The following is a 285637-nucleotide window of genomic DNA, read 5'->3' on the forward strand; positions in this document are numbered from 1 at the left end:
AGCTTCCCAAGTAGCTGGGACTACAGGCATGAGCCATCACACCCGGCTAATTTTCTTTTTTTCTTTTCTTCCCCTCACCCCAATTTTTTTTTTTTTTTTTTTTTTTTTTGAGATAAGGTCCTGCTCTGTCGCCCAGGCTGGAGTGCAGTGGTGTGATTATGGCTCACTGCAGCCTCAAACTCCTGAGTCCAAGTGACCTCACACCTTAGCCTCCTGAGTAGCTGGGACTACAGGTATGTGTCACCACGCCTGGCTAATTTTTGTATTTTTTGTAAAGATGAGGTTTCACTATGTTGCCCAGTCTGGTCTCAAACTCCTGGGCTCAAGCAATCTGCCTGGCTCAGCCTCCCAAAAGTGCTGGGATTACAGGCGTGAGTCACTGTGCCTGGCCTCCACATGACTTCCTACTAGTTGATTTTAAACTGGGCATATGCATTTATACACACACACACACACACACACATCTGATCTGCCTAGATGTGAAATTAAACTTCTAGAGCACACGCATATACACAACGCCAGACAATATGGGAACAGTGATTACAAACAAATCCCACTAGAAAATGACAAACTGTAATAATTTTTCAGTCCCCTTTTGAAGGCGAGAGGTTTATAAACCTCTGCAATTCAATTGCAACACATCAGGGTTCTTCTGGTGAGCTGGCCTCAGTGTCCTTCCTCCACCCCCAGGGTGCCTTGGCTCGTGTTCACAGGGCCCATGCCCAGTAGGGCTGGCATGTGTTTCCAACAGCCGAGCAGACAGGGCCAGCAGAGAGGGAGAAAATAAACGGTAAAGGGAGACGCGCCAGGAGAGCAGGCAGAGTGGCCGGGAAGCTGGCCAAACGGGAGAGGCTGAATGGGCGACATCAGCCCTTGACCAGGCCTCAGCTATCCCAGCTGTCCTTCACCACTCACTGTGTGGATACCAGGAGGATACAAGCCCCCTTTGCCTGGGCGTCACCAAGAATCCATAAACCACGCAGTTTATTTTTATTTTTATTTAATTTTATTTTTTTAGATAGTCTCACTCTGTCGCCCAGGCTGGAGTGCACTGGCGTGACCTTGGCTCATTGCAGCGTCCACCTCCTGGGCTCAAGTGATTCTCGCGCCTCAGTCTCCCAAGTAACTGGGATTACAGGCACCTGCCACCACACCTGGCTAATTTTTGTATTTTTAGTAGAGATGAGGTTTCACCATGTTGGCCAGGCTGGTCTCAAACTCCTGTGCTCAAGCAATCCACTCACCTCAGCCTCCCAAAGTGCTGGAATTAGAGGCGTGAGCCACTGTGCCTGGCCTATTTTTATTTTTTGAAATAGTCTTGCTTTGTCACCCAGGCTGGGTGCAGCACAAATAACACGGCTCATTGCAGCCTCGACCTCCTGCGCTCAAGCGATCTTTCCTCCTCAGCCTACTGAGTAGCCGTGTGCCACAGGCATGTGCCACCCTGCCTGGCTAATTTTTTTTTTTTTTTTTTTGGAGATGGAGTCTTACTCTGTTGCCCAGGCTGGAATGCAGTGGCACGATCTCAGATCACTGCAACCTCCGCCTCTTAGGTTCAAGCAATTCTCTGTCTCAGCCTCCCGAGTAACTGGGATTACAGGCGCATGCCACCACGCCTGACTAATTTTTGTATTTTTAGTAGAGACGGGGTTTCGTCATGTTGGTCAGGCTGGTTTTGAACTCCTGACCTCAGGTGATCCACCAGCCTTAGCCTCCCAAAGTGCTGGGATTACAGGTATGAGTCACCGTGCCCGGCCGCCTGGTTAATTTTTAAATTTTTTGTAGAGGCCAGGTCTCACCATGTTGCCTATGCTGGTCTTGAACTCCTGGGCTCAAGCTTCCCAAAAGGCTAGGATTACAGGCTTAAGCCACTGTGCCTGCCCATGTGGTTTTTAGACCAGCAGGTTCTGTAGAGCAAAACGTTCATGATTTTGAAGGATGACAAACCTGACAGAGGAGGCAACGCCACCTTGACATTCCTCAGTCGTAGTGCCACAGTGGTCTCGTATTTCAAACCTGGTTAGAGTTTGTCCTCTTCAGGAGAGTTTGTGTGGCTGTTTTGCAGTGGAGGAGAGATGACAAAGCTGATAATGCTTATGGTGTGGGTATTTTCTTTTTCTTTCCTTATTTGCTTTGTGAAGACAAATAATGGTTAAGGATAGATAAAATTAACCGGGTGTGGTGGTGCATGCCTGTAATCCTAGCTACTCAAGAGGCTGAGGCAGGAGAATCGCTAGAACCTGGGAGGCGGAGGTTGCAGTGAGCCGAGATCGCGCCATTGCACTCCAGCCTGGGTGACAGAGCGAGACTCAGTCTCAAAAAAAAGGATGGATAAAATATTTAACAGCGGCCATACATAATTCATTCCTGAGTCGACACCCATCTCCAGGCCAGCAGTTTGCTCTCAATTAGGGGTTCTCAGAACACGGAACCACCGTGTCTCCTTGGTAGACTGACATTCTGCTTATTTTTACTCTTTTCTTCCTAAGGCTAATTGTTTTTACCTTTTCCTTGTTGAGTACTCATTCCTAGATGTTTTTATCAAAGGCAACAAAAATAAAAATTATAGGCAGGACTTTTTTTGTTTGTACGTTTTTTGAGACGAAGTCTCGCTCTGTCGCCCAGGCTGGAGTGCAGTGGCGCCATCTCGGCTCACTGCAACCTCCACCTCCTGGGTTCAAACAGTTCTCTGCCTCAGCCTCCCAAGTAGCTGGGACTACTACAGGTGCCCACCACCATGCCCGGCTAATTTTTTTTTTTTTTTTTAGATGGAGTTTCACTCTTATTGCCCAGGCTGGAGTGCAATGGCACAATCTTGGCTCACTGCAACCTCCACCTCCCAGGTTCAAGTGATTCTCTTGCCTCAGCCTCCCGAGTAGCTGGGATTACAGGCATCCACTACCATGCCTGGCTAATTTTTGTATTTTTTAATAGAGACGGGGTTTCACAGTGTTGGTCAGGCTGGTCTCGAACTCCTGACCTCATTATCTGCCCGCCCCGGCCTCCCAAAGTGCTGAGATTACAAGCGTGAGCCACTGCACCTGGCCAATTTTTTGTATTTTTAGTAGAGATCGTGTTTCACCATCTTGGCCAGGCTGGTCTTGAACTCCTGACCTCGTGATCCACCCACCTCAGCCTCCCAAAGTGCTGGGATTACAGCTGTGAGTCACCGCGCCCGGCCAGGGCTTTTTGTATTCGTGTCTGGGCCTTAAGGTTTAACTCAGAGCTTCAGAGACATAACTGGGAAGGAAAAATGTATATTTGTACACATAAATATTGTGTAAGAAAAGTAAACCAGTTAAGGAAGCTGTGTGCCCACAGAAGTAATATGTGATTTTAGGAGAAATTTTAGAAAAAATAAATTACTATTCAGAGATAACCACTCAAGTTTTTCAGCATATGTGCACATCAAATGTATATTCATATTAGACCTATAAAATTATTCTGTAGTTTGCTTTTTTTAGAGGACAATATATTGCACATATCCTTTCTCTGTCAATATGTCTCTGCATCATTTATAATGGCTTCATCGTATTTCACTGTATAGATGCACCATCATTTTGTAAAACCAATTCCTTATTCTGAGCTGTTTTCATTCATTCGCCATTATGAACAGTATTGTGGTGAACAACTTTGTAAATACATCCTTTTGTTCCTTGTCCAATTATTTCCTTAGGATAAAAGGAATCTTTGGTCAAGGTGTACACATTTTTTTGGAAAGGGAGGGGGTGGTTTATGAATATATCCAATTTCCTTCCAGAAACGTTGCTCCAATGTACACACTTACAGGGATATGTGTGTCTTTTTCTCCTTGAAAACACCAGATTTTATTATTATTATTATTATTATTTTGAGACATCAAAATAATCCAGCTCCATCACCCAGGCTGGAGTGCAGTAGTACAATCACAGTTCACTGTAGCCTCAACCTCTCTGGCTCAAGCAATCCTCCCACCTCAGCCTCCCAAGCAGCTGAGACTACAGTCATGCAGCAACATACCCAGCTAATTTTTTTTGTAGAGACAGGGTTTTGCCATTTTGCCCTGGGTGGTCTCTAACTCTGGGTTTCAAGTGATCCTCCCCTTCAGCCTCCCAAAGTGCTGGGATCACAAGCATGAACCACTGTGCCCAGCGCACCATTGATTACATTTTAGACTTTATTTAGATAGCACCAGTTTTCCACTAATGTCCTTCTTCTGGCCCAAGACCTAATCCAGAATACTGCATCGCATTTCATACCCATTCTTTGTTAAAGCTTCATAATATGTAACCAATTTAATTTATTTAACAACCCCCTATTGTTGGACCTTTGGGTTATATCAGGTTTTTTCTGTTTGGTTTTTTGTTTTGAGATGGAGTTTCACTCTTGTCGCCCAGGCTGGAGTGCAGTGGCAACATCTCAGCTAACCGCAACCTCTGCCTCCAGGGTTCAAGCGATTCTCCTGCCTCAGCCTCCTGAGTAGCTGGGATTACAGGCATGTGCCACCACACCCTGCTAATTTTTTATTTTTAGTAGAGACGGGGTTTCTCCATGTTGGTCAGGCTGGTTTCCAACTCCTGACCTCAAGTGATCCACCGGCCTCAGCCTCCCAAAGTGTTGGGAACAGGAGTGAGCCACAGCGCCTGGTCTCTGATGGATATTTTTTTAAAAATCACTGTGGTATTCATGTGGGGCAGAGGGTGAGGGGGAGGCAGGGATTAGTCCTGGCGAGCAGGGGTGGAGGCGGGAAGGAGTGGACAAATTCAGGGTATTTCTGAGGAGCAGTGGAATCTCTTGACCAAGGCCTTCTTCAGCAGGGAGATGGAGCCCTGTCCTGAGGGACTTTGCAGCCTGGCTGGTAAGACAAGCTTCTTCCCCAGGGAATTAAACACCAGTGGTTAACAGATTAGCAATTTAGAGACGAGAAAGCAGTTTCCAAACTCTACAACACAGAAGGAAAACCCGTGACAGATTTGGCCACATAAGTATTTAAAGCTTGTATCTCTTTCTCTCTCTCTCTCTCTCTCTCTCTCCCCCTCTCCCCCGCCCCTCCCCTCTTTCTCACACACACACACACAAACACACACACACAGAACAATTTAAGATTAAAAGGTGAGGGGCTGGGAGAAAACTGAGAAAGGATGGTCATCTAGGATTTATCAGCCGCTCCCAGCAATCAAGAAGAAGAAGGCAGATAACTGCACAAAAGAATAGGAACTGATAATTCCCAGAAGAGGAAACTGGGAAACCGGTAAACCTAAGGCAATATGCTTAATCTCATTAGGAATCAGGAAAATGCAAAGTAAACAAAGGCCCACCCCTAAGAGTAGTAGCCGAATGTAAAGGAGGGAAGTGGGAGCAGGAGGAGCCTCTCCCCCGGGATGGGGAGGAGCCGGCCAGGTTCTGCGGAAGCAGAAGGGGGTGGGTGTACTACTGCCATGGCGCAAACACACATCCAAGGGCTCTGCAGGGGGCCCCACCCTCACCCTCCAGACCATTTCTAGGAGTAGCAGCTGAACAGGACCCAGTGGAGGCTACCGTCCTGCATTGCGAGGGTTAAGTAAGAGGCTGAAGGTCAAGTGCGAGGTCCTGCCGGGCACTTCCAGCGGCTCTGTCTCAGCCAGGCCAGTGGCCATGCGGAACGGGGAGCAAGGAGAGTGGGAGATAAAACCCTCAGTTTCAGTGGTTTAGCGTGGGAAACGCTAAAGTGATCTGTGTAACACAGCTCCTGGGTGGGGAAGAGATGGGGAAGGAGCCTGTGGCTTGGAGGTGGCTAGGGACAGATTCCCAGGAGGGCTGGAAGGGGTCAAGGGCAGGGCCGCGCTATGACTTCCCTGGGCACCGAGCATCTTGGCCTGCAGGGGCCCTTCCAATAAGAAATAGGACCAGGTGTGGGGCTCACACCTGTAGTCCCAGCTACTCACGAGGCTGAGGTGGGAGGACTGCTTCAGTCCAGGAGTTGGAGGCTGCAGTGAGCTATGATCACACCACTGCACCCTGGCCTGGGCCACATAGAGAGACCCTGTCTCTAAAGAAATTTTTTAAAAATTACCTGGGTGCGGCCGGGCGCGGTGGCTCACGCCTGTAATCCCAGCACTTTGGGAGGCCGAGGCGGGTGGATCACCTGAGGTCAGGAGTTTGAGACCAGCCTGACCAACATGGAGAAACCCCGTCTCTTTTAAAAATACAAAATTAGCCGGGCATGGTGGCGCACGCCTGTAATCCCAGCTACTCCGGAGGCTGAGGCAGGAGAATGGCTTGAACCCGGGAGGCGGAGGTTGCTGTGAGCCGAGATCTCGCCATTGCACTCCAGCCTGAGCAACAAGAGCGAAACTCCTTCTTAAAAAAAAAAAATTGGCCGGGTGCAGTGCCAGAGTAGTTCCAGCTACTCAGGAGGCTGAGATGGGAGGATTGCTTGAACCCAGGAAGTCAAGGCTGCAGTGAGATGTGATCCCACCACTGCACTCCAGCCTGGGTGATAGAGCGAGATCCTGTCTCTCTCAAAAAAAAAAAAAAAAGGAGAAGTGCAAATTACAACTTGGTATAATAATGAATAATTACTATTATATAATAACATATTTTATTTGACCTAAAGAACATTTTTTTGCCTTCTGATCCTAGAAGTAATTCACACATGTTCGTGGGCGCATGTGTGGGCCTGTGCGTCTAATGGAGAGGTCACTGCAGAAAGGAACCTCAGGATTCTCCCAGGCAGCGGCAGGGTGTGGAAGTCTTTCTTTGCCTTTTTGACCGTTTTGTAGAGGCAAGCTGCTCTGCTGTCCAGCCCTGCGGAGTGGGGCAGGGTCTGTGTCCCTGTCCCTGAGATGACAGAGGGTTGGGGGCAGTTCACTCCAGTGACCAGTGGTTGGCCGAAGTGTGCTTCGGAGTTCAGCCCACCTGGGTTTGAATTTACATCCTCCCCGCATGGAGCTGAGCCTGACCAGTGCGTGTGTTCATCAAGCTCAGGCGTTTTTTGTTTGTGTGTTTTTGGATGGAGACCTTCACCCGGTCTCTCCTCCCTTGCAGCCGTGCCACAAGGCCAGGGTTGCAATGAAGGCAGGTCTCAGGCAGGTCTCGGCTCTGCTCTGGCAAACGGGCCCCAGAGGTCTGAGGAATCCAGCCAGCTCCTCCAAGCTCATGTCCTTGGTCTCAGACCTACAGGCTTTGTGCACATCCTAGGCTGGTGACAGCATGTGTGTGTGTCACGGCTGGAGTGGCAGAGGCCCTGTGGGAGCCGCAGACCCAGGGCCCCTCCATAGGTGTCAGGCTGTGTGGTCTGCCAGCGTCCCACACCTGTTCGTGTGAGGGGAAGGTGCCGGAGCAATACTGTAGCCAACCAAATACCATAGTGTCTTCAATATTACTCATTTCGCCCATGGAAAATTATGCCTAAGCCACCATACGGGTTAATGAACGCTCCAGCCCAGGTCCGAAGAGATGCCTTTAGCACAGGGATGTGTGGCAGTGTCTGGAGATGTGCCAGGCTGTCACAGGCTGTGCTCCTGGTGTGGGGACACTGCTGAACACACAGGACAGCCTCCACAGCAAAGCATTACATGCTGAGGTCCAGGGACCCTCCCATAACCAATTCCAGAGCGAGGGCTTCTGATTGGAGAGCCCCACTCTGCGTGTCCCTTAGTCACTCCTGGGACCTAGGTCAGGCGTACACACACCTGCACCACACTGCCTATACACAAGCACTTTACCTGTATTGTATTTATTTATTTTTGGCTCATTGTGTTGCCCACGCTGGCCTCAAATTCCTGGGTCAAGTGCTCCTCCTGCCTCAGCCTCCCAGGTAGCTGGGACTATAAGTGACTGCCACTGCACCTGGATTTTTATGCAGGTATTTTAGGTGAGTCATTGAAGGTACAATGCTACCAACTTGCCACTTCAGGTGGCTCCATCCTGATGAGCCTCAGCCTCCTGGTCTGTACAATGGTAACAGTGCCCTGCCCCCGGGGAGCTGTGGGGGTGAGTGAGAGGCTGTGTGTCCAGCCCAGTGTCCGGGGTCACTCAGAAAGAGTGGGGTCTGCGCAGCGGGGGCAGAGCACAGGCTTGAGGCCAGACTTCCTGGGTACCAGCAATTCAATGAGTGAATTCTTTGAGCAATGCCTGGCACTGCACAAGTCCTGTGGCCGTGTTGGGTACCACTGGCATTATTGCTGTTTTCAGGTTTGTTTGTTTTTTTTTTTTTTTTTTTGAGTCAGAGCCTCGCTCTGTCACCCAGGATGGAGTGCAGTGGCGCCATCTTGGCTCACCGCAACCTCTGCCTCCTGGGTTCAAACAATTCTTCTGCCTCAACCTCCCAAGTAGCTGGGATTACAGGCATGCACCACGACACCTGGCTAATTTCTGTGTTTTTAGTAGAGATGAGGTTTCACCATACTGACCAGGCTGGTCTTGAACTCCTGACCTCAAGTTATCCACCCACCTCGGCCTCCCAAAGTGCTGGGATTACAGGCATGAGCCACCGCACCCGGCCTGTTTCTAGTTTTTGACAGTTGAACAAAGGTGCTTGGCCTGGAACAGTGACCACCAGGTCACCTCACTCCCTCAGTGTCAGGGGTCTCTCTCCAGGCTCCAATTGCTTTCATCTCATCTCAGTCCCTCCTACCTGTCCTCATCCTTATCACTGCTCCTACAGCTGGAGACCAGGGTGGGGCACGTTTGAGATGGGATTCCCAAGTCAGCCTGTGCTTCTTGGAGACCCAGCTTCCCTCGCTCCCTCGTGCTACCCCATCACCCTCCACTCCCCCATGCTCTCTTCCCTAGACTGGGCAGGCCCCAGCTGCCTTCCCACCTGGTGCCCCGATACACAGCCACCCCCACAGTGGCCTCAAGAGGCTTCTTTCCTGGCCGGGTGTGGTGGCTTACACCTGTAATCCTAGCACTTTAGGAGGCCAAGGTGGGCGGATCACCTGAGGTCAGGAGTTTGAGACCAGCCTGACCAACATGGAGAAACCCTGTCTCTACTAAAAATACAAAATTAGCCAGGCGTGGTGGCTCATGCCTGTAAGCCCAGCTACTCAGGAGGCTAAGGCAAGAGAATCGCTTGAACCTGTGAGGTGGAGGTTGCAGTGAGCCGAGATTGTGCCATTGCACTCCAGCCTGGGCAACAAGAGCAAAACTCTGTCTCAAAAAAAAAAAAAAAAGAGGCTTCTTTCCCAAAGAGAGACTTTGTCTTCAAGGTGACCCCTGGCTGACCCCTGGCATGGTTGGTGGGAGTGGTGATGGGGCAGCGATGGGGCCATTTGAATTAAAATGCCCTCTGGATAATTCACAGAAATTCATGAGTCATCTTTATCTGGGAAAACCCCAGTGGAGTGAGCTGGGACCCAGGGCTGCAGACTGATAGACAGAGGGAAGCGACCTCCCTGGATCCCGGTCCTCACTCCCGTGCCTGCTGTTGACCAGTCTGCAGTCAGGAGGTGTCCCTTTGCCTGCAGTCCTGGGACAGTGGAGCGCAGGGGACTCTGGGGCTTCCCAAGGAGTTGCTTGTTCTTCTCTTAAATCAGAAATCAGGGCACTCATTATCTGTCTATCCACCAGGCCGCTGTCCTCTGCAGAGACACCTTGGGTGTCCCCTCCTGGCTCCAGGTGGTTCTGGAGGATGGCAGAGCCAGGACCGTGGGCTGCCCTGAAGGTGGTTCCAACCTGCTCTATTTAAACCAAGGGTCCTTTAAATTTGTCTCTTTTCATTTAAATATGCTCTTTAAAAACCAGCAGGCTGGACATGGTGGCTCACACCACGTGGATGGCTTGAGGCCGGGAGTTTGAGACCAGCCTGGGCCACATAGCAAGACCCATCTCTATAAAAAAAATTTTTTTTTTTTTTGAGATGAAGTCTTGCTTTGTCGGCCAGTCTGGAGTGCAATGGTGTGATCTTAGATCCCTGCAACCTCCACCTCCTGGGTTCAAGCTGGGATTATAGGCGTGCACCACCACACCCGGCTAATTTTTGTATTTTTAATAGAGACGGGGTTTCACCATGTTGGCCAGGCTGATCTCGAACTCCTGACCTCAGGTGTTCCACCTGCCTCAGCCTCCCAAAGTGCTGGGATTACAGATTTGAGCCCGTAATTACGGGCATGTGCCCAGCCCTAAACAATTTTTTTTAAAAGACAGAAAAACTCCCTGCCCCCTGGAGTTAAGATTCTTGAGAAGGATACTTGATTAACTGATGAATAAGACAGTCAGAACATTGATGAGCTCTTTGAAGGATATGGGTGAGGGGCAAGGCCACGTTAGCCAAGGGGGTCAGGGAGGACCTCTGTGAGGAAGTGGCCTTGGTTGTGAGGCCTGCAAGCTGGGAGAGAGTGATACAGAAGACCTGGGGGGAGGGAGGGGCTACATGGCAATCACTGGTTGTATTGAGAAGTCATTTTGCACATGTGGAAATATATTTCTGAAGTACATTCCTAGAAGAGGGATTACTGAGTCAAAAAGCATATGACTTTCTAATTCTGATAGATACTGCCAACTTGTCCTCTTTGGGGTGAACCACCAAAGACACTCCCATCTACCAAAGACAAGAGTGCCTGTTTCCCCACAGCTTTGCCAATCCTGTGGATTGGCACTAATCTGATGGTTGAAGAATGTATCTTATGCCCGTCTGGGGTGGCTCATGCCTGTAATCCCAGCACTTTAGGAGGCCAAGGCAGGCAGATTGCTTCAGGTCACAAGTTCGAGACCAGCCTGGCCAACATGGTGAAACCTCATCTGTACTAAAAACACAAAAATTAGCCAGGCATGGTGGTACACACCTGTAGTCTCAGCTACTCGGGAGGCTGAGGCAGGAGGATCACTTGACCTAGGAGGCAGAGGCTGCACTGAGCTGAGATTGTGCCACTGCACTCCAGCCTGGGCAACAGAACAAGACTTCATCTCAAAAAAAAAACTGTATCTTATTAAGAATGAGATTGAACATCTCTTTATATGATTATGAGCTACTTGAATTATCTTTTCTTTCTTTCTTTCTTTTTTTTTTTTTTTTTTTTTTGAGATGGAGTTTTGCTCTGTTGCCCCCACTGGAATGCAATGGCGCAATCTCGGCTCACTGCAACCTCCGCATCCCGGGTACAAGTGACTCTCCTGGCTCAGCCTCCCTAGTAGCTGGGATGACAGGCACTTGCCACCACGCCTGGCTAATTTTTTGTATTTTTAATACAGACAGGGTTTCACCATGTTGGCCAGGCTGGCCTCGAGCTCGTGACCTCAGGTGATCCTCCCACCTCAGCCTCCCAAAGTGCTGGGATTATAGGCGTGAGCCACCGCACCTGGCCTTGAATTATCTTTCTACTTGAATTATCTTTTCTCCCAACCAACTGTTGGTATCCTTTGCTCATTTGATGTTTTCCTTATAAATTTCTAGAAGCCTTTTTTTTTTTTTTTGAGACAGAGTCTCGCTCTGTCGCCCAGGCTGGAGTGCAATGGCATGATCCCGGCTCACTGCAACCTCCGCCTCCTGGGTTCAAGCGATTCTCCTTCCTCAGCCTTCCAAGTAGATGGGATTACAGGCGCCTGCCACCACTCGCAGCTAATTTTTATATTTTTAGTAGAGATGGTGTTTCACCATGTTGGCCAGGCTGGTCTCAAACTCCTGACCTCATGATTCGCCTGTCTCGCCCTCCCAAAGTGCTGAGATTGCAAGCATGAGCCACCACGCCCTGGCTCTAGGAGCCTTTTAAATATGAAAAAGATTAACTTTTTTTTTTTTTGAGTCAGAGTCTCGCTCTGTCACCCAGGCTGGAGTGCAGTGGCGCAGTGTCAGCTCATTGCAACCTCTGCCTCCTGGGTTCAAGCGATTCTCCTGCCTCAGCCTCTGAGTAGCTGGGACTACAGGTGTGTACCACCACACCCAGCTAATTTTTGTATTTTTAGTAGAGATGGCGTTTCACCATGTTGGCCAGGCTGGTCTTAATCTCTTGACCTCGTGATCCACTCGCCTTGGCCTCCCAAAGTGCTGGGATTACAGGCATGAGCCACTGCGCCCAGCCCGAAAGAGATTAACTTTTAACTATGATATGTGTTGGGAAATATTTTTTTCCCAGCTTGTCGTGTTACTTTGACTATGATATGTGTTTGCAAATATTTTTCCCATCTTATCATATTACTTTTCTATTTTCTTTTTCCCCCATCTTATCATATTACTTTCCTAACAATCAACTTTACTGAGGTATGATTTATGTTAATAATAAAATGTGCTTTGAAAGTACAGTTTGATGAATGTTGACAAATGCAATACACCCATGTAACCACCAACACAAGACACAGAACATTTCTGTGACTCTAATGTTATTTTAGAATATGAGTATAGTTGTTTTGGCCATGGAAAAACTTTTCTTTTTGTCTCCCTCTGTGGCGCAGGCTGGAGTGCAGTGGTGTGACCACAGCTCACTGCAGCCTCGAACTCCTGGGGTCAAGCAATATCTCTCTCCTCAGCTTCCCAAGTAGCTGGACTAAAGGCACGAGCCACTAAACCTGACTAATTAAAAATGTTTTTTTGTAGAGATGGATTTCTCCATGTTACCCAGGCTGGTCTTAAATTCCTGGGCTCAAACCATCTCTTTCTTTTTTTTTTTTTGAGACAAAGTTTTGCTCTTGTTGCCCAGGCTGGAGCGCAATAGCGCGATCTCGGCTCCCTGCAACCTCCGCCTCCTGGGTTCAAGCGATTCTCCTGCCTTAATCTCCCGAGTAGCTGGGATTACAGGCATCCGCCACCACACCCAGCTAATTTTTTGTATATTTAGTAGAGACGAGGTTTCACCATGTTGACCAGGCTGGTCTTGAACTTCTGACCTCAGGTGATCCACCCGCCTCGGCCTCCCAAAGTGCTGGGATTACAGGCATGAGCCACCACGCCCAGCACAAGCCATCTCTTGCACTGCCAAAGTTATGGGGTTACAAGTGTGACTTATGGCTTCTGCATTTTGTGTTGTAGTAAGAGATGCTTTTACATTCTGAGGTTTTTAAATAATTCATTGTTTACTTCTAGTCTATTTCTGCCTTTTTTTTTTTATACATTTTGCTCTTCGATCTATTTGCAGTATAGCCTGAGGTTGGTGTAAGGTTTGAGTCTAATAATTTTTTTTCTAGGGGTGTATCCAGTTGTTTCTGCCTTGCTTGAACAAAGTGAAATAATAGTAGTTCACAAAATCTCCTGGTTTATAATGTCACATACCAAAGGCTTGTCTCTTTGAATCTATCTCTAGACTTGGTATTCTGCTCTCTCATTCTGTCTCTCCAAAGATATATATTCCATATATATATATATTCCATATATTTATATATAAATATATATTCATATATAAATATATTCCACATATATATTCCATATATAAATATATTCCATATATTTGTATATATAAATATATTTCATATATATAAATATCTTCCATATATTTATATATATATTTATATATACATATATTTTTATATAAATATATATTTATATATACATATATTTTTATATAAATATATATTTATATATACATATATTTTTATATAAATATATATTTATATATACATATATATTTATATATAAATATATATATATTTTTTTGAGACAGAGTCTGGCTCTGTCACCCCAGCTGGAGTGCAGTGGTACGATCTCAGCTCATTGCAACCTCCACCTCCCAGGTTCAAGCGATTCTCGTGCCTCAGCCTCCATAGTAGCTGGAATTACAAGTGCAGGCCACCACACCCAACTAATTTTTTTGTATTTTTAGTAGAGACGGGGTGTTGCTATGTTAGCCAGGCTGGTGTCGAACTCCTGGCCTCCAGTGATCCACCTGTCCTGGCCTCCCAAAGTGCTGAGATTACAGGCATGAACCACCACCCCCACCCATTTCCATACCATTTTAATTATTGAGGATTTATAGCAAGTTTTAATATTGGGTAGGTCTAACCCCCTATCTTAGTTTACTATTGTTTCTGTAACTTAATAGCTTAAAACAACATAGATTTAATATCTTACAGTTCTGGAGGGCAGAAGTCCAAAAGGGTTCTCATGGACTAGAATGAAGGTGTCCACAGGATTGTGAAGTCTCCTCTCTGGAGACTGTCAGGGAGGCTCTGCTCCCTGCCCTTTCCAGCCTCTGCAGGCAGCCAGGTGTTCCCTGGCTCTTCCTTTCCTTCCTTCAGAGCCCTCAGTGGCTGGCTGAGTCTTTCTCACGCTGCCTCCCTCTTCCGCTTCCAAGAATCCCTGTGGTTATGCTGGGCTCACCTGGATAATCTGCCCATCTCAGCAGTAACTGACCAGCAACCTAAGTTCCACCTGCAACCTTCATTCCCTCTTGCCAGGTAAGAGCATATTCACAGGCTCCGGGCATCAGGAAGTGGACAACTCTGGAGGACCATTATTCTCCCAACCATGTCCGCGTCATTGTTTTTCCTCTTTGTTTTGAGACAGGGTCTCGGTCTCTCATTGTCACCCAGGCTGGAGTGCAGTGGCGCCATCATAGCTTACTACAGCCTCATCTCCTGAGCTCAAGTGATCCTCCTACCTCAGCATCCGGGGTAGCTGGGACCACAGGTGCACGCCACCGTATCCAGCCATTTTTTAAAAATTATTTTATTTTATTTATTATTATTATTATTATTATTTTTGAGACGGAGTCTAGCTCTGTCACCCAGGCTGGATGCAGTGGCGCGATCCCGGCTCACTGCAACCTCCGCCTCCCGAGTTCAAGTGATTCTCCTGCCTCAGCTTCTCGTAGCTGGGATTACAGGCATGCACCACCAACTCTGGCTAATTTTTGTATTTTTAGTAGAGATGGGGTTTCACCAAGCTGACCAGGCTGGTCTCGAATTCCTGGTCTCAAGGGACTCATCTGCCTCAGCTTCCCAAAGTGCTGAGATCACAAGCATGAGCCACCATGCCTGTCCTGTTTTATTTGGGTGACATTAAATCTATCTATTACTTTAGGAAGGACATGATAAGCATTTTCATTTGGACGGACTCCTCTCCTCAGGACTATTTACAATTTACCTAATGTAAGTCTTGTAAATCTCTGACGAGGCATATGCCTAGTACTTTATCTTATAATTTGTGTCTTTTTTTTCATTCTGTGTTCTCTTGGGTTGTTATTCTCCTAAAGAAATCAGTCTATTTAAATTTTCTGCCTTTCCAAATTATACTTTCCCAGGAAATTAGCCATCGTATCCAAGTTGTAAATTTCAAATGTAAGCAGAACAGTCTCCTATGATTATTTACATTTCTTCTATTTCTATAGTTATTTCCCCCTAATCATTTCTTATTTTGTGCATTTGAGCCTTTTGCCTTCTTTTCTTGATTAGGTTAGCTTTCTTTTTGTTTCATTTTTTCCCCCCTCCAAAGAAGCAACTTTTGGATTTAGTCATTTATTCTGCTCTATTTTCTCTCTCTCCTTCCTTCCTTCCTTCCTTCCTTCCTTCCTTCCTTCCTTCCTTCCTTCCTTCCTCCTTCCCTCCCTCCCTCCCTTCCTTTCTCTTTCTTTCTTGACGGAATCTTGCCCTGTCACCAGGCTGGAGTGCAATGGTGCAATCTCGGCTCACTGCAACCTCCACCTCCTGGGTTCAAGTGATTCTCCTGCCTCAGCCTCCTGAGTAGCTGGGACTACAGGTGCATGCCACCACGCCCAGCTAATTTTTGTATTTTTTTTAGTAGAGACGGGGTTTCACCATGTTGGGCAGAATGGTCTCCATCTCTTGACCTCGTGATCCATGAGCCATGAGCCACTGCGCATGGCCGCTATTTTCTATTTTAATACTGTCTGGCTTTATCTTTATTAATTCCTCCAATCTCCCTTGATTTATTTTATTCTTTTCTTATTTCTTTATATTTTATTTACTCATGTAGGGTTTTTTTGTTTGTTTGTTTTTGTTTTTTTTATGAGATGGAGTCTTGCTCTGTCACCCAGGCTGGAGTGCAGTGGCACGATCTTGGCTCACTGCAAGCTCCACCTCCCCGGGTTCACGCCATTCTCCTGCCTCAGCCTCCCAAGTAGCTGGGACTACAGGCGCCCACCACCACGCCCGGCTAATTTTTGTATTTTTAGTAGAGACGCGGTTTCGCAGTGTTAGCCAGGATGGTCTCAATCTCCTGACCTCGTGATCCGCCCACCTCGGCCTTCCAAAGTGCTGGGATTACAGGCATGAGCCACCACACCCGGCCACTCATGTAGGTTTTTAAGGATATAAATTTTCGTCTGAGGACATTTTTATTTGAACCCGCAGGTTCTATATGTTGTTTTTATTATTTTTATTTAATGTGCTGCAACTTTGCTTTGTGCTTGCTCTTTGCCGTAAGAACTGTTTAAGAAAGTCTTGGTCAGGAGGGGTGGCTCATGCGTGTAATCCCAGCACTTTGGGAGGCCGAGGTGGGAGGATTGCTTGAGGCCAGGAGTTCGAAACCAGCCTGGTCAACATAGCAAAACCCTGTCTCTGCAAAAGAAAAACTTTAAAATTAGCTGGGCATGGGGGCGCATGCCTGTAGTCCCAGCTACCTGGGAGGCTGAGGTGGGAGGATCACTTAAGTCCCGGAGGACGAAGCTGCACTGAGCCATGATCGCACCACTGCACTCAGCCTAGGCGACAGAGGGAGACCCTGTCTTAAAAAGCAAGAAAAGAAGAAAGTCCATTATTACGGTCTTTTAAAAACTGCCCTGTGTCATTGCTTTGTGATTACAGAGTGCTGTCTGTGCTATTTTCATTCTGTGGAATTTTCCTCCAAATAGCTCACTGTGGGGTCAGTATTTGTGACTGTTCCATTGGTACTGGAGAGGCAGAGTATGTTGTATATTTTCAGGGTTCTCAGCTTAAAATATTTGTAGAATTCTGATCTTTTGCATTCTTACTTATTTCTGTCCACTTCATCTGTCATGATATGAGAGGGGTAATTATTATAATTTTGTGATTTCAATTACTATTATTCAAAACTTTGCTGGCTAATCTTGACAGCTAAGTTCACTAAACATAAGATGCAAGTTGAGCTCAAAAATGTTAAAATGTAGGGGAAGGAAAGTGTCTTAGAATCAATAGGATAATGCATGCTTGTTTCAGCAAATCAACTGTGGGATGTTTTTACATTTTACAAGAAAAATCCCACTGCAGGTCTAGTTTGTGATTTTGTTAAATTTGTAGATTTTTTTTCTTTTTTTTTGTTTTTGAGACAGTCTCACTCTGTCGCCTATGGTGGCTCACACCTGTAATCCCAGCATTTTGGAGAGGCCAAGGCAGGAGAAGCCTGGAGTGCAGTGGTGTGATCTCAGCTCACTGCAACCTCCACCTCCTGAGTTCAAGCGATTCTCCTGCTTCAACCTCCCGAGTAACTGGGATTACAGGTGCCCACCACCATGCCTGGCTAATTTTTGTATTTTTAGTAGAGATGGGGTTTCACCATGTTGGCCAGGCTGGTCTCGAACTCTCGACCTCAAGTAATCCTCCCACCTCAGCCTCCCAAAGTGCTGGGATTACAGGCGTGAACCACTGCCCCGGGCTAAATTTGTAGATTCTTTTGGGGAATAGCTGGTAGCTTTATGAAGTGGAGCCTTCTCTTCAGCAAATATGGTGTTTCCCCATTTCTTTCCTTCTTCTTTTATGTTCCTTCATAGTTTTACGGTTTTCTTCTTCAGGCTCCTATACGTTTCCTGTTAGGACTATTTCTAGGGATTGGTCTTTGTTCTCCTATGAAGGGGGTATTTTCACCACTATGTCCCCTAACTGGCTGTTGTTGGTTTATAGTAACTTCCCCTCCTGCTTCTTTTTTGTGTAAAGTTATTTAGTAAACAGCTCCCTCACTATTTCCAATTGGTCAACACTTCCAGAGGGATAAGACAATAGAGGATGCTTCCTTTTTACAAAAATGCCACCCGTATTTCATAACGAAGAATAACTTTTTAAATAACAGATTAATTTTTGTCCTTGCAAAAGTAATATATATTCACTACACAGATTTATAAAATATAGAGGGATGCCGGGTGCGGTGGCTCACGCCTGTAATGTGCTTTGGGAGGCCAAGGCAGGTGGATCACTTGAGGTGAGGAGTTTGAGACCAGCCTGGCCAACATGGCGAAACCCCATCTCTACTAAAAATACAAAAATTAGTCGGGCATGATGGCCTGTGCCTGTAGTCCCAGCTACTCGGGAGGCTGAGGCTGGAGAATCGCTTGAACCCGGGAGGCGGAGGTTGCAGTGAACTGAGATTGCGCCGTTGCACTCCAGCCTGGGGGACAAGAGTGGAACTCCGTCTGAAAACAAAACAAAACAAAATTAGCCAGACATGGTGGCGTGCACCTGTAATCACAGCTACTCAGGAGGCTGAGGCAGGAGAATCGCTTGAACCCAGGAGGCAGAGGTTGCAGTGAGCCAAGATTGTGACACTGCACTCTAGCCTAGGTGACAGAGTGAGACTCTGTCTCAAAAAAAAAAAAAAAAAGGAATGAAGTACTGATACATGCCACAACATGGATGAACCTTGAGAACATTATAGTACGTGAAAGCAGTCAAACACAAAGGCCATATAGTATATGATTTCATTTACATCAAAGTTTCCAGAAGAGCCAAATCCATAGAGACATAAAGTAGATTAGTGGTTGCCTTGGAGGTGTAGGGGAATGGGAGGGTTGCAGAGTGATGATAAGTGGGGTTTCTTTTTGGGAGCATGAAAATGGTGGCTGCACAGCTCCACAAATTTACTAAATATACCATTGAAATGTATACTTTAAATAGGTGAATTGTATAGTATGTGAATTATATCTCAATAAAGCTGTTAAGAATGATTCACAAACTCTACTCATTGAAAATATGTCAACTCTACTCTGCCAGATGGTGAGAACACGGCCCTGAACAAGACCAAGGCCGTTCTTGTCTTCACAGGATGCTATTCTGGTGAACTTCCTCTGGAACTCTATTCTATATCCTTACAAAGAAAATACTTGTCTTGAACTTCTGAGCTCAAGTAATCCGCCTGCCTCGGTCTCCCAAAGTGCTGGGACTACAGGCGTGAGCCACCATTCCCAGCCATTACTTATTTGTTTATTTACTTAGAGACAGAGCCTCGCTCTGTTGTCCAGGCTGGAGTGCAGTGGCACAATCTCAGCTCACTGCAACCTCCGCCTCCTGGGTTCGAGTGATTCTCATGCCTCAGCCTGACGTTGTAGCTAGAATTATAGGCACAGGCTACCATGCCTAGCTAATTTTTGTAATGTTAGTAGAGATGGGTTTTTGCCATGTTAGCCAGGCTGGTCTAGAACGCCTGAGCTCAAGTGATCCATCTGCCTCGGCCTCCCAAAGTGCTGGGATTACAGGCGTGAGCCACTGCACCCGGCCTAATTGACATTTCTTGAAGAATAGCAGTCTTCAGGTGATTGAACAAACCTGCCTATTCAGAATCTGCATTTTAACAAGATCCCCAGGTGATGTCATTCACCTGGTACATTCCTTTTTTAAAAGCTTTTTTCTTGTTGTTGTTTTTAGAGACAGGACTCATTATGTTGCCCACGCTGGCCTTGAACCTCTGGGCTCAAGAGATCTTCCCCACTCAGCCTCCAGAGTAGCAGGCGTGCACCATCATGCCTGGCTCATTCAAATTTGGGAAGCACAGATCTAGAGGTCAACCTTTTATCCAAAGCAGAAACCCTATGTGATTTCAATTGTCAAACTTTATGTCAACTCTCTATGCAAAGTACAAACCCCATCTGTACCATCCCTATGTATCAGGAACAGGCTGGGAAGTGACAATTGAACTCTGCTAGAATTGTCCCACCTGTCGGGACTCACTGTGTGGAGATCCCACCTGTCCACTTGCGTGTGTCTCACCTTTACTTTATTTTTAATTTTTATTTTTGAGATGGGATCTTACTCTGTCACCCAGGCTAGAGTGCAGTGGCGAAATTTCAGCTCACTGCAACCTCTGCCTCCTGAGTTCAAGCTATTGTCATGCCTCAGCCTCCCAAGTAGCTGGGATTACAGGCACTTGCCACCTTGCCAGGCTACTTTTTGTATTTTTAGTAGAGACATGATTTCACCACGTTGGCCAGGCTGGTCTTGAACTCCTGACCTCCATTCACCTCAGCCCCTCAAAGTGCTGGGATTACAGGTGTGAGCCACCGCACCAAGCCTATTTTATTTTTATTTTTGAGACAGGGCCTTGCTCTGTCACCCAGGCTGGAGCGCAGTGCTATGGCGGCCATGAATGTAGCTCACTGCAGCCTCCATCTCCCTGGCTGAAACAATCCTCCCATTTCAGCCTCCCAAGTAGCTGGAACTACAGGTGCACACCGCCATGCCTGGCTACTTTTTTTTTTTTTTTAATTTTTAGTAGAGATAAGGACTCTTGAGCTCAAGAGTGTCGAACTCCCGAGCTCAAGGAATCCTCCCACCTCGGCCTCCTTTGGAATTGCAAACGTGAGCCACTGCACCTTGCCATTTCACCTCTAGACACCTTTTTCCTTATTTCCAGGTAAAGTCAGCTTCCCTTTGGCAGTGCCTCTGTATTTGTTTTCTACTGCTGCCTGACAAATCACCACAGACTTAGCAGCTTAAAACAACACACATCAGCCGGGTGTGGTGGTTCATGCCTTTAATCCCAATACTTTAGGAGGCCGAGACACGTGGATCACCTGAGGTCAGGAGTTTGAGACCAGCCTGGCCAACATGGTGAAACTCCATCTCTACTAAAAATACAAAAAAAATTAGCCAGGCATGGTGGTGGGCACCTGTAATCCCAGTTACTCAGGAGGTTGAGGCAGGAGAATCGCTTGAACCCAGGAGGCGGAGGTTGCAGTGAGCCAAGATCACACCATTGCACTCCAGCCTGGGCAACAAGAGCGAAACTCCATCTCAAAAAAAAAAAAAACAAGCAAACAAACAAAAAACGACACACATGTTATCTCGGTTTCCCTGGGTCAGGGGTCTTGGAACGGGTTACCTGGATCCTTGGCACAGGGTCTCATAAGGCTGCCATCAGGGTGTTGGCTGGGGCTGTCTGAGGCTCCAGGCCTCTTCCAAGTGTATTCAGGTAGTTGACAGAACTTAGTTCCTGCAGCTGTAGGTCTAGGGACCTCAGCTCCTGGAGGCACCTGCAGCTCCCTGCCACATGGACCCCAAGGGCAGGCCACAGCATGAATGCTCACTTTCTTCCAGGCCAGCAAAGGCCTGTTTCTCTGCCTTACTCCACCTCTAAACCCTCCTTTAAGGGCTTGTCTGATTAGGTCAGACCCACCCAGGATCATCTGGGTTTTTTTGTTTTGTTTTTGTGTTTGTTTTTTTGAGACAGTCTCACCATGTCACCCAGGCTGGAGTGCAATAGCACAATCATGGTTCACTGCAGCCTCAACCTCCTGGGCTCAAGCAATCCGCCCACCTCAGCCTCTCAAGTAGCTGGGACTACAGGCATGCACCACCACACCTGGCTAATTTTTGTCATTTTTTGTAGAGACACGGTTTCACCATGTTTCCCAGGCTGGTCTTGAACTCCTGAACTCAAGCGATCCTCCTGTCTCTGCCTCTCAAAGTGCTGGGATTACAGGCATGAGCCACAATACCCAGCCATAATCTCCCTTTTGAGTAACTCAGAATAAGCTCATCAGGAGTCTAATCTCAGGAGTGATATCCCACGTATCCACTGATCCAGCCCACCCTGGAGGGGAGGGAGTTATACAGGGCATGTCCACCAAGGGGCAGGAATCTTGGGGGTCATTTTGGAATTCCACTTCCCTCAGCCCCTGTGTAGCACAGCACCAAGGGATGCCACTCAGATGGTCATCTATGTGAGTGGTGTGGCGACCAGCCTGCACAGCCAAGCTGGTGGTGCTTCTGTGGCTTTTGTCTCTCTGGATCAGTTGGACTTCTTTCCTTAGAAGCCTCATAGAATTCACTGAATCTTTCTTCCTCGTGACCTTCCTTCAGATCATTCAAGCTTTCTCCAGGCAAAACAGCTCCAGCTTCTTCAAACTGGCACCATGTGACATGACTTTAGTTTTAATTTTTCTCTTTTTAAAGTTTTTAAAAATAATAGAGACAAGGTGTCACTATATTGAGCAGGCTGGTCTTGAACTCCTGAGCTCAAGTGATCCTCCTGCCTTAGCTGCCCAAAGGGCTAGGAGTACAGGCATGAGCCACTGCATCCAGCCAACATGAGATGACTTTATATTCAGTTTCTCAACAGACCCAGATGCACAGTTGGTGATGATAAAATAAAAACTTTAGCTGAATTAAATTTAAGAGAGTTTAATTGAGCAATGAACAATTTGTGAATCGGGAGCCTCTCAAGCTGGAGTAGGCTCAGAGACTCCAGCACAACCACATGGTGGAAGATTTATGGACAGGAAAAGGGAAGTGACTTACAGGAAACGGAAGTGACGGTCAGGAGTGGTGGTTCACTCCTGTAATCCCAGCACTTTGGGAGGCTGAGGCGGATGGATTGCTTGAGGCCGGAAGTTTGAGACCAGCCTGGCCAACATGGTGAAACCCCTGTCTCTACTAAAAATACAAAAATTAGCCGGGCGTGGTGGTGCACGCCTGTAATCTCAGCTATTCAGGAGGCTGAGGCATGAGAATCACTTGAACCCGGGAGGCGGAGGTTGCGGTGAGCCGAGATTGCACCTCTGCACTCCAGCTTCAGTGACAGAGCAAGACCCTGTCTCAAAAAAAAAAAAAAAAAAAAAAGAAAATGGAAGTGAGGTACAGAACCAACCAGATTGGTTACAGCTCAGCGTTTGCCTTATTTGAACATGGTTCAAACAGTTGGCTACATTTGATTGGCCAAAATTCGGTGTTTGGCACACCGGAGGTCTGTTTACACCTCCACTTGTTTTGTTTTGGTTTTTTGAGATGGAGTCTCACTCTATCACCAGGCTGGAGTGCAGTGCCTTGATCTCAGCTCACGGCAACCTCCTCCTCCCAGATTCAAGTGATTCTCGTGCCTTGGCCTCCCGAGTAGTTGGCACTACAGGCATCCGCCACCACGCCCAGCTAATTTTTGTATTTTTAGTAGAAATGGGGTTTCACCATGTTGGCCAGGCTGGTCTCGAACTCCTGACCTCAAGTGATCCTCCCGCCTTGGCCTCCTAAAGTGCTGGGATTACAGACATGAGCCACCATGCCCAGGCAACACCTCCGTTTGTTATAGTTCACCGTGTACAGAGAAACCTTTAAGCCGAACTTAAAATATATAAGGAGGCAGTTTTAGGCTAATCTTGATTTAACAGTGACAAATACTTTGGCAGTGTCACCTGTTTTCTTATTTATCTATCCATCCTCTTTGCCCTTCCTTGAAAACATTCTAGTTTGTCAGCATTTCACTTAAAATATAGTATTTATTGAGTGCTTACTCTTTGCCAGACACTGTTTGAAGCAGCATACATAATGAGATTGTTCTTATTGAATTTCTTTTTTTTTTTTTTTTTTTTGAGACAGGGTCTTGCTCTGTCACCCGGGCTGGAGTGCTGGAGTGCAGTGGCATGATCTCCGCTCACTGCAACCTCTGCCTCCCGGGTTCAAGCAGTTCTCAAGCCTCAGTCTCTCGAGTAGCTGAGATTACAGGCACCTGCCACCATGCTTGGCTAATTTTTGTATTTTTAGAAGAGACAGGGTTTCTCCATGTTGGCCATGCTGGTCTCAAACTCCGGGCCTCAAGTGATCCACCTGCCTCAGCCTCCCAAAGTGCTAGGATTACAGGTGTGAGCCACCATGCCTGGCCTCATTAAATCTTTTTAGCAACCTTGTGAGTTGTATCATGCCATTTTACTGGAGAGGAAAGTCAGGCACAAAGAAGTTAAGTAACTCCACCAAGATCACACAGCTCATAGGTGGGGAGCCAAAATTTGAGCCCAGGCAGTTTGAGTCTAGGACCTGTGCAGTTAGCCCCTATGCAATGCTCCCTCCCGAAGCCACTCTCTGTACCCAGAAGGGGCTGTCCTAGAACCAGGGGTCATTCTTTCTTGGCCCCTCTGCTTTGCATTCTGTATTCTTCTTAGTAAACATCCTCATTCCCATTTGCTTTTTAGCAGCTATATTATTTCATTGCCTTAAATTGAACTCAGAGTCCCTTTAAAAGATCTGTGTTTGTCACGTGAACTACTGAAAACAAGGCTTCCCACATCCTCATTAAGGTAAATGCAATTAAAAAAAATTTTTTTTTTGGCTAAATTTTTTAATGTGGTTGCTTTTGGCCATTGTTACAACCAGAGGCCCAGCTCAGCTTTTTATGTTATTGATATGGCAGCAGATTTCATATAGAGCAGCATCTCATTTACAAAGAACACAGAATGCCATGCCATGGACTCCAAAGATGGAAAAGTCCTTTGAGGCTGGGCACGGTGGGTCATGCCTGTAATCCCAACACTTTGGGAGGCTGCAGTGGGAGAATGGCTTGAGCTCAGGAGTTTGAGACCGGCCTGGGCAACATGGTGAAACCCTGTTTCTAACAAAAATTACCTGGGCGTGGTGGTGTGTGCCTGTAGTCCCAGCTACCTGGGAGGCTGAGGTGGAAGGATTGGTTGATCCTGGGATGTCTAAGCTGCAGTGAGCCGAAATCAGTGCCACTGCACTCCAGTCTGGGCCACAGAGAGTGAGACCATGTCAAGGCAAGAAAAGAAAAGGTCGGGCACAGTGGCTCACGTCTATAATCCCAGCACTTTGGGAGGCCGAGGTGGGTGGATTGCCTGAGCTCAGGAGTTCTAGACTAGCCTGGGCAACACGGTGAAACCCTGTCTCTACTAAAATACAAAAAAAATTAGCCGGGCGTGGTGGCGTGCACCTGTAGTCCCAGCTATTCGGGAGGCTGAGGCAGGAGAATCACTTGAATGTGGGAGGCAGAGGTTGCAGTGAGCTGAGATTGTGCCATTGCACTCCAACCTGGGTGAAAGAGTGACTCCATCCCACAAAAAAAAAAAAAAAAAGAAAAGAAAAGAAAGGAAAGGGAGAGAGGAAAGGTGTGGGTGGAGAGAGAGAGAGAGAAGAGGAGAAAGAGGAGAAAGAAAGAGGAGAAAGAGAAAGAAGGAAAGAGAGAGAGAAGGAAAGAGAGAGAAAGAAAGAAAGAGAAAGGAAGAAAAGAGAGAAAGAAGTCTTTAGAATTTTAATGAAAGGCCGGGTGTGATGGCTCATGCCTGTAATCCCAGCACTTTGGGAGGCTGTGGTGGGAGGATGGCTTGAGCTTAGGAGTTCGAGACCAGCCTGGGCAACATGGTGAAACCCCGTTTCTACAAAAATTACCTGGGCATGGTGGTGCGTACCTGTAGTCCCAGCTACCTGGGACGCTGAGATGGGAGGATTGGTTGAGCCCAGGAAGTCAAGGTGGCAGTGAGCCGAGATCAGGGCCACTGCCCTCCAGCCTGGGCCGCAGAGGCAAGAAAGGCAAGGCAGAGAGAAAGGAAAGAAGGAAGGAAGGGAGGGTAGGGAGGGAGGGAATGAAGGAAGGGAGGAGAGAGAAAGGGAGAAAGAAAAGAGAGAAAGAAATAAGTCCTTAGAATTTTAATGAAAGGCCAGTTGCGGTGGCCCATGCCTGTAATTCCAGCACTTTTGGAGGCCTAGGCGGGTGGATCGCCTGAAGTCAGGAGTTTGAGACCAGTCTGGCCAACATGGTGAAACCCCGACTTATTTAAAAAAAAAAAAAAAAGAAAAGAATCTTAATGAAAGAAGAGAGAAAGAAGTCCTTAGAATCTTAATGAACAAAAACTCAAGTTTCTGAAACAAGAAAACAAATGTCTCAAATAGTCTAAAGAATACGGTTTTTACTAGGGTGTTTAGCAATTTTCTTGCAGATTCTGATCTATCTCTATGTGATATAATAGGTGCAAAGCTCAACTGCTCCACTCAGCGGTTATGTGTGGGGGCCTCATTTTCTCCAGCTGTGGGATTGGGAAGCAAGTCGATTCCTTTTTTATAATTTTGAAATCCAGGAAACGCCAAAACCATTAGCTTTCTTTCCCATCAGTTTGGCAGAAATTCACTGAGGTGAAGAGACGGGAGGTTATTTAAGGCCTCTCTTTAGCTCATTTAAGGTGAATATCCACACATTTTGCTGAGAAATACGATCAGATAAGAGGATGCTGCCCCAGCTCCCATGGGACTTGTATGTGCTTTGTATTAGCCTTCTACAATCCAAAGAGCTCAGATTCTGAAACACATCTGGCCCCAGCGGTTTTGGATGAGGGGTAACACCTGTAACACCCAGAGGTGGCTGAGAGCAGTGAATGAGAATCCATGGACAGCACTGAAATTCACACCTTGGGGAACCTCTGATGTCCCTGTATCTGGCCAGTAGTTTCTGCCACTTACTGTTTAGATAGACGCAGAGAAAACAAGTAGGGACACAATTTCAGTAGCTGGAAGGGAGAACATGCCTTCGCCCTCCAACTAAGTGACTCTCCTCTCGCTTCTCAAGGCCGGGGAAGCTCTGCCGTAAGGCTAAACGCAACACTCAGGGAGCATTTGGAATCTTGCCCTGTGGCCTCTTGCCTCTAAAGCTGCAAGACCCTTTCTGTGGCTCTGTTGTGGAAGGGTAAGGAGTAGAGAAGAACTGCTCAAATGACTGCAGAGATGTAGAAGCTTTCCTTATCAGGGAGAGAATGGGAAGCTGCGATTGCTGTTTCCTGTTACCGTAGTGAACATTTCAAAATTATGACATAAAAATGGTTTTTGTTTGTTTTTTTGAGATGGCGGTCTCGCTCTCTCACCCAGGATGGAATGCAGTGGTGTGATCACGGCTCACTGCAGCCTCAATGTCCCAGGCTCAAGTGATCCTCCTGCCTCAGCCTCCTGAGTAGCTGGAACTACAGGTGCATGACACCATACCTGGCTAATTTTTGTAACTTTTGTGGAGATGGGGTTTCACCATGTTGGCCAGGCTGGTCTTGAACTCTTGACCTCAAGTGACCCACCCGCCTTGGGTGGCCAAAAATGTTCGTTTATGTATTTATTTATTTTTGAGATGAAGTGTCGCTCTTGTCCCCCAGGCTGGAGTGCAATGGCACAATCTCGGTTCACTGCAACCTCCACCTCCCTGGTTCAAACGATTCTCCTGCCTCAGCCTCCCGAGTAGCTGGGATTACAGGCGCCTGCCACCATGCCCGGCTAATTTTTGTATTTTTAGTAAAGATGGGGTTTCACATCTTGGCCAGGCTGGTCTGGAACTCTTGAGCTCAGGTGATCCGCCCGCCTCAGCCTCCCAAAGTGCTGGGATTACAGGCGTGAGCCACTGTGCCTGGCCCAAAAATGTTTTTTAATATCTGGGTTTTTATTGTTGGTGGTGGTGTTGGGGTGTTTGTTTGTTTGTTTGAGACAGGATCTTACTCTCTTGGCCAGACTGGAGTGCAGTGGCACGATCTCGGCTCACCGCAACCTCTGCCTCCGAGGTTCAAGAGATTCTCCTGCCTCAGCCTCCTGAGTAGCTGGGATTACAGGAGCAAGCACCACCAAGCCCAGCTAAATTTTGTATTTTTACTGGAGACGGGGTTTCACCATGTTGGCCAGGCTGGTCTCGAATTCTCGACCTCAAGCAATCCACCCGCCTCAGTCTCCCAAAGTGTTGGGATTACAGGCGTGAGCCACCGCACCCGGCCAATACCTGTTTTTAAACTATGCTTCTATGAAGATGGGTTGTGCTTGAAATTATTTCACTAGTGGAGAAACACACTAAGTAGGAGCGCGACTTCACATTTTATTTATTTTTTCAGAGAGAGGTGCCCAGGCTGGTCTCAAACTCCTGGTCCCAAGCGATTCTCCCCCCTCAGCGTCCCACAGTGTTGGGATTACAGGTGTGAGCCACCGCCTGTCACCTGTTCTTTAGACTGTGGGGATTGTCCCAGGACCTACTTGCCTCACAGGGTGTGGTGGGGATCCAGTGAGGGCATCTATGCAAAGAGCTTAGAACAGTGCCTGGCACATAGTAAGGGCTCAGGACACATTGGCAACGAATATGGTTTTAGAGATCGGGGTCCCAGACAAAGCTATGCCAGTGCTGAAACAATGTCGATTGGAACCACCTAGGAGCACCTTTTAAAACTCTCAAAGCCAAGGCCACACCCCACACCATAAATTAAGTCACAGCCTCTGGGGGTGGGGTCTGAGCATTAGTATTTTCTGGAAGTTTCCCAGGAGTTTTCAATATGCAGCCACATTTGGGAACTGTCTGGTCTAGAACTTTGTGTGCCTGAGGCCTGCGCTGGGAGAACTGACTTTGAAAAGACACAGACAGGCAGTCATTTTGTAGCTAGAGGTGAAGCAGATGGCGTGGGGGCAGAAGGGTGTGGGACCTGGGACCCAGCGGGGGGCTACGGCTCCCAGGGGCCTTCGAGCCTGGCAACCACTGGCACCCCCACTCCCCCCAGGCTGGGATGGAGCCACTGTCTGCACCCGAGGAGGCCTCCAGAGCAGGAGGCGGGAGCAGCAGCTCTGAGCCCGGCTTGGGCACCAGAGGGAGCTCGTGGGGACGCGCCACGGCTCCGTCCCTGCAGCTGGTTCAAACTGGTTTGGGCAGGGTGCGGCCTGGGCGGGCTGCATTCCAGGCCTCAGGCTCGCGGCTGTCCGGGGCCTCCCCAAGGGCTGCGGACCTAGGGCAGGGAGCAGCAGGGGCAGGGCCCCCGGGCAGGAGCCCAGCACCCTGAGAGGCTGGGATGTTTAAAAACTCAGTCCTCTTCGTGTAAAATCATTTACTTGGCCTCCCATGGGGGTCCCTGACTAAGGCTGGCAGCGCGGCGGAGCCCCTGGATAGGGTTATTCCCAGACATCAGTGTGCATTAGAATCGAAGCAGAGCTTGTTAAATGCGGAGGCCCAGTGCCCCCTCTCACCAAAGATCCTGATTCAGAACGTCTGGGATGGGCTTCTGGGCATCCATATTTTTAGCAAAATATTTCTAAGGTACAATCACATATTCAGAAAAAAAGGCTAGAAACAAAATGATTGTCAACCAGCCAACCTGGCCCAGGGTATGAATCGCTGGGACACTTGTGAAGGACACAGAGACCCCTTCCCCAGACCTCCTCTCTCCCCAGGGAAGAGGATTTGGGTAATTAGCACTTTTAGCTAATATCCCAGGCTTTTTTTTTTTTTTCATAAGGGCAATTTCCTTTTTCTTATTTTATTTTATTTTTTTGAGACAGGGCCTGGCTCTGTCACCGAGGCTACAGTGCAGTGGAGTGATCTCGGCTTACTGCAGCCTTGACCTCTAGGCTCAAGTGGTCCTCTCACCTCAGCCTCCCGAGTAGCTGGGACCACAGGCGCGTGCCACCACTCCTGTCTAAGTTTTGTATATTTTGTAGATACAGGAGTTTCGCACTGTTGGCCAGGCTGGCCTCAAACTCCTGGCCTCATGTGATCCGACCGCCTCGGCCTCCCACTCCCAAAGTGCTGGGATTACAGGCGTGAGCCACCATGCCAGCCTGGCTTTTTTTTTTTTTTTTTAATGAGTCATTTTAGACATTCATACAGTTTTGGTATTGCTACAAACATCAGCTGAAGAAATAAAACATTCCAAATATTTAAATCCCTCTCAGCTGAACACCTGACGTCAGGAGTTCAAGACCAGCCTGGCCAACATGGCAAAACCCCGTCTCTCCTAAAAACACAAAAATTAGTCAGGCGTAGCTGGGTGCGGTGGCTCATGCCTATAATCCCAGCACTTTGGGAGGCTGAGGCGGGCAGCTCACCTGAGGTCGGGAGTTCAAGACCTGCCTGGCCAACATGGTGAAACCCCGTCTCTACTAAAAATGCAAAAATTAGCCAGGCGTGGTGGTGGGCACCTGTAATTCCAGCTACTTGGGAGGCTGAGGCAGGAGAATCACTTGAACCCTGGAGAAGGAGGTTGCAGTGAGCCGAGATTGCGCCACTGCACACCAGCCTGGGCTACAGAGACTCCGTCTCAAAAAAAAAAAAAAAAAAAAAAAAATTAGGCGTAGTGGCATGTGCTTGTAATCCCAGCTACTTAGGAGGCTGAGGCAGGAGGATCACTTGAACCTGGAAGGTAGAGGTTGCAGTGAGCTGAGATCGTGCCACTGCACTCCAGCCTGGGCGACAGAGCGAGACTCTGTCTCAAAAAATATATATATATTAAATCCCTCTTGGGCTGGGTGCAGTGCCTCACTCCTGTAATCCCAGCACTTTGGGAGGCCGAGACTGGTGGGTCACTTGAAACCAGGAATTGGAGACTGGCCTGGCCAACATGTTGAAACCCTGTCTCTACTAAAAATACAAAAATTAGTCAGGCGTAGCTGGGTGCGGTGGCTCATGCCTGTAATCCCAGCACTTTGGGAGGCTGAGGCGGGCAGATCACCTGAGGTCGGGAGTTCGAGACCGGCCTGGCCAACATGGTGAAACCCCGTCTCTACAAAATACAAAAATTAGCCAGGCTTGGTGGTGCTTGTTCCTATAATCCCAGCTACTGGGGAGGCTGAGGCAGGAGAATCGCTTGAACCCGGGAGGCGGAGCTTGCAGTGAGCCGAGATTGTGCCACTGCACTCCAGCCTGGGCAACAAAGCAAGACTCTGTCAAAAAACAAAAAAAAAAGAAAGAAAAGAAAAAGAAATCCCTCCCTCCCATACCCCTCTCCAGTTTCTTCTCCCCCGCCCTAAAGTAACCACTTTTGGAACATGGGGTACGTCGTTCCCATGCACAGCTTTGTACTTTTGCTCCATCTGTCGGTGTCCATAAACAATATACAGTGTGGTTCTGCGTGTTTTAAAAACTGTGCTAATGGCACAGTGCCCTACAGAGCCTTCTGCAACACGACTTTTCTTCCTTAGCTTTATGTTTCTGAGATTTATCCACCAGGAGAAGTTTGCTGTGCTCAGGTCAATTTGGTGATCTGAGGCCAGTCCTGGGCTCTTTGTGGGAGATGCCTAGCCAGCAGGCAAGGGCGAGGGTCTGAGACCGGCTCCCAGGGGATGGCGAGGAGGGCTCAGAGCATCAGGGAAATCATAACAATGATGAATGGCCGAGTGTGGGCTCAGTGAGTTCCTATAAAACCCTTAAGCACTTGAGGCCCAAGTCTTTGCCAAGAATTTTCCAGAAAATGACTGGCCTGAAGGCCTGGATATTTGGATAGGGAGAAATTAGCAGTGGACAGATTTGGAAGTGGGAATTGTGCAGTGATGGACTACACAAAAGGCAGGTCAAACATGTGTTGTTTAGGCCCTTACCTAGGGTGGCCAACTACAATATAAATTCAGATTTAATGGAGAGGAAGGTGTGGGACGTCCTATATATTTATTTGCACCCTTGATACCAGCCCCTCCTTTTTAAAAAACAACAACAACAACAAAAGACAGAGTTTCACTGTGTCACACAGGCTGGAGTGCAGTGGTGCGATCATAACTCGCTGTAGCCTTGAACTCCTGGCCTCAAACAATCCTCCTGCATCTGCCTCTCCAGTAGCTAGGACTACAGTTGTGCCCCACCACACCCTGCAATTTTAATTTTTTTTTTTTCTTTTAGAGAGATGGAGTCTCCTTATGTTTGCCCAAGCAGCTCAGCCTTTTTTTTTTTTTTTTTTTTGTGAGGCGATTTAACATTTAAAGAAAAGTCATCAGGCAGGGGGCGCTGGCCCACGCCTGTAATCCTAGCACTTTGGGAGGCCGAGGCAGGTGGCTCACCTGAGGTCAGGAGTTCGAGAGCAGCCTGGCCAACATGGCGAAACCCCGTCTCTACTAAAAAATACAAAAATTAGAATTAGTCGGGCGTGGTGACAGGCGCCTGTAATCCCAGCTACTCGGGAGGCTGAGGGAGGGGGAGAATTGCTTGAACCCGGAATGTGGAAGTTACAGTGAGCCGAAATCGCACCACTGCACTCCAGCCTGGGCGACAGAGCGAGACTCCGTCTCCAAAAAAAAAAAAAAAAAAAAATTAATTAATTAAAAATAAAAATAAGTCATCAAACGAAAAATCAAAACTTTAGACTTTTCTTATACCTATTTGCCTTTTAGTACTTTCCTCATTAGCACTGTTGGGGTGGGAGATGAGGCGCACCTCGCTCTCTTCAGCCCCAAGGCTTGTAAAGGGTCTATCTAGGCCGGCCTCCGAGGGCATGGAGGGAGTGGGTGCGGTTGTGAAATGTAGTGCGCTCAATAGTTTCCTGGTGAAGTTTATTTTAAAATCTGCACCGAAGAGGAAGACGAGGACCGTTACACTCGGCCTTCCCTAAATTCCAGGACCCTCCGCCCGATGCAAACTAGATGCTTTAGTAGGATGGGAACGGGCGGGGGGCGGGCGGCTTTGGGCTTCCTCTAAGCTAGCGCCTCTCTAACCCGGACGCCCGTTAGAATCACCCGGGGAGTTTTAGAAACTACCGATGCCCAAGCCCCACTCCGAAGGATTCCGACTTAATCGGCCTGATGCGAGGCCTGGCTTCCGGGCTTTTAAAAGCTCCCCGGGGATTCTATTTTACGGCCGGGTCCGGGGCCGGGAGCCTGTACTCTACCGGGATTCCGATGGGGAGGGGTGGCTTGCCCCAATAGTTCTCAAATTTAGCTTTGGGTCAACAATCTGGTTGGAACCACCTAGCAAACATCAAAAGATCCTGATGCCCAGGTCTTAACCCAGAGACGGTGTGGTCCAGGCTTGGGAAATTCTAAAAGAGCTCCAGGTGACTGCCATCTGCAAGCGAGTTTGCAAAGCACTGATGCCCAGGTGCTGCGGAGGCGGGCGCAGCGCGCGCCGCTCGCCACTGGGTGGCGCTGCCCGCTCGGCCCGGCGCTCCGGGAGCTGCGAGCCGCGACCGCCGGGAGCGCACCTGCCCCGCCTCCGCCAGGCGGGCCGCGGGGCATGCAGCGGACCGGGGGCGGGGCTCCGAGGCCCGGGCGCAACCACGGGCTCCCAGGCAGCCTCCGCCAGCCGGACCCCGTCGCCCTCCTGATGCTGCTCGTGGACGCTGATCAGCCGGAGCCCGTGCGCAGCGGGGCGCGCGAGCTCGCGCTCTTCCTGACCCCCGAGCCTGGGGCCGAGGTAGGGGACGGGGCTGTGGAGTTGGAGGAGAGGGTTCTCGCGGTTAGGGGTCCGGGCTCCGGACCCTCGGCTTCCCCGGAGCATCCTCTCGCTCCCGGAGTGGGGGGCCCGGGGATTCCCCCCTTCCTGAAGGGTGGCTGCGGGGCGCCACCCAGAGATGTGCAGCGGGTCGTCCCTGCTCGCTCCTCCGGGCGACACCGGGCCCCGGAGGCCCAGGCTCGCTTTCCCTCCCCACCCGGGTCCCCCAGCATCCGCCGGGTCCTCAGGCGCCGCCCTTTGCCAGGCCGGCCCTGGGAGAGGCGGACCCCGGGACCTCTGCTGCCCCGGCTACCTCCGAGCGGTGCCCGGGCCGAGCGGCGCCTCAGGCTGCGGCTGTGCGGGGAGCCCCGAAGCCGCGCTGCGCTGCTGCAGCTCGGAGCGAAAACACCACGCCTCTGTCTGCGCTTTCTATTTTAAAAGCACCAAGTGAAAAGCAGATCTAAAACGAGACCCTCTACCTTCCGGCTGGAGGCATCTGTCGACGCTGTTGTGAAAAAGTTATTTGTCTGAGTTCACTAGGAGTTATTTACGGTCAGAAATTCAACCCATTCTCTTTTTAAACCACAAAAGCAGTACAGGAGTATTTAAAATAAAGGCTATGCACCCCTTTCTCTTTTCTCTCCCACCCCAATTCTAGTTTTCTTAGAAAACCAGCATTAACTGTTTGGTATAAATCATTCCGGACATTTAAAATGCATTTACAAATGTAGATATCTGTATCTGCCTAGGCAGAGTATTGGCTCGTGCCAGTGGTCCCAGCATTCTGGGAGGCTGAGGCAGGAGGATTGCTTGGGATGGGGATAGGGGACGGGGAAGAGTGAGGCTGCAGTGAGGCTTGATCATGCCACTGCACTCCAGCCTGGGCGACAGAGTGAGACATTAAAAAAAAAATCTATCTCGCCAGGCGTGGTGGCTCACGCTTGTAATCCCAGCACTATTGGGAGGCCGAGACGGGTGGATCACCTGAGGTCAGGAGCTCGAGACCAGCCTGACCAACATGGCGAAACCCCGTCTCTACTAAAAATACAAAAATTAGCCGGGCGTGTAATCCCAGCTACTTGGGAGGCTGAGGCAGGAGGATCGCTTGAACCTGGGAGGCGGAGGCTGCAGTGAGCTGAGATCAGCCATTGCATTCCAGCCTGGGCAACAAGAGCAAAACTCCCTCTCAAAAAAAAAAAAAAACCATAAAATATCTTTCCATATATATATATACATATATATGAGTTTTCTCTTTTTTCTTTTTATTTTTCTCCATATATATATATATATATATATTTTTTTTTTTTTTTTTGAGATGGAGTCTTGCTCTGTCACCAGGCTGGAGTGCATTGGCATGATCTCAGCTCACTGCAACCTCCGCCTCCCAGGTTCAAGCAATTCTCCTGCCTCAGCCTCCCGAGTAGCTGGGACTACAGGCGTGTGCCACCATGCTCAGCTAATTTTTGTATTTTTCAGTAGAGACAGGGTTTCACCATGTTCGCCAGGATGATCTCTATCTCTTGACCTCGTGATCCACCCTCCTCAGCCTCCCAAAGTGTTGGGATTACAGGCGTGAGCCACAGCGCCCAGCCATCTCCATATATTTTTAAAATAATTTTTGAACAGAAGTTTTCAATTTTTTTTGTTTTGACAGGGTTTCACTTTGTCACCCAGGCTGGAGTGCAGTGACACAATCATAGCTCAATGTAGCCTCAACCTCCTGGGCTCAAGTGATCCTCCCACCTCAGCCTCCCGCATAGCCAGGACCACAGGTGCGCACCACTGTGTCAGGTTAACTTTTAAAACAAAGTTATTTTGTGGAGACGATATCTCACTATGTTGCCCAGGCGGGTCTTGAATTCCTGGGCTCAAGAGATCCTCTGGCCTCAGCCTCCCAAAGTGCTGGGATTATGGGCATGCACCACCATGCCTGGCCCATCTATATTAGTTTTAAATGAAACCTCACTTGCTGCTGTAATACTGTCCTGCAACTTGCTTTTCTTTACTCAAAATAGCGTGGGAAAATGTGTGGGGACTACTAATGGGAAGGTATGGGGCTTCGTTTTGGTGTAATGAACATGTTCTGGATGTTAGATAGTTGTGTTGGTTGCACAAATTTGTGAATATACTGAAAACTGCTGAATCGTACACTTTGAAAGGGTGAATTTTGTGGTTTGTGAATTATATCTCAATTTAAAAAATAGCATGGAGGCAGGGTACAGTGGCTTATGCCTGTAATTCCAGCGACTTAGGAAGCTGAGGTGGGAGGATCACTTGAGACCAGGAGTTCAAGACCAGTCTGGGCAACGCAGGGAAACCCCTGTCTCTACAAAAAAATGTTAAAATATAAAAAATTAAAAATAACACGAACAAAAATTTAAAAATTGAAAATAACATGAGCATGTATCCATAAACACTGTCCAACAGAAATATAATTGGAGCTACAAATGTGAGCTACCTATGCAATTTTTTTTGTTTTTGAGACAGAGTTTCACTCTTGTTGCCCAGGCTGGAGTGCAATGGTGTGATCTCGGCTCACCGCAACCTCCACCTCCTGGGTTCAAACGATTCTCCTGCCTCAGCCTCCCGAGTAGCTGGGATTACAGGCATGCGCCACCACGCCCAGCGAATTTTGTATTTTTAGTAGAGACAGGGTTCCTCCATGTTGGTCAGGCTGGTCTCGAACTCCTAGCCTCAGGTGATCTGCCCGCCTTGGCCTCCCAAAGTGCTGGGATTACAGGTGTGAGCCACTGTGCCTGGCCACCTACGCAATTTTTAGTGTTCTAGGAGCCACATGAAAAAGAAACAGGTGGCCAGGCACTATGGCTCATACCTGTAATTCCAGCATTTTGGGAGGCCAGGGCAGGCGGATCACTTGAGGCCAGGAGTTTGAGACCAGCCTGGCCAACATGGTGGAACCCTGTCTCTACTAAACATACAAAAATTAGCCAGATGTGGTGGCATGAGCCTGTAATCCCAGCTGCTTGGGAGGCTGAGGCACAAGAAACGCTTGAACCTGGGAGGTGGAGGTTGCAGTGAGCCGAGATCACGCCACTGCACTCCAGCCTGGGCAATAGAGTGAGACTCTGTCTCAAAACAAACAAACAAACAAAAAAACCCCCAAAAGAATTAAAAAAGAAAAGAAACAGGTGAAATTAATTTCAATATATTTAAAATAACAGTATATCTGGGCCAGGAGCAATGGCTCACGCCTGTGGTCCCAGTACTTTGGGAGGCCAAGACTGGAGGATCGCTTGAGCCCAAGGAGTTCAAGACCAGCCTGGGCAACATAGTGAGGCCCCCGTCTCTAGTTAATAAAAAAATAAAAATAAAAAGTATATCCAAAATATTTCAACATATGATCACTAGTACAAAGTTAATGAAATTTTACATTCTGTTCTTTATCCTGAGTTTTCAAAATTAGGCTTTTGATACTGAACTTTCAGTCCATCTCAGCTTGGACTGGGCACATTTGAAGTGTTCAGTAGTCCCATGAGACGCGTGGCTGCCATGTTGGAGAGCCTAGGTCTCCGTCACCCTCTGGCTTCCTAGTGTCCCATGATGAAATAGTAATTGCTCCCATTCCTGAGCACATACTGTGTGGCACCAGTTTGCCAAACTGTGTTCATGGCTTATGTCATTGTGTCACGGCAGTGACCTGGTGACTGGGATGGTGTTATGTTGATTTTATAGCTCAGCAAACAGAGGCTCTCACGGCATAAATGACTTCGTGTGGATGGACCGTAATTTATGAATCATTCATAAATGGTTCAGGGCTGGTGCGTTTTGCCAGGCAGGGTCCTGGGGGAGGCTCCACGCTCCCCAAGCATACTTTGGTCTAGTGTCCCAGGGACTCAGGCACAGACATTTAGGTTGTCTGCGACTTTTCACTGCCTTTAGCATCCTGAGTGCATTTCTTGTTCCTTCTCTCCCTTACTCTCAGCAGCGACATGTCATTGTGCCCAGTGGCTAAGCCCCAGCTTCGTTTTGTCTCTATTAGGAATAGTCTTTAAGAGAAACTGCGTGTATTCATTTCATTTTCTCACTCAGGGCTGTCTTTAACTCAGTCACGGGTTTGCTTATGCTCATTTGTAAGGGATGTGTAATAAAGAGCCCCAACTCCCTGTAGCTCCATGCAGCCATAACCCACTGAAAGCGCTTGTTGAAGTTTATTTACCAAAAGAAACAGAAACTGCGCCAGAGCAGAGTCACGTGCAGCCTCCACTTTTAAAGCTTAATTCATTACCAGATCCCCAAGCTGGAACAGTTTCCAGGTGGGCACATGAGCAGGAAAAGGAAAACCTGGTTTGCGAACAGGCCTGGACAGCAGCCTCCTCCCAACCAGCCTGTCTCCCGGGGGCACTTTTGCCGCTTCCATGGAGCAGTAGAAATCTCAGTCCAGCCAACCCCAGCCTTAGGGGGCCTGGGCCTCCCTGTGAAGTGGGGCCTGCTTCATTCAGCACCTTCAGCCTCGGTATGTGCCAAGTCTTTCCTGGAGCTGGGGACGCCACAGGCAGTGAGACACACGAGGCCCTTCCCCTGTGGCACTGCCAGACAATAAACACATAACAAGGCCAGACACAGTGGCTCACGCCTGTAATCCTAGCACTTTGGGAGGCTAAGGTGGGTGGATCCTTTGTACCCGGGAGTTCGAGACCAGCCTGGGCAACATGGCAAAATCCCATCTCTACAAAAATTAGCTGGGCGTGGTGGTATGTGCCCCTGGTCCCAGCTACTAGAGAGGCCGAGATGGGAAGATTACCTGGGCTCTGGGAGGTGGAGGTTGCAGTGAGCTGAGATCGCATTACTGCACTCCAGCCTGGGCGACAGAGTGAGACCTATCTCAAAAAAGAAAACAAAATGAAACCGTAACAAAACCTCTAAACTGTAATGAATGTTACAAAGCACAGACATGGGCAGATGTGAGATAGGGCACCTGTGTGTGCACAGAGACTCGGGGTGAATAGAAAATTATTGTCTGGGTGCAGTCATGGAGGTCTTCCCTGAGGCAGCATTGTCTTAGGATGAGCCCTGAGCCTGAGTAGGAGTTGGCTGGCTGAGGAGAAAAATATCCCAGGCAGAGAGAACAGTTCTTGCAAAAGCCCTAGGATGGGATGAAGCAGGGGGTTTTTGGGGATGGAGAGAAGAGCAGCTGGTGGGAGGGGGAGCAGCAGGAGATGGGGCAAGTGAGGGGGCACAAGCTCTGCCTGGACTTCACACTGCTTTCCCCAGATGGAGGAGCTGCTGAGGGGCGGTGCCTTGAGCTGGGTTGGCAGGTGAGTTACTGTTTCCAGGGCCTCGGGTTTTCTGTTCAACCAGTTCCCTGCCACCCCTCTTTCTGGTTTGAACATCCCTTTTTTTTTTTTTTTTTTTTTTTTTGAGACAGAGTCTTGTTCTTGTCACCCAGGCTGGAGTGCAGTGGCGCAAACTCAGCTCACTGCAACCTCCGCCTCCCGGGTTCAAGCGATTCTCCTGCCTCAGCCTCCCAAGTAGCTAGGATTACAGGTATGCACTACCACGCCCGGCTAATTTTTGTAGTTTTAGTAGAGACAGAGTTTCGCCATGTTGGCCAGGCTGCTCTCGAACCTCTGACCTCAGGTGATCCACCTGCCTCAGCCTCCCAAAGTGTTAGGATTACAGGCATGAGCCACCGCGCCTGGCGAACTTTTGATTTTTCTATAGTCAGGATGAGAGAAAAGAGAAATATTTCTCCAAACTCTGTACCTGGACAAAAGTAGAAAAATGTAAATTAGCCAAAGATGGCCTTGAGTTTCAAGAAAAATGTGGGAGAGGAGTTTTCTTTGCAGAAGCTAAGAATGTTACATCCAACTTGCAAACACGGCACACCTGTGGGAAACTTCCTAACATGTCGCATCCTTGTGTGACCTGCTGGTCCCCTTTGGGCATTCAAGTTTGGGATGCTGGATTAGAAGTCTGTGATGGGGGGCCGGGCGCCGTGGCTCACTCCTGTAATTCTAGCACTTTGGGAGGCCGAGGCGGGTGGATCACTTGAGGTCAGGAGTTCGAGACCAGGATGGCCAACATGGTGAAACCCTGTCTCTACTAAAAATACAAAATTAGTTGTGCGTAGTGGCAGGTGCCTGTAATCCCAGGTACTTGTGTGGCTGAGGCAGGAGAATTGCTTGAACCCGAGAGGTGGAAGTTGCAGTGAGGCCGAGATTGTGCCACTGCACTCCAGCCTGGGTGACAAGAGTGAGACTCTGTCTCAAAAACAAAAAACAAACAAAAAAGTCTGTTGGGGGGACTCCAGGGTATGGTCTACTGTCTCAAAGATGTAGTTCCAATATTTATTCCTTAAATTTTGTTTTCAGATGGGGTCTTGCTATGTTGCCCAGGCTGGTCTCGAATTCCTGGGCTCAAGCAATCTGCCCACCTCAGCCTCCCAAAGTGTTGGAATTACGGGCATGAGCCACCGCACCTGGCCTCTTCCTTAAATTGTATGGCAAACCTGCATTGTGCCATTCTGCTGTAGGCACTGGGCAAGACCAGCAAGACAGGCATGGTACCTGGTGTTGCAGGTGGGGAGGAAGCTAAGCAGACTAGTGACAAACAGAGTGACTAAATGCCACACAGGAGACACCTGAGGGGTGATAGGGACTGAGGGGAAGGAGGATGGGAAGGACCGGAGGGCAAAGATCTGACAGCAGATGCCCAGCCACAGGGGAAAGATGAGGGACTGGGAGGTGCCTGAGTGGAGGGACCTCAGTGACCACAGGGGTGTGGGGGGAGGTAGACAGGGCCACACCAGGGCCTGGGTCCCCAGGGGGGGAGTCTGAATTCTGTTCTAGGGTCATGCATGAAGGACAGGTTCTGATTTATCGACTTGTACTAGGTGTGGTAGCTCATGCCTGTAGTCCCAGCAGTTTAGGAGGCTGAGGTAAGAGGATCGCTTGAGTGCAGAAGTTTGAGGTTGCAGTGAACTATGAGTGCCACTACACTCTAGCCTGGGTGACAGAGCAAGACCCTGTCTCAAAAATAATACATGAAAAGATTCATGGCCATGTGACTGCGGTGTTAGAAAGTACTGGGGGGACCACAGTGGCAGCAGGGAGACCAGAGATGGATGCTGCGCCATCCAGGTGTTCAAGGACTGAGCTGGCCGCCTCCCTGCATCAGAACCTTCCGGGGCATGAGAAGCCAGGGCCAAGGCAGGTGCTGGGAGAGGCAGCTTTTCTCAGATGTGCCTGACTTTCTACCCACAAAACCTGCCCAGGAGCGGAGGGAGCCTTCCTCAGGGCTCTGGCAGCCTCTCCTCACAGGACGTGGCCTTGCTTTGGGTGAGGGTCTGCCTAGAGCCTTGGATGAAGGTCTCCCATCTGGCCGAGCTTCAGCGTCACACAGAGGCCTTAAAACAAACACGTTAGGCCAGGCATGTTGGCCCACGCCTGTAATCCCAGCACTTTGGGAAGCCGAGGCAGGTGGATCACTTGAGGTTAGGAGTTCCGGACCAGCCTGGCTAACATGGTGAAACCCCATCTCTACTAAAAAAATACAAAAATTAGCTGGGCATGGTGGTGGGCACCTACAGTCCCAGCTACTCGGGAGGCTGGGGCATGAGAATCGCTCGAACCCGTAATGTGGAGGTTGCAGTGAGCCAAGATCGCGCCACTGCACTCCAGCCTGGGCCACAGAGCAAGATTCTGTCTCAAAAACAAAACACGTTCCCAAAGATTGGAAATAGCCCAGTGCCCATCAGTGCGGACCAGTGCCATAGCGATGCTTCTGATGAGTGGAGCAGTAGCGGCTGCAGCGGGAGTCAGCGCTGCTTTTGCCCTTGCACAGCAGCGTTCAGCACAGAGTGCTGAGTGAGAGGTGCAAGGGGCATGTGTGTGTGCTGCCGTCTTCTGTAAATAAAAACAGAAGGCAAAAAATATGTATTTTCATGCATCTATAAACAGGAGATTCAATTAAATCAGTTTCTCGGGTGGGGTGGGGTATAGGCATGGTTGGGAGGACTAATATAGATTATAGTTCTCAAACTTTACAAACTTTGGCATAATTTGAGGATCTTTAAAACATACTAGCTGGGGTCAGATGCAGTATCTCATGCCTTCAATCCCAGCACTTTGGGAGGCTGAAGCGAGAGGATTGCTTAAGCTCAGGAGATCAAGACCAGCCTGGGCAATATAGCAAGACCATGTCTCTACAAAATAAAATAATAAATTAGCCGGGTGTGGTGGCACACACCTGTAGTCCCAGCTTGTGAGCTGTGATCGCACCACTGTACTTCAGCCTCGGGGACAGAATGAGACAGTGAGACTAGACTCCCAAAAAAAAAAAAAAAAAAAAAGAGAGAAAAAAATACTGATTGCCTGTCCCCATCCCTGAGTATTCTGATTTAATTCATGTGGGTGCAGCCTGGTCATTGGAATTATAAAAGCTCTCCAGGAGGATTTTAAGCCTGGAAGTGACCTGGTCTGATTGGTCTGTTGGAAAATCACTCTGGGGGCTGGTGGAAAATGAATTATAGGGAGGATCCCATGAAGCAGGGCGTATGGGCCTGGGGATCTGGATTTCTTTTTTTTGAGATGGAGTTTCGCTCTTGTTGTCCAGGCTGGAGTATAATGGCGCGATCTCAGCTCACTGCAACCTCTGCCTCCCGGGTTCAAGTGATTCTCCTGCTTCAGCCTCCCAAATAGCTGGGATTACAGGCGCCTGCCACCACACCTGGCTAATTTTTGTATTTTCAGTAGAGGCGGGGTTTCACCATGTTGGCCAGGCTGATCTCGAACTCCTGACCTCCAGTGATCTGCCCGCCTGGGCCTCCCAAAGTGCTGGGATTATAGGTATGAGCCACTGCACCCGGCCTCATGCTTTTTTCACTCATGTTTTGGAGACCTTTTTATATGAATGCACAGGAGCTACCTGATTATTTTCAGCAGTTAGACAGAATTTCATTGTTTGTCTGAATGACACTTTAGGTAACCATTCCTCTGTTGACAGATATTTAAGTTATATGGAATTTTTTGCTGTCACAAAGTGTCCTGCAATAAATATCTCTGCACATACATCATTTTGCATTTATGCAAATATGTAGGATAAATACCTAGGAGGTGTATTACTGTGTCTGAGGACACATGCATTTTAGACAAGATTGAGTGCGTTTAGGGCAGTATGGCCATAGACGGCACATGCATTTTAAATGTTCGTTACTGTTGCCAAATTAACCTTCCTGGAAGTCAGGGTCTGCATGATTTTAGAACAGAGTAGTCAGCCCCTTCTGGACACTCAAACTTCAAGATCAAGCGTCCTTTTGGGACCAGGATGGGAACTCTGTGTTGCTTTGGGGACCTGAGAGGAAAGAGTTCCCGAGTTTCTTCTCTGGGTGGTGGGTCGTTTTTTAACCTGCCAACTCCTTCCTGGTTTGCAGTTCAAACCTAACGCTACTCAGAGAATCACCTCATTTGCTCCCTGGCTTCCGGGATCTTTCAACCTTCATTTCATCACTTTCATCTTGTGCATAGAGATGAGGATGATTTTCTGCCTGGGCTGAATGGACCTTGCTATGCTAAGATTCTTCAGTATTTGTGTGTGTGTGTGTGTGTGTGTGTGTGTGTGTGTGTGTGTGTGTGTATGTGTTTAAGCAGCATTATTGAGATGTGATTTGCATACATATAATTCACCTGTTTAAAATGTATAATTTAATGGCTTTTCGCATATTCACAGAGTTGTACAACCATCAACCACAACCAATTTTAGAACATTTTTATGACCCCAAAAGGAAACACTGCACCCGTTACCTGTCATTCCCCAACCCCCACCACGAATCTCCTTCCCATCTTTGTAGATTTGCCTGTTCTGGTATTTCATGTGTGTTTGTGTTTTAAAAACACAGATTGTCCAGAGACTTGAAGGCCACATTCAGCCCACAGACAGTTTTATTTGGCCGTCATAGTGTTTTTTAACTTATCAGGCTAGTTTTTAACATTTTCAAATCGAGAGAATTTGCATAAACATCTGGATTGCCATTTGTCTTGAACAAAGCAGGGTTGGCACATCCCTACCTGGCACAAGCTGGGGCCCAGTAGCAGCCAGCCCATTTAAATAGGGCCTGGGGTCTCCTGTTTGCTACAGTCTCCACCCCTCCCTGTTGTCTCCCTGACCTGGAGGCTGAACATCAGCTGCTCTTTATGACCCCACCTGCACTGCTGTTTTTCTTAGAAGTAAAATCTCTCTGTCAAAAGTGGGAAACTGGCCAAAGCGGTGGTTCATGCCTGTAATCCCAGCACTTTGGGAGGCCGAGGTGGGTGGATCACCTGAGGTCAGTAGTTCAAGACCAGCCTGGACAACATGGCAAAACCTTGTCTCTTCTAAAAATACAAAACTTAGCCAGGCGTGGTGGTGTGCTCTTGTAGTCCCAGCTACTTAGGAGGCTCTGAGGTAGGAAAATCGCTTGAACCCGGGAGGCAGTGATTGCAGTGAGTTGAGATTGCGCCATTGCACTCCAGCCTGGGCGACAGAGCGAGACTCCATCTCAAAAAAAAAAAAAAAAAGTGGGAAACTGAACATAAACAGTTTGCAGAAAATAGTATTCAGCACAGCCCACTTCTCTTGTATTTATTACCTGCATGGCTTCGGTGTCATTTGAGTTTGGAGACCCTAGTAGGGTCCTTTTAAATGGAGGTGGCATCTCACTGGGAGTGACCCAGAGAAGCGACTTACTAGACTTCCTTAGCTTCTGTCATGAGACAGAGTCTGTGGATTGTTTTTCTCACAATTTTCAAATGGGGAGTCAGAAGCACAGAGATGGTCAGAGGTGCAGTTGAGACCACACAGCATAAAATGCAAGGCTGGGACTAAGGCACCGCCCAGGCTGCTGTTCTCAGGCCACAGCTCTTCCAGGCAGTACGCGTCCCCCCCTTCCCTTCTCTCTCTTTCTGCCTTTCATCTTCCTTTCTTTTCTGCAGTGAATATTCATGAGCACTGTATTGATTACCAATCACTGGATAGCAAACTATCCCAAACCTTAGCAACTTCAAGCATCTGCCATTTCATAGGGTTCATGCATGAACTGCATTCAGCTGGAGGATTGGCCACCCTGGCAGTCCGGCATGGCCTTGCTCATGTGTCTAGCAGTTGGTGCTGGCTATTGGCTGGGACATCTCAGTTCTCCTCCATGTGGCCTCTCAACCTCTAGAGCCTTGCTCACTGGCCTCTACAGAAGAGTTGCCTGGACTTCTTTTTTTCTTAAATTTTATTATTATTTTTTTTAATTTTTGGGGGTATATAGTAGGTATATATATTCAGGGGGTACATGAGATGTTTTGATACAGGCATGCAAGGTGAAATGAGCGCATCATGGAGAATGGGCTGTCCATCCCCTCAAGCATTTGTCCTCTGAGTTACAAACAGTCCATTTATACTTTTTTTTTTTTTTTTTGAGACCGAATCTCGCTCTGTTGCCCAGGCTGGAGTGCAGCGGCAAGTCTTGGGTCACTGCAACCTCCACCTCCTGGGTTCAAATAATTCTTGTGTCTCAGCCTCCCAAATAGCTGGGATTACAGGTGTGCACCACCACACACGGCTAATTTTTATATTTTTAGTAGAGATGGGGTTTCACTATGTTGGCCAGACTGGTCTTGAACTCCTGGCCTCAGGTGATCTGCCTGCCTCGGCCTCCAAAAGTGCTGGGATTACAGGCGTGAGCCACCACACCCAGCCCAATTACACTCTTTAAGTTACATTATTTTCTTTTTTTTTGAGACAGGACCTCACTCTGTCACCTAGGCTGGAGTGCAGTGGCAGAATCTTTGCTCACTGCACCCTCCGCTTCCTGGCTCAAGTGATCCTCCCACCCCAGCCTCCCAAGTAGCTGGGACTATAGGCATGTGCCACCATGCCCAGCTAATTTTTGTACTTTTTTGTACAGATGGGGTTTCACCATGTTGCCCAGGCTGGTCTTGAACTCCTGACCTCAAGTGATCTGCCTGCCTCAGCCTTCCAAAGTGCTGGGATTACAGGCATGGGCCACTGCACCTGGACTTTACGTTATTGTATTTTTTAATTTTAATAGGTTTTTGGGGAACAGGTGGTGTTTGGTTACATGAATAAGTTCTTTAGTGAGTGGTGATTTCTGAGATTTTGCCGCAGCACTCATCACCTAAATAGAGTACATGGCACCCAATGTGCAGTCTTTTACCCCTCACCTACCTCCCACCCTTTCCCCTAAGTCCCCAAAGTCCATTGTATCATTTTTATGCCTTTGCGTCCTCATAGCTTAGCTCTCACTTACGAGTGAGAACATAAGATGTTTGGTTTTCCATTTCTGAGTTACTTTGCTTAGAGTAATGGTCTCCATTTCCATCCAGGCTGCTGCAAATGCCATTATTTCATTTCTTTTTATGGCTGAGTTGTATTCCATGGTATCTATATGTATATATGCCACATATTCTTTTTTTTTTTTTTTTTTTTTCTTCAGACGGGAGTCTCTCTCTCTTACCCAGGCTGGAGTGCAGTGGCGTGATCTCGGCTCACTGCAGGCTCCGCCTCCTGGGTTCACGCGATTCTCCTGCCTCAGCCTCCCGAGTAGCTGGGATTACAGGCGCCCGCCACCATGCCCGGCTAATTTTTTTTTTTGTATTTTTTAATAGAGTTGGGGTTTCACCATGTTAGCCAGGATGGTCTCGATCTCCTGACCTCGTGATCCGCCCGCCTTGGCCTCCCAAAGTGCTGGGATTACAGGCGTGAGCCACCGCGCCCGGCCGTGCCACATATTCTTTATCCACTTGTTGATTGATAGGCATTTGGGCTGGTTCCATATTTTTGCAATTGCTAATTGTGCTGCAGTAAACATGCATGTGCAAGTATCTTCTTCATATAATGACTTCAAGATACCCAGGAGTGGGATTGCTGGATCAAATGGTAGATCTACTTTTAGTTCTTTAAGGAATCTCCACACTGTTTTCCGTAGTGATTGTACTAGTTTACATCCCCACTAACAGCCTAAAAGTGTTTACATTCCCACTAACAGTGTAAAAGTGTTCCTTTTCATCACATCCATGCCAACATCTATTATTTTTTGATTTTTTGATTATAGCCATTCTTGCAGGAGTAAGGTGGTATCGCATTGTGGTCTGGATTGGCATTTCCTTGATCATTAGTGATGTTGATCATTTTTTCATATGTTTGTTGGCCACTTGTATATCTTGTTTTGAGAACTGTCTATTCATGTCCTTTGCTCACTTTTTGATGGGATTTTTTTTTTCTTGCTTAGTATTCTGGATATTAATCCCTTGTCAGATGCATAGATTGTGAAGATTTTCTCCCACTCTGTGGGTTGTCTGTTTACTCTGCTGATTATTTCTTTTGCTGTGCAGAAGCTTTTTAGTTTAAGTCCCACCTATTTATCTTTGTTTTTATTGCATTTGCTTTTGGGTTCTTGGTCATGAAGTCTTTGCCTAAGCCAATCTCTAGAAGCGTTTTTCCAATGTTATCTTCTAGAATTTTTATGGTTTCAGGTCTTAGATTTAAGTGTTTGATGCATCTTGAGTTGATTTTTGTATAAGGTGAGAGATGAGGATCCAGTTTCATTCTTCTACATGTGGCTAGCCAGTTATCCCAGCACCATTTGTTGAATAGGGTGTCCTTTCTCCACTTCTTGTTTTTGTTTACTTTGTCAAAGATCAGTTGGCTGTAAGTATTTGGGTTTATTTCTGGGTCTCTGTTCTGTTCCATTGGTCTATGTGCCTATTTTTTTTATTTTTATTTATTTTTATTTTTTGAGACAGAGTTTCACTCTTGTTGCTCAGGCTGGAGTGCAATGGCGCAATCTCAGCTCACTGCAACATCAACCTCCTGGGTTCAAGCAATTCTCCTGCCTCAGTGTCCCCAATAGCTGGGATTACAGGCATGCACTACCACGGCTGGCTGATATTTGTATTTTAGTAGAGACGTGGTTTCATCATGTTGGCCAGGTTAGTCTTGAACTCCTGATCTCAAGCGATCCACCCGCCTCGGCCTCCCAAAGTGCTGGGATTACAGGTGTGAGCCACCGCACCCAGCCTTTATAGTACATTTTGAAATCAGGTAATGTGATGCCTCCAGATTTGTTCTTTTTGCTTAGTTTTGCTTTGGCTGTGAGGGCTCTTTTTTGGTTCCATATGAATTTTAGGATTTTTTTTTTCTAGTTCCATGAAGAACGATGGTGGTATTTTGATGGGAATTACATTGAATTTGTAGATGGCTTTTGGCAGTATGGTCATTTTCACAATATTGATTCTACCCATCCATGAGCATGGGATATGTTTCCATTTGTTTGTGTCGTCAGTGGTTTGTTTCATCAGTGTTTTGTAGTTTTCTTTGTAGAAGTCTTTCACCTCCTGGGTTAGGTATATTCCTAAATATTTTATTTTTTGCAGCTGTTGCAAAAGAAGTTGAGTTCTTGATTTGATTCTCAGCTTGGTTGCAGTTGGTGTATAGCAGTCTACTGATTTGTGTACATTGGTTTTTATATCCTGAAACTTTGCTGAATTCATTTATCAGTTGTAGGAGCTTTTTGGAGGAGTCTGTAGGGTTTTCTAGGTATACGATCATGTCATCAGCAAACAGCAAATTTTACTTCCCCTTTACTGGTTTGGATGCCCTTTATTTCTTTCTCTTGTCTGATTGCTCTGGCTAGGACCTCTAAGTTATTTTAAAATGTACAATTAAGTTATTATTGAATCTAGTTGCCCTGTGATACTGCCTGAACTTCCCTATGTGGCTTCTGGCTTCCCGGAGGGTGAATCAGAAGCTTTGAGGTCTCTTGAGGCCTAGACCTGGGAGTCACAGAGCCTTGCTCCCATCACATCCTATTGGTCTAAGCAAGTCACAGGCCAGCCTAGATTCGGGAGTGGGAAGAATTGGATCCCACCTCTTCACCGGAGTTGCTGCAAGGTCCTTTTGCAAAAGCATTTGTGGGATGAGAGGGAGTTGGAAGGCCACCTTTGAAACACAAGTACCTATTATTTGCCAGACTTTGTTCTAGGCTCTGGGAATTGAAAGACAAATAAAAGAGACAAAAACCTGTGTCCTCCGGAGGTTTCATTCTGGTGGGGAAGATGACAGGAAACAAGTTGAGAAAAATAGTATGTTATTTTTTGTGTGTGTGTGTTTTTTTTTTTTTTTTTTGAGACGGAGTCGTCTCGCTCTGTCGCCCAGGCTGGAGTGCAGTGGCGCGATCTCGGCTCACTGCAAGCTCCGCTTCCTGGGTTCACGCCGTTTTCCTGGCGCAGCCTCCCGAGTAGCTGGGACTACAGCCGCCCGCAACAACGCCCGGCTAATTTTTTGTATTTTTAGTAGAGATGGGGTTTCACCATGTTGGCCAGGATGGTCTCGATCTCCTGACTTCGTGATCCGCCCGCCTCGGCCCCTCAAATTGCTGGGATTACAGGCGTGAGCCACCATGCCCGGCCATGAGAAAAATAGTATGTTAGATGGTGATAAATGCTAAAGGGAAAAGTAAATTGGGGCAGGAGGACCGGGAGTAGGGGAGCTATAGGGTCAGGGAAAGCCTCACCTGGAAGAAATATTTGAGCAAAAGCTAGAAGGAAGTGAGAGACAACTTTCACCAGTAAAGGGAACAGCAGGTGCAAAGGCCCTGCGGTGAGGCTGTGGGTGGGGACGAGCAAAAGGCAGTGAGATCAGGGGGAGGTGGAGGCTCCAGATGGAGTAGGGCTGGGGAGGCCCCCATTAGGTGTTTTCTGAGCAGGTAGAAGATGAGGGAGGACTCAAAAAATTGAAGCCAGGCATGGTGCCCATCTGTAGTCCCAGCTACTCAAGAGGCTGAGGCGGGAGGATCCCTGAGGCCCAGGAGTTGGAGGCTGCAGTGAGCTATGGTCCCACCACTGCACTCTAGCCTGGATGACAGAGTGAGACCCTGTCTCTAAGAAAAAAAAATTGGTATATAATTCATGTATAAATGTATGATTTTAAAGTATATAGTTTGTTGGCTTTTAGTATATTTACTGTGTTGTGCAGACATCACTGTGACCTAATTCCAGAACATTTCTATGACCCAAAAAAGAAACCCCATCACCATTAGCAGTTATTCCCTCCTCTCCCTGCCACTCCATGCAGAGGGGCAATCACGAATCTATTTCTTTCTGTCTCTGTGGATTTGCCGATCTCTGGACGTTTCCTCCCTCCCTTCCTTTTCTTTTGAGATGGAGTCTTGTTCTCTCGCCGAGGCTGGAGTGCAGTGGCACGATCTTGGCTTACTGCAACCTCCAGCTCCAGGGTTCAAGCGATTCTCATGCCTCAGCCTCCCGAGTAGTTGGGACTACAGGCTCATGCCACCAGGCCTGGCTAACTTTTGTAGTTTTAGTAAAGATGGGGTTTTGCCATGTTGGCCAGGCTGATCTCAAACTCCTGACCTCAAGTGATCTGCCTGCCTCAGCCTCCTAAAATGTTGGGATTACAGGCATGAGCCACTGTGCCCAGCCTGGACATTTCTTGTAAGTGGAATCATGTCATGCATGACCTTTTGTGCCTGGCTTCTCTCACTTAGCATCATGTTTTCAAGGATCATCCATGTTGTAGTGTGTGCTGGTGCTCCATTACTTTTTATGGACAAATGATACTCTATTGTAGGGATACATCACATTTTATTTGTTCATTCATCACTTAATGGATATTGGGTCGTGTCTACTTTTTTTTTTTTTTTTTGAGACGGAATCTCACTCTGTTGCCCAGGCTGGAGTGCAGTGGCACAATCTTGGCTCGCTGCAAGCTCTGCTTCCTGGGTTCACGCCATTCTCCTGCCTCAGCCTCCCGAGTAGCTGGGACTACAGGTGCCCACTACCATGCCTGGCTAATTTTTTGTATTTTTTAGTAGAGACGGGGTTTCACCGTGTTAGCCAGGATGGTCTCGATCTCCTGACGTTGTGATCCGCCCCCCTTGGCCTCCCAAAGTACTGGGATTACAGGCGTGAGCTACTGCGCCTGGCCTTTTTTTTTTAATTGAGATAGAGTCTTGCTCTCTCGCCCAGGCTGGAGTGCAGTGGAGCGATCTTAGCTCACTGCAAACTCCACCTCCTGGATTCCCCAAGCAATTCTCGTGCCTCAGCCACCCAAGTAGCTGAGACTACAGGCTTGTGCCACTACGTCCAGCTCATTTTTGTAGTTTTAGTAGAGAGGGGGTTTCATCATGTTGGCCAGGCTGGTCTCGAACTCCTGACCTCAAGTGACCTGCCTGCCTCGGCCTCCCAAAGTGTTGGGATTACAGGCATGAGCCACCACACCCAGGCTTTTCAACTTTTTGACTGTAATGAATATTGTGCAAGTTTTTGTGAGAGCATATTTTTCATTTCTTTTTTATTTATTTTTATTTTTTATTTTTTTGAGACAGGGTCTTGCTTTGTCATCCAGGCTGGAGTGCAGTGGCGCCATGATGGCTCACAGCAGCCTTGATCTTCTGGGCTCAAGTGCTTTTCCCACCCCAGCCTCCTAAGTAGCTGGGAATACAGGCACATGCCACCATGTCCGGCTAATTTTTGTATTTTTTTTGTAGAGACGGTGTCTCACTATGTTGCCCAGGATGGCCTTGAACTCCTGGGCTTAAGTGATCTGCCTGCCTCAGCCTCCCAAAGTGCTGGGACTAAATGTGTGCGCCACTGCGCCTGGTCTGTTTTCATTTCTTTCGGGTGTATTGCTTGGCCATAAGTTGACTCTGTGTTCCTTTTGAGGAGATGCTGGACTGGTTTTCAGAGCAGCTGCACAATTGTACCCTTCCCACCAGCAGTGCGTGAGGCTTCCAATTCCTCCACATCCTCGCCAGCCCTCATCATTTTCCATTTTTGTGATTGCAGCCATCCCTGTGAGTGCAAAGTGGTACAGTGGAGGATTTGGGGTGGGGAGAGCTTTTGTTTTAACAGGACTGCACAGAGTAGATTGAAGGGCAGTAAGAACAGGAAGCTGGGACCAGCGAGCAGGCTACTGCAAGAGTCCTAGCAAGAGACGACGGTGACTTGCGCCATGGTGCTTGGTTGTATGGGAGAGAGAGTGAAGTAGTTGGATTTGGGTAGAGACATTTTGAAGGTAGAAAATGAGAAGATTTGCTGGCACATTGGATGGGGTGGGAGGTGGGAGAGAAGAGTCGAGGGTGCTCCGAAGTATTTGGCCTGAACGAGAGGATGATGGAGTTTCCATTTTTTGAATTAGAGAAGATCATGGGTGGAGGACCCTTTTTTTTTTTTTTTTTTTTTGTGCCAGCCCCTTGGTGAGCAGGGCCAGCCCATCTTCAATGTTTGGGCATTCCCAGCTGGGAAGCTTGCACTGCCACTTTGTGAGAAGCGGGGATGTGGGAAAAAAAAGTGAAAACCATGATTCGCAGGTGTTTGTTTAAAAAAAAAAAACCCCACTCACCATCTCCACTGGTCCTTCCTTGAATGTCACTTAAAGTGAGCCTCTCGCCTCCTTCCCCTCTGAGTGGAGCAGTTTATGCCCAGGGGGTTGTGAAGAACAGCGAGGGCATTCATCTGCTCACAGGCTGGTTAAAAAGGCACGTGGGCTGCAGCCTGCGGGACTCTCATTTCTGAGGCCACTTAGGGGATAATCTTGAGAGAAAATTGCCCATGGATGATTTGTGGGCATGGTGGGCTGGCTTATCCTGAGCGCCTTCCTGTTGGTCGGGAATGTCTTGGGCTTGTTTCTCCCTTTGCTGACCAGACAGTCAGCAAACTCTCGCTTTGATCCTTCCTGCTTTTGGGAACCTCCCTAGGTACCAGGGGGTGAGGTGGGGGACTGACCATAGCTGACAAGCAGCAACAAAGGGGACACATTTCTAACTTCCCCCAAGAGCATCTTGTTTTTGTTTTGAGACAATCTCACTCTGTCACCCAGGAGGGCAGTGGTACATCACAGCTCACTGTAGCCTCAACCTCCCGGGCCCAAGTGACCCTCCCAACCTCAGCCTCTCAAGTAGCCGAGACCACACAGGTGTGCACCACCATGCCCAGTTAGTTTTCTTTTTATAGAGACAAACTTTCCCCTGTTGCCCAGGCTAAACTGTAACTCCTGGGCTCAAGCGATCCTCTGGCCTCAGCCTCCCAGCGTTGGGATTACAGGCATGAGCTGCTCTACCCAGCCCCAAAGAACATCTTGTTACACATTCTAGCTCTGGAGTTAGAGTGCTCAGGGTCGAATTCTGGCTTCAATATTTATTAGCTGTGTGAGCTTGGGCAAGGGACTTAACCTCTCTGATCCTCTGTTTCTCAATCCGTATAAAGAGGGAAATAGTAGCACCTACTGCATAGGGTTCTTGTGAGAAGTAAATGAGGTAATTCAAATACAGTGACTAGCCCTTGTTTTTATTCTATGGCGAAAGAGATTGGGTGGGTGCAGTGGCTCATGCTTATAATATCAGCACTTTGGGAGGCTGAGGCAGGAGGATTGCATGAGGCCAGGAGCTTGAGACCAGCCTGGGCAACATAGTGAGAACCCTGTCTCTGCAAAAATTAAAATACAAAAAAAGAGAGAAAGCGAGCTATGGAATGCAACCCCTTATCACGCACCTATTGTGTGTCAGCACTCTGTTAAATCAGTTAGCCACATCTATGATGTCAGGTTAACCTCCTGACCATTCTGCCAAACGGGCCTGATGGTTCCTGTCACAGGGGATCCAGTGGCAGTGAAATGCAGAGGTTAAGCCATTGGGTTCCAGCTGCATGGCTGGCAGAGGGTAAGGTGAACCCAGAAGTGCCGTGACCACGCCGTGCCCTTCCTGAGCAGGCCAGGATGGGTTGCAATGCACTTCCTACAAGCACAGTGCTGCAGAAACATCTTGGGAAGGAGGCATCCCACCCCGCTGGGGCATGGGCTTCCGTGGCCTCCCATGCAGGTTGTGTGTTCTTAAGCATGTCTGGATCCGTGTCTGTGTTGTGTGCACCTGCACTCCCAGGATCTCTCCATCACCCGCTGTGCCCCACTCCTCTCTTTCTCTTTCTCTTTCTTTCCCCTGGACCAGAAAGAACAACCAATCTTCTCCTCTAACCACAGTGACCTCTTGGCTCCATCCTTTCTCCCTTAGTGCGATAATGACATTTTCTCATTGTAATTTAATTTTGGGGTTGGGTGGGGGAATGATCTTTCTTTTTCCCCGTCTTCTCTCCCCTCTCCCCGACTGAGGCACAGAAATAGTCCCAGCTGTGAGATGAAGGTTGCAGAGTTTAAAATTGCAACTTGGTACTATTTATACTCCAGCCTGAAAGATGTTTTTTTGTGCAGTCGTTTATTTTGTTGTGGTGGAGATGGCTCATGCTGGAAGCAGCAGGAACTGGTGCTGTATAAACAGTTCTCTGGGGACAAGTGGGTGGTGAGGGAGCCTTCAGGTGCAGGGGGCAGGGACTAGGCCTGCCCAGAAACCCTGAGCACGCCTCCCTGGAGCAGGACGGTGTGGCCTGGTAGGGAAAGCAGATCATGTGCTTGGCGAACTTTCTTCCTGAATGCTGGCCATTACAAAAATAACAACAGAAACTGGTATTTTAGAAGTCATAAAAGTAGTAGATACTTGAGGGGGAAAAAAAACCTAATTTTTCTTTTTTTTTTTTTGAAGACAGATCTTGCTCTGTCTCCCAGGCTGGAGTACAGTGGCACAATCTTGGCTCACCGCAACCTCCTCCTTCTGGGTTCAAGCAGTCCTCCTGCCTCAGCCTCCTGAGTAGCTGGGACTACAGACGCATGCCACCACATCTGGTTAAATTTTGTATTTTTAGTAGAGACGGGGTTTCGCCATGTTGGTCAGGCTGGTCTCGAACTCCTGACCTCAGGTGATCTGCCCACCTTGGCCTCCCAAAGTGTTGGGATTACAGGCGTGAGCCACTACGCCTGGCCAAACCGCTAATTATTTCCCTAATTTTTACACAAGTGCATGAAGCAGTTGTACACTGGCAGGCCTTCTGCACGTTCGTTATTGGCTTAATTTGTGAAGCATGAAAGGGTTTTTTAAATGTGTTCCAATGTTTAAACATTGGGGCATTTCCTATCAAATTAGGATTTCTGGCTTCTCTTGGAAAATGGAAAGATCTGGCAGCTCCGGGCCTGCATTTCCTGATGGCAGCTAGTGGCCAGCAGCTGGAGGACTGGATGAGCACCTCTCAGATCACAAGCCTGATGGCCTGTTTCACTCATTTATGTTAATGTCCAGCCTGATGACTGGGTTTTATTTCTTCTTCTTTTTTTAAAGACAAGTTCTCACTCTGTCGCCCAGCCTGGAGTGCAGTGGTGCAATCACTGCTTACTGCAGCCTCAGCCTCCTGGGTAGCTGGGACTACAGACATGCACCACCATGCCTGGCTAATTTTTTTTTTTTTTTTTGAGACGGAATCTCGCTCTGTCGCCCAGGCTGGAGTGCAGTGGTGTGACCTTGGCTCACTGCAGCCTCCGCCTCCCGGGTTCAAGCAATTCTCTTGCCTCAGCCTACTGAGTAGCTGGGACTACAGGTGTGTGCCACCACACCCGGCTAATTTTTGTATTTTTAGTAGAGATGGGATCACCACATTGTCCAGGATGGTCTCGATCTCCTGACCTCGTGATCTGCCCGCCTCAGCCTCCCAAAGTGCTGGGATTACAGGTGTGAGCCACTGCACCTGGGCTAATTTTTTTTTTTTTTTTTTAAAGGGATGGAGTCTCACCATGCTGCCCAGACTGGTCTCGAATTCCTGGACTTAAGTGATCTTCCTGCCTCGGCCTCCCAAAATGTTGGGATTACAGGCATAAGCCACTGCTCCCGGCCATGGACCCTTTACATAACATAAAAAATTCAAGTTTCCCTTGTCAGAGTCCCTTTCCCAACTCCTCCTGCCCAGGGCTAAGTAAGCCCTGTTAATAGGGTTTCCAAAGAAACTATGGGATGCCCGGTTGAATTTGAATTTCAGATAAACAACAAATTTTTTAAGTATAAGCACATCTCTTAACTATTAGCAGTCTGGCACATATCATTCCAGGCCTTTCTCTGTGAAGACATGTACTTTTTTTTTTTTTTTTTTTGAGACGGAGTCTTGCTCTGTTGCCCAGGCTAGAGTGCAGTGGTGCAATCTTGGCTCACTGCAGCCTCCGCCTCCTAGGTTCAAGTGATTCTCCTGCCTCAGCCTCGGAGTAGCTGTGACTACAGGCACACGCCACCATGCCCAGCTAATTTTTGTATTTTTAGTAGAGACGGGGTTCTGCCATGTTGGTCAGGCTGGTCTCAAACTCCTGACCTCAGGTGATCCGCCCGCCTCACACATTTTTTTGGTATGGTTTGTATCTGACACCGTCTGCAGCTTGCTTTTCCTCTCCGGGGTATCACCGGGGCCACTGTGTTTATTAGAGCAGGCTGTAAGGTTGTGGACTCCATCTGGATTAGGATCCTTGCCCCGCTGTTTGTTAACTGTGTGATCTTGAGCAGGTTACCCCACCTCTCTGAGCCTCCGTGTCCTCATCTGTACAACGTGGAGGATATGGGTAGCTTTGTTATTTCCTGTATTTGTTGATCTTGTCTCTTTTGAAAGCTGCGTAGAATGGAGAGGCCGTGGTGGCTTTAACCAGTCCTCCGTGATGGGCACCAGGACTGCTGCCTGTTTATTGCTCTTTCAAAGGAGGCAGTGGAAGGGGGTCGAGCAGGAACCGGGCACATAATCCTAAGACTTAGTTTGCTTTAAAAAAAAAAAAAAAAAAAAAAAAAATGAAGGGTGTTTGTCTCCCTGGAAACCACTTGCTAATCTCCAGGATATCGTCTCTTTTTCAGGCGAAGGAGGTGGAGGAGACCATCGAGGGCATGCTCCTCAGGCTGGAAGAGTTTTGCAGCCTGGCTGACCTGGTGAGTGGCTGCCTGGGAGGCGTGGGTTTAGGCCCAGGCCAGACTTCAGGCCCTTGCTGGAGTTTTCTGCGGAAGCCATTTTGGTGGTGAGTTAGCAACCAGGAGGAATGGGGCAGCGGCCAGCGCTGAGAGGAAAGCCACGTGCAAACACTCCCTCCTCTCTCTCTCTCTCTCTCTCACTCAACCCCAAGTGCTTCCTGAGGCGGCCATCTTGATCTCGTCCTTCCCTCGAGATGGTTTTTATTCCGCAGAGGAGCCAGGAGTGGACCACAAGGTGGCACTCTCGGGCACCGATGCAGGGAGCCGTTCAGCGGGGACGCTAGACTATATTTAACTTTCCTCAGCTCTGCACCATCCCCTGTGCAAACATGGAGACAGCCAGGAAATGGCTTCAGGCCTGCGAGGCCTAGGAGGAGCCTCTTGCCCAGGCCACAGCCCGTGGTGGAGTTGGGCATCGAGTTCCTTCCTGAATCCTTCTGTTCTCTCTGCTTTTACCTCCTACTCTGTCTGATTGGCCCAAATCTACTAGCCTGGCTGAGGAGGAAGATGGAAGACAATGGCCCAGAAGATAAAGCCTCCCACGCCAGAGTCTCTAGAAATCGCCTCTAGAGGCTGGGTGCAGTGGCTCACACCTGTAATCCCAGCACTTTGGGAGGCCGAGGCGGGCAGATCACCTGAGGTCAGGAGTTCAAGACCAGCCTGACCAACATGGTGAAACCCTGCCTCTACCAAAAATACAAAAATTAGCCGGGTGTGGTGGCAGGCGCCTGTAATCTTAGCTACTCAGGAGGCTGAGGCAGGAGAATTGCTTGAACCTGGAAGGTGGAGGTTGCAGTGAGCTGAGATTGCGCCACTGCACTCCAGCCTGGGTGATAGATCAAGATTGTGTCTCAAAAAAAAAAGAAAAGAAAAAGAAATTGCTTCTAGATCCCAGTGTTCCTATGATTGCTGCCAGCCAGGTGTGGAGCCCCCAGGAGTGCTGATAGAATTTTCTAGAAGCTCCCAAGCTTATTAGAGGCAAACCAGTAACCTGGGCTTGAGGTGTCTGCCTGGAGGCCCAAAGGGTAGAGCTCCATATTGTGACCAGGCCCTGTGTCTCCCCAGAGTGGTGGAAGCCTGGCCACCCGGGCCCAGTGGTGTGCGTTTATGTCCCTGAGAAGCACCGTGTCCGGACCCTGAGAGTGTTTGTGAGAACCCAAGGGAGTAACAGTAACAGCAGCCCCAGATGTTCATTGAACGCCTTTCTTTGTGCCCGGCACAAAGCCACCCTAGACAGCAGGCACTGAGTCATCCCTACCTATTCAGCGGACCTAGGCCCAGCCTCTAGGGTCACAGCAGAAATCCCAAGAGGACCTATGTGGTTTCTTCTCTTGAGTCAATTTTTACGTTCAGATGTGGGTCCAGGTGGGAGCTAGGTAACAAGACAGGCTTTTAACAGCCTGGATTGTCCTTTCTTTACCACCACGCATTGGACTCTTTCTTTCTCTTTCTGTCTTTGTCTTTCTGTCTTTCTGTCTTTCCGTCTTTCTGTCTTTCCGTCTTTCCCTCCGTCCCTCCCTTCCTTCCTTCCTTTCTTCCTTCCTTTCGAGATAGAGTCTCGCTCTGTCCCCCAGGCTGGAGTGCAGTGATGCAATCTCGGCTCACTGCAACCTCTGCCTCCCGGGTTCAAGTGATTCTCCTGCCTCAGCCTCCTGAGTAGCTGGGATTACAAGCATGCACCACCATGCCTGGCTAATTTTTGTATTTTTAGTAGAGACAGCATGTTGACCAGGCTGGTCTTGAACTGCTGGCCTTAAGTGATCCTCCCGCCTCGGCCTCCCAAAGTGCTGGGATTGATTATAGGCGTGAGCCACCATGCCCGGCTGCATTGGGCACTTTCTCATGAATGGGCCCCGTGATAAGCTTGAGTATGCAAAGAGAGTTCAGTCCATCTCCATTCCCATCAAGCCCCAGTGTATGTGGGGAGACTGATTTGGGTACCAGTTGGTGCCGTCCCATGCTACAGTGCTGTTGTGAAGGTAAGGTGAAGGTGTGAAGGGATTCCAGAGCCAGGGGTGCTAAGTCCTGCCTGGGAAATTGGGAAGGCTTCGTATAACAGGTGGTGATGAATCTGGGGCTGTAAGGAGAAATAGAGAATTCAACAGATGGGGAAGGAGTGCATTCAGGCAGAGGGACCAGCCTGTGCAAAGGCGGGGAGGCCAGGGATGTGGTATGGCTGGGCACTGGGTGAAGGATCGTGGTTGCGGGCAGGGAAGGCAGGTCGGGAGGATGGTGTGGATGGATGCTCCAGGGACACCTTTGTTTTCAAATCCCATCCCGTCATCCACATGGGCATTCTGTGCAAGGAGACCCAGCATCAGCCTGAAGAGGGCTGGGGTCAGGAGTCCATGTGGACAGGCGGAGAGACCCATGTGGCCCAGCCCTGAAAAACCATCACAGCTTCCTGTGGTGGGAAGTGTGTGTCTGTGTTGCCAGGAGACTCAAGATTGCAGGCAGCATCAGGCAGGTCCTCCTAACTCGAAGCCTGGAGATGCTTCATGGAAAGATTTAATCCTGAGGCCACACACAGATGACCCACAGGTCCAATCCTGCCTGCAGATAATTTGATGTTTCTGGGGGGGAAAAAAGCAGGCATTAGCTTGTGACATTTTTAGAATTTCATGTGAAAAATCTAGAGTTCCGGCTTCTCTCAGAAAAGCAAAGATCTGGCCCTCCTGGGGTACTCATTCCTACCTTGCAAGCATCGGTCGCCATGTCACGTGGCAAGCAAGCGACCACCTGCTGTGGGCAGCAAGCGTGCTTTCCAGCTTGATACAGTGCCGGCTGCTCCCGGGGAGCCTTCCTGACTCCACAGCCGCCACGTGCTTGTGTATTTTTGATAGATGATGTTTCTCTGTTCTTTTGACCCTACTGAAAGTGGGAAAGTAAAGCCAGACCAAGAGGATCCCATGTTCCAAGAAATGGAAGAGAACATGCATCCTTTTGGAAGCAAAGACTCTTCCCATGTGTCTGTGTTGACAGAATGTGCCCAGCCAGTTCTGCAAATATGTGATGCTTGTGGGACCCCTGGGGGTGTTTGAGCTTACAGCCCCTGCATGGGCACGCTGTGCCAATGCCATTTATATTCTAGAAATCCTCTTGGCCCCTAGAGGTTCATGCTTGGCTTACCTGGTATGTCTGCTGTGTGCTGTGGGGCTACATGACTACAGAGAGAGGTGTCCGGTGATCAGCCCTAGCTTGGGGCCTCTTTTTTCTCTTTAAGAGCTGCTTTGAAATCCAAGTTAGGGATGAGTAGGGTCCTCTAGGGGCAGGTGATGTCACACCATGGACCACTGTCCCCCCAGGTCCCTGCCTCGGTCTTCAGAAACACTGATCAATTTACAGGTCCGAGAGAAGGCAGGCCCTGGGCTGCACGGTTGAGAGAGAAGCCACTTCCTTTCAGATAAAATTAGGCTGTTAGAAATCAAAGTCCAGCTTCCCGTCTGCTCTATTAGTTCTTCCATTAGCCTGTCTTGATCACTGTCTGTCACTGAAATTCACCCCTCTGTTCTGGGACCTCTTTTAACATTTGATATAATGCCAATTGTTGGCACTTCACTTTCTGATTCCTTCTACTGTGGGGCCATGGACATGTCACGTTACCTCTCAGAACATTTATTTTTTCCTCCGCAAAATGAAAATAATGGTTCTGATTATCTATTGCTGTGTCAAACTACCCGAAAATTTGGTGATGTAAAACAACCACCCATTTATTTTGTGGGCTAGAGCAGGGCACAGAGGACTCAGCTCATTTGAGTCGAAGCTGGCTCCTTCATCACTTGTCTGGTACCTGGGCTGGGCTGGTTGGGGCTGGTTGGTGTAACTTGCCCTGTGCACGCTCTCCACGTGGCTGGCGTGGGCTTCCTCATAGCATGGCTGTTTGACCTCCCCAGAGCAAGCAGTCCAGTGGGCAGGAGGGAAGCTGCCACATGTCTTGAGGCCTAAGTATGGAAACTGACACAGTGTCACTTCTGTTGTAGTTTATTGGTCAAAGCAGTTACACAGCCCAGCCAGAATCAGGGGAGAGAAACTGTATTCTACCCCTCCATGGAAGGAATTAAGGAGTTTGTAGCCATCCTTAATCCACTACAAATAGTTTCCATCTCCAAAGAGTTACTGTAAGGAATAGATGAGGCAGAGATGTGTGCTTTACACCCACTAGAATGGCTAGATCTTAAAAACCACCAAAATACCAAGTGTTGGCAAGGATGTAGAGCAATGAAGCTCTCATACATTGCTGGTAGAAATGCAAAAAAAAACTAAAGCCACTTTGGAAAACAGCTTGGCAGTTTCTTACAGGTTTTTTTTTTTTTTTTTTGGAGATACAGTCTCACTCTGTTGCCCAGGCTATAGTGCAGTGGCGCTATCTCAGTTCATTGCAACCTCTGCCTCCTGGGTTCAAGCAATTCTCGTGCCCCAGTAGCTGGGATAACAGGTGCCCACCACCACGCCTGGCTAATTTTTGTATTTTCAGTAGAGATGGGGTTTCACCATGTTGGCCATGCTGATCTTGAACTCCTGACCTCAAGTGATCCACCCGCCTCAGCCATCCAAAGTGCTGGGGATTACAGGCGTGAGCCACTGCACCCAGCCTCTTACAGAGTTGAACATGTGCTTAACCCACATCCCAGCAATTCTAGTCCTTGTCATTACCGATAAGGAATGAAAACAAGTGCCCAAACCACACAAAAATTCACACACAAATGTTCATAGAAGCCTTATTCGCCGGGCGTGGTAGCTCACGCCTGTAATCCCAGCACTTTGGGAGGCCGAGGCAGGTGGATCACCTGAGGTCAGGAGTTTGAGACCAGCCTGGCCAACATGGCGAAACCGTGTCTCTACTAAAAATACAAAAATTAGTTGGGCGCGGTGGCATGCACCTGTAGTACCAGCTACTTGGGAAGCTGAGGCAGGAGAATCACTTGAACCCGGGAGGCGGAAGTTGCAGTGAGCTGAGATTGCATCACTGCACTCCAGCCTCGGTGACAGAGTGAGACTCTGTCCCCCCGGCCCAAAAAAAAAAGAAGGCTTATTCATGATACTCCAAACTGAAAACAACCCAGATGTCCATCAGCAGTAGAATGAGTAAAGCAATTGTTGATTTATGCATATATTGGAATACTACACAGAAATGAAAAAGAATTGACTGCTATACACAGCAACATAGATGATCTCACACATGTGATATTGAGCGAAAGAAGTCATGGCCAGGCATGATGGCTCACACCTGTAATTCCAGCTCTCTGAGAGGACAAAGTGGGAGGGTTGCTTGAGCTCAGGAGTTTGAGACCAGCCTGGGCAACATAGGGAGACCCCATCTTTATTTTTAAATAATAATAATACATTTAAAAAGAAAAGCTTGACACAAGAATATATTCTGTGCGATTCCACTAGTCTGAAGTTCAGGAATAGGCAGAACTAATCTATGGGTGGTATTAGTCAGGTAGTGGTTGGTTTGGGGAGGGTAGTCATGGCCTACAGGAGGCCTTATGGGGTGATGAAATATTCTATATCTTAGTCTGGGTGGTGGTTACACAGATGTAAACATATGTGCGGATTCATCAAGCTGTCCACTTACGAGCTGTGCACTTTCCTTTGTGTCACTTACACCCAGTTAAAGATCATTGCTGAGCACAGTGCTATTTATTAATAATTTTTATTATAATATTATAATAAATAGCACAGTACTATTTATTAAATGACTAACAAATGGCAGCTACTAATGCCATCATCATTGTTACCAAAGCACCAGAGGGGCATGACACTGATGAAGTTATCCACAGTAAGGCTGGATTTGTAAAGCCTTTCAGCTCAGTGCCCTCTGGGGTTTGGGTAGCTTGTCCAGTCCCTCTGAAACTCCAGTGGCCTTCGGCCCACCTTCTGCCAAGGAGCAGAGTCTTACTTCGCTCACATAAATGGAGAACATTTCCTGTTGGCCTTGGCCCAGCAGTTGCATTTGGCGTGGGTGCATGTTCTTGGGTCAAATGCCCTTGGCTCTCCTTCCTAGGGGCCTGAATCATTCTGGACAGATGACTTTCCTCTGTGGTGACCTCAGCACCTGCTGCCCGGACTTCTGGGTTCTGGAGACCAGGTCTGGAGAGGTGGGAGGATAGTTAGGGGAAGGGTCTGGGGCCTCCAGGCTAGCACACCTGGTTGGGTGTTTGTCCTGGGAGAGGCTCTAGAGCATGGAGGCTTTTTCACTGAAATCTCTTTGCTCTTCTCAGAGCGTAGCCCAAGGCGTGCAAATGTAAACACCTGTAATGTAATGAGAAGTGAGTTGGAGATGAAAAATGTGTCACTTTCCTTTTGAGTCCTCCATAAGAAGAAAGTGCTCCTCTGGGTAGCTATGGATTCCATGTTGGGGAGACTGTAGGGAGTGATGGAGACTGGGGTTAACAAAAGTGGCAGCTGCCACTCAGCTCCAGCTAATTGTTGCCATGTGGAACATGGGCTCAGTGTGGCCAGGTCTTGGCTCAGTGTGTCCAGGTCTTCTGATTTTTCACAAGAAGTCAGAGATCTGGGTTTCTAAGGGAAATATCCTGACTTTGATATCTTGGCATCTGGTTTGGTTTTACTTTTTTTGTTTTTTTTAGGCATGATTGGGCTGACACTGCCTTTGCCCAATGAACGACATCTGTAGACCTCTGGTGTTAGGAAGGGTGGTCTCAGGCCCATCTGGATTAGACTCCTCCCTCTCCCACTTTTTAGCTTTGTGACCTTGGGCCAGCTCATTTAGTTTCTCTGAGCCTTGGTTTTATCTCCCATAAAATAAGGTTGAAGAGGAAATAGTTCTTACCTCACAGGGCCTGTTCCCAGCACATGGTGAGAGTTCATGGAGTGTGCTCTGTTGGTATCGTGCCCCTCTAGACTGGACCTACATTAACCCTACAGTTCTGTTTTTTCCTTTAATAAATTTTTAATTTTTAAAATAGAGATGGTGCTTCACTGTGTTGCCCAGCCTGGTCTTGAACTCCTGGCCTCAAGTGATCCTCTCACCTCGGCCTCCCAAAGAATTGGGATTACAGGTGTGAGCCACCGCACCTGGCCCTAAAGTTTCTTTTATGGTTCCCAGCCCAGGGTGGAACCAAGAGGTAAGGTTTGGGGCCTTTCAGCCCCTAGGATTGCTTTCCCTGGCCCCTCATTCTGAGTAACTACGGTAAACCTCTGGGCAGATATAAACAGTTCCCTGTTGCCTTCAGTTTCAGCCATTGGAGAAGCTGCATCAGAGAAGGGATTTCTCTAAAAATAAAATAAGAAACAGGCTAGGAGCAGTGGCTCATGCCTGCAATTCCAGCACTTTGGGAAGCCAAGGTGGGTGGATCACTTGAGGTCAGGAGTTCAAGACCAGCCTGGCCAACATGGTGAAACCCCGTCTCTACTAAAAATACAAAAATTAGCCAGGCATGGTGGCGGGTGCTTGTAATCCCAGCTACTCGGGAGGCTGAGGCAAGAGAATCACTTGAACCTAGGAGGCAGAGGTTGCAGTGAGCAGAGATGGTGCCACTGTACTCCAGCCTGGGAGAGAGAGACTTGTCTCAAAAAAACAAAAACAAAAACAAAACTAAATAAACAAAAATAAGGGGAAAAAAAAGAGACTTCTTTGTTCCCAATTCTTCGGGATTTAGGGGGCGAGGGTGGTCCTTGAGTCTCCTTTCTACCACTTTCTCTGTCTGCTGTAGGTTGCCAATCCCAGCCCATACCCCCAAGCTCATTCTCACTCCCCCGATTTGTTTCTTTAGAAATTAACAGAAGGATACGATTCAAGTTTGTTCCCCGGTGTTCTGACCTTGCCCTGGAATTAATTATCTGCTCTTTGCTACATCAGGGTGATTTTCTCCAAGTTTAGCCTTGTTGAGGAATGAGCTTCTCTCTAGAAATCCGGCCTTGGGGAAGAAAGGGAGGAGACTGAGGACCTTTCCCTGTCACTGGTAACAAATGCTGGAGCCAGGCAGAGCGTGGAGCTGGGGTGAGACAATGGGGAGGGGTGATGACTGTGGAAACCCCAGTGATCAGGCCCATCTGGAGGGAGCAGTCCCAGCCTTTGCTGCCCGGGGAGACTCAGGCCCATCATTGCCAAAGCTGCTGACTTAAGAGAAGCTGTAGATCCAGACCTAATTACTGGAATTTTTAAAACCATATTTATGTATTTTTTATTTTGGAATAGTTTAGATTTACAGGAAAATTGCAAAGATTGTTCAGAGAGTTGCCATATTAACCCTAAAGTTTTTTTAAATACATTTTTAATTTTTTAATAGAGATGGTGCCTCGCTATGTTGCCCAGGCTGGTCTTGAGCTCCTGGCCTCCATTGTTAACATCTCACATCACCATGGTACATTTGTCAGTACTAAGGGGCCAGGCACAATGGCTGACGCCTGTAAACCCAGCACTTTGGATTGAGGCAGGAGGATAGCTTGAGGCCAGGAGTCCAAGACCAGCCTGGACATCACAGTGAAACCCTGTCTCTACAAAAGATAAACAATTAGCTGGGCATGGTGGTGGACAGCTGTAGTCCCAGCTATTCAAGAGGCTGAGGCTGGAGAATTGTTTGAGCCCAGGAGGTGGAGGCTGCAACAAGTCATGATCACACCACTGCACTCCAGCCTGGGTGACAAAGCAAGACCCTATAAAAAAACAAAAAACAAAAAACAACCCACGACCCCCCACCAAAAACAAATAAACAAACAAACAAAAAAAAACGAAGAAACCAGCATCGGTATATTGCTATTCACTGAACTCCACGCTTTGTTTTGATGTCACCAGTTTCTCATGAGTGTCCTCTTTTCTGTTCCAGGATCCAGTCTAAGGTGCCACATGGCACGAGGTTGTCACATCTCCTTAGTCTCTTCCGGTCTGTGACAGTTGCAGTCTTACCTTGCTTTTCATCACTTGTGCAGTTTTGAGACATGCTGGTCAGGTGTTTCGTAGAAGGTCCCTCGATTTTTGTGATGTTTTTCATGTGGTTAGACTGGAGATAGGAATTTATGGAACAATCACCACAGAGGAGGAGCCTTCTTATCACATCCCATCAGAGGGTCCCCGATGCCCACATGGCATCACGGATGTGAGCCTGCATAAGGTGGTGCCTGCGGCTTTCTCCAGTGGAATTTGCCATTTCCCCCTTTCCAGACCCATTCAATCCTCTGCACATATTAGGCTTGTGCACATTTACTTTGTACTTGGAGCTTTGATCTAATACTATGTTAATTTTTTGTTGCTCAGCTTGTCCCAGCTTTGGCCATTTCACTCTTGCAGGTTGGCTTCTGTGTCCCTTGGGTAAGCCCCATCTCATCCTTTATTTTGTGGAACACTTTCTTGCTTTCTGGTGCTACAAGATGCTCCAGACTCAGCTCAGTCCTAGAACCAGCCATTTCTCATGGGAGCCCCACTTGAATTTTTATTTGTTTTAGAGACAGGGTCTTGCACTGTCTCCCGGGCTGGAGTGCAGTGGCGCCATCTTGGCTCACTGCAACCTCTGTTTCCCGGGTTTAAGCGATTCTCCTGCCTCAGCCTCCCGAGTAGCTGGGACTACAGGCACGCGCCACCATGCCCAGCTAACTTTTGTATTTTTAGTAGAGACAGGGTTTCTCCACTTTGGCTGTGGCTAGTCTTGAACTCCTCACCTCAGGTGATCTGCCCGCCTTGGCCTCCCGAACTGCTGGGATTACAGGTGTAAGCCACTGTGCCCGGCCTTCAAAAAAAAATTTTTTTTTTTCCAAAATATGAGATGAGGAAACCGAGGCCCAGGGAGGCTAGGGGACCAGCCTGGTGTCATAGTGGAGAAAAGTGGGGCAGGTGCTTAGGCTGGGCAGCCTGACACCACATGCCACCCTCTCAGGGCCGATTTTTGACCTTGTGGGATCAGGGCATGAAAAACGAGTATCCCTGAGGACACTGGACACCTAGAGCTAGGTGCCCAGAGAGATGGCAGTGCTGTGACCAGAGGAGGGCTAGGCGTGGGGAGAGGCATGGAGGAGTTTGGTTTTAGATGTATAGGGCAATGGGGCGAAGGTCTCGGGAAACCAAGGGCAAGGGGGAAATGTTATCCTGAACAGTGGTGGGAGCAGATTTTCACGATAACCACAAGAAGTCTGATGTACTTAGGCAGAAAGAGGAGGAAAAACAGGTATAGTTTTCAAAAAAAAATTTTAAATAAAAATCTGGGGCCAGGAATGCTGACTCATGCCTGTAATCCCAGATCTTTGGGAGGCCAAGGCAGGTGGATCACTTGAGGTCAGGAGTTCAAGACCAACCTGGCCAACGTGGTGAAACCCTGTCTCTACTAAAATACAAAAACTACCCGGGCATGGTGGTGCGTGCCTGTGGTCCCAGCTACTCGGGAGGCTGAGGCAGGAGAATCGCCTGGACCTGGGAGGCGGAGGTTACAGTGAGCTGAGATTGTGCTACTGCACTCCAGCCTGGGCAACAGAGCCAGACTCAGTCTCAAAAAACAAACAAACAAAAGTGAGTCACTAGGCCCAGCCCAAAATCTTGGGGAGGGGATTACATGAGGGTGAGGATACCAGGAGGATGAGACCACGGGGGGCACATCAGAAGCCGCCTCCACACTCCACGCCAGCATTGTGCTAAACAGCTCATCCTCAGTATCCCCGCGAAATAAGGACCATCGTCTTGCACCACTGTCCCAGTGAGCAAAGGAGGGCTCAGAGAGGTGCAGTGAGTTGCCCAAGGTCACAGAGCTCATGGTGGGTAGAGCTAAATTTAAACACTAGCCTGACTCCTTAGTCCAGCTCCTGCTGTGCCCACTGGTGTTTCTCTAACAGTGGTCCCCAGATTCCTATTCCAATGTTGCCTCAGACTGTTGGCTGAAAGTGCAGATTCTCAAACTAGGAGAGGCTGGGAATCAGCATTTGAAAGGCTTCCCCCAGGAGATTCAGTTGCTCCCCAGAATTTTATTTTTTTTCTTTTTTGAGATGGAGTTTCACTCTGTCACCCAGGCTGGAGTGCAATGGCTTGATCTTGGCTCACTGCAACCTCTGCCTCCCAGGTTCAAGCGATTCTGCTGCCTCAGCCTCCCGAGTAGCTGAGATTAGAGGTGTGTGCTACCACACCCAGCTAATGTTTGTATTTTTAGTAGAGACGGGGTTTCACCATGTTGGCCAGGCTGGTCTCGAACTCCTGAACTCAGGTGATCCACCTACCTCGGCCTCCCAAAGTGCTGGGATTACAGGCATGAGCCACCACGCCCAGCTGCTCCCCAGAATTTGAGAGCCATGAATATGTGGCCTTTTTTGCACAGCGAGGATATGATAACATGAAAATGGAATCTCTCGTTCTCTCTCACACACACAGAAGAGTTAGGCTTGGTCCTTGGGTTCTGAAGGAAAAAGTAACCATCAGCGTCTGATATCAGTGATCAAGGGAAAAATATGTGGCTTCATACAGTTCACTTTTGGGGCCCTTGCCAAGCAGAAGAAAATGAAAACTAAAGGAGATGGTGCAAGGAAGTACTTAGGACAGTGCCTGCGTGTCGGAAGCATCTGATACATAAGAGTTGTGGCTTTCATTAACATTATTAATGAATATTAATCGTAATGATCCACTTGTTAATATTAATTCCAATGCAATGAAAACTGGACTGACTTTGACTTTGGTTTAGAGAAGAGATTCTGATTCTTTCCATTCGCTCCAGTTCAGTGGTTTAGAAAATGAAGATATTTAGTTTGGGACTGGTGTTGCTGGGTGGTTGGCGGGAAGTGATTAATTTGTGGTTCAGTAAATAATACCTGGGTAGGTCTGGGTCCACAGAGGCAATGATGTTGGTCCTCCCCTGGGGCTCTGAGTTGTTCTTGGGCCTGTATTGCGCAGGATGCCACCTGGCACCTCAGCCATCATTGGGGTCTGTGTAGACCCTGGCCAACCTCTGAGGCAGGCAGGAGGACACAGTGATGGGGCAGAAGGCCTGATGAGCTGTTTTGTTCCTTGCAGATCAGGAGTGATACTTCACAGATCCTGGAGGAAAACATCCCAGTCCTTAAGGCCAAACTGACAGAAATGCGTGGCATCTATGCCAAAGTGGACCGGCTAGAGGTACGTCTAGGCAAACGAAGGTTCTGAGGCTGTGAACTTGATTTTGCTTTTGCCTTTTCCGCAAAGACGCCGATCTGGCCTTGAGCATGTCAGGCATTATGCCCAATGCAGGGGGTTGGTGGTGGGAGTTGGGGAGTCTGCACTCAAGTGATATTTCGAAAAAATCACAAGTAAGAATTTGTTTCCAGGCCAGGTGCAGTGGCTCATGCCTGTAATCCCAGCATTTTGGGAAGCCAATGTGGGAGGATCACTTGAGCCCAGGAGTTTGAGACCAGCCTGGGCAACATGGCGAAACCCCATCTCTACAAAAAATACAAAAACTAGTCAGGTGTTGTGGTGCATGCCTCTAGTCCCAGCTACTTGGGAGGCTGAGGTAGGAGGATGGCTTGAGTCCAGGAGGTCATGGCTACCGTGAGCATTGATTGTGCCACTGTATTCCAGCCTGGGCGACAGAGCAAGATCTTGTCTCAAAAAGAAAAAAAAGAATTTGTTTCCAACATTTAAAAATCAGGGTACTTTATATAAAAATCTGCATTTTAAGCTTTTGAAAATTCAGAAGCTTTGATAACCCTGGGCCCACATTTCCTTAAATACTTTAATCTGTTTATGTTTCAAGGCATAAATATATAATGTATACACGCCTAAGTATGTAATTTAGTGAATTTTTACATATATCGACATCATGTGATGATGACCCAAATTGAGAGAGAGAACATTTCCAGCCCCTGGGTTGCATTCTTGCAGTGTTCTTGCAAGAATGGATGGAGGCTGGGCGCGGTGGCTCACACCTGTAATCCCAGCACTTTGGGAGGCTGAGGCGGGTGGATCAATGGAGGCCAAGAGTTCGAAACCACCCTGGCCAACCTGGTGAAACCCCGTCCCTACTAAAAATATGAAAATCAACCGGGCATGGCGACACACACCGAGGAAGCTGAGGCACAAGAATCACTTGAACCTGGGAGGTAGAGGTTGCAGTGAGCCAAGATTGCACCACTGCACTCCAGCCTGGGCAACAGAGCAAGACTCTGTCTCAAAAAAAAAAAAAAAAAGGGTGGAGCTGGTGGCTGCTGCTCCTCAGAAGGGCGTGGGCTCTCCAGTTTTCCACAGTCCCCGCCATGCCCTGTTGCCTTACCGCTGACGTAGCTCACCCATCTTTTACTCGCCTGGCTAAGATGCATGGCATCTCATTTCCTCCTTGCTGCACTGCAGAGTCAGTCCCCTCACTGCCCCCATCTCCTGGAAGAGGAGCATAAGCTTTGCAAGGTCAGCCACTTCTCTGGGGTCACACTACTAGTTACATCAAGACAGGACTCCAGCTCATATGTGCCGGTGCAGACACTCTTCATCCACCTGGGGCCCTGGGCTTGGGACCCTGGCTCCTTGCACAGCAGAGGACCCGGAGGCTGAGAGGAGCTTGCGGTTGTGTCATAGTCACCTGGCCAGAGGGAACGTGAGCCCCTCCCAAGCTGCAGAGGGAGGGAGCAGGCGTGGCTGTCAGCACCGAGGTAGCAGAGAATTAACATTCTTGTCAGCAGAGAATGAAGCAGGAATATAATTAAAACTTTGCCCTTGGAATAGCTGATTCATTTGAATTTTATTCCACACGTTTGAAAGAGGAAAGAAAATGTGAAGACTTGCAGCCTGGTTCTCGCCTGGCCTGGGCTGGCCCAGCTGTCAGGCCCGGTTCCTTTCTGAGCATTCAGTCCACTGATGTTGACTGAGGGCCAGGAGAGACCCTCAGCAGGGTATTACCATATCAGCCTCCTATCGCTGCTGGGAGAAATTACCACAAATTCAGTGGCTTAAAACAACACACCAGCCTCTCTGAGCCTACCCTGGCTAAGGACGCTGCCCAATTTAAAAAAAAGAAGAAAAGAAAACACCACACTTTTTTTTTTAGATGGAGTCTTGCTCTGTTGCCCAGGCTAGAGTGCAGTGGCATGATCTCGGCTCTCTGCAACCTCCGCCTCCCGGGTTCAAGTGATTCTCCTGCCTCAGCCTCCCAAGTAGCTGGGATTATAGGTGCTTTCCACCACGTCCAGCTAATTTTTGTATTTTTCATAGAGACAGGGTTTTGCCATATTGTCTAGGCTGCTCTCGAACTCCCGACCTCAAGAGATCTGCCCGCCTCAGCCTCCCAAAGTGCTGGGATTACAGGCATGAGCCACCACACTCATCCACAACACACATTTATTATCTTATAGTTCTGGAAGTCAGAAGCTCAAAATGTGCCTTATGGGGCTAAAGTCAAGGTGGTGGCAGGTTGGCCCGTTCTGGAGGCTCTGGGGAGAATCTTTGCCTTTCTTTGCCTCTTTTCTTGCCTTTTCCAGATTCTAGCACTGCCTGCATTCCTCAGCTCGTGGCCCCTGCCTCCTCCTTCAAAGCCCACGGAGTGACATCTTCCTGTCTCTCTGTTGCTGGCCCTCCTGCCTCCCTCTTGTAAGGACCCTTGAGATTACGTTGGGCCTACCTGGATGATTCACAGTGACCTCCCATTCCAAGATCCTTAACTTAATCACACCTGCAGGATCCCTTTTGCCAAGGAAGTTGACATATTCACAGGTTCTGGGACTAGGACATGAACATCTTTGGGAGCCGTCGTTCTGCTGCCCACACTTCTCCAGGATTTGCTTTCATTAGGCAAGTGCTGTGAAGGGAAGTAGCGACGGAGGTATGGGATCTACAGGACCTTGGAGAATGAGTGGAAGGAACTGTGTTAGGTGGGTGGGGGAACTGTGGGAACCGTGTTAGGTGGGTGCAGCTCAGGCAGGGGCTCCAGGCAGGATCTTGGCTCTGAGCAAGGAGGAGATTGGGATGTTGGAAGGATCCTGGGAGGCCAGGTATTGGGGGCAAAGGGGACTCGGACCCCAGTGGGGCTGAAGAAACTGGCAGCAGCAGCCAGGTTGTCCAACCCTTGCCATCCAAGGTCAGGACTTTGGCCTTTATCCTGAGGAGGAGGAAGCCGCCGAAGAGTCAGGACAGCCTAGTGGTTAGGGGCACACACCCCAGAGCCGGGCTTCTCAGCCCCAGTGCTGCTGACCTGGAAAATTCTCTGTTGTGGGGCTGTTCTGGGCATTGTAAGTTGCTTAGCAGCCTCTCTGGCCTCCACTCACAAGATACTATTAGCATCCCTCCAACCCCACTCCCCAGCGTGACAACCAAACATGTTGCCAAATGTCCCCTGGGGGGCAAGATTGCCGCGTTTCGAAGCGCTGATCTAGAGCTGCATAGCCTGGGTTCAAGTCCTAGTGCTGCTGCCTCCTAGTGTGTGACCTCCAGAAAATTCTGAGCCTCATTTCCCTGTAAAATGGGAGTTACGGTGGTGAGGTTCTTGCACCCAAATCCTTGTCGTATTCAACAAACGTTTGCTGCACTGTAGGCTGCCCTGAGATGGGTGCTGGGCATATGGCCAAGGGGAGATGTCGGCTTCCCTGCAGGTGGTCCTGGAGGAGCATTAGACAGGGAAGCAGGCCGGGTGGGGTGGGTCAGCCGCAAGAGCACACACCAAGGGGTCCTGGCCAGAGCTGGAACAGAGGGGGCTTCCCAAGTGTGTGACCTGGACCCTAAGGCCTGAGATCTGGTGCAGGAATCCTGGGGAGGGAGCAGCTTGTGCAAAGAAAGGTCCAGAGGCGGAAAAAGGCAGCTTCTCAGGCACCTGGGGCCCGGGAGGAGCTCAAGGTCAGGAATGAGATGGAGTGAGGGGTGTAGCCCATAGGGTAGGGCCGAGGCCTGGAGTTTGGACCCTGTTCTTAGAATGACAGGACCCATCAGAGGGATTGCAGCTGCTGTAACCCCCGCTCCCCACAAACAAGAAAGTCTACATTGATTATTCTTTTTTTGATTCATTCATTCATTCATTCATTCATTGTAGAGACCGGGGCTCACTAAGTTGCTGCCCAGGCTGATCTCGAACTTTTTTTTTTTTTTTTTTGAGACTGAGTCTCACTCTGTTGCCCAGGCTGGAGTGCAGTGGCGGAATCTTGGCTCACTGCAACCTCTGCCTCCCAGGTTCGAGCGATTCTCCTGCCTCAGCCTCCTGAGTAGCTGGGATTACAGGAAGGCCCACCACACCTGGCTGATTTTTGTATTTTTAATAGAGACGTGGTTTCACCATGTTGGCCAGGCTGGTCTCGAACTCCTGACCTCAAGTGATCTACCTGCCTTGGCCTCCCAAAGTGCTGGGATTACAGGCATGAGCCACCACGTCCAGCAGATTATTCTTAAAGTATACCATTTGGAGGTGTGGGGTATATTTACTAGGTGATACAACAATAAGCACTATCTCATTCCTGAACGTTTTCCCAAAAGATACCGCATGTCTATTAGCAACCATTCCCCAGCCCCCGGCTCTGGCAACCATTCATCTACTTTCTGTCTCTGGATTTGCCTGTGCTGGACATTTCATGCTAATGGAATCATACCATATATGGCCTTCTGTGTTTGGCTTCTTTCACTTGCCATAATGGTTTCAAGGTTCATCTATGTTGTAGCATGTGCCAGGACCTCATTCCTTCTGTGGTTGAGTCATCTTTTGGTATATGGCTGGACCATACTTCATTTGTCCATGCATTAGCTGGCGCACAGTTGGGTGCTTTTCACTTTATGGCTGTCGTAAACAATGCTGCTATGAACGTTTGCGTACAAGTTTTTGTGTAACATATGTTTTCATTTCTTTTGGGTAGATACCTAGGAGTGGAATTATTGGCAGATCTTTTTAGGAGAGCTATGGAAACTTGTTTTAGGAAGTTTCTAACAATTTTCCAAAGTGACTACACCATTTTGAACTCAACTCGTTTTAGGACGTTTCAAACAGTTTTCCAAAGTGACTACACTATTTTGAACTCCTACCCGCAACTACTAAAATTTTTTTTTTTTTTTGAGACGGAGTCTCGCTGTGTCTCCAGGCTGGAGTGCAGTGGTGCAATCTCGGCTCACTGCAACCTCTGCCACCCGGGTTCAAGCGATTCTCCTGCCTCAGCCTCCCAAGTAGCTGGGACTATAGGCGCCTGCCACCACACCCGGCTAATTTTTTGTATTTTTATTAGAGACGGGGTTTCACCATGTTGGCCAGGATGGTCTTGATCTCTTGACCTTGTGATCCACCTGCCTCGGCCTCCTAAAGTGCTGGGATTACAGGCGTGAGCCACCATGCCTGGCCTACTATAAGTTTTAGATAGAGATTGCAAACTCAGATGCCAACAGGAGCCAGGACTGCTGAGGGACCAGGTGCTAGAAGACCAACCCCAAGCTCTCCCCATTCCTTTCTGGGAACAGCTGGAGCTCAGAAGCAACTGTCACCACCGTGGGGCGTGAATCTCCTGGCTGAAACAGACCTTACTCTGCCCTAGAGTCTCACCAACATTGAGGCTGAGTGGCACTCACCTCCTGTCAACACCCCTGCACGTCTGCTTTCCTTAGAGTAGAGAGAGATTTCTCTGTAACTGATGCTCCATTAAAAGGGGGGAGTCCTAAGTGAGGTTCCAAGAGGGCCATGGATTTTAAGATCAAGTGGGAGATGATGTATTTCTTTTCTTTTCTTTTTTTTTTTTCGGAGACAGAGTATCGCTCTGTAGCCCAGGCTGGAGTGCAATGGCGCGATCTCGGCTCACTGCAACCTCTGCCTCCCACGTTCAAGTGATTCTCCTGCCTCAGGCTCCTGAGTAGCTGGGATTACAGGCGCGTGCCACCACACATGGCTAACTTTTGTAGTTTTAGTAGAGACGGAGTTTAACCATGTTAGTCAGGCTGGTCCCGAACTCCTGACCTCGTGATCCGCCCGCTTCAGCCTCCCAAAGTGGTGGGATTACCGGCGTGAGCCACTGCGCCTGGCTGGTGATGTACTTCCTGTTAGCTCAAGTGTGTGACATCAAACAATAAAACTGAGGGACCTGCTGAGAACCTGACATTGTATAGGGCAGGTGGACTCCAGAGTCAGAGAGCTGGGGCTCTGATCTGCCCCATTGGTAATTCACCAACCCCCTTAGAGTCAGTGTCAAGGAAGACCCCCATCTCCAGGAAGGGAATGTGCCATCCACCCCTCAGAGTCATTGTGAGGATTAAATGAGACCAGCACCTGCCATCTTGCAGATGCTCAGCAAGGACAAACTATTATGGTGGTTGTAGTTGTCCACAAGGCTGAGAGAGGGATAATTTGTCCAGGATGGACAGTCACTGCTCTGCCCTGCCAGCCGGGAGTCCTGGGGTGACTAGAGTGTCAGTGGCTTCCACAGAGTGTAAGTCCACCCTGCCCTCAGAATCAGTGTGACCTGCCAGGTGAGAGCTTGGAAACCATGGGGTGACCTCTCAGGCCAGAACTTGACCCTTTATCAGTTGTATTAATAAAAACTAACTTTTTTTTTGAGACAAGTTCTCGCTCTGTCATCCAGGCTGGAGTGCAGTGGTGCAATCACACTTCCTGGCCTCAACCGATCCTCCCACCTCAGCCTCTCGAATAGCTGGGACTACAGGTGTGTGCCACCACGCCCAGCTAATTTTTTGTATTTTCTGTAGAGATGGAGTTTTGCCATGTTGCTCAGGCTCATCTTGAACTCCCGGGTCAAGCAGTCTGCCCACTTTGGCCTCTCAAAGTGCCAAGATTACAGGCATGAGCCACCATGCCCAGCCAACAAAAACTAGTATTTTTGAATGCCTACTACAAGCCAGGGACTATGAGTGCTTTACACATAAGAACTCACTTCAACTCCACAGCAACCCCAGGAGCAAGGTCCTGCTATTAGTCTCATTTTACAGAAAAAGCCGCCGAGGCACAGAGATGAGAAGTGACTCTCCTGAGTTCACACAGGTGGGCAGTGGTAGAACTGGGGTTTCAAAGTTTATGATCCCCCCTCCTGGATATCAACACACCTTTCTGGACAGGACCCATGCTCTGAAGCTGGGAATTCTTTGGTGGAAGTGTTCAAATTCTCCAGGCATAGTGGCTCGGCCTGTAATCCCAGCATTTTGGGAGGCCGAAGTGGGAGGATCACTTGAGCCCAGGAGTTCAAGATCAGCCTGGGCAACATGGCAAGACCCCTGTGTCCAGGGGGGAAAAAGTGTTCAAATTCCTCGGTACTTGCCAATATATTTTTAAACAATGAGGCTTTCCTTCCCTCCCTCTCAGCTGATTATAAAAGTAGTATATCTTTATTGAAGAGGAAAATATGCAGAAATCAATCATGCTCCCTGTACCCAGCCCTCAGGGTGGCTAAGATTAGCGGTGGGCCCTGTCGCTCACCTGCAGCCACCACATCCTGGCTGTGTGGGTGGACGTGTGCATCTCCTCTCCCCGGAGTCGGAGCTACCCTGGCCCAGGTTTCAGCCTCTCTGGCTGCGGCTTGGCTGGGCTGGCCTCACTGGCAGGCATTTTGGAGACAGTTCAGACATCGCGAGTACACATTCCTCAGCTTCGCCTCACACTCTCCACCAGATTGGTATTAACGCTGGGAGCGTAAAATTGGAATCGGCTGGAGCAAGGGGAGTCGGCACTTTCGTCTGAGTTTTACAAGCATATGTGCTGGCTGAGCCAGGCTTCTGAGGCTAGAGCCCTTGGCATATGCTTCCTGGCCCATTTCCCACCCACCCACCTCTACACACACACACATGCACACATCTGCACATACACACACACACACATATGACGTGGCTGATTCAGCCTTTCAGCCCTGCTACAGCCAGAACCCCAGGGTGGCAGCAGCACGAGAGAAGCCTCCATCTTGGGTTCACCCAATGTCGTTTTGCTAAGGATACACTCACTCACTCATTCACTCATTCATTCATTCATTCATGCACGTGTGCATTTATGCATCCGCCACCCATATGGGCCCTGTCTCCTGGACCAGGCTCTGCTCTTGGCCTGTGAACAGTGCTGACTCAGCAGCTTCTGTTTTAGAACCCACATTCTAAAGGGCGTGGACCATGAATAGATAAGAATTTCAGAGGGCAATGAGGGCTGTGAAGACCAGGAATCTGGGTGGCTCCAGAGTGCCTGCCGGGGCTATATGAGATCAGGTGCTCAGGGACAGTTAGATGGAAGCCTGAAAGACGGACTCGGCGCAGTGGCTCACGCCTGTAATCCCAGCACTTTGGGAGGCTGAGTCAGGTGGAACACCTGGGATCGGGAGTTCGAGGCCAGCCTGGCCAACATGGTGAAACACCGTCTTTATTAAAAATACAAAGTTAGAACGGGTGTAGTGCCTCACACCTGTAATCCCAGCAGTTTGGGAGGCTGAGGCGGGTGGGTCACCTGAGATCGGGAGTTCGAGACCAGCCTGACCAACACGGAGAAACTCCGTCTCTACTAAAAATACAAAATTAGCTGGACGTGGTGGTGCTTGCCTGTAATCCCAGCTACTCAGGAGGCTAAGGCAGGAGAATTGCTTGAACTCGGGAGGTAGAGGTTGCAGCGGGCCAAGATCACGCTATTGCACTCCAGCCTGGGCGACAGAGTGAGACTCCATCTTAAAAAAAACCAAACAAACAAACACCCACACACACAAGCAGGGCCACACCCCATGGAGAAAGGAGAGCAGGGCGCTATAGGCAGGGAGTGGAGGTGCAGAGGCCCTGTGGGGTGAGGCTGGGCACTTTAAAGGAACCAAAGGGAAGCGCGTGGAGGGAGGAGGGAAGGTAGGGCTAGATGGCAGGAGGCCTGACAGGTCTTGGGAGGACTGCATTTCATGGTATTATTGAAGGAGAGGCTTTCCCAGAAGCAGCCAGCACTGAGGTGTCCTCATTCCTGTTCCTGGTATGAGAAAAATCTTTTCTATTTTACTAATGGAACAAAGCAGGCCACAGAGGTGCTGCCTTGTCTGAGATGGCACTGTAGTCCCCACCTCTGCTGCCTTTAGCCATGTACACACACGCATATGCACACTAACACATGCCCATACATGTACTGAGCACAGAGACAGTATGAAAAGACAGACACCAGAGGTCACAAATGGGTGAGTTACATTTTACTGGGCCTGAACAGTATTTTTTTTTAAAGTGTAGATTTATTGCTAACATTGAATAAAACAAGATTTTTCGTAAAATCTGAATGTCCTTTTTAAAATGATAGTGTCTGAGATTTGATGGGCTCTTAATATGTACTAAGCACTCTACTTGTTGAATAAGGTTAGTGTTTTTGTTTTTTGAAATGGAGCTTGCCCTGTCCCCCAGGCTGGAATGCAGTGTCATGATCTCCCCTCACTGCAACCTCTGCCTCCCAGGTTCAAGTAATTCTCGTACCTTAGTCTCCTGAGTAGCTGGGAATACAGGCATGCACCACCACACTCGGCTAATTTTTTTTGTATTTTTAATAGAGATGGGGTTTCGCCATGCTGGCCAGGCTGGTCTCAAACTCCTGGCCTCAAGTGATCAGCCTGCCTTGGCCTCCCAAAGTGCTGGGATTATAGGCATGAGAGCTATTCCACCTGGCCAAGGTTGATATTGTTTTTAATCCCCATTTTTCAGATAATAAAATGGAGGCTAATAGAAGTTAAGTAACTTGCCGAAAGGCACACAAGTAACTGTTGAGAGGTAGAATTTGGATTCTAATCCAGAGAGTCTGATCGTAGCTCACTGCGGCCTTGAACTCCTGGGCTCAAGTGATCCTCCTGCCCCAGCATCCTGAGTAGCTGGAACTACAGGCACATGCCACCATGCCTGGCTAATTTTTCAATTTTTTGTAGAGATGGGGTTTTACCATGTTGCCCAGGCTGGTCTTAAATTCCTGGCCTCAAGTGACCCTCCCTGGCTTCAGCCTCCCAAAGTATTGAGATTACAGTCATGAGGTACCATGCCCAGCCAGAATTCTTTTTTTATTTATTTTAATTTTATTTATTTTTAAGTTTTTAAACTTTTTATTTGCATATTAAAAAAATTGTGCATTCCAATAATTAAAATCATTTGAACAACAAGAAAAAAATGGCACTCTGATTAAACTGCATTACAGCCTGCAGGACACCTTGGGCCAGCTTGGTTTTACTCTAGATTTCACTGTTGTCCCACCCCACTTCCTTCACCAACATGCAAGTTCTTTCCTTCCCTGCCAGCCAGATAGACAGATGGGAGAGGCAGGCGCGGCCTTCGTTGTCAGTAGTTCTTTGATGTGAAAGGGGCAGCACAGTCATTTAAACTTGATCCAACCTCTTTGCATCTTACAAAGTTAAACAGCTAAAAGAAGTAAAATAAGAAGGCAATGCTTGTGGAATGTACAGTGCATATTGGCGGCGCACGCCTCATTACGATTCGCCTGCTTGCTTCTCCTGTTCAATCGTTTCTTTGGAACGCAGTGGATTTTTCTCTTGCGTCTCTGTCTTCTTCAGTTTCGACTTATCGAATTTCTCTATCTCAGCCATATCGGATTTGTCAGACATGGTTACGGAGGAAAAGCGGAGCGAGGCACGCGAGAACGAGCGAAGTCTGGTCTGCGTAGTGGCCACCACTGAGTTGTCCAATTTTATTTATTTTTTTGAGACGGAGTTTCACTCTTGTTGCGCAGGCTGGACTGCAATGGTGCGATCTCAGCTCACTGCAACCTCCGCCTCCCGGGTTCAAGTAATTTTCCTGTCTCAGCCTCCCGAGTAGCTGGGATTACGGGCATGTGCCACCATGTCCGGCTACTTTTTGTATTTTTAGCAGAGACGCAGTTTCACCATGTTGGCCAGGCTGGTCTTGAACTCCTGACCTCAGGTGATCTACCCGCCTCAGCCTCCCAAAGTGCTGGGATTACAGGCGTGAGCCACCGCACCCCTTTTTCTTCTTGAAACTGGCAGCTCTGCACTTGAGGCCTGGAGCTGAGTGGTCCCTGTGGGCCTGGACTCAGCTTTCTGGTTGACCCTGCTTCCCATTAGGCCCCCTTTACCTGCTTGTTTCCTGCCAGGCCCTTGGTGGCTTCTGAGTTCGAATATACAGCACATCCACTATTAAAATGAGCAATTGTGTGTCCTTAATGTAGATGAAAAGTACAAATAAATAAATAAGCATTTGGGCTATTTCTATAAAATCAACTTTTAACAAAAAAGGCTTTGAAATCTGATGACTGTGCCCTGAGACCCCCCGCCCCTGCCCCTGCCACTTCCTGGCTTTGTGACTTTGAGCAGGTGACCCAGCCTCTCTGAGCCTTGATTTTCCTCCCCTCTAAAATGGAGGCTAAGAACAGGGTCCCTATGGGGAAAAAGCAAGAGGCCACCAGCGGGAGCTGTGACCGTTGTCAGGGTTTCTGCAGGTGCCCCTCCAGCTAAGCAGGCCCTGCTGCCTTGCAGGGAGCCCCATTGGAGGGAGGCTGGTCACAGTGATGAAAGGCCTGGAGTCCCCACCAGCCCAGGGAGTGTGGCCAGGAATGGGCTCCAGCCTGCACAGATGCGGCATCATGGCTTCTCCATGTCCCTCAGGCCTTCGTCAAGATGGTTGGACACCACGTCGCCTTCCTGGAAGCAGACGTGCTTCAGGCTGAGCGGGACCATGGGGCCTTCCCGCAGGCCCTGCGGAGGTGGCTGGGATCCGCAGGGCTCCCCTCCTTCAGGAACGTGAGTATCCTGCCCCGAGAAGTGAGGGGAGGGCCTCTCCCCCTTCCCTCCGCCGACCCCAGCGTGGGGAGGAGCGCGCAGGAAGCAGAGTTCAGGGGGGCACATTTCACTTCTGCAGACAGGAAACGGGTATGGGCGGCCAGGCACCTCAGCCTTTCTCTGTCCCCTGTGAGCCCTGGGCTGTGACGGTTCGTGTGCTCATGTACCATTTATTGGGCGCCTACTGTTTGCTGAGTGCCATCTGAGGTTACTGTGGTGAGCAGAAACAGCTCCCGCCCTCCTGCCCATCCTTGCACACTTAGGGACAGTGCCCAGGATGACATCTAGAATTCCGGCCAGGTTGCCCTTCCTGAGGCAGGAGTCAGCCTCGAGCTGGCCCGACAAGCTGGGGAAGGGGGACGGGCGTCCCTCCTGCATATGGCTCTCTGTGGCCTGCAAAGGCTGTTCTCTTCCTTGTCTCTCCTCTGTCTTCCTGGGATCCTCTCCATGGCCCCGCAAGGAAGGAAGGATCATGTGTCCTTTTTGTCTTGTTTTGAAATGGGGTCTCACTCTGTCACCCAGGCTGCAGTGCAGTGGCGTGATCTCAGCTCACTGCAACCTTTGCCTCCTGGGTTCAAGTGATTCTCCTACCTCAGCCTCCCAGGTAGCTGGGATTACAGGTGCACGTCACCATGCCCAGCTAATTTTTGTATTTTTAGTAGAGATGGGGTTTCACCATGTTGGCCAGGCTGGTCTCGAAGTCCTGACCTCAGGTGATCCACCTGCCTTGGCCTCCCAAAGTGCTGGGATTACCATGAGCCACCGTGCCTGGCCAATCACCCTCATTTTATAGGTGAGAAGACGGAGGCTCAGGGAAGGAGATAAGGGGACTTGTCTGAGGCCACGGGCCTGGAGCGCCTGTTTCTGGTGACTTGCCCCCTTCACAGGAAAGGTGTCACCTAGCGGGGCCTCTTGTGGCTCCTTGGGCTCTGCCTGCAGGTATCCCCTCTACTGCCCTGTCTCCACTGTTCCTACCTGTCCACACCTTATCTCCACTTTATCACAGCAGCCCATTTAGTGAGTGCTTTTTGTTTTTGAGATAGGATCTCATTCTGTCACCCAGACTGGAATGCAGGTGTGATCCTAGCTCATCGCAGCCTGGAACTCCTGGGCTCAAGTGATCCTCCCACCTTAGCCTCCCAAGTAGTTGGGACTGCAGGCACGCACCATCACACCTGGCTAATTTTTCTTTTTGTAGAGACAGAGGCTCGCTTTGCTGCCCAGGCTGGTCTCCGTCTCTTGGACTTCAGCGATCCTCCTGCCTTGACTTCCCAAAGTGCTGAGATTACAGGCATGAGCTACCATGCCTGGCCTTATTGAGTGCTTACGAGGTTCCAGGCTCTGCGTTAGGCATTTTATATGCAGTAATTCATTTATCTTTCCCAGCCATCTTGTGTGCTGGGTACTAACAGTATCTCCATTTAACAGGTGAGGAAATGAAACTTCAGAAAGTGTCAGGGGTTCTGCCCGTGGGCAGAATTTGGCCCATGTCAACTCATTCTATTTGGCCAGGCAATGTATTTAAACATTGCGACTTGAAATGCCTGATAGGACATGTGCTTTCCAGTCACAGGCTCCTGGCCTCATTGTACCTGCCTGAGGCATGTGCTGTTCACCTGCCTGAGGCATGTGCTGTTCACCTGCCTGCTTCCAGGTGAGTGTTTTGCCCAAGCTTGTAACAGCTGGACAGTGGCCTCCCAGATCTCATGGTCTAGGAACTCCTCTTGATCCTTCAGAGACCAAGTTAAAGACACCTCCTGTGAGAAGCCCTCTGGGATTGCCCCTCTTCAGACAAACTCCATTTCTTTGCTTTCCAAAGACAATGAAGTCATGAGCTGCATCCTTTGTCCTCTCCCTCAACTTATGGTGACCATTCCCGAGTAACATTTCCCACTGATGGCTTTAAAAGCACATTTGGGGCCGGGCATGGTGGCTTATGCTTGTAATACCAGCACTTTGGGAGGCCAAGGCATGTGGATCACTTGAGTCCAGGAGTTCGAGACCAGCCTGGGCAACATGGCAAAACCCCATTTATACAAAAAATAGAAAAGTTAGCTGGGCATGGTGGCGCATCCCTGTGGTCTCAGTTACTCGGGAGGCTGAGGTGGGTGGATCACTTGAGCCTAGCCTGGGAGGTGGAGGTGGAGGTGAGCCGAGATCGCATGACTGCACTCAGCCTAGGTAACAGAGTGAGGCCCTGTCTCACAAAAAAAAGCACATTAGGGGCCAGATGTGGTAGCTCATGGCTATAATCCCACCACTTTGGGGGGCCAAGGTGGGAGAATTGCTTGAGTTCAAGACCAGCCTTGGCAACAAAGCAAGACCTTGTCTCTACAAAAAAGTATCCAAGTGTGATGGCATGCACCTGTGGCCCTAGCTACTCAGGAGGCTGAGGTAGGAGGATCACTTGAGCCTAGGAGTTTGAGACTGCAATGAACCATGATCATGCCACTACACTCTAGCCTGGACAACAGAACAAGACCCTATCTCTGAAAATTAAAAAAAACAAAAAACAAATTTAAGACACGTGGGGGGCAGAAAGGACACAGGACCTTGGCTGCCCATGTCCTGTTAGAACCCAAGTATCCTAACAGTGGGTCCTGCCTGTCATTTAATACACTTCTTGCAGTCTGCACAGTCATCCCGATGAGGTTGGTGCTAGTGTTCCCATTTACAGAGGCAGAGACTGAGGCTTGGAGATGGAGAATCACCTATCCAGAGTCACTACTGGGTTTGGAATCCAGGCCTGTGGGGTGTGAAACTGAGGTCCCCCCAGCACTCCTGCTGCAGGGATGTGGCATCCCCCCCGGGGTGTGGCTGGGGCATGCTGGGACCTGCACCCTCTCCTCTCCGCCACACTGGGCCTTGCTAAGCCTTGGAGAGCCCCCTAGACCTACCTGCAGTGACTTGTTCCAGGAAGCGCGTCTTGGCCAGGGGTGGGTGAGTCATTCAGCAACCCCAGTGTGTTGTTCTTGGCCCCACAAGGGCTTTGTCTGGGGGAGGTGGTGCAGCCTAGTGTGTGCGTATGTGTGTGCAGACCTGAAGGCTCCAGGGCTGTGGCTGCTCCAGGGTGTGAGCTGGAGGGGCCCTTGCAGAATGATGATCATCACCGCTGGTGTTGGGGCCGACTCTGTAGTCGCCTCACACCCCACCCTGTGAAGAGGGTGTGGTCGTTGTTCCTGTTTTACAGATGAGGAAACCGAGTCACTGAGGGGTTAAGTTGCTTGCCCACCCAGAAAATGGTGGAGCTGGGATTTGAACTTGTGATGTCTGGGCCCAGAGCTGGTGCCCTGCACCCCATTGGTCCATTCTATGCCCTCCCTGACCCCCGGACCTGCTCTCTGGGAGGTGAGAGTCCTCGTAGGGTGCCCAGGCATTCTCAGTGTCTTCCATCTTGATTATTTCAAAGCTGGGATTTTGTGCCGTCTGTAGTCAGTTCCCCTCAGCGCCTCCTCCCCCAGGGTGGACACCTCCTTTCCTTGACCCTGAAGGGCCATCACCCTCAGAGGCTGACATTCCAGTCTCCACCAAGGGCTTGGATCTCCACCAAGCCCTTCTCCCGGGGCCTGTTCCAATGCCCGGCATAGGTCTGAGAGGCCCAGGCAGCCGGGGGCTCGGAGAGCTTTGGTTTCTCTCCTGGTCTCTCCCCCAGGACCCCACTGCTCCCCTGAGGCAGGTGTTTGAGGCCTCCCCCGACCCCAGGCTGGCCCGAACAGTGACCATCCAGACGCAGCAGCCAGTCAGGGTGACCTGGCCATGTGGCGCCCCTGGGCTGTCTGTTCCTCACCCACCCGTGCTGCCTCCAAAGGGTCCGTGGAGTGGAGAGGGCTGAGGTGGGACAAGGATATTGGGTGGCCCCACGGGAATGCTGGCATGGGCTTCTGCCCCTGTGGGAGGAGCCACACCACTCGCCAGAGGCGCAGCCCCCAGAGAGGGCAGGCTGCCCGCTGCCCAGGTGACTTGGTGCTGGTGTGGACATTGCCTGTGGCCTGGGCTGGCCCGAGGGGTCCGGTGCAGGAAGTGACCTGGGGATACTAGCGATCCCCCTCAGCCAGCTTTCCGACTGGATCCTGGCCTCTCAGCCCTACCTTTGAGCTGCCTGAGAAAGAGGCATTTGCTTCACAGACGGAGCCAGCCTGTGCCCCAGGCCCTTGGCGCCCAGCCACAAAAATGTACGCATGACCATGCTACGACACATGTATTTCATGGCACAAAAGTCCACATTTTCATGCTGCACTATATAAACGAAAAGTTTTTAGTTATGCTTTTATATTGATCGTTATAACATTGTGAGGTTTTAATAAGAATTGCCCCTCTCTTTTATTGTAGCTAAGCCCCTTCTGTGACATGTCTTAGCTGTGTGACCATGGGCAAGTCTCTTAGGCTTTGTAAGCCTCAGAGACAGCCAGGCACAGTGGCTTCCACCCATAATCCCAGCACTTTGGGAGGCCAGGGTGGGAGGATCAGTTGAGCTGGGAACTACATAGGGAGACCACGTCTCTAATTTATAGATATTATTAAAATAATACCTTTTTGAGATCTTAAAGTTATTTTGAATTGTTCCGAGATGGCTTCTCAGTGACCTCAGAATAAAATCCAAACTCCTTGTCATGGCCTGCAAGAGGCTGCATGATCTGGTCACGTTCAGTCTCTCTCTCTTTTTTTTTTTTTTTTTTTTTTTGAGACAGTCTCACTCTGTCGCACAGGCTGGAGTGCAGTGGTGCAATCTCGGCTCACTGCAACCTCCGCCTCTCGGGTTCAAGCGATTCTCCTGCCTCAGCCTCCTGAGTAGCTGGGATTACATGCGCCCACCACCACGCCAGGCTAATTTTTGTATTTTTAGTAGAGACAGGGTTTTGCCATGTTGGCCAGGCTGGTCTTGAACTCCTGACCTCAGGTGATCTGCCCACCTCGGCCTCCCAAAGTGCTGGGATTACAGGCGTGACCCACCACGCCCAGCTTAAAATAATATCTTTAAAGTTCAAAAAAAAATTAAGCCTCAGAGAGTCTGACTGAGTCAGTGAGCCGGCACGGGCAGGTTCATGAGAGGCTTTGCTTGCTAGAAAACTGTTTGGATTTGATGGAAAATGATGAGGGCCCACGCTAAAGCAGAGGAGGAAAGCTCCGGAACTCTCAGGAGGGATTCCGAGCATGGAGCGGAAGAGCGTCGGCCACCTGAAAAGCCAGCCGGTAGAGTGATCTCAGCTCACTGCAACCTCCGCTTCCTGGGGTCAAGCGATTCTCCTGTCTCAGCCTCCCGAGTAGCTGGGATTACAGGCGCGCACCACAATGCCTGGCTAATTTTTGTATTTTTAGTAGAAACGGAGTTTCGACACATTGGCCAAGTTGGTCTCGAACTCCTGACCTCAAGTGATCCACCCACCTCGGCCTCCCAAAGTGTCGGGATTATAGGTGTGAGCCACTGCACCCGGTTGAAAAGCCAGCTTTGCTTGTGAGGAATGGAGTGGTCCAGGACAGACTCAACACTTAGTGCTCAGCGGTGAGCGGGAATCACGGGGCAGCTGACAGAGCCAGCCCTGCTGTGCCAGGCACTGTTTTCAGCTTGTCAATCCTCATAACATCCCACGAGGGAGGTGCTATTTCTATCTCCATCTTACAGGTGAGGAAACTGAGGCATAGAGAGGGTAACTAACTTACCCAGGATCACACAGTTGGACATGAGGATATGAATCCACGTTCTTCTTTCCATCACATATTGCCTTGGTAGAGAGCTGTGATCTCTTCAGGGAGCTTGTGTCTGGTCCAAGAATACAGACAGTGACCAAATTCAAAGAAAATTCAGTTACAGGTGGGACACGGTGGCTCATGCCTGTAATCCCAGCACTTTGGGAGGCCTAGGTGGGTGGGTCACTTGAGCCCAGGAGTTCCAGACCAGCCTGGGCAATATGCAAAACCCCATCTCTACCAAAAAAAATACAAAACTTTGCCAGGGGTGGTGGTGCATGCCTGTATTCCCAGCTACTCAGGAGGTGGAAGGATCACTTGAGCACAGGAGGTCAAGGCTGCAGTGAGCCATAATCGTACCACTGCTCTCCATCCTGGGAAACAGAGCAAGACTCTGTCTCAAACAACAGCAACAACAACAACAAAAAACAGAAAATTCAGTTAGATGGCTGTTTCTAAAGGGGGCCCTTTAGCTGGGCATGGTAGTGCATGCCTGTGGTCCCAGCTACTTGGGAGGCTGGGTGGGAAGATTGCTTGAGCCCAGGAGTTCAAGGCTGCAGTGAGTCGAGATTGCACCACTGCACTCCAGCCTGGGTGACAGAGTGAGACACTGTCTCTGCAAAATAAAATGTACAAAAAATTAAAAGGGATCCCAGGTCTGAGGGGTCAGGAGTGGCCTCTGAGGAGGGGCTGTGGAAGCTGAGAGCTAGATGATGAGTAAGTGTCAGTGTGGAGTCAGAAGAAAGAGCGCTCCCGGCCAAGGGAACTGCCATTGCAAAATCTCTGCAACACACCTGAGCTTGGTGCTTGAGAAATCGCCAGTCCAGCGTGGGCTGCATGAGCCAGGGCAGAGTGGAGAGAGAGAAGGTCTGGGAGGTAGCAGGGACCAGATTGTGCAGGGTCTCAAGGCCACACAGAGGAATTTAACACTATTCTAAGGGCGATTCTTGTAGCAGGGGAGTGACTTGGCCAAATTTGCTTCACTTGGCAAGAAACCAGGGCTCGTTCTCTGCTCTGAGCTCAGGCTGGCATTCAGGGTCTGTGACGTCTTAGGACTTGAACACCAGAGCTGAGCAGGGCACGTGGGTGCCCTCCAGGCTGCAGGTTTGGTTGTTTGGAATGTTTCCTCCCCTGGAAATATCTAATGCTGTGCCCTGAGCTCTCTGGAATCCTCCCCTTGCCAGGTCTCAGGGCCCTTGTCCGGTCAGAGGAAAGAAAAGAGGCTCCAGAAAGGGGCCCAGGTCTTCCAGACAAATGTCCCTGAGACCCTGCTAGAGGGGGCAGCCATCAGCCCAGCGCCTGCTTGCGGAGGGCCCCTCACATCTGGAGATGGTTTCAGGCATGTGCGGAAGTGAAAGTGTGAAATGGGGCTGGAGCCCTGCGGGCTGCGGACCTCGGAAGTGCACAGAGGCCACGGCAGGTGTCCCCTTGGCCGGGCCAGCTTCCTGCTGACCGTGCCAGGCCGGCCCTCCTCCTGGCTCACGTGCCCAGAGGCACAGAGCAGCCTCACTAATTTGTTGTAAACCACTGTTTGTTTTCTGCCGCCAAAACATCTTGTTCACGAGGTGTCATTTTGATTAATTTTTCTGATGGAGAAGAACACGGTGCTTCCCAGGGAAGCTCTTTGGCTGACAGCAAAGCTGACTGGGCCAACTCCTGACTCCTGCACAGAGCAGTGCTGCCCTGGGGGAGGGAAGCTTGGCTGGGACTTGGGGCTGCCTGGCCCACCTGTTCACCCCTACCCCCACCAGGGCAGCAGAGGCCTGGGGAGACCGTGCTTGCTGAGACCTTCCCAGAAAGAAAGATGGGCAGAGGGGCTGGAGGGGAGCCAGGGTGGCTTTGGAGCAAAGCAGAGCCAGGACAGGCAGGGTGTGAGATGTCACCTGGTCCCACAGTTGCAGCGCTCCCAGGGTGATCTGGTAACAGCAATGAGTGAGTGAGTCTTCTGGGCATAGGCAGGAGGGAGGTGGGGACTGTGGCGAATTGCAGACCCCATGCCTCACGTACAGGAGTGGAACTTTGCCTGGCGCCAGCCTCGCATAAATGGCGGCCAGTGGTCACCAGGTTTTCCTATATGGGGGAGAAAGCTGGACATTTGGAGGGTTTTTTGTTGTTGTTGTTTTTTGTTTTATGAGTCTTCCCATGTCAAAAAGTCAGTATTTTTCTAACTGTTGAATACTGTGTGGAAAAACATGTTGTGGCTGGAGCAGTGGCTCACACCTGTAATCCCAGCACTTTGGAAGGCCAAGGCAGGAGGATCACTTGAGCCCAGGAGTTCGAGACCAGCCTGGGCAACACAGTGAGACCCTGTCTCTATTCTAAAAAATTAAAAATAATAAAACTGTGTTGTACCATGGGCTGCACCCAGCATAGCCCCAGCTCTGGACTTTAGGCTGATGACCTGTACCTCTTCGTCCCCTCCACTGTGGAGGATTTGAGACCAGGGAGGAGTAGAGCGGCATCTTCTCCACTTTTATGCACCAGCCCTGGTTGGAACTCTTCAACTCTAAACAGCAACATGACTAACAGCCAATAGTTATATTGAGCCCCTACTGTATACGAAGGGCTTTCTGTGCCTCATCTCAATTTCCTGTAACAACACCAGAGGCAGATGCTATTATTCTAGTTTACAAAGAAAGGACCTGAGGCTCAGAGGGGGCTCTTCACTTGCTCAGAGTCACACAGTGTAACTGGCAGAGCTGGGATTTGATCCAGCTTTGACCTTGGTCAGCTGGTCAGGTGTGTCTCTACCTCCCTCTGTGAGCTTCCCAAGGGCAGGGACTGAAACTTCAACTGCCAAGGCTGCAAACTCGAGATCTTTGGGCTAGTTCTGCCTCAACCACACTTGCTCTTCGGCCAGCGTGGTATATGGATATATTTAACTTGAGTTAGTTGCCAAAAAGCAAATTTCATGTGAGATTTTGAGGATGAGAGGGGAGGAAGTTCCTTCTGACAGCAAGTAGTTTTTATTTGGTGGGGGGGTTGCTGTTTGTTGAGGCCTATCTGGAAGCACCCCAACTTTGCCCTTGTGGCTTCTCATGAAGAAGCAGAGGTTTGAGTGGGCCCCTGAGCGGCGTCCCTGCCCAGCCAGCATCTGGCCTACCGTGCTCACTTTGGTGCCTGCTGGTGTGTTTGAGTTTCCCCCCGGTAGAGCACATAGTAGGTGTTCAATAAATAGTCATCAGCGGATGTTCTGAAGACTTCTTGCCTGCCTCCCAGATTTCTTAGGGGGCGTGTCCAGGCACTGGAAGGCTGGAGAGGATTTTCAAGGCTGTAAGGGAGGTAATGAGGCCATGGGCGGAGCTGCCCTGCCCGGGCTGCCTGTAGGAGTCGTCAGTGCCAGGCTCAGTGTGCTCCCCTCCCCCAGCGACCCCCCAGCTCCCGCCCCTTGCCTCCTCTCCCCTTCCTGTCCAGCCCTGCAAGTGGTGGGGGTGCTGGGTCTCTCCCCTGCAGAATCCCCCTGCAGGAGGTGACTCGGGGAGGAGGCCGACAGCTCAGCTTTATCTGGTGGTGGAGGCTGGGTAAGACACAAACAAGAAGGGAGAGGAAATTGTGAGGCGCCTTCTCCCGGCCCTGAACCAGCCACTGCTTCTCCTGCTGCCCCCATCAGCCCTTGCAGTAAAAATGCAGCAGGAGCAGATAGCAAATATGAGGACCACGACTGTGGAGGGCCGAGGGGTGCCGGGTCCCAGCCCCCACCTACCAGCCCCCTCCCCACGGCTCCCAGGGACCTCCCGGGTTTGTTTCCTTCAAGGTCTTTGGTGGAGTGCTATAGGGGGACGGAGGGTTCCTGGCAGGCTGGTTTGGGAATCAAATTGTGTTTTTCAGGCATTTCATTCTTGCTGAGATTTTGAGGATGAGAGGGGAGAAAGTTCCTTCCGACAACAAGAAGTTTTCATTTTTGGGGGGGTGCTGTTTGTTGGGCCCTATGTGGAAGCACCCCAACTTTGCCCTGGTTGGTGGGACCCTCAACATGCCCTTCTCTCAAAGCAGCACCACCGTCAGGGGCATCCCCTGTGGCAGCAGTGCCCTGGGCCCAGCCCTGCCATCCTGGGGTTGTTGGACATTGTTTGCGGCCTTTGCACATGCCAGTTCCCCTCCCTGGAAAACCCTTCCCGCTCCCCACCTGGCAATGTTCATTATTGTTCAAAGCCCCAGTCACACGGTCCCACCCCTGGGAAGCCGCCTGGGTTCCCCCAGCCAGCCTTCCTCTGGGGTCCCCTAACCCAAACCCTCGTTCATTGCCTGGCGGGCACATGGCCTCATCTGCATTTTCTCCTGTTGTTCCCCTAGCCTGAGAGCTGCTCAAGGGTGGGGCCTGTGTCTTGTCTTTGCCATGGTGATGAGAGTTCTGATGCTGCTGGAGTGTTCTGGGCTGTCTTTGGGCTGCCACAAGCAGCACTTACCTGCCCTACTTGGTTCATCCCCAGGCCACCCAGTACAGAGTAACTGTCTCCATTCCGACTCTTCAGGTGAGGAAACCGAGGATCAGAGGAGTTAGAACATTTTAACAAAGCCAGGGCCTGGCCCATTTGATTCCAGAGTCCCACATTCTTCACACCCCAGGAACTGAAATTCAAACACTCACTGAGACCAGGCAAGGCCCTGAGTGATGCAGAGAGGCCAGGTTGGGGCTGTGACTGGCAGGGGAGGCGGGGCCCTCAGCTGCAGCCTGGAACAGAGACCAGAGTGGCCAGGCCTTGCACTTTTTGTGGCTTTGTGTGTGTGTGTGTGTTTTCTTTTTTCTTTTTTATAGTTACACTCTGTTGCCCAGGCTGGAGTGCGGTGGCCTGATCTTAGCTCACTGCACCCTCTTCCTCCCACGCTCAAGCAGTTCTCCTACCTCAGCCTCCCAAGTAGCTGAGACTACAGGTGCCCGCCACCATGACTGGCTAATTTTTGTATTTTTAGTAGAGATGAGGTTTCGCCATGTTAGCCAGGCCGGTCTTGAACTCCTGACCCCAAGTGATCCGCCCACCTTGGTTTCCCAAAGTGCTGGGATTATAGGTGTGAACCACCGCACCCGGCCGAGGCCTTGCACATTTTAAAAGAGCGGATGCAGATTTTCTGTGAAATCAACTGATTTTGAAAACAGGTCTGAGAGGCTTAAATAAATCTCCTCAGGGCCCTTGGTTCAGGGGCCTGCATCTGGGCCTTGGCAATGATCTGCAGTGACCGGGCAGCACCCAGAGGACCCAGGACATGAACTCGTGGGTGGGTACCCACCTCTCCCTGCCCAGCCTGGCATTTGAGTCTCCTCAGTGGGGGACATCATCAAGGATGTGAGGGGTGCCAGGGCCCACGGCTGGTCTGGGTTCACTTTGCAAAAGGGGTTCTGGGTGAGTGCCAAGGGAGGCAGTTGGTGGGATCCCTCTACACCCCCCACATTCTTTCCACCTGGCACTCCTACTTTTTGAGCCAAACACATGATGTTTTCTTAGTCTTATATGAAGTGTCAATGAATGCAGCTAACAACATCCCCTTTCTTTTTTTTTTTTTTTTTTTTTTTTTTTGAGTCGTAGTCTTGCTCTGTCACCCTGGCTGGAGTGTAGTGGTGTGATCTCAGCACACTGCAACCTCCACCTCCTGGGTTCACCCAATTCTCCTGCCTCAGCCTCCCGAGTAGCTGGGACTACAGGCACATACCACCATGCCCAGCTAATTTTTGTATTTTTAGTAGAGACAGGGTTTCGCCATGTTAGCCAGGCTGGTCTCGAACTCTTGACCTCAAGTTATCTGCCTGCCTCAGCCTCCCAAAAGGATTACAGGTGTAAGCCACCTCACCCAGCCAACACCCCCCTTTCTAATCGGAATGTCACCTTCAGGGTCACTCATCATAGAGAAACTCTGTCCCTCGCAGCTCCTCGTATCATAATGCAAACCCCATTCGCCCTTAAGATTGCGGATCCAGTTCCTGTAGCATTTGGAGGGGGATAACCAAGAGCAAGGATGCAGACCAGGCCTCACAACCTCAGCACTGTGGACATTTGGGGCCAGGTCCTTCTTTGCTGTGGGGACCATTTTGTGTACTGGGGGGTGTTTTGTGCACTGGGGGGTGTTTTGTGTACTAGGGGATGTTTTGTATACTGGGGGTGTTTTGTGTACTGGGGGATGTTTTGTGTACTGGGGGTGTTTTGTGTACTGGGGGGTGTTTTGTGTACTGGGGGTGTTTTGTGTACTGGGGGGTGTTTTGTGTACTGGGGGTGTTTTGTGTACTGGGGGTGTTTTGTGTACTGGTGGGTGTTTTGCGTACTGGTGATGTTTTGTGTACTGGGGGGTGTTTTGTGTACTGGGGGGTGTTTTGTGTACTGGGGGTGTTTTGTGTACTGGGGGGTGTTTTGTGTACTGGGGATGTTTTGTGTACTGGGGGGTGTTTTGTGTACTGGGGGGTGTTTTGTGTACTCGGGGATGTTTTGTGCACTGGATGTTTTGTGCACTGGGGGCTGTTTTATGAATTGCGGGATGTTTTGTGCAGTGCTGGGTGTTTTGCCGCATCTCTGGCCTCACTCGCTAGATGCACCCTCCCTGCAGTGTAACAACCAAAAAGGAGTCCATAAATTGCCAGCTGTCCCCGGAGGCAAAATTGCCCCGAGTTAAGGACCACTGGCCCAGAAGAATGACAGCTGTCAAGACTGGGTGATGGTACGTGGGGACTCATCATAGTCCCCTCATTGCTTTTATATGTTTCCTATAAATATGAAAAAGTTTCCTTATAAATATGGAAAAGAATACAAAGTTAAAAAATATATGAAAGCAGGAATTCTGGAGCCAAACAGTCCCGGGTTTTGTATCTTCGTGGTGCTGCTGGCTGGCTCCATGGCCTTGGGAGAGTCTCAACCTCCCCCTCTGTGAAATGGGTGGCAGTTCTCCAGCCTCATGGCCTCAGGTCGAGGATTTGAACGTGCATGATTTGCTTTCCATTTGGCAGCTTCTAAGTAGCAGTATTTTGATGTGGGCGCTGTTCTAGCAGCTGAGGCACATAAGTTGTGGAGAGTGGCGTGCTTTGTTGAGTATTCACGTGAGGCAGGCACCCGGACGCTCTGCGCTGACCTCATTACTCACCTGCTCAGCTGCTGTGTAGTGAGGCAAGTTGCTATCATTGGCCCCATTTTATAAAGAGCAACTGAGGCAGCAGGAGGTGGAGCTTCTCCCCACAGTCAGCGGGAGGAGGTAGAAGAGGTGTCCCCAGGCTGCCTGGCTCCAGAGCCTGCAGTCCTGAGCTCCAGGCTGCCTGAAGGGATTCACTTATGCACTTGGCACAGCGCTAGCACATAGTAGGTGCTCAGTTAGGGTGGGCTGCGAGGATTGCTTTTGTAGACAGCTCTCTCTGGAGGGGCTGATTGTTCCAAACCCCCCCACCATGTGGCACCCTAGGTGTGTCTCTGACGTCTTCAAGGCTGCCAAAGCCAAGTCCTGAAGCTGCTGTTTACAGAATAACCTGTCGCCTGCTTCCTGCCGTGCGCTGATGTCGGCCACCACGGATCTCGCCTGCAGGAATTGAATGGAGTGGCTCACTCGCCTCTGAGCTGCTGCCCATCTGGGTCAGCCCCTCCACACTGCTCATGCCAGGAGCACGCCGGTGCTCAGGGGTGGCCGGGTTTGTGGTGTGTCTCAAGCGATGCTGGGTCATGAGGGGTTGGGCTAGCCACGCCCACCTGGGCACACCCGCGGGGGGTGTCTTGGGTCCCCCTTTGGGTCCCACCTCTCCCACTTCCTCCCATCTTCAGCCCTCCATTCCATCTTGACCACTGGGGGAGGGGCCCAGGCAAGGCCCCACCCTCACCCCCAGCCCTGATTGGTGGAGATTTCGGCCTCTGGCTCTGCATCCCCAACAGTTCTGTTTCCTGCTGTCTCTCTTCCCATCTCCATCTCTGTTGGTATTCTGGTCTGTCTCTATCTTTGTGTCGCTGCCTGGATCCATGTCTCTTGCGTTCATCTTGCTTGTCTCTGCCTCTCTCCATGTGTCTCTGCATCCCTATCTGTGCCACTCCATCTCCTTGTCTCTCCTGCCTGTGTCTCTGTCCCATGTCTCTCTGTATGTCACCTACACAATCGCAAACCTTCACTGTGCCCCCTGTCCCCCAGGCCACAATCCTTTCATCCCCCTTCACGCCCCACCCCCACCTGCATCTCTGGCTCCTCCAAGAGACCTTCCTGGGACCCCTTCCTCCTCAGACTGGAAGGGGAAGGGGAAGGGTGTGGGCTGGCGGGGATAGGACAGGTCTGAGTCTGTCTGCCGTCCACCAGCCTGGCCGGCCCAGGCTGGGCCGTGGGCACCCATTGCCCTTCTCTGAGCCCTGATGTCCACATCAGGGCATAAGTGCGCCCACAGGAGGGCCCCCCAGGGACACTTTTGACTGCGTCACTAGAGAGCAACACTTGGTACGGGGGAACTGTTAGTAACAACAGCCATGAACCTGAGGATGAATAAATGGTGGACCTGGGTCCCCACCTGGGCTTAGGGTCTCTCTGGAGAATAAAACTCACGGGCAGAAACTATCAGCGGATAATAACAAGGTGAGCTGCATGCATCTCACTTCCATGCCTCACAGAGGAAAAGAGGAACGAGCTCAAGGGAAGCTGCAGAGGACAGGCTGGGAAAGGCCTGTGGGAGGGAAGAGCCTGGCCCATGTGTGGCATTCGCAGCACAGCCCACGACAGGCTGCTGGGTCGCAGGCATTCCTGAGCGAGGTTGGGCCCGGCAGGGGATGGCAGGTGTGGTCGGTGTCGGAACGCAGGTTCTGGAATCAAGCAGTGTGCAGAGGTGAGTCGTTTGTCAATGCAGACTCCTGCCTGCTGCCTGCAGCTGTGGATTGGGTCTGGAAAAGGTGCAATCCCTTTGATGCCCGCGGAGCCTGGGAAGTACTTGGCTCTGTTCCTGGTCAACTTTCTGCTGGGAAAATAAACCGTGTCTCATTAGGCAGTGAGTTCATCCCGATGCCTGTTCTGGCTGATAACATCACACCTTGTCATGCTGCCAGGCCCAAAGTCAAGGTCAAAGTTCCTGTTACTTAGGGAATCCTAATAATTAACCTGGGAACCTCAGCCGGAGAGGGAGATGCTGGTTTTTAAATGGAGTGAGAAGCTGGAGCAGGGAGGTGGCTGTTTCGGGGCTGGGCATCTCCAAGCGCCAATTTCAAGGTGCCACCCTGATCAGGATTGGTGATCACAGTCTTCCAGCCTCCTTGTCCCTTTTGTGTCTGGTAGCTCTTTGCTGGCCTGGACCTGGCTCCAGAGGCCTTGGGCAGTGCCCCTGGAAGTGTGTGCATTGGTACGGGGCAGGAGGGGCTCAGATGACAGCGGTCAGTGCTTGGAGAGACATGGGGGCACTGCTTGCAGGGCTGCCTGCCAGCATCTTTGTGCCTGACATGTGGCCTCCTATAAGCTCTCACTCTCTGGCCAGCAGTCATATATTGAGCACCTACTGTGTGCCAGACCCTCTGATTGATTGATTGATGAGTCACATCCCTTAGTGGCTGAGAGATGTTCTGGCACTTGTAATTTTCAAGCCTCCTTGTAAGTTAAACATTGAAGCAGTATCAGAACTGGCTCCCATAACTGTGATTTAGTTTAAATGTTCATATTTTGAAACTGAATGCATTTAATTACTTAAAATGCAACATTATAACATTGTACGTTTGTGCTGTTCACAAGCTAATGATGGCATTTTAGAAGCATATGAATTCAGGGAGCCCTGTTCAGAATGAAATGAGCCTTCACTCATTGAGCAGTATTTTCTTCCTTTTTTTGAGACAGAGTTTCGCTCTTGTTGCCCAGGCTGGAGTGCAATGGCGCGATCTCAGCTCACCGCAACCTGGGCCTCCCGGGTTCAAGCAATTCTCCTGCCCCAGCCTCCCGAGTAGCTGGGATTACAGGCATGAGCCACCATGCCTGGCTAATTTTGTGTTTTTCGTGGAGACGGGGTTTCTCCATGCTGGTCAGACTGGTCTTGAACTCCGGACCTCAGGTGATCCGCCTGCCTCAGCCTCCCAAAGTGCTGGGATTACAGGCTTGAGCCACCTCGCCCAGCTGAACGCTATTTTGTAAGCACTTTCCATTATATGAGCATAATGCCCTATGAGGTAGGAGCAATTATTAGCCCCCATTTTTAGATGAGAAAACAGAGGCACAGAGAGGTTAGTAACTTGGCCAAGGTCACACAGCTAGAAAGGGGGACCGCTGCCATCTGAGGGATTTGGAAATGGGACAGTTTACTGCGCTGGATGAAGGGACTCTGCTCTCAATGCTAGCAGCTCTGGGGCTTTGGTGGGGGATGTCAAAGTGCAAATTCGAGGTCCTCTGTGACCCCCACCTCCACTCCCACCCTTATTCCCATAAGCAACATGAGTCTCACTGAGGGAATGGGCAGGTAGTGGGAAGCCTCTAAGGCTTTGTGCCCTGAGAAGTGAGTTATTCCCCATCAGAAGTCCCCCATTTCTGGTTCTGTTGAGAATGTCCATGGTGGGGTGAGGGTGGGCGGCTCAGCCAGCAGGATGTTCTCCTCTTTCCCTCTGTCTCTAGGGTTCTTGAGCCTGGAGACCACCCCACAGTGTTGCTGCCTGGAGCTTCCTTCCATCCACCTCCATGCCCATCCCGTCCCCGCACAGTCCCCTCTTAGCCTGCTTGTCTGCTCCGGGAGCTGCCAAGAACTAGCGACTCCAGCCCCTGGGCCAGGCTTAACTCTGCTGCCAAACCTCCACCCCATCTTCATTCATTCATTCATTCATTCATTCATTCAAGTTAATACAGTAATCCCAGGTATCCATGGGGCTTGGCTCCAGGAACCCCTTTCAGTTATCAAAAATCCATGGGTGCTTGAGTCTCTAATACAGAGAATATAGAGAGAGAATTTGCATATAACTTACATACATCCTTCCATATACTCTAAATCATCTCTAGATTACTTATAATACCTAATACAAAGTAAATGCTGGACGGGCATGGTGGCTCACACCTGTAATCCCAGCACTTTGGGAGGCCGAGGTGGGTGGATCATCTGAGGTCAAGAGTTTGAGACCAGCCTGGCCAACATGGTGAAACCCTGTCTGTACTAAAAATAGAAAAATTAGCCGGGCGTGGTGGCAAGCGCCTGTAATCTCAGCTACTTGGGAGGGTGAGGCAGGAGAATCACTTGAAACCAAGAGCCAGAGGTTGCAGTGAGCCAAGATCGCGCCATTGTGCTCCAGCCTGGGTGACTGAGTGAGACTCTGTCTCAAAAACAAAAAAACAAAGTAAATGCTATATAGATAGCTGTTACACTGTATTGTTTGGGGAATAATGACCAAAAATCAGAACATGTTCAGTACAGATACAACCATCCTTTTTTTTTTTCTTGAATTTTTTTTTTTTTTTTTTTTTTTTGGTGAGACAGTCACTCTTTCGCCCAGGCTGGAGTGCAGTGACACAGATCATAGCTCACTGCAGCCTCAAACTTCTGGGCTCGAGCAATCCTACCACCTCAGCCTCCTGAGTAGCTGGGACTACAGGGATGTGCCACCACGCCTGGCTAACTTTTGTATTTTTTGTAGAGACAGGCTCTTGCTATTATTATTATTATTATTATTATTATTATTGTGTGACACAGAATCTTGCCCTGTCACCCAGGCTGGAGTGCAGTGGTGAGATCTCAGCTCACTGCAGCCTTGACCTCCTGGGCTCAAGCAATCCTCCCACCTCAGCCCCCCGCAAGTAGCTGAGAGACTACAGGTATGCCACCATGCCCAGCTAATTTATTATTATTATTATTAATGTAGACACAATGTCTTGCTATGTTGCCCAGGCTGGTCTGAACTCCTGGGCTCAAGTGATCCTTCTGCCTTGACCTCCCAAAGGGCTGGGATTACAGGCTTGAGCGACCACGCCTAGCCTCGGTTTTGAATATTTTTGATTCATGTTGGTTGAACGCATGGATGTGGAACCCACGGATGTGGAGGGCCGACTGCACTTATCTTTGAACCACCTGTGTGAGCCAGGCACTGTTCAGACCCTTGGCGTGGAAGGAGTAGAGGCCGCCTGCTCCTGGCCCTGGCGATGGCCTAGTGTGTGATATGCCCCAGGGAGAGCCCTGTAAGGAAGGGAAAGGAGAGGTGTCTGAGGAGGAGGAGACAGGGGGCCAGGGAGAGCCTCTGGGGAGGTGACTTGAGAGCCAGGTGGCTGGTGCCCTGGGGGAGGGAAGATGAGGGCCTGGGGACAAAGAGTTCAGGCAGTGGAGGGAGTAGGCTCTGAGGCCAGTGGGAGGCTCAGCCTGGAGGCTCTGAGACCTGCTCAGCCCTTGTTTTACTGGGACCGCTCTGCTGCATGTAGAGGGAAGATGCCAGGTGTGCGGTGTGGAGCTTAGGGAGCTTAGAGCCGCTGGAATGGTCCAGGAGACGTGCTGGTGGCCTGGCGCAGGTTGAGGGGGGCAGGCGGAGGTGGAGAGGTGTAGCCAACTCTGGATGTGTGTGTGTGTTAATTGAAATTTTCTTTTGAGAACATTGTAGATTCACATTCGGTTACAAGAAATAACATGGAGAGGCCGGACGCGGTGGCTCACGCCTGTAATCCCAACACTTTGGGAGGCTGAGGCGGGAGGATCGCTTGAACCCAGGATTTCGAGACCAGCCTGGGCAACATAGGGAGACCCCCATCTCAAAAAAAAAAGAATTAGTTGGGCATAGTAGCATATGTCTGGGGTTCCAGGCACTTGGGAAGCTGAGGTAGGACGATTGCTTGGGCCTGGGAGGTTGAGGCTGCAGTGAGCTGTGATTGCACCACTGCACTATAGCCTGGGCGACAGAGTGAGATCCTGCCTCGAAAAAGAACACAGAGAGATCCCTTTCTGTGCCCAGTTGTCCCCAGTGGTAACATGCTTCAAAACCATAGCACAATATCCCAACCAGGATAGCAACATGAATCTGACCTGCTGATCCCATGCAGAGCTCCCCAGTCCGACTTGGACTCATTTGCATATGGCATAAGTCCTATAGGTTTGTACCCATTCCATACAATTTACTTCTATCAGCCAAGACACTGAGCAGGGTCCCGCCAGGTCCCCTGTGCTGTCCTTTATAACCACCCTAACCCTTCCTGTCCTCCAACTCCCTGCCCAACCCCTGGCTACCACTCATCTGCCCTCCATTTTTAAGATTTTGCCATTTCAAAAATGTTCTATAAATGGAACGGTGCAGTCTGTGACCCTTTGGGATTGGCTGTTTTCACTCACATACTTCCCTGGAGATTTGTCCAAGTTGCTACATGAATTAAGAGTCTGGGCCGGGCGTGGTGGCTCACGCCTATAATCCCAGCACTTTGGGAGGCCCAGGAGGGTGGGTCACCTGAGGTCAGGAGTTCAAGACCAGCCTGGCCAACATGGCGAAACCCCGTCTCTACTAAAAATACAAAAATTAGCCAGGTGTGAAGGCACACGCCTGCAATCCCAGCTACTCAGGAGGCTGAGGCAGGAGAATTGCTTGAACCTGTGGCGGAGGTTGCAGTGAGCCAAGATCATGCCACTGTCCTTGAGCCTGGTGACACAGCGAGACTCCATCTCAAAAAAATAAATAAAAGAAAAAGACAAAGAGTGTGTCACTTGAGCCCAGGAGGTTGAGGCTGCAGTGAGCCATGATCGTGCCACTGCACTTCAGCCTGGGTGACAGAGCAAGACCCGGTCTCTGGAAAAAAAAAAAAAAAAAGTCTGGATACGTTTGCAGGCAGAGCCAACAGGATTTGCTGGGGTGGTCAAGCAGCAGTTAGAGATTTGAGCATGGAGTTCAGCACTGGAGGCATCCAGTATTGTGTCTCCATGAGGCCAAATGAAGTCACCTGGGAGCGGGAGGCCCAGAGGTGGGAGGTCTGAGTTCACATGGATTAGGCGTCTCCTGTGCGGCAGATGCTGTCCTGGGCCAAGAGTTCAGCAGTGAATGGGGCAGACGAGTTCCCTGCGTGGTGAGGGGCTGACCAGCTGCAGCATCGGTGTGGGTATGGACTAGGAAGCAGGTTCGGGATCTCGTTCCCTTATCGTTTCTCTCTTCAGCTGTGGAGGGCTCCAGGGCCTGCACCGTGTGGAGCCCACAGTGTGGGCCTGGGGTGGAGGGGCTGGACCAGAGCTTTGCAGGAGCTGTGAGTGAAATGACAAGGGTGCGGTGTTTCCCTGAAGGCGAGATGGCCTCCGTCCAGCATGGACGGCCTGTCTTCTGAGATGTCCTTTATACATTTAGAATATCATAGCTTTGACAGAGGGATGGGGTTGGCAGGTGAGGGGGGTGCAGTTGTTTTGTGTGTCCATGCCAGGGGCAGGTGACCTGCCTGCCCCTTGGCTTGGGTGCAGAGAGTCCTGGAACCCTTGGAGCGACTACCCCAGCTCGCTTTCCCATCTCCCCCCGCTCCAGCCCCTTTCCCCAGCCTGGCTCCTCATCCCTGCTTCCCTCCCCCTATGTGGCTGCTTCATGTTTGCATCAGGGCCACTAGGCTGTTCCTTTGTATTTTCTTTTCTTTTTCTTTCTTTTCTTTCTTCTTCTTCTCCTTTTTTTTTTTTTTTTTTTTTTAGATACGGGTTCTTGCTCTGTTGCCCAGACTGGAGTGGAGTGACATAATCATGGCTCACTGCAGCCTCCACCTCCTAGACTCAAACGATCCTCCTGCCTCAGCCTCCCAAATAGCTGGGACCACAGGCACATGCCACCATGCTTGGCTAATTTATTTTATTTTTTATTTTTACTAGACACAGGAGTCTTGCTATGTTGCCCGGCTGGATTCTTGAATTCCTGAGCTTAAGCTGTCCTCCCGCCTTGGCCTCTCTCTCTCTTTTTGCCTCATTCTTTCCTCCTTATCCCTCTAGTTTTCCTTCTCTCTTCCCCACTTCCCCTCGTTTTCCCCTCCTTTCCATCTGTTTCCGCTCTCTGGATTCTGCCCTCTTGTTTTTGGCGCTTGCTCTCTTTTACGTTTTTCTCAAGCCGCCTTTTGTTTCCCTTTGTGTCTCCTCCTGTCTCATGATGTTCATCTCTGTTTCCACTGTGCTGTCTCAGTCTCTCCCTCTTTTCCTTTCTCTCCCTCTTAAAAATTATTCCCCAGACCTTGAAAACCATCCATCCGTTTTCACTCTCAGGGGCCTGGATGGAAGAAAATGTCTTCATCAGGCAAGGATAGCGCAGGAGAGGGGTCGCAGGTGCATGTGCAGGCCCGGCAGTGCTGCCAGGGAGAAGGACGGACCTGGGCTGAGATGCATGGGCACAGCCAGACCTCCAAGGACACCTCATGTCTGAGGAAAGGGGGAGTTTGAGAAGAGGCTGCCAGGGCTCCCTGGAGGCCTGGAATGGGGGAGAAGGGGCACAGGGGACAGTCCAGGCCTTGTCTCTGAAGCAGGTCCTTCAGCTGCACTTGGGCTGTGCTTCTCTGTAGGGAGGGGGCATAGCTCTAGGGAAGGAATTTCTCCAGGCCTGGCAGGGGCCTGGAGGAGGCATCTGAGCACCTGCTGGTTCCAGGCTGCCTCTCGTTTTGCACTCAGGGCTTTGTTTGTTTGTTTGTTTGTTTTTGAGGCAGAGTCTCACTCTGTCACCCAGGCTAGAATGCAGTGGCACAATCTCAGCTCACTGCAACTTCTACCTCCCGGGTTCTTGTGCCTCAGCCTCCTGAGTAGCTAGAATTATAGGCGCATGCCACCATTCCAGGCTAATTTTTGTATTTTTAGTAGAGATGGAGTTTTACCATGTTGGCCAGGCTGGTCTCGAACTCCTGAGCTCGAGTGATCCGCCCGCCTTGCCTCCCAAAGTGCTGGGATTACAGGCATGAGCCACCATGCCTGGCGAGGGCTTGTTTTTTGAATGGATAACAGCTGCCTGCATCAGGAACTGGGCTCCTCAGAGTAGTATTTGTGCAACCTGACAACATGGTAGGTCGGGTTTTCTTCCCAGAGCTAACTGGTGCTTTTTTTTTTTTTTTTTTTTTTTTTTTTGAGACGGAGTCTCACTCTGTCACCCAGGCTGGAGTACAGTGGTGCAGTCTTGGCTCACTACAACCTCTGCCTCCAGGGTTCAAGCAATTCTCCTGCCTCAGCCTCCCCAGTAGCTGGGATTACAGGTGCGTGCCACTATGCCTGGCTATTTTTTGTATTTTTAATAGAGATGGGGTTTCACCATGTTGGCCAGGCTGGTCTTGAACTCCTGACCTCAAGCGATACGCCTGCCTCGGCCTCCTAAAGTGCTGGAATTATATTCATGAGACATCACACCCGGCCTAGTTGGTGCTATTTTCAATACTTTTTTGTGGAGCCAACCACCTTCCAGGCCGGCCAACAAAACCTTCAAGGATTCTATTGATAATTCAGCATCAAAGTGAGAAATGTATGACTCTGATGTGACAGCAGTTGGTGGCCAGACTGTAGCCAGCTGTTGGTATGGGATAAGGGGACGGATCTGGAGGTTGGACACTGACTGCAGGCGTCTGGGCCTAAAGCTGCCTCCCTTGGGGAGGTGGATCTCAGTGTGATGGGGGACCCCTGAACCCAGCGAGGCCACTGGGCACAGCTGTTGGTTTGTTGCCCTGGGCTACCAAGGACTCTTCCATTTGCTGCTCTGTCCTGCAAGTGGGTCAATCCCAGCTCCAGCCAAATCCATCTGCTCATGTGCCCCCCCAAATTCTACCACCGTTGCCACCCCCGGCCTTTGCCCCATGGTGTTTTCTCAGCCAGGAGCGCCAGCACCATGCTGTCCCTTGTTCCGTGCCCAGGGCTCATCTGTGGCACCTTCCTCGAGTCATCCTTTTGACTGATAGCACAGGATGAAGAACACCATCCTGAGGGCACACAGATCTCAGGTGACAGTTTGAAATGCCAAGGCAGGGCCCCTTTGTCAAACTTACTAAGAACTTCAAGACAGGGATAGCAGAGCGGTAGCCCACGCCCGGGGCCTGATTGCATGGGTTTGCACACTCCAGAGGCCGGCCTGGTCTGTTGTACAAGCATCACGCCGGGGAGTGAGTTCCTAAACCCCACTGAGTCTTAGTTCCCATGGCTATAAAATGGGATCACCATTCATATCCCTGCAGAGGATTGTTGTGTGTGATCATCAAGATAGAGTAAGGGGGAGCTGCTATTGTCCTTACTATTGATCATGATTGATTTTTTTTTTTTTTTTTTTTGACAGAGTCTCTCTTTGTCACCCAGGCCGGAGTGCAGTGGTGTGATCTCAGCTCACTGCAACCTCCACCTCCCAGGTCCAAGAGATTCTCCTGCCTCAGCCTCCTGGGTAGCTGGGACTACAGGTGCACACCACCATACCTGGCTAATTTTTTTTGTATTTTTAGTAGAGACAGGGTTTCGCCATGTTGGCCAGGCTGATCTCTAACTCCTGACCTCAGGTGATCTGCCCGCCTCGGCCTCTCAAAGTAGCATTATTGATACCATTTAACAGCAATTGTTATCTGTGTTATTCCCCCGGCACTTTGCATCTGCGGCCTTCTGTGTGCTTTATTTATATTTAAATGAGCTTTTGGCTGGGCGCAGTGGCTCATGCCTGTAATTCCAGCACTTTGGGAGGCCGAGGCAAGCACATTACTTGAGGTCAGGAGTTTGAGACCAGCCTAGCCAACATGGTGAAACCCCGTCTCTACTAAAAATATAAAACTAGCCAGGCATGGTGGCGCATGCCTGTAATCCCAGCTACTCTGGAGGCTGAGGCAGCAGAATTACTTGAACCCTGGAGGCGGAGGTTGCAGTGAGCCGAGGTTGCAGTGAGCCGAGATCGCACCACTGCACTCCAGCCTGGGCGACAGAGCAAGACTCTATCTCAAAATAAATAAATAAATAAAAATAAAGATATACTTGTGTGTCTATGGTGATGAGACACTTACAGTCAGTGGCCATGTGACAGGAGCAAAGCCCAGGCGCCTTGGTGCTCAAGTAGGATGACTCCGGCACAAACCATCAATTGGAGGAGGGAGTCAGGACTCTAGGACAGAGGGATGGGGAGGGGCAGGAGGAAAGAGGGGACTTGGCCCATGGACAGCAGAGTTTGTTGGCCAAGTTTGGAGGGACCAGACTCGATCAGGAGCTGGTGCCCCATGGAGCCCTGGTTTTGGAGGGTGCCGTGACACCGACTCCCCCCACCTGCTGTCCCTGTGTGTGAGCTTGGATTTAGTAGCCAGCAGCTTGGCAAGACTTCTGGGGCCACTCCTCTGCTGGTTTCCATGTTAACGCTTTTCCTCCAGCTAAAAGCAGAATCTGTGGGAATCCAGGAACCTTCCAGAGCTGCTCCCTAGGGTCAGCATCACCTTAACAAGATTGCACCAGCTTGTCCCTGCTGCTGGCTCGCCCTGGACACCGGCTGCCAGCTCTAGCAGCCCCAAGCCCTGTGCTTCTGTCACTAGGGCCTCGGCAGCCTCCCATGTCCACCAGCTGCTGTGGTCACTGGGCCGGCAGAGGCTGGGGTCAGGGCTGGGCTGGACTGGGCAGGAGGATTCAGATGGGAAGGGGCCGGTGCCCACACAAGCTCTGCAAGGCTGTCCAGCCCAACCCCGAGGGCAGGACTGGACACGCAGGGGCTGCCCACAGAGAAATGGGAGGGGTTCTGCTCACAGCTGTCAGAGTGTTCTGGAAGACTCAGGGCCCTGGAGCAGACACAAACATTGCAGGCAGGACAGGCTGAGGTACAGAAAGCCCGGAGCCAGGACATAGCAGGGCACCCAGGACCTAGGGGACAGGCCCTGGGGGCTGGCGGTAGTGGGGGCTGCCACCAAGAGCTCAGAAGAGCCCAGTTGAGTCTCTCCTCAGCCTTTGACCAGCTGGGACCCTGGGCACGTGGCCTAGCCCTGTTCTCTCCAAGCCCGCTTTCTCATCTGTACAGTGGGCATCAATCATCACAGGTCCTCACTCACGGCTCTTGTAAGCACTGGAGGAGACAGTAGGGGAGGGACAGCAGCCACTGGCCGTGGTGGGGGCCCCAGGTCAGTAGTCCCTTACTTGTAGGGCTCAGAGTAAGCAGAGGCCTCTCCACCGGCATCCTCTTCAGCCTTACGGAGCCTTGGCCTGGTGTTGTGAGCCTGGAGCCACTGCCAGCTTGGATGCCCATAGGGCTTCACAGGTCCTGCAGGCCAGGCGGGGACAGTGGCAAACCAGACAGCGCATGTCATGACTGATGGGGCAGCTCACTGCACCCTGCAGGAATGTGGGCCTGCGGTGGCCAGATAGCTCAGTTTTTCTAGAGAAATAGGCACTCAATGTTTATTTGAACATCCCAGTTCTTCACTGTTGGCAATGAACTCATTTTTAAATTTGTCTGCAAGCCGGATGCTGACCAAAGGTGACCCGTTTGTGCTCTCTGAGTGGGCCAGATCAGGCAACCCCTGAGGGTCCTGAGGTTGGAGGGCAGATGCTGAAGGGACATCCTGGTTCCTGACTGAGAGCTCACCCCCAGCCCCACACAGCTCCGGGGGTGCCTGTGTGCTGGGACAGTGCAGATGCTGGAGCTGGGCAGGCCTGGGGTCAAACCCTAGCTCTGCCAATTCCCAGCTGAGTGGTTATGGCCAAGTGACTCGCTGAGCCTCAGTTTCCCCTTTTGCAAAGTGAGATGGAGGTTCCCTGCCTCTCTCAGCCGCTGTGAGGATGAATGCTCTGTGACCTTTCAGGTCCCATCGCAGGCCGGGCACTCTGTAAATGCTCCGTTCTCGGTCACTGAGGTTGAATTAAGAGAGGCTGGGGCTTGGTTTATGGAGTGAGACTGATCTGTTTCTTCTGTTGGCTTTAAAAAAAACAATTATAGAATTAGAGCGAAGTTGCTATGATAGTACAGAGACTCTCTTTGTACTCCTTGGCCAGCTTCTTCTGTTGTTAACATTTTACTGTGTGCATTGTCACAGCTAAGGAACCAACACTGACACATTATGAACTCAAGTCCACAGTTGCTTCTGTTTCCCTAAGGTGTTTTTCTGTTCCGGGATCCCATACTACATTCAGTCATCATGTCTCCCCAGCCTCCTCTGGCCTATGACAGTTTCTCAGACCTGCCTGTTTTGTTTTGGTTTGGTTTGGTGTTTTTGGTCTTGGGTTTTTGTTGTTGTTGTTGTGTTTGAGAGAGGGTCTCGTTCTGTTGCCCAGGCTGGAGTGCAGTGGCAAGATCATGGCTCACTGCAGCCTTGACCTCCAGAGCTCAAGCGATCCTCCCACCTCAGCCTCTCAAGTACCTAGGACTACAGGTGCATGCCACCATGCCCAGCTAATTTTTTTGGGTTTTGGGTTTTGTCTGTAGAGATGGGGTCTCCCTGTGTTGCCCAGGCTGGTCTTGAAACCCTGCACTCAAGGGATCCTCCTGCCTTGGCCTCCCAAGGTGCTGGGATTGGCCAGGCATGGTGGCTTACTCCTGTAACCCCAGCACTTTGGGAGGCCAAGGTGGGCAGATCACTTGAGGTCAGGAGTTCGAGATCAGCCTAGCCAACATGGTGAAACCCTGTCTCTACTAAAAATACAAAAATTAGCCAGGTGTGGTGGCGCACGCGTGTAATCCCAGCTACTGGGGAAACTGAGGCATGAGACTCATTTGAACCCGGGAGGCAGAGGTTGCAGCAAGCCAAGATCATGCCACTGCACCCCAGCCTGGATGACAGAGAGAGACTCCATCTCAAAAACAAACAAACAAAAACACCCACACAAAGTGATGGGATTACAGGCATGAGCCACCACGCCCAGCCTCAGACTTTCCTTGTTTTTGATGACCTTGACAGTTTTGAGAATATCGGATAGGTATTTTGAACAATACCCTTTAATTAGGGCCTATCTGATGTTTTTCTCATGCTTAGACCAGGGCTGTGGGTTTGGGGGAGGAAGACCGCAGAGGTAAGGCGCCCTTCACATCATAGCAAGGATACTCAACATGGCTCAGCACTGATGCTGCTGGACGTGGGTCACCTGGCCGAAGTGACGTTTGCCAGGTTTCTCCACTGTGCAGTTTCTTTCCCCACTTTCCATACCCTGCTCTTTGAAAGCAGGTCACTAAGTGCAGCCCTACTCAAGAGAGGAGGGGCAGATGCAGACAAACAATTTGGAATTGTTTTGGAACGATTTTGAGATTTGTATCTTCTCCTTGTCTGCTTGCTTTTGCATCTAGCAGTTGTCAATTCTTGGGTGATCCTTTCTTTCTTTCTTTTTTTGAGTCAGAGTCTTGCTCTATTGCCCAGCCTATAGTGCAGTGGCACAATCACGGCTCACTGCAGCCTCGACCTCCAGGGCTCAAGTGATCCTCTCACCTCGGCCTCCTGAGTAGCTGGGACTACAGGTGTGTGCCACCATGACCAGCTAATGTTTTTGTTTTTATAGAGATGGGGGTCTCGTTCTATTGCCTAGGCTGGCCTTGAACTCTTGGACTCAAGCAGTCCTCCCACCTTGGCCTCCCAAAGGCTAGGATTACAGGCTGCCATGCTCAGCCTGATCCTTTCATTTCATTATCTAAATAACCCGGGCTTGAGTCCTAGCTCAGCACATTCACTCTCTGTGTGACCTGGGTGACTCACTATTAACAGAGGGATCATGAGAACAAGAGGATGTATACATCAGGCTGCACCTGGTGCTTTGAGCAAATAGGTTGGTGTTTTTTCCTACTTGTGACAAGAAGTACTAAGGTGGCCCGTTGAGCTGACAGGGTGTCTCAAGGAAGTAGTCAGGGACCCAGGCTTCTCCTGGCTGCTGTTCTGCCATCCGTAGCAAGTGGATTTTGTCTTCCTGGTCTCAAGGTAGCTGCAGCACCTCTAGCCTCACTGCCATGCTCCAGGCAGGACTCAGCGAAGCTGATGGCGTTATCCCCGTTTTGTAGAGGAAGAAAGTGAGGCAGAGGAGGATGAGAAACCCTGCCTTAAAGAGTGCTGTGAGGTTAGAAGTAGTGTCACCTGGTGTGTAGTAGGCATGGTTGTTTTCACAGTAGGATGGGCCTCTCTCAAGCTCCCTGGCACTGGGGGTGCCCAGTGCCCTGGGGGATGAAGGTGGGCCTCTAGCAGCAGGCACCTGAGCTCCTCCACTTGGCCGGCCTGAGGCTTCAGGCTCACAGGGGCTGGCCCAGGCTCTGGTGGGGCTGTGGGTGGCTGGGGCAGACCCTGGACAACCTCGGATCCCAGCCTGCGAGTACGGGTACAGTGTGTCCACCCCTTCTTTTGGGGTGGAGGATGCTGGGCCCAGCAGCCCTGTTGACCTGTGCCTCTTGCCTGGGCAAGCCAGGACTGGCTGGGGCTGCAGTGGTCACCCAAGAACAGCCAACCACATAAAAGTCAGGCCCAAGGACAGTCACTGAGGTGGGCCTGGCCTTGCAACTGGGTAGCCATGTCTGATGACCTACTATTCAGTGCTCACTTGGAAGGGAGATATAGGGAAGGGTTTGTTGTTCCTGTTCTATTTGGGAGAACAGATTGAATTCAGAGGCAAACTATGGTCTAGGGATCAAATCTGGCCTGCCACTGCTTTTTTTTTTTTTTTTTTTTTTTGGAGATGGAGCCTCGCTCTGTTGCCCAGGCTGGAGTGCAGTGGCGTGATCTCAGCTCACTGCAAATTCTGCCTCCTAGGTTCAAGCAATTCTCCTGCCTCAGCCTCCCGAGTAGCTGGGATTACAGGCACCCGCCACCACACCCAGCTAATTTTTGTATTTTTAGTAGAGATGGAATTTCACCATGTTGGCCAGGCTGGTCTCGAACTCCTGACCTCAGGTGATCTGCCTGCCTCAGCTTCCCAAAGTGCTGGGATTACAGGCATGAGCCATCACACCCAGCCTGCCATTGCTTTTCTAATAAAGTTTTAATTGGCACACAGCCATGCCTTCTGTTTACATATCTATGGCTGGATTTATACTACCTGGGCAGAGTTGAGTGGTTGTGACAGAGACTGTGTGGTTTGCAAAGCCTAAAATATTTACTATCTAGCTCTTTACAGAAAACATTTTGCTGACCCTGACCCAAAAACCATGCAGGGTCAGGGAGGTGCGATTAGGGCTTCCCGAGAGGGAGATGCGGGTGGGCCCAGACTGGCGAGGGGCTGCGGCGGGTTTGTAGAAACAGGGCAGCACAGGGCAAACGGAGGCCCTGAGGTGGTGGGCTTGGCTTTAGAGCAGAGCTTGTTCTGACTGGGGGGCTTCAGAAGAGAGGCTGTGAACCCAGCCGGGGCCTGAGGCTTCACCCTGTCACGTGCTGTGACAGCCATTTGGGGTCTTTGTGAGAAACGGAGCTGCTGGGTGTTGCGGATTGCCGGGGCCAACTCTGAGGCTTCGGCCAGACGCAGCAGGTTACAGGAACCGTGGGGATCTCAGGCTGGGGCTCTTCAGCTCAGCCACCCTCAGCCATGAGGGACTGTGGGCCCGGAGTTGCCCAATGGTCTGATTTTCCAAGAGAAACCGGCAGTCTGCTTTTCACGGGAAATCTGATTTTTACATGTTTGCAGTTAATTCCATTTTTACAAAATCACAAAGCCGACCCAGCACACATGCATTTGGCCTGTGCCCTGCAGGTCTGGGAACTCAGGTGTGCAGGGTGGACGCAGGGAGCTGCGGGGGTGTGGGGAGACTCTGAAAGCAGCCAGGCCCTGCGCCCCAGCACTCCCTGTGGCAGAGGCGGGCCTTGGGCTGGGGGTGGGCTGCGGAGGAGCTCACAGCCGTGTCAGGTTTCTGTGTCTTGACCTATCCTATCCCAGAGCAGAGAACATTCCTGCCTGCGGCCCGGGAGGAGGGGGTGGGGAGCCGGATTCCAAAGGGTTGGACGCACCTCCTGGACCCCAGCGGGGACTCATTCCCAGCCGGAGGGCGAGAGGTGGGACGTGGAGAGCTCTGAAGTCTTCTCTGAGATTTTCAAGGGTGAAAACCCCAGGGTTTGAGTTTGCTGCTCCATCCTCAAGGAGCCCTAGAGGGCGATGGGCAAGGGCTGGTCTTGGAGCTGGACAGGCCCGAGTGGACCCCGGCTCCAGTGCTCCCTCCCTCCCGGGACCCCTGAGACATAGCGACTCCTCCCTTGCAGGCTGCCATGAGAGTCCAAGAGAGAACGGGTGTGAAAGTGGTTTCCGTGGCATGCGGGTGTGCCAGTGAGGGGGTCTGCCTCTGGGGCGTGGTCCTGTCCACCCGCCAGGGCGTCTGCAGCCGGACAGCCCTGCGGGCATCTGGTTGTTTTCAGCCTCACACACCAGCCCTTACCTGCTGATTCAGGTGGCTGGTTTCAAAGCACTTGCTGCCACCCCTGGGGGTTTATTATCTATTTCAGGCAGGACTCTTAGTTACAAGCAACCCTGGTCAGTGTGGCTTAAAGAAAGAAGAGAATTTTGAGGCTCATGAACAGGAAAAGCCCCAGGGTAACTCCAGCCTTCAGCAAAATAGGGTTCACGCGCTCCAAGTGATATTGGCAGGACTCTGTCTTGCCGCGTCTTCTAACTCTGCCTCCTTCTGTGCGGGGTTCATTCTCAGGCGGGCCCCTAGTGGGGTGGCAGGAGTGGCCTGTCACCTGAACTCCCAGGAACCTCTGGGGAGAGCATCCCTGTCCCAGTAGCAAGAATCGCAGTGGCCCTGTCACATGCTTACTCCTGGACTGATCTCTGTGGGTGGAGGGTGAGCTGCTCACATGGGCTAGGCCTGCTCTTGGCCCCAGCCTGAGCTGTGGAGGAGGTGGGGAGCTGCTCGGATGGGGAGTTGGGCACAAGGGGATCCCTTAGAAAAATCAAGATGCAGCCGGGCATGGTGACTCACGCCTGTAATCCCAACACTTTGGGAGGCCGAGGCAGACAGATCACTTGAGGTCAGGAGTTCAAGACCAGCCTGGCCAACATGGTGAAACCCTATCTCTACAAAAATACAAAAAAATTAGCCGGTTGTGGTGGTGGGCGCCTTTAGTAATCCCAGCTACTCAGGAGGCTGAGGCAGGAGACTCGCTTGAACCCGGAAGGCAGAGGCTTCGGTGAGCCAAGATTGCACCATTGCATTCCAGCCTGGGCAACAGAGCGAGACTCTGTCTCAAAAAAAAAAAGAGGGGCCGGGCATGGTGGCTCACACCTGTAATTCCAGCACTTTGGGAGGCTGAGGTGGGTGGATCACGAGGTCAGGAGATTGAGACCATCCTGGCTAACACAGTGAAACCCCATCTCTACTAAAAATACAAAAAAATTAGCTGGACGTGGTGGCGGGTGCCTGTAGTCTCAGCTACTCTGGAGGCTGAGGCAGGAGAATGGCGTGAACCCAGGAGGCAGAGCTTGCAGTTAGCCAAGATCACGCCACTGCACTCCAGCCTGGGCGACAGAGCGAGACTCCATCTCAAAAAAGGAAAAAAAAAAAAAAAAAGAAAAAATCAAGATGCTAGCACCCCAAGGGGAAATGGACAGACAGGCTGAAACAGCGCCCACCCATGCCCACCACTCTCCAAGACTGTGTCTTGGTCTGAAGAGGAAACACCTGAGCTTCCTGGCTCATGCCCCTCTGCCCCTGCCTGGCTGACTTCAGCCCAGTTCTCCAAAGAGCTGTGGGTTACTCACCCATGTGTCTCCAGCGTGTCCTCCAAGGTGTCAGGCTTGGGCCTGAGTGGATGTGGAGCGGCACCAGCCTCTGCAGCCTTCTGTCTGGTCTTCCAGGCCAGTGGCCCTCCTGAAAAAGGAAAGCATGCTTGTTCTCCATGGAGCCCCTGGGGGCTCCTAGTGATTGACTTCCTTTCTGAGTGCACGGGAAGCAGCTGTTCAATAATCCATTGTGACGTTTGGCCAGACACCGACAGAGCTTGTCTCCCTGCGACCCCCTTGTCCAAATGCAGGGATGACCTTTCCCCTCTGTGACCAGGAAGGATGCAATTGTTGGGAGTTTCTTACATTAGTTCTCTCCAGGCCTAAAGACACCATCACATCTAGAGCTGCCGGCGGCCTCTCGCCACTCCCTCTCCTTGGCTTCTTCATAATGATATTGATTTTTCCTCCATTTTTAGAATCCATCTCCTTGAGGGAGGAGACAGAAACTCCATCCCTCTGCACAGAACCATTTCAAAAAGGAACAGGGGGTTGGGATGAGGCCCAGCTGGCCTAGGAGAGGCCGCCTGGCTGGGCCGGACACTGGCTCTGGCCTGGCCTGGTCACTGACCCTTGCCTGGGTCCTCAGGACCAGGAGAAGAAGGGCCGTGTCTTTTCAGATCACAGAACACTCTTTGGCCCCTAGTCATGTGTCAGGATGAGAGGGGCGGGCTTTGAACTCCCATGATTCACTTGAATGTTGCATTTTCTAGATATCATGACAGCCAGATCTCAGGCCATCATTAAAAAGAAAGAAGGTGAAATTCCACACCTGTGGGTTACCCACCAGCGGCAGCCCTCTGGCTGGAGATGTATCTTGTGGCTCAGCTCCTGTTTGTGTTCTGATTGCAGTGCCATCAGGGGGACGTGTGTCCACTGACCCACAGAGGCAGGGGCAGCTGAGGAACATGCTAGGAGAGGAGGGGCAGGCAGGAATAGACCTTGTCTCCCAAGTCATCCCCTGAGCAGGCTGAGCCAAGAGTGGCTGACTGAGGATTGGCTGGGCACAATGTTCCATTCGCTGTGTTTGAGGCTCACCCTTGGCCAGGTGCGTCACTTGTCCTGGTTTTCCAGATGTGGAGGTGGTGACGCAGGCTGGTATGAGATCCCTAGATGTCAGAGCATGTTTTAGCTTATTTAAGATCCTTTGATGGTTCCCTTCTGCAACAGGCTCGGTGTGGTGTGGTGGTAAGTCAAGGCCCTGGAGCCCAGACGTGATTACCTGGCCACTCTCACTTTTGGGGGACACATGAAACAGCCTCCTGCTGTCTCCACTGTCGTCCCCAGAGTGTATTCTCTCTCCTGCTCTTCCTGAAGTGCAGACCTCATCACACACACAGCCTCCTGCTTACGAGCTGCAAAGGCCCTCAGTGCTCATGGGATCAAGGTCATAGCTTGGCTTGCAAGATCCCAGGTGGACCCCAGCCCTTTGTCTGGCTTCCTCTCTGTCTACGCGCTGATCCCTGCAGCCCCCACACTCCACCCACTCAGCACAGGCTGTTCCCTCGGCCTGGAACACCGGCCCTTGGTACCTCTATATCCCCGTTCTCCTGACTCCTGGCCAGTTGCTGCTGAGGCTGTGAAGGTCCCAGACGACTCAGCACCCGGAAACTCCCCCAACCCTCTAGGATGAGCTGAGGCCCCATCTGGGTTCCCCAGGCCTTTGTGCCCGTCCTGCCGTCAGCCCGCATCATAGGGTGGCATTGTTTCTCCTGGTTCATTTGTGTCCCCACTAAGTGCCATGCCCCATGAAGGCTGGGATGGTTGTCTTGTTCACAGCTGTGTCCTCAGTGCACAGGACAGGGCTGGCCTGGTGCACTGTGAGTTGGCGGCTGGTGGACAGATGCTTGGAGGATGTGTGACTTGGGGCGGGGCACCTCCTGAGTCTTGATCTCCCCCTCTGCACTGGGGACATGGTGTCAAGTGCAGGGGGAGGGGCGGGAAGGGGAGCAGGCAGCCTGGGGAGGGGCCTGCAGAGGTGTCTGGCAGTGGGGAAGCTGTCATTGGCCATAGTCTGGAGCCCACATCCCTGTACTGACACGCAGCTTTCAGCTGTAGCCAGAACTGGGTCTCAGCCAGAGTGGGCAGAGGTGGCCAGGAGACGAGACAGTGCAGGGAGCTGGGGGACAGGGTTAGGGGGTGGTGAGAAGGTCCCCTCCCTCTGTCCTCCTTGACCATGCATCCTTGCTCATCTCCACCGGCTCCAACCAGGAGCAGTAGCCCAGGAGCCCTCTCCTGCTTCTGGTGCAGGCCGTGGTCCTTGCAACCTGGACTCTGCATGAGAATCACCTGGGAGCTGTGAAATGTCCCACACCCAGGCCACGCCCCCGACTAGAGACATCTGACCCCCTGGCCTGGGCCCCGGGCATCAGTATTTCATAAAACTCCCAGGAGATTCCAGCGCATGGCCAGGTTTGACAGCCGTCATTCCAGGTGGTTCTTGGTGACCTGGTTTTTCCTGGAGATGCTCAGCAGCCTGCAGGAGCCCGCCAGCCAGCGCACAGTGAGCGGCTCGATGGGAAATCTCCCCTTCTCCGCCTCCCTCCACAAAAATCCTCACCAGAAACGAGGAAGCACTTCTTAAAATGGTTTTGTTTTTTGAAAGAATAGCACATGCATATGGCAGGAACTCCAGGCAGCACAGATGGGTACACAGTGGAAGAAAAATCAGTCCTGGCCAGGCGCGGTGGCTCACGCCTGTCATCCTAGCACTTTGGGAGGCCGAGGCGGGCGAGTCACCGGAGGCCAGGAATTTGAGACTAGCCTGACCAACATGGCAAAACCTCATCTCTACTAAAAAAAAAAAAAAAAAGAAAAATAATTAGCTGGGCGTGGTGGCGCACGCCTATAATCCCGGTTAACTCAGGAGACTGAGGCAGGAGAATTGCTTGAACCCAGGAGGTGAATGTTGCAGTGAGCCAAGATGGCATCACTGTACTCCAGGCTGGGTGACAGAGCGAGACTCCGTCTCAAAAGAAAAAAAAAAAATCAGTCATGCCACCAACCACAGCCACTGTACCCAGGCTCTGAGATGGCCCTGCAGAGCTGTCATGTGTCGGTATAGGTCCCTTTGTCACATGTCTACCCTTCTCACCTTGTTTTCTTAGTCCTTCTCTGCCAGAACATATTGATCTGCCTGGCTTTTTCTTTTTTCTTCCCCGAGACATTGTCTCACTCTGTTTTCTAGGTGGAGTGCAGTGGCACAATCCCAGCTCACTGCAACCTCCGCCTCCCGGGTTCAAGTGATTCTCCCGCCTCCGCCTCCCAAGTAGCTGGGATTACAGGTGCGCGCTACCATGCCCGGCTAATTTCTGTATTTTTAGTAGAGACAGGCTTTGACTGTGTTGGCCAGGCTGGCCTCAAACTCCTGACCTCAAGTGATCCGCCTGCCTTGGCCTCCCAAAGTGCTGGGATTACAGTCATGAGCCACTGCGCCTGGGCTGCCTGGCTCTTCTTGATGCCTACAGAGTATTCCATTGTGGAGAGGGCCTGACATGGATGCCTTGGTCCCTTTGGGTGGCCGGCTTTGGCTGTCACAGGCAGTGGTGTCAGAGGAGCTCAGAGTCTTTGGTCATATGTGTGAGTCCTGCAGGATGAACTTGTAGACCGGGAATTCCTGGGTCGTGGAACAAGTGGATCCAAATCGCTGATAGAGCACCATTTCTTGTCATTCCAGAAGTCACCTGCACCGGTGCCCGTGACGTACGAGCTGCCCACACTGTATAGGACGGAGGACTATTTTCCTGTGGACGCCGGGGAAGCACAGCACCACCCCCGCACCTGCCCTCGGCCTTTGTGAGCTTTGTGGTCTTCCCATCAGGAACACTGGAAAGTGACATTGTGTACATGCTGCAGCTTGGGGGTTTTTTCTTTGTATTGCTGTTTATTTTATATTTTAAAAATATTTAAAAAAATGTCGAGATGGGGTCTCACTATGTTGTCCAGACTGATCTCAAACTCCTGGGCTCAAGTGATCCACCCACCTTGGCCTTCCAAAGTGGTGGGATTATGGGCAGGAGCCTCCGTGCCCAGGCTGCTGCCATTTTCAAATTTCCTCCCTGCCTCATGTGAGACCACAGGGTTTGGAGAAGCAGTTGGATCCCACGTGTGGTGATGCCTCCCTCATCGGCCTGCTTGGGGTTCTACAGGGGTTGAGGGACCAGGCCTGGCCGGGGCTGATGGACAGTGGGGACTTTCCTTCTCTCCATGATGGCTTTGCAGGGGCTCCATGGTCCTTCTCTCTGTGATGGGTTTTTGCACGGGGTGTGCTCTGCCACTGTGGTGGGTGGGTGGATGCTGCTTCTGTTGCCTCCAGACCTCGGTGCCCACAGCCTTGAGGATCCTTCCAATAAAGGTGTCAAGAGCTCAGCCCTGGTCTGGTGTGAGAATGACGGGGAGTGATAGTTTCCTTTTCACCTGTGCAGTGTTTTCTAGAAGGTTCCTCCTGTGCCTCACCTGCGAGGGCCTGATCCTGGGCACCTGCTGATGAGGCTCCAGCTGAGGGAGGGGTAGTCCCGGCCCTTGGATTTCCAGCAAGAGTGCAGAGGTCATTAGGACCCCCAGGGTCTTCAAAGGCTTGTTTACCCACATTTCTTCCCATGCAGATGAGTTTCCTGCTATTGTCCTAACACTCCGGATTTCTCACTGTGGCTTCAACCTGCAATGGGTATTTCTGGAATTCCTCGAAGAGCCAAGAACACACACATAATTCCCCTATGCACATACAGGACTGAACTGTAGATCTGCATTAGAATTTCAAGATAATCTCCCTGGGCAAGGTGACTCATGCCTGTAATCCCAGCATCTTGGGAGGCTGAGGCAGGAGGGTCGCTTATGCACAGGGTCAAGACTGCAGTGAGCCGTGATTGTTCTTCTGCACCCTAGCATGTGCAACAGAGCAAGACCCTGTCCCCCACACCCCGAAAAAGTTTTTCAAGGAAGCCTAAAATAATGAATCTGGCAAGATAGAGTAGAGGCCAGGTGCAGCGGCTCATGCCTGTGATCCCAGCACTTTGGGAGGCCGAGGCAGGCAGATCGCTTAAGCCCAGGAGTTTGAGACCAGCCTGGGCAACATAATGAGACCATATCTCTACCAAAAATACAAAAATTAGCTTGGCGTGCTGGTGCACATCTGTGGTCCCAGCTACTTGGGAGGCTGAGGTGGGAGGATTGCTTGAGCCTGGGAGGTTGAGGCTGCAGTGAGCCATGATTGTGCCACTGCACTCTAGCCTGGGTAACCAAGTGAGATCTTGGCTAAAAATGTTTTTAAAAATTAAAAACAGAAAAGCAGGGAAATAGTTTAGGACAATTTTTGGAATTCAGAGATATAGGTAGACCCCTTGTTTCTGGAAAAGTCAGCATTTTTATTCTCTTTTCTTTTTTTTCGAGATGGAGTCTCACTCTGTCACCCAGGCTGTAGTGCGGTGGCATGATCTCAGCTCACTGCAACCTCCGCCTCCCGAGTTCAAGCTATTTTCCTGCCTCAGCCTCCCAGGGAGCTGGGATTACGGGAACACACCACCACGCCCAGCTAATTTTTGTATTTTTAGTAGAGACGGGGTTTTGCCATGTTGGCCAGGCTGGTCTCGAACTCCTGACCTCAGGTGATCCTCCTACTTTGGCCTCCCAAGGTGCTGGGATTACAGGTGTGAGCCACCATGCCCGGCCAGCATTTTTTTATTGAGGTGACTTTTACAATTTTTTTTTTCTTTAAATGAGACACCTGTCACCCAGCCTGGAGTGCAGTGGTGTGATCATGGCTCCCTGAAACCTCAAGCTCCTGGGCTCAAGTGATCCTCCTGCCTCAGCCTCCCAAGTAGCTGGGACCACAAATGTGCACCACCATGCCTGGCAACTTTTCAAATTTGTTTTATTTTTTGTAGAGACAGGGTCTCCCTATGTTGTTCAGGCTGGTCTTGAACTTCTGGGCTCAGGGGACCCTCATGTTTCGGCCTCCCAAAATGTAGTGTTGGCACAAACTTTTATTGAAGTATAATTTATATTACAGAAAGGGGTGCCTAAGTGGTTCACTAAATTTTTCACAAACTGAATGTATCTATTTAAGCCTCACCAGACGGAGCAACTAACATTATCAGCACTGAGCAGCCCCCTCATGCCCCCTTCTGGTCCATGCCCATACCCACCCCCACCCCAGGCTGACAGCATACTGACATCTAACCATATGGACTGGAGTTTCTTGTTTCTGTGCTCTGTATAAAGAGAGGACACACGAGATGTGTACCTACGGTGTGTCATCTCTTGTCTCTGGCCTCACCGGCTTGATGTTACCTTGGGAGGTGTCACTGTTGCTGTGTCACTGTAGATCATTCTCATGGCTGTGTTGTATTGGCTGGGACTGTTTTTATCGAAGGGAGCTTGGACACTCTGCATGCCCCAGTGTGCTCAGGGAGAGCACGCGTTGGATGGAAAGTTGGCCGGGTGAGGTGGCTCACGCCTGTAATCCCAGCACTTTGGGAGGCCAAGGTGGGCAGATCACTTGAGGTCAGGAATTCGAGACCAGCCTGGCCAACATAGTGAAACCTCATCTCTACTAAAAATACAAAAATTAGCCAGGTGCTGTGGTGCACCCCTGTAATCCCACCTACTCGGGAGGCTGAGGCAGGAGAATCGCTCGAATCTGGGAGGTGGAGGTTGCAGCAAGCCAAGATCGTGCCACTGCACTCCAGCCTGGGCAACAGAGCGAGACCCTATCTCAAAAAAGAAGAAAAAGGAGAAAGCTAATGTTAATTTTTTAGACAAGCAGTTGAGGACACTCATTTCCAGAAGGGTGAGGATCTGCTGAGTGTTGGGCACTCCCAGGCTTCTTTCTCCTCCCAGCGCCTGAAACAGGGGCCAGGGAGAGTTGGAAGGAAATCCCATGTGATTAAGCTGCAGCAACGTTGAGTGTCCTAAAGCAGGGACCCACAGGCCCCACGCTAGGAGCATGGCCCTGAGGTTAGCCTGCCTGGCAGCACTGTCCGCTCCCATGCCTCTTAGCTGTGTGAGCTGGGCTTTTCACTTGCTCTCTCTGAGTCCAGCTGCCCCTGCGGTAAGACATGAGGATGGCTCTGGCCTGATGGGTTGTGGTGAGGGTGACATGAGGTGAGCTGTGTGCATGCTGGGCACACTGGCGAGGGGCTCTCAGTAATGGGAGGCTGCTGTTGCAGGGCCCGGGCTGTGATGGGGAAAGGGTTGATTGTCCTGCGTTTCTCAGTTGACCAGCGGCATCTGAGGGCCTGAACAGTGAGTGACTCAGGGACTGCCCTTACGTGTCAGAGTTAGAAGTCATGGGAGAATGGAGGCTGCTCTCTGGGTTTCCCTGTCCTGTTAGGAGGGGTGAGGTTGCACAGGAAATCTATGGGGAAAAGGTGACAAGTGAACTGGAAGTAGCCGTTCCAAAGTTCCTAGGATTTGCACTGCCAAACAATGAGCTTTAAGGGACACTTGGAAACATCTGGGGAGAAGGAAGGCCGGGACACTGCGCCCTGCCATCACCAACCCCTAACCTCAGTCCTCTGAGCGGCTCCACTGTCCTTGTGCCAGGTGACTTCATGTGCGTCCTCATTAAAGCAAAGTGCCTGACATTTCCATTGTCCAGTCAATGATGTCCTCAATTGCTGACTATTGATGGCCTCTAACCCCTTGGTAAGGGTAACTGCAGCCTAGGAAAGGGTGATCTGATCTTTTTCTTTTTTAAACAGAGATGGGGTTTTGCTATGTTGTCCAGGCTAGTCTCAACCTCCTGGGCTCAAGCGATCCTCCTACCTTGGCCACCCAAAGTATTGGGATTACAGTCATGAGCCACCGAGGACTGCCAGTCTTTTTCTTTTGTGGCTGATGTTGGACAGGGACACCAGTAGAAAGGTCACTGCAGATTTCTTCCCAAGAGCAAGGCTCTTCGGTCAACCCCCTTTCCCACTTTCCCAGCGGATGTGAACTTCGTGCTCACCAAAGCAAGAGGTTTCAAGGTAGCAGCCCTTGGGGTTGTATCTGATTGGCAGAAATGTGTGGTTTGCCCTGAATTGTTTTAAGATGTTTTCATGTTGTGACAATTGGGTAAACTTCTGGAAAAAATAGAGCTCCATACCTCACTCAGCACACCTGGATTGTAAATCGATAAGGAGCTTAATGTATAAAATGAATCTATTGGCCGGGTGCAGTGGCTCACACCTGAATCCTACCACTTTGGGAGGCCAAGGTGGGTGGATCGCTTGAGCTCAGGAGTTCAAGACCAGCATGGGCAACATAGCAAAACCCCTTCTCTGTAAAAAATAGAAAAATTAGCTGGGCATGGTGGTGCTTGCCTATAGACCCAGCTACTTGGTGGGAGGTGGGAAGATTGCTCGAGCCAGGGAACTTGAGTCTGCAGTGAGCTGAGATTGTGCCACTGCACTCCAGCCTGGGTGACAAAGTGTTACCCTGTCTTAGAAAGTAAAATAAAACGAATCTATTGAAGAAATAGGTTAAAAACATTGGCGAAGTGTACAAAATCGAGAAGCCATAAAAGAGGTCAATTTGATTATATATATATAAAATTTTTAAACTTCTGCATGGCAAAACCAATGGAAAACTCAACCAAAAAATCCCAAAACAACAAAATCCTAAGCAAATTCAAAAGATAGATGACAAATTGGGAAAATATATTTGCATCTCATGCTACAAAGGGATAATCTCCCTAATAAATGTCACCTACAAAAAAGGGAAATAGTAGCAAAACAGGCAAAGGCTATGAACAGGAGTTTCACAGAAAATGCAAAACATGAAAAGATACTCAACCTTAATGTATGCCAATAAGTATGGAAAAATACCCTGAGATTTTTCACATTTCAGGCTGGCAAGGATTAAAATTTTTGATGACACTATTGAATTTTTTTTTTTTTGAGACAGAGTCTGCTCTGTTGCCCAGGCTGGAGTGCAGTGGTGTGATCTCAGCTCACTGCAACCCCTGCCTCCTGGGCTCAAATGATCCTCCCACCTCAGGCACCCAAGTAGCTGGGATTACAGGTGCGCACCACCATGCCCAGCTAATTTTTGTGTTTTTAGTAAAGATGGGGTTTTGCCATGTTGGCCGGGCTGGTCTCAAACTCCTGGCCTCAAGTGATCCACCTGCCTCAGCCTCCTAAAGTGCTGGGATTACAGGCTTGAGCCACTGTGCCTGGTCTTGCTGGTGATATTTTGAAGAAACATATTCTTGTACATTGATGGTGGGACACCATTCTCATGGGGGGGCAATTGGCATACCTAACAAAATTAGAAATGGTCCTAGCTACTCAGTAGGCTGAGGCAGCAGGATCGCTTGAGTGAGCCCAGGAGGTTGAGGCTGCAGTAAGCCGTGATCATGCCACTGCACTCCAGCCTGGATGACAAAGCAAAACCCAATCTCTTAAAAAAAAAAAAAAAAGGGGGTTGCGGGGGGAAATGTCCTCAGACCCAGTAATTCCACCCCTAGGAATCCAGCTTACACACACAAGAAAGAAAAGATAAATGTACAAGGTTAGTCACTGCACAGTGAGATAGCAAAAGATTAGAAAGAACCCAAGTGATTATTGATCTGGGTTTTATTCCTTTATAGCCCAACCATATGATGGAATACTATAATGTTGTAAAAATGGGTTAAGAGTTCTTTATGAATTGGTGTGGAAACATCGCCAAGATATGAAAGCCAAATGCAGAAAAATGTATGTTGTATGCTATTATCTATGTGAAAAAGACATTACTATTCTCTGGAAGGATAAACACAAATTTGAGAATGGTGGATATCTGGGGTGAGAGGTATCCTTTTCACTGTTCTTTAAAAGTTTTGATATTTTGGTGTTTGCCTATTCAAAAAATGGTTAAAATCAGTTGCCACCAATTAAAAATTAGGAGAATGCATATAAAGAACTGAATTTCCTGTTTGTTTGCTTGTTGCCTTAAGAATGTGAGCCCACTGTTTTTAGTGCCAGATATTCTAATTTTAAACAATGAGCTACATAAAGTCAAGTTGCTTTGGAGGGGGGGTCCTGGTCTCCAGGCTTTTCTTATGCTCAAATTATTTCACTAATTTATTTCACTTGCCTAGCCCCTGTGGGCATTTGCATTTGAGATCCGTAGAACCAGAGACTCAGACAATGGGAAATTTATTCCAAGGGTATGGAGTGTGTGAAGAAATGCATCTCGGTCTCAGCTTAATGTGGTGGAGGATGGCAGCTAGATGGTCACTGCAGTTCAAGCAATTGGCAGTCTAGCTAGCACCTCTGTACCCCAATTCCAAACTCCCTGAGGATGAGGCATGGGGTCCCACTAGAGAAGTGTGTGCTGTCCAGGGCTCTCCTTTGGGAGGTGACTGATACCAGGTCAGACATTGTAAGAAAGCTACACCAATATTCCACAAGAATACAAATGCAAAATCAAGAAAATATCAGGAAACAGAATCCAGCAACATATAAAAAAGGATTATACGCCATAACCAAGCAGGATTTCTTCCAGGAGTGCAAGGTTGGTTTAACATCTGAAGATCAGTGTACCACACCATATTAATAAAGGACAAAAACCACATGATCATCTCAATAGATGCAGAAAATAAGCATTTGACAAAATCCAACACCTACTTATGATAAAAACTCTCCTTCTTGGGGTAAAAAGGGGAGTTCTTGGGAAGGTTAGAAGCTAGACAGGTACCCCACAATGTCTGCTTACAGGGTTTACCAACTCCTTGGAGATGTTTAGTTGACTCAGGCAGCTACAGGTTTCCAGGAACCTTCCTCTCCATCTTAAAGCAAAATCCCACTAAATCCCACTTTGCATTATGGTGAAGAGTGCAAACATCTTTGGAAGGAGTTCCAAGTAGTTCTAATTTCAAGCAGCTGTCACAGAATCTCCTCTCTGAGTTCCCTGGGCTTGCTATGGGCTCAAAAGCCTGGAAATTCTTACAGGTGATCATCAGCTTGATGCATTTCAGGCTTGCAGCAGTAGGAGGGAGTGGAGGGCAGCAGGTCTGAGGCTGGCCTCTGCAGTCTTTGCTGGGCCTTCTGGCAGAGTGTGCTTTAAGGGCTGCTCATGATGCTGGGTTTGGAGAAGCAGTTAAGGGGAGGACTGCAGGGGACACAAGCATTATATTTGGTCAGAATGAACATACGGTTCCCCTTAAAAACCAAACCAGTGAGGCATGAGCACCCGAGGCCAGCCTCTTCAACCAGGAGGGGTTTCTCACTGGGCCTTCCACGGAGATGCTCCGTTTTAGACGTAATGGGCGGAGTTTCATCTGGAGGAGCCAGGCCGAGGTGAATGAAAGGGAGGAGACCTGGAGGAGCGGGTCTTCTGTTGGCATCCCCAAGCCTGGTGCTGCTGCAGTGGGGACTCTACCCAGAAGGTAAGGATTCCAGCTTAGGCCACGGTCTCCTTGTTGCCGGGATGAACCAAGGAGATGTTGGGGCAAGTCTACACTCTTGAAATGGTTTTCTACACGCAGGTTGCATCTCTGAGTGTACAGGTTCTTCTTAGGCTGCTAGCAGGTGTTTGTTGAGTGGCGGGGAAAAAGAATAAGTGGTCTCAAAGGAAACTGCCTGGAGCAGACATACTATTCAAGGGAAGGCTCGAGCTTGTAGCCCACGTTCACTGCGCATCCCTTTAAGCCAGTTCCGTCTGGGAATCAGCTGGGCCACACCTCAAACCAATTACATCAGAATCTCCAAGCAGGGGAGGGGAAAACTTAGCATCACCTGTCTTTAAACCTCCCCAGTTGATTTCAGTATGTAGCCAGGGCTGGGAATCACTTGCTTCCAAAGAATACCAGTCAAGAGATTTTTCAGAACTTGCTTCGTCTTCTGAGTTGGAGCAATTGCACCTTTTATCTGGTTTTCATATGGCACAAGGCTTCCTTTGAAGTGCTGGGTCCTCAGCATCGCTCTGCACCTTCTGAGTGTAGCATGGAATTGGTTTTGAACTGGTTTCCAGTTTTGGGTTGAACTGCTTTCACCCGAGCTTCAGAGATGGGTCCTGACTAGTCTAAGCCAACCAGGGTAATGCTAGCTCAGTGACCAGGTAGCTTTGGACTAAGCCCATCAGCTTAGTCGGATGTTCTGGAATGGTCCAGTTGGCTCAGAATTCAGGATTCTTTCTCAATACTGAATGAAGGGGAAACCTCTCAGGTTAGGTAAGTGGAAGGCACCCTATGAATACCGGGGTGCCTGCCTAGGATGAAGTGTCCCCGTGGGTGGCAGGATGGAGACAGAAAACCTGAATCCTTGGTGATGTCCCTGAGCAGCTTGCCCTCCCCAGACACAGCCAGTTGCCCCCTTGTCACCTTTATTAAGCACCGTCTGAGCTGGATTTCCCGTTACCTGCCAGTGAGAGTCCTAATTAATATAAAAGGGTCTGAGGTTGGGCAAAGCAAAGTGAGTAGTCACTGCTAAAGGAAGCAGAGTTCCCTGAGCAGCTCTTGGAGCCAGAGCCCAGGCTGGGCTTGAAGCCCATCTGTCAGCCCCTAGCTCAGCACTATCCGGCATGCTAGAGGTAGCAGAGTCATCCTGGGATAAGGCGGGTCTGGGCTGAGGCTCATTTTGGTGCTTATGGACCTGGGACCCTGCTCTGATTTTCCTTTTTTTGAGACGGAATTTTGCTCTTGTTGCCCAGGCTAGAGTGCAATGACGCGATCTTGGCTCACCACAACCTCTGCCTCCCCGGTTCAAGCGATTCTCCTGCCTCAGCCTCCTGAGTAGCTGGGATTACAGACATGTGTCACCATGCCCGGCTAAATTTTTTTGTATTTTTAGTAGAGATGGGGGTTTCTCCATGTTGGTCAGGCTGGTCTCGAACTCTTGACCTCAGGTGAGCCACCTGCCTCAGCCTCCCAAAGTGCTGGCATTACAGGCATGAGCTACCGCACCCGGCCTGATTTTCCTTTTTAATAGCGCAAGTCTCAGGCTTGCAGCCTCAGCATGCGATAACAGGTAGCAAAAATCTAATGTTTGTCTTGTATTTACTTTCATAGTCACTTTTATGGTCATCTGAATTTGTGGCAAATTATGGTGATTTTGCTTTTTGGTGACATCGTTTTCCTTTAAAAGGGGGAGTGAGGGTGAGGCATGGTGGCTCACACCTGTAATCCCAGTAGTCGGGAGGCTGAGGCAGGAGGATTGCCTGAGCCCAGCAGGTTGAGGCTGCAGAGCTGTAATCGTGCCACTGCACTCCAGCCTGTGTGACAAAGGAGACCCTGTCCCCCCAAAAAAGTGGTGGCGGGAGTTGAGACATACTAAGAACATAAAGCAGTTGTGAGGCAGATGTGGCACAACTGACAATGGTGGTGGAGTGAGAGTCAGTTTGGGGAACGCTGAGCCAGGGACTGAACACTGTGAGAGTGGGGCTCACACATCTTTTCATTCATAGCAGCAGCCAACTTTCTTCCAAGGCCAGTCTCTATCCTAGGCCCAGGTGCATGGTGTGGCCGGAAATACCGGTGGCTGTGGACTCAGATATCCCATGTCCTAGTCAGCAGCTTCCCCTTTGCCAGCTGAGATGTCAGGACAAGTTAGCTTCTCTGCACCTCCATGTCAGCACCTGAAACCTGGAGTTCCTACTCCCAATACAAGGTTTGGGGGTTTTTGGAGGAGAGTGCGGAGGATTGGGGTTGGACTGTTTTGAGGACTCAAATACCTTGGATTCCAGTGCTTTACAGTTAGTCCCAGAACTACACATCCGTTCTGAAAATACCCGTTGGGCAGCTGTGTATTCACGATGCCTAAGATTCAGGTGTTTTTAGGAACAATATTGTCCTTGTAGGGTGTAGCGGAGCCCCTTGTCCGGAGTCCTGTCCTTGGGGGAGAGGGTTCTAGTTGAGCTTCCCCAGGGGATGCTGATCCAGCTTTGCTGGCAGACGGAGTGGCAATGGCTAAGTCATGCCACTGTCTCTTCCTCCATCTCTCCAAGGCGGGATCTCTACTTTTGATTCCTAGACTGGCTACTTCATGTACACAGCTGTCACGTCCCACTGCAGTCTAGGATGGCAGCCAGTACAGCACTCACATCAAGTATATTGGAAAAGCCCTTTTACTTCTGCTTTATGGTTCCTAAAAGGTGCCTGCTCTGCTTATTAGAGTATCCATTTTGCTTCACTTATAGTAATAAGACATTATTAAAGGTACATAAATAAAATAAGGATTTTTTTTCTTTTTTTTTTAAGACGGAGTTTCACTCGTCACCCGGGCTGGAGTGCAATGGCGGGATCTTGGCTCACTGCAACCTCTGCCTCCTGGGTTCAAGTGATTCTCCTGGCTTAGCCTCCTGAGTAGCTGGGATTACAGGCGCCCACCACCATGCCCGGCTAATTTTTGTATTTTTAGTAGAGACAGGGTTTCACCATGTAGGCCAGGCTGGTCTCAAACTCCTGACCTCAGGTGATCCACCTGCCTCAGCCTCCTAAAGTTCTGGGATTACAGGCGTGAGCCACCGCGCCCGGCCAAAATAAGGATTTTTAATTGCAAAAACCAGTTCAGGTTTGAATGGTCTTACACCTTAAGGTTAGGTGGTGTCCTGGATGGGGAAGGGGTTTGCATCACAGATCCATTAACGCTGTAAGCTGAAAACATACACATGCAGCCAAACTCATTAAATAGCGTGGAAGATTTGTTCTGGAAATGACTAGGGACCTTCCTTCCCACGTCCCCTCCTCTTGGTTGGACACTTTGAAATAATGACAAGAACTTTCGGGGGTGATTTTGACTATATGCAACTCTTATATGCTGACTTTAAAACACAACCCCCCCTATACTGTAGCTCCACTACATTCAAGTTACAGCGAGTAGTCCGTTACCCAAGTGGTACAAGTTGGTGGGAAGCAGGATGCAAAGAATTAGCAAATGGGGACCTTGCTTTGGTCAAGCTTTCAAGCCAACTTTCCAGCAGATGGGAGAAATGCCTTTTATTTTCAAACCTGTCAAGTTTGTATCAGCTAAGATGTTTTTCTTCTAGATTACCTCATGGTGACCCACTGATAATTGGTATGTTGGAATGCCATTTCCTAATGGTGGGAACAGCCTCTTCATTTCTAGTCTTCTGGAAGCTTTAGAGATGTTCCTCCATGACATTTTGGTGAAACATGCCTCAACTGGCACCTAATTATTGCTCAGCAGGGGGGCTGGAAGGGTCACAACAGGCAGAAAAACAAAACAAAACACTGCCTGCTACTCTGCAAAATCCATGTGTTCAACATGTTCTACTTAATTTCATTAGGGAAAGAAAATTTCCATCAAGCTAAATGGTTCTCAAATGTTAGTGGCATAGAACCACGTAGAGATGGATGGGCGTGGTGGCTCACGCCTGTAATCCCAGCACTTTGAAAGGCTGAGGCGGGTGGATCACAAGGTCAGGAGATGGAGACCATTCTGGCTAACACGGTGAAACCCTGTCTCTACTAAAAATACAAAAAAAAAAATTATCCTGGCATGGGGGCACGTGCCTGTAGTCCCGGCAGTACTTGGGAAGGTGAGGCAGGAGAATGGCTTGAACCCAGGAGGCGGAGGTTGCGGTGAGCTGAGATGGCGCCATTGCACTCCAGCCTGGGCAGCAGAGCAAGACTCCATCTCAAAAACAAAAAACGAACCACCTAGTGATAATTCTTGAGTCTCATCTTGAGGACTCAGTGCTAGTAGTCTGAGGTCTAAGTAGTAAAGGAACTACACTTCTGTATGGTAGTACTTATTTGGCAATAAGCAGGTTTGTTTCTAGCGTGAAGCATCTCAGATGGGAAACTCCCATCTTTAATACATCGCAGTTTTCAAATTTGGCACTCATTTTGTTCATGCCAGAAATGGATGTTACAAAGGGGCAGGCATTGGGATCAAACTGACATACAACTCTAGAGCGATATGAGGCATAGACACCCTTTCTGCTTGAATTGCAAGAGGGAATGAAGCTGTTTGATAAAGATTCTCCTCTCCCTATACAATGACAAGGAACCAAAGATAGGATGAGAAAATGCTCTATGTGATGAACAGGGAGAGAAGCCACAGTCCTAGCTTGTCTGAGTGAACTCATTCCCACGAGAAAACCTGCAGGGCCAAAAACACGCCTCCCCACCCCCCTCCCCCGACACCCACAAAAACAAAACAAAACACACCAATCCTCTGTAGGATACTTAGGTTTTCTCATGTTAGAATTGTTCAGCCTACATTTACAGGCATTCTCTAATTAGGTGGCAGCACGTTGCCATAGCCAACGATCTCCAGATTATTTGAAAAGCAAACAGTAGCAACAATATTCTTTTAAAATGGCTTTTATTGAGACACTTGTAGGGATTCTGCAACATTTCCAGTTGGGAATCTTTATTTCCAACTCTTAGGGTGGCTAAACCCTTTTCTGAATGCCAAAAGGCACACTCCCACCACCTTAATGAGGAAACACACTTATCTGTGTCTGTTCTGATATCCAACTGGGACCTGGACCCCAAGCCCCGTGGTGTCTTGTACAAGTCTCATTAGTCCTCCACGTACAACTCAGAAGCCTGTTAATCAGGGAGGGTAATTTCCAAATAAATGTGAGCTGGCCTAAATCCAGCTGGTTATTTCTGATTTGGTAATCTGTAGTATCTTAATTTGGGGACATCCTAAGTTTTGGCTGGTGCATGTAGAATTTATAATCTACCTGTATAACAACAGATGCAACATAGCTCCGTTCCAGCCCCAAATTCCTTAAAGGTTCTAGTCTACTCTTGCACTTCTTCCTGTACTGTTGTTGAGAAGCGTAACATTTTAGGGAGAGGCTGGTCAAATCTCTACTCTCTGTTAACAGCATTAACAAGAGTCTTTCTTTTGGAAACGGACTCAGAAGTTATGGACATCAGCCACTTCAGACTTCTTTAGGCCAGTATCCTTGAGGTGACTGACCAGCCTCCTCATGGATTGGAGTTTCCCATCATTGTTTTAATTGCTGGAAATGTTGGCCTAATTCTGCTTCCTTGTAACTTTCTGCTTTTTAGTACAAGTTCTCTTGGGAATCTACGCATGGTAAAATACCAGCTCCTTCCATCTTTACAGCCCTGTCAGTGCTGTGCTCTTCAAAGCCTTTCCCTTAATAGCAAGAGGGCCAAGAGTGGCAACAGAGGCAGAGCTGCCTGCACTACAGTTGTTCCCATCGTAAGGTGAAAACGAACGCTTAACTTCATCTAGAAGAAAAAAACAAACAAAAAAACCCATCAGGCTATTAAGATTCTGCCTGCAAATTAATGCCAATCCATGTTTACATTTTTTTTTAATCATTGAGACATTTACATATATATGCAGGCTCTGCTCCTTAACAAAAGGTGAACTGAAAAACTCAAGGGTGTTTATTTTTCAGTTAAAAAAAAAAAAACGAAAAACAGATTTTGTACCAGGTGCCTCAAGAGAAAGCATTCTATTTGCAGATGACAGATCTTGGGTTTTCCGCAAGTTTCCTCTGTGACTGTGGCTGCCATCTCTGATGAAAGAGTTATGGCATTAAATGGCAAAAGATATAATGGACACACAGGACTGTCATGTGTAATAAAGCAAATATTTACATTAAGCACAATACAGCAATTTATTTAGATGCTTAAAATGAATACAAAGGGAAAATAAAGATCACAAAATTATACATACTACAACAGTGTGTCATATATTAGATGGTATAAATGAATCCACCATGATGGTGTTGAACTAAAGATAAAACTAAATATCCAAAATGCAGCACTCATTGGTTTGCTGCTTCAACACAACACACTTTTATACAGATCTAAAAGGTGTCAAAATTAGTAGCTGCAAAGTCAATTCTTGCATGTGATTTTAGCTTAAAAGATTTCAGAAAACAGATCTGAAATACCAGTTTTTGTTTTTGACAGCTGTAATGTCAAGGATATTCAGAACAAGAAAAATCCTATAATACAAGAGAGTCCAGATATATATCTTACGTGGCTGGCCTCTGTTGCAAGATTGTACAAGGTTATGTGCAAAAACTAAGTCTGTCCAAAAAGTCCATACTAGCGCAGTTTTGAGCTTTTGCTAGGTAAACTAGATAGAGCGTTTATTACACAGCAAGGGCAACACTAAAAAAAGAAATCTATGATGGGCACACAGTAACAGGATCATGAGCATCACTTGAATAGGTCTAAAAGACTGTACAAATATACATTTCAACTATTCAGAATGAATACATGAAAAAAAATCGCTTTTCCCAAAGTCTACTATACACATTAGACTGGTAGCTTGTATGTTGGCCCTACACTACCATGTGAATTAGTTTAACACTTCTCAAAGACATCTGACCAATCATTTCACAGAGGGAAAGAAATGTTGAAAAGGCAGATAAAATAAACCTCTGCTTTTCCTCGTGTGTATTCATGAGTCACCAGCTTATTGGTTTTTCACATTTAGTTACCGTGTCTGTCAGAGAAGGTTCTGAAGCAAGAACAGCCTGTCCTGTCATAGACTTAGAAATAACCACTGGAACTGCAGCGGCCACATGCCCCACAGTCCAACCAGTACTCACAAGGCAGTACCAGTGAGAAGACAGCTTTGCAGTCACACTGGAGATCAGAGTTCCAGGCTGCAGCATGTCACCAACGCCAGGGAACCTGGCACTTAGGCCTGTTGGCTGCTCAGTTTAACTCCGGCTAAGCTGCCATGCATGGGCTCAGCTACTCCATCAGTCATGTTGTCAAACTGTTCCCCATCCTCACTGTCAATTGTGCTATTCTGCCACTCAATCTGGGGGTTAGATAAGCGCTCATCATTCTCAGATGCATTCTTCCACTGTGACTGGTCCTTAGACCAAAACCCTTCAACTTTTCCATAGGAACTATTCTTCCATTTCAACTGCTCTCTGTTACCTTGCATGGTAGCCTTTTTTTTGGCAGCTGGCTTACTGCTCCTTGCATCTTCGCTTTGGGAAGACTCGTCAGACCAGGTTCCTGGTTTCATTTCGCAGGTATTGTCCTCAAAGTCTGACACTTGTTGGGATCCAGGCCCACTCTCAGATGGAGAAGCACCGTCTTTCCACTCAACAACATCGTCTTGGTCAACCTCACTATCAGATGCATTGTGCATTAGTTTGGTTGGTTCCTCAGTCAAATGAATAGTTTCGTATTTTGAACCATCCTCTTTTTGGTCTAGCTTCTCCTCAGATTCTAAAGCATCCTCAGGAATTACCTTCAGTACATGTTCCTCTGGGTTATCGCTAGAGATTTTAGGTTCAACTTCAAAAACAGGGTCAAAAGGGCTACCACTTTCATTGGATTCTTCTTCCAAATTTTCAAAACTGTCTGAGGAACTGTCATCTTCCTTCCCAAGGTTGAGCTTTTTGTCAGCAGTCTTACTAGCATTGACTCTGGAATCCTTCTCATCATGATTTTCAAATAGCCACTCAGCATCAAAATCCATCTCATGCTTGACTTTATTTAATTCTTTCATGTTAAACCCCAGCAACACGCCAGGCTTGTACTTTTCACAATCACGGACACACTTCTTCCTTTTGTTACTAAAATGGGAAGCGATGTCACTCTTCCATAACCATAAACTGGCTGCTAGCTTCTCAATTTCTCTCCTGGTGGGATAGGGCTGTTTGTTGAAATACTTTGTTAGAAAGCTTTTCCTGGCTTCATAGGAATCATCTTCATGACCCTTGGGGTCTAAAGCTAAAACAACAGGCTCTTCAGGCTTCTCTTCAAAGAAGCTGGGTGAATCACTATCATCATCTAACTTTCGTTTTTTCAGTAAGGGAAATTCCATTTGCTCGTAAGTGCGCTTCACAGGTGCCAGACTTGGAGACTGATTAAGCCGAGAGGGTGCATTTGTCTTATCCTGGCCATTTTGGGTCTTTCCAACACCCCTGCAGTGAACTAGATGCAGAGTGATAGTTGAGGCGGTCATGTTGCTGGTATACACACCAAGGCAATGGATACATTTGTAGGTGAGCTTTTTCTCAACTGGATGAACCGTCTGAATAACTTGGTGCCTCTCTCGTAAGTGATGTGCAAGTGCATCAGATATGGGTCCTTTTAGGATTGAAAAGCAAAGAGGACAAAGGGTTTTCCCAACATCTTTTTTATAGGGCACTGCAGCTTGAGGTGAACTTTTTACAGGGATATCTGCCTTTTCCTGAACTTTTGGCTGCGGCTTTGGAGGAACTGGAGGATTATTTTGGGCATGGTAAGCAACAGATTCAGCTGGGGCATCCCTCAGATTGTATGTAGTTACCAGGAGATGGATGTTAGTGTGACTACCCTGCTGCAATGTCAAATCAAAACTCAAAGTAGAATCTGTTTTAGGTCCCATCTCTTCATCAATGTGAACCATCCGCATGTGTGCGGCCATCTTTTCCACATCATTGAAAGTTGAACGGCAATATGGACAAGACAGACCATGAATTAACATATGGTTGAGCAGGGTATCTGTGGGTAAATAGCGATTACAGTAGAGGCATTTGCTAGTAAAATTGTGTATTTTCATAATGTAGTTGGCTACTGCTGGGACTTTCTCAGCTTTATGTTCTTTTTCGAAGTGCACACTATAGACATTTTCAGGAAAAAGCTCATTACAGATTGTACATATTTTCCACTTTTGAGTTGAGGAAGTGTTACCTGGGGGAGGGCCTGTGGCAGCTGCAGCAGGTTTGGAACTGGACTGACCTAACACTCTGGATGCCTGTGACTGAGAGAGGGAAGGAGACTTTAACTGGCCCGATGAGAGAGAAGAGGCATTAGCAGACTGCAGGGAGTATCTTGCTGGTGCCTGGGACCTCTGCTCTGACCCAAGCCCATAAGACCTTCCATTTCCACTTGGAAGTAACTGCTTTACAGACTGAGATTGTTGAGGAATGGAAACTGGTGCGTTGCCACCTAGACCCAGTCTCATTGACTGACCAACACTGTAACCCTGGCCTACAGATTTGACTCCATAGTTGTTCTGCTGCAGATGAACACTGGACATCATGTTGACTCCTGTAGAATTTAAGTTAGGCTTTGGTATTGAGAGTCGATTCACCATCTGCTGTGATGGTAAAGACCGGACATTTCCAGAAGCAAGGGAACCGATTCTTGGTGGGAGTCCCATGCTCTTCTTGTCTTGAGGTTTGGGAGCAATTAGCATCAAGGGTTTGGATCGGGGAACCACTACATTTGTGTGCCCAATCATGGCAGTGACCTGATAGCCTATACGTTCATGGTCTTCGATGACATGCTGTACCAAAGCTTCATAGGACTTTGGCATGAAAAGGCATCGCTTGCAGTGAATACTACTCTCTTCTCGGGCATTTGAGCCTAAGGGGACTGCCCCATTGAGTGATTTTTCTCCTGCCTTTGCTATGTAAGGTGCTGCCACATGCTGAAAATGTTCCCTGTAAATGTGCTTCCTAACTATTTCATAAAGAGGATCTCGGTAAGTGCACTTCTTACAGTAATAAACAGCTTGCTCTACACTGTCAGCCTGCTTAGGTTTAAGGCCATCATTTTTGTTTTTATCTTTGAAAGTGCTGAGGCTGCTACTTGGTGCGCTGGCGTTCGGAGCATGAAATATTTTAATGTGTGTTTCCAAAGTCTTTTTGTCTGCATTGAAGGTACAGTAGGGGCAATTAAGGAGAATCCTATTTTCAAAGTCTTCACTATGGACATTGCGGAAATGACTTTTGTAGGCAGAGAAGAATTTTGAGGAAAATGGACAAGCGCTGCAGCAGAAAGGTTTTGTCCGATAGTCCTAAAGTAAACACAAAAACTAGAATTAGAATGCCACTTCAGATAGGCAGTTAACAGATTCCAGATCCCCCCCGGATATTCTTAATAATGCATTGATTTTAGGCCACGCGTGGTGGCTCACGCCTGTAATCCCAGCACTTTGGGAGGCCGAGGTGGGTGGATCACCTAAGGTCAGGAGTTCAAGAGCAGCCTGGCCAACATGGTGAAACCCCATCTCAACTAAAAATACAAAAAAATAAGCTGAGCGTGGTGGTGGGCGCCTGTAATCCCAGCTACTTCAGGAGGGTGAGGCAGGACAATCGCTTGAAGCTGGGAGGTGGAGGTTGCAACGAGCCGAGATCGGCCATTGCACTCCAGCCTGGGTGACAAGAGCAAAACTGTCTCAAAAAAAAGCACTGATTTTAGTATGTTTTTTCCTTTTGTATAGTAACTTTATCAAATAGAAACTCAAAAAAAAGCTATCTTAAACCAAATATTTTTGTCAGTGTAAATTAAAAAAATGCTAAGTTCTTTCTCAATGTTTAGGGGAAAAAAGTCACATTTTAGTTAAACCAAAGACAAATGACTTCAAGATAAACATTTTGCAGCTAGAAATAACAAGAATAACCTAAATGAAGGAAGTTACTAAAGACTTCAGGTTTACTATACAGTCATGTGTTGCTAAACCACAGGGATGCATTCTGAAAAATGTATCATGGTGTGAAATCCTCGAGTGTATTCACACAGACCTAGATGGTAGAACCTACTACACGCCTAGGCTACATGGCATAGCTTATTGCTCTTAGGCTACAAACCTGTACAGCATGTTTCTGTACTGATTACCATAGGCAATGATTAACACAATGGTAAATATTTGTATGTTTAAACATAGCTGAGCACAGAAAAGGTGCAGTAAAAATACAATGTAAAAGATAAATGATACCATGAACAAAGCTTACAGGACTAGAAGTTACTCTGGGTGAGTCAATATGAAAGCCTGGGACATTACTGTACACTACTGTAGACTTTATGAACACTTAGGCTACACAAGTTTTACTAAAAAAAAAAAAAAAATTTTTTTTTTTTTTTTGAGACAAAGTCTCACTTTGTTGCTCAGGCTGGAGTGCAGTGGCACAATCGGCTCACTGCAGCCTCAACCTCTTGGGCTCATGCGATCCTCCCACCTCTGCCTCAGTCCTGGGGACTACAGGTGTGTGCCACCACACTAGGGTAAATTTTGTAGAGACAGGGTCTCCCTCTGTTGCCAGGCTGGCCTTGAACTCCTGGGCTCGAGCAATCCTCCTGCTTTGGCTTCCCAAAGTGCTGGGATTGCAAGCCGCTGTGCCCAGCCCTAAAAAATATTTTTTCTTCAATAATAACCTCAGCTTGCTGTGGTTTATACACTTTTAAATTTTTAACTTTTTGACTCTTTTGTAGTAATACTTAGCTTAAAACACAAACAGATTGGCCAGGCACAGTGGCTCACACCTGTAATCTCAGCACTTTGGGAGGCCCAGGCGGGTGGATCACCTGAGGTCAAGAGCTTGAGACCAGCCTGACCAACATGGTGAAACCCTACCTTTACTGAAAATAAAAAAAATAGCTGCGCATGGTGGCAGGCACCTGTAATCCCAGCTACTCGGGAGGCTGAGGCAGGAGAATCACTTGAATCCAGGAGGCAGAGGTTGCAGTGAGCCAAGATCACAGCACAGCACTCTAGCCTGGGCAACATAGCAAGACTCCATCTCAGAAACAAACAAAAACCCCAAAAACAAACACATTGTACAGCTGTACAAAAATATTTTCTATCTTCATATGCCTATTCTATAAGCTTAAAAAAATATATATAAAAAAAAAAACTTTCCCAGCACTTTGGGAGGCCAAGGCAGGTGGATCACAAGGACAGGAGTTCGACACCAGCCTGGCCAACATGGTAAAACCTCATCTCTACTAAAAATACAAAAAATTAACCGGACGTGGTGGCAGGCGCCTGTAATTCCAGCTACTCAGGAGACTGAGGATGCAGTGAGCTGAGATCGTGCCATTGCACTCCAGCCTGGGCGACAAGAGCAAGACCCCGTCTCAAAAAAAACCCAAAAACTTTAAAAACATTTTTTTTCTTAAAAGCTAAGACACAAACGCATACATTAGTCTAGGCCTACAGAGAGTCAGAATCAACAGTATCACTATCTTCCACCTTTACATCTTGTCCCACTGGAGGGTCTTCAGGAACAGGAACACACATGGAACTGCCATCTCCCACGGTAACAATACCTTCTTCTGGATAACTGCAGAAGGACCTGCCTTAGGCTCTTCTTGAGGAGGTCTCACACTTATTAAGAATAAGCCCACGGTGCTTTGTTTCCTTTTTTCATCATAGATTTGATTGTAAGCAGATAATGAACCATGAATATTCTTCTCTATTAATAAAAACCTTTTGGTATTGAGATCCATGTTTTCAAACTTTTTTGTTGTTTGAGATGGAGTTTTTTTGCTCTTGTCACCCAAGCTGGAGTGCAATGGCACAATCTCAGCTCACTGCAACCTGCACTTCCCGGGTTCAAGCGATTCTCCTGCCTCAGCCTCGTGGCTGGGATTACAGGCGCCCCACCACCACGCTCGGCTAATTTTTTTGTATTTTTAGTAGAGACGGGGTTTCACCATGTCGGCCAGGCTGGTCTTGAACTCCTGACCTCAGATGATCCACCAGCCTCGGCCTCCCAAAATGCTGGGATTACAGGCGTGAGCCACCAAGCCCGGCCACGTGTTTTCAAACTTAAGTAGCTTGCTGAGGTCTGCACTGCTAAATCCTTCACTGAATTTTCTTGAGGGTTCTTCTTTTGCTTTTCCTGCAGTTTCCTTTTCTCTTTCCTCTTCACCTATGCGGGAACTTGTTCTAGTTCCCACAGCTCCTCACCAGTCAATTCCTCAGGAATCACCTCTAGGAGCTCCTCTGTTGTCCTCATCCACACCCAGGTTAAAGTTGTTTGCCATCTCAACCACAGACTTTGTGATTTATGCAAATCCTTTTAAGTCATGGACAAACCTCGAGTGTATTCTTCCAGATGCCATTCATACACTCCTTGATGACATCAACCCAAGCCCAAGCAAGATTCTTAATGCAGTCACAGATATTGCAATCCTTCCAGAATTGTATCAGAATCTTCTCAGTGTCTCCCTAGGCTGCGACGACAGGACAAAGGCCTTTCTCAGATAGTACGCCTTAAAAGCTGCTGTAACTCCATCAGTTGGATCAAAGAGGTGGTGTTTGATACTGGGATGAAAAACACCACTTAAAGGAGGCATTTGCTTATCATTGACAATAAGCAAAAGCTTGAAGGGTATGTTATTCTCTCAATACTACTTCTCCACTTTGCAGGCATATCTATTCAGGAGGGCATCTTGAAAGAGGAGCAGGGTCACCCACGACTTCTTATGTCTCCTGCAGTGCACTGGCCAAGTGTGTGTGTATTGATATGCTTGAAGCCCCTAGGGTTCTCACCATGCCAAATCACAAAGGGTTTCAATTTGTGGCCTGCAACATTGCCCCCAAGCAAGACGGTCATCCAGTCCTTAAAAGACTTGAAGCCTGGCATTGCTTTGGTCTCCTCATGGATCAAAGTCCTTTCAGGCATCTGTTTCCAGAATAGAAAGGTTTCATCCATATTGAAAATTTGTTCTGGCAAGTGATTTTCCTCCAGACTCAGCTTATCTAGAGTTTCCCAAAATTCTTCAGCTGCCTTTACATCAGCACTCACAAACTCACCACTTTCCCATTATGTAATGAATAACGATTCTTGAATTGTTTACACCACCCAGAACTAGCAGTCAATTCAACATCACAGCCAGGTCCAGCCTTTTCTTTCAACACCTCAAACACACTTTTTGCTTTGGGATCATCATGGTGCTGAGAGGTACACAGCACCGTGTGCACCTGTGTCTGCTCTTCAATCCAGGTCATCAGAAGCTTGTGTGTGTCTGATAAAGGCCCTTCTTGAATTTTTGTTAGTCTCATTGCCTTCAATGAAGAAGATGCTTTAACAGCTTCTGTCACTTTGTTCTTGTTCTTCAAGATCATAGCTATGGTAAAATGGGACAAGCCTGACTGGCAAGAAATAACCATCACTGATTCTCCACCTTCGTAGTCCTTAATCACTTCTGTTTCCAGGTTAATCACTCAACATGGCCCCTTACTGGCAACATTATGGATTTTGTATGCTTAGGGGCCATGATGAACAAAATACCATGAGATTAAACCATGCACAAGAATGATGCAATCAAGAGACACAGTGAACACAAGCTGTATGAGGCTGCTACCAGTTACCATGAAAAGCTGTTTTAAAAAGGAGTACACTCTAAAATAAAAAGTATATATAGTAAATACATAAACTGGCAATACGGTTTTTAACTGTCATTATCAGGAAGTCATGTGCTGATGTTCTCTGTCTAGTACAGACTGCATATGCGACTATGTTCCCCCAAGATTATAACGGGGCTGAAAAATTTCTGTCACCTAGTATTTACTATATAGTTGACTCTTCAACAACATAGGTTTGAACTGCTTATATGTGGATTTTTTCCAAACAAATGTAGATCAAAGATACAGTATTCTTAGGATGCTCAAACCCTCTTATACAGAGGGCTAGCTTTTGGTATATGCAGGTTCTCCAGGGCCAACTGTGGGACTTAAGTATGCAAGGATTTTGGTAATGAGGTTTTTTTTTTTTTTTTTGAGATGAAGTCTTGCTTTTGTCCCCCAGGCTGGAGTGCGATGGCACGATCTCAGCTCACTGCAACCTCCACCTCCCAGGTTCAAGCGATTCTCCTGCCTCCCCCGCTCCCACTTCCAACCTCGAGTAGCTGGGATTACAGGCATCTGCCACCACACCTGGCAAATTTTTGTATTTTTAGTAGAGAGGGGGTTTCACCATGTTGGCCAGGCTGGTCTCGAACTCCTGACCTCAGGCGATCCACCTGCCTCGGCCTCCCAAAGTGCTGGGATTATAGGCATGAGCCCCGCACCCGGCCGGTAATGAGTTTTTAATCATTATTTGAGTGTACCACTTACTTCTATATTTTTTTAAAAAAAGTTAACTCTAAAACAGCCTCAGCCAGATCCTTCAGGAGGTATCTAGAAGACGACACTGCCATCACAGGAAATGATGGCTCCATGTGTGTTACTGCTCCTGAAAACCTTCCAGTGAGACAAGCTGTGAAGGTGGCAATGGTAATACCATCGATCTTGACCCTGTGTAGGCCTAGGCTAATTATGTCTGTGTCTTAGTTTTTAACAACAGTTTAAAAAGTTAAAAAAAAAAAAAGTTTAAGACTAGGAAAAAGCCTGTAAGTATATGAAGACAAAATATTTTTATACAGCTGTACAATTTTTTTTTTTTTGGAGCGGTAGCAAGATTCATTATGAAGAGTGAAAGGACAAAGCTTCCGCAGTGTGGAAGGGGACCCGAGCAGGTTGCCGTGTTTGTGTTTTAAGCTAAGTGTTATTACAAAAGATTCAAAAGTTAAGAATTTTAAAGTTTTATTTTTTATGTAGCCTAAGTGTGTTTATAAAGTCTACAGTGATGTACAATAATGTCCCTTCATATTCAGTCACCACTCAGAGCAACTTCCAGTCCTGCAAGTGCCCAATATAGGTGTACCAATTTTTCTTTTATATTGTATTTTTACTGTACCTTTTCTATGCTTCACTATGTTTAGAAACACAAATACTTACCATTGTGTTAATCACTCTTATAGTATTCAGTATATAGTATTCTCTTATAGTAACATGCCATACAAGTTTGTAGCCTAGGAGCAACAGGCCATACCATATAGCGTAGGGGTAATAGGAGGCTATACCACCTAGGTCTGTGTAAGTACCCTTTATGATGTTTGTACAACAATGACATCACCTAACAGGGCATTTCTCAGAATGCATCCCATCATTAAGCAATGCACGACGGTATTATATGCTGTAAATAACTGTATGTGCTATACTTCTATGACTGGCAGCACAGGTGGGTTTACATTAGTATCACTACAAACATGAGTCATATGTTGCGCTATGATGTCATAAGGTAGCAAGTTTTTCAGCTCAATTATATTCTTATGGGACCACTGTTGTAGATGTAGTTCGTCACTGACCAAAATGTCGTTATGTGGTGAATGACTGCGGTAAAATTCAGGGCCCACGATGTTTTAGTGCAATTAGACAATTACAAGAGATAAAGCTATATCTTTTATTCCTTTCCCCATTATGGATAAATTTTCATAGAAAAAAGGCACATCTCCATTTTTTCCTCTGATTAAAGTACAGTGTAGTATCAGATTCAGCGCTGATCAAAAGAAAGACTGATTTGAAAAGTTGGCTTTCTTCTATAAGCCTTGCTGTTCCTTCTCAACCAAGAACACTTCAAAAGAGCTAATGAAGTAATAGCTGCTTTAATTCAAATCAAGAAGTTAAATAAAAATGTCCTACAGACTGTGAGGAGGGTGTGGTATTTAAAAGCCAATAATACATTATAGAATATACTGATATCAAAGAGCAACTTTCAGAATTATGATTGTTAACACCTATGCAGTCAGTCCTTTGATGAAGGCAGGTGAACTGACATGCTTGGCAAGAGATTATCTTTTCTCTCTAGAAACCTACTTGTTTCAGATACTGGTTTGAACCATGATGAAATACTCTGCTTCTCAAAGCTCAACTCTTCTTTAGTATTCAGCTATGAGGCTTTCAGATTGATAAAACTGAATTAAATAAATGATGTGTCCCAGTGGAAAGTATTCTCATTCTAAGACTGCTGGTTAGTAACTTTGCCTCGGGTATTAAAAAAAAAAAAAAAAAAAGTCAAATATCTGAGTATTAATTTCCTGAAAAGTATGTTCCGATAGATGAACAGATCATTAATGCAAAATGAGAATCACTCCTAAAATAGGTAATGGTAAAAATTAAATTGACAATTACCTCTCTCTATGCAGAAGGAAATATCACCTATATGACATCATCATCATCTATTGATACTTGCTGGCAGTGCTAATATTGTTTTTAATGCCAATTTGTAAAGTTTTATCTCTCTGTCACTGACATCCTACAGAGTCACTTCCCCAGGCCTCCCATAGAAGTTGGGTGCCATCAACATAGGGAAATAAGAAAAGCTTAAATGTAAGGAAGGGTCTTGTCTTTTTCTGTGCAGAAAAAACAAGAATGGCAACACAGATGCAGAAAAATAGAGCCAGAGCACTTTTAGGGGAAATGGTGGGATACAGCAGGCTTCGTAACTTTTAAGTAACAAAATTTTGTTTCTTCTTACACCTCAAGTTTTAGTCCAATGACAAAAAAGGACAAGAAGTTTTTCTTAGTCTTCCCACTGGTCAGGAAAATATGAAATGCAATTTTGCCACTTTGGATGTTTGGCACTTGCCCGCAATCACTGCACCGCCATAAAAGGCCTAGGGCTGAAAAGGGAGTACACCAAGCATGCTGCCACCTGAGGAGTCCCCTGTGCCACTTACCTGGTTTTTCGTAAGCGATGGGTCCCACAGTCCTACATCCTCCCATGTAGTGTTTTTCAAATAAAAGTCATTAGGTTCAAATTGTTTAAAATCCTAGAAAACAGTGAAATAAGTTTACAAAAACATAGTGGTATAAACGCTAACCCAATCTTACATGTAAATCTCACCTCTTAACTAAGATGGGGAGAGGCACAGGAAAACCAACGTCAACAAGGACTTAAACTAGGAGTGATAAGGCTCTTAAATATAAAAAGGCATATGGAAGTTGCAGTCTACATTTTATATCAACCAACCACTTTCCTGATGGTCAGTCAGGTTTCCAAGGAAATTGCTGGAAGTTCTAATTAAGTAAAAAATTCAGCCACACACTAATATCAAAGCACTTTTCATTAGAGTACTGTACTCTAACTCGTCAGTTACAGTACTGGAATGGTGTCTAAAATAGCAATGTTTGCTTACAGCACTGCAAATATGATTTCTGGTTCTGTGCAAAAAAAAAAAAAAAGATTTTTTTCGAGGGGAGGGGGCAGGAGATCAGATCAGGAAGAAAACTCAAATTTCAAACCCAAAAAGGCAGAAAGAAAGCTATTCAAAGAAAGTTAAGCAGTATGATGTTAAATTTATACTCTCATGTAAAAATTTAATGGTCCACTTCCCTCCAGACTAGGAAGATTAAAAGTCTTAGGGTAAAATCCCACTTGTTCCTAAAAAGTTCACAGTTCAAGGTGGAAAATGAAGTCTACACATAAATAATCATAGGAGGAACAAATCAAATGCATGACAGAAAATGTACTGTGATGTTGGCATTAATTATTTCTATGAAGATGACCCCACAGAGTGCAAAGTGAATGGACTGTTTCATTTGGGCAGATCTACCTGAACTCTGGGGTTGGAGAAGGGCTACTTCCACACTTGGAACAACGTGACTAGAGAAGTCAACTTTTGAGCAGCTTCTGTTTCCATGCCATACTCTTCAAGTATTATTAGTGGAACTCAAAATAAGAAAACCTGTTGTATGAATGAATTTGCTTTTTTACTTCCAATTCCATTCAAACACTTACTGATCACCTATTATGTGCAAAACACTGTGCTAGGTGCTGGGGCTAAATGGATAAACAAGGTAGCTATGTTCCCTAGCCACCTAGAACTTAAAGGTTAGTGGGGGAAACAGCTTCAAACATTTCTTTTCAATCAGGGGCTCTGACCAACAAACCATAAGACCTGGAACAGTGAGATGTTGAAAAGGAGACCACTGCATGGCTATCCCACAGAGCTGTTATAAAGCTCATAGAATAAAACAGCTTGAAAAACAGTTCATAAAGCCCAAACTGTTATACAAGGGGGAAAGTAATAGTCTATGATGGGTCAAAAGGGGCAACAAATGCTCAAATCCTAAGGAAAGAGACAACAAGCACCCACACAAGCATGCCTCAACAATTAGAAGAAGGTCAACCAGAACATTCAGGCGTATCAGAATGAGAATAGGCTTTGAGTCCCACAGACACTGCCACTTTCTCAGCTGCAAGGCTGGGCCTATTTATTTGTTCTTCATCTGTGAAGTGGAGATAAGAATTGCTACACTGCCTCCCGCCTCCATGGTTGTTCTAAGGATTAAATGTATAGACAACTTTACGGCACCTAGTTCAATGCCTGACATGCTTAAGTCCTCAATGGTAGCCTTCTGCTTCCGGATGCAAAAATGAAAAAGCCCATTTTAGGGAGAAAGGCACAAGTTAATGCTATTGAGAATGTTTTTGTGAAGCTACTGCTGTGGCTGAAATTCAGAATCACATCTAAGATTTAGCCATCTTGGCCACTGACACAAAGTAATGGATCAGAAGCTGAGTCATGTTAAAATTTAAAAATGACATGCTACTTACTTCTATATGTTCTTTACAGTATTCCAACCCAATGTCACTAAGTATTTTTTTCACAGTTTTCCGGGCTTTTCTTAAACTGCCAAGATTGTTGACAGGAAGTTGGAACATAGTTTCTATTGGAAAAAAAAATTTAAGTCAAAGTCAAAACACGTACAACTTGTAATATTTACTAATTCCACTGACGATAGGATCATAAAACCTACCCATCTGACAAAAAAGGTGCATAGATATCCTCATCTAGTGTGTACACACACAGACACACACCTGCTTTCATGTGCATATGGCTTGATATATCCATCCATCCATCCTTCCTTCCTTTTCTTAAGACAGAGTCTTGCTCTGTCGCGCAGGCTGGAGTGCAGTGCACTCATGGTTCATTGACTGCAGTGCACTCACGATTCACCATAGCCTCAACCTTCTGGGCTCAAGTGATCCTCTCACCTCAGCTTCCCAAGAGGAAGGGACTCCAGGAGTGCGCCACTATGCCTAACTAATTTTTAAAATTTTTTTGTAGAGACTAGGTCTCACTATGTTGCCAAGGCTGGTCACAAACTCCTGGACTCAAGCCATCCTCCTGCCTTGGCACCCCAAAGTGCTGGGATTATAGGCGTGAGCCACTGAGCCGAGCACATATCTACTATATTTTGAATACTTAAAGCAGGCAGGCAAAATAAGTACTCTCTGATTTTCCCAGTTTTTAACAGGACATTTTGACTATGAGTCTAATCTGGCATAATTCTGATAAGACTTAAAAAAAAACAGTTCAGTAATGAACTTCAAGATGAAAATTAGAGAAATACTAGCAATCAATTATTTTTAAATCAAGTGTTAGTGCTTTTCTCATTTTGATGTTGAACATCTGAAAACAGAAAAATGCTTACCAGTTCATCATCATTACAGTTTTGAGTGCCAGGGTAAAGAGGTTTTTGTTGAATTGGAACTGTCCTGCCTACTGCTATAGTATTCTTTAAAACAAAAACAAAAACAAAAACAAAAACACCTTAAGTTTCTGTATACTCCCCAAACTAAATACAGTAATGATATGTGACTCGACCAATGCATGCCCCCATTCCACCCCTGCCTGCAACATACCTGGGCAAAGGTACTCAAAAATGTTAACTGTTACAGACTTTAAGGAGGATACTTTTGAAAAAAATGAAAAGCCTGTATGTGTCTAAGGGAACTCAAAAATTATTTTAATGACCTAATACATTAAATTAGAAATTCATATCAACTTTCCCAAGTTCCTTAAAACAAAAGTTTGTCTTTAATGAGAAAATAAAATCAGTAAAACCTGGGCAGCTGAGAATATGTATGGTTTCTAATGAGATCAGAAATGCTTCCCATAATATGGTAAAAATTTATCAATTTAATAATCCAAATCTAACACAATTTCGCAGGATATAAAGTAGTTCTAAAACCCAAAACAGCAAAAACAGAAGACAAAGCACCAGGAATTAAAATTTAATATATGCAAATCCAGTTTTCTAATTAACAAAGGCTGTTACTCTGTAATACCAATATCATCTGTAAATGGCAAGTCAACTAATCCAAATGTAATAAAATGCTGCCTCATTTATTATTCTAATCCAAAATCAACGTTAACTATAAAAAAAGGGAAAATAAAAGGAGAAAGAGTGAAATCTACCAAAATCAAAGAGTAACCCCTAGAAATTTTGAAACTGGGTATGTTACTCTAACTTAGAAGTCTCAAAATATTCTATATGAAGTATCAAAGTCTAATTGGGGCCGAAAATGAAAAGTATTTCAAAAAAACCTTCTAGGCCTTATCATGCTCAAGATAGAATTGCTGCTCACTATGAAGCAATGACTATGGTGTCCCCTGCTCTGCTATGCTAATAATCTGCATATTGTGAAGCCAACTACAGACTTAGAAGTCACTTCTGATATAAATTAAGACCAAATCAATTATTTTTTGTCCAAATTTTATTGCTAAATTGTTTTAAACCATCTTTTGTGGTGGCTTAAAACCAGCAAATTCTTTATCACTTGCTTAATTTAAAACAGTTACTACACACTGGGCATGGTGCCTCACGCCTGTAATCCCAACACTTTAGGAGGCCGAGGAGGGCAGATCACGAGGTCAAGAGATCGAGACCAACCTGGCCAACATGGTGAAACCCCGACTCTACTAAAAATACAAAAAATTAGCTGGACGTAGTGGCACGTGCCTGTAATCCCAGCTACTCGGGAGGCTGAGGCAGGAGAATCGCTTGAACCCGGGAGGCAGAGGTTGCAGTGAGCCAAGATCACACCACTGCACTCCAGCATGGCGACAGAGCGAGATTCCATCTCAAAAACAGACAAACAAAAAACACATACAGTTACTACAGACCAGGTCTTTTAGAGAAGCACATGCTAGAAAAATATTTCAGAAATACAGAAAAGTGTCACAGGCTAATTCTGAAGAAACCAGGTATTAAAATGGATGCCCACAGATACCTAAGACTGGGAAGAGACATCTTGTTTCTCTGTTCATTTCATAAACTCTCCATGGGCCAAAATTTAGTTCTTTGGGAACTTCCTGAGTTAACTCTGCTTCACACTTTGTAACAGATGTGTCCAGAAGCCAGCCATTAATGGTTTCCCTGCCTCCTGGATGAGTGGCTCAACAATCTCAGAAAAACAAAGACATAAAGATTTGGAAATGCAGCCACCACTGGGGTCATTAGTCTATAGAAAACATAAAAAAGAATCAAGCGGCAGCTTGGGGGAAAGAAAAACCCATTCTTCTAAGTGCCTACCCACAGCTTAAAAAGTTGGTTTAAGACATTAAGATGAAGCATCTCACTGCCTGGTAGGTATTTTTTTCTGAAAAAGTTGAGTATGCCCATAAGGGAACTTAGTTGTAAGAAACCTGTAATTTATAAAAAGCGGTATTTCAGCCACAGAGTTGGTGTTGGGTTTACTTATCTATTTTGAATTTAAAAGGCTTATAAATAAAGCAGTGACACTGCTTACTGGGAAATGCTGTACCAAAAAATGTTATTTTGCTGTAGGCTTGGCAACTAGGAGAAATCTGTATTTTTTTTTTGAGACACAGTTCCATTTTTTTTTTTTTTTTTGAGACAGTCTCGCTCTGTCACCCAGGCTGGAGTGCAGTGGCACGATCTTGGCTCACTGCAAGCTCCGCCTCCCAGGTTCACACCATACTCCTGCCTCAGCCTCCCGAGTAGCTGGGACTACAGGCGCCACCACCATGCCCGGCTAATTTTTTGTATTTTTAGTAGAGGTGGGGTTTCACCGTTTAGCCAGGATGGTCTTGATCTCCTGACCTCGTGATCCGCCCATCTCAGCCTCCCAAAGTGCTGGGATTACAGCCACCGCGCCCGGCATTTTTTTTTTTTTTTGAGACGGAGTTTTGCTCTTGTTGCCCAGGCTGGAGTGCAATGGCACAAATCTTGGCTCACTGCAACCTCTGCCTCCCAGGCTCAAGCAATTCTCCTTCCTCAACCTCCTGAGTAGCTGGGACTACAGGCGCGTACCACCACATTGTGCTAATTTTTGTATTTTTAATAGAGACAGGGCTTCACCATGTTGGCCAGGCTGGTCTCAAACTCCTGACCTCAGGTGATCCACCTGCCTCAGCCTCCCAAAGTGCTGGGATTACAGGCGTGAGCCACTGCGCCTGGCCAGGGTTCCACATTTCATCCAGGCTGGAGTGTAGTGGTGTAATCATAGCTCACTGCAGCCTTGACTTCCTGGGCACAAGTGATCTTCCCACCTCAGCCCCACCAGGCAGCTGGGACTACAGGTGCACACTACCTAGACGCCTGGCTATATTTTGTGTGTGTGTTTTTTGTTTTTTTTTTTGTAGAGATGGGGTGTTGCCATGTTGCCCAAGCTGGTCCTGAACTCCTGAGCTCAAGTGATCTGCTGGCTTTGGCCTCCCAAAGTGCTGGGATTACAGGTGTGCACCACCATGCCTGGCCAGGAATGTATGTTCACGTTAACTCAGAACATTCTACAACTTTCAGTGTAAAGATTATAATGCTCTTCATATGCATATTTCTGACATTCCTAATAACCTTGGAAATTCCATAATCTCCCTTTCTCCAGAACAAAGTGTGCCCTCCATGCATTTGTTCATGGAGATCATTTCTCTAAGATTTTCTCCATTTGCAGCTGAAGTAACAGTCATATACATTGGCACCTTCAAAAGCATTTGCAAAGATTTTTGTTTTTTTTTTGCTTTAAATACTTTTCTCAGTAGATAAAACAAGCACACAATTCAGAAATATAAGCAAAGAAGGCTTCCTTCTCACTCTTATCCCTCCAGCCACGCAGCTCCCCATCCCAGAAGGGGCCACTGTTACCCTTTCTTGTGAGTGTTTTGAACTATAACAAGCCAAACAATTCTTTGGAAAAAAGTTTCAACCAAACTCTATCAGTCAATCATTATGGGTGATAAGAAAAAGAAGAGAAGGACCCTATGTTTCTTTGCAGCTACTGCTTGCTGTTAAGAAACATAAGTTCAAATCAATAGCTGGCTCCAGGGTTCATTAATGTTATCTAGGCTGGGCGCAGTGGCTCACGCCTGTAATCCCAGCACTTTGGGAGGCCAAGGCGGGCGAATCACGAGGTCAGGAGATCGAGACCATCCTGGCTAACATGGTGAAACCCCGTCTCTACTAAAAATACAAAAAATTAGCTGGGCGTGGTGGTGGGCACCTGTAGTCCCAGCTACTTGGGAGGCTGAGATAGGAGAATGGTGTGAACCCAGGAGGCAGAGCTTGCAGTGAGCTGAGATCGAGCCACTGCACTCCAGCCTGGGCGACAGAGTGAGACTCTGTCTGCAAAAAAAGAAAAAAAAAAGTTATCTATTTGATTCTCCTTTACAAATGTGGACAAGGGATCCATACTTAAGTAACTGAGGGGTGGGAACAGAATAGATAAGAAATTGTCTCTGCCTGAAATTCAGGGCCCTTTCCTCACTTTCGAATGCAAAGAGAGCTAAAAACTAAAATATAGGTAATTATTACTCTTAGGGAGAAAGAAACCTTAACACTAATGCCAAAAATTGTCCCAGAGATGGGTTTTGACATACAGAAGGATAGCTAATCCCTCCTCTTTTGCCTCATTAGGATGGCCATTTAAAAAAAAAAAAATTTGCCAGGCATGGTGGCTCACGCCTATAATCCCAGCACTTTGGGAGGCCGAGGCGGGCGGAACACCTGAGGGTCAGGAGAGTAGCCTGACCAACATGGAGAAACCCCGTCTCTGCTAAAAATACAAAATTAGCTGGGCATGGTGGCACATGTCTGTAATCCTACTACTAGGAAGGCTGAGGCAGGAGAATCGCTTGAACTCCAGAGGCGGAGGTTGTGGTGAGCCGAAATTGCACCATTGCACTCCAGCCTGTGGGCGACAAGAGTAAAACTCTGTCTCAAAAAAAAAAAAAAAAAAAAAAGAAAAAGAAAATCAGATGAGCATCATTATTCCAACACCAAGGAGAACTAGCTCCCTTCAGCCGAACCTTTCAGCTCATGACATAAAAAAAGAAAAACATCCAATTTAACAAACCTATATATTGTTCATCTGTTAGACAATCATTTTCAGAGCACTTGCACTTAGCCACTCAACTGTGCTAGGAATAGAGAGATGAGTAAGACATGGTTCTTCTTCCCCTTCAACAGTCCATTTCTTCCAGCCTAGAATACACATAGCCAGCCCTCAATCAGTAGGGTTTAGACACTTGTTTTTGCCTGCCCAGCCTCCTCTTGGAAACGCCTCTGCCACGATTGATGGAAGACAGAAAGTCACTTTTCCAGCAGAGCAGAGTATACATGACTCAGTTTGACTAGTTAAGAATATTTCATCTATGTAAGATAATGACCAGTAGAGTTGGACATGTCCCCCGAACAGGGATGACAGTGACGCTGAAAAGGAGAGTTGAGACCTGCCATCACATGAAGGAAGCAAAGGGAACAATTCCTATTGATATTGTTTAAGGTCCTCAATCCAGCTGTGCCCGAAGAACAGCACTTCCCTATGCCAGCCTTTTCCAATATATAAACACACACATTATCGTTTCTGCCTAAGCTAAGTTCATGTCACTCACAACCAAAAGTCTTGACAGACCCACTGGGCAGGCGGACACAGAAGAGAAAGTGAATAAATAAGAGGGAAGATAGGGTATTTATGCAAAATAATTACACTTGTGAACTGAGTCTAGTAGAAAGAACAGGAGTTTGTAAGATGAAAGTTACTCTAAAAAATGCTTTGACTCTGATTTCATGAAGTAAAAAAACAAAAAACACTATATGAAAAGAGTTAAACACCCTAAATTCTAGAATTCAGAGAAAGCTCAATGACCTATTAATAACAGAATTAACATTTCCAAGTATTTTATTTACGACTGAAAGTAACTAGGTGTGGGTGCAATGTCTCACACCCATAACCCCAGCATGTTAGAGGGCTGAGTTCAAGACCAGACTGAGCAACACAGCAAGACCTATGTTTCTATAAGAAAGCATGGGTGTGGACCTGTGGTCCTAGATATACAGGTGGCTGAGGTGGGAGGATCACTTGAGCCCAGGAGTTCAAGACTGCAGTGGGCAATGATCGTGCCACTGCACTCCAGCCTGGGTGACAGAGTAAGGCCCTGCCTCTAAATAAATAGAGAGTAACTAGCTTTTTGGTAAGCACATGCCATCTGATGAACTACATGTAAACATTCAATTATTATTATTTTTGAGAAACGGTCTCACTCTGTGTTACCCAGGCTGGAGTGCAGTGTTATGATCACAGCTCACTGCAGCCTCAATTCTCCAGGCTCAAGCAATCCTTCTGCCTCAGCCTCGCAAGTAGATGAGACTAGAGGTATGCGCCACCACATTCAGCTAATTTTTAAAAAAAATTTAATAGGGGTCCTCCCTATGCTGCCCAGGCTGGTCTCCAACTCTTGAGCTCAAGTGATCTTCCCACCTCGGCCCCGCAAAGTGTTGGGATTACAGGTATGGGCCACCGTGCCCAGCCAACATTCAATTCTGGAGACTAACACTGTTGAGTGAACTAGCCATACTCATTCCTATTAGTCTTTGCAAATTATACCCACATCTACTGATTAGGGCCCAAACATTAACGTTTTAGTAATCCAGGCCCATATCCTATTCATGTGCTTTCTTACAAAGCAAGAGTCAGATAGCTGGAATGAAAATCTAAGATTCATCTAGGCCCTAGGCTACAGATAAATTAAAACCATATGCATGATATTTGTATCTGTGCAAACTTTTTCAGTTTAAGTCCCATCTATTTTTGGTTTTGTTGCTTGTGCTTTTGAGGTCTTAGTCATGAATTCTTTGCCTAGACCAATGTCCATGAGAGTTTCCCCCAGGTTTCCCTAGTTTCAGGTCTCACTTTGAGTCTTTTTTCTATCTTGAGTTGATTTCCGTATACGGTGAGAGATAGGGGTCTAGTTTCATTCTTCTGCACTATGGCAATCCAATTTTCCTAGCAACGCTAACTGAAAAAGATGTCCTTGTACATTATTTGGGTGATGGATACACTAAAACCCAGATTTCTTTTCTTTTCTTTTCTTTTTTTTTTTGAGACAGTTTCACTCTTGTTGCCCAGGCTGGAGTGCAATGGCATCACCCAACAGATGACAGTCCCAGTTTAGCAGGCTCAAGGTAAAGTCTGCAGGATCTGGCACACCAAGAATTAGTGGAGCTTGTCTATGGTAGTTCTGCAGAGCTACCACATCAAGGATGGCACCATATAGTCTGTATTTTTAGGGGCAGAAAAAAAGCAGAAAAGCATTTACTAGTATCATCTGAAAGAAAGACAAAACAAACAAAAAGATAAGCCTGTTTTAGATAAGCAAAAGACAACCCAGCTACCTCTGAACAGGCACAGATAAGCCAGAAGAAAAAGCTAGCCTCTAAGTCCAACTTGTCCAGATTACATTTTAAACTACTCCAAGTGAGGATTCTAGTGTGTCATAGTGTGTCCTACTTTCCTTCAACTGCAGGTGTAAACTTTGCTACTTTATAATGTTCGGGAACCAAAACCTGAACATAACCCAAAGTGATGACTAATGTATCAGTTACACTAGTGAATGCAAAACTTTCATTTCCACTAAGAAAAGCATATCTAATATTGCACTGAGAGCTACACAAGGATCCTTACTTCTTCCTGGTTAACACCTAAACATAAGCTGCACTTAGCCTAAACTAGTGATTTTCAAACCTTATTTTTTTTGAGACGGAGTCTCCCTCTGTTACCCACGCTGCAGCGCAGTGGCATAATCTCAGCTCACTGCAACCTCTGCCTCCCAGGTTCCAGCGATTCTCCCACCTCAGCCTCTCGAGTAGCTGGGATTACAGGCACGTGCCACCAGGCTGGGCTAATTTTTTTTTATATTTTTAGCAGAGATGGGGTTTCAGCATGTTGGCCAGGCTGGTCTCGAACTCCTGACCTCAAGTGATCTGCCTGTCTTGGCCTCCCAAAGTGCTGGGATTACAGGTGTGAGCCACTGCGTCTAGCTTCAAACTTTTTATTTTTTAAAAGCTGTGAAACCCGTTTCCAAAGGAATCTTAGGTGAAATATAAAAAAGATAAAAACTAGAGGTGCTCAGGTTGAAAGAAAAAAAGGTTCCCTGCCCCCAAGTACCTCCACGAAATAGTCACTCATCTAAACTAAGCCCATGACGCAAATTTATGCAAAAGTGGCAGGTTACTGAAATGTAGAATCTGGGCCTAGTGGGCAATCAAACCAAAGCATGAAGTTTGATGGCTATAGCAGAATTCTGATAGTTTACTGAAAATCTTCACCAATTATTATTAGTCTGATCAAAGTATGAAGTGATAGGGAATCCACAGTAAACCTAAAGGATCAGAAAATAAAGTTCACACTGTGATTTTTTAAAAAACATTTCTACCCTAAAGTTGTAAAGAAAAACATAGTCTCTCTGGGATTATCTTTTACCTGGGGTTGGGAGAAGAGAAGAGTGTGGAATCAAGGGCTAGGAATGACGCTATTACTAGTGAAGAAAACGGCAGCTGTCAGGATGGGCGCCATGGCTCATGTCTGTAATCCCAGCAGTTTGGGAGGCCAAGGAGGGTGATCACTTGAGGCCAGGAATTCACGACCAGCCTGGCCAACATGGCGAAACCCCATCTCTACTAAAAATACAATAAAATTAGCTGGGCATGGTGGCACATACCTGTAATCCCAGCTATTTGGGAGGCTGAGGCCTGAGAATCGTTTGAACCTAGGAGGTGGGGATTGCAGTGAGCAGAGATCACGCCACTGCACTCCAACCTGGGCAAGAGTGAGACTCTGTCTCAAAAAAAAAAAAAAAAAGGGTATCTGTATTTTCTAAGTTAATAAAAATTAGGAAGACAATCAGGCTACTACAATATAAACAATTTCATTTTTTGATAACATCAACCCAAGTTACTATGTAAGAATTTCAGATCCTCGATATTTAAATTATTCCAATTGATGCTGATCCAAGAATTTTTATATATCTCTTACAACCCCCACTGGGGTTTAAGAGTAAGATTTTTGAAGTTTCCTTAAACCAATGATCTAACTAAAAAATGTTAAGTTATGCTGGCAATTTTCTAAGAGGGACAAGCATTTGACTCTCATGAACAGAATCAAAGCATCAGTTAACTGCTACCTGTGACGATAATTTTATTTATTTAAAGAACAGATTTTGTTATGTCTCTGTGGAAACATTTAGTACCTGTTAAGATAAAAACTAATCAGAAAGAAAACATCAATCCTGGGAAAGCAAAACAGAGGGGTGTGTGTCTAAACTTATGGTCTGCAACTTGGCCTACAGAGGGAAGCTGGAGGAGGTGAAGGAGAGGATTCTGGCCAATAAACCCCTGGCTATGAGAACTGACCAGGACAGAAGTGCATTGCATTGGGCATGCTCAGCCATACATACATAAATTGTTGAATTTTTGTTTCAACTTGGAGTGCCAGTGAATGATAAAGACTATGCGAGATTGGTCTCCTCTTCAGACTGCTGTTTGTGCTGGCCAGAATGAGACTGTAAAAGCCCTTCTGGGAAAAGGTGCTCAAGTGAATGCTGTCAATCAAAATGGCTCTACTCCCCTACATCATGCAGCTTCCAAAAACAGGCATGAGATTGCTCTCATGTTACTAGAAGGTGGGGCTAATCCAGATGGTAAGGATCATTATGAGGCTACAGCAACGCACCAGGCCACAGCCAAGGGTAACTTCAAGATGATTCATATCCTTCTGTACTACAAAGCATCCACAATCATCCAAGACACTGAGGGTAACACTCCTCCACACTTAGTCTGTGATAAGAGTGGAAGAAGCAAAACTGCTGGTGTCTCAAGGAGCAATATTTACATAGAGAATAAAGAAGAAAAGAAACCCCGCAAGTGGCCGAAGGTGCCCTGGGTTTAGTACTCAAGAGAATGGTAGAAGGTTAAACAGCTTGGATTTCTTCTTACTTTCTATGTTGTGATGCTGTCCCCAGTGTCCTGGAAACTAACATACTTGGGCACAGGACATCATCTACAAATGTTTTCTCACCTTCAAAGTCTTATAAACATGTTGACTATTGTTCCTGCTGAGGTTCTTATTCTAAACTTACAGCTTGCTTTCTGGGCACTGAGTAACTGCTGACTGTTCTACTGTTGTCACATATTCTTGTATACTGAATTTCGGCTAATTCTGAGTAAGTGATTCCGTGGCTGTTGTTAATCTTCAGCAACCTCCGAGCATGCACCTTGTATCAGTCTCTGAAATAGAATAGCTCCAATAGCAACAGGCTAGTCGTTCTGCTAGATGGTTCTAGGTGGACTCCGTGATGTTCCTCCATACAGTTAAACACCCTAACTTGTTTTTCAAGCTCACTCAGGCCTATGCCAAACAGTTGTTTTTTTCCCAACCATGAGATTTTATTTTTGTGATAGGAGGAATATTTACGTATTTCAGTGGACCAAATTTTAAGTTGGGGGTTGTGCTCGAAAATAATGAAAAACAACTTCCCATGTACACGTGTATTTTTTTTTGATGAGCTATTTGCCAAGATAAAACGTATGGTTTTTTAAAAAGGAAGTTTTCAAGTACCTATATCGAGTCAGCTTATATTGAAAAAATGTCAAGCTTGTTAAAATGATTATGTAACAAAATGTATTCTGATTTGTATTTCAGAAACTAAAAAATAAAATGTTGAAAGAAAAAAACATCATTCTTGTATTTATGCATTTTCTTTCCTTCCTGCCTTTACCTCAGCAACATATTTAATACCTGTCTATATCACTCATTGAGTCAAAAACTGTGGTCACGGTAAAACCCTATTTCTTCTTATAGCCAATAAGCCCTTATTCTTCCTATTTTAGGATTTGCATCTGAAGTAGTGAACATACTTTATTTGCTTTACATGTGCCATTAAGCCCTACATTTAAATCAAACCAGTTGCAAAAAGGTTTATATATTCGCATTTTAAAAAATTAATCTTACACAGCTTTAAGATTGAGAGCCTACAGCCAGTCTGGAAACAATCACCCCACTCAATCTTTTTCTAAAATACACCGCCCTGAACAGAGGTAGCTGATTTCCATTCTCCTATAAGCTTGGGCAAAAGAGCTTCCAGATGCCGGAAACTCTTCATAGAAAGGCAGCTCTGATGCCTCCTCCTTTTCCTCCCCTCCCTCCCCAATCCACAAAACACGTAATTCTGACTATCCAGGAGCAGAATGTTCTTCTGGATTAGCAGATAAAACTGTGCAGCAAGACAGAGGTAAGAAAATAAAGTTTAGTATCCTCTTTCCTTAAGTTTACTGGAAAATGTACAGTAGTATTGAGGCTAAAAAGGGGGGTGAGGGAGTTAGAGAACCAGGAAGATAAGAAATAAAACTACTTTGCAAATGATGACACGTATGTACTGAAAGCTAAATCTGAATAATGAACATCAATTATATTGCCTAGGATAATCATATTATAACACTCTTAATAAAGATAAGCAGCAGGCAGGAAATGTAACCAGTTTCTGTATTCTTCTATTCTTACTAACTTCATTGGACTTTTACTATTCTCCCAGTTTGATAATAAAAGATAACCAAATACAAAACTGCCTCCAAAAATAAACATTGATTTTCTTCAAGTTTTTAACTCTTATCAATTATTAATATTTTTTATAACTATTTCTTTAGTTGGGAGTGTAAATTTATGCAAGGCGAAAGATGGTATTTATCTAAATATAGCATTCTTTACAAAAACGTTTAGTCAAAGTAATATTTTTTGTCACCTTCCATCAACATGTGTGAATCCTTTCTACAAAAAAAAGATGCTCTAAAAGATTGTTGCCTGATCACCTCAAGTAAGAGGGGGCACAAAATCCCATCAGGCAGCTCATTCCACACTGGACAGCTTCTGTTCACAAGTTTATGCTTTACAACGCTGTGTAACCTGCCCATAGCTCTCAGGCTATAAATTCCCTAGTCACATGACAGCCTTTCAAAACTTTAAGACACGCCCCTCTTCTCCCAGTTAACCAGGATCAGTTCTTCTCACCATTCCTTCCATGATCTCATAGGCCACTCTCCAAAGAATAAGCTCCAGCTTGTCAGTCTCCCTAGTTCCCTGGATAAACTGTTATTCGGATGTGACATATTCAGGAGATGGTCGAGTGAGACAACACTACTCTAATTCTGGACATTATTTTTCAATTAATGCTCCTGAAAAATACATTTGTGTCAGTGGCATCCACTCCATACATATGACATAAAAATATTTTTAAAAATATGCAGTGCCTTTTCAGAATTAGCTTGTTCAGCTGATGAGGAAAAAGATAGTTTGGATGGAATCTAAGTAACAATCACCAGTCTTCAGGGTCTCCTCAACTGCAGGAACACAAGCATTCTGTTTCTGAAATGAGGGGGAAAAACAAAACAAAACCAAAAACTAAAAAACAAATGTCCAGTGCAGGCCTTAGGAAAGTCAAAAGATTGAGATTCATCTTCCAAATCACACCATCAACAGAAATCTGTTATGAAAAAGCAGCACTCTGAATCACTGAAAGAACCTAGGAGCTGCCTAATCTAAACTCTTCTCATCCTACAAATTAGCAGCTGAGGTGAAGCAACTGCTTGCCCATGAGCGAGCTGGGTCTCGAGGCCACCCTCCAGACCTGAGATGCAGCACTCCTCTCACTACCCATGCAGACCAAACTCTCTCTTTGGCATTCACTAAAAACAAACAGCAGCATGTTCCCTACGTACATCTGAAAGTGCCAGAACTTCAATACCCAAGGTTGAAATGGTCTTCAAAAATTAAAAGGCTCAGCCAAACCAGCTGAAGCAGCAACACAGAAATTAAGAATCTGTACGTATCTCAAGTCAGTCAGATGATTCCAACACATCCAGAGAAGAATTCAGCTCTAAGGACACTTGTCTTAAATCACTCTTACCATCACCATGGAGGCCAAGAGTCACTAGATAGTCACATTTGAAGAATCTCTTTCTATGCAAATCATAATGGTAATATCTTGTAAAATGAAAACCACAACCTTGGTATTCTTAAATAACAGGCCAGCTTTTCAAAAAACAGATGTATCCTATGTCTCCCCTTTATTATCTTCCCATTGTGAATACTCTAAGCATGTTCTTCTGAAAGTCCCTTGGGAAACTAGACGCTTCCTTTTTTTCAAAGGAGGAAGTTGGTAGGAGCCTGGTCTGTTCTCAACTACCTCCAGGCTCCAGTCAAACTGGGAGAACAGTAAAAGTCCAAAAAGTTACATAAGCAATTGAGAAGCGGGAACACAGGACCACACATAAACTCGTGTATCAATATTCTCAGCAGTATTATTCATAATACCCCCAAAATAGGAACAACTGAAATCAACTGATGATAAATGAAATGTGGTCATATCCACATAATGGGATATGATTGAGCCATGAAAAAGAATAAAGTACCGACACATGTTCCAACATGAACCTTGAAAACATTATACTAAATGAATAAAATCAATCACAAAAGGCCAAATATTGTATGATTCCACTCATGAGGGACTCAGAATAAACAAATTCATAGCAACAGAAAAGTAAAATGGTGGTTGCCAGGGGCTGGGTAAAGGAAGAAAAGAGGAGTTATTGTTTAACAGGTATAGAGTTTCAGTTCTGCAAGATTAAAAAAGGCTAAAATGGTAAAGTTTATGTATACTTTACAACAATTAAAAATAAACACATTCTTTTTTTTTTTAAAGTGGCTACTGGGAAATTTAAGGCAGCAGTATTGATTAGGGAAGGAGACAAAGTCTGCTTATAATTTCAACAGCAGGGTGGTCTGGGTTCAAAATCAGGGGCATTTATCACTGATGGATCTCTTTACCAAAATGTGAATATTAAGCATTTGTTAATATTACCCAGAAAAGGACAGAACCTCTAGAACAAACCGTGGATGTAACACAGCATTTTGAAGGTCTATACAAATTTCCAGACCATTTTTAACACTATAATCATTTAATATGAGTGGTAATACATTAATGGAACCTAGGTGGCCCCAAAACCTTTAAGTACTTAAAGAAAAAAAAATGGTAGAGAGTTCACGTTATTGGCAAATCTGCTCCACTCCAAGAGGCCAGGAACAGGATATTATATTACTTTTGGCAATGAAGGCCCTGATTCACTCTGCCTTAACTAATAGATTTAGTACAGCTGGGTTACTTCAGTGAGACGTTCAACTATCTTGTTTGGCAAACTTGAGCATGTGGCAGTAGAGAAAAGATCTTCAGAGAATTCCCATATGTTAAAATTTCAAATTACCTTAAGTTTCCGCTACAAAAGTAGAAGAACAAGAGGAGAGGTCCTTGGAAAAATGAAATGGAAAGCTTTTGAAAGGTAACAGAATGATGAAAAATTTAATTTTAGCACTTTAAGGAAGTTTTGTTTTCTCTCATGCTGGTGTAGTTCATTTATAGCAAACCAACAATCTAATGGTAAATAAACAGCCTGGTTCATCACATTACCTACCAATTATACAAAAATTATAATCACACTGTGACTTAAAAGTTTTATTTATTTTAAAAGTTCATCACAGGTGATTTCAGAGATTTAGTACAATATCACCTGAAATAGTTAACAGACACGGCTGGCATTTATGTCTACAAATTATTATCATTACATATTATCTTTCAGCACGTTCATTTTCCTGACCTCAATTGATGGACTAAACAGAACTCTTAAAATATGCAGCAGGACAAGGGTGCCATCTCACAGGTTTGGCTCACAGCTCCCAGCACTTTGGAAGGCTGAGGTGGGAAGATTGCTTGAGCCCAAGAGTTAAAGACCAGCCTGAAAAAAATACATATATATACGTATATGTGTGTGTGTGTGTGTATATATACATATACACACACACCCACCCATGTGTATATATATATATACATACATACACACACACACACACGTATATATATACGTAAAAAGCCAGGTGTGATGGTGCATGCCTATAGTCCCAGCTACTTGGGAGGCTGAGGTGGGAGAATGGCTTGAGTTGCAGTGAGCTATGATGGTGCCACTATACTCCAGCCTGCGTTACAAAGGGAGACCCTGGAACTTTGGTTTTTTTCCCTGCTGTATCTCTAACATTTATGTCAATGGCTCGAACAAAGCAGGCACTCAATAAATTCAGACTGAATGAATGAATCTCTGCCTAGAAAAGGCTTACAGATATGACATCCAATAAATATTTGCAGTAAAAGAGGCGATATATCAGATGTGTCACAAACTAAATCCTAGGAGGCTTCATGTTTAGTTCATTCTCAGCAGGGAGGGTGGCAACAGCTGCTGAGTTGGGGCCATTAACTTAGGTGAAGAATCTGCATTTACTGCAAAAGACTTCTGGCGCAGTTCCAGAGGCCGGAAAGCAAGGTGTTCTAGGAACTTCTTGCTCAACTCCACTGAGTCAGAATGGTTGCTATGTCAAGCTTCTGAGTAACAAGGAACGACATGACTGGAAAGGCAGGGTGAGGATAGGATGGGGATCTTGAATGTGAAGCTGGAGTCTGCTGCCATGTCTGGTAGGCACCGAGGAGATGCTGCAGGTAACGAAGTACAGAAGGGACATGATTCTAATGGCACTTTAAGAGGATTAATCCAGGCCAGGCGTGGTGGCTCACGCCTGAAATCCCAGCACTTTGGGAGGCCAAGATGGGCAGATCACGAAGTCAGGAGCTCGAGACCAGCCTGGCGAATATGGTGAAACCCCGTCTCTACTAAAAATACAAAAATTAGCCGGGCGTGGTGGCGTGCGCCTGTAATCCCAGCTACTCAGGACGCTGAGGCAGAAAAATTGCTTGAATCCGGGAGGCGGAGGTTGCAGTCACTGCACTCCAGCCTGGGCAACAGAGCGAGATTCCACCTCCAAAAAAAAAAAAAAAAAAAGAAAGAAAGAAAAAGAAAGCAGTGGCTCATGCCTGTAATCCCAGCACTTTGGGAGGCCAAGGCAGGCAGATCACTTGAGGTCAGGAGTTTGAGACAAGCCTGACCAACATGGTGAAACCCATCTCTACTAAAAATACAAACATTAGCTGGGTGTGGTGGCCAGCGCCTGTAATCCCAGCTACTCGGGAGGCTGAGGCAGAAGAATTTCTTGCGCCCAGGAGGCAGAGGTTGAGATTGCGCCACTGCACTCCAGCCTGGACTCCATTAAAAAAAAAAAAAGCCTGGAGGAAGTCAATTAAGTAAAAGAGTAGATACCAGACCTACCCAACCCTCAGAATTACCTGAGGGACCTTACACCCATGCCACATCTTCTCAATCTAAGAGGTCTGAGAAACCATCACTGCCTTAGGTATGAGATTAATAGGATACTGGGGTGAGAGTAAAACGAGGGGAAAAGAAAAGGTTCACAGGTGAAGCTTATAGCCTAAGTCAAAATTTGTGCTAATAATACTATTTTCCTGGACAAAAACTTACCTATCAGCCATATGTAAAAAATTTGTACCTTATAACTTCAAACCTCCTTAACAAGAGGTAGGGTGACATAGCACAGTAAAGCTTTTCTTCGCTAAAAAATAAAGATGCAGTGGTCCACCCTACAGTTGGACAGATCTGTATTTAAATCCTTGCTCTGCCACTTACAAGCTTTGTGATCCTACACATGTTATTTAACCTCTAGAGGTCTGTTTTCTTATGGCATAAGCAGAAGGACACTATCTCATTGTTTTAATGGCAGAAGGATTAAATGAGATGATGCAAGTTAATGCTTAAGTCAGTTACCATTATCACCTTAAACCAGATGAGATACTAAAATAATCAGTTTCAAAATTCTGAGTTCACACCAGGGCATAACCTCTCCAAAAAGCTCAAACTATTATGACTGAGAATCAGATGTGGTTGCCATAACAACATCTGTTCCTGTACACATTACAATGCATCATGCACAGTAGTGTTTTTATACAATATTTTACATCTGTGTGAGCCATTCATACTCAGGTTTGCATATTCTTAACTTTACAAGCTCAGTGACACTTAAAATATTTAGGCAACTGAACATCTGCAACTATCTTAAATAAACCCAGGTGACTTACAGTTATGTAGAAACATAAAGGTGTCATCTAGATTTTGCGTATCTTATGTTTTAAAAAATATGTGGAGTCACTGGTCTTTTAGGAAGATTTTCAGACTACAAGACTGGTGCCCACAACTGGAAAACTGCTACTGTGTTGCTGCTTATCCTGATACTTTCCGTATTCAGATTTCAGGCAAGAATTCTAGCAGTGACCACCAGAATTTCCAGTACACCAGTAGAACCAGTTGTTTTCAGGCTGAACTCCTCTAAGAGTTTAAGATATGTATACAAATAGAGGGAAGATGATGCCTGAGGGACAAGGTGAAAGCTGGGCAGCCAGAGGTCTGGCCCCCTGACCCTTCATCAATTTAAGAGTTCACCTAAAATTGTATTTGAAAGCGGGGGAAGATGCCTCGGTACTTAAACAAGAAAAACAGACTGAGGATACTTTATAATATACCAATTTAGATTTAGGGAGAGTGTGAGGTGAGGAGCACTTCCCAGTTTACTTCACTCTAAACAGGTATTGCAGCAAGGCAGGGACACAGCATAAAGAATGATTCTAGCACTCCACTGCCTACATAAGAACTCCACAGGCATACAGCCACTTGCTGTCACTGTAAGTGGACAATCTGGCTTAAGATCAATGTGAAAAAGGGAAATAATTCACAAGTAGCCCTTAAGGGGTGCTTTAGGGGAAAACTCTCAAACTGTGTTTTTCCTCTGCCCTCACACCACACAGAAGTCGTGAAGTTGTCTTCTGTGACCAAACGTGTGGGGTTTTTTCCCAAGCAGCGGACACCAGCTGAGTATCTTCTAATTTGGTTCTGACACTGTCTACCTGGATATAGTGTCATATTCCACAAGATGGGGGCTCAGTCCCCAAAACTGCTCTCTCCTTCTTCAGACTCCAAGTCTGGGCCTCCAGAACTTCTGACTGACGCTTCAAGCTGGGGTTCCCAAGACCCCCTCCTTGAGTTCTATTAATTTGCTGGAGCATCTCACAAAACTTGGGGAAACACTTATGTTTACCGGTTTATTATAAAAAGTACAGATTAAGAAATGCGTAAGGGCACTGGGCTTCCATACCCTCTCTGGGGGCGCCACCCTCCAGGTGTGTTCAACTATCTGGAAGCTCTCTGAACCCAGTCCTCCTGCGTTTTTTGTTTGTTTTTTTTAAGACAGAGTCTCACTCTGTCCCCCAGGCTGGAGCGCAGTGGTGCAATCTCGCCTCACTGCAACCTCTGCCTCCTGGGTTCGAGCAATTCTCCGGCCTCAGCCTCCTGAGAAGCTGGGATTATAGGCCCCCACCACTAAACCCAGCTAATTTTTTTGGTATTTTTAGTAGAGATGGGGTTTCACCACGATGGCCAGGCTGGTCTCAAACTCCTAAACTTGTGATTTGCTCGCCCCCAGCCTCCCAAAATGCTGAGATTACAGGCGTGAGCCACCGCGCCTGGCCCTCCTGGGTTTTTATAAAAGCTTCATATAGGAAACTTTACTTCCCTTCCCCGGGGTATAGGGCCAACACCCTCTCTCTAGAGAGGATCTCAAGACCTACAATCAGAAAGCTGGGTAAAGATCAGAATCTTGCCTCGGGACACGTGTAAGGAGAGCAGGAGAAGATCAGAGATTATTTTCTGAGACCTAACGTACCCTATAACAAAACACGGTAATGGGGTTATGGGTGTTATGAGCCAGGAACCGTGGTGGATGAAAACCAGTATGTATCACACCACCACAAGAGGACACGCAGATATGTCCATTTATAAATTATTTCAGAAGCATGCCAAGTCTTTGTATTTAAATGACATAAAACGTTATTTTGATCCCCTAATAATACATTTTTATGCTCTACCGAAACTGCTCAGAAATAATTTCCCACAATAGGAAATATATGTCTTTCACTATTCTTGAGTAACAGAATATTTAAACTATGTTCTCAAGTTTTTCGAAGCCATTTCCCAGGATCAAGGCTTCACCGAAGGTAGCTTTTCAAAAGCGTTCTTGTACCAGGTTTTGCCACTTGATGGCTCAAGTTTTCACACTTTCCTCAGAGAAGTTTTATTTGCATTTTTTTGTTGCTGTTTTTTATTTTTATTTTTTTTTGAGACGGAGTCTCACTCTGTCACCCAGGCTGGAGTGCAGTGGTGCCATCTTGGCTCACTGCAACCTCCGCCTCCCAGGCTCAAGTGATTCTCCTGCCTCAGCCTCCCAAGTAGCTGAGACTACATGTGAGTGCCACCACACCAGGATAACTTTTGTATTTTTAGTAGAGACGGGGTTTCACCATGTTGGCCAGGCTGGTCTCGAACTCCTGACCTCAGGTGACCCGCCAGCCTTGGCTTCCCAAAGTGCTGGGATTACAGGTGTAAGCCACCGCACCCATCCTCTTGTTGCTGTTTTTAAGTGTAACTGATCTTGAAGCAGGATTCTGAGCACTTCTTGCATTTGGATACTCCCAGTCTCAGCTCACTTCTTTCACAAGAGCAAGGATTCTGTCAACCTAAATTTATAATTCGAATTTAAAATTTTAATAAATTCCACCATATTTCCACTAGACAGGAGTTTCTCAAAAGAGACCACTCAAAAGGTTCTCAGGTCATGAGCTTCCACCAGAAGAGCAGAGCTTTACAGATTGTCAACTGAAGCACAGGTTTCCACAAGCTCTTAAATGGAGCATGAAGGATTCAGAAAAAGAAAGGGTAAAAGCCAGCAATTATCTAAGAAAAAAGTAACTGCTCAGGAGAGACTGTCTTAAACTAAAAAAACTGGGAAAAGAAAAGGGAACATAAACAACGTTTCTTTATAGATTCTTATACAGTTAACTTCCCAGCAGAAATATGCTACTCCAATTAACTGCCACCTGCACAATTTACACCCATACTCTCCCTGCTGGGGGTGTGGCTAGCTTCTTTACATGTAGACGCCATTGGAATCCTTGGGTTTAAGCTCACATGGAAGCATAAAACCTCACTGTGAAATGGGAAGCATTCATGTGAGCCCCCATTAGCCAAACAGCTTACAAGAGCACCATAAAGGCCTGTGTTGCAAGCACAGGCCTGGGAACCAGCCCAGACATACTCTGTGGCTCATTTCATCATTGTATGTGGTAGTGCCTTGATTTCCCTACTTGTGAAACAAGGATAGTCCTGAGAAAATTGGGAATAGTTTATAAAGTGCTTGGAAAATAAAACAGACAAGCCACCGATACTATAATACCATAAAGGCCAGCAAGGGGGCCTTTACACTTAAACAGCGCATCCTTATTAAAGTAATTACAGTCACATGAGAAGTGACATATAAACACAACCCACAGCTAAGTGACTCAATTACAAATCTATACCCTTACTGAAGAGGGTATTAGGATATGCAGATTCATTTTTAATTCTAACAGCTGGTCAAATAATGCATGACTCTTTTAGATTACGTGTATGCTTTTAAATTAAATCTTTAACTTAAATCTAAAACTGTGGCATATATTCAGAGCAGGCTTCCCTTTGTAAACTCCATCCAACGTTGTCTGTGCTTTCCTCTTATTTTCTAAATCTTTATTTCTAGAACACTGCTGAAATTCTTGAGAGGTTCCAGGCTTTCTCTAGCTGCTGTCTTGGAACCAAGGTAGGGATCAATAATACCAAAGCTTGTGAGTGAAATCTCAAGGAACTCCTTAAGGCAGAGGACTGAATTAATATACAGAGATGACAGGACCCAGGACTAAAAACAGTAATATGAATTTTGCATTTTTCATTGATTAGAATAAAAACGTGTGCCCTGCAATCAAAACTGTCACTTTCCACAGTTGGCTCAATTTTTATCTGTGACTGCCTATACACACACACACACACACACACACACACACACACAACATAATCAAGTTGGCTCATATATACCAACTTGAGAAGCATGATAATATGTGAGGAGAGCCTTCTCATTCCAGTGAAGCAGAATATGAATTCTCACTTAAGCTGACCCCAAAACTGGCAGATCGCAAAGGTAGGTCATAACATAACGCAGGTGTAGGGAGTACTAAGACACTGAGAGGATGAAGGAACATAATCATCCTCTCCTCACTTTCTAATAAACAGGATCAGACAAACAACAAAAAACCATGAAGTCACAATGGCCACCCACAATGGGCAAAGCATGGATGGTTTATCAAATAAAGTATCTCAACAATCAAGGTGGAAAGTGCCAAAGTAAAAACAAGAAACAGCTTTTACATTCAAAGTATCAATTCAGTTAATTAGCATGGGGCTTTGGTTTATACTAGTTTCAAACACCGAGTTTCCAAACTAACAACATAGAGGTATTAACTGGCAGTAAGGTACATCAGCAAAATACGGCATTTACTCCAGTTACTATCACAAGCTCTTACAAAACTAGGAGAGGGGCTGGGAGCGGTGGCTCACGCCTATAATCCCAGCACTTGGGGAGGCCAAGGCAGGCGGATCACCTGAGGTCAGGAGTTCAAGACCAGCTTGGCCAACATGGCGAAATCCCATCTCTACTAAAAATACAAAAATTAACCAAGCGTTGTGGCAGGCACCTGTAATCCCAACCACTCAGAGGCTGAGGCAGGAAAATCACTCGAACCCGGGAAGCAGAGGTTGCAGTGAGCCGACATTGGGCCACCGCACCCCAGCCTGGGAGACAGAGCAAGACTGTCTCAAACAAACAAACAAACAACACACAAAAACTAGGGGAGGAAAAACTTTAAGTTTATACGATGCTAATAACAAGTCAAGCTCTGTGAATCCAACTATAATTAAATTATTTACACATAGGGGAGCAATGTTTCTCTTAATGTACATGCCTCTCAGTCAAGAGAATGAAGGTTAAACTCCCACTGAAAGTTATTTTACCTTATGTAAGACATAACTGACTTTATGATGCTCTTTTAAAAAGTCCTTTGGAACTCCAGGTTGAACAAGTAGCTTATTTACACAACAGTCATGGGTACTTTGGTGTAAACCACAATAATGCTTCTAATGTTGTAAAATAAAAACTTCCAATTTTTTTGTTTCATATCACTTTAAAAATCTTTATTTCACTAAGATTTAAATAGGTTACTTGGAAAAAATACATATATAAAGTTTAATTCTAGTATTTTTTTACTACACTTAGATGTATTGTCCCCAAACTACATCTCAAAACTAAATGTACTTTCCCCAAACTGCACGTGATACCTGAACTTTTCATCTGTATTTAATAATATGACAATCATTTCCAGCTCTAGAAAACCTACATATATTTTATATGTATGTGTACATACATACACACACCCCAATTATGAAATCAAGTGACCTAGGTCTATTGCAATTTATGCAATTTTGTTACTTATATATGATTCTCAAAAGAAGAAACATAAATGCTGAAGTTTTTCCTTTTTTTACCCTATGAAGTATCAATCTCTACTTTCTCCTTTACAAAACAGCTTTATCTTCCTTATTAAGTTGCAATTTTCAAAATAAAATTTGTAGCCAGCATCATCTTATTTAATCAATAAACTGCTGAGTATTTTAGTTTTCAAAATACTAACTTTTTAATACTTTCAAAACGTGTAAGTAGTTACAAGGAAAGCAACAACTTCACATAGTATGCCTTATATACCTATACTTTTAATAATCAAATATAAATAATAAGCCATTTTTGCCTGATAAAAGCCTACTGGTTGGTTACTTGCAAGTGGTACCAAAACCATCTGTTCAAGGTTGTGAAGTTCTTATTTTAATATAAATAGTATTAAAACTCTTCCTGCACTCTGGTATAAGGAGAAAAAGATAAACTTAAGCAAAGCAAAGCAAATTCACAGTGGGCATGTATAAAATCAATGACTTCCAAGGTTGGAAGGGCCAAGGGTCATTAAGAGATTTTCAGCCCAATCTCCTATATTTTCTATACAGGAACTATAAAAACCCAAATCAGAGAGGTTAGTTTCAATATATAGCTCCTAATAAGCTAGTCTCAGGAAATTTTTCAACAAAGGCCAAGATAAAAAAGGAATTTCTACTTAAAGTTCAGTTAAACAGAATACCCATTCCCCACACTCTAGTTAACTGAACCTTTTACTATACTTTAATGAAGTATATAGTTTACCTACTATAAATTCCAGTCTTCAAGCCCAATTGTTTCACTTTTTTTTTTTTTTTTTCGTAGAGACAGGGTCTCATTATGTTGCCCAAGCTGGTCTTGAACTCCTGGCCTCAAGTGATTCTCCTGCCTCAGCCTCCCAAAGTTTTGGGATTACAGGCGTAAGCCACCTCACCTGGCCTCACCTTATTTTTTGACTGTTAAAACCAAGAAACCTTTGAAACAGTAGAATACATGCTTTCTAAGAGCTCACAGCAAGTTTTCCTTTAACGGAAAATGGCTGTTACCACTTAGGACATCATTCAACACTGTATCCATTCGCTAAATCAAACAAAAGCCCCTCAACAAACTTCAATTCAAACATTCCGTCAAATAAGTTGTCTTCAAATTATATGCTCATTTTCAGAACTTAAATAACTGCATATAAAACACCAAATAAAGATAAAAACTATACCTGCCTACAAATACTATACAGTATTTAAAAATTTAAATAATCCCATTTAAATATGTGATTTTTCACAATGACTAAGAAATTGTAGAAGCAATGTCTCTAGTCAAATACCTGTACCAAAGGGCCTCCTTTTCACTCACCAAAATGTTACTTGGTAGCAATTCTCCAATGAAAAATTCTCCTGTTAAGCACCAACTGGTTAACTAGGTATCAAAGAATACACCCATTCAGTTCTCCATAAACTTATCTTGGTGTATTTATGTAACATACTTGTAACAAAGTCTTAAAGGTACCCACAAACATCAACCACTGTCAATCTTTGGTAGCAAGAACAAGTTCATGGAAAACCATGTTTTCATCAGACATTTAAGGCTTTTAGAAGCTTAGCAACTCTAGAGATTGGGTTATCAAAGTAATAGTAACTGAATACTTATACTTTATACAAAGGGGTGTAGAATGCAAATGATGACAATATTAGCATCTGTAAAAATTTCTCTTAAAAAAGCTGTAAGTAATTTCTTATGTTAATAAGTGTTCAGAACCCACTACTGCAACCAGCTCTAACCGGTTCCTTGAGGAATGTGGCTAGGCTGAAATTTTGGAAGTGTTGGTTTTGGTGGTGACCAAGGAGAAGGAAGTCTCTGGCTTCCCTGTTGCTGCAGTTCCCACCCTCCAAAATGAATATACCCACCGGTGTGAATTGACAATGTGGTCCAAAGAGCAAGGCAGGAAACGGAGTCCAGATCCTCAAAATGGTAGTACAGGGCATAACCACTAGGCCACCTATCAGTTCAGTACAAAAAGTACAACCCTGCGCATCATGGTGTAAAAGCTGGGGCCTAGGTTTCGCATTGTGCATCTCACACCTATGGAAATAACAAGAGGAGTAAAATCTATAGAAATCAACACACCCTAAGAAGGTGGGTGCTCACAGAAGACTGGTATCAACATTTTTGTAAAGGTGGTTGGCTGCTAAGATAATGAATGGCAATTACAAGTCCAAATTTGGAGGGAAACGAAATTTTTACAATCAACACTTGAGTTCGACAATGAAGAACCCAACATGGGCTTGATGTTTACCAACAAGGCTTTGCAAATCATGACACCCATCTACACACTTAATCCAACATCTCTCAAGAATGATTTTTAACTCTCAAAGAATTGGAAAGATTTGGCCTATGAAGAAGGGAGTTAACCAGCTATGCCCCCAAACCTGTTACTTTGTTTCAAACCTTCTCCTTTACCACCAGACTTAGGAAAGATATGGTGACACATTCAAAACTTGAGGTGGAAGAACTCCAGAGGAAGGGAATCCGAACCAAGGATGTGCCAAGGTGATTCGTCAAGAACAAATGTGGACTGGGGGCCAACAGTTTTTGAAAAAGTAAAAGGAGAAAACTTCCAAAATGCAGGGTGGGCTCTTTAAAAGAAGTAAAATCACTGCTCTTGACTCACTTAATCCTTCGCCATGTTGCTGTCAGCTCACCAACTAAGAGTGCGAGTGTGTCTTGCTGGGCCCATTTTCCCATGGTCTGTAGAAGGCGCTGTGAAGCACATCCTGTTCTAGCTCGGGGGCCCTTCCCCCCTCTGCAGCCTTACCCAGTGCAGAGAATGCGCCCCCTACTGACTCCAACACTCATCGCCTTTAGCCGACTTGGCTGCGGTGCATTTTGGGTGGGGGCTGGTATTTTCTCCATGGCCATAAACCAGAAGCAACAATGCAGATTTCTAAAGAAACTGTATCAAGCTATCCAAGAGATTTTTTTTTTTTCATTCTGAAGGTTCAAGATACAGGCACAAGAAGCATCAGGGATGGGAACTGGGTGTGTGGGGATGGACATCATTAACATGACAAACACAGAAACAGTTTGGCTCTTTTTCCCTCCTAAGCCTTTGTCTGTGAAATGGGGTTATGGCAAGAAGTGTCCAGAGTAACTGGTAAATTCAAGAAGATTAAGAAGACTTCGTGTGTGGGGGGTGTGTGTGTGTGTGGCTAAAAAGGATATCAGACCTAGAGTCTTGGTCTTGGGCAGAAGAGGAAGAGAAGCAATCGCGCCTTTTCCAGCAGACAGGGATCAAGGTTGGGGGGGAGGGGAAGGCAGGCAGGCCTCCCAGAGGAAAGAAGAGGTGAATACGAGGGTGTTCACAAAACTACTCCCCATTCATTACATTAAAAGAAAATCTTTTTGCAGCTCTCTGGATTTCCATTTTCTACCACCTTACTGCAAAGTTGGGGCTCAGAATGTTCGAAAGAGGTGCTGACCAGGCAGCTGAGATTGGGGAAAAGGGATGGTGGTGAACTGTGGTCAGGATAGGAGGAAAGCTGGCAGGTTGGAGAAGAAGGATTGCACAGGGGAGGCAAAGACTTTCACTCCATGCCATGCGTGCTCCCCGCCCCCCCCAACCCCGTCCCCCCTCCCCCAGGTAAGGGTGGGCAGACCTGGCAGAAGGCTGGTTCAAGGCATGGGGGTGTGCGTGGGGGGGCTCCTTTTGGGGGTGGGGGGCGGACGGGATTAGTTCCAGGGATGGGAGAAGCTCGGTTCTGGCTGGGGGCGGGGTGGGGGAGATGCCCTTAGCTGCAAAAGCTCCGGGCGGCCAGGCAGGCTGCTGGCCTCGGTGGGCTCACGGGGCGGAGAAGGGGGTCGGGCTGCAGGAGGAGGCGCCTGGACCTCCAAAGCAGAGTCGGGTAGCGGTCCGTGCCGGGACGGGGGACCCGTCGGCGCCGGGGTGTGCAAAGGAGCGTGTGTGCGGCTGGAGGGCGGCGATGCGAACAACAATGCGCCCGCGCCCGGGGCCAGGCTGCACTGGCGGCCGCGCGGGCCGGGGTCGGGAGGCGAGGCAGGGCAGGGCCGCGGGTCCGCGCGCGGCGGCGCCGGGCTTACCTTGACTCGGCCTCGAGGCGCGCGCGGGGCCGGCGTGCTCGGGGGCCGGACAGCGGCGGCGGCGGCGGCGGCGGCGGGCGGATGGCGGCGGCACGGCGGTGGCGGCAGCGGGGAGGGCGCGCCCGGGGCCTCGTCGCGCTCCGGCTCGGCGGACTCCGGCTCGCGCCGCGGCCGCGGGTGCTGCCGGGGGGCGCGGCGGGCGCAGCAGAGCGGCGGGCGGCGGCGGCGTCGTCGAGCGGTGCAGACAAAGGAGGGGCGGAGGGAGGAGACGGAGGGTGTGGGAGAGGCGGCTTCACCGGCGCGGGCGGCGGCGGCCGCGCTCCTCTCGCTCCTCAGCAGCGGGGACCGAGAGAGGGAGCTGTGTCTGAGAAGACGCCAAAATCCCCCTTAGCGCTGCCTGCGGGAGGGGGAGGGGGCACAAGATGGCGGCGGCCGGGGGGGGGGGGCGGGAGTTCAGTTCATGGATCCCGGCGGGCGACGGAGGGGAGACCGGGCCGGCGGAGGCGGCGGCGGCAACGGGCGGGGGAGGGGGCTGATCCCGCGTCTCCCCTCAGCAGACAATACAAGCGCCTCGGACCGAGTCCCCGAACCTGCCCTAGCCAAAATGGCGGCCGAGAAAGAGCGGAAGTGACGTAAGTGCCTCATTAGCATAAGAGGACTCATTGTCCAGCTAAATGGGGGGGGCAGTGGGGACAGCACCCCTAACCCCCTTTTCCCCAGCGGGGGTTCCTCTTACTCCCACCCCTGCTTGCACCTAACTTTTCCTGAGGGAGGGTGCTCTCAGCACCCCCACCCCCACTTGAGGGAAATTATATAATCCCCACTGAGGGGGGAGCTCTCGCGAGAACCAGGCGGATTTGCCATTGACCCACTAGGAGGCGCCGCGGATAATGGCCGCAGTGCGCTCCCGGGGCCCGTGTGCTCGGCGGGCGCCTTCCTCTGGCCGCAGCGCCGGCGGCGGAGGCAGAAGCAGCGGGCCGCAGCACGCCCAGCACTCAGTCAGGTGGCCGTGCTGGGGATCCCTGCGCGGGCCCAGCTGGGCCTGGACTACATCTGGCGGGAGGGGTGTGCGGGGCGGCCTGGGGCGGCTCCACGTGCTCAGATGCCCGCGCTTCCACGGCTGAGAAGCGGCCGGAAGGCGCCGGGACACCTGGCCGGTCGCCCCTGACGCCTCCTGCCTTAAATGAGGTGTGAGGGCCTCGTGCTTCACACAGCGACTTGAGATGAGACACAACCCCATGGATGCCTTAGCCCTTCCTGGTGGGGTATTCGGTGCAGAGGGGCCGAGATTTTATTAAGGTCCGCCGTTACCCTGTGACTTGACATTCTTCCCAGTCACAGTGATGGACTCTTCTCTTTGACCTGAATAAAAAAAAAAAAGGGAATCCTAGTGCCTTGAGGCCACCCAACTGGTGAAACTTAAGGATGAGAAGTGATGTTGCCAATAGGGGCATTGGCTCTCTGCAAGATCCTTAACACACTTTGTAGTCCTAGGGACATAGCTTTTGGTGCTCCCACAATCTGGGTAGCATAAGACAGCACATGGTTGCTTTGTAAATTTAGGTCAATCCCAACCAATACATTATCTCCTCAACATTTTTGAACCAACCTTTTAAAGTAGGTTGTTCAAAGTAACATTATGATTTAAAGTATCATTGGTTGGTTAAATGTATTGACAAGTAATAGATGTCAATAGTGAGGAATTAACCAAGCCTGTTTCCTTAATATGTGATCTTTAGGTAAATACACCTGTCTTTTGCTGTGTCTTTACATTTCAAGTTAACATAGTTTCAAGCCATACTTAACATCCGAAAATAATCTGAGTTCGCTGCAAGTAGTATAAATTGTGGTTACACATAGCTGTTCAACATCTAAGACTTCAGTTAGCCCTGTTTAACAAACTTTTATACAACACATTTCTGCAATTGTGATAAAATGTATCTTTAAAAGCCAAGTCAGTATTTCAAGGGAAAACAGCTGAAAAAAGTCGTGGAAAAAGGGGTTGGGGCAAAGCATTTGATTCAGAAAACTAAAGAATCTAATTACACACTGCAGAAGACAGATTAAAAACTAATATGAAATAAGCAAAGTAAGTTTAAGTTTAGTTTTCCTTAGATATACTTAGATTCCATATAGTGATAATACAAATACAAAGGGAAAACATCTGGATTTCATCTTTGGCCTCATTTACAAAGCAAAATGGGATGCTGGATTCAGATGTAAATATTTAATTTTACAGTGTTTAAGCACCAGATTTACTACAAAAATGCATCTAAATATTCCAGATTCTTTTCTAAATGACTTCCAAATGCTATGAGTCTTCACTGCTCAAATACTCTATGGTAAATTCCAAGAGTGACAGTGTTGTGATAATGATTGTGTGAATAACTAAAAAGATTTAAAAGGCAAACATTATCTACTCTAGTGAGTATCTGAGAAGGCAGTACTATCTATATTAGGTTCTCTAAGGTTGTTACTTAATTTCTGCTCCACATACTTGACACTGAGAACTCAACTTTGAGTTTAGGTTAAGAAAAAATAAATTCTAACCACTCCAAAAAAACTGAGAATATTACATTTCTATTATCTTAGCTTAAAACTAATTTCACATCAAGCACTGATGAATTTTCTTCTTGTTATGAATGAGAGAAGTTTCTTCCCCAAGGAAAGCAGTTCCCTCACTGGCCAGCTGGACAGTTCTGGACATAAGGGAAACAGAACAAGAGTGGCCCTTATTGGAATGTGTACTATGGGTTCAACTATAGAAGTGTGGGAGGGGGTGGTTTTAATGTTCAAAATGACACCACAGGTTTTATAGTCTGGGATTCATTTCTGGTAGAATCTGTCAGAGAGAAATGCAAATGAAAAATCAGATTTTCATTTTTTTTTTCTTTTAAAAAAGACAGGGTCTCACTCTGTTGTCCAGGCATGATCACAGCTCACTGCAGCCTTGACCTCCCAGACTCAAGTGAACCTCCCACCTCAGCCTCCCAAGTAGCTGGGACCACAGGTGAGTGCCACCACACCCAGCTTATTTTTTTATATTTTTGTAGAGACAGGATCTCCCTATGTTCCCTAGGCTGGTCTCAAATGCCTGTGCTCAAGCCATCCTCTTGCCTTGGCCTCCCAAAGTGCTGGGATTATAGACATGGGCCATTGTGCCGGGCCTCAATTTCTTCAGCAGCCAAATTAAGCCAGGAAAATGTAGTAATTAGGAATACTGTTCAATAAATAATTTAGAGACACCTCTTACTTTTATTTCCAGAAGAAAGTCAACTTAAACTTACTTGCTCAAAGCATGCCCTTACTCAAATTTTAAAAGATACTACATGACCATAACCTATGCTACAGTTAGAAATTAACTGATCTCTTCTGAAATACCTACTTTAGAGAAAGTGGGTAAACATAATATTTGCCCTGGCTTTATTGGATAGCTTAGCCCAAATTTTAACTGGCAGAACACTTTTCTAAATGGAGAGAAGAGCTTAAGGCAGAGATTTTTCAAATTAGTAGGGATGTGAGCTTTGCTGAGGGTCTTTAAATAATGTGAAAACAAGTCTTTTGAGAAAAAAATTGTTATATAATTCAGTAAGATGTTTAAAAATTACTGTAGCAGCTAAGTTTCTGCCTCAGTGTCATTAATATTTTTCCTTACTGATAGAGGTTATTGCTCAAAAGAGAAAAAAACGGCTATGTAATCAACTGCTGTCAAATTGTTTCCCAATTCACAATATGCATTTTAAATAGACCTGCTTTGATAGATGAAATGTTTCATCAATTCAACAGCTGAAAAGAACCGAACTGTAAATGCCGGCTCTAAATGTATTTTCTAGTTTAAGAAATTTGAGATACATTTTTAAGGAAAGGACAGAGGTGTGTATTTCTTTTTCAATTCATACAGACACAGCCATAAACATTCCATCAGTTAACATTATCTTACTTCTGAGATCTATTAGGTATAAAGATCTATGATTCCAGTTTTTAAGAAGACTATTTCAAATTATTCCCCATGTAAAAAATTCTACATTCACATACTCTAATGAAGGCAGCAATACTTTATGCAAAAAAAAATATACATTTATTTATAGGTCTCAATACAGCAAAATGAAAACGAAAATTGAGAACATTGTTCATTAGGCCAGCAACTTTAAAATTATTTAATTTGAAATATAAAATAGGTGGTCTTCATAAAAAGATGCATGAAATTTACCTTACCTTATATTTTATACTTTAAGAGTACATTTTATACAAATCAGTAACCAGGCTTCTTTCATGTTTAAACTGAAATGAACGTAACTATAAATGAGTATCTTTCTTTTATGTAGTAGCAAAAAGAGTCAATAATCCTTTCAAGAAAGATACTATTTCATTTCCTCCCAACTTGGATTCACCATAAACACGATCCACAAATGATATTGGAACCTAGTTTAAAAAAAAAAAAAAAATTAACGTTAGTCTTTAAAAACAATTAGGCAGCTTAGCCGGTATACCACATTTCCAACACAACAGAAATAGGATTAGTCCTACAACAGAGGTCCTTAAAGTAAGTATAAAATTAGGGGATTATGAAAGCAACTGTGTGTATCTCCAAGTCTTTAAAATTAAACATGCATTATCTAAAGATAGGTCACATGAACCAAATCTGCAACTGTTTAAAAAGCACTGATTCTAGGTATTACCTTGGTTTACTCAAGTTTCAGTTTGCATTTCAAGGAAAAATTATACTCCAAAAGTAAAATGGCCTTGTGCGTAGATTTTTCATTTGTCAAATTTAGCTACAATGGTTTAGCATTAAGTAAAATAGCTTGTAACTTCCACAAGAGAAGTGACATTCCATAGCTATTTTCTTGCTCTGAATAAGAGTTTTACTATTAAATGAGGAGAGTCTTCCCTACCCTAAGAGCTCACTAACTAGCCCTAAATATTACAGATCACCACCTCCTTGCTCTGTAATTCCTGGTCTTCACTTACTAACAGGAAATGGACATATGGAACTCATCATTCATTTTAAAGTATGGTGGTCATTGGCGGTGACAAAAGGAAAAGAAGCAAAGAGACTCAGTCCATAATGCTGATTAGTTAGAACAAAGGGCTAGGATTGAGAAAGTACCAGGAACTTTTAATTATTTAAAAGAGAATGCTGACTGTTAATGTTTTAAATCTTACTGTTCAAATGTACTAATATGAATTTTTACCCTTTGTGCATGAATATTCTAAACAACTAGAAGACCTCCACAATTTAGCAGTTATGAAAGTTAAACTTTTTATTATAAAAATTCTAAACCTTACTGCTCCTTTACCAGGAACATGACACACTATTTAGCATCAGTTGCATACCTCGCCAATAGTATAATTCAACTGTCTTGCCCGAACAATCATCTCCATCTGGAAGACGTAGCCTTTAGAAACACATTTTTCTATTAATTTCTCTAGAACTTCTTTTCGGTATAATCTGTAAGAAATTAAAAATATATATCAACTTCTGGATAAATACACATGCCTATGTATCCTGACCTTTCAAAGAGTTCACTCGTATGTATAAAGCCTAAAACTTTCACTGGCCATTGGTAAACAGAAAAGCTCGCACACTTGATGATTATGATACATTTGTCCTAAGCAAGAAAGGCCATTAAATATTTGCTAAATAACTTAGAATAATTGTGAAAATGAATTCTCAGTATCTTTTATAGAATTATTTTCCCACCATACTATCAGAAATTAGTGAAATACAGTAAAATGAATCATTTGATGCAGAACCATCCATTATTTAAGATTTCCCTAAAATTTAAAGTTGAAAGAAACTGTTCCAAATATTGAAACAACAGGGTGGACAGATGATCATGAAGCAACTATATATATTAGATGACAAGAAAGAACCTCATAATTCACAGTCATTTTCCAATAAATGTTTATGATGAGTTTTGATTTCTCATGATTTCCTTTATAAATTCCCCAGGATAAACTAAGTTGCTCTAGGATGAGCTTGGGAAGCTAGGTTAAAACAGGAACGAGGCATCACAGGATAGAAACAATCCTGGTGGGATTCACCTATCACCAGTTGAGGTCACAGTTAGACACTTAACAGTGGGTGAATGTGCAGCCTAACTTTAGATGGACTGCAGGCCAAACACCAGATTTACAAAGACAGCGGAGTTGGGCAGTCCAGTGGGTAAACCCAAGCACTTTCTTCAGTAACTAAATAGCAGGGAGCTCCGTATTTTCAGAGTCACACTTTTTTTTTTTTTTTTTTTTAAAGATCAGTGTCTCAGTTCATAGGGAGGCAGCAATTTCTACCTTTTTTTGTGGGGAGAGGGGAGAAAGCAAGAAGAGGCAGTTTGGTGTAACTTTGTTCTCTTCAAAGTTAAGGCCATCTGGACCTACTGTGCCTCAGGGTTTCACCCTGAATCCACATTTTTTTCCCCTCAGACTTCTACGGCGACCTTATCTTTTGACTATGAAGTGGGTATAGGACAGCACAGCCCTTAGAAGAACCTGACAGCTTAGTGTGTGCAATCCTTTATCCACATAGTTTCCTTAAGGATTCAAAGGAATCAATTTGGAATAAATATGGAGAGAGGAGAATCTGATGGTAGCAATATTTATTCAATAATAAATATTTATTGACCAATGTACTGGGTTTCAGGTTTTTTTTTTATGTTTTGGGGTTAAGAAGTGAACTTAAAAACTCAATGAAGATATATAATATGTCAGATGCTGTTAGGCGAGGGAGCACTGGGATTGTGGGGTGGGAAGAACTATGATACTGATGGGACTATGTTTCCGCATTACCTTTATTTATATATTTGTATTTTTGGAGACAAGGTCTCACTCTGTTGCCCAGAGTACAGTGGCACAACCATGGCTCACTGCAGTCTCAACTTTCCAGGCTCAAAAGATCCTCCTACCTTAGCCTCCCAAGTAGCTGAGACTACAGGCATGTGCCACCATGCCAGGCTAAGCAAGAAAGGCCATTAAATATTTGCTAAATAACTTAGAATAACTTTTTAAGTTATTATTATTATTATTATTATTTTTTTAGTTTTTGTAGAGATGGAGACTCACTATGTTGCCAGAGCTGGGGTCTTAAACTCCTGGGCTCAAGATATCCTCCATCACTGGCCTCCCAAAAGTGCTGGGATTATAGGTGTGAGCCACCACATCCAGCCAGCATTACCTTTAAAATTGGGATTAGGCTATGAAATATTTCCTCTCTTTAAGAGTTGCTTTATTCCCCTTAAGAATCATTTTCTAAGATATTTCTTTTCACTGCCACCTCCTTCCTCCCCATCCACATGGTAACTTTAACACTGTGGCTAGTAAAATAAAATGTTACATGAAGCCATATAATCCCATAAATGCGATTAGGATCCAGGTGGTCTATGCTATTAAATGGCTTTATATTGACTGTAGCCTTTCCAGGATTCCTTTTCTTATTTTGTAAAAAGCACCTTCTTCCTAAATCTAGGGATTTAATGACAAAAATGGGCTTTGTCTAGCGACAAATGAACTTTAATGCATGTATTTAAGAAACCACCACTCTTATGAGAAGACAATGAGATTTAACTATTAAAAAAAATTTTTTTTTTTTTTGAGACAGAGTCTCACTCTGTCGCCCAGGCTAGAGTGCAGGGCAATCTCGGCTCACTGCAAGCTCCGCCTCCCAGGTTCACACCATTCTCCTGCCTCACCCTCCCGAGTAGCTGGGACTACAGGTGCCCGCCACCACGCCCGGCTAATTTTTTGTATTTTTAGTAGACGGGGTATCACCATGTTAGCCAGGATGGTCTCGATCTCCTGACCTTGTGATCCACCTGCCTCGGCCTCCCCAAGTGCTGGGATTACAGGCGTGAGCCACCGCGCCCAGCCTATTTAAAAAATTTTTTGGGCTGGGTGCAGTGGCTCACGCCTGTAATCCCAGCACTTGGGGAGGCGGAGGCAGGAGGATCACCTGAGGTCGGGAGTTCAAGACCAGCCTGACCAACGTGGAGAAACCCCATCTCTACTAAAAATACAAAATTAGCCAGGCATGGTGGCGCACGCCTGTAATCCCAGCTACTCGGGAGGCTGAGGCAGGAGAATCTCTTGAACCTGGGAGGCGGAGGTTGTGGTGAGCCAAGATCGCGCCATTGCACTCCAGCCTGGGCAACAAGAGCGAAACCCTGTCTCAGAAAAAAGAAAAAAAAAATTGTGCAATTAACAGGTTCACTTTTGTCTGTTTGGCTGCTCTGTCATTTATACAGAACACAGCTAATCATTGCTGTCAATACATGAAAATCCAGAACTCCCAGGCCATCCTTCAACCCCCATCCCCTCCACTAATCCTTGTATGGTTCTGATGCAGCAAACCACCCTCACCCCATTCCTCTCCCTGCTGTGTTTTTCTTCACAGCCTCTATCTTCACAACTAGTTACCAGTTACCCTAGGTTTTTATTCAAAACCATCAAAACTGTGGCCTGTGAAATCCACACTGGCCCTTCCCGCTGTACAGAGATTTTGTGAGTGCCACTATTCTTTGCATTGTTGCCACATGGCAATCAGAGATCTTTTTTTTTTTTTTTAGACGGAGTCCCACTCTACTGCCCAGGCTGGAGTGCAGTGGTGCGATCTCAGCTCACTGCAACCTCCACCTCCCAAGTAGCTTAGACTACAGGCCCACCACCACACTTGGCTAATTTTTTGTATTTTTTAGTAGAGACAGGGTTTCACTGTTAGCCAGGATGGTCTCGATCTCCTGACCTTGTGATTCACCTGCCTAGGCCTCCCAAAGTGCTGGGATTACAGGTGTGAGCCACAATGCCTGGCTTTTTTTTTGACAGTCTTCCTCTGTCGCCAGGCTGGAGTGCAGTGGCGCAATCTCGGCTCACTGCAACCTCTGCCTCTGGGTCTCAAGTGATTCTCCTGCCTCAGCCTCCTGAGTAGCTGGGATTACAAGCGCACGCCACCATACCTGGCTAATTTTTGTATTTTTAGTAGACAGGATTTCGCCACGTTGCCCAAGCTGGTCTTAAAACTCCTGACCTCAAGTGATCCACATGCCTCGGCCTCCCAAAGTGCTGGGATTATAGGCGCAAGCCACTGCCCATCCACCAGCCAACGCCCATCCGCAATCAGAGATCTTAATCATATCACAAATGACTCTTTAGCCTTAGGGTATAGCCTCCCCTCTCTTTCATCCCCAAGTTCAGCTCTCCAGTCTATTTGCTTTTTAGTTCTAGAGAGGCTTCATTTTTCTTTTTGACTGTCAACAGCCAGGTCCTAATTTGTGTGTGTGTGTGTGTGTGTGGGTGTGTGTGTGTGTGCGTGTCAATTCCCACATTTAAGGACCTAGATTTTCCTGCATTAAGCAAAGGACCCAAGAATCAACATTATTTAGTGGAAAAAAGTATCAACTAGTAGAAATTATTAAGTAATGTTTGGGGGGCTTGGGGGTCACTAAAGTAGATGCAGGGGCATTTTATAGTTTCAGAGATTAAAAAAAAAAAATCGGGCAAGTTTTGTCATTTGCCATGGTGAGTCACACAAAGCAGCTCACATCTACTACAGCAAATCTAGACCACCACCCCATACACCCAGAAACAGACACGCAAAACTCAGAGGGACCGAAGCTTTGTCCAAATTGAACAACAAAAATTTCCTCAAACATATGGAGAACAAGGTAACTGAGAGAGCTCTATATAAATATTAAAGAGTTTAACCTTTTCTGTAGACAATGCTGTTAAGTATTCATATGAAATGCAGAAAATTAAGTACATGCTATTCTTTGGAACAGATTATCAGTAATAGCAACATTCCAAAGAGCAGTTGAGCCTTAATACTAATGTTAACAAGCACACAAACCTAACCGCCTTCAGCTTTTTAAAGGAAAAGCACAATATGTCTCCTTGAGATGTTTAGGCTTCATTAGCAACTTCTAGGAATTTTAGTCTGCCTTTTTAGTATCCCAGAATAAAAACAAGGTAGAAATGTAAAGTGTCTCTTTAAAATATCCATTGTAAAGAAAGTTAGCCAAGAAGTTATATAAAAGTAGTGGAAATTTTCACTGTACCTGAAACTTCCCGTTAAATCAGATGCTCCTGGTCTCAGCAAGATCTGAGTTAAAAAATTGGCCCCACGGCTGCCAAATAAAACAATCAGATTTTCTTTACAAAATACAATTTATAAACAAGAGAAACACATCAAAGAACAGTGTTAAAATGCTATACTAATTTCATAAATGTAACATTAATTTCATAAAAATGTTATTTATCTAGAACAAAATAGAAATTTTTAGTCAATGAAAGGAGACCTGGCTAGGCGCCGTGGCTCACACCTGTAATCCCAGGAGGCCAAGATGGGTGGATCACTTGAGCCCAGGAGTGACCAGCCTGGGCAACATGGCAAAACCCCATCACTACAAAAAAAAAAGTGAATATATATATATATATATAAATACATTCATATAATATACACACATTCATATATATATTCATATTATATATTCATATTATATATTCATATACATATTATATATATTCATATTATATATTCATATATATTCATATTATATACATATATATTCATATATATATTCATATTATATACATATATATTCATATATATTCATATTATATACATATATATTCATATATATATTCATATTATATATATTAGCTGGGCATGGTGGTACGTGCCTGCAGTCCCAGCTACTGGGAAGCTGAGGCAGGCAGATCACCTGAGCTCAGGAGTTCAAGGGCAACCTGGGCCACATGGTGAAACCCCATCTCTATGAAACAAAAATTAGCCAGGCATGGTGGTGCAGGTCCACAGTCCCAGCTACTCGGGAGGCTGAGACAGGAGAATTGCTTGAGCCCAGGAGGCAGAGGTTGCAGTGAGTTAAGACTTTAACCCCGGTCTGTCTGAAATCAATCTTAATTAAAATTACACTATAATTATGGGGAGAAACCCTACATACTTAGTCCAAAAGTATGGAACAGGTCACATAAATTAAAACTGAAGGTCCAGTACAGTAACTTTTGCTGAATGAGACCATTTCTACCAAAGGTCCAAAGGTTTATGCTGATTTTTCCTTAATAAAAAACATCCAGGCTCTAATCACAGGAAAAACTGTAAGAAACTATCTGGGAGTATTTACTGGAAGTTATAACCTGATCCCACAAATCCCAGGCAGCATGATAGCTAATCCAAATACTTGCTATGAATACATTTCCAGTAGTTATACTAATAAAGAAGTTGTAACACATGTACCTACCTGATTATTTTTCTTTTCAAATCCCAGCCATATACACCTCCATTTCCTTTGTAGCGAGTTCCAGAGACAATATCAAAATTACCCTCCTTTTGCTTCCTGTAGAATAAATTAGCTGTCAATTAGAAAAAGCCACTGAGCTTTCAACAGTCATTTTCATGAGCTACACAAACAAAACTTTTAAGAGAAGTCGACACAGGCTGGGTGCAGTGGCTCACGCCTGTAATCCCAGCACTTTGGGAGGCCAAGGCGGGTGGATCACGAGGCCAGGAGTTCAAGACCAGCCTGGCCAAGATGGTGAAACCCCATCTCTACTAAAAATATAAAAATTAGCCTGGCGCGGTGGCGGGTGCCTGTAATCCCAGCTACTCAGGAGGCTGAGGCAGAGAATCACTTGAACCCAGGAGGCAGGTTGCAGTGAGCTGAGATCACGCCACTGCACTCTAGCCTGGGTAACAAGAGTGAGACTCCATTTCAAAAAAAAAAAAAAATTAGTCGGGCACAGTGGCACATGCCTTTAGTCTCAGCTATTTGGGAGGCTGCAATGGGAGGATGGCTTGAGCCAGGGAGGTTCAGGCTGCAGTGATCTGTGATTGTGCCACTGTACTCCAGCCTGGGTGACAATGGAAGACCTTGTCTCTCAAATTAAAATAATTAATTTTCCCAATACCCTTCCATTCTGTTCTCGCCTTCTTTGAAGCAAATAATACTAAAAACAGCCTGATGTCCTGCCACACTTTTCTTTGCCTAGAGAAAGATAAAGACAAACATACACCCCTAGGATTTTTGGTTGCATTTACAAAATTGGGATGCAAAAAAAGTACATTTTGTGACCTGGTTTCTGTCAGTTAACAATACATATCATGGGGTCAGATGTGGTGGCACACGCCTGTAATCCCAGCACTTTGGGAGGCCTAGGCAGGTGGATCACTTGAGGTCAGGAGTTTGTGACTAGCCTGGCCAACATAGTGAAACTGTCTCTACTAAAAATACAAAAATTAGCCCGGTGTAGTGGCACGTGCCTGTATTCCCAGCTCCTCTGGAGGCTGAGGCAGGAGAACTGCTTGAACCCGGGACGTGGAGGTTGCAGTGACTGAGACTGCGCCACTGCACTCCAGCCTGCATGACAGAGTGAGATTCCATCTCAAAACAAAAACAATGCAAATCATGGAATCATAGACATCCCTACAGGTCAAGAGAGCTCTTTCCCATTCTTTTTAATAATTGCAAAACTACTTCATAGAATATTCAACTCACACACCTCTGTGGTTGTTTCCATGGTGCCCTACGCTCTCAACCACAATAAACAGTGCTACAATAAACTTTTTTTGTTTTGTTTTGTTTTTTTTAGATGGAGTCTCGCTCTGTTGCCAGGGTGGAGTGCAATGGCGCCATCTCGGCTCACTGCAACCTCCACCTCCCGGGTTCAAGTGATTCTCCTGCCTCAGCCTCCCAAGTAGCTAGGACTACAGGCGAGTGCCATCATGCCTGGCTAATTTTTTGTATTTCTAGTAGGGACAGGGTTTCACCATGTTGGCCGGGATGCTCTCAATCTCTTGACCTCATGATCCACCCGCCTCAGCCTCCCAAAGTGTGGGATTACAGGCATGAGCCACTGTGCCTGGTCACAATAAACGTTTTTATAAATGTATTACTGCTTAGACTCCCCAAAATGGAATATACTGGAATTGCCCAAATGAAGCCTGAGTATTTTTTTTTTTTTGAGACGGAGTCTCGCTCTGTCGCCCAGGCTGGAGTGCAGTGGCGTGATCTTGGCTCACTGCAAGCTCCGCCTCCCAGGTTCATGCCATTCTCCTGCCTCAGCCTCCTGAGTAGCTGGGACTACAGGTGCACACCACCATGCCTGGCTAATTTTTTTGTATTTTTAGTAGAGACAGGGTTTCACCGTGTTCACCAGGATGGTCTCGATCTCCTGACCTCGTGATCCGCCCGCCTCGGCCCCCCAAAGTGCTGGGATTACAGGCGTGAGCCACCGCGCCCGGCCAAGCCTGAGTATTTTTAATTCTAACACATATTTTCCCAAATTTGAACACATATTTTCCAAAAGGGTTATAGCAACTTATACTTCCTTCAGCAATATTTGTGTGTCCATTTTTTACCATCTTATTGGTACTGGATATTACTGCTCTAAAAGTTTTTAACTTTGTTAAACTAATGGATAATAAAATGGTCACACACAGTTATTTTATGTTTATTTCCTTGACTACATCCCAGGAAGAACGTCTTCTGTTATTAGCCATTTGGATTTCTTCTATAGATGGTCTGTTTGTACCTTTTTGCCCATTTTCTATTCTACAGGTTAAAGAGGCTTTTGTATACTGGAGATATAACCAAAAAAGGTCTAAGGTGACTTTACGCAGAGATTGAAGGATGAGCAGCAGATGGTCATCAAGGAGCATGGAAACAGCATTTCAGGCAAAGGAAAATGGAACTCTGTGAACTCAGAAGCATGCTTATGGCATGGAAAGCAAAAAGGAAGGAGCACAAGGCAGAGGTCAGAAAGGGAGGCAGGGGCCAACAAACACATAGGGGCTTGAGGGACAAGGGAAGGAACTTGGATTTTTCCCTAGATGTTAGTGGGAACTCCCTGAACTCCCTGAACTGGAGGGACAATAATCTGATTCTGTTTTTATGTATCTAGCTTAAACTCAGAACAGCTTCCAAAATCTTATTCACAGAGGTTTTGTGGTCTTTTGGGCTAAGAATTTAATTATATTGCCTACAAACAAATATAATTGTGTATATTTTACTAACATTTAACTAAATTCTTATCTTACTGTATTAACATTTCCATGTTTAATGATAGCTAGCATGCCTGTATTAATGCATGTATTGGAAATGATTCAGCATTTCACTATTTGGTGTGACATTTGTATTAGGACTGGGTTATTTTTATTATGCTTAAGAGGTTTCCTTCTATTCTTAAAGTTTTAACTAGAAAATGGTAGTAAATAATATCTCCTTTAGCATCTACAGACTTAACCACACTACTTTGTTAACATAATGAATGAATTATAAGTGATTACCAATAATGAGCCATTCTGGCATTCTTGGAATAAACTCTTTTGTTCACGGTGTTTTATTCTAATAACTCAAGGCTTAATTCCATTTATCAGAGAAGCCATCTTCCACCTTCTTCTGTGGTCTGAAAGAATTCAGATAACGAACTACCTGTTGATTTGCTCCTCAGGACTCCTAAAATACATCATTTAGTCTCAAATGTGTGTTGTGTGTGTGTGTGTGTGTCTACTATCTATACAGATAAATATTTTAGAGACAAGGTCTCACTCTGTCTCAGGGTCACCAAGACTAGAATGCAGAGGCATGATCATAGCTCACTGCAGCCTTGAAGTCCTGGGCTCATGTCATCCTCCCACCTGAGCCGCCTGAGTAGCTGGGACTACAGGCACATGCCATTGTGCCTGGCTAATTTTTGTTATTTTTTTTGTAGAGACAAGTACTTGTTCTGTTGCCCAGGCTGGTCTCAAACTGCTGACTTCAAGCAACCCTCCTACCCTGACTTCCCAAACTTTGTTTATATTTTTGATAGAAAAAATAGTATGTGTATTTTTGATTAATAAAAAATGAAAATAAGCCCAAAACCAGTAAGATAAATGTTTCCAGTCATATTTCTTTCAAATATTAGAAATAGTACCTACCTAATAAATTCAGGAATAAATTTTGGCTGAAATTTGAAAAGAATAAACAGTAAGTCAGTAAAATAGGCTAAGACTACCATAAATAGCTAATAAAGAAACATACCACTTACATGGTGTGAGAGATCAGCATCCATAATAATGATGTAGTTTCCTGTGGCATGTTTCATTCCATGAATATATGCAGTTCCTAAAAATGAAAGTATATCCATTCAAGAAAATCAACAGAAATCTTTACATATACATTTGAACATCAAGGAAATTGTTTAGCACCTGAAGAGCACACATTAGTTCTCTAAAAGTCAGATTAATAAATTGGTATTTTTCACCTTAAGTACATAAGTTCATGTATATTACATATATAATCAAGAAGATAGCTGGCCACACACCCCCATTCAGATGTCAATTTAATACAACAGATCATACCTCTATTTCAGTTTAGCAAAGAAATAGTTTATAAGTTCAAAAGTCTGAGATTATGTAGCACAATTATCACATTCTCATGCTTTAAAAACCCATCTGGTGTTTCCTTGGCATCCCCCTAAGACACTGATGAGCTCCACATTTACAAATCAGCTTCCTACTTAATATCTCCACTTGGGTATTTCAGAAATCTCAAAGATAACATTGCAAAATCATCTTCCAATTCTCTACCTCTCTCTTACAGGCCACCTCTCCAGGAAAGGCACCAACTATCCAACTGCTCCATCCACAGGTCTAGAGATGATTCTTGATTTCCTGCCTTTAACCATAACTTCTAAACTGTAATTAAGTCCTATTGATTCTCCATCCAAAACATTTCAATTCCCTTTTTCTTGTCTTTTACACCGTAAACCTGGTACGCTAGACCCTTGCTCTGGTATTTGGGGCCAAAGGCCTAGGTGACCATTACTCAGCCAGCTCCATGCCTCAAAGTCCCACAGGGACTTGGCAGGCTAGGGTAACTTGTCAGGAGCAGGACCTGGGGATTCTTGCATTCTCTAGTCCAGACCCCTCACAAGTGTCTTATGAGCAAGGCTGAACTCTTCTAACTTATTTTGTTAAGAAGTGAATATCGGCTGGGTGTGGTGGCTCATGCCTGTAATCCCAGCACTTTGGGAGGCTGAGACGGGTGGATCACTGGAGGTCAGGGAGTTTGAGACTAGCCTAACCAACATGGCAAAACCTCATCTCTACTAAAAATACAAAAAATTGGCCAGGCGCAGTGGCTCACGCTTGTAATCCCAGCACTTTGGGAGGCCGAGGCAGGCGGATCATCTGAGGTCGGGAATTCAAGACCAGCCTGACCAACATGGAGAAACCCCTTCTCTACCAAAAATACAAAATTAGCTGGGCATGGTGGTGCATGCCTACAATCCCAGCTACCTGGGAGGCTGAGGCAGGAGAATCGCTTGAACCCGGGAGGCAGAGATTGCGGTGAGCCGAGATCGCGTCATTGCACCCCAGCCTGGGCAACAAGAGCGAAACTCCGTCTCAAACAAACAAAAATTAGCCAGGCATGGTGGTACACGCCTGTAATCCCAGCTACTCGGGAGGCTGAGGCACAAGAATGGCTCAAACCTAGCAGGCAGAGGTTGCAGTGAGCCGAGATTGTGCCACTGCACTCCAGCCTGGGGATCAGAGTAAGACTGTCTCAGAAAGATAAAGGAGTGAATATTTACACTTTTTGGTTTCATGGCAGTTTCCAGATTTTTTTGAATCCCAAAGAATCTTCTGGGTTCAGATACTGAGAACATTTGATGCTTGGGAATTGATGGTCTTCAAGATAGCAGACTCCAGTTAAGCATTGTGCTTTATTCATGTTAAGTTTTAGCACAAATAAAGGCAGAGTTTCCTCTCAGAATTACTGAGCTCATATGAGCTTTTCAATAATGCTGTATGTTTAAAAGCTGGAAAAGCTTCCTTTTTTAAAAATAAAGAATAACTGTTTTTGTCACTAGGCTGGAGTGCAGTGGTGTGATCTCGGCTCACTGCAACCTCTGCCTCCTGAGTTCAAGCGATTCTCCTGCCTCAGCCTCCCGAGTAGCTGGGATTATAGATGCGCGTCACGACGCCCAGCTAATTTTTGTATTTTTAGTAGGGATGGGGTTTTACCATGTTGGCCAGGATGGTCTCGATCTCTTGACCTCGTGATCTGCCCACCTCGGCCTCCCAAAGTGCTAAGATTACATTTGTGAGCCACTGTGCCCAGCCTTAAATGAAGAGTAACTTTTTAAACTTGTAACTTAAAGGATGTTCCAAGGTTTGCAGCATGCTGGTCCAAGATATTTGCCCTCAGACCCATTCTCTGGCCCTTCCCTACTCTGTGCTATATTGGGTGAACTACATATTCCAGATTCTCTTGTCAACTGGCTGCCAAACAGCTTTGGGAGGTACAGGTGGAAGACTGCAGGGAGGGGAAAAGGGAAAAGTCTAAGTGGTCCTCCCTCTGTTACTCTCCCTCCTACCTCTGACTGGGAATTTCCCACAGTTCTAGCTCCTGCCAGGCAGCCCCTGCCCCATCATTCTAGCTCCCTCTGGGCAGCCCAGGTTCTTGGGCTCTAACATCTCTTCCTGCTGTTGCTCCGTCCCTAGGGGTGGTAGTGACCTCCAGCTGTTACTAATCTTAGTAGCCTCACTGCTCCATTTGGTTTCTCAGGAACTCCTTCAGGGGTGTAACCAGAGACTCAGTATTAAATTCCCTACACTGAAAGACTTACAGTGGTTCTGTTTTCCTGAGTGGGTCTTGACTTACACAGGCGACCCAAGTTATACCATTTAAATGTCATTAAGATCATTAAAAACCATCATAGGAAGTTACTGTATTTTGGCCCTATTCCAAACTGGGAAAATACACACTGGATCATGTCACCAAGCAAGCAGCAGGTGTGAGGGGTTAGAGATTACACGACTTACCTAGTCCCAACTTTTTCTCTCGTGGTCTTAGAAGCTGTAGGAATAAGAAATAGCATTTTACACAAAGAAACAGAAATCTTATCATGTTAAATTTTATTTTATTCAAAAGTGCATACTCACTTTAATAGAAATATAGTTGCACTTGTTAGAACTTAAAGCAAAGTATCCTTAATATTTTTTTGCCAAAAGAAAAAAAAAAAGCATTTGGTAACAAACCAAATAGTTTAACTTAGCTAACATTTTTTTTTTTTTTTTTTGAGATGCAGTCTCGCTCTGTTGCCTAGGCTGGAGTACAGTGGCGTGATCTCAGCTCACTGCAACCTCCGCCTCCTGGGTTCAAGTGATTCTCCTGCCTCAGCCTCCAGAGTAGCTGGGATTACAGGCATGCACCACCATGCCCAGCTAATTTTCGTATTTTTAGTAGAGACAGGGTTCCACCGTGTTAGCCAGGATGGTCTCGATCTCCTGACCTCGTGATCCGCCCGCCTCGGCCTCCCAAAGCACTGGGATTACAGGCATGAGTCACCGCGCCCGTCCAGCAAAGCAACATTCTTTAACCCGACCCTACAATCAAAATTTTAAACTTTTTTTTCTGGTGTCACTCACTCTAATTTAAATAATATGTCTTTACATCTGTATTTGATTTTCCTTTTAAACCTATTGATTCCTTCCTAGAAAAATGTAGGACTTACTTCATTATTTTGCACCTTCTTGGGAAATCTGATGTTTGTTCTCTCGATTCCCTTTGGGTTTTAAATACTAATATCACTCTTCCTCTATTAACTTATCTTGACCTTATGCTTGGATGACCTCATCTCCTCTACTGGTCCAAGGACATGTCATATTCCTAATTAAATTCTTTCTCTTTTCTTACTATTGGTCAATCACTTAGTCCTCCTAAATCTTTTTGCTTAATAGTTGGAGCCCGACTTTTACTTGTTTAGTTTTTCCTTTTGGCTGGACACTTAAAAAGTCAAATGCCAAAGTTCTCACTGTGCCCTACGTTTCTGAGGTATGGGGTTCAGGGAGACTCATTAGTGAGCATGTCTTGTCTATCTTGTCCCCTTCTACACTTGCCAGTATATAAGCAGGTTGCCTCTGACTGCAAATCTCTCAACAAAGCATTTTCAATTAAAGCAGATGAATTTTTTTTTTCACTGTATGCAATCTGCTGGAGGTTTCTATTTGCATGGAATGTCTTTTTCCATCCCTTCACTTTGAGTCTATGTGTATCCTTACAAGTCAAGTCTTTTGTGGGAAGCATATAGTTGGCTGTTTTTAAAAAAATCCATTCAGTCACTCCAGGTCTTTGGAGAATTTAATCCCTTTATATCCAAGGTAATTACCGACATGTAATGTAAGAACTTCCTACTGCCATTTTGTTAATTGCTTCTAGTTGTTTTATAGATCTTTTGCTTCTTTCTCTTTCTCCTTTCCTTTATGATTATCTTCTGTACTATTATGCTTTGATTCCTTACTTTTTATCTTTTGTGAATCTACTTTAGGCTTTTCCTTTATGATTACCATGAGACTTACAAAACCCATCTTATAGTGATAACAGGCTATTTTAAGCTGATAACAATCTAACTCTAACTGCTAAAAAGAAATCCTCTACACTTTTACTCCACTATCCCCACATTTAAAAATTTTTAAGTCACAATTTGTATCTATAGCAAAGTACATCTTGCATAAAGATGGATAAAATACACTGCTGTCTGGTAAGAGCTTACAGGAAGGAAAGACATTCAAATAAGCATCTATGATAATTGCAAGTCACTGAACAAAATCGAGCAGGATATATCAGATCACAGCTAAATTTTATTTGATTTTGTGAATAATTTCTGACAAAATACTGATCCCCATCCGGTATCTGCCCTGAAAAAGCAAATTTTTAAAAGCTCATCTGAGATTTTCTACAACTCTGTTTTAGCTGGAAAACCTTTCTTTTAAAAAAAGATAACTTTGGCCAGATGCAGTGGCTCACACCTGTAATCCCAGCACTTTGGGAGGCTGAGGCAGGTGAATCATTTGAGGTCAGGAGTTAAGAGACCAGCTTGGCCAACGTGGTGAGACCTCATCTCTACTAAAAATACAAAAGTTAGCCAGGTGTAGTGGCACGTGCCTGTAATCCCAGCTACTCAGGAGGCTGAGGTAGAAGAATCGCTTGAACCCGGGAAGTAGAGGTTGCATGAGCTGAGATCACACCACAGCACTCCAGCCTCAGTGACACAGTGAGACTCTGTCTCAAAAAACAAACAAACAAACAAACAAACAAAGATAACTTTGTTACAGTTGCACACCCCCTTAACCCCAAGTGATACTTTCTAAGATCCCCAGGAGATGCCTGAAATCTCCAATAGTACCAAACCTTATATATACTTTTTCTTATACATACACACCTATCACAGTTTAATTTATAAATTAAGCACAGTAAGAGATTAACAATACCCAATAATAAAATAAAACAATTACAACAATATATTGTAATAAAAGTTATGTGAACTTGGTCTAACTCAAAAAATCTTGTACTGTACTTACCTCTTTTCAGACTGCAGGTAACAAATCACGGAAAGCAAAACCATGGACAAGGAGACTATGATACTTATAATTTTCAGAATCTTCAAAGGTTTATATAAAATATTAGAGTATTATGGAGCCATTAACAGAAATGAGGTGAGCTGGTGACAAAAGATCGCCAAGACAGAATTAGAAGTAATGATGATACAGGAAGATGGCAGTTATGTTTTAAAAAACAAGACCACCACACTACCTAGTTCTGCAAATGCACATACACACATATATGCACAAAAAAACGCACCAAACTGTTGACCTGGGTCTCCCCTGTGCAAGGGAATGGGATGCCTATAGAAAATGTTCATCAGGTCGGGCGTGGTGGCTCACGCCTGTAATCCCAGCACTTTGCGGGGCTGAGGTGGGCAGATCACCTGAGGTTAGGAGTTCAAGAAGCGCCTGACCAACACGGTGAAGCCCAGTCTCTACTAAAAATACTAAAATTAGCCAGCATGGTGGTGCAGGTCTGTAATCCCAGCTACTCGGGAGGCTGGGGCAGGAGAACTGCTTGAACCCAGGAGGCAGAGTGTGCAGTGAGCTGAGATCTTACCATTGCACTCCAGCCTGGGCGACAGAGCGAGACTCCAATCTCAAAAAAATAAATAAATAAATAAATAAATAAAATGTTCATCAAAGGCAACTTCGGTTTTACTGGTAACATTTATATTTTACAAGGATGTGCTTGTTTATTTCTTATGTAGGAAATCCAAACTATTTCTATTTGGTATGCTTTACTTTCAGACTCTTAATTCCACCTCTCCACCCTCCCCTGATCCTTTTTTGCTTCTTCATATCAATCTGATGGCCCCTTTCTATGTGAGGCAGGATAGCATTACAGACAGGAAGATGAACCCTGGAACCACAATGCCTGGGTTTGAATCCTGGCCACTACTCATTTGCCATGTGATCTTGAGAATATAAAGAGGCGTGACAAAGCCCCCTCTCACTTGGCTTTCATGAGGAACAAGCAAGTGGATTCACATAAAGTGCTTGCAAGAATGACAGGCATATACTTTTTGAAGCATGTTTGCCACAGCTGCTTATAAAATACTTTTATGGGAAACTATAATTTGTTTGACAAGAACCTTTGTAAAACTTATCACAGACAGTCTTGAAAAAAGTTACTTAAAAACAGAATTGAGACTATACTACATATACAGTTTTATAAACTGCTTTATACTTATTACAAAGGCATTAAGGATTTTTGAGGGTCATGAGATTACTGCCAGATGATACTTCAGAAAAACAGTATCAATTTATACTAGGATCAACAGTATTTGAGTGGACTTGTTCTATAATACTCTCAGAAACACTGGGTTAAAAAGATAGGAGAAAATAAAAATAAATCTTCAGCTAATAAGGCTAATATGTACTCTCTTCCTGTTTTGTAAATCTTCACTTATCAGTGAGGCTCAGTATTTTTTTCTTGTTTACTGGCCATTTCTAGTTTTGGTCTTATGAATTATCTGGTTGGTTGGGGTACTGATCTTGTTAGAAATATTTTGGTATTTAGGAATGGACAGAAGTTTAATATTTTCAAGTAGTCAAACCTTTTTATCTTACATTTGATGTTTTAAGAATAAACGTGTTACATTTTATTATCAGAGTAAGTTTTTAAAATACTAAACTATAAAATAATGACAAAATGTAAAACAAAGTTCTAAGAATCTACTACACAGCACGGTGACTATAGTTAATAGTATCATATTATATAGTTGAAATTCACAGAGAGCAGATCTTAACTGTCCTCATCACTGTCAACTTGCCCCCAAGGGTAACTACGTGAGGTGATGGACAGGTTCATTCCCCAAATGTGGTATTCATACTTTAAATATATATAACTTTGTCAATTATACCTCAATAAAGCTGGAAGAAAATATGACAAAATATAAATGACTTTATCTGATCTCAAGTTGGGAGATGAAACAAACTACATAAACCAAACATAATAAAAGCATTCAACACAGAGCAGTTGAAGTCCTTCACAATTTCAGATCTCTGCCTTGTAAGCACTGTGAATAGTTCAGAGTAAGTGCCCCCAATTTCTCTATGGTCCTACCTAGTTAGGTCATTAAAAATGACCTAACCTCTTGCTTCAGTTGTGTCACCTACAGAATTTTAAAAAACATCTTCTTTGGCTTCTTTTCTGAAAGATTCATTTCAGCCAGTCTGAAAGGCTGACAAAGCATCTGTGGTGAATACTTTATCTGAGGTATTCTAACATGGTTTCAAAATCCTTCATTTTCTCAACGAAACATACATCTGTCACTAAAAGCAAGTGTCATCCCTAGCATGGATTAATACTGTTTGTTTTTAAAAGTCATTTTCTAGTTTAACTTATTTAAATGTCATAAAATAATGAATGAATAAGGAATTTTATCTGGTAGTAGAGGGAAATCATAACAGTGAATGCAACTTTCTCATTTTGAATTTTATTGGGTTGATAGGAAAAATGTCTTTGAAGACAATGTTGTTCCAAAATTTGAAAGGTCAGTTTAGTAACCATTCCCTAAAATCAATCAATCACATCCTAAGGCTGAGGTTTTATGACAAAAGTATTCAAAATGTTGTCTGGTTGATGGTCCGAGATTAAATGGCAGCACATAACTCAAGAGTGTTGTGAATCAGTGGCCTTCACCCTGGGCTTCTAAAAGAAAACGGGGAACTACTGGCCAAAAATTCAAACCTAGCATTACTGAGTCTCTGCCAGAAGCCTGAAAATTTGTCAACTTTTTACCTCTTTCTGTATTCCCATCCATTAGAAGGTTTTCAGAGAAGACTTGAGGTGTGACAGACCTGAGTTACTCATCTGTGAGACAGACTGAAAGAATTCCTAGAACTACATTTACCATGTAGTAACACAGTTCCTTTAAACTCTTGCCACCAAGACCTCATACAACTGACACTCACCTCTAAGTGAGTATTCCCCCTCCCCCTCCCCCTCTCCCCACCGTCTCCCTCTCTTTCCACGGTCTCCCTCTCATGCGGAGCCGAAGCTGGACTGTACTGCTGCCATCTCGGCTCACTGCAACCTCCCTGCCTGATTCTCCTGCCTCAGCCTGCCAAGTGCCTGCGATTGCAGGCACGCGCCGCCACGCCTGACTGGTTTTGGTGGAGATGGGGTTTCGCTGTGTTGGCCGGGCCAGTCTCCAGCCCCTAACCGTGAGTGATCCGCCAGCCTCGGCCTCCCGAGGTGCCGGGATTGCAGACAGAGTCTCGTTCACTCAGTGCTCAATGGTGCCCAGGCTGGAGTGCAGTGGCGTGATCTCGGCTCGCTACAACCTCCACCTCCCAGCCGCCTGCCTTGGCCTCCCAAAGTGCCGAGATTGCAGCCTCTGCCCGGCCGCCACCCCATCCGGGAAGTGAGGAGTGTCTCTGCCTGGCCGCCCATCGTCTGGGATGTGAGGAGCTCCTCTGCCTGGCTGCCCAGTCTGGAAAGTGAGGAGCGTCTCCGCCCGGCTGCCATCCCATCTAGGAAGCGAGGAGCGCCTCTTCCCAGCCGCCATCACATCTAGGAAGTAAGGAGCGTCTCTGCCCAGCCGCACATTGTCTGAGATGTGGGGAGCACCTCTGCCCCGCCGCCCCATCTGGGATGTGAGGAGCGCCTCTGCCCGGCCACGACCCCGTCTGGGAGGTGAGGAGCGTCTCTGCCCGGCCGCCCCGTCTGAGAAGTGAGGAGCCCCTCCGCCCAGCAGCCACCCCATCTGGGAAGTGAGGAGCGTCTCCGCCCAGCAGCCGGGAACCCCGTCCGGGAGGGAGGTGGGGGGTCAGCCCCCCGCCCGGCCAGCCGCCCCGTCCAGGAGGGAGGTGGGGGGGTCACCGCCCGGCCAGCCGCCCCGTCCGGGAGGGAGGTGGGGGGGTCAGCCCCCCCGCCCGGCCAGCTGCCCCGTCCAGGAGGGAGGTGGGGGGGTCAGCCCCCCGCCCGGCCAGCTGACCCGTCTGGGAGGTGAGGGGCGCCTCTGCCCGGCCGCCCCTACTGGGAAGTGAGGAGCCCCTCTGCCCAGCCAGCCGCCCCGTCTGGGAGGGAGGTGGGGGGGTCAGCCCCCCGCCTGGCCAGCCGCCCCGTCCGGGAGGTGAGGGGCGCCTCTGCCCGGCCGCCCCTACTGGGAAGTGAGGAGCCCCTCTGCCCAGCCAGCCGCCCCGTCTGGGAGGGAGGTGGGGGGGTCAGCCCCCCGCCTGGCCAGCTGCCCCGTCCGGGAGGGAGGTGGGGGGGTCAGCCCCCCCACCCGGCCAGCCGCTCCGTCCGGGAGGTGAGGGGCGCCTCTGCCCGGCCGCCCCTACTGGGAAGTGAGGAGCCCCTCTGCCCAGCCAGCCGCCCCGTCCGGGAGGGAGGTGGGGGGGTCAGCCCCCCGCCCGGCCAGCCGCCCCATTGGGGAGGGAGGTGGGGGGTTCAGCCCCCCGCCCGGCCAGCCGCCCCGTCCAGGAGGGAGGTGGGGGGGTCAGCCCCCCGCCCGGCCAGCCGCCCCGTCCGGGAGGGAGGTGGGGGGGACAGCCCCCTGCCCAGCCAGCTGCCCCGTCCGGGAGGTGAGGGGCGCCTCTGCCCGGCCGCCCCTACTGGGAAGTGAGGAGCACCTCTGCCCGGCCACCACCCCGTCTGGGAGGTGTGCCCAACAGCTCACTGAGAACGGGCCAGGATGACAACGGCGGCTTTGTGGAATAGAAAGGCGGGAAAGGCGGGGAAAAGATTGAGAAATCGGATGGTTGCCGTGTCTGTGTAGAAAGAAGTAGACATGGGAGACTTTTCATTTTGTTCTGTACTAAGAAAAATTCTTCTGCCTTGGGATCCTGTTGATCTGTGACCTTACCCCCAACCCTGTGCTCTCTGAAACATGTGCTGTGTCCACTCAGGGTTAAATGGATTAAGGGTGGTGCAAGATGTGCTTTGTTAAACAGATGCTTGAAGGCAGCATGCTCGTTAAGAGTCATCACCACTCCCTAATCTCAGGTAACCAGGGACACAAACACTGTGGAAGGCCGCAGGGTCCTCTGCCTAGGAAAACCAGAGACCTTTGTTCACTTGTTTATCTGCTGACCTTCCCTCCACTATTGCCCCATGACCCTGCCAAATCCCCCTCTGTGAGAAACACCCAAGAATTATCAATAAAAAAATAAATTAAAAAAATAATAATAAAAAAATAAAAAAATAAAAGCTCTTGGCTACAAAAAAAAAAAAAAAGAAAGTATTTCTATTACTGAGATTTATTAAGAATATTTAGACTGAGTGACTTTTTTTTAAATGATTAATTTACCATTTCTTGAACTGTAAATAACAATAAAGGTTCTCAAAGGGACTTCTTTCTCTATGCCAATGGTTCTCTACTGGAGGCAAAGGGTAATTTTTCCCCTAAGGAAATATCTCACAATATCCAAACATTTGCAGTTGCCAAGTGGGGAGGGGGGTTTCTAGTGGCATCTAGTGAGAAGAGTCCAGATGCGGTGCTGAACATCCTACAATAAACACGACAACCCCCACAGTAAAGAATGAATCTGTCCACACGTCAATAGTGCCAAGACTGAAAAACTGTGGTCTGCAATAATTTGTGAATATAAATTATAAAAAGAGCTCGAGTATACATAAACATTTGTAAATACAAACCGGTAACCAAAAATAAAATTCATGAAGCCATTATAAAATAAACTCTATATTTGCCTAAGTAACTTCTATATTAGAATAACAAGTTTCAAGGTACAGTGGGTGAATCTAAAGTTTAGGACTAATACAGTCAATCTACTTTCACAAGACTATTCTATAGACTAAAAATGCCAAGTACTCTAAGAAGTCATTAATGTTTCACAAGAAAACAGTAACTTTTTCTACCTACACGCTCTTAATTTCAGGCAGTATTCTCTAATGAAAGCATGAGAATACTTACCGAAAGGGAGCAAGAAAGATTAAGACACACACACACTACCAATTATAACCCAATTATATAATATTCCTTGTCAATTCAGTATCATGGTTTAATTTTTGCCCTTCAAGAAAATTTATCTGCAGAATTAGTTATAAACAGAGTTCATCCAAAGGCTCACTCTTTGCTGTAAAATGACCACTGACCCAACATACCAAAGATATGTAAAATTTTACGGACAACAAAAATGCATTTAAATCCCAAATGTGTAAGTTGCTCTTTATCTTTTCAGTTTCTAAACAAATAGATTGAATTTAAGCATTGTTCATGTCTCATCTTTCCCCTACATAATCACAATTCATATCACAGAAAAATGTTCTTATAACTTACAATTCTGTCTGACCCATAGATCTTCTCCAACTGTTCAGCAACATCCCTTGTTCCATCTGGGCTTCCATCATCTATGATTATAATTTCATAGTTGATTCCACTAAAAAAATTAAATTTGTATTAATGACTGATGACAGTGTTCTCAAATTTAAAAGTAATTTAAAAATTACTAATTCCTTAAAAGTATAAATGGAGATGTATTGCTATATTAATCGTTGAGGAAAACTTCAATTATCAAATGAAATAAATGTCAAACATTTAGTACTTTACCTCCAAACCCAGTATGTTGCTGAAACATGCTAATGTCCTGAGATATTAAAGAATTCCTACACAGAGAACATGCTTTTTAGTTCAAAAGAAAATCACGTAATGACCTATGTATCATATGAATTTTTTTTGTTTTGAGATGGAGTCTCGCTCTGTTGCCAGGCTGGAATGCAGTGGCGCAGTCTCGGCTTACCTCTGCCTCCTGGCCTCAAGCAATTCTCCTGCCTCAGCCTCTGGAGTAGCTGGGACTACAGGCGCCCACCACCACGCCCGGCTAATTTTTTGTATTTTTAGTAGAGACGGGGTTTCACCGTGTTAGCCAGCCTGGTCTCAATCTCCTGACCTCGTGATCTGCCCGCCTCAGCCTCCCAAAATGCTGGGATTACAGGCATGAGCCTCCGTGCCCAGCCATATGAAATTTTATTACCTATTTGGAAATAATATTCTGAACCTTAATAGCAAATCTTAGTTACATAAAATATTTCAAAAGCACTTTACATGGTAACTCAAACCAAACTGAGTAACTCAGTGATTATTCTTGTTAATCTGATCCAAATAGAATAATCAAGTATAAATCTGATTTAATTTCGTCTTTAAAAAAACCGATTTTAGAATGGTGACACTATCTTAAACCACAATTTCAAATAGTTGTGCCTATTACCTCACATTATCAAATTAAAAAAACAAAAGCAGAGTAGCATTACAAAAGATTCCACTGTGCTTCAGAATTAACATCTGTTACTTCCCATTAATCTCAGGTGGTAGTTTCTAGTCTAAAAACAAACCAACACAATACTTGGTGGATAAATAATACCTACGACATAACATTCCGTTTTCTCTTGGTCCTGCTTTAAGAAACAAATACAAGAGGCTGGGCGCGGTGGCTCACACCTGTAATCCCAGCGCTTTGGGAGGCCGAGGCAGGCGGATCACGAGGTCAGGATATCGACACCATCCTGGCTAACACAGTGAAACCCCGTCTCTACTAAAAAGAACCCGGGAGGCGGAGCCTGCAGTGAGCCAAGATGGCGCCACTGCACTCCAGCCTGGGCAACAGAGCAAGACTCCGTCTCCGAAAGAAAAAAAAAGAAAAAGAAAAAGAAAAAAGAAACAAATACAAGAAAATCAACCAGAAAACATATTCCACTGTTAAAGGCTTTAACAAGTCAGCCCCAGCAAACTTTGAAGACAAGAAAGCAAACCCCTGTGTTATCTATTCTCCAAGAGCAGAACAATGACTTTGGCTTCCCACTGTGCCTTCAATTTGGGCACTGGTGCCTTTACATGCCAAAATATGTAAGGTGATTTTAATAGACGTGCTGAAAGAGAAATTCCATAAACAAAATGGGGTCGTTAAAAGCAAATTACTGTCCCCTACCACTTCAAAGCAGCTACACCACCTGAGGGTGAGGCAGCTCAAAGGTACCAAGCTGGGCTGACTTCAAGTAATTTGATTGCATCTGACAAGTTTTGTTTCCTTTATCAAACTTCATTTTGATCTTAAAAGATTGATTCACAAACCATTAAAAGGAAACATAAATTGTACTACATAAAAAAATTAAAACAGCAAAAAAAAATTTGCAAAATTAGAATAGAAGCCCTGAACGAGATCGGTTGTATGATAGTTAATTTCTTTAATTTAGAGCTTATAGAAATCAAAATTAAAAGATTAAACAGGAAAAATAAAAATTTTAAAACTCTGAGGGGCAAGGCATATGAAGGCAGTTATTCAAGGAAATACAATCAAAACAGCAATGGTTTTCACAAATGAGTACTTCCAACAATGTCAAGTCTAATGCTCAGGCGGGCTGGTTGATAGGAAAACAGGCACTCTGAAGAATGGAGAGTCCAAACTTGTACAACCTTTTTTTTCTTTAGAGCAATTTGGCAGTAACTGTCCATTTTAAGCACATTTCTGTCGACCCAGCAATCCTACCTCGAAGAATTTATCCCTAGTACACAAGTAAAAGTATGAACGTGTCTGCTGCCAACACTGATGCAATAAAGGAGCACCGCTATGTGTCAAGCACTTTTCTAAATTTAGCTGGAAAATATGGTGTGAACAAAGTCCTTGTTCTCATCGACAAAGCAAAAGCCAAAAAACAGAAACAACCAAAAGGCGCTGGAAATAATCCAGTTCATTGCCATGACCTGATTAAATAAATAACACAGCCATATGGAATGTTACCTAACTTCCAAAGTAATTTGCTATGTTTGTACATGTTAATATGAGAAAAAGTCTTCAAAGATTTCACAGCATGATCCCATTTGTGCAATCGTAAAACAAGTTACTTCGTACTGACTCCAGGATTTTTTGCAGTTTTTAAAAACACTGCATTAACACTTCCAAATTCGAACTCCACCCACCCCCCATCCCGGTTCTAACAATCACACCAAACATCCACCAGTGATCAGCGAAGATGCTCTTCTGCTTTCTCCTTTCCAGAAAGGTTATCGTGCCCAGCAATAGCTCCCTAACCCACACACACCAAACCTCATGCTTATGTAAGCACTCGGCACCGGAGCGGAGAGTGAGAGCTCTCGCTTGGACTCCCGGCTCTTGCCGCAGATCCTGACCGCCTAGAGGGAGGAGTGGGATCACGCTTTCAGCCTCGCTTCCAAGTAAACGAGTGGCCAACCTTTCTACGGAAAGGCGGGGGACGGGAGTACTACATAATAAAGATAAATGAGAGTCTCACAAAACCCAAGGGCAGGAATGAGAACCCAGGACACGAAGAAAACCCAACAAGCATCCGCCTCTGCTTCCCTCGCAGGGTGGCCCTCTCCCCGGGCCTTCCTGTGTGAGGCAAAGAAGGCTGGACAGGGCCGCTTCGCGCAGCCAGCTGCCGACACCCGGGCCGGGGAAGCCAGCCCATCTCATTCTTCGGGGAGGGAGACCTGGTGCGCTACCTCTCGCAGAAGCTTTTCACCAGCAGCCACACGATGAGCGGCAGGTTCTCGCGCTCGTTGTAGGTAGGTAAAAGCACCGAATATTTGTTCTGTCGTGGACTGCGCACTTCCAGCTCCCGCCGAGACCGGCGAGGACTACGACTGACTTCCAAGGAGGCCATGGCGGAACTGAGCCAGATGCCGGAAGCGGAATTACGTAATGTGGCGCGGAAAAGGACGGGTCGGACCGTACCAAATTCGGAAGCGGGGGATGATCTGTGTGATTGATCGCTAGTTCTTCTAGGGCCATTGCGTGGTTCAATTAGAAATATTCTGGATTTATACGTCTTTGAAGTTTAATCTGAAGGTTTCTTCAGGAAGTAAATATCTATTCATCACCTTTTCCCAAGCTCCATAAAATTTTTTAGTTTATCCCAGTCGCTAGGAGACAGAAGTCGGAAGCGGAAATGCCTTTCACGACAACTTCCGGAAGAGGTCGCCATGGCTTCCCGGGAGGAGATACTCGCCTTACAAGCTGAAGTTGCCCAACGTGAGGAGGAATTGAATTCGCTGAAGCAGAAGCTGGCGTCGGCTCTTTTGGCTGAGCAGGCATCGCAGCCAGAACGGCTGGTTCCGGTGTCGCCGCTGCCGCCGAAGGCCGCTCTGTCCCGAGATGAGATTCTGCGCTATAGCCGGCAGCTAGTGCTGCCCGAGCTGGGCGTGCACGGACAGCTGCGCCTGGGGACCGCGTGCGTGCTAATCGTGGGCTGCGGTGGGCTCGGCTGTCCACTAGCGCAGTACTTGGCAGCGGCCGGCGTGGGCCGCCTTGGCCTTGTGGACTATGACGTGGTAGAGATGAGCAACCTGGCCCGCCAAGTGCTGCATGGCGAGGCACTGGCTGGCCAGGCCAAGGCCTTTTCGGCCGCCGCCTCGCTGCGCCGCCTCAATTCGGCAGTGGAATGCGTGCCGTACACTCAGGCCCTTACGCCAGCCACTGCCCTAGACCTGGTCCGCCGATATGATGTGGTGGCTGACTGCTCGGACAACGTGCCCACTCGCTACCTGGTTAATGACGCATGTGTGCTGGCGGGTCGGCCCCTCGTGTCTGCCAGTGCCTTGCGCTTCGAGGGCCAAATCACAGTCTACCATTATGACGGTGGGCCTTGCTATCGCTGCATATTCCCCCAACCACCCCCAGCGGAGACAGTGACCAACTGCGCGGACGGCGGGGTGCTCGGTGTCGTTACCGGGGTCCTAGGCTGCCTGCAGGCCTTGGAAGTGCTGAAAATCGCGGCGGGTCTGGGCCCCTCTTACAGTGGCAGCTTGTTGCTCTTTGATGCCCTGAGAGGGCATTTCCGCTCTATTCGGCTGCGGAGCCGCAGGCTCGACTGTGCAGCTTGCGGGGAACGGCCCACTGTGACTGATCTGCTGGACTATGAAGCCTTCTGTGGCTCCTCAGCCACTGATAAATGCCGCTCCCTGCAACTACTGAGCCCAGAGGAGCGTGTTTCTGTCACCGACTATAAGCGACTTCTGGATTCTGGGGCATTCCACCTGTTGCTGGACGTCAGGCCTCAGGTGGAGGTGGACATTTGTCGTTTGCCTCATGCCCTACACATCCCTCTGAAACATTTGGAACGCAGGGATGCGGAGAGCCTGAAACTCTTAAAAGAAGCAATCTGGGAAGAGAAGCAGGGCACACAAGAAGGGGCTGCTGTCCCCATTTATGTGATTTGCAAACTGGGAAATGACTCACAGAAAGCCGTGAAGATACTCCAGTCCTTATCAGCAGCTCAAGAGTTAGACCCTTTAACAGTTCGGGATGTTGTGGGGGGCCTCATGGCCTGGGCTGCCAAAATCGATGGAACATTTCCACAGTACTGAGGTGACTGGTATAGTCTGATGAGAAAGATGTGGATTGCCATAATACCTCAAAGATACACTTGTTTGCATTTTTCGGTAATATACATAGAAGCTGGGGATTCTACAGTATCTGTGAATACGTGGACTCCTTTTTATAAGGAGTTTTAAAAATTGTTATGTATTGGATGAATGACTTATTAATGGATTATACCGTTTCTGAGAACCATCATTTTTTTTCTCAGCACACGGAGGATGTCTTGGACATGTGAGATGTAACGTGACAGTATTTTGTATTTTAAACTGCAGATCATTTACATGTCCTTATTTTCCACCTCCCCCAGTCAAAATGCTTTCTAAATCATTTTCACAGATTATATACTTAGGATCTGTTTACTGTTCAGTTAAGAAATTCTTGGATCTTATTAATATTTCAGATGATAGAATACATCCTACAGAAATACATGTTTAAAATGTAAATGTTTTAATTATTCAGAAAGAGGGTCATTCTATTTGGCCTTTTGAATTAGTATCAAAATGAGATTTTTTTTTTTTTTTTTTTTGAGATGGAATCTCACTCTGTTGCCCAGGCTGGAGTGTAGTGGTGCGATCTCAGCTCACTGCAACCTCCGCCTCCCAGGTTCAAGCAATTCTCCTGCCTCAGCCTCCTGAGTAGCTGGGATTACAGGCGCACGCCACTACGCCCGGCTAATTTTTGTATTTTTAGTACAGAGGGGGTTTCACCATGTTTGTCAGGCTGGTCTCGAACTCCTGACCTCGTGATCCGCCTGCCTCGACTTCCCAAAGTGCTGGGATTACAGGCGTGAGCCACCACACCCTCCCGAGATCTTTAAAGTTTACCAAAATAAAGGAAACCACCTTTGTAGTCTGTCAGTGTCTCTTATAAATTGCTACTGTTTTCTTAAAGTTAACTTCAGGGTCCACCTTATGTTGCACACATATCACATCGTTTAAATTGCATACTATGGTTTGACTTGCTTTGGAATTTTCAAGTCAAAGTCCCAACCCTTTGCCTCTCCCCCTTTAATTTGCCTTTTCTCTTTTGATTTAATGTTTTTTTATTCCAGCATTTTATACTAATGTAAAATGTTTTTATGTTTGTTTACTTAACATTTTCATAAAATAGTAGGTAGTCTCACCAACTTCCAATATATACAACAACATTATAAGTAAAAATTTGATTTGTGAGTGCCTATCAGTGGCCAGATGAACTAATGGCTTGTCAAAAGGGGGCCTGTGACCTCCTGCTTGCTGCGTGCAGGCTTATAATCATCAATTGCTGCTGTTGTTTTTTTAAGAATGGCAGAAATCACAGATATAACTATAAAATCTTTGTATCTCTGTTAACCATTTTTTTTAAAGCTTAAATGTATCATAAGCCAGCAAAAACCCTTTGTAGACCAGATTTACTTACCAGTTTGCAATTTGTGATATAGAATCTTGTTTTATTATAAGAGGGTGGTATTTAACAAATTCAAAATTAGTCATCACTTTTTAACTGTGAAACATTGTAACTAATTCTTTGAACAGGTATACTTAAAGTATGGTATACCCTTCTGTTATAAAGATGAAGCAGGTCTCTTATGACTGTTCCTCCCAACGAGTTATGGAGGTAAATGACTGTGACCTGGAGTGGAGAACAAAGATGGCTGGCCTGTGTTTTTCATCTCCTTCTTCCAGGGACAACTGATTCTGATACATAGCAGGAAACAAATTGCGAGACACAGGAACAATTTCATATTCTAAAGACTGAAGTCCTAAAGTTATAGACAGTTGTAGTTCCTGTAAACCTGGTTGTCACTGGGGACAGGCAAGAGAAGCTGACTAGCTAAGTGTTAAAAGGGTTTACTAAAGTGATAGGAGGTGCTTTTGAGAATTTTGGGGACAGATTCAAGGCTGTACTTCTAGGAATGATGCCCGAAATCATGCACAAAACTGGCCTTAGGAGAGCAGTGTCTATGTTGTGCTGCCCTATCAAGTACCGGAGGAAACGCCACTACAGTCTCACCAGTTTCACTTGACGTGCCCCCCCCACTCTCCCAGAAAGCCCAACACTTCAGCCACAGTCCATGTGTCAAGAAACAGAGTCACTACATTATTCTTTTCTGAGTCAAGCCTTATGAGGGTGCCTGGTAGGCAGAGTCTAATTACATGCCTACATCTTAGCTGCAAGAGAGGCTGGGAATTTGTGTTTTGATATCTACAATAGGAAGACAGAACTCATGATGTGGGATTTTCCCAAATAGTGAAATATTTTTCAAAAGATGGGCTGTTAAGAATATAACAGATACCCGGTACACAACCCAGATCTATTTCAGTATTTGTTTTTTGTTGTTGTTGTTTTGGAGACAGAGTCTCGCTCTATCCCCCAGGCTGGATGGAGTGCAGCGGCACAATCTCGGCTCACTGCAACCTCCACCTCCCATGTTCAAGTGATTCTCATGCCTCAGCCTCCTGAGTAGCTGGGATTACAGGCACCTGCCACCACATCTGGCTAATTTTTCTATTTTTAGTAGTGATGGGGTTTCGCCATGTTGGCCTGGCTGGTCTTGAACTCCTGACCTCAGGTGATCTGTGCACCTCAGCCTCCCAAAGTGCTAGGATTACAGGCATGAGTCACTGCACCTGGCATATATTAGTATTTGAAATTTGGTTTTCTCTGGGGATTGTAGCTAGGTTTTTATGGTGAGATAGGATTTGAACATAATTTGTTTTTTGAGACGAAGTCTTGCTTCGTCGCCCAGGGTGGAGTGTAGTGTTGTGATCACAGCTCGCTGTGGCCTTAACCTCCTGGGTTCAAGTGATCCTCCCACCTCAGCCTCTCAAGTAGCTTGAATTACAGTTGTGTGCCACCATGCCTAGCCATTTTTTAATTTAAAAATTTTTTTGTAGCAATGGGGTCTGAATATGTGGCCTAGGCTGATCTCAAACTCCTGGGCTCAAGCATCCCTCCTGCCTCAGCCTCCCAAAGTGCTTGGGATTACGGGTGTGAGGCACCATGCCCAGCCTGAACTTGATTTTTTTGTTGTTTCCTTTTCATAACAAATATCAAATGCCTTCAGTGTACTAGTTCTTCTAGGTTCAGGAATAAAAATGAGCAAGAGGTTTCCTGTTGTAGAGGAGTTTATATTTAAATGGTGATAAGTAAATTACTGATAAGTGCCATAAAAGAAATGAAACTGTGACATATTAGGGTGGGGGAGGGGATCTGTTTTGAATAGCTTAATTATGGAAGGCCTCAGAGATGACATTAAACCCAAAACCTGAAAGGTGAGAGAGAGCCAGTTACAGAAGATCTGAGGAAAATTCTATACTGGGAGAAAAATAACTGTAAAGACCTCAAGGTAAATAAACTTGGAATGTTCCGTTCAAGAAACTGCAGAGGCAAGTTGGGTTGCAAACAATTAGGGAGAGTGGGACAGGGTGAGGTTTGAGAAGCAGGGAACATCATAAACTTTGTAGACCATAGTAGTTTGGTTTTTATTCTAAATACAATAATAGCTAATATTTTGAGCACTTACTGTGTTATTTGGGATTTGAATCCAGATGCTCTGGTTGAAGAGCCCATTCCCTAAGTGTCATGCTATACTGACTCTAAGCAAAACTTTGTCATTGCTTCATATGTGTTCATGCCCTGTCAGGGCATAGAAAGCAATCTATGTCCTGACAATCACGGAAGTGTATTCCAGATACAATAGAAATGTACTCTGAGACATTTGGTATGCCTCCTTCTCTCTAGATGTGGAACTCCAGAGTGAAATCTTGGGGAATCCTCTGTGTAACACTGGTGTATTACACAGGCAGTGTCCCGAGGTGGGTGGATCACTTGAGGTCAGGAGTTTGAGACCAGTCTGGCCAACATGGAGAAACCCTGTCTCTACTAAAACAAAATTTGCCGAGTGTGGTGGTGTGCACCTGTAATCCCAGCTACTTGGGAGGCTGAGGCAGGAGAATCACTTGAACCTGGGAGGCAGAGGTTGCAGTGAGCTGAGATCGTGCCATTGCACTCCAGCCTGGGCAACGAGTGAAATTCTGTCTCAAACAAACAAAAACCAAGCCCAGAATTTGGGTGAAAAATAGGATAGTTTATTATGAAGTACTGTGGATTGACACTGACTCTGGTTTCCAATCTTTAGTTCAATTATTCACGATTTAAAAAACAACAGTTGTGAATTATCTAGGTGTTTTTTTCTGCTGCTGCCGCCTTTTTTTGGGGGGGGGTACAGAGTCTCTCTCTCCTAGGCTGGAGTGCATTGGCATGATCTTGGCTCACTGCAGCTCAGCTTAGGACTATTTAATTAATCAACAGCTGCTATGTATTTTATCCTCATGTGCATTGCTCTGTAGAGAAACGTCTGCCCATGTCTGTAGGCTTGACAACCCTGACCTTGCACAAAGGCCCGAGTTTCCCATTTATTTGCTTCTATTCTATCAGAACTAGAACCCAAGTGCTTATTATAAGTAGAGGACATGCAATGGGGAAGTCATTTAGGTCATGCCAAGGAAACACAACGGGTTCATTTAAGAAATATTTAATGCTCATTACAAATGGTCAGGTACTGATGCCTGACACAGAGGGACACAACCACGAACAAGACAGACTGGGCGTCTTGTCCATACAACCTTACATCCTAGTAGAAGAGAGAGAGGACAGATAACCAGTTATACAGTCATAGATTGTGATTTGTAAGAAGCAATAATGGCTGGGGGCTGGGGTGGTAGCCAGAGAAGACCCCTGGCAAGGGGCCATTTCAGCCAAGAAGCTTGAAGGAGATGGCAGGAGCCACGAGGTGAGCTGGGAAGAGCATTCAGGCAAGGGGAACAGCAAGTGCAAGGGTTCTGAGGCTGGAAAGAGCATCTCGAGTTGGGATACACATAGAAGCCAGCTAAGGCCAGAGCACAATGAATGGGAAGAGGGAGGCCAGGGCCAGATGGCGCAAGGCATTGTGGGCTATGGTGAGGAGGCTGGATCTTATTCTAAGGATCATGGAAACCCATGGGAGGTTTTAAGAAGGAGGATGTGGCCAGGAGCAGTGGCTCACGCCTGTAATCCTAGCACTTTGGGAGGCCAAGGTGGGTGGATCACCTGAGGTCAGGAGTTTGAGACCAGCCTGGCCAACATGGCGAAACTCCGTCTCTACTAAAAATACAAAAATTAGCCGGGCAGTAGTGGTGCATGCCTGTAATCCCAGCTATTCAGGAGGTTGAGGCGGGAGAATCGCTTGAACCCGGGGGGCAGAGGTTGCAGTGAGCCGAGATTGCACCACTTCACTCCAGCCTGAGCAAAAGATTGAAACTCCATCTCAAAAAAAAAAAAAAAGGAGGATGTGCTGGTGTGCAGGGACCCTGTTTCTAAATTACCAAGATTCTTCCGGCCCCTCTGTGAAAAAGGGAGATTATGGGGCAAGGACAGAGGCAGGGGATCAGCTAGGCACAGGTGAAAAGTGATGGCACCTAAGTATGTCAGTTTCCTATTGCTGCTGTGACAAGTTACCACAAACGAAGTGGCTTGACACAGGTTTATTCTCTTACCATCCTGGAAGTCAGAAGTCCTAAAATCAAGGTGTGATCAGGGCTGCTTTTTTTTCTGGAGGCTCTGGGAGACGATTCGTTCCTGGCCTTTTCCAGCTTCTAGAGGCTGCCTGCCTTCATCGGCTCTCGACCCTTCCTCCATCATCGAAGCCAGTGGTATATCAATTTCAACCCCTAACTCCATCGTGATGCCCTCAGTCCAACTCTCCCTCACAAACTCTGTCATTCTTTTTTTTTTTTTTTTTTTTTTGAGACAGAGTATCGCTCTGCCACTCAGGCTGGAGTACAGTGGCTCCATCTCGGCTCACTGCAACCTCCGCCTCCTGGGTTCAAGTGATTCTCCTGCCTCAGCCTCCGGAGTAGCTGGGACTACAGGCATGTGCCACCATGCCTGGCTAATTTTTGTATTTTTAGTAGAGACAGGGTTTCACCATGTTGGCCAGGCTGGTCTCGAACTCCTGACCTCAGGTGATCCATCCGCCTCAGGCTCCCAAAGTGCTGGAATCATAGGCGTGAGCCACCGCATCCGGCCTTGTCTGCCTCTTCTAAGGGCTTGTGATTATATAGGGCCCACCTGGCTAATCCAAGCTACACTCCCCATCACAGGATTTTTTTTTTTTTAACCTTGCAGCTCCAGCTCAAAGGATCAGACTTCCTAACTTAAATTACACCTGCAAAGTCCCTTTTACCATGAAAGTAACATATTTACAGGCTCCAGGGTTTCAGGCTTGACATCTTTGGGGGCTGTTATTCAACTGGCCACACTAGGACTAGAATGGGTGGTGGAGAGGAGGGAAGTAGACAGATTGGCGCTGTGACTTGGAGGTGGACATCTTTGAAGGATCAGAGGAGGGAGAGGGGGAAGTCAAGATGCCTCAGGGTTGGGCTTGAGCACCTGGATGGACTGGGTGGATGTTTGTGTTATTTACTGGGATGAGGATACTGATGAGAGCCACTGGGGGAGGACTGAGGACAGCAAGTAAGAAACATACTTTCTCCTTCAATATAGAGTATTCTTTTATGTCCATGGAATCATTAGACACACAATGAGAGAAGCACCAAGCAAGACATGCCAAATCTGTTCTTTATGGAGAATCATGAAACCTTCCTGGTGCCACGAGAAACCTCCTTACCAGGGGCAAACCAACCCAAGCCAAGAAGTAATTGTCTTCTACTCCTACAGATAGGAGACAGCAACTCCATAGACTTAAGTATACAGTAAAGTATTACTTTATATTTTCTGGGCTTAGTATCCTACTAAGCGAGTAATTCGAGATTCCTGAAATTTGGAACCACTATAAAAAATCTTTAATTGAACAAATTATATATAGAAAAATGCACAAATCCTGGCTGGGTGTGGTGGCTCACACCTGTAATCCCAGCACTTTGGGAGGCCAAGATGAGGGGATCACTTGAGTCCCGGAGTTCGAGACCAGCCTGAGCAACATAGTGAGACCCTGCCTCTATTTTTAAAAAAGAAAAATGCACAAATTCTAAGTGTACTGCTTGATTAATTTTCATAACTTGAACACACTCTTGTCACCATCTCCCTCCCAGACCAAGAAACATAATGGTAGGGGAACCCAGAGCCTCCCTCATGCTCTTTCCCATCCCCCACCCCACCCCCCCCGGGAGGCCCTGCAAACTGTGAACCTATAAAAGAAAGCCATGAAAGGAAATAAGCTTATTCTTAGAAATTTTACTATCAGTTTTCAAGATGCAGCCCCAATCAAACATTTTTTTCCCCTTCATTATTTAGTTTGAAATTTGGGTCCCCACTTTAAGTGGCTTTACTATAAATGGCATTTTCCTGCTGCTAGAGATACTTGCCTAGCTGACCTTAGCTCCCCTGGCTATGAGAATTGCATCCTGGTAGACTGATTTTCAGATGGGAGGACAAGCTAAATTGGCCAGAATTAATGCAAAGTGAAAGGCTGCCTTGAATGAGCCGAGCTCAGAAATTCAGTGTTAAGGCTTTCACCCGGCCTTATCTTATTACATCTGGGGATTTCTGCTTGGCCCAGCTGACATGGCATATGGAGAGCCGAGGGAGAGACCCACAGACCACACAGGGGACACTTGCCGTTTGACACGCTTGAAGAGTTTGGAAGAATGTTCCTGCAGCCTCGGGAAGGAAGCCTTCGCTGATGAATAGAGCAGCTTATGCCAGTGGACCGAGGTGATTCTTTCCTTCTGTTTCTCAGCCAGGGGTAGCTGCAGGGCCTAAATTGAGCTTCTCCGTCACTCCCTGCCTTCCTCAAATATTTTTGAGCACCTTCTCTTCACCAGCACCGGGAAGACAGCACTGTGAATAAGGTAGACACATTCTTTGCTCCTCCAAAGCCCCCATCGTTGCTTTGAAATGAGGAGAGTAGCGTTAAAAAACGAGGTACACAGTGAGAACTAGCAACATAATTTGTAGGTTCCCTGTTCAAAAACTACTAATAATTTCATTGCCAGCCAATAAATTGTCACACAGTTGAAAATGATATGCCACAACACTCCTTTATTGTCTTACAGTTCTGGAAGTCGAAGTCCTAAAATCAAGCTGTCATCAAGGCTGCTTTAATAAAATTAAATTTGCACCAAAACCAACCAAACAAAAAGAATATCATGATGACAGCGGAGCATTCAACCAAGCACAAGGCCCTCTGAGCATGCGGCCCTGTGACTGCACACGCCGTGCACTCATGCAGCTGGCCTTGAACTCAATAATATAGTGTAGGGCACTCCGCCATGTCTGGAGACATTTTGATTGTCACAACTGCGGGGGGAGGGGAGGTGCTACTGGCATCCAGCAGGGAGAGGCCAGGGATGCTGATAAACATCCTACAATGTCCAGGACAGCCCCCATCGCAAAGAATCATCTGGACCCCCAACGTCAATTGTGTCGAGGTTGAGATATTCTGCTTTTATCAATGACAGTTTCAATGTAGGCCAGAAAGAAAAAAGAAATTCTGAGGGTTTTATGAAAGCATACATACTGCCGGGGGACTTGCTTTGTCTGGGGAAGGCCTCTTGGAGAAAAGGACCTTTGAGCTGAGACGTGAAGAATGTGAGCGAATTAGCCAAGCCAAAAAAAAGGAAAAGGGGGTAGCAGATGTTGGGATTTTAGAGGGCCAATGCTTCGCATCCTTTTCTTTCATACTGAGGTTCAGAACCAAGTGAGAAAGAGATGCTTGAGTTAGGAAGACAATGATGAAAATTCCACCTTTATGAGTAAGAAAGCTATTAGGTTGGTGCAAAAGTAATTGTGGTTTTGTCATAAAAGTAATGGCAAAAACACGGGCCAGGTGCGGTAGCTCATGCCTGTAATCCCAGCACTTTGGGAGGCGAAGGCAGGTGGATCACTTGAGGCCAGGAGTTCAAGACCAGCCTAGCCAACATGGTGAAACCCTGTCTCTACTAAAAATACAAAAATTAGTTGGGGTGTGGTGGTAGGTGCCTACAATCCCAGATTCTCTGGAGGCTGAAGCAGGAGAATCTCTTCAACCCAGGAGGCGGAGGTTGCAGTGAGCTGAGATGGCGCCACTGCACTCCAGCCTAGGCAACAGAGTGAGACTCTGTGTCAAAAACAAACACACAAACAAAACAAAACATAACAAAAAAACAAGTAATGGAAAGAACCACGATTACTTTTGCACCAACCTAATATTTGGGGACTATGTTTAGGTATGGCCAGTCTTGCTAACATGCTGTCCCACCCTTTCCCACACACATACTGTCCCAGCCTGCAGGTCCACCAGAGGGACAGAGCCGCCCTGCTGCTCAGCAGACAACCCCCCACCCCCAGGCCAATCTTAAAAAGAGGCAAGAGGCAAGGCAGAGCACATATGCCCAGTTCCTTCTCTCAAACTCTCCAGCTGGCCACATCAGTCATCCTTCCTGGATGGGCGTGGGAGGGTGGAGCAAGGCAGAGAGACACCAGGACTTACTCTGGGGCAGCGCTCTCCACTCCACCTCAGCTGCAGAGTAAAATGGCTTGGGGCACTTTTTTTTTTTTTTTTTTTTTTTTTTTTTGAGATAGAGTTTCACTTTTGTCACCCGGGCTGGAGTGCAGTAGTACGATCTTGGCTCACTGCAACCTCCACCTCCCGGGTTCAAGCAATTCTCCTGCCTTAGCGTCCCAAGTAGCTGGGATTACGGGCATGCACCACCATCCTCAGCCAATTTTTGTCTTTTTAGTAGAGATGGGGCTTCACCATGTTGGCCAGGCTGGTCTCAAACTACAGGCCTGCGCCACCATCCTCGGCTAATTTTTCTCTTTTTACTAGAGACGGGGCTTCACCATGTTGGCCAGGCTGGTCTCAAACTCGTGACCTCTGGTGATCCACCCACCTCAGCCTGCTGGGATTACAGGCATGAGCCACTGCGCCCCGCCGCTTGGGGTGCTTTGAATAGTCCTGTTGCTCAGGCAGCATTCCAGCCCAATGAAGCCAGAATCTCAGGGGTCAAACGTTGGTATTTAAAAGTTTATTTATTTTTTATTCTTTGAGACACTGTCTCCCTCTGTTGCCCATGCTGGAGTGCAGTGGCACAATCATAGCTCACTGCAGCCTCAACCTCCTGGGTTCAAGCAATTCTCCCACTGCAGCCTCCTGAGTAGCTGAGACTACAGGCACCTCCTACCACGCTCAGCTACTTTCAAAAAATTGTTTTTTGTAGAGACGAGTTCTCACTATATTGCCCAAGCTGGTCTCGAACTCCTAGGCTCAAGCCATCCTCCCACCTTGGCCTCCCAAAGTGCTGGGGTAACAGGTATGAGCCAGCAACTGTGGCTAGCCTCATTGGTATTATTATTATTTTTTAAAGAGTTCCCCCTCCCAAGGTTGTCAGATAAACTACAGAATGCCCAGTTAAATGTGCATTTCAGATAAACAACATCTTTTTTTTTTCTTGATACAAGTATTTCCCAAAGATTGCATGGGAGATACTTACATTAAAAATGTATTTGCTGTTTACCTGAAATGCCCATTTTACTGGGTGTCTTATATTTATTGTTGCTAAGTCAGGTGACCCCATGATTTCAGGTGAGCCCAGTGTGCAGCCACATTGGAGTTGAGTGCTGTTTTAATGGAAGTGCCTCTCCAAGGAAACAGAAAGAATGGGAAATAGGTGTCCTTCCACAATCTCCCTTCCACCGTTGGTTCTCTTGACCCATTAGGTATAACTATTAGGCCTTTGGACACCCAAGGGTGGGTTGCCTCCATGGGGTGATAGTGGTCTCTGAAGCCATTCCTGGCTTTGCCTTCTTGAACTCCAATACCAGCCAGTGCTCCTTGTGGAACCTCCTAGACAGAGTGGCCCAGCAGTGGGCTTGGAAAGGCATGCTCATTAAATCAACCCAAAGGCTACTCTTCACTGACAGTTAATTCCCTATTTCTTTCCCATCTCAAATTATGTGCAGCTTTGTTGTCCAGTGTGGCTCATCAGAGGTTTGGTAATGAGATTAAATATACTCTCATAATAAAAGCCAACAGTATATTTCATATTTGAATATAAAGTCTTCATTATATTCCCTGGGACAAATTAATATCCAAAGATTCCTTGTAACCGAAGGCACAATTGAAGTCCAAAGGAATTAAAGGCTGAACTCAAATACTCTTGCCCACCCCCCTCCCCGCCTTTTTTTTGAGATGGAGTTTTGCTCTTGTTGCCCAGGCTGGAGTGCAATGGCACAATCTCAGCTCACTGCAACCTCTGCCCCCTGGGTTCAAGCGATTCTCCTACCTCAGCCTCCCAAGTATTGGGATTACAGGCATGTGCTACCTTGCCTGGTTAATTTTTTTTGTATTTTTAGTAGAGACAGGGTTTTCACCATGTTGGCCAAGTTGGTCTTGAACTCCTGACCTCATGTGATCCACCCGCCTTGGCCTCCAAAAGTGCTGGGATTACAGGCGTGAGCCACCATACCTTGTCCCCCTTACCCTGATGAGCTGTAAGACCAAAACAATTAGAGTCCAAATTCATCTTCCCTGATTTCTTATCTGTTCAGTCTCAGCCATGTGGAGTCTCATTATGATGGTCAGGTAGAGGACCCTTCAGTAGCTGCAACCTGAGCCGTTTACCCTAAACAGGTGTGATTCCTTTAGGATCTCAAAGGCTGAATGAGTCTCCAGGAGCCTTCTTAAAGGGTTGAAAGAGAGATCACGTAAGAAGGAAATAGCAGCCCTAGCCCTGTGACCACGACTTTTTCTGAAGAAGCCAGTTTCAGCCCTGAGCAGACCCTGTTCCCCTAACACAAGCAAAATGATACACCCACAACCCACCTCCTGGTATAATCCAGGCCCATGTTATTACTGCTAAAGATAAAAGCAGAAAATAATACTGGTTCCAGCTTCATCAGGATGCAAGGCAGTCTGTGTTTTGTGTCCACATGTCCACAATCCATGAATGTAAATCCAGTTGGAACAGGGGTCAGCATGCTTGTTCTGTAAAGGGCCAGAATAAAAATATTTTCAACTTTGTGAGCCATATGATCTCTGCTGCAACGACACAACTCAACTGCTACACTGTGAAAATGGCCATAGACGATACTTAGACAAATGGGCATGGCAGTATTTCCAATAAAACTTTAGTTTCAAAAATGGGTGGTGGCCTGTAATTGCCTGACCCCTGAATTGGGAGAAATCTCCCACGAAAAGGTTACTTTTTAAATTTTTATAATTTCTTGGCTGGGCACGGTAGCTCACGCCCGTAATGCCAGCACTTTGGGAGGCCGAGGTGGGTGGATCACGACGTCAGGAGATTGAGACCATCCTGGCTAACATGGTGAAACCCCGTCTCTATTAAAAATACAAAAAAATTAGCCGGGCGTGGTGGCGGGTGCCTGTAGTCCCAGCTACTCGGGAGGCTGAGGCAGGAGAATGGCATGAACCCGGGAGGCAGAGCTTGCAGTGAGCTGAGATCGTGCCACTGCACTCCAGCCTGGGCGACGGAGCGAGACTCCGCCTCAAAAAATAAATAAATAAATAAATAAATAAATAAATAAATTTCTTTAGAGACAGGGTCTCATTCTGTCTTGCCGTCTGGAGTGCAATGGCATAATCAGCTTGCTGCAGCCTCAACCTCCTAGGCTCAAGGGATCCTCCTGCCTCAGCCTCCTGAGAAGCTGGAACCACAGGCTTGTGTCACCACACTTGACTAATTTTTGTATTTTTTGTAGAGATGGGCTTTTGCCACGTTGCTCAGGCTTGTCTTGAACTCTTGAGCTCAAGTGATCTGCTCACCTTGGCCTCCTAAAGTGCTGGGATTACAGGCATGAGCCACTGCGCCTGGCCCATCAGACCCACTTCTGAACCAGGCTTGGACTCAGTCTGTGGTTCCTCTTTGATTTGTCTTATCTTTACTGAACCTATCATTAGAGCTGGGGTTGCATAAGGTTTTCAGGCCTATTCTTTTGGACACAGGCAAGTCCTGTGTCCTCACCCGAAAAATCATCACCTGGAAATCATCCAATAATAATTTTGATATTTTACTGTGATATTCTCCTCTCCAGTCAGTACCAAGCTAGCTTCAGGGGACAGTTCTCTTCTGGCTCTTTATTTGGGCTCTCTCTCTCTGCAGCTTTTAGAGTTTTCCGTATCTTGCCTCCATCTTCAGAGGCTGCTCCAGTCTGCCAAGATCTGACCTTTTCTCCTCTGGAGGATTTGTTTGGGTCCTAGTAGCAGTCAGGTGTTCTCCCTTTTTCAGATAACCCTGTAGGAGCCAAGAAACCTGGGTGTAGTCTGTTGTCCTTTAAGATTTTGGTCTTTTAGCTCTTATTTGCCTCTTCATACGGTCCAGCTATCTTCTAAGATGTTGATATTTTTCCTAGGGAAAGATCTTAATTCATCTTTGGTTTAATCAGCCTTTCTACTGCCCTTCTTTTATTTATTTATTTATTCTCACCCACACAAGGGCATGGCCAATTGGAAATCATCTTAAAATTCTGACTGCCACATAATTTTATCCATAAATGTTTCTAAAACATAAGGTTTTTTTGTTCTTTTGAGATGGAGTTTCGCTCTTTTTGCCCAGGCTGGAGTGCAGTGGCACAGTCTCAGCTCACTGCAACCTCCGCCTCCCAGGTTCAAGTGATTCTCCTGCCTCAGCCTCCTGAGTAGCTGGGATTACAGGTGTCTAGCACCACGCCTGGCTAATTTTTTGTATTTTTAGTAGAGACAGATTTTTACCATGTTGGCCAGGCTGGTCTTGAACTCCTGACCTCAGGTGATCTGCCCGCCTCAGCTTTCCAAAGTGCTGGGATTACAGGCGTGAGCCACCGCACCTGGTCAAGATTTTTTTTTAAAAAAGCAACTATCTACGGGTGCAATGGCTTATCTACAATCCCAGCATATTAGGAAGCTGAGGTGGGAGGACTGCTTGAGCCCAGGAGTTGGAGACCAGCCTGGGCAACATAGCAAGACCCTCCCCCTAAAAAAAATTTTAAAACATTAGCTGGGCATGGTGGTGCACACCTGTGGTCCCAGTTTCTTGGGAGGCTGAGGCAGGAGAATTGCTTGAGTCCAGAACGCTGAGGCTGCAGTGAGCCGTGACCACACCACTGCACTCTAGACTGGGCTACAGAGCAAGACTCTGTTTAAAAAAAAAAAAAAAAAGCAAATATCACAAAACAATTCCTGTACCCACTTTTAAAATGAACAATAATACTTGTTATTTTTTGAGACAGCTTCTCTCTCTATTGCCCACTCTGGAGTGCAGTGGTGTGAACATGGCTCACTGCAGCCTCAACCTCTGCAGCTCAAGAGATCCTCCTGCCTCAGCCTGCTAAGTAGCTGGTACATGCCATCATGCCTGGCTAATTTTTGTATTTCTTATAGAGAAGGGGTCTCGCCATGTTCCCCAGGCTGGTCTCAAACTCCTGGGCTAAAGTAGTCCTCCCACCTTGGCCTCCCAAAGTGCTGGAATTACAGGTGTGAGCCACTAAGCCTGGCCTACAATAATTCTTTAATGACATTAAATATCCTATCAGTGCTCAAACTTCCAATAGGCTCCATAATAGGATAAAGAAAACCCTGGTTTGTTTGAATGAGTATTTAAAGTCCACACATTCCAATTGATTGACATGTCTTTTGTATATCTTTTTTTTAACTTTTTTTGTCTTTTATGTATCTTTTAATCTCTAGACTTTCCCTTCCACTTTTTCTTTTCCCTTGACAGTATGTTTGTTGAAGAAATGGGGCTGTCTGTCCTGTAGCGTTTCCCACAGTCCAGATTTTGCAGCTCCACTGTGTAGCTTAACATGTTCTTCTGTCCTCTGTATTTCCTATAAACTGGTAATTAGATCTAGCAGCAGGATCACATTCAGGACTGAGGTTTTTTTTCTTAAGACAGGGTCTTGCTCTGTCATCCAGGCCGGAGTCTCTAACTCCTGGCTGAAATGATCTTCTGGCCTCAGCCTCCCTCAGTCTTATATTCATAATTTTGTAACCTTTTTCCCAGAGGGGGTCTTTGCAGTATTAAGCTTCAGGGTCTCCAAGTCAGAATCTACCTGTCCCTAGCCTTTTTTTTTTTTCTTTTTATTTGAACCGGAGTTTCACTCTTGTCTTCCAGGCTGGAGTGCAATAGCCCAATCTCGGCTCATTGCAACCTCTGCCTCCCGGGTTCAAGTGATTCTCCTGCCTCAGCCTCCCAAGTAGCTGGGATTACAAGTGCCCACCACCGTGTGTGGCTAATTTTTGTATTTTTAGTAGAGACAGGGTTTCACCGTGGTGGCCAGGCTGGTCTCGAACTTCTGGTTTCAGGTGATCCACCCACCTTGGTTTCCCAAAATGCTGGGATTATAGGTGTGAGCCACTGTGCCCAGCCCCTAGCCTTTCAACGAATTCCCTCCATAGCTTTAATTCCAGCAATGTCTTGACCCGCTGGGCCATACAATCCCCAATCCCACTGCCTGCACACTGCACCCTGCCCGCTACAATCCCCCATCCCACCGCCTGCTCACTGCACCCTGCACCCTGCCCATTACAATCCCCGATCCCACCGCCTGCACACGGCACCCTGCCCATTACAATCCCCGGTCCCACCGCCTGCTCACTGCACCCTGCCCATTACAATCCCCGATCCCACCGCCTACACCCTGCACCCTGCCCGTTACAATCCCCCATCCCACCACCTGCACACTGCACCCTGCCCACTACAATCCCCCATCCCACCGCCTGCACAGTGCACCCTGCCCGTTACAATCCCCGATCCCACCGCCTGCTCACTGCACCCTGCACCCTGCCCATTACAATCCCCAATCCCACTGCCTGCACACTGCACCCTGCCCACTACAATCCCCCATCCCACCGCCTGCACCCTGCACCCTGCCCGTTACAATCCCCTATCCCACCGCCTGCTCACTGCACCCTGCCCATTCCCATTACAATCCCCGATCCCACCGCCTGCACACTACACCCTGCCCTTTACAATCCCCCATCCCACCACCTGCACACTGCACCCTGCCCATGTTTTCACTTTCCTCTATTCCAGCTGAGATTTCATCACCCACCGCTAGAATCCCTTCCTTGCTCACTCTGTGTCCTTGTTTCTCAGCAAAACCCCAGACTTGATGAAACCCAACTTCCCAGTCTATTCCTGCAAATGTGCAGCTCAGCACAGCAGGAGAAACAACATCAGTTGACTGTGTTGCTGTTCAGTCAAGCGGGCCTGTGGGCTGCCCCCCGGGAGCGCCTGCTTGAGAATGAAGCCGAGAGCAGGGCAGAGTGGAGCCCATCCTGGCAGCCACCCTTTCCCAGCTGGTCTAACTATGGGCCCAGGATGGGTTCTCACTGGGCACACTGTAGCGAGCAGGGCTGGGGTATTCTGATTGGCCAGGCCTCAGCCATAGGCCCATCCCTGGATCTGAACTGGGGGTTGGGTAAATGGGGTCAGCACCATCCAGTCCCATGGCCTGCAAGTTGGGGAGAGGGGGTTCTTGTTTTAAAATGTAGGTTTTATTATTATTTAGAAATGAGGAGACCAACAGATCAGGAGACGCCCTGTTATTGAAAAGATTGTTGCTGCCGGGCATGGTGGCTCATGCCTATAATCCCAGCACTTTGGGAGGCCGAGGCGGGCAGATCACCTGAGGTCAGGAGTTCGAGACCAGCCTGGCCAACATGGTGAAACCCCATCTCTACTTAAAACACAAGAAATTAGCTGGGTGTTGTGGTACACACCTGTAATCCCAGCTACTTGGGAGGCTGAGGCATTAGAATCACTTGAACCTGGGAGGCAGAGGTTGCAGTGAGCCAAGATTGCACCATTGCACTCCAGACTGGGGGACAAGAGCAAGACCTCATCTCAAAAAAAAGAAAAGATTGTGGCCAAAGTGGGAAGATTGCTTGAGACCAAGAGTTTGAGAGTAGCCTGGACAATATAGCAAGACCCTGCCTCTTAAAAAAAATCAGCCAGGTGTGGTGGTGCACACTGGAGTCCCAGATACTTGGGAGGCTGAGGTAGGAGGATCACTTAAGCCTGGGAGGTTGAGGCTGCAGTGAGCTGTGATTGCACCACTGCACTGCACTCCAGCCTGGGCAACAAGGTTAGACCCGTTCTCCAAAAAAAAAGAAAAGAAAAAAGAAAGAAAGAAAAGAGTGTTGTATACACAGATCCCAAGAGGAAGGGGCATGACACACCATGGAGAAGCCACACCTGGAAGTACCATGGTTGGTCGGGAGGCAGAGGTTTCCAGGGAAAAACAGGGGCAGAAAGCTTCCCGCTGTGGCTGTGGGAAGGAATAGGTGACCCAGGTAGGCAGGCTTAGGATCGGCTCATCTGAATAATTTCAGTGAGCTCTGGGGGGGGTGGGGTTGGTCCCTCGTTGTCCGGTGGCTCAGGGTGTTAGTGGCCTTAGGGCAGGCACACAGTGGCTAGGAGTGTGACAGCCCAGTAGAGGAGGTGCTGCTGGCTCTGGATTGGTTGGTTTGTATTTGAAACACATGTTCACAGTCCAATTGTTTACTGTCTCTAGGAACTGGCTAACCCTGGGAGGAAATGTACTTTCTGGGTCAGCAAGGTCCCAAGATGTCAAAGCAGCAAAAATACATAATAAAAGACATGATTAACATAGTTCTCCACATTAAAATCCAGGCTTTACGTGCAGAAGTCAAGGCAGACTCTGCGCAGCTAGAAACAAAAGATGTCCCCTATAGAAATGCAATTCTAGAGGCTTCTGGCCCCAAGGGAGGACTCTGCTAACTTTGCCCGTATTTATCTTCACACTCCCAGAAGGACCATCTTTCTTTGTCCTTGGGATTTACGGCACCCACACACCTCCTGATTAGTCCCATCTTGGAACTTCTGACGATATGTCCAGGTCCCCTCTGGGCTTCTCTGCCCCAGGTCACTGGGTCTGAGGAGCCGCATCTGCTGCCACCCATTCATTCCTCATCACTGTCAGGAAAAGTGACAGTTGACAGGGATTGCAGTTCTCACTTCTCCTGGCACCAGGCCCTCTTGTTTTTATTTAAAACTGTCCAGAAACTGTGCCTGCTGTCGCCAGGAGCGGGGGCTAATCTGAACAATGTGAGATGTTTGTCTTCAGGCGTTAACAGGACCGTTAGTCACCTTAGAGGGCCGGGCGCTGTACGATGTGAGAGACGTCCGTTCAAGGCAGCTGCCATTTAGACTGTTTCTGCCGAGAGGAGACTGTCAGGCTTTGAGACACTCTGGGCTGTTTAAGGGACTTTGCCCTTTTTGTTCTCAACTCCTTATTGATTGGGATCCTTCCCAAGGGAGCTGGGCATTCATTAGAAGCTGCAGAGTAGAAGACGCCTCCTTTCTGGTTTTGTGGTTTAATGGCACCAGAAGTGGGAACTGATTAATCAAGGAGGTTTTGTGCTTGGTCCCGGACTGTGTGCAGGGAGGGAGGGCTCCCTGCGCTACCTTCCTCCAGCAATGCTCTGGTCCTTGGGGCACATTCTTTTCTCTTCTCTAGCAGCTTGTTTTTATCTCTTCTTTCGTTCCAGCATGAGTTTCTGCACACCCATTTAACATTTTTCCCTTTCTGCTCTCAGACTGCTTGAGCGGTTTCCCCTGGTGCTGGGCTGATGTTTGGGTTTCTGTGAATAATAATTTTGGGATCATCTTGATCTTTTTGAGTCCACAGAATTTTGGTTTGATACACTAAACTTCCCCTGAGCCCACCTTGCCAAACCCGCTCTTCCTACGGCCATCCCCTGCTCCAAAAGTGGAGCCTCCATCCTCTCAGGTGCTGAGGCCACAAATCTTGGAATTGTTCTTGACCCCTCTCTTTTTCTTTTTTCTTTTCTTTTCCTTCCTTCCTTTCCTCCTCCTCCTCTTCTTCTTCTTCCTCTTCCTCTTCTTCTTCTTCTTCCTCTTCACTCTTGCTCTGTTGCCCAGGCTGGTGTGCAGTAGCGTGATCTTGGCTTGCTGCAACCTCTGTCTCACAGGTTCAAGCAATTCTCCTGCCTCAGTCTCCCAAGTAGCTGGGATTACAGGCACCCACCACCACGCCCGGCTAATTTTTTATATTTTTGGTAGAGACAGGGTTTCACCATGTTGGCTAGGCTGGTCTTGAACTCCTGAACTCAGGTGATCCACCCGCCTCGGCCTCCCAATGTGCTGGGATTACAGGCATGAGCCACTGCTCCTGGCCCCTCTCTTTTTCTTATTCCCACATTCCGTTTGCCATCAACACCCTATGGGCTGTACCTTCAAAACATGCAGAATCTTCCTGCTTCTCATCACTCACCTGGTCCACATACCATCACCTCTCAGCTGAACTGTTAAAGTCACCTCCTCTCCAGTCTCTTGTTCCCAGAGGGAACGTGTTAACACCTCAGGGGTGTCTTTTTACGCCTGTGCTCAAAATGTCCCCCTTCTGGCCTGCTGCAATGGCTCATGCCTGTGACTCCCGCTTGAGGCCAGGAGTTTGAGACCAGCCTGTGCAACATAGTGAGACCCCATCTCTACACACACACACACACACACACACACAGACACACACACATGATTACCTAGACATGGTGGTGCATGCCTGTGGCCTCAGCTGCTCAGGGGGCTGATGCCAGAGGATTGCTTGAGCCTGGGAGTTGGAGGCTGCAGTGATCTCTGAGAATGTCACTGCACTCTGCCTGAAAACAGAGCAAGACCTTGTCTCTAGAAAAAAATCAAACAGAAAACCACACTACGCTGGCTCTCATCTCACTCAGGGTAAAAGTCACATTGCCCAGAGGACTCCGATCTGCCCTCTTCCTCTCCAGCCTCACCACCCTGCTTGCCCTGCCCCCACCACCTTATGTCTGTGCCTCCAACACATCAGGCATGGTCCTCCGGGCCTTTGCATGGGCTGTTCCTTCCACTTTGCCCAAATGTCGCTTTCTCAGGGAGGCCTTCCTTCATTACTTAACTTAAATCATGTATTCATTTATTTTATTTTTTATTATTATTAAATTTGAGATGGGGCTCACTGTGTTGGCCAAGTTGGTCTTGAACTCCTGGCCTCAAGCAGTCCTCTGGCCTCGGCTTCCCAAAGTGCTAGGATTACAGGCACGAGCCACTGTGCCAGGTCAACTTAAATAATTTAAAATTAAGACATGCCAATTACAATCGCATCTCCTCTTGGGCTTCCCCGCTTTGTTTCTCTCCACGGCTCCGTCACCATCTGACATAGTACATGCTTTCCTTGTTTATTTGTGGAATGATTGATTGAATCACTCTAGCAACCATCTTATAGTCTGAATAAGGTTTGGAATATTCGATGACTCTTTAAAAAAAAAACCCTGTGTGATGTGTCTGAGTTTTTGAGTATGCCTAGAAGCACATCTAGAATAGTCCCCTCCTTTGTCTCCAGCTCTCGGAGGCAGTAAAAATTCATTTGCCAATTTAGTGGCTAAAGGAATGAGTAACCCGTTCCTCTTCCCTGTGAGTGAAACGTTCCACTTATATTGTGTCTACACATTCTTTGCAAATGTCAGTCGGAATGAATGAATCATGGGCTGAGGGATTGCACCATATGCAGCTGACCCGATGACTGAATCTCGCCTGTGTGATGTCACCAGAGTCAGTGATGTGGGAGGGTTCGTAGGCCAGTGGTGACCCCCTCAAATGGGAAAAGTTACTTCATTGGGAGATGACCTACCCTACTCAGAGGCCATGCTGAACTTGGGCTGTGTGGCACAGGTCAAGGGTGTGACCTTCGGAGACACTTCTGTCTGTCCTTAAGCAAGTCACTTCACTTCTCTGAGTTCCCTTGTGTGCAAAGTGAGGCTAGTGTTCATCTCTTCAACACACATTTGTGGAACAATGTGGGCTGGAGATGTGGAGTGAGCCGGGCAGGTGTGATACCTGTTTCCTTGGAGCTCACAGCTGGTGGGAGAAATAGACGAGACTTCGGGAAAGACAGACAACAATTGCACTGTTGGGACTGGCTTGAAGGAAATGAGAAAGGACAGTGGCACAGGGAGGTGGGGACTGGCACCAACAGGACCCTCGAGGGAGACGGGAGCTGGCGCAGACATGCGGGTGGGAGCGAGCCCTCTGGGGTCTGGGTGGAGGCAGCCCAGGCAGGTGGAGGCACCGACAAAGGCAAACGCTCTGAAGTGGGACAGAGCTCTGTGCGTTTGAGGAAGAGGCAGGGCCAGTGTGGCTGGAGTCCGGAAAGGAGAGAGAGGGGACAGGCTAAAGTCAGGGTTAGAGGACGCAGGGCCAGGCCACTGTGAGAAGTGTGGGCTGTGTTCTGCGGACTTCCTGAGGACTGGGCGGTGCGGTGTATGAAGCCCAGGGGTCCAGCCAAGGACACTCCTTCCTTCTGTTGGGACTGGGCCAGCAGGGCTCAACAGGACACCCCTGCCAGAGCAGGAGGGCCTCCTCGGTGGGCCCTGTGGCTTCCTCAATCCTGCAGACGTTCCTGGGAGAAAACCAGCTTGTGGCAGGGCTGTGCAGGGCTGGGAAACCGGAGAGGGATTTCAGGGTGGGCACAGTGCGGGGCTGGCCAAGTTTGGGTCGCCTTCCAGCTTTGAGCACTTCCTTAACTATTGAACAGTGGCAGCGAGGTGGGTGGGCTCACCGGTGAGCTCCTTCAGCACGGCAGGGATGCATTTCTCAGGTCGGGCCATGTGGAGCATCCCATCTTCCCATGGGACCAACTCTTCTCCTAAGTCAGTCCCCGGAGGGAAGTGAGTGACAGCGCTGACCTCAGCAGTTTCAGAATGGGGGGATTGGCAGGACAGCTACTGTCCATTACCAGGAGGGGGCGCCAGATCACTTTAAAACATTTGTCATTCTGTACACTTGTGCTTTAAAAAGGCACATTCTTTAAATCCATTTTTTTTGTTGTTAAACAACTTTAGTCTGTTTTGTTTTATAGCATAATGGCTATGAAGTCTTAGATTTTCTGTACTGGTTTAGTTTTTCCCTTAATGGACATTAAAATAAATACATCCCAACCACCGCAACCATAGCAATTGTTGTGAACTGCGAGCCAGTTCTAACAGCTGCATAAATATTAACTCATTTAATTCACAAGATCAGCTTATGAGGTGAGTACTATTATTATCCCTGCTTTACAGATGAAGAAACTGAGGCAGAGGTTACTGGGCTTGGCCTCGGTCCCTGCTGTGGCAGGTGTCAGAGGTGGGATTGGAACCCAGGCTCTAGAATCAGGGTTCAGCTCTGTTGCCTCTCTAAGGATTGAGGAGCAGAGGGGCTTGTGGTTCCCAGGTGTGTGCAGCCAGCCTTTTCTAAGCTCAGCTGTATGCACCTGGCATCTCTTAGATGCTGTCATGTCTAGAGCCTGGAGCTGGGGCTGGGATTGGGGCAAGGGGCCAGGGATTCTTAGATAAGTAAGACCTGGTAGCCCTCTCTCTGCCGAGGGGCACCGGGTCTGGGGGAAGAAGGTGGATCTCTATCCAGCAGTGTACAGACAGCAGGGAGGTGGGAATTGGAACCAGTCCTTGCTCAGGGCTCTGAATGTGCCAGCAACTTTCAGACAGAGAACCCCCCACCCATCCCCACCCCAGTGTTGCCCCAGCCAGTGACCAGGATGAGCAAGAGCCCCACCCTGACTGTAACCATGGAGCCCCACCCAGCCCCGGAGGCGTCAGCTGCATCATTGCCGCTGCCCTGACAACTGTAAATACTGTCTTTAGTCACATGGGCACTCTGCCTTCAGACAGAAAGAGCAACCTTCTTGTCAAATACTGAGGCAAATTTATCTTGGACCCGGGCCACAGTGTTGTGAAGTGGAATGAAAGCTGTCACTTTGTTCCCAGCTCAAATTGTGCTCAGAGCTAAACACCCCTCCTCTCTGGCCTCAGTTTTCCCATCTGTAAAATGAAGGGCTTGAATTGGAAGACCTGTAAGTTATCTCCCAGCTTTGATATTATTATTTTTTGAGTTATCCTCACAAGGGATTCACTTCTCTTTTTCTCAGAGAGGAACCTGAATTATTGATGCTTTCTCGAAATTTGGCTGCCTCAGGCTTGGAGATTTCAGATGCCCCCATCTATCAAAAGTAGACAGGATTATATACTCATGAGGATAGATACTATCAAAGCAACAGAAAATAACAGGTGAGGATGTGGAGGAATTGGAACCCATGTGCATCGCTGGTGGGAATGTAAAATGCGTGGCCGCATAGCGGGTGGGAATGTAAAACGTGTGGCTGCTGTGGAAAACAGCATGGCGGTTCCCCAGCAAATTCAAAGTAAAATTGCCATATGTTCCAGCAAGTCCACTTCTGGGTATATATCAAAATGACTGAAAATAGGATTATGGAGAGATATTTGCACACTCATGTTTATAGAAGTATTATTTGCAGTTTCCAAAAAGTGGAAGCAACTTTTTGGTATCCATTGACAGATGAATAGATAAACAAAATGTATAATATATGCATAATGGAATATTGTTCAGCCTTAAAAATAAAGGAAATTCTGACACAAGCTACAACATGGATGAACCTGGAGGACATTATGCTAAGTGAAATAATCCAGTCACAGAAGGACAAACACTGAATGATTCCACTTACATAAGGCACCTAGAGTAGTCAAATTCACAGAGATGGAAAGTACAATGGTGGTTGCTGGGATTAGGGGAAGTGGGGAGAATTAGCGTTTAATGGATACAGAGTTTCAGTTACACAAGATGAAGAGTCCTGGAGGTGGGTGGCACAACAATGTGAGTGTATGAACACTACTGAACTGCACACTTAAAAATGGTTAAGATGGTAAATTTTTTGGTCATTTTTTTAAACCACAGATAAAAACTTTTTTTTTTTTTTTTTTTTTTTTTGACGGAGTTTCACTCTTGTTGCCTAGGCTGGGAATGCAGTGGTGCAATCTTGGCTCACTGCAACCTCTGCCTTCCGGGTTCAACTGATTCTCCTGCGTCAGCCTCCCAAGTAGCTGGGATTACAGGTGCCCGCCACCACGCCCAGCTATTTTTTTTTTTTAATTAAAAAGTAAACTTTAATGTGAAAAATGCAAACTTGAGGAGGGCAGAAAGATCACACACACGGCTGTCAGTTCACACTTGGAGGGTTGCACAGCCCGGCAGAGGCGCTCCTCACTTCCCAGATGGTTGGCGGTGGGGGCAGGGCAGAGGCGCTCCTCACTTCCCAGACAGTGTGGCGGCCGACGCCTGGCTAATTTTTGTATTTTTAGTAGAGATGGGGTTTCACTATGTTGGCCAGGCTGCTCTTGAACTCCTGACCTCAGGTGATCCACTCTCGGCCTCTTAGAGTGCTGGGATTACAGGTGTGAGCCACCGTGCCCGGCAAGTACTCCCCACCATGTTTTTTTTTAAAAGAGACAGCCTGTTGCCCAGGCTGGAGTGCAGTGGTCTGATCATAGCTCACTGCAGCCTCAAACTCCTGGGCTTAAGTGATCTTCCTATGCCAGGCTCCAGTAGCTGGGATTATAGGTGTGCACCACATCAGGCTAACTTTTTTAAAAAAGTAGACAGGATCACATTTTTTCTTATTAGAGGTCCAGCTATTTAGACAGTGCAACACAAAAGTTCAAGGCCGACAGGAAGAAGGCGTGTGTTGTGGAATCCACAGTGGGTGTCCACAGGACAGCGCAGAGACTGGCAGTGCTCTGTCTACCTGGGAGGGAATTCTGAGCAGGGAGGACTCTGAACTTGACCTAGTATAACTTTTTTTAGAAAGCAATTATGTAGTCACTTGATTCGTCATGTATTTCTTTTTTCTTCAACAAATGTAACGAGAGTCTACTAAATGTTGTGGCTTCAAGGATTACACTTCAGATTCATTTAAACTTTCCAAGTTGAACTTTATTTTTTCTGTTTCTATTTTTTAGTTTTTTAAGATATACCAAGTTGAACTTTAAAGAAATGTTTGTACATGTTAAAAAAAATCCAAACAATATAAAAAGATAAGAAGTAAAAAGTATCTCAGTACCATAAGATAAGGTGAGAAACAAACAAACAAAAACTAAGTATCCCTTCTATCCCAACTCCTAGACCCCCAGCTTGCTTCCCCAGAGCAGCCATGGTTACTAGAGTCCTGTGTCTCCTTTCTGAGATGGTGTGTGCCTACACAAGCAGAGATATGCAAATATCCCTCTCTTCAATACGAATGTGAGCATACATTGCACACTGTTCCACACACCATTCTACACCTTGCTTTTTTCACTTAACAGTGTACCTTTTTTTTTTTTGTGACAGGGTCTCGCTCTGTCACTCAGGCGGGAGTGCAGTGGTGCAGTCTCTGCTCACTGCAACCTCCGCCTCCCCGGTTCAAGCGATTCTCGTGCCTCAGCCTCCCAAGTAGCTGGGATTACAGGCATGTGCCACCACGCTCAGCTCATTTTTTTTTGTATTTTTAGTAGAGACAAGGTTTCATCATGTTGGCCAGGCTGGTCTCGAACTCCTGGCCTCAAGTGATCTGCCCGCCTCAGCCTACCAAAGTGTTGGGATTACAGGCGTGAGCCACTGCACCCAGCTAACAATGTACTTTTGAGATTGTCCAGATCAGTAACATGTAGATAAACTGAATTCATTTTTAACAGCTCAGTTAACCTCCCACTGTCTGCATGCACTGTAACCAGATTAACCAGTGCCTTTTAATAAATGGGCCCTTCGTCTGTTTTTGTGCCCTAGTTCCTTTTTGGCAGTCTGGTGAAACCTATGGACCTTTGCTCATAAAAGGTTTTTGTTTGTTTGTTTGTTTTTTGAGATGGAATCTTGCTCTGTTGCCCAGGCTGGAGTGCAGGAGTGCGATCTCGGCTCACTGCAACCTCCGCCTCCCGCGTTCAACAATTCTCTTGCCTCAGCCTCCTGAGTAGCTGGGACTACAGGTGCCCACCACCATGCCTGGCTAACTTTTGTATATTTAGTAGAGATGGGGTTCCACCATATTGGCCAGGCTGGTCTTGAACCCCTGACCACAGGTGATCTGCCTGCCTCAGCCTCCCAAAGTGCTGGGATTACAGGTGTGAGCCACTGCGCCTGGCCAAAAATATTTTTATTTTTTATTGTATTAAAACTATTTATTTATTTATTTATTTATTTATTTATTTATTTATTGTTGCCAGGCTGGAGTGCAGTGGCGCGATCTCGGCTCACTGCAACTTCTACCTCCTGGGTTCAAGCGATTCTCCTGCCTCAGCCTCCCAAGTAACTGGGACTAAAGGCACATGCCACCATGCCCAGCTAATTTTTTTGGTATTTTTAGTAGAGACGGGGTTTCACCATGTTGGCCAGGATGGTCTTGATCTCTTGACCTCGTGATCCACCCGCCTCGGCCTCCCAAAGTGCTGGGATTACAGGCGTGAGCCACCGCGCCCGCCTCTTTTTTCTTTTAAAAACAGGGTTTCACTCTGTTCCTCAGTCTGGAGCGAAATGGCCAGATCATAGCTCACCGCAGCCTTGAACTCCTGGGCTCAATTGTTCCTCCCACTTCAGCCTCCCATGTAGCTGGGACCACAGGTGTACACCACCACACCTGGCTAATTTTTAAATTTTTTTGTAGAGATGAGCATCTCGCTATGTTGCCCAGGCTGGTCTCAAACTCCTGGGCTCAAGTGATCCTCACGCCTCAGCCTCCCAAAGTGCTGTGAGCCACTGTGACCGGCAGGAAGATGTTTTTAAATCCATAAAGTAAAATACGTAACAATGCAAGGGAAACCAACCACTGTGCGGAAATACAATCCTATCCACGAATCCTCTGAGAGTCTGTGGCCCTGAGATAAAGAATCCCAACCAGTTTCTAGGCTTTTTTCTACTACAAACTGCTGCAACGAACATTTTTGTACATATATCCACTAGTTTCTATAGGATAATTTTCTAGAAATGTAATTACTGGGGCAGAAATCATATGCATGTTATGTTTGGATCAATTTTGCCAAATTGTCCCAAAAAGTTTGTGTCAACTGTGCAGGAGAGGACCTCTTTCTCTACTCCCTGGTGACAGTGAAGTATAAAGCTTTATGAACTCTCCCATTCTGATAGGTGAAAACTTGTCTTTCACTGTAGGTTTTTACTGCATTCTTGTTTTATGAGTGATGTTTTATAAGTTTAAAAGTGTTCCCATCAGTAAATGTTATTCTTTTGTTGGTGGAATTGCAGGTTATTTTCACTTAAAAAAAAAACCCTGCTGTTTTCATGTATACTCTCAATTTTCTGCCATAAGAAAGCATTTTGTTTACATGAAAAGGGGGTGGGTATTTGGAAAGATAATACTAGTCCTGAAGAGTGGTAGTGAGGATGTAATTAGACCAAAAATAGAAGGATGCTTACTTTCTATTGGGGTCAATAGGTGATGAACAGGTAGAAAACACATAAACAATAATTTAAGCTACAAATGAAGTCAGTCCTGGTGATGTGGTAAGGAGGGACTGGGTAGGATGCTTACTTTCTATTGGGGTCAATAGGTGATGAACAGGTAGAAAACACATAAACAATAATTTAAGCTACAAATGAAGTCAGTCCTGGTGATGTGGTAAGGAGGGACTGGGTAGGTAGCTGGTGATGGCTTCTTTGAAAAGGTGGCCAGGGTAAAACCTACCGCGGAGGTGACATTTGAGTTGAGGAAGAATGAGAAACAGGCAGGCACGTGAAGGCCTGAGAAAAGGCTGTATTCTTCTCATGCTTGCATGATCCAGGTTTTGGGATTGACCTCTGTCTTTTTTTGTTTTTTTTTTTTTTGAGACAGAGTCTCGCTCTGTCGCTCAGGCTGGAGTGCAATGGCGTGATCTCGGCTCACTGAAATCTCCACCTCCCGGGTTCAAGCAATTCTCCTGCCTCAGCCTCCCAAGTAGCTGGGATTACAGGCATGTGCCCTCAAGCCTGGCTAATTTTTGTATTTTTAGTAGAGATGTGGTGTCACTATGTTGGTCAGGCTGATCTCGAACTCCTGACCTCATGTGATCTGCCCACCTCGGCCTCCCAAAGGGCTGGGATTACCGGCATGAGCTACCGTGTCCGGCTGGGATTGACTTCTGATTCGAAGTTGAAACCATAAAACTATTGTGAAGAGATCCCACCAAGTGCCTAAGGATGGCATAGACCAGCTGTTAGAGGCGGCCTGAATGATTTTCTCCTGCCGATAGGACGGTCCAAAAGAACATTTCCTTTTTCCTTTGTAGAAATGTACAAACGTGGATATTTACAAGCAGCGTCAGAGGGGAGAGCTTGGTTTTGACCCAAGGTTGTAGTTCTTGAAAGGACCAGTAGGTGGAGGTGAAGGACAAGGAACAGACACTACCTCTGCCAAGACATCCAGGCCATTGCAATCTAGGTGGAGCCAGCCGCTTCCCGAGTCTAGTTAGGAGTATAGGAATGCCTGTTTCTGGCACATTAACCAGTCTGGGCATACATGAGCTCTAAAGCAGGGAAGTGAATGAACATGCATATAGCATGTGTTGTGGCCCAAGGAACTCTAAGGCTTTTTTTTTTTTTTTTTTTTTTTTTTTGCATTTACAAGGAAACTCCTCTTTCCTTCTATCATATAAACCAGGGGTCACACAGGGAATGTAAATGAATTAAGAAGGTGTGGGGTAAAGAAACACATGCTCTCTCCAATGACTTTCATTTTCTCACTTTGGGTTAGAACCCTAAGAATAGAGGAATGTTTTTCTACTGTAAGAAGGATCACAGCCCTAAGCAGCTACAAAAGACACACTGGCTGGAGAGCAGGCAGTGACGGGGACTGCCCCTAGCTGCTGGGACAGTGAGTCAAGGGACAGCCCGTGCCCATCAGCTGAGCCAGTGGGAATACAGGCCTGGTGCTGCGAGGGGTTCACTTTTTTTTTTTTTTTTGAGATGGAGTTTCACTCTTGTTGTCCAGGCTGGAGTGCAATGGCGTGATCTTGGCTCACTGCAACTTCTGACTCCCGGGTTCAAGTGATTCTCCTGCCTCAACCTCCTGAGTAACTGGGATTACAGGCATGTGCCACCACGCCTGGCTAATTTTGTATTTTTAGTAGAGATGGGGTTTATCCATGTTGGTCAGGCTGGTCTCGAACTCCCAACCTTAGGTGATCCGCCTGCCTCGGCCTCCCAAAGTGCTGGGATTACAGGTGTGAGCTGCCGCACCCGGCTGAGGTGGGTATTATCATTTGCATGCCCATTTTACAGAGGAGGAAACTGAGGCTCTGAAAGGTGATGCAGCTCTTTCTTAGCTACCTGCATTGCTGTCCTTTGAACATACATTGCTTGGGCTGCCATGTTGACAGCCTTTGGGCTCCAGCCCCGGCAGCCTCTATTTCCTGATAGCCTTCGATTCACACATGCGGGTTGCCAGTGTGGGCCCAGTGGCTTTACATTTGAGTTTCCGAACCATCCCCCTCCCCCTGCACCGCCCCAGTTCCCTGAGACCTTTGGGGTCAATGTGGGGTGGGTGAGAAACGCCTGGCAGATTCAAAGGGTTCTGCTCTGTGGTTCTTGACCAGAATCTCTGGTATCAGGGCCCAGGCATTCATAAATTTTAAAAGCCCTCAGAAAATTCTAGTCTGAGCAGGGCTGAGAACCACTGGGGAGCTTAAGAAAGTCTTAGGGTAGCTGAGTTTGATGAGTCCTCTGATTGCATGCTATTCACTCACTAGATTGGCTGTGGGTCTTTGCAAGTGTGTACTGAGCAGGGCACAAGGTGGGCATCAGGAGAGTGGCGGTAGTGCAGAGTAGGGTTGCCAGCACAGTAGGGAGTCAGGAGGAGGCAGGGAAGAGCATTCCAGAGGAACCTCAGGATGTGCACAAGTCTGTCAGCAAGAGACCCTGGAAAGTTTAGACACGAACCACGATACCATCAGCAGCAGCTTCTCCGGATCGGGCCTCTCTGCCTCAGCATGCTCATGTGCTGATTGCAAACCCACTGTGTGCCCGGAGCTTCCAAGAGAGAAGGGAGAGGCAGAGAAGGAGGAGGCTGGGGAGGGGAGCTGGGACCAAGCCGCAGAGAACTCAAGGCCTCCCTACACCTCTTAGACTTTATGTGTTTTATTTTTATTTTTTTGAGACAGGGTCAGGCTGCAGTGCAGGGGTGTGACCATGGCTCACTGCAACCTCGACCTCCTGAGATCAAGCCATCCTCCTGCTTCAGCCTCTTGAGTAGCTGGGGCCACAGATGTCATCACGCCCGACTAATTGTTTTTATTATTTGTAGAGAGGAGTTTTCATTATGTTGCCCAGGATGGTCTCAAACTCCTGGGCTCAAGCTGTTACTGGACAAAGAAGTCTTGATCCAGACCCCAGCGAAGAGTTCTTGGATCTTGCACAGGAAGGAATTCAAGGGGAGTCGGAGAGTGCAGTGAGAGGAAGAGTTTACTGAAAGCTACTCTGTTACAGAGTAGGGTGTCCTCAGAAAGCAAGCAGAGGAATGCATCATCTTTGCTTTACTCTTTCCTTCTTTCTTTCTCTTTTCTTTTCTTTCTTTCTTTCTTTTTGTCTCTCTCTCCTTCCTTCCTTCTTCTTTCTTCCTTTCTTGCTCTCTCTCTCTCTCTTTTTTTTTTTTTTTTGTGACGGGGTCTCACTCTATCACCCAGGCTGGAGTGCAGTGGCGCGATCTCGGCTCACTGCAAGTTCCACCTCCCAGGTTCACGCCATTCTCCCGCCTCAGCCTCCCAAGTAGCTGAGATTAGAGGTGTGTGCCACCACGCCCGGCTAATTTTTGTATTTTTAGTAGACACAGGGTTTCACCGTGTTAGCCAGGATGGTCTTGATCTCCTGACCTCGTGATCCACCCGCCTAGGCCTCCCAAAGTGCTGGGATTACAGGTGCATGCCACCACGTCTGGCTAATTTTTGTATTTTTAGTAGAGACGGGGTTTCACCATGTTGGTCTCGAACTCATGACCTCAGGTGATCGTCCTGCCTCAGCCTCCCAGAGTGCTGGGATTACAGGCATGAGCCACCATGCCCGGCCTAAGCTTTGCTTATATAGAGGTCTTGTTTATGCAAAGACTAAACTAAGCTATGCCTGCATGCGGGTGAGCAGACAGCATGACAAAATTTATTATTCTATTGAGTTAAAGGAAACTATCCTTGACATTTTTGGGTGGGTACATCAAAGCATAACTATTACTATTTAGAAAACATATATTGTTATGGGTATTGGGACATTTGGATTCTCTGTTGTTGTAGGGGCATGTCCTTGCAGGCAGCTTTAGTTGTTCCCTCTACTATAAACATCCCATGACTATGGGTGGTGACCAGCAAGGAATGTGCTTTGCTAGTCTCAAATGGAGCGGAACTTAAAATGGTGTTACTCTGGCCCTGCTATGCTCTTACTTTCCTAACAAAGCAATCCTCCCACCTCAGCCTCCCAAAGTGTGGGGATTACAGGTGTGAGCCACCACACCCAGCCGACTGTTAGGCCTTAGTCAGTCGGGGAGCCAGGGTCTTCTCACTGGGATTTTTAGGCACCAGGGCCCCAGAAGCTGGCAGAGGTGGTTGGGGCAGTAGCAGGGATGACCAATCATCCTGGTTTGCACAGGATGTTGCATGCTAAAACTAAGAATGTCCTGGGAAAACCAGAATGGTTGGTCATCCTAGTAAAAACTCAGCTTCCCTTACCTTACTCTCAGCCAGCTCCTGGTCCCACCAGTGTGGATTTATACTAGCTTTTCAAATGTCGCTGTGTGCACCAATCACCTGCATTCTTATGGAAATGCAGACTCTCATCCCTCAGGTCTGGGGTGGGGACTAAGAGTCTGCATTTCTGGGGTTTTTTTTTGTTTTTTTTTTTTTTTTTGAGACAGAGTCTCGCTCTGTCGCCTAGGCTGGAGTGCAGCAGCGCGATCTCGGCTCACTGCAAGCTCCGCCTCCCGTGTTCAGGGCATCCTCCTGCCTCAGCCTCCGGAGTAGCTGGGACTACAGGCGCACGCTGCCACGCCGGGCTAATTTTTCGTATTTTTATTTTTTTTAGTAGAGACGGGGTTTCACCGTGTTAACCAGGATGGTCTAGATCTCCTGACCTTGTGATCCGCCCCCCTCAGCCTCCCAAAGTGCTGGGATTACAGGCGTGAGCCACCGTGCCCGGCCACATTTCTGTCTTTAAACTAAATTAATTAATTTATTATTATTATTTTAGAGACGGGGTTTCACTCTGTTGCCCAGGCTGGTCTCGAACTCCTGGCCTCAAGTCATCCTCCTACCTTGGTCTCCCAAAGTGCTGAGATTACAGGCGTGAGCCACTGTGTTCAGCCGAATCTGCATTTTTAATAAGCTTCCAGGTAGCATAGGTGTCGCTGGTCCATGGTCACAATTTGAGGAGCAAGAGTTGACAGCACCCTCAGGCTCATTGCAAACCAGCTACTTCCGGCCATAACTAGGAGAGAGAAGTTGTGACCACCCCAAAAGCACATCTGTATTTCCTAAGGCAAATACAAGCCACCTTTCCCTCCACTGAACTGTCCAGGACTCAGGCTTGCAGTGAAAATCAGCTGCTGAATGTATTTTTGTTTAAAATCCACACACGTTCTCTGACACTAGTTATTAAAAGAAATTAAAAGAAAAATCCACACACACCACATGCAGACAGCACCCATCACAGGTGCTATTTAGTTTGTTTTTCAATTGCTTGGTCCCTCCTGCTTGGGTACCATGTGTTTGCATTTTGCATTTTTTGCTTCTCCTTTTATCTCACTTTCTTTTCACCTCGCAGCAACCTGGTCAATGTGCAAATGAAAGACAGTCCCAGGGAAGAGGAAAACTCTTGCTGTGCAACCAGCTGGAAAGAGATTGAAATAAAAACTTACTTCACTTCTCCCCACCCCATTCTCTCCTGAGCAAGTAGAGGCAGGTTTGTCGAAATTGCCGGAAGGGACAATGTTGGCATTTGAGCTTCTAGGAATGTTCTTTTGGAGAGCAGGAGCACTGCCTCCAGGCCTGCTCCCTCCCGCTGCTGCTTAGGAAGGATGGCTCCAGGACTGGGCGGCTCAGCCATGGTGGAACTGGGTCAGCTGTGGCTTTGGCAAGTTTCTCATCCTATCTGGGCCGCCTCTGTGAAATAGGAATAATGATTGTACCTACAGAGCTGGATATTACCTGTTTGTTCCCCAGACCCATTCTCTACCCTGAGAGACCGACTTTAGGGATTGCATCACTCAAGGGCCCTGCCTTCCGGCTTCGGCCCTGCCTTTGGCCTTCTGGTTCAGTTTGCAACGGGAGATACCAGCAGCAGATGGGTGCTGGGAAATTTACTCCCTGTTCTCTCCCTGCTCTGGGCTGCAGCTGTGAGTTTCTCTCTGACTGCAGCTCCTGGCCAGGCAGATGCCTCAACAGTGCCAGGCTTGACGGTGTGTGTCAGCTATCAATTTATTGCCTCTCAGCTCCAAAGTCACCCTTCAATATCTGCTTTGCGTAATGGGCGGAGTTCCTTTTAAGCGTCATTCCTTTACAGTGAGTGCAGTGTTAAGTTTTCTCAGTAGAGGGCGCTAGAGGAACACCCCCTAGGTCTCTACTGTTTTCATCCCTCATCCACTTTCAGACAATAGGCCAAGGCCTGGCCAATCAGAGCACTGCCTTCTCATAGCCTCACTGATTGGCTCAGGGATAGGCACGCGGTCTAAACTGCTCCAATCACAGTGAGTCCCAGGACTTAGGTAGGAGCTACCCAAATGATACCTTGTGCTTTCCCATTGAACTTGAACTTGAGAAGATGAGAGGCTGGGTTGCTGCAGCCCTGTTGTCAGCATGAGGGGAGAGTCTTGAACTGCCAAGACTCGCCACAGGGAACTCAAGGGTGGAGCCAACATGGCAGAAGTTGTGAGATGGAGAGAAACTGACTTCTCATGACACAGTGTAGCTGCCCCTGAAGCTGGCAGGACCTTTGGGCTTTTCAGCTATGTGAACCTGTAGATAACCTCTCTCCAACCACCCCCCTCACCAGTGTTTTTTTGGTACAGAAGCCAGTTGGATTTTCTGCTATTTGGAAACATAGTTCTGCTGAATATAATGGCTTTAGAAAAGAAACAAAACAAAACAAAACAAAAACCATTGCTGTATTTATCCTCTTTGCCAGGCACCTTGCTACATATCTCATTTACTTCTCTCTCCATCCTCACGCAGCCCTCAGAGGAAAGTGATCATCTCCATTTTCCAGATGAGAAAAACAATGCTCAGAGAAGTTAAGTAACTAGCTCAAGGCCACCCAGCTAGTGGTGTGGTAGAAGCAGGATCCAGGCACGGGCTCCAGTGCATCATACCACTCCGTGCTGGCTGGCAGCAGAGTGGAAGCCACTCGTCCACCTGGCTCAGGGATTCTGGCAGCCACGGTGGGAGAAGGCAGGGATGCAATCTGTATGCCGAGTAATTGTACAACAGTGCAGTTCCCCCACATTCATTACCTAACTGCTAATGAAAAGATCTCCGAATTGTGGTGCTGCCAAGTCTGTTGTAGCGAAGTGTGAGAATGCATTTGTAATTAGCCGCGCCTTGCAGGCAAATGAGGAATGTGTGAAAGTCCCTTGAAATGTTATACAAAATAAGGCTAAAGCATATTCCATTATCTTATGTATGCTATTAATTGAACAGACCCTTTTCATTGTTGCTGTTGAGTTCTTGTGACATTATTAACAATAGTTACTATTTATTGAGCACTTACTATGGCCCAGATACTTGGTGCTTTCTGTACTGCTTTGTTTCATGTAATCTTCACATCACTCCAACAGGGAGGATGTTATTGTTCCCTTTTTAAAGAGGATGAACTAGAAGTTCAGGGAGGTTCAGTAACTTGCCCAGGGTCACACAGCAAGGCAGTGGCTTGTCAAGGAATCAAATTTGAAGTTCTCTGGCTCCAAAGCCCACATTCCTTCTGTTTGTCCCAGCACTTGTCGTACTTTCTGCTGCTCTAGCTTGTCCCACTCACATAATAGTATGTGGCTGTTCAGTGTGGCTCCTTCAAGTGGGAGAGAGGGCCCTTCTCTGTTCTTCCTGTTACTGGAACACGGATGTGACTGCTGGATCTCTCTATTTATTCTCTCTTGAAAGCAAACCACGAAATTAAGAAAATTTTGTGGATTGTCTCTGCCTAAAGACCCATGTGCTTGGCCGATGAGACTGCTAAGTCCAGGTTTAAGACACTGTTATTGTAAAGGGTGTTGATAGGCCAGAAGGAAAAATGCTGAAGTTCACAGGATGCTGCCTGGACTTCTAATTTGGATTCGGGTATGTATCAGCCAGTAAAAATTACAGAAACCCAACCCCACTAATTTAAGTAAAAAGAGAATTTATCAGATAACATGAATAAACAGTTCAAGAAAAGGGATGTCTTCAGGAACTGCTGGATCTAGGGACTTATCGTTGTCATTAGAACCTAGTTTTTTTCTCTCTATTCCTTGACTCTGTTTCTTTTGGGAAAAATCCTGCATTCTCAGGATCCCATCTCTAAACTACTCAGGTTGATATTCCCAGAGGAAGAGAGAGAGAGTCTTTGCTGTTTGGGCCTATAAAAATCCCCACACCCATTTTGAGGAAGGAGTCCAAGACTGGTAGCTCTAAAGTGTCCTCAAGGACCCAGGCTCCCATCTTTCTGTTCTCCCACCCTCAGTCCTTGTATTTTATCCTTGTGGTCACCTAATGAATGGTCCAAGAGGGCTATTGGAGATCCAGCAATCACATCTATGTTCCAGTAACAGGAAGAAAAAAAGGGCCATCTCCTCTAAGGAGGCTTCTCAAAGTTCCCTGCAAGACTTTGCTTACAAATTCCTGGCCAGGATGTATTCATCTGTACACACTTTGCTGTAAAGGAGACTGGAAAGTACAGTCTTTATTACCAGTGGCAGTGTGCCTGGATAAAACTGGGGCTCTGTTACTAAGGAGGAAGGGGGAAGTGGATGGTTGGATGGGCCACTAGAGTTTCCGTCACAGTGCCCATCACCAGATACTCAGGGAATGGATGCTGGGGAGAGCAAATACAGCACCCACTAAAGTTGGTAGTCAGTGTTGTGCCTGGGCCTAATAGCTCCTCCTTCATGAAATGAGTGTTGTACAAAGAGCCCTGGATTGGTCAAAAGATTGGATTACGAATTCCAGCCTCTAACTGGCTATGTAGTTGCATAACAACACTTTGCTTCTTCTTTTTTTTTTTTTTTTTTTTTTTTTGAGACAGTGTCTCACTCTTGCCCAGGCTAGAGTGCAGTGGTGCAATAAGGCTCACTGCAGCCTCGACCTCCCTGGGCTCAGGTGATCCTCCCGCCTCAGCCTCCCCAAGAGCTGGGACTACAGGTGCACACCACCACACCTGGCTCCTTTTTATATTTTTTGTAGAGACAGGGTTTTGCCATGTTGCCCAGGCTGGTCTCAAACTCCAGGCCTCAAGCGATCCGCCTGCCTCCACCTCCCAAAGTGCTGGGATTGTGGGTGGGAGCCACCGCAATCCTTGGTGCTCAGCTCACTTGGCTTCTTGTGTCTGCCTTTCTCCGGCTATAAAATGGGGGTCATACTCACATCATCTGGCTATGCCTCTGGCTACAAGCGGAGAATGCCTGACTAGCAGTAGGGTGAGCAACTCATCCTGGTTTTCGTATGCCTTTTCTAATTTTCACTTGAAATATTAAATGTGAGATGAAGCATCCTGGGAAACTCTCTTAGTCCTGGGCAAACTAAGGTAGTTGGTCTCCCTCATTAGCAGTAGCTAAAATCCTAGAAACAAGCATTGTCTGGAGGTGGGCAGTATCTGGGTGAGTTCAGCAGCTCAATGCTATCTTCATGGACCCAGTAGGCTCTTTGCATCCTCAGATCCACCACCCTTAGCATGTTAGGTTTCCTTCCTCCCACTGGCTGTCTCCAGTCACAAGTGTGACTATCCAGATACAGCTCTTGTCATCTTGGGTCAGACTCTTTGCAAATCCCCTAGCTGGGGATTTGGGTGGGGTGGGGTTTCATGTGCATGTTAGGTGAGGATTCAAGTGAATGCTATGAATTGAGGGAGTGCTCTTAGGAGAATCCTGTAAAGGAGGAGGGAGGCAGGATGGGGCAGGGGAAGAAGCGAAGCAAAGATGTGGTCTCAGCGGGAGCTTCGCTGGAGCCTGATCCCCAGGGAGCGCCAAGTGTGATCAGAGTTGCAGACTAAGCTCCACCTTGAGGCGGGGTCTGAAGACTTGCCCCCCTGTGGCCATCAGTCATTGCCATGAGCTGCCCTGGTGAGGTGGGGACTTGACATCCCAGGCATCTCTGGATGCTTTGGTTCCTGTCAGAGAAGAGGCTGCTGGGAGTTATGACAACACAGAAGGGGGCTGCTGGGTGCACCGGGCAGGGTCCCCACAGCTTCTTCGACCCTTGTCCTCTCTCAAAAGCACCCAAGGTAGAAAGGGGTGCAAAGGCTTGCTGTTTACAGAGGGAAAGTTTCCCCAGCACCTAGTGATCTCAGGCCAGCTTCCTCTAAGTTCTTATTGGCCGAGACTGGGTCACTTCTCATCCCTGATGACTCACTGGTAAAGGGTTACCTCAGTTGGCATAAACGCTGGGACTGAGCACACTGAAACCTGGGACAAACGAAGGGCCTGTTTGTGGGGAAGAAGGGTGAACAGGTTTCTTGCAGGCAGCCAGCAGAGTCTGCCCTCCAAGCACCAGGGTATCCAGAAGTCCCAGTGCAGATAACAATTCTGCAGACATAAGGGGTTTTACTTGTTTCCCCTCTAGATCTTTCCCTGGTTCCTGCAGGTGAGTATGTGAGAATTGCGTAGGAGAGATGGGCGGGTCCTCCTGCAGAGACACACTCATCGCTCTCCCAGACCCTGCCCCGAGATTCTGGGCAAACACCAGCTGTTGCTTTGGGCTTGTGGAGGAGGCTGATAGGTCTACTCCAAGTCTTTCCTGGAAGACTATCAATCAGAGATTTGCTTTCAGCTGAACCTCCCAATTTAGTCTCTGTTGAAAGCCAACCACAGCCCAGCAGCTTGGATGGGATGAGATTCAATAGCAGAGGGCAACAGAACAAAGGTCTCGCTCTATTTCCACTGCCTCCCCTCCCTTCCCCACGACAGTCTCCAGACAGGGTGGTTGAGTGCCACTGCTGAGTAATTTTTATGGCAATTGCAAAAGACCCCTGAGCTTCTAAGGTGAGGCATTTCCCATTTAATCATCTTGATGGAGAAGCAGCCTCCGTACATTTAGCAAACATTCTGGCCCCCTGTTAAATGGACTTGTTACTACTTTGTTGAGTCTCAAGCCTATACAATTACAAATGTGGTAGAATAACGACAGCTACCAAATAACACAGACCCAGGAGATAGTCCTGGCATTTTTGCTTTTTTTTTTTTTTTTTTTAAACAAGACCAGTTGGTGGTTTTACATTTATTTCAACAAATTGAGCTTGGACTTTTACAGGTCATTTGGGTGAAAGGCACACTCCTTTCTGAAAAGAAATAAGAAATCTTTCAGGCTGTTTTGTGATTGCAAACACAAGTCCCGCTGTATCTTTTCATACATTTGATTCAAAATACAAGGATGTTGATGGAGGACTAACCTCACACGTTGGAGGCTGTTTCCCAGCAGAAATCATTAGGTGATCTGTTGGGGGAGGAGTTGTTTGCCTGCCATAATTGTGGCATCTGTAAATAGGCATGGATCTTAATAAAATTCATGCCACCGTATACGTGAACAAATATGGCTGATGCATGTAAGTATTTTGGAGTGCTCTGGACAGAAGTAAGGGATTCACAGATTCACTTATCCTGCAAATATTTATTGAGCACCAACTATGAGCCGACCATGGAGCTGATCATCAATTGAGGAGAGGAAACCAAGAACAAATAGGTATTTATTTATTTATTTTGTGTATTTACATTTTGAGATGGAGTCTCGCTATGTCGCCCAGGCTGGAGCGTAGTGGTGCAATCTCTGCTCACTACAACCTCTGCCTCCCAGGTTCAAGCGATTCTCCTGCCTCCGCCTCCCGAGTAGCTGGGACTACAGGTGCACCTCACCATGCCTGGCTAATTTTTGTATTTTTAGTAGAGATGGGTTTCACCATATTGGCCAGGCTGGTCTTGAACTCCTGGCCTCAACTGATCTGCCCGCCTCGGCCTCCCAAAGTGCTGGGATTACAGGTGTGAGCCACTGCGCCTGGCCGCAAATATGTATTTAATGTGTCAGTTGATAATACGGATTTTAGAAAAGGATAAAGTAGGGTAAGGGGGCTGGGTGTTTTAAAATTTAGGTTTGATTTCATTCAGGTTTGGTGAGGCTAACATATCTGGTGAGGACTGCTATTGAAAAGATAGTTTGCTACTCACAGTTCCCAAGAGGAGGGTGGCATGCCACACCATGGAGCTGAGACACACAGGGACACACCAAGGCCAGTTAGGAGGTGGGGAGAGTATGGGCAAGAGTGTTTACAGTGGTTTCTGTGGAGAGGAATGGGCACGGGACAGGGTGAGCAGGTTTAGGGTTGGCTGATTTGACTAATTTCAGCAGGTTCTGGGCATGAGGGCTTCCTTTAGCTGTCTGGTACCTGGCCCTGGAGTGCTTAGGCCAGGTGGACAGTGGCCTGGAATCTGAGAGCTCAGTAAAGGAGGTGGCTGGGGTGTGCGTTCTGGGTTCTGTGGCTTGCATAGGAAAAGTGCATTCCAGGCGAGTTGTTTACTATCTCTAGGAATTGGCCAACTCTGGGAGGGGCAGTCCCTCCAGGGTCAGCAAGGTCCCAGACCACAGAGCATCAGAGTACAGAAAAAAAGACATGTTTAATACACTGGGGACATGGTGGGAGTGTGGCCTTTTATACAGAGCTGGAAGAAGGAGCCAGATAAGGCCTCACTGTTTAGGTGACATTGGAGCAGAGACCTGAGTGAGGTGAGTGAGTGAGTGAGTGATGCGGGTCTATCTTCAGGAAGGGTCCTCCAGGCAGAGGGAACAGCAAGTGCAAAGGCCCTGAGGCAGGATAGTGCTCAGTTTGTTCAATGCATAGAGAAGAGGTCAGTGTAGCCGGACAGGAGAGGTGAAGGGGAGGCAAGGAGACCAGGTCGGGGGCTGGGGCTGAGAGAGACTCTGGCTTGGGTTGTGAGCAAGATAGACTGTCAGGGTTGGGGTTGGGGAGGTGCAAGGGTGGGACTCTGAGCAGAGGTGGAGTGTGATCAGACTGGGGTTCTAACGGGGTCCTCCTGCTGCTGTAGGGGAGAGGCAGGGGAGCAGGGAGACCAGGAGGCGCTCCTGCCACCATCCAGGAGGGAGAGGACAGGAGGAGAGTGGTAGGATTCCGGATATAGGCTAACAGGACTGGATGGGGAGGGGATGAGGGAAGAGAGTGAGAGATAAGTATTAGTGGGAATCCTGTTTCTTTTTTCAGAATGAAAACAGAGGTGAGGCCATTTTAGCAAATGGTAGAATCTGAGTGAAAATCCTGCTTTCTTCAGCTGATGTCTTTCTAGGCTTCTGCGGCCTCATCCCTCTATCATCCCACATGTGTGGAAATATTTTATTCACTCGGTTTTCTCCCTCCACCAAATTACCAGCAACTCCAGAGCAGGGACTGAGTCCAGTTCTGGCCCCAGAACTGGAGTCCAGTTTTGTCCCCGCTGCTGTGACAGGGCCTGGTTCACAGTAGGGACTCTGGAAATGCACCTCTGAGACCTCTCCCTGGGCGCATCCCCGCAGGGGGCTGTGTCTCTGCCCACGTGTTCCCTCGACGGCTGGTGGAATGTCCCTGTCTTCTCCACCTCTGGGCCTTTGCACTGTCTGTCTCCTCTGCCTGGACTGCTGCCTCTCCCTCTCCTCCAGGTCTCCATTTAAATGCCACCTCCTCAGCAGGTCCTTCCCTCATTGCACCATCGGAAGTGGCTGTGCCCCACTTGGTTACTCTTTGCCAGGTCACCCTTGTGTTCACCAACATCAGAAATTGTTTTCTTCTGGTCACAGGTTCACTGTCTGTCTCTCTGTTGCCATCCCTGTGTGGACCCCACGAAGGCAAGGGCCTGGTCTCCAATGCTCACTGCAGCATTGGAGGGGGTGTCGCCGGTACCCACCCTGATGCCTATCAATGGGATGGGACACCTGTGCCCCAGCAGCTGTGGTATTCAGTGCCAAAGACCCCCACCTGTACTTCTTTGGAGACCGGCTGATTAGAGCTGTCTTGCCAGGACACACCAGGGGCGTCGGGACAAGACCAGAACAAAGGTAAGTGGAAAGACAGATCCTTTGCAATTTTGAAATGTTATGCATTGTGAATTTTTTGGCAGTAATTTTGATTTTTAAAAATATTACATTAAAGTATGATTGATCTCCACTACTGATTTCTTGGGCTTTCCCTTGCATTTTGGGGCAAAGGCAAGTGCCTCACTATTCCCGGTCCTGCTCAGAGGTGGGACCTGAGAATCTGTATTGTTAAATCAGCCTTTCTGACCTCAACTGTGAGTCCCAGAGAAGCACTGAGCTAAGCAGACATGGGGGATAAACCATATGACCTACAAAATAAAGCACATTTGGAAAGGTCTGTTTTGCTGTTTCCCCCAGAGGAGTGATGGTCCCCTAAGTGTATGGAGTAAGTTGTCCATACCAGGGTCAAAAGGGAGTCCCATTAGGGACCTCCCATAAGGAACTGTGTCCCCACACTTTGATCAGAACAGCTCTTACTCCATATGATTTATATCTGGGCTTTCTGCATCAGATTCCATGCAAAAGATAGGTTCCATTGCTAAAAAGAGGTAGAAAAGTCACAATCTTAGAGTGGCAGTGCTGGAAGCAGATTGTTAGCTGTCCAGAAGCCTCCTAGCTTCAGATTTAGGGCCAAGAGCCCCTAAGCCCCGTTCCAGGCATGAGGGTCACGATCGGGAGTACCTTTGTCCCTCTCTCAAGTGAGGTCTTGAGAGGTGCCCAAGTCCGTGCCTCTGCCTCAGCCACCAGGACAGGTCAGAACCTGCAAGATGATGCCAGAAACCTTGACCACTCAGGGGCCCCGGCTTCCCTGCACAACCCCAGCCTCTGTTCCTCCTCCCTCCCAGTGCTGTTCCGTTCAGGGATCCCTCCCCAACCCCACATGGCTTTACTTCCCCCCTCCCCTGAATTTTAAAGGGCTCCATTTTATACTTCTTTCGGTACCATATTTCTGTGTGTTTAGCATTTTCAGTGGCCTCCTGCCTCTCATAGCCCCTTTCCAGGGGAATAAAAGGTCATTCCATAAATCTCAGGCATTATTAAAGATGACGGCAGTGCACGATTGCTTGACACCCACCGGGCTGGGGAAGGTAGCGCTAATTAGTCAGAAAACTTACTTTTCAGGCGTGAGTCATTGGAAGCAGGTGTCAAGGGAGCCTTTAACGAGGCCCTTGTGACTCAGTTGATATTTCTACTCTGCATCACCGCGTGTATATTGTACTGAGATCGCGGTGGCCTCGCCACCAGACACAGAGGGCAGAGGAGAGAGAGAGAGAGAGAAAGAGAGAGAAGAAGAGAAGAGAAAGAGGGGGAGAGAGAGGAGGAGAAGAGAAAGACAGAGAGGGAGAGAGAGGAGGACAAAGAGGAGCGAGAGGGGAGAGAAAGAGAGAGAGAGAGAGAGGTGCTTGGAGAACCCGATATCCCATGTTAAAAATAAACGCCTTCTGCTTTTTGGCCCTCTTTCCTATTTCCCTTCCTTCTTTTTTAAATTAATTTACTTATTTTACTTAAAGTCGGGGTCTTGCTCTGTCACAGAGGCTGGAATGTAGCAGCTATTCTCAGGTGCAATCATGGCTCACTGCAGCCTCCAACTCCTGGATTCTAGGGATTCTCCTGCTTCAGCCTCCCAAGTAGCTGGGACTACACCACACCTGGCTAACATTCCTTCAATAAATGTTTATTGAGCACCTACTAGGTGCAGGCCCTATGCGAGATGCTGGGGGTCAATGGTGAGCCATATTGCTGAGTCCTATAGCTAAGAAGAGGAATATATGAGTCAATTTCAGAGGTTGACGAGTGGATATAGAAGACCAAGCCGGCTAAGAGGAGAGGGGTGGTGGTGGTGCTGATGTGGATTCTTTGAGAGGTGGTCAGGGAAGGCCTCTCTGGGAAGGAGCCAGCTATGCAGTGTTCCACAGGAAGGGCATCTCTGGCAGAGGGATGGGCAGGTGTGAAGGTGCTGGGATGGGAATGATGTGGCTTGAGGGTTAGGACAAGCTTGTGACTGTGACCTGAGTGGGAAGTCCCCTCCCCACGCCTGGCACTGAGGGGCTCTATGTCCTGCCAGCCGGAGTAGAATCTGCTGGACTGGCCTGAGCGCCCTCTCTACTGTGGGTCACATATGCTGTATGAAGTCGGGGACCTGTTGCAGGTGGGGTGGGTACTCTGAAGGTCGCAGGTTGGGTGGGTGCTCTGCAGGTCAGGTGGGTGCTCTGCAGGTCGCAGATTGGGTGGATGCTCTGCAGGTCGGGTGGGTGCTCTGAAGGTCACAGATTGGGTGGATGCTCTGCAGGTCGGGTGGGTGCTCTGCAGGTCTTTGGGGGCACAGGGAGGCCTGTGGGGGCTGCAGATTGTGCTTCTCAGTCTGCCTAGGGAACTGTAAACTCCCTTTCAAAAACATCTGTCCCCGCTCTAGGTTTAGATTTATATGCAGGTATATGATGCAAAGTATTTTTTTTTCACAGATTAAAATAAATGCAGAGTAGAATACAAACCCCACATGATTTTTTAAAGATAAAATGAACTGATTTCACCTCATAGTCAACAACGCTGACAGGCCCCCTGATGACCTGTCAACTGTCAGGGGTGCCTTTGTGTGAAAGTTTGAAAAACCAGCCCTAAGGGGTGAAAAAGGTGAATAGAGGATGGAAGAGAAGGAAAAAAGGATAAAAGGGAAAAGGGAGAAAGAAAGGCGCGGAGGGGGGGACAGTCAAAGAGAAACGAGAGAGGGAGCACAGTATTCACAGGTCATTTTCCTAAAAGTGTCTGTTCTCTTTTTCTACAGCCCCAGTAGGGCCCCACCGGGCCTGAACAACCCAAGCACACAGGGCCCTTTACTTCCAGTCCCCACATGCTGGCTTTGCTGGGAAACCCAGCTCCCTTTTTTAAGAGAGCCCCATGGAAGGCATTCTCTCTTTTTCATCAATTTCTTTTCCCTGGACATGATCCACATTAGAGACAGACATGCTGTTTCTGCTGTTTGTATTTTTTTTTTTTCTCCAGGCAGACCCATAAAGCAAGTTTTTGCTGGGCATGTTATTTGCATGGTGAAAAGAACAAGGCATCTCCTTATTGAGGGAAACACACATAGGGGCTGGGGTGGGCGGGGCTGGGCTGATGACCCAGCTTCCTTTCACGGCTGCAGGCGGAGGGGCAGGGCCCCTCTGCTGATGTTCTAGTGTCCTTCCCGGGGTGTGGGAGTGAGGGTGTCCTTCCCCGGGTGCGTGGGAGTCGGTGCTGCGCCAGGACTGCACTCGGAAGCGGCCTGTCCCTCTCCAGGCGTCTGCAGTGGATGGCAATGGCTTCGGGCCACAGATGGCAGGCAGGGCAGGCGTGTCCTCCGCGCTCAGTTATTGTCTCTGGTGTCCGAGGAGGCACTTCCGAACAAGATGTCACTGTCCTGGGACACGCTCAGCTGCGACTTGGTTTTGATGAGGAACTGCGCCCTCCGGAACATCACCCTCTCTTGCTCCTGCTTGAGCTCCAGGTAGGAGCGGGAGAAGGTGTGGAAGATGGAGGTGACTGGGAAGGCCATGAGCAGGATGCCGCTCAGGATGCTGCTCAGGGCCACTACCTGGCCCGGGGTGCTCCTGGGGACCATGTCGCCATAGCCCACCGTCGTCATGGTGATGACGGCCCACCAGTAGCAGGCAGGGATGCTGGTGAACTCGGGGCTGTCGGCCATCTCGTTCTCGATGACGTAGAGCAGGGGTGCGAAGAGGGCGATGGCCACGCAGAGGAAGAGCAGCAGGAGCCCGAACTCGCGGGTGCAGCGGCGGGCCGTGAGCCCCAGCGTCTGCAGCCCCAGGGAGTGGCGCGCCAGGCGCATCACGTACAGGATGCGCAGCGCCCGCAGCACGCGCAGCACCAGCCCCACCTTGTCCAGGTAGCTGTTGCCCGCGCCGGGCTTGCGACGGCCCGCGGCGGCGCCGTCCACCAGCAGCGTGATGTAGTAGGGCAGGATGGCCACCAGGTCGATCAGCGTCAGCGGGCTCCGCAGGAAGGCGAACTTGCTGGGCGCCTGAATGAGCCGCAGGAGGAACTCCAGGGAGAACCAGCCCACGCACACCGACTCCACGATGAAGACGTTGTGGCACATCTGGGAACAGTGGCCCTGGGAGAGAGGGGAAGGGACGCCGGAGGGGTCAGCGGGCCCTCCAGGGAAGGAGCGCAGAAGCTCTGCCCTGTGCCCTGCTGGGCTTCCCAGGCTGAAGGTGACCTCTCCAGGTTGAGTGGCCCCGGGGTCCTCTCCCTAGTTGTGCCCACTCTGAGACCTGGGGCACTAAGCACCATCTCTACACTGGCCGCTCCTCATCTCTCTCTCCAGCCCCCACCTCAGCCCTGAACTCCAGACCCCCAACAGGCTGCCTCCCTGACGCTCCCACCTGGGTGTCTGAGGGGCATCTCGAACTCGCCATGGGATCCCGGTTTCCTCTGCCCACTGGTGGTTTCCCTCCCTAGCTTTAGGCAATCCCATCTTTCCAATGGCTTAGCACAGGAGACCTGGCGTCATCCTTACCACCTTGCGTATAACCCCCAGGAAGTCTCTTCATTTAAAACAGTGCGAGAATCAAACCCACTGCCCACTGCTCCCACCTGGTCTGGCCACCATCCTTTCTTGCCTGGATGGTTGCAGTCACCTCCCCGCTGGGCTCCCTCATCCCTGCAGTCCATTTTCCACACATAGCCAGAGGGATCCTGTTCCTCCTCTGCTTAGCACCCTCCACGGCTCCCGATGGACTCTGAGGAATAGTCTTGTTCAGTGCCCCCATCACTGCCCCGGGCAAATTTAGGCTGAGGCTGCCTCACCGAAGCTTTCAAAAGAGGCTGGAAATGTGCAGTGTTACATGAACTCTCCTGGTGACAAATGTTGGTGATAATGTTGGTTAAATAGATAAAATGTTGATTTAAGTCCTGGTGATAATTCAGTGCAAAGAAATACTCTATGGGCCACTAAAACACGTATTTTTGTTGGGTTTGGCATGCAGGCTGCCAGCTTGCCTCTCTGGTCTGGAATATAACTGGGTGGTAAACAGTCCTTTAGTGGATTTGGGCCTCATCCTTGAAGGGGCCTTTGGCAGAGAGGAGAGGCCAGTGTGGTTCCAGCCTGGGGCATCTTGGAGGTTCTGGGGCACAGCTGAGTTCTACGAGTCCCACTTGAACAATTCTGTCTCTAGGAATATGTTAGAGGCTGGAGATATGAGCTAATACCTGGTGGGGCTTTAAGGTCTTAGACCTCTGGGATGGGAAGCCCCTTCCTCTGGGAAGCTTTCCTGGAGTGTGCCCCACTAAGTAGCTCCAGCAGTGTCAGTGGGCCTCCCACACAGAGCCTCCTTGGCTTGTGTCTCCTGCTTATGGTGATGAGGGGGTGGGTGGTGCCACTACTCCATCCCAATCCCAATAGACTTGAAGCTTCTTGAGGTTGGAAGACTTGTCCTGGTCACCCTGTCTCCCCTGTAGTGCCTGCATACAGTAGGCACTCAAATGTGTGCACAAGGAGCATGTGAAGCAGTGAATCCTACTGCACCCCAAAATGAAGTTGAAGAACAGCATTTTCACTGAATCCTTAAAAAGGCAAAGGTATTATTATCTTTTCAAAAAGCAAGTATCAGAAGTTGAACAAAACAGTGGCTTTATTAGTATTTTCCTGATAAAATCACGATCAAAGATGTTGGAGCTGAGAAGAAATTTACACTAAGTACAGCAATTTCCAGACAGGTCTCAAATGGTGAGCACTTTCCCTTTCCTTTCTTTTTCTTCTTGACCCTAATCCTTAAGAGAGGACTTTCTGCACATTCACTATGCATCGCTTCTAATCCCTTCATGTGGCGTGGACTCAGTCAGCCCAATCACTTCTTTTTTTTGCTCTTGTTGCCCAGGCTGGAGTGCAATGGCACAATCTCGGCTCACTGCAACCTCCGCTTCCCAGGTTCAAGCGATTCTCCTGCCTCAGCCTCCCGAGTAGCTGGGATTACAGGCATGTGCTACCACGTCCGGCTAATTTTGCATTTTTAGTAGAGACAGGGTTTCTCCATGTTGGTCAGGCTGGTCTCGAACTCCCGGCCTCAAGTGATCTGCCTGCCTCAGCCTCCCAAAGTGCTGGGATTACAGGCGTGAGCCACCGCACCCAGCCCCAATCACTTCTAATCACTTCATGTGAACTCACTGAATCCTTGCAAAACTGTGAGGTGGGCCTGTTCATACCCACCCTGGACAGGTGAGTAATCAGAGGCTCAAAGAGTTTAAATAACTTGCCCACAGCTACTACACAGCTAGAGAGGAGAGAGCAGGATTTGAATTCAGGCCATCTGGCTCTAGCCCTGACCTCTTCATCACTACCCTTCATGCTTATTGAAAGTTGATTTTACCAGCTGGGTGTGATGGCATGTGCCTTTAGTCCCAGCTATTCAGGAGGCTGAGGCAGGAGGAATGCCTGAGTCCAAGAGTTCGAGTCCAACCTGGGCAACATAGCAACACCCCCATCTCTAAATTTTTTTTTTTTTTTTGAGACAGGGTCTCACTCTGTTGCCCAGACTTGAGTACAGTGGTGCAATCTTGGCTCACTGCAACCTCCACCTCCCAGATTGAAGCAATTCTCATGTCTCAGCCTCCCAAGTAGCTAGGATTACAAGCAAGTGCCAACATGCCCAGCTAATTTTTGTATTTTTAGCAGAGATGGGGTTTTGCCATGTTGGCCAGGCTGGTCTTGGACTCCTGACCTAAAGTGATCCACCCGCCTCAGCCTCCCAAAGTGCTGGGATTACAGGCGTGAGCCACCACATGTGGCCTAAAATTGTTTTTTTAATTTAAAAAAGTTAAAAAAGTTAACCTTACTGGTTGAATGCTATTTTCTTAAAACCCATTTAAAAATTCAACTTATAAGCCAGGCATGAGGGCCTACTTCCTCCACATACATAAGTGGAAAGATCCTGACACGGTGAGTACTTCTAATGTTAAATTCGAGAGTGCATGTAAATGAGACATGAGAATCGCTTCAATCTGGGAGGTAGAGGTTGCAGTGAGCCAAGATCGCACCACTGTACTCCAGTACAGTGTAATCTTAGCACTTTGGGAGGCAGAGGTGGGAGGATCGCTTGAAGCCAGGACTTTGAGGCCAGCCTGGGCAGCAAAGCAAGACCCCATCTTTTAAAAATAAATAAATAAATTCAATGTATACAAAAAGTACCAGTAAGCCTCTGTGGATTATCAATGCAACAGCTATTGCTACTTCCTCCACATACATAAGTGGAAAAATCCTGACATGGTGAGTACTTCTAATGTTAAATTCAAGAGTGCACGTAAAGCACTTAGCACATACAGGGTATACAGTCAGTGCTCACTAAATATTGGCTGGCATGATATTTACATTCAGTTCACACCGCCATACCTATTTCTCCACTGCCTATACAATTTGTACCTCTGAAAACTTTCGGTCTTTCTTGAAGCTTCCAGAATCCCCATATACAGGGAAGGAGTCACCAACTCAAAGGCCCATGATCTCATACACAAGGAGACTGAACTGGGCCCCTGTGGACTTGGCTCTCCCCAGGAGGTGCCATGTAGGACCGCAGGCTGGTGTGTATGTTGGTGGCGGGACAGGGGGAGGGGAGGGACCCAACCTCACAATTTAAAAAAAAATTTTGTGTTTTAGAGATGGAGTCTCACTCTGTTGCCCAGGCAGGAGTGCAGTGGCGTGATCATGGCTCACTGCAGCCTTACCTCCCAGGCTCAAGCAATCCTCCTGCCTCAGCCTCCCAAGTAGCTAGGACTATAGGTGCAAGCCACCACACCTGGCTAATTAAAATTTTTTTTTTCCGTAAAGACGGGGTCTCACTACATTGCCCAGGCTGATTTTGAACTCCTGGGCTCAAGCGATCCTTCTGCCTCCAGCTCCCAAAGTGTTGGAATTATAGGTGTGAGCCACCACACCTGGCCTGATCTTATGATTTTTTTTTTAAAAGAAGCTGAGATTTTGAATTTTTATATGAAAAAACTTCACTTTTAATGTTGGCAACCAAGTCAAATTTTTGGGAAACCTTGTGTGGGCCAATCACATAGTCCTGTGGGGCTATATTAGGTCCCCAAGCTGCCACGTGGGAACCATATTTCCATGCTTACAAAGACAGACTGGACTTAGACCTGGGGTTGGGCAGTGTCCTCAAATACCGAGTGGGTGTGAAAACACTTCCCCCACAGGGTTGCTGGAGCATTCCCTGGGGAGATAAGACGTAGGTGGCACATGCAGCCCAGGTCCGGCTCCCGTGAACTCCCAGATGAGTGGGAGCCCTTAGACTGTAGCACACACCCCGTGTCAGGCCCTGGAGTAAATAAACTTTCCATTCATTCTCTTATGTAACAAAAAGAAATGCTCACCATTTGTAGACACACATGTACCTATCAATAAAAATTATCTTCAGGACCCAGAAAATGTGTCTGGGCTACTATGATGCAAAGGATTAGGAACGTTGAGAAAGGACCGAATGGTTGAGATAAATTTGATGATATATGTAATGTGCTTCGCTCAGGGCCAGGCACGTCAAAAATCACATCATCCATTTATTCACTCATTTGTTCATTCAACAAATAGTGGTTGAGTGCCTGTTTGTGCTGGACACTGTTCTAAACACTGGCAAGGGGGAGGGCAGTGCTGGGCACAGTGGAGGCCAGGACAGGCACAGGCGTGGACCCCCATGATGCTCACATATTAACAGGGAGGCAGACCACGCACACAAACATTCCTGATGTCAGGAGGGACCAGGGATGCTATTCAGCCAGTGTGCAATCAGGGGAGGCTCCCTGGAGGAGGTGACAATGCTCAGAGTCCCTTCCCTCGTGGTGGCGCGTTTCCCCGCGGGGCGTGGGCTCTTACCTGCTCCTCCTCCTCCCTCAGGCTGGGCAAGGTGCTGACGGAGAGGTTGACGGCGGTGACGGTCACGAAGAGCACCGACAGGCAGGCGAACACCTTGCCAGGCAGCCCCGAGTGCGGCCTCTCCACCATGTCGCGCAGTCGCCGCATGCAGCGCCCCAGGCGGCCCTCGCCCTCGGCCGGGCCCTCGCTGTCGCGGCCCTCGCTGTCCAGCGCATCGTCCTCTTCCTCCCGCTCCACCATCTCCGCGAACTCCTCAATCTTCTGCAGGTAGCGGCGCTTGCAGCAGCCGTCCAGGTGGTCCTCCGCGATGCCCCAGTACAGCAGCTCCTCCTGGAAGGACAGCGCGCACATCTCGCGCAGCAGCCGCAGCTTGCCCGCGCGCAGGAAGGTCAGGATGGTGCCGAAGGCCCCCGGGTTGCGGTCGAAGAAGAACTCGTTGCAGGTGACGTCGTAGTCATCGCACACGTTGAGGATGTCGTCGAAGTTGGTGCAGGCCTTGAGCTGGCCCAGGCGCGTCAGCGGGAACTCGTCCAGCGTGGTCCAGGGCAGCGAGTACTTGATGCCGCCTACGTTGATGATGATCCGACGGCGGCGGTCCTCGGGCTGACAGCCCTGGCGGGGCTCATCCTGCGGCCGCAGCCGCTGCGCCCGGCGGTAGAACGCGCCCTTGATGGCCTGGCGCTGCGGGAGGAAGGCCGGGTGGAAGGAGGCGTCCGAGGTGCAGCTCAGCGCGCTGTAGTCGTAGTCAGAATTGTCTCCCGGTAAGAGGGTCATTTTGGGCCTTCACATCCCTCTCGGGCCTGTGGGGAGAAGGGAGGGAAGACCCTCAGTGACCACCCCTAGCTTCACCTTGCTGAGAATGCAGATTCCGCAGATATTCACTGTTAGGGATGGAATCTTTGTCCCCCACATCCATAGGTTGCAGGCCCTAGCCCTCAATGGGATGGTATTAGGAGGTGGGGCCTTTGAGATGTCATTTGGTTCAGATGTGGTTATGAGAGCAACGCCCCCACGATGGGATTCGTGTTCTTATAAGAGGAGGAAGACAGGCCGGGCGCGGTGGCTCACACCTGTAATCCCAGCACTTTGGGAGGCCGAGGCGGGTGGATCACCTGAGGTCAGGAGTTTGAGACTGGCCTGGCTAACATGGTGAAACTCTGTCTCTACTAAAAGTACAAAAACTAGCCAGGCATGGTGGCATGCACCTGTAATCCTAGCTACTAGGGAGGCTGAGGCATGAGAATCGCTTGAACGTGGGAGGCGAAGGTTGCAGTGAGCCGAGATCATGCCACTGCACTCCATCCTGGGTGACAGAGCAAGACTCCATCTCAAAAAATAAAAACAAAACAAAACAAAACAAAAAGAAGAAGAGGAAGAGACACTAGGGCTTTCTCTCTGCCATGGGAGCACTCAGGGAGGCATCTAAGTGTGAAACCCGGAGAAGAGTGCTGCTGGCGCCCTGCTCTCAGACTTGCAGCCGGCAGAACCGGGAGAAATAAGTGTTGCTGAAGCCACCCAGTCTGTGGTATTAATATTTGGTTACATCAGCCTGAGCTGACAAAGACATTCACCTAATAGTGAAATAGCAACAACATTGTTCAGCATCTCCCAGCCTTCACAATTCTCCCATATCCATCTATGCACTGGGGATGCAGCCGTGTGCAGAATGTGAAGGGGTCTCTGATCCCAGGCAGCTGACATCCTAGTGGATTTTCAGGTGACACATGTACTGTTATTTACTTCACATTTTATTTTAAATTAATGTTTTTTTTTTATTTATTTGGCTTGGAAAAACAATTTACTGTAGACCTGCAGTTCTCATAGGGCTGATTTCGTCTCCCAAAGGACATGTGGCAATGCCTGGGAGCATTTTTGCTGGTCATGACTGGGGTTGCTATTGGCATTTAGTAGGTAGAGGCCAGGGAATGCTGTTGCATGTCCTACAATGCACAGGACAGTCCCCACAACAGACACTTCTCTGGTCCCAAGTGTCCTTAATGCTGAGGTGGAGAAGCCTGGTTAATGGTTATGAACGCAGACTTTGGAGCCACACAGCCTGGGCAAGTGACTCAACCTTGATGTGTCTTAATTTCCTTGTCTGTAAAATGGGTACAGCCATGTGACCTATTTGATAAGATTACTGGGAGGCCTAAGTGAATTATGTACATAGGAGCATTTAATGCAGTGCCTGGCACATAGTAGGTATTCAGTAACTATTGTCTATTATTATTATTATTTTTGAGACAGAGTCTCGCTCTTTTGCCTAGGCTGGAGTGCAGTTGGCTCATTGCAACCTCCGCGCCGCGGGTTCAAGCAATTCTCATGCCTCAGCCTCCTGAATAGCTGGGACTACAGGTGTGCCACCACACCTGGTTAATTTTTGTATTTTTAGTAGACATGGTTTTGCCATGTTGGCCAGGCTGGTCTTGAACTCCTGACCTCAGGTGATCTGCCCACCTTGGCCTCCCAAAGTGCTGGGATTACAGGTGTGAGCTACCACGCCCGGCCTATTATTATTTATCTTAAAGGGACAACTAATATTGTTTCCATTAATGGAAAACAGATACCACTTGCCATAAATCAGAAGCAATGGACAAAGAAATGCACAACTATGAAAGCAATGCCACGTTTGCTCAGGGGTCGGCAAACATCGCCTTGAGGATGCAGGGCTGAACTGGACAGCCACGTTCATCCAGGAAGCCTTCCTTGGCTCTTCCAGCTAAAATGAGCACCCCTCCCCTTACAACTGGTGCACCCGTCTTCACGGCACTTACCACCAGTTCTAGAATTGTCTGTGTGCAAGCCTGGCTCCTTCATTAGGCAGCCTGCTCCCTGGGGGAAGAAACGTGCTTTAGTCATCTCTGAATCCCTATGCTCAGCACTGTAAAGCCTCAAAGAAGTGCTTGTTAAATGAGTACATTTCCTGTTGACGAGACCAACATGATAAGGTGACTTCTGGGGAACTCAGGTCAAAATATCAACTTGCATGGACTCCTTCCTTCCCAACCCTCAAAGCTAAGGGTTTGTGCTACTGGAACAAGATTGCTTATTCATTACCAGCTCATGGGCTGAATTTGGTTCACAAATATTTTGCTTGGCTTGGAGAAGTTCTTGAAAGTTGAGAAATTTCATGTAAAAATCCATATCCTTGGCTTCTTTTAAAAAATCAGGATATCTGGCAACACTTGGCCCAAATGCCAACTGAGAAATGGCTACCCCTTTAGGCAGCACATGCTCCAATCCACCACAGTCCCCACCCCCAACTATTGTCTTCCTAACACCCACTCTATTCCACTCATGTGTGTTTCCTTCCCGGCCCTATAGGCATTTGAGTTTGAGACCCTTAGATTATAGCCATAGAGCTCTCTGGAATTAAGCCGATGCATAGAAAAGTTAGTAGGAGTCAAATACTCTGCTTTTAAAAATCACCAGCCCTCGGCCGGGTGCGGTGGCTCAGGCCTGTAGACCCAGCACTTTGGGAGGCCGAGGTGGGTGGATCATGAGGTCAGAAGATCGAGACCATCCTGGCCAAGAAGGTGAAACCCCATCTCTACTAAAAATACAAAAATTGGCCAGGTGTGATGGCATGCGCCTGAAATCCCAGCTACTCGGGAGGCTGAGGCAGGAGAATCCCTTGAACCCAGGAGGTGGAGGTTGCAGTGAGCTGAGATGGTGCCACTGCACTCCAGCCTGGTGACAGAGCAAGACTCTGTCTAAACAAAACAAAACAAAACAAAACAAAAAAACAAAATCACCAGCCCTCTCCCTAGACAAATCCCCAATGGAATCAAGTGGTAAGTCTATCAATTCCAAACGGAAACCCATTTCCAATACTTAAATATGGGTCGGTGCTGTGGACATGTTCAGGAAGACACTTGCTCACAAACACACACATACACAAACACATCTACCTATGAATGAGAAAATGTTTTAATAGGTGCTGGAAGGGGAGGGAGGGTGTTTCACACTTAAAAGGGGCTCCTTCCTAAGAGGAATTGCTTTACAAAAGCGCATCATCCCTCTACTACTCACTGATCTTTGGGGAAGGCTACAATTGCATAGATCAGGGTTTGGAAAACTAGGGTACACCTGTGTTTGAAAGAAAAATGATTTGATTTTAGACGGTTAGAGTGTCTTTAACTTCACCTAAAATTGGATCCCATCTCCTCAGGCACAGCCTGCCAGGATCCTTTGGAGGCGTGGGAATAATCCCTTTCAGGCACTTTCCTTGGTGATCTCTCTTTTCAGCTCTGCTGTTTCATCTTTGCTACCACAGAAAAGAGAAAAAGTGACATTCTGTTTGGCAAGAATGGTGATGGAGGTAAAGGGAAAATGCCTCACACAAGCCCTGGAGGGCTCTTATGAATCCCCATGGCTGTAATCACCTCTTCTTTTTAGGAATTTCTTCTTTCAACCCTCCCAGCTTTCCCTCCAGCAGAAAACTCCCCCAATTAGTGATTTATTTCCTTCACGCCCTGCCCCCACGTGAGTTTCCTGTGTGGAAAGTGATCCTGTCTCGGCAGCACGGTGAGTATGGAGAGGCTGATGCTACTCGGAGGGTAATAAACACAGTAACGACCTTGTTCTCAAAGCCAGAGTCCCCTGGGGAAATGCTGAGGCCAGAACTTGCTAAAGGAAGAACAGGCATATTTTTCCATGGCCTTTGGTCTTGCAGGTACCTGATCTGATGTGAGATGGACGGCTCAGCACCTCTAGACCCTACACTAAAGTTCATAAATCAAAGAGGCCCCAAAGCCTGGGCTTCTGAAAAATAATACTGCTTTTCACACAGCCTGATATCCTCACAAGAAATTTTTTATTTCTCCGTGGTGTTAGTTCTGTTAGTTCTACAGCATGGTGGGTTTAAGTGATTTTGCCTCTGAGGGTCTGTGGATGCTTGGGGAGAGGAAGCTGCTTGGGGAGAGGAAGCTGTTTGGGGGAGAGGAAGCTGTTTGAAGCAGAGGCTGCGATGGGGGAGATGAGGTGAAGTCCGGAGGCAGGTGTCATTCATTCCTTTATTTGTTCGTTTATTCAGTAGTTACTGAACGCTCACCACGTGTCAGACTCTGTATTAGAGCCGGAGACACGGCAGAGAACAAGACAGACCCAGGCCCTGTCCTCACGGAGGTGACCTTCTGGTGGAGAAGACTGTTTCCAAATGAGCACACAAGTCATTTCAGGCTGCAGCGACTGCAGTGTTGTTGACAGAGCAAGGTGAGAGATGGAGAATGACTATTGTGGGGTGTGGGGCAACATTGGCTGGAGGGGTGAAGGAGGGCTTCTTGGAGGAGGGGACATGGGGTTGAGCCACATGGATAGATCCAGCCCCGTGAGGACCTGGCAGAAGGAGTGGCAAGAATTTGCTCCCTGACTTGGGGGTGGGCTTGGATGATCAAAGACCAGAGAATGCAGAGCACAGAGTGAGGGGAAGCTGGGAGAAGAGGAGAGGGGCAGGGGGCAGGTGCAGCAGGGCCGAGGGGCTGACAATAAGGAGCTGGGGCTTACTCTGCAAGGGACAAGGAGTCCATGTGTGCCTGCCAGGTCAGTGGACAATGGGTGGGCTGGGGAGCCCAGGCTGGAGGCTATGGAAGTCATTCTGGAAATGACTAAGGTTTGCAGCGGTGGAAGTCCCGGAGAACAGGAGGGATTTGGGATGAACTTTGGAGGAAGAGCCCTCAGGACTGGCTGAGGAATGGGGCCTGGGGGAGGGGGAAAAGAGAAGAATCAGGATTCCAGGGGTGCCATTTACCGAGGCGACGGATAGGTGGCGCTATGGTGAGCTGAGTCAGAGGAAGCCGTTCCTGGCTGTGGGATTATGGACAGAAGAAGCAGCTGGCAAAATCCAGGAGAGAGGGGGGAGATGGGTGTCTCCCAAGGACGGTGCCAGACCATCAATGCTGAGCTGATGGGTGTGTGTTTGCGGGGGGTGAGGGTGTCACCTGGCAGCTTTGACCTGGCTAGGCTGGCAGGGGCCGGAGGGCCAGGGTAGTAGAGCTATGGTGAAGTCAGAGGCGGGGGCCTCACCTGTGCCCTGTGCCCCGTAGCCACTGAAGCTGCATCACATCAGGCCAGAGTGGTCAGGGTAAGGGCATATGGTAGGCAGAAAAATGTCCCCACATTCCCCTAGATGCCCACGTCCTAATCCTAATCCCTGGAAGCTGTGACTATGTTAGACTGCATGGCAAGGAGGAATGAAGGTTACAGGTGGAATTAAGGCTGCTACAGCTGACCTGAGATGGGAAATTATCTTGGATGATCTGAGTGGGCCCAGTGTAATCAAGAGGGTCCTTATTTGTGGAAAAAGAAAGCAGGAGATGGAGCGGCAGAGGGCTGCGGCATGAGAATGACTCCACTGGCCACTGCTGGCTTTGAAGATGGAGGAAGGGGCCATGAATCAAGGAATGCAGGTGGCCTCCAAAGGCTGGAGGCCAGGAAATGAGCTCCCTGGAGCCTGCAGAAAGGAGCACAGCCTTGCCAACACTCGATATTAGCCCAGCCAGACCCATTTCCAACCTCTGACCTCCAGACCTGTAAGATAATACAATTGGGCTGTCTTAAGCCACTCAGTTTGTGGTAATTTGTGACAGTTGCAATAGGAAATGGGATGCTGAGGCCAGGCATGGTGGCTCATGCCTATAATCCCAGCACTTTGGGAGGCCGAGGTGGGTGGATCACTTGAGGCCAGGAGTTTGAGTCCAGCCTGGCCAACATGGTGAAACCCCATCTCTACTAAAAATACAAAATTAAGCTGGGCATGGTGGCAGGCACCTGTAATCCCAGCTACTGGGAAGATTGAGGCAGGAGAATCAGTTGAACCTGGAAGGCAGAGGTTGCAGTGAGCGGAGATGGCGCCATTGCACTCCAGCCTGGGCGACAGAGTGAGACTCTGTCTTGAAAAAAAAGGGGGATGTTGAAAAAAAGCTGGTTCTGGTTCTGGTTCTCCTCCAGCTTGGGGGACAATGTGCCAACCACCCTAGGCTGAGGAGGCAGAAGGGTGCACAGGCTTTAAAATCAGGAGACCTGGGTTCAAGGCCAGTTGCTCTGTGACTTTAGGCAAGTTGTGCCCTACCCCTGAGACTCAGTTTCTTTATCTGTATAATGAGGCTACAAACAGCTCCTGCGTCCTTGAGTTATAGTGAGGACAAAAGCAGATGGCACAGGTGATGCACTTGGCTCCATGCCCGACGCTGAGTGAACCCTCAATAGTCGCCTCGGAATTCTCACAAGCTACGATTAGAGTCCACTGCCCCCCTCCCTGCTTCCCAAGAGAATCTTCTTTTCTGACCTGACCCACTGGGATTTGGATCCAGCATCATCTGATCCCTGGATCCAATTGCTAGAGGGTATGCGGGCTGGCCTAGCACTCTGGGAAAGCCACTGGGCGGTAATGAGGGAAATGAAGATGCTGCTGCCCTGTGACCCAGGAATCCCGCTTCTGGGTATATTTCCCAGACCTGGGACCACAAAGGGTTGTGGCAGACATTGTCAGTAATAAATTATTTGCACTCAAATCCTTCACTCAGGGTTTGCTTCTGGGGAACCAGATGGAAGAGAGTAACAAACAAGGTACAAAAGTGTGTGTTCTGTGTTGTTTATGGTACCAGGAGGTCCCCTAGCATCCATCCCCAGGGGAGTGGACAGGCAAGTCTTTGTAGAGGCAGATTATGGAAGCCTGCAGATTGCCCAGGAATCAGAAGCAATGGACTGAGTGGAGATTTAGCGACACATTTAGGTCTTAAAAACAGTGTGCCGAGTGGAAAAAGAAACAGAAGTTTCCAGCACTGTGCTATTTATGTAAATGAACACACACACATTACATATTTTACAAGGTCTCAAGCACATGTGAGGATCTATATTAACCACATGGAGGGTGCCTGGAAGGGCAGAGGAAGGGGAAGAAGCGCGGGGATTGGAACAAAGAAGAAAAATGAGTAAGATGAGACAGCCTGGCACAGGCCAATGAGGAGGCGTGCTGGGAAGCGGTGTGGTTTGTACAACTCCGGGTTTTAACCCAGGTTTAAAAAGAAAAATGAAGAGCACAAGAACGACAGAACCTTCTGAATTGCTCGGAGTGCTCGGTGGAGATACAGATTCCTGGGACCCTCCCTTCCCAGTCGGAATGTCTGAAGGGGAGGCCCAGGAATGAGCATGTTCACAGGCTCTCCTGGAGATTCTGTGTGAGAGAGGGGACCTCCGGGAATGCCTGGAGTTCTCCCAGGGGCTGGAGGCACAGGAGCTGCTCTGGGCTTTCACCTGGACTCCCCTGCCCAATGTGTCAATCTCCTAGAGGCTCTGGAAGGCTGTGAATCCCGCTTCATTGGAGAAATGAAATCCCTTCTGGTTCGTGAGAAAAATCTTCTGCATTGGTGCTGCCTTGATAAAATTTCCATTCAGGAGCCCAGAGATCCACTGACACTCTCCTCGCAATTTTTCTATCCTTCCTTTGAGGAAAAGGTGATGCTTATAAGCTATGGCTGAGGGCTGAGAACATACTTCCAAAGATAAATGATCATTGAGATCATAAGGCGTTCTGAGTGGCAGTTCTCATGTGACCACCCTGAGGTCAGCACATGACTGAGGGTACAGGTGCAGGACCTGTGGGGTGGGATTTGGGAGAGCGGAATGGGATGGAGTGAAGGTCCAAGCCAGGCATGGCTAGTCGTCCCTGCTGCTCCTGCTAATAACCCTGTGGCCTGGGCAGGCCATCACACCCATTGAGCCGCTGGCCTCTCTGAGCCTGCCTCCTCCCCTAGAAGATGGGGATAAGATTGCTGACCTCACGGGGCTATTATGGGGATCTGGTGAACAGAGGTTTGCTGCAGGGATGAGCAGTGTCACTGGGCCTCCTGTCCCCATGGCTACATTCCATCAGGGGCATGAAATGGTTCTACAGATGGTCCTGGGCTGACCCCAACTGCTTTCAGGTCTCTCTCCGGGGTTCCAACAAGCTGCGGGCCTCTCTGGACCCTGTTCTTTCTGTCTTATGCTCTCCGTCCCTCTTCCGAGTGGCAGCGGGGAATGCAGAGAGAGCGCTAACTGCACAAAGTGTTATAAATAGCAGCAAACACAGCCTCCCTCCACTGCAAACTCACTAAGTGCCAGGTGCTGTGCTAGGAGCCTTCATTGCCTGTGTCTCCATCCTTTCCTAAAAAGGTGGGCATTATCACTAATACTCCCATTTTACAAATGAAGAAACTGAGGCTCTGAGAAGTGAAAACTTATGTCTGGCAATAAGCGATGAAGCCAGAATTAAACTAGATCTGTGGGACTCCAGGCCGAACCTCTTTGACCCCTGCCTTTTATTGCCTCCTTGAACCACTTGTTCCTTTCGGGGAGCTGGTGTGGTGTCTCCACCCCTTGCAGTGAGTCAGGGACTGGGTTTCTAGTCTCTATTTCATATGGATGAGATTTTGGAATGTTTCTGAGGATGGGGAGAAGCAGGCAATTGTCCATGGCTGGGGAAACATATTTATCACTATTTTATATTTGCAAGTGAGCAGAGTTAAAAAAAAATCAACAAAACCCCTAGTTTTGCCAAACTCAGGGTTGCCATTTTGGCCTCTGGGAAGGAGATGTTGACGATGGAGGCAGAGGGTGGAGTCGTCTCCAGAAGCCCTGCTGATACCTTGATTTTGGCCCAGTGAGTCATTTGGTCTTCTGATCTCCAAAAACTATGAGATAATAAATTCAGGCTGGGCGCAGGGGCTTACGCCTGGAATCCTAGCACTTTGGGAGGCCAAGGTGAGAGAACTGCTTGAGTTCCAGAGTTCAAGGCCAGCCTGGGCAACATAGTGAGACCCTGTTTCTACAATTAAAAAATAATCAGCTGAGCGTGGTGGTGTGTACCTCTAGTCCCAGTGACTCAGGAGGCTGAGGTGGGAGGATCACTTGAGCCCAGGAGGTCAAGGCTGTGGTGGGCCATGATAGTGACACTACACTCCAGCTGGGTGACAGAGCAAGACCCTGTCTTCAAATAATAATAATAATAATAATAATAATAATAATAATAATACATTTATATTGCTTTAAGCCACTAAATGTGTGCAAGTATGTGAAAGGAGGAAATTAACACAGCTTCCAAGGCAACTTTCCAGAAGGAAAGCATTTCTCTCCTGTACTCTGCAGGCTTTGGTTTCTCTCTCTCGTACCATGCCTCTCAACCTGTGCCATTCCCTCACTCCCAGTGGGTGTCTCGGGGACCCGTCCGTCTCTCTCCATGCCACTCTTTCCCAGGCCCTGCGGCGTTTCACTGCCAGTATAGCTTCATCTGTCAGGATTAGGGCTTCTGGCAGAGCCAACTCAGAGGCGGGTCAGGCTGCATTAATCCCCAATTAAAACGTTAATCAAAATGGATCCAACCATTAGCCTGGCCCGGGTCCTGGCATGTTAGATTTCCAAGAGCTGCTGTGCCCTGGTGGAGAATATATCTTTCTTAGCCACCTGCCGTCTGTTCTCGCCACAGTCCCACCACCCTGGGCCTTGGCCCAGCCTCCTGAAAGCTGGGGCCCAAGTTCCTGGGGAGATTGTGTGCTGGGAGCTGGGCTCTTCCCTCCATCCCTCCCTTGCCCCCAAATGAGAAAAAGTGCCAGTGTCCCTCCCCCCTATAAAAAAGACAGGCTGCCTCGGGAGCCTCCCTGCTGTGCTGCAGGCAAGCAAAATAACACCAAATGCACGTTTGCGTTTGCCTTCTTCTACGGGGAGGTGTTTGGGGACTGGAGCCAGAAGATCCTTTTCTCTTTGCCTCCTTGTAGCTCAGAATTAAGCAGAGAAGCAGGCTTGGGGGAGCAGTGGGGACCTCAGGACGGCAGGAAGGGAGACACCTGCTTACCAGAGTCCTCTGGAGGGAGAGCATGATCGGACCTGCCCAGGGAGGTGTGGGTATGAGAGTGAAGACTCACCTCAGGGCAACGGACAGTCTTAGGCACAATTCAGATCCTATTTGTAGCAAAGTCACTTCATTTCTGATTTCGTTAATCAAATACAGTCTGCTGGATGATAAAAATGGTCCACAGCAATGGAGTGCTTCAGCTAGGTTCTTCGCCTCTCCCTTTTTATTAATTCTATTTAGAGGGGCTTTACCAGCTGCCATTTTTCACCCACGGGCTCCATTTCTGGGCTTAATGCAACAACCAAGGGTAGATTCCTGTACCCCTAGACCTCTGGCAACAGGCAATGTTGACTCTTCATCAACATTGGAAAGGAGGGTGGAGAAAGGACAGCCGAGCCAAGGTACCTACTGAGGCTCCAGGAGGTGAGTTCCTTGGAGCTGGTTTGCGTCACTTAGCCCTGCATCCAGCACACATCTCTTTGTTCTTCTGTTTCCTGAGGCACCTCCCTCACCTCTTGCCAGAGCCCAGCTGTGGGTCTGGTGCAGAGAATTCAAAGTGGTGCTCAGATCTGCCCCAATCAGGCTCCAGGACAAGCTTCGGGAAAGTCTTTGGGGATGGGGAGAAGCAAGTAACCTCTGCCTCCCATGTCACATCTCCCTCCCAGAGGCCAAAAAGGCAACCCAGAGTTTGGCAAAACTAGGGGTTTTGTTGATTTTTTTACTCCCAAGGTTTGACAACCCAGGCTGTAGGCTGCGGGCCTGGGCTCTCAAGTCTCAGGAGAAGAACCTAGGTTGCCTCGTTTCCAGTGTGCTTGCAGTTCCCTGGAGTGTGTCCCAGGACAGACATCTTTCCCCTGGAACGGGCTGGCTTCGAGAATGACTGAGGAGGGTGATCCCCAGGGGCCAGCGCTTGCCTGTTTTTCAAACACACCTTCCCTCCTTCCCCTCCCATCAGGCGACTCCGCAGGGCTCCAAAAGCCGGGGGAGGCACAAATAGAGCTCAGGTCTGGCAGAGCCTGAAAAATCCCCCAAAGAAGGACAGCATGCCCTAGCCACAGTGCCGACCGCAAGGCCCCAATCAGCAGTGCCAAACTTTTCTTGGAGATGTGCTGCCGGTGAGGCTCTTCATAGGGACTCTGCCATCATGGGTATGGGGGTATCAAACACACACTAATGAATAAACCTCTGCTCAGATTCATAAGGCAGGAACTTCCCCCACCCCACAATGAATCAGACCAGTTCCTGCTCCCTCCTCTTACTTCCCCCTGTACTTATCTCAGGGAGTCAGCAAAGGGGGTGGGGGCGTCTGCGTCTGTCTCCCTCTTCTATGTGTCTGTCATTTACCTGGGTAACTTTGGTGCCTGGCACCCTTTAAGTGCTTAATAACAGCGAGTGCTTAAGAAAATGCCTGCTGAATGGACAACTTAACTCATAAACCCCATTGGTGGGAACCTGCATTCCTCAGTAATGTCGGATCAGTGTTTCTCAACTCCTCCCCACCCTACCCCATCACCCGCCCCTAAGGAGCTTTGAAAAGATCTTTTCTTCCTATTCTAGAACCAATTCCAGCTTCCACACCTCCCACCTTGAGAAGGAATGCATTAGATGAACCAAGACTTCTGCCTATATACATGGGCTGCTACAGTTGGCCACCCCGGCAGTCTGCGGCCTCCCAAGGAGGGGCCTGGGTCTTAATCCTTACTTCTCTCTAAGCTGCATGAAGGGTGCCCCCATTCCATCCCTCTTCACTTCTCCCCAGCATAGCGCCTCCATAAATGTTTGTGAACTGGATGAATGACTGTTGAGCGCTTGGTATGATGAGCTGCTTATAATAGGTGCTCAACCAATCTTTGTCCAATCTATGAATGAATGAATGAACTTCACCCTTTTCCTTCCATACCTCCGGGCTGAGCCTCTCTCCCACATGGAAACCCTAAGGCTGAGACCACCACCTTCCTACCAGTTCCTGGGGGTGCCCAGTGAACTGTCTCAGTATCCCCAGTGCCTAGCACACAGTAGGCGCTCAATAAACGCTTGCTGTGTTCATAATGAATGACTCAATCAGGCCCACGGTGGGGGTGAAGGGGGGCTCCATACTGTGCCTAAGGATACAGTGAATGAGCAAGTGACACACACTCCCCCACCCCAATCCCTAACTCTCCTTCCTCCCGGGATCCGGGGAGAAACCTCGGCCCACAGCCGGGATGCGCCCCCGCCGGGGTCACCGCGGCGGCGAACGTCCCGGACTTCGCATCCCGGTGACCCCTTGGGATGAACCGAAGCCGGACCCGCACCTTGGCCGTAGCAAGCGCGCTCCACGCCGCCACGCACCTGCGGTGACTCCCGAGTCCTCTGTCGCCCTGGCCTCCCCGCAGGCGGGTTTCGAGGCCCCCGCAGGGAGTTCAGGGCCACGGCCACGTGCAGCCGTCCCCGAGCCCGAGTTTGCAGGCTCGGGGTCCGGTTCGCGCTTCGGTGGCGCCCGGCGAGGCTGCAGCGCGCAAAGTTCCCACCTCAAGTTCCCGTCGCGGCGTCCCCGCCTCGGAGTTGGCCCGGCCGCGGCTTCCGTCCCCCCCGGCTGCCCACGGGTCCGGGGCGAGGACGCGAGAGGGGCCTGGAAGTCGCCCGGGGAGCCCGCTCTGCCTCCCGGAGCCGCCGCCAAACTTCGGTCCCGGGGCCCGGCTCAGCTCCCGCCCTCGGAGCCACGGCCGCCCCGTCTCTGCCTCCCGGTCCCCGCCGGGCTCCGAGTGCGCCGGGAGCGCGGCGCAGCAGCCGCCGAGGGAGGGAGCGAGGCAGGAGGCGGGACGGAGGGAGGGGACTGAGCGCGGGGCGGGGAGAAGGGGCGGGCAGCCGAAAGCGCAGCGCCTGGCCTGGCCTCGCTTCGGGACAGTGGCAGCGGCGCCACCGTCACGGGGCGTCCAGGCGCCCAATCGGGACCCCGCACCTTGGATCCGGGGGCCCTGGCGCGCCTGCTGGATTGCGCTCCTCGCGGCCAGTTCCTGAGCCCGCGTCCGGGACTGCTCGCGCTACGCCCTCCCTCCCGTTGCCTTCTTCCCCGTCTGCTCTCCCAGGAGCGACCACCCTGCGGCCCCTAAGCCTGCACGCGACAGCCTTCAAGGTCCCCGCGCTCCGCTGCCCTGGAGCTTCACGCACCAGGCGGCGCGGCAGCCTCCTAGGGTCGCGCGCCCTGTCAGCTTTCCCCGCGGTGCAAGTGCTCCGGTGGTCCCGGGTCCGGGCCCCTAGCAACACCGCCCCAGGGTCTACATGTGCTAGATATTAAAACCCCACTCTCCGCTGCCCCGGGGCCGCGCTCCACGCGCTTACACATCCTGGGAACCACATGCGCCATGTCTCCTGCCTTTCCCTGGAAGTCCTGGAAGTCCAAGTGCACCGCTGCCTCTGGGTCCCTCGCCCCCCTACCCCGGGCAAATACTGCATCCTTGAGGCCCTCCACGCGCTGCTGCCCTGGAGCCGAACGCTCCAAGCAAGCTTCCACATCCTGGGGGCCACATATCGCGCGCCTTTTCTCGACCTCCTAGACCAATGTTGCCCTTGGGCCCTTCCTGCCACCGCCACCCAGGGACTGCCAGTATCTTGCTGTGCCAAATTCCTAGGGCCAGTACGTACCGTGCCAGGTGTTTTCCCTTCCAGTCCCGCGGGGCCGAGGCCCCAGAGCCCTCCCGGGCTAGCAGAGCCGCACTTCGTCGTCCACTCCCCGGGCCGGTGCAGGGCACTTGGACCAGGTCCTGGGGTCTTGCTCCCAGTGTGGCCGCCTAGCCTCGGAGTTGGTAGGATGCTGCACAGATGCTGGAGGTTGGGTTGGAGGGACCTATTGGTTTGGAGGGATCTGTGCTGCTGGCAGGGCTGGCCTCAGGGTGGCTTGCCTTGCAGTCCGTTCCTCTTCTCCTTTCTGTCTCTTGCACTCCGTTCCTCTTTTCCTTTCTGTCTCTACTGCCTTTGCCTATCATCAGAGAACCAAGAAAGGACATGAAGAAACCCTGCTGCCGACCAGCCTGAGGCCTTCTGCTTGAGTGGGGCTCGGGTTGGGGAGTCGTGGGTGCTCATTAAGTGGGTTAGGGTTAACCCTAAGAAATGAGCGCAGGGCACACTGGCCTGCGCGGCAGTCCCAGCCGGGTGGAGCATAGGAGTTCCAGGTTATAGTGCACTATGATGGCACCACTGCAATCCAGCCTGCGTGACTGAGCGAGATCCAGCCTCTAAAACAACAAGAATAAAAACACTGGCTTACTGGTGAGGTGGAGGACTGGACAGACAAGGATCTGCCTAAGGACCTGTTTCCAAGAGCTCACCTTCTACTGGGGGCTTGGCAGAACTGGGAAACTGCTGAAATACGTGATTGCAGAATGAAGCCAGAGAGGCCACTTTAGATAGAATAATGGGGGAGGGCTCCTGTGGAGGTGATGGTTACATGGAGCCCTGAGCCAGAAGGAGCCCATCTCGCAAGATGGGAAGAGAGCTTTCTAGGTGGACAGAACATCAAAGGCACTGGCCTTCAAGCAGGAGAGAAGGAGGCACGTCTGAGAAACATCAAAGAGACCAACCAGCAGTGTGGGGGAGGGGCCTGAGTGGGGTGGGGTGGGCTTTTGTTGTCAGAGAGTCCCTGGATTACATATTGAGAAACACTCCTCTTGTGGTGGATCAGGCTTCTGCCTTCCTTTCCCATCTGAAAATTTTTTTTTTTTTTTTTTTTTTTTGAGACATAGTCTCTCTGTGTCTCCCAGGCTGGAGTGCAGTGGCATGATCTCAGCTCACTGCAACTTCCATCCCCCTGGGTTCAAGCGATTCTCCTGCCTCAGCCTCCTGAGTAGCTGGGACTACAGGTGTGTGCCACCATGCCCAGCTAATTTTTGTATTTTTAGTAGAGACGGAGTCTCACCATGTTAGCCAGGCTAGTTTTGAACTCGCAACCTCAAGTGATCCGCCAGCCTCAGCCTCCCAAAATGCTGGAATTACAGGCGTGAGCCACTGCACCCAGCCAGAAAATTGCTCTCTATCTTGTTTTTGAGACAGGGTCTGGCTCTGTCACCCGCTGGAGTGCAGTGGTGCAATCATAGCTCACTGTAACCTCTAACTCCTGGGCTCTAGGGATCCTCCTGCCTCAGACTTCTGAGTAGCTGGGACTACCACACACCACCATGCACCACTAATTTAAAACAAAATATATTTTTTGCAGAGACAGGCTGGTCTGGAACTCCTAGGCTTAAGACATCCACCCACCTTGGCCTCCCAAAGTGCTGGGATTACAGATGTGAGCCGCTGCACCTGGCCATGTTTCTATCTTTTTTACTTGCGTATTATCTGTGTCCCCACTGGGGACCAAGCTCCATCAGGGCAAGGACTGTGTGCTGTCTCTCCCCTCTCCAGCAGCTCCCACTCTGCTAGGCACATACAGAGCAGGCTTCTTAAATGATTCCTGGAAATGATTCCTGGGGGAATTCAGGACAGTTTTCTGGAATAGATGTGACTGCGTCAGAGAGTCAGACTCCTCACTGATGATCACAGGGTACGGATGCAGAGCAGGGCCTCTCAGACTTTACTGTGCATCTGAATCCCCCTGAGGGCTTGTTAAAACCCAGACGGCTGGCCCCCACCCTGGAGTGGCTGATTCAGTGGGTCTGGCGTAGGGTCCTTCTGAGGAGTTCCCTGCTGATGCTCATGCATCAGGTCTGGGGATCCCACTTTGAGAACCACTGATATTGAAGACTTGAACCCCTACCCAGCTGGGTCTGACTTCAGAGCCCTCATGAGGTCCCGGGACAAACTCAAGCCAGCTTCTTCTTATGTAGGATCCATAGGAACTAATGGCCACCTCTAGAGATGGGGCTGGGCTTATTAGAACACTATGCACCTGAGTCAAATTTCACAGTGACCTGCAGACAGAAGACCTGGTACACTGTGTGGAGACCGTCAGTGAGAACAATGACTTCCACCCGGTCCTGCCTACCCGCAACATACACACTCACTTGCTGTACCCAGGAGTTAAATTACTGCCTGATCTTATCCCTGACTGTGCTAAACAATGTCCAATAAAATCCTTTTAAGTCCTTTTAAGGAATTCCCTCTTTGCAGTTCCTCCCTCCCTTAGAGCCTTCCAGATTTTTCACTCTTCTCCTCATATCTTCATTTTCCTCTTGAAAAGCATCCTTCCCCAAGCTGTTGTGTGGAAAGAGATGTTGATGATACCCATGGAAGCCTCCTGAGAAAATGGGAACCGTCAGTGCTTGCTGGGCAGCTACGAGGTGCCAGGTGGTTGCTGGGTGATTTGAAGACATCAGAGCCACAACTGGGCCCGGAGGTGGACTCTGGCACGCAGACCTGTTTTATTTGTCCCTACTGAGTTAAAATTTTAAAAAATTAATTTAAAATTAGTTGCTGACCTTTAAAAACTGGGAGATTTCATGTAAAATTTTTTCTTTTGAAACACTGGGAGATCTGGCCAACATCCTTTACCCACACAGCATGCTGGCGCTGGGCAGTGGCTTCTGCTCCCTGCGGTGTGCCCCTCTACCCACATCATACCATCTCGGTTACTGCCAGGCCCCTGGAAGCAAGAGTTGGTGACTTTTCATGTTGGCAGATTGTCTAGGGTCGCGCGGTAAATGGCAGAGCCAGATCCGAACCCAGGCCTGCCTAACCCAAAAGCCCAAGTTTGTCACTGAAATAAAAACTGCTGTTAATTTTTCGGGCAGGAGGAGAATGTGACATTGCTGGCCCTGAGGAAATACCTTAAAAGGGAGTTACTGTCAGCAGTTTAAGAATATGCCTTCCTTCCCATCCATAACCAGCTGTCAGTAAGCCATAAAGTTCTGGGCTGTTTTTCCAGGGCAGGAAAAGTTATCCAGAGCTGTCCATTTTTTTTTAACCCATCTCCTCCTTGAGATGAAAAGGCTTGGATTTGGTTGGAGTTGGGAGGAATCTGTTGAGAGTGGTGGGTGGGGTGGGATTTTCTTGGTTTGGAGTTAGCTCTTTGGACAGGGGATCCCACTGGGTGTCTGTGGGGTGAAGGCTGGTCTTTGAGTCAAGGCAGGGATTGGGATGGGGGCATTCTCCTTCTCTCTCTCCACAGACACTCTGCCCCAGGCACTTTCCCTTTCTGTTCCTCTGATTCCCCAAATCCTGTCACCTTCCCGCAGATTTCCATATAGCCACTTCCTGCAGGTCTCAGCCCATTGTCACCTTGGGATTCCTGGTCTGGGATGGGGTTAGGTTGCAGTAGGTGAGGTTGAGGCATGCAAGGGTGTGACTTTATTGAAGTCTTTCTTTTAAAATGTGATATTTTGCTTCTTGTGGATTTTTGTGGACTAATTTTGATTTTTAAAAAATATTGTTTCAAAATGTTATTTACCTTGATGATTGAGCTTTTGGGCGCCCCCTTACTTTTTTTTTCTTTTCTTTTTTTATTTTTTTTGAGATGGAGTTTCTTTCTTGTTGCCCAGGCTGAGGTGCAGTGGCACGATCTTGGCTCACTGCAACCTCTGCCTCCTGGGTTCAAGCGATTCTCTTGCTTCAGCCTCCTGAGTAGCTGGGATTACTGGCACCCTGCCACCTCACCTGGCTAATTTTTCTATTTTTAGTAGAGATGAGATTTGACCATGTTGGCCAGGCTGGTCTTGAACTCCTGACCTCAGGTGATCTGCCCTCCTCAGCCTCCCAAAGTGCTGGGATTACAGGTGTGAGCCACCACATCCGGCTCCCTCTTACATTTTGCACCCTGCCTGCCTCATCCCAGCTCCTGCCCTGCTCCTAGTCCAGGGTTCTTTGGCAAGAGCCCTAGGCTGAGAGTCAGGGGACCTGGGTTCTGGTCCAGCTTGTGTCACTAGACTAGCTGTGTGGTTGGACACAATCCCCCTGCATCCTGAGCCTCAGCTGTACCATCTATTCAGGGAAAGGGTTATACCTAACTCTATTCCAGAATGATCTAAGACAGATGCTAGAACTCTGACCGGTGGTGCATTGTGTCTATCTCCTGGGGGCTTTGGAGCCATTTGAGCCTTGCTGACCCTGGCCATTATGGGGTGTCACTCACTGTTTCTTTCTTGGCTCTACACTCGAGGTGTTCCTCTGTGCAAACACAAAATCTTCGCAGCAGCTGTATGCAATGAGCCTCAGTGCCTTCGTGCCTTTTTCCTGTCCTGGAGGAAATTTCTGTTTTGGAAATGTGGTTCTGTATCTTATTCTTTGATGTCCCGCTTTTTTGTTTTTTGGTTTCATTCCCCGAGGAAATTTCTGTTTTGGAAATGTGGTTCTGTATCTTATTCTTTGATGTCCCGCTTTTTTGTTTTTTGGTTTCATTCCCCGGATCATTGGATAAACATTGTTTAAGGACCTTCTATATGCCAAGCACTGAGCAAGCACTTGGGATGCAAAAGATACGTTTGCAGCCCTGGAGGAGCTCACCTTCCACGGCAGGAGACTGCCCATGAGCAGATCCGGGGGCCGCGAGAAGCCTGCAGCAGGGGAGGACTTCCAGGCAGGATGAGGCCACTTCGAGGGAACTGTGCACCGTCTTTTCTCCTGGGAGGAAGCCTGCATCCTTTGTGCTGTCTCCAGATGCCATCAGCCCCGAGCAGTGTATAGCACCTTCCTAACAGAATCCTCCTCAAGAGAGTGCTGCAGTGTTACATTTTGGATCCACACTCGAAGGGACGAAGCTCGAAGTTAAAGCTTCCAGTTGTCTCTAACCCCATCTCCCTCCATCCCTCCTCTGGGTTGTGGTTTGTCCCTCAGTTTTTCCGCCTCCTGATAACTTTCAAAGCCCATTTCCAAGTCCACCTCCTGCGTTCAGCTTTCCTCCACTGCTCCAGCCCTCAGGGGACTCTTCCCCCTACCCTCATCCTAAGCCTTTATCAACTAATAGGTACTCTCCCTGGCACTTAATTAAGATCTGTCTAGAGTTCCTTGGTGCTTCAGCCCAGCCACGAGATTCTGGTTCTTGCAGGGAGAGGGCACTGCCTGATAGTTGGTAATAGCTGGAGGGCTCATTCCCCTCTACTCAGAGGGTGCAAACTGATGTATCTTCCCAGGACTTCCATGTTTTAAAAATAATGAAGTATGTGCCAATATTTGAAAATTAGGAGATTTTCGCATACGAATCCAGATTTCTGGCTTCCCTTGAAAACTTAGAAGATGTGCCAATTCTGAACCTGCTTTCCTGCCTGGCAAAAATTGGCTAGAGCTGGTAGCAACATTTTCCTTTAGCTGGGGCCTGGGTTCTCCAGTTTGTCACACTCCTCACCACTCCTTAAAGTCTAGAACCCTTTACCTGTCTACCTGCCTGGTCCCTGTAGGCATCTGAGATTTTAAGTCCTGGTTCAACTTTTCTCTTTCTTAAGAAGAGAGACAGCTCATCAGAGCACTGCACACTGGCAGATGCTTAGGTAGCTCAAAGGGAGGGTGGGCGTGGAAAAGGGGATGTGTGAGCACCCAAGACTGTTGAGTGGTTGGGGGTTGGAGAGAGTCAGGCAGGAGGGTGCTTACTATGAATCCAGTCCATAGATACTTAGTATCAATGAACTCAGATGGGTGTTTGAACCTGGCTGATGTGACGTGGGTTATGTGTACAGGTAGAGCTATATTTCATGTGAATACAAAACAACACAGTTATAAAAACCAAAATGAATCTGACTTCTTGAGAGAATGTGCCATGTGCCAGATACTATTCTAAAGTTTTTATATTTCATTCTCATAACAACCCCACATAGTGGGCAACATGATTTTCCCTGTTTCTGGGATGGGGTAAATGAGACACGGGTGAATAACTTGCTCAGGATTACACAGCCAGAACATGAGAAGCTGTGATGGCAACACACACAGAAAGACCCTGAAGCTGGATTTTACAGCAGGATCCGAGGTGCTGGTAGATGCTGGATTTCGTTATTGTTGTCATCTTTCCTCCCCCAGATTAGAGAGCTATTGCTGTGTTGTCCCATCTCTTGGGATTGTAATTTGTCTCCCTCCTGCTAGGAGTCTGTCAGGCTTGAGGCTTTCTTCCGTAGCAGGGGATTGAAGCTAGCCAGCCCCTCAGGTGTATTACTGTAGGCTGTTTGATCTGGACACATGCAGAAGTATATGGCTTTCGCAAGAGGAGGGAAGGGTGGGGGTGGGGAAGAGAAGAAAGCAGTGGTCCTGCCAGCCAGGTCCAGGTCCCCTCAGACAGACCCTGGATCCCAGAAGCACAGGGCCCACCAGCCAGGTGCCCCAGGATGAGCTCATTCCCCATGTCCCCGGATCTGAGGTCAGCGTCCCATTGCACCATTCTAGCGTCCGTCTTGCTGCAGTGGAAGATTTTTCGTCCCCTTGCCGTTACTTTGCATTGCTTCTGGGCTGCGTTCCCTCTTATTTCATTTTCATCTGAAATCCTGAGCTCACCCTCCCTAGCAGCTGACGGGACCATTTATTTCCGAGGCTGCAGCCAGTCGCAGGGCTGTCGACAGCTGAGTGGAATGCTCTGGGATTTTGCCACCCTGTTTCGTTCCTGCAGACGGGAAGGGAGACAGGAGAACATCTTTATTTTGCAGCAGCAAAGGCTGTCAGAGCCTTGGAGCCTCAGCTGTCATCCCCTTTGGCCTGAGATGCAATTTGTTTTGTCCAGAACACTGCCTGGGTGGACTTGGTCCCTCGGTCATTTGTCCTTTTGGTCTCAAAACCTTGAGAGAGCGTGGTCTGTGCTTTGCAATTGTCCTGTCAAATGCCCCTGGATCGTCATAGCTGGAACAGCTCCTAGAGGTTGTTTTGTCAGAGGTTCTCTGTGTTCAGAGAGGGTGAAGAACTTGTGAGGGTTGCACAGCAAGTGACTGGAAGAGGCAGGACTGACAGGTTCCTGGGTCCTAGGCCCATCCATTTTGCGTTATATTAGGTTGCCTCTTTAGAATCTCAGAAGGCCAAGCCTCAGGGAAACCTCCCTATGCCCCAACTTCCTGGAATGCTCTTCCTCTAGCCCTTTTCAGGGTTCCTCCTTTCCCTCCTTTGGGGATCAGCTCAAGTGTTGCTTCCTCAGAGAACACGTGGAAAAGTGCACTCATTTCCCTTGGATAAATTCTTAGGAGTGAACTCACTGGGTGAAAATCACATGTCCGCTGGGCACAGTGGCTCACACTTGCAATCCCCACAGTCACTCATGACTGTAATCCCAATAGTGGCTCATGCCTGTAATCCCAACAGTGGTTCACGCCTGTAATCCCAACAGTGGTTCACGCCTGCAATCCCAACAGTCACTCACGCCTGTAATCCCAACAGTGGCTCATGCCTGTAATCCCAACAGTCACTCACACCTGTAATCCCAACAGTGGTTCACACCTGCAATCCCAACAGTCACTCACGCCTGTAATCCCAACAGTGGTTCATGCCTGCAATCCCCACAGTCACTCACGCCTGTAATCCCAACAGTGGCTCACGCCTGTAATCCCAACAGTCACTCACACCTGTAATCCCAACAGTGGTTCACGCCTGCAATCCCAACAGTGGCTCACTCCTGTAGTCCCAACAGTGGTTCACACCTGCAATCCCCACAGTCACTCATGCCTGTAATCCCAACAGTGGTTCATGCCTGCGATCCCAACAGTCACTCATGCCTGTAATCCCAACAGTGGCTCACACCTGCAATCCCAACAGTGGCTCACTCCTGTAATCCCAACAGTGGTTCACGCCTGCAATCCCAACAGTCACTCACACCTGTAATCCCAACAGTGGTTCACGCCTGCAATCCCAACAGTCATTCACACCTGTAATTCCAACAGTGGCTCATGCCTGTAATCCCAACAGTGGCTCATGCCTGCAATCCCAACAGTGGTTCATGCCTGCAGTCCCAACAGTCACTCACACCTATAACCCCAACAGTGGCTCCCACCTGTAATCCCAACAGTGATTCACGCCTGCAATCCCAACAGTCACTCACGCCTGTAATCCCAACAGTGGCTCATGCCTGTAATCCCAACAGTGGCTCACTCCTGTAATCCCAACAGTAGTTCATGCCTGCAATCCCAACAGTCACACTCACACCTGTAATCCCAACACTGGCTCATGCCTGTAATCCCAACAGTGGCTCAAGCCTGTAATATCAACAGTGGTTCACGCCTGCAATCCCAACAGTCACTCACACCTATAATCCCAACAGTGGCTCACGCCTGTAATCCCAACAGTGGCTCACGCCTATAATCCCAACAGTGGTTCACGCTTGCAATCCCAACAGTCACTCATGCCTGTATTCCCAACAGTGGCTCATGCCTGTAATCCCAATAGTGGTTCACGCCTGCAATCCCAACACTCACTCATGCCTGTAATCCCAACAGTGGCTCATGCCTGTAATCCCCACAGTGGCTCATGCCTGTAATCCCCAAGGCAGGAGGATTGTTTGAGCTCAGGAGTTTGAGACCAGCCTAGGCAATATAGTGAGACCTGGTTTCTATTAAAAAATAAAAAAAAAATTAGCCAGGCATAGTAGTGCACACCTGCAGTCCCAAGTACTCAGGAGGCTGAGGCAGGAAGATGACTTGAGCCTGGGAGTTTGAGGCTGCAGTGAGCCATAATTGTGCCACTGCACTCCAGCCTGGGTGACAGAGTGAGACCCTGTCTCCAAAAAAAAAAAAAAAAAGAAAAAAAGAAAATTTGCATGTCTTCAATCACAGTGTTATGCTACCTGCTTGTACTGGAGTCTTCTGTCTGTAAATTATGTGAGGACAAAGCCCATTATTATTTGTAGCACTGTGTTTCACTGCTGTCCTGTTCTCAGCAAGGATGAATGTGAATTGAACGAATGGATGAGTGTACGAACGAGTCTCTTTTGGATTGATAGCTGTTGGGAGATAATTTTCCATGGGTGTCTTGTGTTTCTGCATGTCTTGCAAGCAAACGTCCTGACTGCCTTTGTTCCAGATTACATTTTAGAGAATGTTCACATAGTAAACTGCCTTGAAAGATAGAGATGGTGTCTTTCTTCAGAGCAAAGAGCAGGTGTGTTTACTATCTGTTATAAAAGATTTGGGTTTCTTAATATGATTCAGCCTTAAAAAGAAAGGAAATTTTGGCACACACTACCACATGGATGAAAATTGAGGTCATTATGGTAAGTGACATGAGCCAGACACAAAAAGACAAATACTATATGATTCCACTTACATGAGTACCTAGAGTTTTCAAATTCATAGACGCAGAAAGTATAATAGTGGTTGCCAGGGGTTCAGGGAGGGGAAAATGGGGAGTTGTTCAGTAGATACAGAGTTTCTGTTATGCAAGATGAAAATATTCTGGAGATCTGCTACACAACAAGGTGAATACTTAAGACTACTGAACTGTCCACTTAGAAATGGTTGAGGTGGTAATTTTATGTTGTGTGTGTGTGTGTGTGTGTGTGTGTGTGTGTGTGTTTTGCCACAGACACAAATGCTGTTTTGGGTTTCCTAAGCTTATGGTTCCTCTCCTATAATGCAGCTCTCCGCATGGCTTTGCACTGCCCTGTGGGAATTGGGACTTGAGGAAGTGATGCAAGTAGCAGTAATCTGGCTACTGCTGTTGCTGTGAGTAATCAACTGTCCTTTGTCTTTGACCCAGGAGTCTTGCATCTTCTGCCAGCATCCACAAAACTTGCTAACTTGCAAGTAGTGTAAATCTCAGACTCTTCGCCGTAGACAATCGTGATTTCTGTACATTTTCCTTGGAGCACTTTTGACAACCGTAGGTAAACACTTGTCTTTAAGTAACTTTAAATACTTGTCTGCTTCATGAAACCCTAAGCTTTTTTTTTTTTTTTTGAGACAGAGTCTCACTCTGTCGCCCAGGCTGGAGTGCAGTGGAGCGATCTCAGCTCACTACAACCTCCACCTCCCTGGTTCAAGCAATTCTCCCTGCCTCAGCCTCCTGAATAGCTGGGATTACGGGCACCCACTGCCATGCCCAGCTAATTTTTGTATTTTTAGTAGAGATGGGATTTCACCATGTTGGCCAGGATCGTCTTGAACTGCTGGCCTCAGGTGATCTACCTGCCTCGGCCTCCTAAAGTGCTGGGATTACAGGCATGAGCCACCACGCCCGGCCAACCCTGAGCTTTCTTGTTTGCAGTTTTATTCCCAGTGCCTGGCACACAGAAAATGCTCAATAAATCTTTGTAGAATGAATGACTGGGTAGATGGATGGATGGATGAATGACTGCTTGTTGTCTTGATCCCACCATTGCTTCCTCAAGAAGAGAACTTCTGGAACAGATGGTCTGGCTTGCCGTCACAGCTATTTGGAAGCAAGCTCCCGAGGAGTCATCTCTCTTTTGTGCCAGGCTGGCTCTAGTCTTCCTCACCACCCCCTCCCCCATGCTTCTCCTACACAAATGCTGCTGAGAGCACTTCAAGGGGGAGGAAAGTCCCACTTCTCTCCATCTGCCAGCTGTTTGCTTGTGATGATCAAGGGTCACTCTAGTCATCTTACAGAAGAGGACATGGAGGCTTATAGAGGTCAAGGCTTCACAAAACAGGCCTGGGTTTGGCCACTCGCTGTCTGGTCTCAGATGGGTCCAGGTTCTAGGGCTTCTGCCCCGTACACTACCAGCAGCCCTCTGCACACCAGGAGATGGAACTTAGAAGGATCTCAGGCTGTTGACAAGAGGGTTGGCCCACGGTGGTTTGGTTCAGTGAGCGCTCACTCCAGTCCTGGTTTTAGGTGGGCACTGTCCCACTGGGTGATCCTTGAAGACCTCTGAGCAGCTGCCTATAGAAGGCCCTTGTCTGGCTCTGAAGAGCTCAGGGGGATACTTAATTGGCAGTGGGTGGTCTGCAGGGCTTGGCTTAAGCCCTAAGCTTTTTTTTTTTTTTTTTTTGGTTTGAGACAGAGTCTCACTCTGTTGCCCAGGCTAGAGTGTAGTGGAGCGATCTCGGCTCACTGCAACCTCTGCCTCTGGCTTCTGGGGCTCTCTGGATGCTGACTCAGATCCCATTCACTTTGTCCCTTCAAGTCCGGTCCCCTCCTAGCTGAGTCTCCCCCAGCGCCCTGGGAATGGGGGTCTCTGGCAATTTCTATGTTCTCTTTTCATATCCTCATTATGGCGTAAACTTTATGCCTTGCTCCCCTTGGGGCTGTCCCTGTTTGTTTTCAAGAGCTGCCTTTTGAAGTGAGAAAAAGATAAAAAAAGAACCTGATCAATTTCTCCTTTCATTTCTGCTGAAACGACTTTAATTCTTTTTTACACAATGTAGATCCCTCTGACTTACCAGGAAAGAGTGACACGGGAAGGCTAGGGAGAGAAGACAACGAAAGCATAAAGCCTCACATTTCAAGACAGCTCATTGTGGCATTTAGAAATGGGGATGGGGGGAGCAGAATTTGGACTCCCAGGCTAATGCTTTTCTGAGCATGTCAAGTTATATCCCTAGTCCGTCCAGTGAATATTTATTCAGCACCTATTGTGTGCCAAATGCTTTCTTGACTCGTGAACCCTGACCGCTTAAAAGATATGCTTTACTCTTAGTGGTAATGCTGGTAGCTCTTCTTGCATTTCCTTTCATGTGGATTGTAATAAATAATCTTTTGGAGAAAAATATAGTTATCAGCAATAGTAGTCATTTGTACATTCATTGATCTACTCATGTATTCATCTTTAAACAAACATTAACTGAGCACCTACTATGTGCCACGCTTTCTAGTTGGGGCTTGGGATCTTGGGGCTATGACTTTGACCATGACAGGTAAAGTCTCTGCTTTCATATGCCATAAGTATTTGTGTGTGAGAGAGGCAATAAACAAGAGAACAAGCGTGCATGTAATGACAGACAATGATAAATAAAGGAAAAGTGAAGTAGGTGAGGGTTAGAGAGTGACAGGGGCAGCTATTTCATGCTCATGTGGGAAAATGATGTCCCTGGCTAAGGACACTCAACTCACTCAATGGTTACTTCTTGAAGGCACAGAGTTGAGTTACGGATCTTTTCTCTATGCAGCATGCCCCTCATGTTCTTTTTCCACTAGTCAAGGATTTGCTGTGCTGAGCCATCCTCGTCCTCACCCTGTTCCTTTGGCTCCTGCCCCACTTGCATTCCTGGGAGTCTAGTCCATCCCTGGGGCCTTCCATCCACCCGTGCCCTGGGCTACCCCTTGCTGCTGTTCCAACACACCAGGCTCCCTCTCAGATCAGGGCTTTGCATGTGCCATTTCCTCTATCTGGAAAGTTATTCCCCAAGATACCTGCATGGCTCTATCATTCACTTATTTATGGGTTTTTGCTCAAATGTTTCCTTCGTGGTGAGTCTTTCCTGGTCACCCTATTTAAAATTGCGACAAACCCACCACTGCGTGTAGACATCTGCATTTTCCATCCCCATTTTCTTTATCTCCTTGACTTTTTATTATCACTTGCTCTACTGCATGTTTTAATTAGTGGCCACTACCTTTAGGTCAGATGGGATGAGAAGATCTTCAAGGGCAGGTATCTAGGGGAGAACACTGTGACACAGAGCTGTCTTGAGAGGACTAATGACCTTCAGGTGAAGGCCCCACACAGCCTGATGCAACCCCATTCTCCCTCCTCTCTCTGATCTTGCTGAGCCTCCACACTGGCCAAGCCCAATGAAGAGATGAGTCATGTACAAGTCAGCGTCCAAGGGCACAGAGAAGAGTGGTGAAAGGGCTGTGGAGGGGAGGGTCTCCAAACAGTATTCTTTGGACCCCTAGGGGTTTATTAAAGAGTTTTGCACAGTCTTGCAAGGATGCACTGGGCTGGACTTTGATCACTCCACCAACATTTCCACAAGGTACAAGGCCTGACTTTGAATTTCAGCTCCGCTGCTTACCAGCTGTATGACTTTGGACAAGTCACCGTGCCCTCTGAGCCCAGATACTCGTCTGTTCTGTGAAGCTAAAAATCCCTGCTCTGCATCCCTCTCCAGATGGTTGTGAAGAGTCGATGAGGTTCAGGATGTAGAAGTGCTGCGTAAACAGCTGAGTCTTGGACAAAATTGGTTTTTTTAATCAGCTGCCAGCTCCCATTTCCATTGTTGATTTAGAAATTCCAAGTCTAGATGCAAAATAGGTTACTGGTCGCCATGAGGACCTGGGAATGAAAGCTGTTTTCAGCCCAACCCATCCACTTAAATTGGTCCTTGATGGAAAAATCCATAAACTCCTTTAAGATCCCAGGTGTGGGTAGCAGTTCTGTTACCCATCCATATGTAAGACACCCAGTGTCTGCTGGGGGGCTGTAGACAAGATCTTGATTCCAGCTTATTAAACGCTTCAAGTGGCGATTGGTTCTCCTTCCTCCTCCCTTCCTTACTCCAGCCAAAGGGAGCACCTCTCCTGGGGCGAGGGAGGACAGATGGGTGGGTGGTGGGCAGGGCCGAATGCTTCCTGAGAAGCTGTAGGAAGAGTGTGGGGGAAACTGCAGGCCCTCTTTTCTTTGTTGGGAGCTCATAAGCCGTTCTATAGCAGGTACGCGATACCCCGCAGCCGGAGCCCCGTGGTCCCGGCTCCAAGGAGAGCAGAGAACACTGCCTGTGGTTGCCAAGGCATTTAGCTGCAGCGGGCATGTCTCTTTAGCAATCTGGGCCACTAGCCCAGTGTGAAGTTGGCTGGTGGGCACAACGCTGGCTAATTGCTGTGATTTGGCACTCATATGCGGAGTACAGCGCATTGTACCAAGCTCAGGGGTTACAGGCGGTTCTCAGCCAGCCGCCTTTGCCTGCTGTCACTCTCTGGCTTTGATACCAAGTCAAGAATCCTGTTTGTTATTGGGGGTGGGGAAAGAGGCCCTCTTTTTCTCCACTGGGCAGTGTTGAATCCATCCTCATTTCTGGCCTGGGGGGTCCCACGGTCAGCAGCCAGCACTCCAGCCTGGGCAAAGGAGGCCTGAGTCTTCGTCTCAGCTCCCACAATCCCCTGTTCCATATCTTTGGACAAGTTCCTTCCTTGTCTCTACCTTGGCATATGCATTAGTAAAATGAGTCTTGTGCTGCCATACTTGAGGCTTCTTTCAATTCAAATACCTTATGTTTTTAGGACAGGGTTTTCTCAACCTTGGTACTTTGAACATTTGAGGGAGAATAATTCTCTTGAGGGGCTGTCCTGTGCATTGCAGGGGGCTTAGTAGCATCCCTGGCCTCTACCTATTAGATGTCTATGGCACTCACCTCACAAGTAGTGACAAACAAAAATGACTCCAATAAAAAATAAGACTGGGTGCGGTGGCTCACGCCTGTAATCCCAGCACACTGGGAGGCTAAGGTGAGAGGACTGCTTGAAGCCAGGAGTTCGAGACCAGCCTAGGCAACATAGAGAGGCCTTATATCTATAAAAAATAAAAAAAAATTAGCCGGGAGTGGTGGCGTGCACCTGTAGTCCCAGCTACTCGGGAGGCTGAGGTGGGAGGATCGCTTAAGCCCAGGAGGTTGAGGCTGTAGTGAGCCGAGATCGTGTTACTGCACTCCAGCCTGGTGTCAGTGAGACCTTGTCTCAAAAAAAAAAAAAAAAGTGAAAAAGAGAATTCCCTGGGGGAGCAAAATTGCCTCTGGTTAGGAACTATTGTTCTAGGGTATAGGCTGAACATTTTGCAGGCTATGGGAAACATTTCCTTTGAATATTACTCTGGAGTGTAAATTACCGCCTTTATTGTCATGGTCCTTAGTTATTCGACACACGTATTGATCATCTACTATGTGCCAGACCCTGGGAATATACAATTAAACAAGACAGACATGTCCCTGCCCACGCAAAGCTCTAAGTCTAGAGGGTGCAGGGGGAGAGGGGGACAATATTCATGTAACCACAGAAAGGAATAAGATAATTTCACATATCACCTTTAAAAAGACAACATGATAGAGTTACTTCATGGTGGCTAATTAATTTTCCTATTTAACAATTTTGAAAGTTCATGCAGGCTGGGCATGGTGGCTCACGCCTGTAAACCCAGCACTTTGGGAGGCCGAGGCAGGCGGATCACGAGGTCAGGAGATCGAGACCATCCTGGCTAACACGGTGAAACCCTGTCTCTACTAAACATACAAAAAAAAAAATTAGCTGGGCGTGGTGGCGGGCGCCTGTGGTCCCAGCTACTCCGGAGGCTGAGGCAGGAGAATGGCACGAACCCGGGAGGTGGAGCGTACAGTGAGCCGAGATGGAGCCACTGCACTCCAGCCTGGGCAACAGAACAAGACTCTGTCTCAAAAAAAAAAAAAAAAAAAAAGAAAGTTCATGCAGGCTGGGCATGGTGGCTCATGCCTGTAATCCCAGCATTTTGGGAGGTCAAGGCAGGAGGGTTCCTTGAGTCCAGGAGTTCGAAACCAGCCTGGGAAACATAGTGAGACCCTGTCTCTATCTTTAAAAATAAAAAATAATAGTAAAAATAAAGAAAGTTAACACACCAACTATTAAGTAATGTACCCAGAGCATATTAAGGATTAAGTAACGTATCTAGAGATATAACTAGAATGATTTTTCCTTTGGCCTCAGAATAGATGCCATGCAGGAAAAAATCTTTTGAATTCCTAAACTTGTTGGATTTATTCAGTAACAGATAATCTTGTTAGAAGGCTGTATTAGTTTCTTGTGGCCACAGTAAAAAAAGCACCACAAATTGGGTGGCATAAAATAATAGATATACAGGGCTGGGCACGGTGGCTCATGCTTGTAATCCCAGCACTTTGGGAAGTGGAAGCAGGCGGATCACAAGGTCAGGAGTTCCAGACCAGCCTGGCCGACACAGTGAAATCCTGTCTCTACTAAAAAATACAAAAATTAGCCGGGCGTGGTGGCATGTGCCTATAACACCAGCTACTTGGGAGGCTGAGGCAGGAGAATCGCTTGAACCCGGGAGGCGGAGGTTGCAGTGAACCGAGATTACACCACTGCACTGCAGCCTGGGTGACAGAGCTAGACTCCGTCTCAAAAAACAAAAACAAAAAAGCGATAGACATACCTTCTCTCATAGCCCTGGGGGTCAGAGGTTCAAAAATGAGGGGTCAGCAGGCTGTGCTCCCTCCCAGGTCTCTAGCGGAGAATCCTGCCTCGCTTTTCCCAGCTCCTGGGGGCTCCTGGGACTCCTTGGCTTGCGTTAGCACCGCTCCCATCTCTGCGTCCTTCACATGGCCTCCCCTCCGTGTCTGTATCTCTGTCCAAATCTCCCTCCCCTTTCTCTCACAAAGACACTAGAGTTAGGGCCCACCCTAATCCTTCTCTTACCTTGGTTAAATCTGCAAAGACCTTGTTTCCAATAAGGTCACATTCAAAGGCATTGAAATCTATCTCTTTGGGGGAACTCTGTTCAATCCAGTACACAGGCCAGGTCTGATGAACTAGTCCCGGCCAGGGGAAGTGAGGTCAAGTCCTTCTGCTTTCATGAGTCTTTGAAATAAGTAAGCCCAGCTTCTGATGTAACAACCCCAGGGCAGAGATGCCTGTACCAAGCGGGCCCATCTTCAATGCTAGTTCCATATCCACAGCCATGCCCCTGCGTGCACCAACTCTCTTGCCCCCTTCTCCTTTTTCTGAATTCTTCCAGCAAAACCCAAACCTTGATGAAATCCAGCTGTTTATAGCTGTGCCTAAGCTGAACAATGTCTGTAGAACACACAACCGTGCCGACGGGTCTCTTTTTAAATTTGGGCCCGCACAATTCAAGTGGATCCTCAGCGCTGCGGACAGTCCCCCTCCACTTCCTCTTCCCCCAATTTTCCTTCCACCCAGGGATTGCTATCTTGCATTTTCTCCTGTTTCGTCGATCTTCAATACACTCTCTCCCTCCTTACTCTCAGCTGATGACTTGCTCCTTATTTCGCTGAGAAAATAGGAGCAGTCGGAAGAGAAGTCCCTGCCCTTCCTCAGCAGACCTGCATCTGTGCCACAGACTCCACCTTTCCTCCCTCCTCCACCTAAGTCCAACTTCCCTGTGCACTGGCCTGCATCCCTTCTCCTTGGGGACTTTATTCCTGCATTTGTCTCTTCTCCACTTCCTGTATTGTGTATTTTCCCCCTTCAACATTAAAAGGAAAACCTCTGCCAGCATCCCTTTCCCCTCTAACCACCGTACTGGTTCTGTGCTTCTCCTGACTGCACCGTCTCTTGAGTTGCACACATCTGTGTTTCCGGTTCCTTCGCAGCTGTCTTTAGTGAACCACACCACTGAATCTGCACAAGACAATCATCACAATCTCCATCTTGTTAAATCCAGCCGTCCATCCTCACTCATCCATGTACCCAAACTCTCGGCAGCATTTGAGACCATCGATCATGTCACTGGAGTGCATTCTTCTTGATTCTGGGGATGACAGATACTCCTGGCTTTCCACCTACCTCCCTGCCCACTCCTCAGCCATCGTTGCTGGCCCCTCCTCTTCCGCCTGACTTCTGAATGTTGGAGTAAACCAGAGTTCAGTCTTTGGCCCTCTCCTCTCCCCTGTCCACATAGAGCCTATGCTGATCATATTCAGTCCCAAGTCTTAGAAATACCATCTATATTTGGGTGAATCCTAAATTTACACCTATGACATCAATTCTCCTTTGTACTAACTCTGTAGTACACTCTGTACTAACTACCTATTCAAGAACTCCATGCAGATATCACAAAGTGCCACTGACTCCCCACGCCCTCCCCAGACCACACTTGCCTCACCTTCCTCACCTCTTTCTCACCCTAATATTTTCAGCCTAAAATTGTAGGACTCATCCTTCAATTCTCCTGTGCCCCCTGCCCTGTTCCATCCAGTCCATCAGCCAGCCATTGGGGCACCCTTCAGAATAAATCCTGAATCCGACTTCTCACCACGCCACTGCTCTCTCTCCCTGATCCAGGCACCATCATGTCCTGCCTGGAGGAATGTAGCAGCCTTTCACCTGGGCTCCCTGCTGTCACTCTTGTCTCTTACAAGTCGTTCTCCTCCCTGCAGCTGGAAGGGATCTTTTGAAAGCCTGAGTCAGACCATGTCATCTGCCTGCTTAAAATCATTCAGTGGAGCTGGGTGCTCATGCCTGTAATCCCAGCTACTCATCCTGCCGTGGAGCATTTCCTGATCTCACCTGAGCTCTTTGGGAATTGCTTGAGCCCAGGAGTTTGAGACCAGCCTGAGCAACATAGCAAGACCCCGTCTCTATAAAAACATTTAAAAATTAGCCGAGCGTAGTGGCACATTCCTGTAGTCCCAGCTACTCAGGAGGCTGAGATGGGAGGATAAGCCCAGGGGGGTCAAGGCTGCAGCGAGCTATGATCACACCACTGCACTCCTGCTTGAGCAACAGAGATCTTCCTTCTCTCCAAAAAAAAAAAAAAAAAAGAAGGAAACTGAGGCACAGAGTGTAGGTAATGGCTTAAAGCCATGGAACTACGGAGTGGCAGAGGCAGAAAATGAGCCCAGGCAAATTGCCTCCCAAGCCAGATGCTCACCTGCCTTGCTGTCTGCTGGTGGTTCTGGAGACCGCGTCCCTGATTTCACCTGGAGGCCAGTGAACGGGACCTTGCCTCTCAAAGGACATTGCCCCTTGTGGTGAGTGGTGGTCAGGACCAGCTGTGTAGTTCGCAGGGCACAGTGCAAAATGAAAATGTGGGGCCCCTTGTTCAAAAAATATTAAGAATTTCAAGGTGGGAACAGCAGAGCATTCGAGCAAGCATAGAGCCATTCTGAGCCCGGGGATCCGTGTGATGCACAGGCTGCCTGCCCCTGAAACTGGCCCTGGTGGTCTGGACTGGGCTCTGCCTCTCAGCCGACTCAGGGCTGGCTGGTGCCCTGGGCTTGCTCCTGGGCTTCCTCTGAATGCTTTGCCAGCCTCCTAACTCCTCTGAAGACCCAAAGCAAACCCTGAGATCTGCTAAGAGGCCCCGAAAATGAAGCTGGAAATTTTCCTGGCTGCACTCATCTCCCAAAGAACATAACTGGATACACCTGGAATAATTCCATGTGGCTCAGGCTGGCCCGGAACCCCAACCAGCCCAGGCGAGATCAAGGAAATGCTCCATAAACCAGGATCCTCATGTTCCTTTTCTAGTATTACGACGTAATAAATAATAATAATAGGCCAGGCACAGTGGCTCACACCTATAATCCTAGCACTTTGAGAGGTCGAGGCGGGCAGATCACCTGAGGTCAGGAGTTCAAGACCAGCTGACCAACATGGTGAAACCCCATCTCTACTAAAAATACAAAATTAGCCAGGTGTGGTGGTGGCATACGCCTGTAATCCCAGCTACTTGGGAGGCTGAGGCAGGAGAATCACTTGAACCAGGGAGGTGGAGGTTGCAGTGAGCCAAGATTGCATCATTGCACTCCAGCCTGGGCAACAAGAGTGAAACTCCATCTCAAAAAAAAAAAAAAAAGACATTAATTATATGTCACATATAATAATAATGCATTTCAGCCATCATATACTGTACTTTTGGCATTTATATTTATAGTCATGTGCTGCCTAGGGATGTTTCTGTCAGTGATGGACCACATATACAATGGTGGTCCCATAAGATTATAATAGAGCTGAAAAATTCCTATCACCCAGTGACATCGTAGCTGTTCTAATGTCACAGCACAAAAACTTCATATAAATTTAAAGTAGCCTAAATGTGCAGCATTTATGGAGTCTACAGCAGAGTACAGTCATGTCCTAGGCCTTCACATTCACTCACCACTCACTCATTGACTCATCCAGAGCAACTTCCAGTTCTGCAACCTGCATTCATGGTTAAGTGTCCCACACAGATTAACTTTTTTTTTTTGAGATGGAGTCTCGCTCCATCATGCAGGCTGGAGAGCAGCGGCACCATCTCAGCTCATTGCAACCTCTGCCTCCCAGGTTCAAGCAATTCTCCTGCCTCAGCCTCCTGAGCAGCTGGGACTACAGGCGCCTGCCACCACACCCAGCTAATTTTTGTATTTTTAGTAAAGACTGGGTTTCATCATGTTGGCCAGCTGGTCTTGAACTCCTGACCTCGTGATCCACCTGCCTTGGCCTCCCTAAGTGCTGGGATTAGATTACAGGCATGAGCCACTGTGCCCAGCCCAGATTAACAATTTTAAAAATCTTTTATATCATATTTTTACTGTAATTTGTATTTATAGACACAAATACTTACCATTGTGCTACAATTGCCTATGGTATTCAGTACAGTAACATGCTGTACAGGTTTGTAGCCTAGGAGCATTGAGCTATACCATATAGCCTAGGTGTGTAGTAGGCTATGCCATCCAGGTTTGTGAAAGTACACTATGATGTTCACACAACGATAAAATTGCCTAATGACGCATTTCTCAAAATGTATCCCCTTTGTTAAGTGACATATGATTGTACTTAACTTTTGCATGTTGTGCATTTCCTGAAAATAAATGCCCCTGAACTAATCTGTTTGTATCCAAAGTTATAAACTGTTTTCTCCTCCTTCTTCTTTTTTTTTTTTCCCTCCTGTTTGAGACAGGGTCTTGCTGTGTCACCCAGGCTGAAGTGCAGTGGCACGATCACAGTTCACTGTAGCCTCAAACTCCTGGGGTCAAGTAATTCTCCCGCCCCAGCCTCCCCAGTAGCTGGGACTATGGGTGTGCATCACCATGCCTGGCTAATTTTTGTAGAGATAGGGTTTTGCCAAGTTGCCCAGGCTGGTCTCGAACTCCTAGGCTCAAGTGAGCCTCTCACCTCAGCTTCCCAAAGTGCTGGGCATACAGGTATGAGCCACTGCACCTGGCCTGCTTCTTGTTCTGGAAAACTCTTACTGCTGTAGTTTCCTGCAAAATTCAGCTCAAGATTTTAATGCTTCTGAAATCATTGACAAAAAGGAAGAACTCAACCCAC

The 285637-nt window shown here is 47.6% G+C and overlaps 6 protein-coding genes, 1 long non-coding RNA gene and 1 pseudogene across 27 annotated transcripts; 4 read left to right on the forward strand and 4 right to left on the reverse strand.

Annotated features, from left to right (window-relative positions):
• The first annotated feature begins 32618 nt into the window (after positions 1 to 32618).
• On the forward strand, positions 32619 to 120389 carry BCAS4 (breast carcinoma amplified sequence 4). Of its 2 annotated transcripts, XM_003815262.6 has the most exons (5): positions 32619 to 32899; positions 55641 to 55712; positions 67699 to 67800; positions 79176 to 79310; positions 114179 to 120389. In XM_003815262.6, the coding sequence occupies exons 1-5, from the start codon at positions 32720 to 32722 to the stop codon at positions 114299 to 114301; spliced, it is 612 nt and encodes a 203-aa protein (XP_003815310.3). In that variant the 5' UTR covers positions 32619 to 32719; the 3' UTR covers positions 114302 to 120389. The 2 variants fall into 2 exon arrangements, with proteins under 2 accessions (XP_003815310.3, XP_008966448.1); XM_008968200.5 differs by lacking the exon at positions 79176 to 79310 and having other exon boundaries at positions 32620 to 32899.
• On the reverse strand, positions 77631 to 78239 carry LOC103785506 (thymosin beta-4-like; the record flags this gene model as incomplete). The annotated part of the gene is made up of 1 exon (XM_034947741.2): positions 77631 to 78239. A coding segment is annotated over one exon (216 nt), but the record flags the coding sequence as incomplete, so codon positions are not given.
• Positions 120390 to 128009: 7620 nt separating the features above from the next.
• ADNP (activity dependent neuroprotector homeobox) lies at positions 128010 to 169122 on the reverse strand. 5 transcript variants are annotated; one of them, XM_055104865.2, is made up of 6 exons: positions 168502 to 168653; positions 166311 to 166485; positions 165760 to 165822; positions 141550 to 141662; positions 139670 to 139762; positions 128010 to 132179 (listed from the first exon to the last, which is right to left on the reverse strand). In XM_055104865.2, exons 4-6 carry the CDS (start codon positions 141655 to 141657, stop codon positions 129072 to 129074), a joined length of 3309 nt encoding a protein of 1102 aa, XP_054960840.1. In that variant the 5' UTR covers positions 141658 to 141662; positions 165760 to 165822; positions 166311 to 166485; positions 168502 to 168653; the 3' UTR covers positions 128010 to 129071. The 5 variants fall into 5 exon arrangements, with proteins under 5 accessions (XP_054960840.1, XP_034803135.1, XP_034803136.1 ...); XM_034947244.4 differs by lacking the exon at positions 165760 to 165822 and having other exon boundaries at positions 168502 to 169122; XM_034947245.4 differs by lacking the exons at positions 165760 to 165822; positions 166311 to 166485 and having other exon boundaries at positions 168502 to 169122.
• LOC103785511 (26S proteasome non-ATPase regulatory subunit 10-like) lies at positions 142606 to 157960 on the forward strand (annotated as a pseudogene).
• Positions 167299 to 182845, forward strand: LOC103785507 (uncharacterized). 9 transcript variants are annotated; one of them, XR_008622315.3, is made up of 4 exons: positions 167299 to 168346; positions 169056 to 169133; positions 171404 to 171511; positions 182067 to 182845. It is a non-coding gene; the product is annotated as an uncharacterized LOC103785507 (long non-coding RNA). The 9 variants fall into 9 exon arrangements; XR_010111052.1 differs by having other exon boundaries at positions 171408 to 171511; XR_010111050.1 differs by having other exon boundaries at positions 169059 to 169133.
• DPM1 (dolichyl-phosphate mannosyltransferase subunit 1, catalytic) lies at positions 172557 to 201028 on the reverse strand. Its single transcript, XM_003815265.7, has 9 exons — positions 198307 to 201028; positions 195130 to 195229; positions 186320 to 186353; positions 183538 to 183614; positions 183428 to 183453; positions 179751 to 179846; positions 178548 to 178616; positions 173839 to 173953; positions 172557 to 172923 (listed from the first exon to the last, which is right to left on the reverse strand). The coding sequence occupies exons 1-9, from the start codon at positions 198465 to 198467 to the stop codon at positions 172819 to 172821; spliced, it is 783 nt and encodes a 260-aa protein (XP_003815313.1). The 5' UTR covers positions 198468 to 201028; the 3' UTR covers positions 172557 to 172818.
• Positions 198787 to 201036, forward strand: MOCS3 (molybdenum cofactor synthesis 3). The gene has a single exon (XM_003815264.5). It carries the CDS (start codon positions 198787 to 198789, stop codon positions 200167 to 200169), a length of 1383 nt encoding a protein of 460 aa, XP_003815312.2. The 3' UTR covers positions 200170 to 201036.
• A 43119-nt stretch (positions 201037 to 244155) lies between these two features.
• Positions 244156 to 263536, reverse strand: KCNG1 (potassium voltage-gated channel modifier subfamily G member 1). Of its 8 annotated transcripts, none has more exons than XM_008968204.3 (5): positions 263398 to 263535; positions 254206 to 254321; positions 252834 to 252891; positions 250060 to 250859; positions 244156 to 245304 (listed from the first exon to the last, which is right to left on the reverse strand). In XM_008968204.3, exons 4-5 carry the CDS (start codon positions 250831 to 250833, stop codon positions 244537 to 244539), a joined length of 1542 nt encoding a protein of 513 aa, XP_008966452.1. In that variant the 5' UTR covers positions 250834 to 250859; positions 252834 to 252891; positions 254206 to 254321; positions 263398 to 263535; the 3' UTR covers positions 244156 to 244536. The 8 variants fall into 8 exon arrangements, with proteins under 8 accessions (XP_008966452.1, XP_063457301.1, XP_008966451.1 ...); XM_063601231.1 differs by having other exon boundaries at positions 254206 to 254326; positions 263398 to 263533; XM_008968203.3 differs by lacking the exon at positions 254206 to 254321.
• Between the last annotated feature and the right edge of the window lie 22101 nt (positions 263537 to 285637).

Source organism: Pan paniscus, chromosome 21 (assembly GCF_029289425.2).
Source record: "Pan paniscus chromosome 21, NHGRI_mPanPan1-v2.0_pri, whole genome shotgun sequence".
NCBI lineage: Eukaryota > Metazoa > Chordata > Mammalia > Primates > Hominidae > Pan > Pan paniscus.

Bases quoted from the DNA above. Each gene is read 5' to 3' on its own strand.
- BCAS4 (XM_003815262.6), top strand. From the start codon at position 32,720: ATGCAGCGGACCGGGGGCGGGGCTCCGAGGCCCGGGCGCAACCACGGG. The intron at 32,900-55,640 runs GTAGGGGACGGG...TCTCTTTTTCAG, and splicing joins CCCCCGAGCCTGGGGCCGAG to GCGAAGGAGGTGGAGGAGAC. The intron at 67,801-79,175 runs GTACGTCTAGGC...CATGTCCCTCAG, and splicing joins CCAAAGTGGACCGGCTAGAG to GCCTTCGTCAAGATGGTTGG.
- ADNP (XM_034947245.4), bottom strand. From the start codon at position 141,657: ATGTTCCAACTTCCTGTCAACAATCTTGGCAGTTTAAGAAAAGCCCGG. The intron at 139,763-141,549 runs GTAAGTAGCATG...ACTGTTTTCTAG, and splicing joins ACTGTAAAGAACATATAGAA to GATTTTAAACAATTTGAACC. The intron at 132,180-139,669 runs GTAAGTGGCACA...TGTTTACTTTAG, and splicing joins CATCGCTTACGAAAAACCAG to GACTATCGGACAAAACCTTT.
- DPM1 (XM_003815265.7), bottom strand. From the start codon at position 198,467: ATGGCCTCCTTGGAAGTCAGTCGTAGTCCTCGCCGGTCTCGGCGGGAG. The intron at 173,954-178,547 runs GTACAGTGAAAA...AATTTCTTACAG, and splicing joins GATTTAACGGGAAGTTTCAG to ATTATACCGAAAAGAAGTTC. The intron at 172,924-173,838 runs GTATGCAACTGA...TTTTTAAACTAG, and splicing joins TGAATTATACTATTGGCGAG to GTTCCAATATCATTTGTGGA.
- MOCS3 (XM_003815264.5), top strand. From the start codon at position 198,787: ATGGCTTCCCGGGAGGAGATACTCGCCTTACAAGCTGAAGTTGCCCAA.
- KCNG1 (XM_003815269.3), bottom strand. From the start codon at position 250,833: ATGACCCTCTTACCGGGAGACAATTCTGACTACGACTACAGCGCGCTG. The intron at 245,305-250,059 runs GTAAGAGCCCAC...CCTCTCTCCCAG, and splicing joins TGAGGGAGGAGGAGGAGCAG to GGCCACTGTTCCCAGATGTG.